This window comes from Neovison vison, chromosome 2, assembly GCF_020171115.1.
Source record: "Neovison vison isolate M4711 chromosome 2, ASM_NN_V1, whole genome shotgun sequence".
Lineage (NCBI taxonomy): Eukaryota > Metazoa > Chordata > Mammalia > Carnivora > Mustelidae > Neogale > Neogale vison.
The window spans coordinates 223,618,821-223,868,076 of record NC_058092.1 but is presented as its reverse complement, the minus strand read 5'-3'; the positions used below and the strand labels follow the sequence as shown (position 1 = coordinate 223,868,076).

At 47.2% G+C, this 249,256-nt stretch overlaps 3 protein-coding genes and 1 pseudogene across 6 annotated transcripts; 1 reads left to right on the top strand and 3 right to left on the bottom strand.

The window, feature by feature from the left end:
* Positions 1–11,132: 11,132 nt before the first annotated feature.
* Positions 11,133–39,868, bottom strand: CASP7 (caspase 7). Of its 3 annotated transcripts, none has more exons than XM_044240566.1 (7): positions 39,625–39,868; positions 33,322–33,431; positions 14,873–15,009; positions 14,285–14,413; positions 13,332–13,507; positions 12,816–12,945; positions 11,133–12,158 (listed from the first exon to the last, which is right to left on the bottom strand). In XM_044240566.1, the coding sequence occupies exons 2-7, from the start codon at positions 33,429–33,431 to the stop codon at positions 11,935–11,937; spliced, it is 906 nt and encodes a 301-aa protein (XP_044096501.1). In that variant the 5' UTR covers positions 39,625–39,868; the 3' UTR covers positions 11,133–11,934. The 3 variants fall into 3 exon arrangements, with proteins under 3 accessions (XP_044096501.1, XP_044096500.1, XP_044096502.1); XM_044240565.1 differs by lacking the exon at positions 39,625–39,868 and adding an exon at positions 38,885–38,955; XM_044240567.1 differs by lacking the exons at positions 33,322–33,431; positions 39,625–39,868 and adding an exon at positions 22,885–22,969.
* Positions 30,679–30,811, bottom strand: LOC122901412 (annotated as a pseudogene).
* A 5,347-nt stretch (positions 39,869–45,215) lies between the features above and the next one.
* Positions 45,216–114,866, top strand: LOC122901124 (nebulin related anchoring protein). 2 transcript variants are annotated; one of them, XM_044240564.1, is made up of 42 exons: positions 45,216–45,430; positions 45,762–45,856; positions 46,436–46,523; positions 50,914–51,018; positions 53,532–53,636; positions 54,696–54,800; positions 55,557–55,661; positions 56,659–56,766; positions 57,267–57,365; positions 60,495–60,599; positions 61,568–61,684; positions 63,864–63,968; positions 65,436–65,543; positions 66,596–66,700; positions 71,349–71,447; positions 72,748–72,852; positions 74,389–74,496; positions 74,743–74,844; positions 77,548–77,745; positions 78,329–78,433; positions 81,048–81,146; positions 82,212–82,316; positions 83,121–83,228; positions 84,924–85,235; positions 86,302–86,406; positions 89,144–89,242; positions 90,851–90,955; positions 91,653–91,760; positions 92,306–92,419; positions 93,845–94,042; positions 95,729–95,833; positions 96,980–97,078; positions 98,986–99,090; positions 99,437–99,544; positions 100,424–100,735; positions 105,987–106,091; positions 106,851–106,949; positions 108,203–108,307; positions 111,555–111,662; positions 112,882–113,193; positions 113,941–114,072; positions 114,623–114,866. In XM_044240564.1, exons 1-42 carry the CDS (start codon positions 45,359–45,361, stop codon positions 114,725–114,727), a joined length of 5,187 nt encoding a protein of 1,728 aa, XP_044096499.1. In that variant the 5' UTR covers positions 45,216–45,358; the 3' UTR covers positions 114,728–114,866. The 2 variants fall into 2 exon arrangements, with proteins under 2 accessions (XP_044096499.1, XP_044096498.1); XM_044240563.1 differs by lacking the exon at positions 63,864–63,968.
* A 438-nt stretch (positions 114,867–115,304) lies between these two features.
* HABP2 (hyaluronan binding protein 2) lies at positions 115,305–134,860 on the bottom strand. Its single transcript, XM_044236665.1, has 12 exons — positions 134,824–134,860; positions 128,210–128,320; positions 126,672–126,779; positions 125,403–125,519; positions 124,393–124,512; positions 123,727–123,898; positions 122,470–122,567; positions 121,325–121,580; positions 120,151–120,293; positions 119,265–119,399; positions 117,850–117,995; positions 115,305–115,486 (listed from the first exon to the last, which is right to left on the bottom strand). The coding sequence occupies exons 1-12, from the start codon at positions 134,849–134,851 to the stop codon at positions 115,322–115,324; spliced, it is 1,599 nt and encodes a 532-aa protein (XP_044092600.1). The 5' UTR covers positions 134,852–134,860; the 3' UTR covers positions 115,305–115,321.
* Positions 134,861–249,256: the final 114,396 nt, after the last annotated feature.

Here is a 249,256-nt window from a genome sequence, read left to right as displayed (position 1 = left end):
GCTCCCTGATTTGGAAGACTCTCCAAAATACTCCACTCAGTGGCAGTGTGGGTGCCAGGTGATTCTTCCTAAGTTTCACACGAATAAAGAGAGTCCCCAGGGGCTTAGAAATCATCTAAGAGAGAACTGATAACGTGATGGAGTGAGTCGAACCCACCAAATCCAGAATTAGGACACCAAATTTATGCTGTGGTCTGCTTCAATTCACTAGGAGAACTTGGGGTTGTCTCCTTTCTCCTTCTAGGGGTAGGGGGTGACAAGATGACTGCCAGGTACCTAACATCCCTAAAAGTCTATGGGTTTCATAACACCACCTTAATTGATTCTGTAGTTTACCATTTACGAAGCATTTGCAGTGCCTGCTTCTGTTCACACAAAAACCTCTGAGGGAGGGCAAGGCAGATGTTCTTCTTCCTGTTCTACAACCATGAAGGGAAACTAGCTGATAAGAGGTTTGATATCAGGGGCGCCTGGGTGGCTCAGTCGGTTGAGCATCCAATTCTTGATTTCGTTTCAGGTCATGATCTTGGGGTCCTGGGATTGAGCCTCGTGTCGAGCTTCACGCTCAGTGGGGAGTCTGATTGCGGATTTCTCTTCCTTTCCCTCTGCCCCTCCCTGCCATGCTCACATGCTCTCTCTCCCTCTCTCTCTTTGTCTATCTCAAATAAATGAATAAATCTTAAAAAAAAAAAGGTTTGCTATTAGATAAATTACCACTGAGGGTAACTGGAGCTGAATCTCCTGAAAAACTCTGGGAGCTGGTGTAGCATCTGCCAGTCATCTCATCCGGGGGTGAGGGAGTTGGGGTATTTACATGCCAGCTCTTATCAGTCATCAGAGGAGATTAATTTCTGGCACTTCTGCTTGTCGAACGTGTAGCAAAGTGGGCTCAGGGACCAGAGGGACTCTTAAGGGGAAGAACGTGCCTGTCTGCCCTTCAGAGCTGGCCACTGCACTACAGTGATGAGCATGAGGGGCTAGGCGTGACCACCACCGGTGTGTGCTAGCTTCCTTTGGTAGGATGCTCTAGTTCCCTTTATGTGCAAATAGGTCTGTGAAATGTGGTGTTTTGGTTAGGCACATTGCTCTTTTGACCTCAGTCATGTTTCTGAGGATAAGAAAGTCATGACAGGCTAAATAATGACCGCCCCAAAGATGTCCACATCCTAATCCCTGGAACCTATGATTACCTTATAGTACCTTTCATGCAGATGTGAGTAAGCTAGGGACCTTGAGATGGGAAGGTTATCCTGCCTCAGCCAGGTGGACCTGATGTGACCACAGGGGTCCTTATAAGAGGGAAGTATTTGGTCACAAGAGAAAAAAGATTCTATATTGCCAGGTTGAAGATAGAGAAAGGGGCCGAGGGGTAAGGAATGTGGGCAGACTCTAGGAGTTGGCAAAAGCCAGGATATAGATTCTCCCCTTAAGTCTTCAAAAGGAACACAGCTCTGCTAAGACCTTGATTTCCGATTTTTGACCTCTAGAACTCTAAGAGAATAAATTAGTGTTGTTTTAAGCCACGAACTTCGTGCTCATTTGTTACAGCAGCAATTGGAAACAAATACAAGGAGAATGGATATTAGCTGGGTTAATGGAAGGGTCTACTTCAGGTGTCCAGTAGATAACTCACACAACTTGTGCAAAATAGAAATGTTCATTTCACTAATTTTATCCCTCCCACCAAACATGTTCCTGGTTTCAGGAAATGGCACCATTTTTCTACCTGCTTGTGCCATAAACATGGGAGCCATCCTCCATTTCTAGATTTTTCTTACAATCCCATTTCAAATCTACCAGCGCATCCTTCTGGCTCTACCTCTTAAATAAAGCCCAAACCTGACCACTATTACAATGTCATGGCCACTCCAGCCTGCCATCACCCTACCAAGCAACCTACAGCAACAGCTTCCTACCTGGGCTCCCTGCTTCTATTCCTTCTCTCTTTAATCCAGTCTTCATAGTGTCTTTTATAGGGGTTCATCAGATCCTATTACTTTGGCTCAAATCCCTCCAGTGATTTCCAGTTGCTTTAGCATAAAATTCAAGGTGCTCACCATGGCTGAAAGCCCTACATGATCTGGCCCTGCCTGCCTTTCATCCTTATTGCCCAGCACCCCTGCTCTGTAGCACTTGCTTTCATGATGTTTCTTAAACAGGGCCAGGTGGTAGCTGCCTCAGGGCCTTTGCACTTGCTACTTGTGCTGCTTAGAACCATCCTTTTCCACATATCCACATGGTGCACCCCCCTCCCCCACCATTCTACTCAAGCTCCTGCTCAGATGTAGGCATTGAAAAGGCTTTCCTAGGCTTCTACCTAACTTAACTTAACTTTCCCTTCTCCCATTTCTCCTTATCCTGATTTATCTTTCTTTCTTTCTTTTTTTTTTTTAAGCTTTATTAATTTGTCAGAGAGAGAAACAAGCAGGGGGAACAGCAGGTAGAGGGAGAAGCATGCTCCCTGCTGAGCAAGGAGCCCAATGTGGGTCTCAATCTGAGGACCCTGGGATCATGACCTGTGCCAAAGGCAAATGCTTAACTGACTGAGCTTCCCGAGAGTCCCCTAATCTATCTTTCTTTATAACATTTAAAACATTTCTCACTGTAAGTATATGAACTATCTGTATTTTCTACTAAAATATAAATTCCATGAGGACTGAGACTTTTTTGTTACCTGTTCTATCCCCAACGAATATTTGTTGATTGAAAATGTATGTATATATAAAAGGTTATTTCCTGGTAGGTGACTGTCATGGTTAGTTAGTCAAAGACAAGTGCTGACTTCTCCCGTAGGTGTGACTTACTCAGCACAAGAATTCCTACATTTTTACATAACCACCCACACCTTCTAAATCTTTATGCCTGAGAGGGAAATTGGTCCTCAGCTACCACAAGTCCTGTAAGAAGTTAGAGGAAAAATTATGAGCCATCTGTGATTTCATGGAAAGTACAAATCCTCCAACACAGCCCTTTTCAATCACAAATGGATCATTTTGCCCTCTTGAATGAGAGGGACCGCTGTTCCCAATGCATGTGGCTGGTAGGTGCTGGTGGGTTAATTACAGAAAATTCTCACTTGCTTTTCTTATCTCACCCACTGCTTTTTGCTCACATCCAAATCTCCTGGTTTTAAAAGTAGCCATTCTCATTTGTTCTTGGTACTTATTTTAAAGTGCTTATAATGTTTGTTTTTCTTTTTTAAGCAGATGGAATGGACCTATCTTACAAATTCCCTCCTCTCTTTTTTTCTTTGATCCCCCTTCCCTTCTTGGGGAAGGTCACACTACAGAGTGTCACCGTCCCTTAGCACCCTCCCTAGGCACCAAGTTTTCGAACCCGTTGAACTTCCCTTTCACAGGTTATTCTACCACTACTTTGCAAGGTTGGCTGCAAATTGGAATCACATGGAGGAGTTTAACAACACAGATTCCTGGTCCCACTCTCAGTGTCCTGGCTTAGTAGGTCTGGGTGCTGCCTGGGGACTGGAGAAGCTCTCCATGTGTTTCTCAGGTGCAACCACAGCTAAGAATCAGCATATCTAGTCCCTATCATTGAGGTCTTAGCACCTCCCCTTCTGAATAACCTCCCCCAACTCCTTGGAATTTTCCATATGTCTCCTTAAATTTACAAAGACCTGGCTTTTGCTTGATGAGTCAGAGTTTTCATAATGACACCCACCAAAGGAAATGTCTCCTTACTCTATTTGATAGCTCTGCGGAGTTTGCACAGCCATTCCGCACACATGACTTCTCTGACTCCTCCCCACTTCCCTGTGAGATGGGAATTTGGGGCTGGGGTGAGGTGACGGCAGCCGGAGCAGCTGTCTGCAGTTTGGGCCAGAGAGGCCGCCATGAGCAAACAAACAAACAAGCAAAGAAGCAAACAAGCAAACAAGCAAAGCAACAGAGAAAACCAAAACAAGAATGACAAACAACACAGAGCAAAACTAACGAAAACAACGGAACCTCTCAAAAACAGGATGCCGGGTTAAATCAAAATTCTAGGGAAACAATGATTTTTTTAATGTAAGTCTGTTCCGTGCAGTATTTGGGACATACACTAAAACCAATTGCTCTGAGAGTCTCCCGTAACTGGGCACCCTGTATCTTATCGGGCATCTGTGCACTGAGTGCCCATTCCTCTCCTGAAGCTTGGGCTGGTGGCTCTGCCATTCTCTCGCCTTCCTGTGATCTCCTAGCAACTTGTCAGCTTGAGCTCCTGCCCACGTTCCTCCTCCCTTCTGTAGGGGAGCCCTTCTCCTCAGAAAGAGCCTCCTCTGGATATTAGAATCTACTTGTACTTCCTTTCCCATCCCCTCCTTCCTTTCTCCTGTGGCCTAAATTATTTATAAGTTCAGGCTGATTTAAAAAACATAATCAGGGGTGCCTGGGTGGCTCAGTGGGTTAAGCCTCTGTCTTCAGCTCAGGTCATGGTCCCAGGGTCCTGGGATCGAGCCCCGCATCTGGCTCCCTGCTCAGCGGGGAGCCTGCTTCCGCCTCTCTCTCTGCCTGCCTCTCTGCCTACTTGTGATCTCTCTCTGCCGAATAAATAAATAAAATCTTTTTTAAAAAAACCCCAAAACATAATCAAACATTTATCCGGTCCTTTCTGTGTGCTGGGCATTGCGCTAAATGCTCTGCCTTCATTATTTCATTTACTCCTTACATGGCTCCTGGAGGTTGGTGCTGTTTCCTAGGTACCTACACAGGACTCTTTCCCTTTTAAGATGGAAAAACAAGGTTTATGGAGGTTGAGAGGTTATGCCACTTGGAAGTTGCCAAAGCTAGAGTTGAACGGGGCTGTCTGACTCCAGAGCCCTGGTTCTTGAATGGCGTTCTAGGAAAACAAGGTGGGTCTCAGAGCCTTGTGGAGTTGCTAGTCAAATCTTCCAGCTTGTTCTCAAACTCCTGGCATTTGGAACCACCCCTGGATAGACCTCTTCCGTGCCATGTGGGTGGCCTGAGAGATTAAGTGTTGACAGTATAGCAATCCATAAGATGAATATACATTTTTGGAAACTTTTTTTTAACCATGAGAAAAAGAAGGCTTTTGAAGAAAGACCTTGGCGGCCATTGCCAGCCAAGCAAACACTAAATCAACCCAGGGACAATGTTCTTTAAACACGTTTGCTGAGACTAAGGGGCAGATAGTTTACATGGATTCTGGGGAGCTGGCCACAAATGCAATGTGTCAGAGAGGCTTTTTTTGAGAGTTCCATATCTTTTTGGGTATAAGCTGTCCCTGTCCTTTAGCAGTCTGTAAATATTTGTGTAATTAATGTACGCTGGCAAATGTCTCAAGAGGAAAGCAGGCTTCATCAGGCTAAGCAAAATTGTAATTAGCAACACAAAAGAAAAAGGATTTGTCTCTTTCATCTCAGTGCTTAAAAACTGTCAGCATTTAATACAGCTGGAAGCTTCTGAAAGGATAATTTGCAAAAGCTGATTTTCCTAAGCTTTTAAGAGTTAGCCCTTTACCCTAGTATAAAAAACATTCACTTGAAAATTATTCTTTTCCCTTCCCTACTTAACATTAATCCCGTTAATACTAATTATGAAAGGTGATGTAGATGGAATTAAACATGTTAGTTATGCTATCAAAGGGAGTGTTTTGCATTGTGATATCCACAAAGTACCAGAGGAAGGAAAAACATGAGTGGCCCATCTTGTTTAGAAATGATTGCCTAAGTGATTGGAGAGGAAGAGGAAAGAAGTGGGCCTGCTGACACCAGCTGGGGAAGGAGGGCACCTGGACCTATTCACTGCAAGCTGTGTGCTTTCTGTTCCTTCCTTGCAACTAGTGGGCTGCCTCACAAGTGGCCATGGCCTTGAAGGTCATGGAGAGCCTCTGAAGTTCCTGGGCCAGTGTTCTCAAGACCTGAGCACATCAGCGCCTTTGATCCTTTACCATTCAATCTTGGGGTAAGATGGCTAGCCAGGTGTTAGTTTGTGTCCCCCTAAGATTCTTGTGTTGGAATCCTAGTTCCTAAATATGATGCTATGTGAAGGTGGGGCCTTTGGGAGGTGATTAGATCATGAGGGTGGAGTCCTCATGAATGGACTCATGCCCTCATAAGAGACCTCTCAACCCCCCAAAGCTCCTTCCCCTCTCTGCTGTATTCAAGTGAGAATACAGCAAAAAGGTGAAATCTATGATCCAGGAAGCTGACCCTCACCAGACATGGAATCTGCCAGTGCCTTGATGTTGGACTTCCCAACATCCAGGACCGTGAGAAACATTTGTTTGTTGTTTAAGCTGCCGACTTCATGGTGCTGTTACAGCAGCCTGAGCTGATAAGACCGTGAATAACCAAGTGTGCGAATAGTCAGTGCATTGCTGGCCCTTTGCTGGTCTTTCCCCAGCTGCTTAATTTAGGCCTTGGTGCCACTCGAGCTGATCAGCAAGGCAGCCTTTGGATAGCAGTTTAACGCACCTGCATCAGAATATCCAGGCAGGTCGTTAAATGAGCAGATTCCAGGTTTCCATCCCAGGAATACTGGGTGCAGGGTTCTGTTTCATGCACAGATCCCCTGGGATCCTCAGGTAGGTACCCAGAGCTTACGAATCTCTTAAGTAAAAATGTCAGCTTCTACCCACTGACCTTAATTTCCCCTTCTGTACTGCCTCCTTTCAGCCTTTCTTGGGTGGCTAACCTGAAAGGGGATTAGATATTTCCCCTGGAAGCTCCTCCCTCAATCCTCCAGTGGAGGGACACCCCCTCATCTGCATTCTGGAGCAATGTATGCAAAGTTCCTCTACAACCACTATTTTACTGGAGTGATTTGTTCACCTCCTCTGGGGAAAGCTCCATTTCGCGGTCATCTTTTTAGCCCCACCCCTAATCCAACCAATCCAATTTAGTTGAGACTCTCTCAGTGGTTGCTGCATTAATTCATCTTTGGCGTCATCAGAGCACTTCCGGGAGATCTCACTTGGGAGGGGCACGGACTGGAAGACACGGTCAAAGACACAGTCCTCGAGGCAGAAAGAGTGAGGAGAGGGTCCAGTGGTATATCTTCTTTTCTTGCTTTTCTATAAGCTTCATGTCATTGTCCTCATTGTCATCTGTGACACCTCCTTTTTATTTGAGTGTATTGTAGCAGGCATTGTGCTAACAAGCTCTTCGCATATATCATCTCATTTAACCTCCATGATGTTACTAACCTCCTTTGTAGAGGAGGAAATAGCAGGACTGCCCAAGGTCATGTCCATATTAAGTGGTCAAATGGCAGAACTAAGGTTAGAACTCCAATGGGACTCAGAGCCAGATTTCAAAACACTAATGGTTAAGACACCTTTGTTAACTGTGCTGGTTGGCTGAGATATGCTCAACCCACTTAATCCGGGACCAGCAATTTACACCAAACCTCTCAGACTGTTTATACTTCCCTCTCTTTCCCAAATTCTCCCTGAACCTCATGCCATCTACTTTGGTCAGACCATCAAAACCCAAGAAGTGGTCAGCCTTGTATATCTATCCGTAGCTATAACACAATGTGCCCTAAATCTAAATCTTCGACATGATTTGGGTTTAAATGCTTAAAACACACTTATCAGAAACTTGCGATACATGTTTATAGTGCCTTATAAATCAAAACTCATGGCAAAGCCAACTCATCAGATCTGGCTTGTGTGTTTTTGACTGTGGGCCAAGTAATTTTTTTTAAAGACTTTATTTATTTATTTGACAGACAGAGATCACAAGTAGGCAGAGAGGCAGCAAAGAGAGGTGGGGGAAGCAGGCTCCCCTCTGAGCAGAGAGCTTGATGCGGGGCTTGATCCCAGAACCCCAGGATCATGACCTGAGCCAAAGGCAGAGGCTTTAACCCACTGAGCAACCCAGGCGCCCCATGGGGCCAAGTAATTTTTAATGGCTGTTCATGCATTAGCCTGCAAGCTACTGGGGTTTCCATGTCCACATCAGTCCTGTGGGGGTAGCCGGGGCCTTCCAAGATCCGTGTGTTTGTGTTAATTACAAAGGAAAAAGAATTTCTTGCCATCTGATCTCAAAGCTTTGAGGTTTAGCAGAGGGTGATCTATGTCCTGAGGGCACAGTGGCAGGGAGAAGTAAAATTCTCTTGGTGTCCCCCAGGGCTGTGAGGATGGGTGGGAAGAGACAAGCTCTAAGTCTTCAATGCCCAGTAGCTCCTGAACCAACGAAAACATGCAAGCATTGGCTCCCATAATACCTTTCTATCTATGCAGACAATTGAAAGGCTGCAATCTGAAGACACTTTGAGGGACGCCTGAGTGGCTCAGTCGGTTAAGTGGCTGCCTTTGGCTCAGGTCATGATCCCAAGGTCCTGGGATCGAGTCCTGCATCGGGGTCCTTGCTCAGCTGGGAGCCTGCTTCTCCCTCTACCTGCCACTCTCCCTGCTTCTGCTCTCTCTCAGTCAAGTAAATAAATAAAATCTTAAAAAAAAAAAAGACACTTTGAGAACAGAGAAGCAATCCTATTTTGTGGCTCAGAAGGCTCTTTTTTTTTTTTTAAGATTTATTTATTTATTTATTTGACAGACAGAGATCACAAGCAGGCAGAGAGGCAGGCGGAGAGAGAGAGAGGTGGAAGCAGGCTCCCTGCTGAGCAGAGAGCCCGATGCGCGGGTCGATCCCAGGACCCTGGGATCATGACCTTAGCCGAAGGCAGAGGCATTAACCTACTGAGCCACCCAGGCGCCCCACAGAAGGCTCATTTAAAATGCGGACGGGCATAAAACATCTACCATGTAAATCAAGGGCAACATGTAATTTCATGAGAAGATATTAAGGTTAAGAGATGCTTAAACAGGTGTCTTCTGTGGAAGACACAGAAGACAATATACCTGTTCTTTCCCTAATTCCTTGTAGGACTATTCTCTATTAGTGGTTCCACATTCAGAAGTGCAAAGGGTGAGTAACAATGTATAAACAAGGGAGCCTTGCCCTCCAAACTGAGCTTCTCAGACCCTAAGATGCACCTGGATCCCCCTGGGGACCTGGTTACAGGGCAGATTTGCGTTGAGCAGGTGTGGGGCGGAACCCAAGACCCCGCATTTCTGACAAGCTCCCCGGGAATGCTGACGTCACCGTGCACACACTCACACACTCCATGCTGCAAGACTGAGTGACCTATCTACAAGACAAACAGTGTCAACGAACCTTCTGATCTATGTGTCTTTGAAGAACTGTTAAGAATCCCATTCCTGGGACGCCTGGGTGGCTCAGTTGGTTAAGCAGCTGCCTTCGGCTCAGGTCGTGATCCCGGGAAAGGGGCATGAAAGATGAAAGGCTAGAAGGAGGGAGACATCTGCTCCTCCAGAGTCCAAAAGCAGTCTTTGGTTCCCAGGGCAGCTGCTGCCAAGATTTTCAGGCGATGGGCTGCAAGACTGGACAAAATAAAGGATTTGTCACGTAGGGCCTGTGCCCCTCCAGAGGACATCATCTTCCTTCTCCCGGAGGCGCCTTCCTTTCCTGGAGGTTTTAAACCACGTGAATACTCTGAACTCCAGCACTTTGAGACCTATTTTGGGCAATTCATAAACACAATAGGCTTAGCTGGTTTATGGAAATTTGCTCAGAGAAAAGGCCCAGGACAGAGCTTAAAGCTAACTGTGAATGTATTAACAGTTAACACTTAAAATAGGCTAATGGCACCTTGAGAAAAAACAAAGAGAAGCCCTAATTTGAGTCCATGATGCATAGCATAGGCCACTGGCTTCCTTGGGAAGATGGGGCTCTGCCTATTACCCCTGCAAGGGGCAGGTGGGTTGTAAATAATGGGAACTAGGAATGTGTGTTCACCAGGATTGAGTTCTTATCAGAATTCTGGTTTATAGGAAGATCAGAAAGTTTAAGAATGGAGGTGTTGACTGACTATATACCCAACTTGAAATAGGATCTCTGATCTTGATGAACAAGGGTGTCTGTCCAACGAAGTGTTTGAGGGGGATGGCTCTTTCTTAACAGCCCTTTCTATCTCTGGTCTAAAGGACATGAAGGAATATTCATCATTTGTGAGCTTAGTACCTATGATCACTCAGAGAATTTTTAAAGGAACCCTAAACCCTGACACTTGGGATCTTTAATGAATCTTTTGAGGGGAAGAACTAGAATGCTGTAATTTCTACTTTCAGTTACAATGCTCTTAAGCCCATTTATTTCTACAAGAGTTTCCTTTAGTAGGATAGTCTGATTTCCAAAGAATGGCTGGTGAATTCTGAGAACGGTGGGGAGGATGCTTGTTGATTCTTGATTCATGATCTGCACTTAAATTTTGTACATTTGGTGTTTTTTAGATGGCAGGAAACCAGGGACAGATTGAATAAACTGGCCCTAAATTAGTTTTCTTATTGAAACAAGAGAACTTCTACTGTTTATTGCCAAATTAATAAATGGTAGCCCATGGCAAATAGCTTTCTAATTAACCCTTAATGTGAAGAATTTCAGCTTCCAAAGGGACTGACTTATTGCTGTATTCGTGTTCCAGCTTCAAAAGAGACATGAATTATATTTTGTGTGGAGGTGAAGTCAGTGGGGTTGATTCTTACCATGTTTTTCCATTTTTCCACTGCTATAAAAAACTTTAGAAGGAAAGCAAACTGAGCAGGTTAGGAATTAAGCAACCAGATTTTAATCAATAAATATGAATATCTGTGTGTTAACCAGTTATTGGGTCAGAATAGAATTGTCAAAAATTCAAAAGGTAACCTTGAAAACAAAGTGCAAAAATCTTTGCCATAAACTTTTCCCCTACAGAGAATTAGAGGCAACAAAACAATTTACTCAGAATAAGGATTGGAATAATCTAAAAAATTCCAGGTAGATTTCAAAGCTAAAAAAAGATTATTTTGCACATAGTAGGCAATATGAAGATTATCTGACAATTCCATGAATAAATCGAAGGGAGGAATTGTTGCACATCAGGGAACAGGATACTTATATTCACATTACGGGCCGTTCTGATATGCATTCCTTATTCCTGCCCCGTCTCCCTAGGCTTTGCTGTGCTCTGCATTTGCAGGAAATCACATTTCCCAGGGTCCTTGCAGCTGGCTTCCAGGTAAGGCACAGAGGAAAGACTCAACGGCAGGAGAGATGAAGGCAGGGTATCTCTCCACATCTGACCCAGCTGGTCTTGCCTCATCTCAGGCCATGGCTCCAATTCCCAATTCTTGGTGATCTCAGATCTCACCAGGCAGCCACCATGACCGTTCCGGCTCCTATGGGCAACCCCAGTTTCTGGATCGAGGGGACCACACCTTTTCATAGTCCTAGGTGGTCATAGATTCCTTTTATTTGGCTTCTCTTTTACTATTTTTGTAGGTCAATTTCCTCTGTTAAATTCCTTCTATTGAAATACCTAAAACGGTTTCTGTTTTCTATCTGATACCTATTAGAATCACGAACATTCCACCCCGCGGCCCCCCACCACCCCCGCTTTATCTGGGAAGTTTTGCATGAGAATCTGTCCTAAGCCAATGAAAAATCACTCAAATCACACTCAATACCCACTTTCTGCAACACAGGTGAATACAGCCTGCTTTTTTTCAAGCACTGGAATGCTTAGGGCCAGGTGGACCCTGTCTGCCATGTCAACACAATCATGGCGGACACAGCCAAGAGTCTGTGGAGGTTGTTTCTGTTGTATGAACTAAGTGGGACAACAAGGAGAAAGACATGAACAGAAAATTAGTCTTAAGAAGAAATGACAAAGCCATCAAATGGATAACATTGTAAAAAATAAAAAAAAATCTCCAAAAACATTAAAAATGTAAGACAGCACCAGAAAGTTTCCTTCCTGTTGAATCAATAAATGTTCCTGAATTAAAATCCTTTAGAATTTCCAGGGATAGACCATTAAAAAAAAAAAAAAAAGAAAAAAAGAAAAGAAAAGACTCATGAACAAATGATCCATAGCTTTCCCACTTGAATGCATCCCTGAAATGGTTATTTTTTCAGAAGTAGAGTTCCTTGGTGAGCATGGAGACCACACACGGGATCTGCTTCTTCTCATGGAAGTGGGGGTCATCAGACTGGGACTCGAAGTGCCTGGCCACCCTGTTGTTCACCCTGGTGAGGATATGCAAGATCTCCAGGCTCTTGCCATGCTCGTTCAGGGTGGAGCAGAGGGCTTGTACAAACCAAGACCCACTTCCTGGGTTCCTCCATGAGTAATAGCCTTCAACAAAACAGAAAGGAGACGATCAAATCAGCTGAGCTGGCCACTGCCCCACTACTCTTCTCTGCATGCAAGTTCCCCGTGAGAATTATGCTGTGTGCGTGGAGAGCAAACATCTTGGGTTTAGAAGGCTGCATGAAAATGCCCAGTGTAAGTGTTCTTGCACAGATAAATATGAAACACCTAAGTGTGCAGGAGACAAATGGGCACATGGAGCGTTCCAAAGGAAATGCTTGAGAAGCACTCTGGAACTCCTCACTGCCCTTGGCGCTGGGGGGTGTGGGGGGTGGAGAGCTACTTTCTAATCCAAGCCTCAAGAGAGGAATTTGCGGCAGAGAAGAGTCACAGAGATGCGAGGTTGCTGGCTTTGAAGCAGGAGGCAGGGGACAAGTTGTCAGGGAATTCTAACATGCTGGAAAAGCACAGATGTGGATATCCCCCCTAGAGCCTCCAGAATATTCCTTCTGGGATTCTCGTCACCCTGCCAACCCATTTGCAATTCTGGCCTTCAGAACTGTAAGATAATAGGCTTGTAAGGTCTGAAGCCACTGTGTTTCGGGTAATTTATCACTGCAGCAACAGGAAACCCATACAGCCGCCACCCTCCATTCTGATGGTGGAGTGCCCCTGTCTGGTTCACAGGCAATGACCAGATACCTGGAACTGTAGAATAGGCGAAGAGGAAGTCGGCTTCAACGGGGATCTTGTATCGAGGATTGGCATCTTCGTCATTGATCGGCCCCGAGTCGGCCTGGACTCCATCATCGAGCTCTGTCCCCCGGCAAGCCTAAGTACCAAAGCAGAGATCACTTCCTGAAGTCAGGAATAGGGACATTCAAACTCTTCATGGCTGCGTCCTGGTGCCTAGGGATCCACTCGGTGTGCCCTAGTGGCTCAATAAGCATTCGATACAGAAATACACAATGAACAAAGCTTGTGTCAAATTAGCAAGCAAAGCAAATGAAAATATCGCAGTGTCTTAAAGAAACCCTCACAAGCACTGATCTGATGCAAACTGAGGTGCCAAGCACAGCAGGGTAGAGAAACGAATCCTAGATTTGCAAATCCCAACTGAAACAGCGCGTATATCTGTATAAGTGCTAGAACCCGTCACTCTGTCATCACTGCCATCTTTTTCCTCTTTTAACGGCACCGGCTTTGAAAAGGGATTACCTGAATGAAGAAGAGTTTGGGTTTCTCTAGAAGGCTTCTGCATCTGTCCCCCCTAAAATGGGCCGTCAAGTCCTTTATTGCTGTCACGCCATCTGTCCCATAAATTAAATTCTCCTCTCCATGGCTTAGCAAGATGCAGGCGAAGCAAGCAGAATTTCTGTGGTCCTCTTCAGAGGCTGCGAGCAAGCAGTTGGAGGATGGAAAGATTAAGATGTAAGTCCTTAGTGGGACCTCCAAAGGGTTCTCCCTCCCAGCCTGGCAGGGGCCACCGACTGTCAGACAGGTGTGCAGGGGAAGGAGCACCTCTCTGGAGGGAAGGAAGCCCAGCGGAGAGAAGTTAGAGACAGGGAGAGTTTTAGAATTCTCCCACGGTCTGAAACCTAGAGGGGGCTGCCTCGTGAGGTGTGCCCTGCTGTGTGGGAGGGGTTCAGGCATCTGCTGGGAGGCAGCATGGGGGCAGTGGGGTGCTGAATGGGCAAAGCCCTGGTCTCTGTTAGGTCTGCGACACCGGGCAAGTGACATTGCCATTTTGTGCCTTAGTTCCCATCTCTGCAAAGTCTGTTTAAAACATAAACATCTGAAATATAGGGAGATGATTAATCTCTCCCTGCCACCAGGGAAAAGCTGACACTTCCACTCCATTCTGGACAGAAAGATACTGACTTGTTCTTTCCCTATGAATTAGCTTTTGGAAATCGAGACTGTTCTATAGATACCAAACCTATCCCTTGCTGTCCTACTTGCTGATTTCACCTGTTTGGGGAGTGAATGCAGTTTCCTGAAAAGGTCTCAGCCTGGGCCGGAGCAGCCCAGAGGAAGGAAAGGCTCCCAGGGCTGAGATCGCTGTGTGCCAAGCCACCCTCCAGAGACCCCCTGGCAGGCTGCCCCTTTCCCGGACAGGGAGGAGGTGGGCGGGGCGAATAGAGGGGAGTGAGGAGGAGGCAGGCACGTACCTTGCTTCAGCAGATCCTGCATCTTGGCACAAGAACAGTCATTATGGACGACCACATCAAAACCCAGGTTTCTGAAGCACTTGAACAGAGCCTCGGCATCTTTGTCCGTTCCATTGCGGACGCCCATCCCTGTGGGAACGAAGGCCACGGTGAGCGATCCCCGGCTGAGAGCGGCCTGCCAGCCACCTCCCGTTCGGGTGCTCAGCACCAGCCTCTCGGGCTCTGGTGTCCATGCTCCCAGGGTCATAGTTTAAATGAGCAACTGCGATAAAAATCCAACTCCAAGGAGAAGGTCATTCAGCCTGCGCACGGAAGGTGTGCCTTTCATGGCAACTCTCTGCCTCAGTCAAGACCAGCAGCACCCCTGGATTCTCAGCCCTTCAGTCCAAGTCGCACATCAGCTAATGCACGTGGTGGGACCTCAGACTCGAAGCTCCCGATGTCCCTCATGCCTTCTTCCTGGACACGTAAGTAGCATTAGTGACCCCACCCCCACCCCGGGGCACGTCCCTTCTCTACGCAAAGTCTGATACAAGCAGAGGATGACAGAAGGGACGGGAGAGGCCAGCCCAGGCCCTCAGCACTGACCTGTCTTTTTGTCGAAGTTCTTGTTGTTTATGATGATGCACTTGCCCACCTTCTCGAAATTCATGTTATACTGGTATGTAGGCACTCGCTCCTGGGCTGCCTTGATTGATTTCCCCGGGTCATTTTTCTTCTTCTTACTGGGGAAACAGAATGCCAGTCAGGGGCTGTGGGAGATGTGGGGACAGGAATGGCCTCCTGACTCTACAGTGAGCACGGAAGGGGCGCCCAGGAAAGCCGGAACCTCTGTAAGACCAGGCGCGAGGGGGGCAGTCGGCTCCGTTTAAAAAATCGTCGTATTTAAAACGAACAGGATCTCCTGCTCTGTTTCGTCAGCTGTCGCAGAGAGGAAGGCTAAAACGCCAGCGCGCTGACACGCCCATCCGCACGGCGACCGGGCACCGGTGACCCCGAGAATGGAGATGCCGCCCTCCCGCGTAGCTGCTGGGAACCGACGTTGTACTTCCATTGGGGAAAACTGGCACAATCGACCCCAACTGAGTTTAAACACATCCTAGGACAGAGCAACTCCACTCCTGGGAATACACCCTAGAGTGGAGCAAACGCGTTTGCAGAAAGGACACAACTACGCACGCGCACAGCGGGGCGGTCCAGCAAGGACCCCCGGCCGCGAGGACCCCAAACGCCCATTCCCGGTGAACAAGCCGCTGAATACGCGTGCGAGGAGATGCCGCGTTAGGAGAGTGAGCAACCGCGGCACCGCGGACCCCGTCTCACAACGATACTATTGAATGAAAGAACCCACACTCAGAACACTATTACCTGAGGTTAGGCACGGTTCCGTTAAAAAGGGGGGAAAAGGGGCAGCGACTTAAAAAAGAAAGTAATCCCCTTCCTATCTCCTGACAACGACTGTCCAGTTTACCAAAAGTCTGGCACAGAGGCTGGAACATGCAGCATCATTGAGAGGACACAGAAAACAATGTCAAGTGTGAGTGGAAAGCAGCCGTGCTGGTCATCCATGGGAATGGAAACACCACGAGAGAAAAGATTTTTTTTTTTTTAATCTGTTCTGAAAAATTCCTGAATCCCCAATATCTAGAACAGTGCCTAGCATATAAGTTGTTCCATAAATTTTTTTTTAATATACTACATACCAATATCCCTTATGAGTACAGATGAATTTATTTATTTATTTATTTTTGAGAGAGAGAGAGAGAGAGAGAGAGAGAGACAGCACACAAATGGGTAGGGGCATTTTTCTTTTTTTAAGATTTTATTTATTTATTTGACAGAAAGAGCCAAAAAGCACACGTGGGGGGAATGGTAGAGGGAGAGAGAGAGGCAAACTCCCTGCTGAGCAGGGAACCTGATTGTGGGACTTGATCCCAGGACACTGGGATCATGACCTGAGCTGAAGGCAGATGCTTAACCAACTGAGCCACCCCGGTGCCCCAAGAAGGAGAGTATCTTAAGCAGACTCCATGCTCAGCGTGAAGCCTGATGCAGAGCTCAATCTTATGGCCTTCAGGTCATGACCTGAGCTGAAATCAAGAGCTGGATGCCCAAATGACTGAGCCAACTGGGCACCTAAAGGCAAAAATTCTTGAGAAAATATTAGCAAGCCGAATCTGGCGATCTATGAGTAGGGTTATTCATCATCACCAAGTGTGACCAATTTCAGGAATTTAAGGTAGTTTAACATCCAAAAATCAATTAATGTAATCCATCACTTTAATAGACAAAGATAAAGGACAAAAACCAAATAATCAGCTCCATTGATGCAAAAAAAAAAAAAAAAAAAAAAGCAATTGAAAAATTCAATACGCTGTAATGATAAAAATGCTAAATAAACTAGGATTCCATTGGGTCTAACTCAACCTGAAAAGGGCATCTATGAAAAACTCACAGATAATATCATCCTTAATGAGGAGACACTGAATGCTTTCCCTATAAGGTTGAAAACAAGTCAAACATGCCCACTCTGGCCGCTTCTGTTAAATACTGTACGAGGGGTTCTCGTCTGGGCAGTTAGGTTAAAAAGATGTATTCTAGGAATGAATGCATCCAGTCTTGTACCCTCATTTTACAGACATGGAAACAGGTGCACAGGACGGTAGGGGTTGTTCAAGGTCAGCCAGGCAGAGATGAGCAAAGTGAGACCATGAGACCACCACGTGGGCCTCAGGTGATGTCAGCCTCTTGAGTTGCCCCCACACCCCAGAGCATTTGTAAGAAGACTCGTCCGCCACTGCCCCCAGATTCTCGTCAAACGTTGGAAGGAGTAGAGTGAAAATAAAAACTCAGCTTGTTACCTGACAAAGGTGGGCCTTTCACCCTGAGTTTCACTGAACCTCGCCTGTTGTAGTTTCTCAGAACCTCTGGAAGGATGTTGCCTTTGCCGTCACCCCCTCCTACCCGGGTCCAGGTCACAGTGTGGCTCTGTGGGTCCAGAGTGCTTACTGCTGTCTCTCAACAGCAAGCCCGCCCTATCCTCCACTTCTCTAAGGCCAACTGTCTTCTGTGACATCATCTGATGTCTAAAAGAGAAACAGTCTCCACCTTCTCCAGATTTTTCCTCCCTACCCTTTCTGACATGCTTCTTTCCCCAGGGAGGCCACACCAATGAGCGCTGGGCTGGGACACAGACATCTGCCCACAGGACCCTTCACAGAGCCCTGACCTCCTCTCCTGGAAATCAGAGCCTTCTGTGACCTTCGCGGAATGATGCGGTCAATTTCGTGGGCAGGAAATACTCTTGCGGAGTCCTCTCCCTCTCCTGAGCCTCCATAAAAGCTCAGTGGAGATGCATATCAGCAAAGCGAGCTTCTGCAGTGCACAAGGACATGCCACACACGGGGGAGCAGGATTACTTCTGAATTCCCTGACAATGACCCATCCCAACAGTGTCCTCTGTGCATGTGGAAAATTATCTGTATGTGGTCTTTCACATGCACATAAAATCTTCAGTTTATGCCTCTGAAGGAGGTGGAAGCGGCTCCACTGTACCCATTCTATAGGTTATAATAACCTCTAACATTGGTCAGGGCTTACGAGGGACCAGGACCTTGTTGAAATTCTGCCTGCATTTTCTCATTGCCTCTTGACAGGTCGTTAGCTAACTGAAGACCACTCAAAGATTAGGGCTAAGTCTAACAGTCTGGAGGTCTTTAAGAGATAAAACTCTACTTCTACCTTCTGCAATATGAATTATTCTAAAACAAACTGTACAACAACATCCAAGTAAGAAACTCATTGTGATTATTTTAAAACTGCTGCCATCAGCCCATCCACAATGATAAGCAAAACAAAATTGGTGAGCCTCTTTTATAAGAAAACTGGCTTGGCTATAAGTTACATGAAACAAAAAAGGACTCTGTTTCTATTAGAATAGATTTGGGAAGTAAACTTTTTTTTAAAAAGGAATACAAAAGGGGAATAAAGATATACACCCTTTAAAGAAAATACTGTCCATGGCTACAAAAAGTACCTTAAAATTGAATACGAAATGTGACTCTTATCTCTGGTAAACATTTCAAAAGGGAGGGAATTCCCTTACCTAGCCTGCCCCTATCTTGAACTCTCATTTTTCAAAATGAAATAAAGTATTTGCTTCCTCTTTCCGGATTTGAGTCAGTCAACATTTATTTTTCCTTCTAACCCAAAGAGCTTTTTGCTAAGCCCAGGTCTTCCCAGACCACAGATGTGTCTTAGGGAACAATCCATTCCATCCCCCTGACCTCGTCTTTCTAAGAGGCACCAGCCTAGGGAAAACACTGTCTGTAGCTTAACTTTGGGGAAGCAACGCCTGTGACCAGTTTAAAGCACGTAACTGGACAGACAAACAAAATGAAGAAATGATGATCAAGATGCAGAAAGCACCAGGAAAAAAAAAAAAAAAGTGGACCAGAGTCCACGACATAAAAGATACATTCTGCTAGCATCCGAGTCCAAGTCTGCGGTCTACTGCTAGTCGCAAGGCTTCTGAGCACCCTCTCCTGGGGATTAGGGCCCTTTCTGTTCCACTTTCCCTTCAAGACCCCACGAGAGCCGTGGCTTCACTTCCATTCTGCTAATTCTGGCTGCAAGGCTGCTGCAGAGAAAGAAGTATTGCCTCCCATTTAGGATAAGAAATGAGTTCCGAGAGGCAACTGTTTTAGGGCAGCTGCTGGTGGCTGCTTCTGCATGCACCTGGGGCAGTGGTCTGGCTTGAGTATTTCTCTTGTGCATGACACCTCATGCTACCTGGAAACATGTGGGACTGGCGAGTCTTCTCCCTTCCCCCCCCTCACCCCCTGCCGCTCTTACTTCCAATCGTCAACCTTAAGAGCATGCCTCAGTTAAAAGACCTGGCAGGCGGACAGGACTTTGTCCAGCAGGCCACTCCCATCAGGACCTGAAGGACAGGTGTAAAGATCTAGTTCAGCCTCTGCTTCCTGGTTGAACCACGCGGGGGAGGGTCTTTAGTCCGGATAACACAGCCCTGCAAGAAAGCATAAGGAAGTTCCCTGTGTCCTGAGGTGAGATGATTTCCAGAACGCAAATGAAGCATGAAAGAAAACAGAGGGGCAGGACAATGAGAATAGTATACTACCCTTCGGGGAAAAAATACGAGGGGAAAATACCGTATCTTTATGTTCGCTTATATTTGCATAAAGACTCTTGAAGGGTCACATAATGGATAAACCCATTAATTCCAGGGCTGGACGGCTGCTCTTTGAAACCTGGTTCTACCACGTAGCTGAGTGATCACGGGGAAGTTACTTAACCTCTCTAGGCTCTGCTTCCTCCTTTGTAAAAAGGACAAAATTATATCATCTGCTTCACAGCCTGTGAACAAGTTGATATTCACAAAGCATTTAGGACAGTGTGCGGCCGGCAGTCGACAGGGTACAGATGTTACTGTTATTACTAATGGTATTTGTTGTATAGAATAACGAGTGGTCGCCGGTGTGATGGGGGCCAGGGGCAAGGACAGCAGGAAGGAGGAAGAACGTGACCGTATCTCTTTTTTAGTACATGTGAATCAGTTATTGAAAAGGTTAACATACAGATTATTTAGTAGTTAAAAATCACCTGCTGCAAATGGATTTCATTTTCTGGCCTATTTTGAAGATTACTGGATTCATACTTTTTTGTGCTACTCGTTCCGAGGGCTCCTAAGAGACCCCGTGATTCTGTTTCACTGTGATTTCACATGTGACTTTATTCTCCAGTCTTCTGAGCTTTCTCCTCTTCTGTGTCAGTAACAACGGTGTTAATAAATACAGTCACAGTAAGTACCACTTTGGAAGGCTCACTGCCTTGTACACATGACCCCGTAGGTCTTTCCAACAACTCTGTAGGGTACTGGCCCCCTCCCATAGGAAAAGATGCCATGAGCTTGTCTGAGAACACAATGCCAGACTTGGGTGAAAGCCCAAACTCAGTCACAGGTCCAAAACCAACTCCCCTATTCCAGCATTTCTTGCCTTTGTTACGATCCAGATTCCAGGACCTTGTCCTAGACTTAGAGAATCAGAGCGTCCTAGAGATGCCCATACCCTCTGATGTGTGAGGGCCTCAGCACTAGCCTATCTTCCTACCACTCGGGCCCTTTAAAAAAAAAGATTTTATTTATTTATTTGAGAAAGAGAGAGAGAGCGTGAGCACATGGTGGGGAGGGGAGAAGCAGAGGGAGAAGGAGAAGCAGACTTCCTGCTGAGCAGGGTGCCTGATGTGGGGTTCATCCCAGGACCCCGAGATCATGACCCAAGCCAAAGGCGGACACTTAACCGACTGAACCACCCAGGCGCCCCTGCACGGGCCCTCTTGACTCTGACATTTCACTGCTGAGCCCCAGGCTGGGCAGAAGAGTCAGGGGCCCTCTCCTGTCAAAGGCCACTTCCCACGTGGGCGCAGACTTCAGGACCCTTGGTTCGTGGCCGGAAGGTCGAACCAGGTACACCTTGGGAAGCGCGGCCTGTGCATGGTGCCCCGTCGGCAGCAGAGAGACTGTCTGCAGGATCATGTGTGGGATTTACAATTTCCTGCAAGCTCTCCTAGGGGTGCCGGGCAAACAGAATAGGGGCGGGGGCTGCAATTACTTGAACACCACAACCGAAATGCTCCCAGGAAATATCACCCCTCTCCTGCCTCATTTGCCCAGAGTCTGGAGAGTCCTCTGTATGGCCTTGGTGGCACAGTAACTGAGAGTCCAGGGCAGGAAGCTTTGCAATCCCTGAGCCAGCAACTCATGAAGAGTTACTGTCTGTTTGGAAATCAATTGCTGGAGCCAAGCAGATCCTCAGATAAACAACTGCTGTTGGACAGGGGCAAAGGCCTCTGGGGCTCCAAAGAGATTGTGGTCATTAATTAGCCATTGCAGAAAGATGCCAACAGTGCACAGCACAGCAGGCTCGCCCGGGGCTGGGGAACGAGAAGGATACTAAGAAGCTTTCAGGGATTCCAGATGAGCCATTTCTTTAGCTGGTGATCCTCCCCCAGAGATAAGATCTTCTAAAAGTGGCCATTTTCACTGCCCTGAGTTCAGAGGACTTTTCTGCAGAAGATCAGGGAACACGCGTGCATGGCTATGGCACAGTCCCCAAAAGGAAGGGTGCATGGAGCTTCTTTCAGGACTAGATCGATGGAAGCGAGCCCTTCCCCTGAATCTGACCAACGGTGCAAACGGTTCAGGAACCCCTTCCCATTTCCCTACGTCACCAGCAACAAGGATTGTTAATGTCTGGGTGATGCTTTATGTTTTACAGAGCCTGTTCAAAATCATTATCCCACTCCTCCTGCAAAGGACAGAGGAGAGACGTGCAGAGACACAGCAAATTAAAGCTGGCCGTGGTATTCTTTTAAGTCAGATTCTAGTATTTCCCGTTCCACCTGCTCTCCACCCCCTCACCCCTTCTCCTCTGTCTCTGCTAATTCTCTGCTGATAAACCCAGCTTTTATCTTGAACTTTTTCACTTTCTGAAGACTTTGGCCAAGATTACCATGCTGAGAAGAAACACAGGATTCTTGTTTTGAAACCTGCTATTAATTGCAAGGCTCATGATAAACCAGAAGAGTGAATTAAAAGTTCCAAATCCTCTTAAAAGATCCTGTGTTTCACAACTGGCTACAGATTTAAAAAAATAAATCTGGCTTTGAAATCACTGTTCTTAGGGCCAGAGAAGCAAGACTGCACTAAGCAGGACAGGCTGGCTGAACATGCAACAGGAAGTCCATGTACAGCCCTGCTCTTCCTAACCATCTTTCTCGTTTCTCTGTGCTGCCTTTCCTCACCAGTGTGAGCAAGGACCGTTATCTTCTCTTCCTAAACATATTCAGATAAGCTCAAATATCTGCTAGGAACACAGATCAAGACAGCATTGATTCTCAGGAAGAAACTAGATGACCCTCACTTCTTAGGTTAGAGACCCACTTTTTTGGAACCTCAAATTCCACAGTGGCAGGCCAACTCAACAAAGTCAGGAGGCAAAAAATTACAACCAAGCTCTGATAGTTGTTTATATAAAGAGACGTCCTTGAAGAGCCTACAGCAACTTGTACCAGAAAACATTACAGGATAAAAATACTCTGCGCCTCCTTTACGAAGAAGTAAAAAACCTCAGAAAGTGCACAATGAATTTTTACAATCCACTCTTGGTGTGAATGTAATTTTCCCCATCACCGAGTGGATAAACACAGGTTTTATCCTCTTAACAGATCCCCTAGGCTGCTCGAGATGTGAATTATACCTTTCTATATTTGGAAGGGGATAGAAACATGCAAACCTGCTACTGTTTATTTTCTAAAGCGTCTCCATGAATAGGATCCCCAGAAGCTCTATCTGTTTGCAGACATTCATCAGCAGGAAAGTAAACACACCACCAGGCACACATTTCCCCAGGGCTGTTTCATTCGGGACTAGAGCTCTGGTTTTCGTAGCTGCTTTGTCTAAATATTTTTGGGATGATTCATTCATGGTTTCAACATCTGAACGGTGGGTATCCCCGACACTCCTGACATACCAAGGCACACAGCGAGGCAGAGAGGAAAGGAAAGAGTGAAGGTCGTACCTCGTGTCTCCATCCGGAAGCACCCCCCTGTGCATCAGAACTAGGCTTCGTCCAGCAACTATGGGCAGCGAGTTTCCTTCTTCTCTGAAATAATAAAAACTCAACATGCTCGGGGCTCAGCTGGGGACAGCAGACTGGCACAGCCCGCCCAGCCCTGAAGGCCCGTGACTGAATCAGCAGTGAACTACAGGCTGGAGTTTTCCATGGGACCATTCACACTGGGGCTGGGAAAGTCACACTGGCCTCCCCCTTCTCTGCTGACCGGCAGAAACGCCCGGGCCCACACGGATGCATCCTCCCTGCTCTGGGACAGCTCCCTAGAGAAAAAGTGACTTTCTAGGAGCATGCGATCCGAAGGGTGGGGGGAACCCCAAACGTCCACAAAGATACACCCAGCAGCACCATGTGTAAGAGTGAAAGCATGGAAAGAGGGGAATGGCTGAGCAAGAGACTGTCCGTAGAATAACACGCCGCACAGCTTGTTAAAGTGATGAGCGTGCAAATGGGGTTGACCCAGCAAAGTGCCCATCCACAAAAGGTGGCAGAACGGCACACACAGAAATGGCAATGTGAAATTATATGCAAGTAAATGAACAAAAATAGGAGGTGACTCTGTGACTAATAGGAGTTCAAATTCTTTAGGCTATTTTCGTCCTTATAAAAGTACTCAAGGTATTAACACAAATAATAAAACAAAAGGCTACAGAGGCAGGCCAAAACACCTTAATTTTCAAATAAGGCAGATAAACCTTTTTCAATCATCTTGAATAAAGGGAGTGATTCAGGAGTTCCTACCCCTTTCCTATCTCACCCCTCCAAACGCAATGAGGAAAATGTGAACACATGAAAATGAAACAAATGGTTTAACGATGCTTTCCTCAGCTTCCTGGTTCAAAGTCACCGCCAGGGGAAGGTGTGGAGCTCAGCACCTGCTACCCCTCGGCAAACTGAAACATTTGGCATCCTCAGGTCTGTGAACAAAGGGAAAAACATCTCTGTATATTCTTTTCTGAAACTCAAATTTGCAAGCATACACCTACTTTGGGAAACAAAGTTGGTTTAAAATGGGCTGGGGAGAAAAAGAGTCCTTCCCCCAAACTTATCCACGTGCACGTTTCCTTCCTCCCCACAAACAATGAAGCACAGAGACCTCTGACAATAAAAATTAATAAAGGGGCACCCCCCGGGTGGCTTATTAGTCGGTTAAGGACCGACTCTTGATTTCGGCTCAGGTCAGGATCTCAGGGTGGTAGGATCGAGCCCCACCTCGGGCTCTGTGCTAGGGCTCTCTCTCCCTCTCTCTGCCCCGCCACCCCCTGCTCAGGCATGCTCTTGCTCTCTCTATTAAAGAAAAAGGAAAAAAAAAATTGATAAAAGACTAAAAAAAAAATCAGCCAGGGGGGGAAATCAAGGACAGGATTCCCTTTTAAGAGCCTGAAACTCATGTCTGTATTATGGTTACAGGCTCCAGAACTTATAGTGGCTAACAGGATCCCCCTGCACTCTGACAGGCTCATGGCATTTATTCTTTCTGCCTTCAGAGGAACGGCAGACTCTCCGGAACAGAAGCGTGCCAGACAGAACACCCTGAGCTCTCCAGCGAGCTTGGGGTTTGAACATGCAAGGCCACACTGTGCCTCTATTACTTGGGACCACCTGTGCCCCAGAGAAACAAGAGGCTTTGGTTTCATAGTACTCCTTCCTCCCTCCCCACCCCTTCCTTTCTTAACAACTTTAATTATTTATTTTAGATGGGGGGAGGGGCCAGAGGGAGAGGCAGAGAGAATCTCAAGCAGACTCCCTGCTGAGCTTGGAGCCTGACAGGGGGCTCGATCTCATGACCCTGAGATCATGACCTGAGTGGAAACCAAGAGTCGGATGCGCAGCCGACTGAGCCACCCAGGCGCTCCTCATAGTACTTCTCTATAACTAGACTTGCTTCTAGAATAGTGATTTTTTAAAGTTTTTTTTTTTTTTAATAATTTTATATGTCAGAGAGAGAGAGAGAGAGTGTGAGTGAGCACAAGCAGGAGGAGCAGCAGGCAGAGGGGGAAGCAGGAGCTGGATTCGAGATTCGGTCCCAGGACCCTGAGATCATGACCTGAGCCGAAGGCAGCCGCTTAACCGACAGAGCCACCCAGGTGTCCCAAGAAGAGTGTTTGAACATTTTCATTACTATGAAAACCTGATCATTGACTCGCCTTCTTTATTTGTTTTCTTTTAACCCTCCAGCTCACTTCTCCCTTCTAGGAGAGCAATGACCTAAAACAACTGGAGGGATTCTGCACGTGTGGAGCTTCAAAGTCTCTAGACCCTTAGACCCTGTTTCAGAAGCGTGGCTCTCTGCTCCTGTAACGGGACTTGGCCCGCTTTATCGGAAAGCCCATCGCCAGCCCTGCTGGAACGCGTCCATCCCTCGGCTGAAGTAAGGCAGAAAGGGAGCAAGTTCAATGAAGAATTAAATCTGCTGACCCACTTGGGCAGGAGAGAAAACCTGCGCTGCCGGGGGATTAATGTGGCTGGAAAGCTCCGCGCCACCACGGTCAGGACTGGCGCTCGAAATAAGGGGCGGAGGACTGGACCCCAAGTTAGAGCTGGGTGTCGGGTCCGGGCTTGCTGGGTGACCGTGGGTAGAGAGCACTTTACCTCCCTGGTCTTAACTTCCCTCGACCATTAGAGGAGGAAGAATTGGGAGATTTCCCATTTTCAGGAGTCTTCTAGTGTTAACATTACAATGGGAGGATTCCTCCCCCTCGGAAAGGATGTTGGTTTCTTCTTCCTCATCACTCCATTCTGCAAACTGACAGTTACTTTATTCAAGCCTCACAGAAAATCGCATGGGCGGGTATTCATATCCCCATTATGCAGAGGACAAAACTGAGGCTCAGAAAAGTCAAAGGACTAGCTAGTCCCTCAACAAGTGATTGGGAGACCAGGACTAGAACCTGGGATGTCTGCCTCCAGACCACTCCTGCGGTGTCATCACCCCTTCAAACACAGCACTGAACCCTGAGTACTGTTTACATACACATTTGGGAGACAGGCATCTGGTATTCTATCACCTAGAATTCAAAGACTTCCTTTATGGAAAAGCCAACTCCTTGGGTTATATTTTAACATTCCTTTTTTTTTTTTTGGCAGGGGGTGGGGGCGGCCAGACAGACCTGGCTCTCTTTGACTCAATGGGTGTGATCGAAAGAGCTTTTGCTTCATTTGGAACATACTCTTTGGAATGAGCTAACGGTCTGCTATCTTTGTCTTTTCCTCTAATTCCAAAGCATCACTTCTCCTGAAACACCCCCTCACCTCCAAATGAAAAGATAGGCCACCTGGATCTTTCTCATAATTATACAAAGAACACATATTTTCACGGGGATCTGTTTACATATAACATTTAGCTGGTGGAGAAACCTGAGTGGCAATGGAGGAGAAAGAATAAGAAGCCAGTGGCCGTCACTAAATACACCAGAGGAGCACAAAGGCCGGAGCACCCGTGGGCTCTGAACAAGGGCCTCAACGACTGGGAGTTTATCAGGTTTTAAAAATGAGGCTTTTCTCCTGCCCCCTTGGCTCGGGAAATAGAAGGATAAACAACCACCCACCCCCTGCAGGGAGGCAGAAGTTTCCAGCAAGATCCCGGGGAAATTTGAGGGTGTGAAATGTTTGCTACTTTGCCTTTTATTTCCTTTGGCAGGGAGGGGAAAGGAGCCTCTGATTTCACAGCTCAAGTGTGCCCCAGGGAGGACCCGCAGGAAGCTGCCAGGCGGCCGGTCTTGTACCTACAGTGGTGCCTCCAGGACCCAACTCATCCTGTCCAGGGGCCTCCACGCACGTTCCCGTGCTTTAAGGCCCAGCCTATCCTCACTTTCACGGTGGCTTGGCCCTGACAGGCAGGCCCCTCCTGTCCTCTGATAACCCCATTTCCAACTCCTCCGGCCCTCCCTCCTCCTCCCTCCCTGCCCCTGCCTCCCCAGTTCCCAGTACACTACCACTCAGCAATTAGCTCTTTGTACTCGTTTTCCGGAGCCATGCCTAGGCATTCAATAAGAACCCGAGTTCACATCCAGGGCAGGGACAAGGCTGTGACCTTGGTTGGTGGGTACTCCTGGGCTAGGTGCTAGGGTTTCCTTTACCTTTAACTTCAAGAGGAAACCCTCTTCACCTGCACAGATGATTCTAGAACTTGTTCCATAAACTGTGGTTCATAACGAATGCTGACCGCGCACGTACTGATTTCTTCGAAGTCTTTTCTGTTTACAAGTCCAAAAACTTGGACTCGTTTTAAATAAGTATCTCAAATATTTTTCCTTTGTGGTTTCCTGTGTTTTCCAAATGTTCTTCAATAATCAGGAAATTAGAAAACATTTTAATGAGATTTTTTTTTAAAAAAGTAGAGTTAAAGAACAGCCGGGTATACCCAGGGCCCATGGAACGGCACTAAAACGATGCTGTGATGCCACCTAGTGACACTGAAGCGACAAAGCCAAGGTAAGTCTGAGCTTGGAACCACCTGGGGCCCGTGAGTCCTCCCTGGCATAGGGGGGTGGGGAGGAAGGGGACTTCTTTTTTGTTTCCCCAAATCCTTACAGTCGGAAGGGGAAGACAGGTGTCCTGAATTAGAAATGGGCAGGGGGCACCACTGTCCCCCACCCACTGCCCTACCAGATAGAATTCTGACAGGTTGGAGAAGGGAGCTGGGGACAGGGTGGGCTGGGGGGGTGCCCCCTATTGGGGGCACGGAGAACCAGAAGCAGCCCCAATGCTTACACACTGGCAGATTCGCTCTGCCGTCTTCACGTCCCCGCCATGAGTTAAATTCAGCAGAATTTAGAATCTCAAGACACAGAGCTGAAGGCACAGGGTGTCGACCCTGTCGATGAGCCAGGTATGCCCATGGACACCCACTCTTCGCGGACACCCACCCTTCGTGGCAAATCACATTGTTCTCAGTCTCGCCCCGTCTCAGGCCAAGTCACTGGCACCACCCAAATCTGTCACACGCTCTCAGGCAGCAAAGCCAAGGCAGCAGGAATGTTCAGGGAAGCGATGAAAGGTGGCAAACGCCGGTGCCCTTCTGTCATTAGGACAATAGAAATAGGGATTTCATCACCCTTTCTCTAGCCGGAGGACTCAGAGGTCACCAGATGACTCCAGTCTTCCGTGGAGTTCAGGGACCACTTTTCTCAGCATCTCTCCCCTCTTCGGCCCTTCTTCCTCTTAGTCACAAAGTCCCATGGCTTCTACCTCCTGCCACCTCTGGGGTCCAGCTGCTCCGCTCTACCTGCCGCATTCCACTGGCAACAGCCCCCTCTTCAGGACCTGCCCTGCACTGCAGCCTAACCCACTGAGCCACCCAGGCACCCCTGAGTCAATCTGCTTCTTAAACTCTTTCATAATTTCCTTGTTCTTAGGATCGATTCCAAATCTTTAATGTGACTTACAGACAAGCCCTTCTAAACTCTGGCCCCTGCCTATTTCTCCGGTCTCCTCTTCTGGGGTACCTGCCACATCCCACATTCCTGCCAGCATGCATCGCTCTGACCTCACACACCTACACCCCCCTTCACCACCCTCCTGCCCCCATCAAGTCTCAGCACACATCATGTCTCCCGGGGAAGATTCTTTCACCCAAGACCAGGCTATGTCTCCTTTTCAATTTTACGGCCCCAGCACCTCTACCCTGCCTCGGTTACCTGTTGTGTGCCTGCCTTCCCAGCAGGAACGTGAGTGTCTGGGCTGGGATCATGTGGGTCTTGTTGACCTTGTTTCCAGCTGCAGCTCTGGGCCAAACACAAAGCCTGATATGTTAAGGCAGCAGCTGAGAAGGCAGCAGCAGGCGAGTGCAGGTTCAACTTCACTAATCGACTGTGGGACTTGGTACAAGGGGCTTAACTTCTCACTGTTGCTCCATAAATATTTAATGAATGACTGAAAGAATGAATTAGTGACCCAAAATAGCACCTGACATGGTTAATTTTATTCATTTATTTAAATACTTCACTTATTTATTCTAGAGAGAGAGATAGAGAGGGAGAAGCAGGTTCCCTGATCAGCAAGGAGCCCAATGATGTCAATGATGTCGGGGCTCCATCCCAGGACCCTTCCAAGGACCCCAGGATCATGACCTGAGCTGAAGGCAGACTCTTAACCGACTGAGCCACTCAGGCACCCCTGATATGGTTAATTTTAAAGGCACATGAAAGAACCTTCCATCTTAAGTTAAAAAACAAATGAAAGGAAAAACCTAAATTTTAAGGGTTCATCACAAATTCTGGAAGAAGTTTATTTGAATTGACTGCCTCCTTGGCAGATGGCCTGTGCATCACATAATGCAGGATTTGAGTTCGATGCCCAGCGAAGGCAGAGAAAATAAGCAACTAACAATTCACAGCCTGGAAGAGTAAGACATTAAATTGCCATTTACCCTAGCAAAGTATTGTTTGATAATTCAACAGTCATGTCTTGTAACCCATACAACGAATATAAACAGCTTCCAAATCCCTAACATGACTTACAGACAAGCCCTTTTTAAAATCTGGCCCCTGTCCGTTTAATTTAATTCAAATATTTAATTGGAAAATGGAATACAATTCAAGTATTTTGCAAGGATAATTACTGTTTATTTTGATAACATGAAGCTTGGGGTCAACGTCAGCCATGCTATTAAAGAAAAAAGGTACAGCACACTAGAATACAGAAGACTATGAGGGCTTATTGACCTTTCCAAAGGATGTAAGGGGGTTAAAAAAAAAAACAACAAACCCATATCACAGACTGTATCTATTTTTGCAAAATGATGCACCTGTAAGGCAGAGGTCTTCAAACAGGGCACTAGAAGACCTTCCAAGAGGTGCAGACATAGGCAGCTTTAAGGAAATGATCAGATCCTCAATTTCCATATGCATTTTTCCTAAAACTTGTCTGCCTGATTTACTGCCTCCCCTTTCTCAGTTTCTTATCTCCCAATATATGAAAAAAGAACAGAATCTCATCTATCCTAATTCCCAGATGATGTCAAAACCTCCATATCCTCTAACAAACAGACAATTCAAGTCTCAGCGTCTGTGGGTCTCCTTGGATGAGGCACCACGATGGGCTTCCTATTTGTGTAAGAGTCTAGAGAGGGTGAAGGATGGCATTAGAAATGGGGCTGTCTGGGGACACACTGGGCTGTTCCAAACTCAATTATATGTTTAAAAATATACTAATAAAAATATGTAATATAGTAGAATGGAATGGGAGTGATGTGGTTTTTATATGACTTTGATTTTTTTTTAATCCCCTGATTATTTCCAAAGACTATTAGTTTTGGGCTAGATTTCCGTGACAGCAAAGCAAATAAACACTGATTCTGGGAGGTAAACACAGCACTTTCTTTGTGCCTTTCCTTCCTCCTTCCTTCCCTCTCTCCCCGCCCTACCTACCTCCATCCATCCATCCATCCATCCAATCTTCCATCCACCCACTATCCTCCAAGAATCAGAAACATGGTTGGTTGTCATAGGGATACCTAATAACACATTTGCGGAACTGAAAATGGTATCAGACCTTTTCTGGTTGAAAGCAAATCTGGTGAGGTTGATTGGTTTGACAGGAAGGACTGGCTTTGTCAACTGGAAGACAGAACAGACATTTTACCTAAGTGAATGAGCTACATTTGCAGCTCCCAGGTCTTAACAATGAAATATTTTAAAAAGCAGATAGTTTAAAATAAGCATTTACCAAAAAGGGGGGAAAAAGCATACCAACACATGTTTAGCATTGCTGTTTTAATTATCTTATCTCTGTCGGGGATATCTGGGGTTACATAAGTTGCCTCTAAGTAAAGAGGAACAGGTTTAATGTACAGTTTTGAGAAGTTTTCAAGTAGCAATAATCGCGCCTCGGATAAACCTCATTGGCTACGATACTGCCACTGCGCAAAGCTTTTTGAGAAGTTTTGATGAAGCCTTCTGAGTGTACTTCCCAGAAAAGAAAAAAAAGTAAATGTTTCCAAGGGCTGAAGAGCATTCCTTTTGTAAGTCAGGTAATATCTAATCATTCTCAATGCAACTGCAGAAGGAACTAATTGATTTGTCAGTTTTTGGCAGAGAACTTAGAAGGAATTCAAAGAATTAAGTGGCATTATTAGAGCAGAACTGCTGTCATCCTACGTCCTCATTCATGGTTTCTCAGCGCTTCTACCTCTAAAAATGACAAATATGCAAAAGAGGGGATATGGAACTTCCTTATTCTAGCAATGACTATTTGTCCACTTATTTGTAAACTAGCTTTTAAAAGCTTGCTTTCCCATGATAAGTTGCAATTTAAATGCAATTTCTATGTATTATTGTGATGAAGAACAATTTTATAGCACTAACGACTTATCAACATTTTTGTTTGGACCAACTGGGAGTCAGTAATAGCCAGGACAGAAACTTAGTCTAGGAGAAATTATTAGTAACTTAATACAGGAGAAATTTCTTTTAATACTCCTGATACTTGGAAAAAGGCCTTATAATTTATACATCTGTTTACGTGCACAGCTATATGATCCAGAGATTCATGATGAGGTGAGCAATAAAAGACTTTCAAGCAACTACACCCATTACAGCAGAATAAAATGCTATGTGGGAGGGGAAAACAAGAGTTTGAGGAAAAAAGAAACAACAAAAATTCTAGCTATTAAAGACAGCTTGCTCGTGTCCATTCTTAATGGAGAAATGTGGTTATAAAACGCCTATGGACGGGGCACCTGGGTGGCTCAGTGGGTTAAGCCTCTGCCTTCAGCTCAGTTCATGATCTCAGGGTCCTGGGATCGAGCCCCACATCAGGCTCTCTGCCCAGCAGGGAGCCTGCTTCTCCTTCTCCTTCTGTCCAGTCACCCCACTCACACACACACACTCTCTCTCTCAAATAAATAAAATTTAAAACAACAACAACAACAACAAAACTCTTGTGGATTTAGATTCCACTGTATACACATAAACAAGTGATTTTTAAATGTCAATCGTTACAACACACCACTGGTTTTCATAATTTCTGGCAAGTGTACCACAAGGCTTTATCAAGCCTTGTGAAATGGCCACTACACAGTTCCTCTTCCTTTGTCACCACGGGCAACCTGCTTCACCCAAAGCCTCAAAGAGTTGGGAAAACTGAAATATTCTCACATCATCCACAACTATTTGACAAGAAATTTCTGTGTTGCCTTAAAATGGTTGAGTGCACGTGTAGCTCTACAAGATCACTCTGCAGCTATGTGAATGAAACATCTGATGGGCATTGTTCTGAGGGGCTTACACTGGGGAGGGGTTCAGCTTGGATGGACTGATCTGGTGGCTTTCAAAATTTTTCAGGGGTTGGAGCTGTATGTTCTGATCATTTTCTCTTGACCCTAAACGGCTACCAAGGCCAGTGGAATTCGGGTCCAGGATGTTGGGGCCCTTCCCACTGTTACGAGTCTTGTCTGGGATGGTAAGACCCCAGGGTCTCTCCAGGATGCTGCAGAAAGCCAGGCTGCACCTCATCGCCGACTCTTCCCTGCCTGAGCACCGCTTGGGAGCACTCCCTGACCTCAACTTTTATCTCTGTCACTGTCCTTCCCAGGTGGGGTCTGGCTTAGGAGATGCGCAATAGTCAGATGCTTCTGACCCACAAAGCACTCTAGCTTCTGGCCAGGAAGCCCGACTGCCTGCCATTCCATGACCAGGGTTGAAGGGAGTAAGGGAACATTCCCCTCTGTCCTTGCGACCCCACATTTACCTGGAAAGCACAGCAGAGCTGTTGATGATGCTGGTGCCGTGTACGTTCTAATCTCTGTCATCAGAGAGGCAAGCAAGCAAACCTCTTTGTGCCTCAGTTTCCCTACCTATTAAGTGATGATAACAACAGAACTATCGCCTGACATTGTGAGGGCTATAGGCAACACTGAGCCGGCATACAAGAATGTAATAAAAGAAGCTAATATTCTCACTAAATGCAGTATTTAGAATTTTAGAAGTGAACTCAAGAAAAGACAAGGTGGGAATCACTAGACAGGCGGCTTCCTCCATTGGAGTGCTACCCTAAAATCCCGTCCTGCGTCCCTAGATCCTGCTTTTCAGCCAAATCTAGCCCCAACTGGCAGCAGCAACCCATAGACTCTGCCCCAAAGGAGGTCGGCTGCAACTCACCTCCACGGAGGACAGCTCCTTACTCCTGGGCGGCCGCTGTCCAGAGGCACAGCCACTGAGCAGGAAGACTCCCGCCCCACCCAACCACCAAGTCTGGCTTGCTCCCAGAGACAAGGAGTGCACACGGGCTTCCTAGTGTTGTCACAGACAGCTGGCAGGATTTTATGCAAATCTTCTAGGTGCAGCATAGACCTCTGGCCCAGATGATCCCTCACCCGTGCGTGTGTGGCAATGGCAGAGGCACGGCAGGCTGAAGAGGCCCAGTCCGAGGAAGGAAACTTACCTGAAGAGTGATGGGACAAAGGAGGACCGGTCTGGCTTGGCATCAACTGCATCTGGGCTGCCTGTGTCCCCAGCTGCCTGCTCCACACCACAGCCTTGATCATCTGCCATCTGGAAGGAGAAAAACCAACCACACCGTCAGTATTTAGTGGCATCACTAGCCTCAGGATATTTCTAAGCAGCACTCACTAGGGACACAGTTTTTAATTAAACTGGCAGGTGGGCCACCTTGCATATTTAGGTTCTGGGGGATCGTGCACCAACAAGTCATTCAAATGCTTGAGCACCAGCTTTATTTCCAGCATTGTTCGAGAGATGGATGAGACAGCAGCAAAGGAAACAAAATCCATGCCCTCGGGGAGCGTCGCATTGGGCCTCCATGGCCTCCAGGATTTTGTTAAAGGTTCCCTGTGTAGGAGAAGCTGTGGGAGTTCCGGTTAAGGTTTGTAGGACAAGAAACTCTCCCCTACATTCCTGACAGCTTATAAGGTGCTTATCCTCTTCCTGGCATTACTCAAACCCAGTTCAAACACAACAGCAACCTGGGGTAAAAAGCCGTTTACATCAGATTCTTTTATTTACATGGTTGTACCAGAAGAGATTTCCATAAATTATTCTCCCACTCAAGAATCTTCAAGAGAGCCCTACGATCTAAAAAGTTCAAATCGAAACCCGTTTCCTTGAATTTTAAGACCCCATCTTATCTAGTACTGGCGCCTGCAAACTACTGCCCACCACCTGTTTCTGCAAATAAAGCTTTATTGGAATTCGGAGATACCCATCCGTTTACATACTGTCGGCAACCAGAGTTGAGCAACTGTGGCAGAAACCATGTGGCCTGAAAAGCCTAGAATATTTACTACCTGGCCTTTTCCCAAAAATGTCGGATCTCCTAATAATCTACTATTCCCTCTACTTTAAAGGATAAAAAGTAACTGTAAGAATAGAAACTGACTGGGGCACCTAGTGGCTCAGTCTGTTGAATGTCAGCCTTTGGCTCAGGTCGTGATCTGGGGGTCCTGGGACCAAGCTTCGTGTCGGGCTCCCAACTTGGTGAGGAGTCTGTTTCTCCCTCTGCCCCCCCCCACCCCCCGCTCATTCTCTCTCTCAAATAAATTAATCAAATCTTAAACAGAAACTTAATTATTATTTATGTGATAATTGTTTTGTGAGCGTTACCTTATTTAACACTCTCGATAATGCTGTTAGACCACCTCCGTGATCACTGCTCTTTGAGATGAGGTAGGCGAGGCTAGAAAAAGTTATCTAGCTTGTTCTAGGCTACATAACTTCGATCCGAAGCCAGCAGTAGGCACCCCAGAGTACCCCCCACCTCTTCCATTACGCCATGCAGCCGCTCAGTGTCTTCAGCAGATTATGTTCATTTCAGGTTCAGTCTTTCTGGAAGTCACCACCCACATGTTTGCTGGACAGGACATCTCTGCCCAGCGCCCAGCTTGCTAATAATCAGTCCTCAGAATTCAGCTAAGATGGCAGCACCGCAGGGCGATCTGCCTTGAGGACACCTATCGCATCAGCTCCTCCCACCCCCATTATCTTTATTTGTCTTTTGTTTTCACTCTGCTTACTGTTTAGCTCAAACAAGACAGTTCTAAGTTCATCCCAGCAGAAGCCCCCAACACACAGAAGGTGCTTCCTGAATAAATATTAATTGACTGGAGTGGTTAGAAACCAACGGCCCAAGGGAAAAGAATCAGCTAAAAGTGATACAGCCGGTTGGAAGAAGAGGTCTTGAGTTCTGAGTGGCATTGTCACGTCACCCTACAACTTCCCTTTGGGGTGAGCTGGAGAGTGAGGAGGGAACCGAGAGGGAGGGAGGGTCCCCCACTGGCTCTCTCCAAGGACTATGAGAAGCCAGGTGGCCATCTTGTTTCTCAAGACCCAACCCAAGCATCCGGTTGTTGGTGGTTAGATTTTTTCAGATTAGAGTGCAAAATGTTTCTTGAAAACAGAGATAACCTCATCCCTGGGGCAGAGAAGCATAAACCCAGGCATGCAGAAACACTCAGTAGTTTTTATTTCATCCCCTTTATATAGACCGAGTTACTTTTCCATGGGGATTGTCATTAGCAAAGCATAGAAATATTTTAAAAATTAGCAAGTTAAAGTTGGACAAAATCCATCAGAAAAGGACGCTACCTTCGACATGTGGTATTTAAGCCTCGGGCCTTTTGCTGATGCTGTCTTCAAGGCTGAGTCTGGGGCATTCGATGATAAAACAAGGGGACCAGTTTTTTAAGAAAGGACAACCCTAAGCAAAACAGCTCCTAAGCAAGCCAGACATTGGTTCTGATGTTGGGGGAGCGCTGAGAAGAGTTTTGGTGATTCCTCTTCATTCATTCAGTGAATGTTTACTGGGGGTCTGACACATCAGGCTGGGTGCTAGAAGTCAGGGATGCAGCTGCGGGCACAGTGACTTGGTGCTGCCTTGATGGGGCTTTGAGAAAAGGATGGCACAGATGTCACACTGCCACTACAGTGTCACGAGGAGCCACTATCTGTGGCCACACGAGGGAACTGGACTTAGCCTCGGAGGAATTAGGGAAGGTTCTCAGGGGAGGGGATATCTGACCTGAGGTCTGAGAAGGGGAAGCCAAGAGGGTGGGCACGGGGCTCTGTAGGCAGAGGGGAGCTGCACACATGTTACATCAGAGCAGGGGTGAAGCTGAAACTCCTCTTCTTTCCCAGTCATGTGGATGGGACTTTGGACTTCCCCACCGGGACATAAAATTTAGGCTTATTTCAATGGTTCCATGCGGGGGTGGGGGGGCAATTTCCAGAGCTCTCCCTCCAAACACGAGGCCACAGGGGTCTTCTGTGTCTCTACTTCCTAGACAGTGGGGACAGCAAACTTTCAGTGACTTTGACTCCTGTGAGGCTGGGCTTCATCTGGGTAAAATCAAGTTCACCCGGGACATGGGTGCTGGCCCAGCGGTGCCTAATCTTGGCCACATCATTTCGGTCAAGCCCACACTTGGTGTTGACCCCGTATTTCCACTCACCCTCAGAACCCACCAAGAAAATCCAGGCCTATCTCACCTCTGCTGCGCCTGGAGAGGGCAGGCCTACTGTTGTTCTCTAGTGTCTGTTGCCTTTGTAGGGCTCAGGCTGCCAAGACAGTCAGTCATGGAATGGCTGCTATTCATGTGTGTCTTCAGTGAAAGGTGTCTATCTTCTCTTTAAATGAATCAATATGTGATGCTCAGAAAGCATTAGATATTTTATTTTATTTATTTGACAGAGATCACAAGTAGGCAGAGAGGCAGGCAGACCGTGGGGGGAAACAGGCTCCCTGTCGAGCAGGGAGCCCAATGTGGGGCTCGATCCCAGGACCCCGAAATCATGACCTGAGACGAAGACAGAGGCTTAACCCACTGAACCACCCAGCTGTCCGCTCAGAAAGCATTAGAGCTGCCAGGAGCTCTGTGTAAGCCCTCTATGTTAGCTATTGCCATTCTTGTCACTAGAATCCACTAGGACCCTATCTGCAGACTGAGAGTGTATCTTAATCATCCTTTTTTTCTTCTAGTCATAGAAAAGTGCCCAGTATACAGTGGGCACTCAATAAATATTTTTTGTTCCTTTTTTTTTTTTTTAAAGATTTTATTTATTTATTTGACAGAGACACAGCAAGAGAGAGAACACAAACAGGGGAGAGTGGGAGAGGGGGAAGCAGGCTTCCCGCTGATCAGGGAGCCCCACAGAGGGCTTGATCCCAGGACCCTAGGATCATTACCTGAGCTGAAGGCAGGCGCTTAATGACTGAGCCACTCAGGCACCCCTTACCCCCCATTTTTTTTAAGAGAGCGAAGGTGGGGGGTTGGCAGAGGGAGAGAAAGTATTAACCAGGCTCCACACCCAGCCCTGAGGCTGATGCCAGGGGCTGGAGCCTAAGATCCTGAGATCATGATTCAAGGCCAAATTGAGAATCAGATGCTTAACAGACTGAGCCACTCAGGAACCCCAATAAATATTTCCTCATAAATGTTTTAACTAAAATGCACTTAAAATGCTTAAGTCATTCAGTGCCCTGAATAAATTGTTGATACAGGACAGACAACACCAAGTTCAGAGCCCAGTCAGGGGAGGGGCAGATCAGGGGTTAAACTGGCTCCTCCATCGATTAGCCATTGGGGCCTTGAACAAAATGTTCCATGTCTCTGAGCCTCAGCTTCTTCATCTGTGAAATGGGAAGAAAACGATGCCACACCACAGGCTGACTGTGGGGTTGAATGGAGAAATGCACGTTAAGTGCTAAGCCCAGTGTAGCACATTCTAGATGTTCCCCAATTATTCCTCATTATCACCACTGTTGGCAGAACTCAAGACTAAAAAGCATTCAGCTGTCAACCTTCACCTATATTTTAAAATCACAATCACATCTTAAGCAGCTTTTGTGGAGAAAAAAAAAATTCCTCCAGCGATGATTTCTAAATACATTTTCATAGGCGACTGGTAGGCACTTCTGGTCGGAAATCACTTCGCGGCTATATCCTGAACTGTTTTTTTTTCCCCCACGGGTAGGAGGATGGACTCACTGCAGCTGCTTCCTCTGAAAGGTGACCTAGCACAACCTGCACCCCCCCCCTTGCCCCCGTGGAGACAATCCCCCCCGAAGGCTCAAAGAGAAGCTGCCCTGATGGCCTCCACGTTCACCGTGGGCACTTGGAGAAGGGGCTCTGCTGGCAGGCGAGTACCCCCATCGCCAGAGGCTCACAGCCCTGCTAGCAGGCTGGCTCCTTCCTCGCAAGTTGCAGAAGAAACATCGGATTCTTCAGAGTTTAAGGAACCTGCCCCGGGGCTCGTACAACTAACAGGAAGCAAAGCTGGATTATGAACCCAGGTGAGGGCTGTCTATGCGGGCTGAAGTTCAGGAACCCCTGAAGGAGGAAACAGCCTTTAAGTAAACAAAGTTCAGGGCCGCGTCGTCCACCCGAGCAATGACAACCTCAATACAAAGGTCGCCTGGGGTCCTGGCTTCTTTCACTTCCTCCAGGGATCTTCAAGAGCCCTGCACCTGCGACCCCAGCCAGGCTGACAGCAGCTCCCCGCACACGGAGCCCAGACGGAGGCAGTGCCCTGTGCACCATCGCCTCCTTCCATCCTCGCAGCGACGCAGCGACCCTCAGCCCGCGGTCCGCACCGTTCCCCTTTAACCGACAGGCACAGGGAGGCCCACAGCCGACAAACTGGGGCGCAGGGACCGGCGCTCAGACAGCCTTGGGGGCGCTCGCTGGCCAGCCCGGCGAGATCACGATCCCCTCCCGCCGGTCTCAATCCACGCCCCCTTTTCCAAATCCCGCGGCCAGCCGGGAAGGGAGGACCGGCCGAGCGGAGCGGAGCGAGCGGTGCCCGGCCCTCTCCCCAGAGTGTCCGCGCAGGCCGGCCGAGGGGGGCGGCTCGGGGATGGTGGTGGGAGGAGAGCCGGCCCGGGGGCGGGAGGGGCGCCGGGCTGGGTGGGAAGGAGGCGGAGGGCAGAGGCCGGGAAGGAGCGCGCGCGCCCGGGCGGAAGGGGCGCGAGCGGAGGCGGGGGCCGAAGTTACCGTGTCCGCCGCGGCCGGGCGGCCTGAGCTGGCGTCCGTCTCGGTCCCTCCGCCGCGAGGGTCTGGGGCTGCCCCAGCCGAAAGCGAAAGTAAAAGGCCGGGCGCGGCAGGAGGCGGAGTCGCGCGGGCAGGGGCCTGGGCCCGACCGGGCCGCGGGCGCCGCCTCCTTCTCGCGCCGGTGCGCTCCCCGGGGTCGCTCGCGAGCCCAGCGCCGCCGCTCCACCGCGCGCCCCGTCCCGGGAGGGCGCCCCCTGCAGAACAGGCCGCCGGGTCGGCACCGTGGCCCGCGCGCGTCGCCCGGGGGCGAAGACTCGCCGGCGAAGTTGGCCGCGCCCCCGGAGAGCGCGCTGGGTGAAGTCCGCCGACCCCTCTACGACCCCGACGCCGCGCTCACAACCCCCGGGCGAGCACCTTCACCCCCAGCGGTGCTCGGAGTGACCCGGGAGCGCGCTCTGCAGACCGGCCACGCGCACAGCCCCCGTCGCGCACGCGGAGGAACGCGCTGCGGGGACTTCGCGGCGCTCGACGACAACCCGGCGCTGGCCAGGGACGCCCGTCCTTCTCTCCTGCTGCTGCTGACCCCCGTCTGTACCTCCCCTCGGGCTTCCGCACCAGTACCCGGAACCCAGCCCCACAGCCAGAGGGCTTCTCCCCAGCCAGGCCCCCGACCCCAGTCTGTGCTCTTGGCGCCCCAACCCTGGGGAGGAGGGGTGCTCGGCGCCCGCAGCGGCTGAAGTTACCTTCTCCGGGGCCGGGCTTCTGGGGCTAGCCGTGGAGTCGCGGGTGGGTTTCCCGTGTCCGCTCTGGGGGCGCCTCGGCTCGCGCGAGGACGGTAGGCGAGTTCTCTCGTAGGCGAGTTCCCGCCTCGCAACGGGGCGAACTTGTCCGGAGGAAGCGCCGGAATCAGTCCCGCTAGATTTATTGAGCGCCCCCAAGTGTCAGCCGCTGGGCATGGGGCCCGGACTGTCCAACGTGGGAGGGACCCTGCACTTCCGCGCTCCCACCTCGCCCCTACCCCCATGGCCCCGCATAGGTGCACGCGCGCACACACACACACACACACACACACACGCACGCACCACTCACCCCTTTGCCTTTCTTCACCCTTGGGCCTCCAGCCGGCGCCTCCAAAGCCTTTCTCTCCCAGGCGCCTCAGGACCGCAACTAATTAACTCGGTCACACCGCGATGTGATTTTGTGATTTTTATCGATGCCAGAAATAATTGCTTTTTTTTTTTTTTTAAAGATTTTATTTATTTATTTGACAGACAGAGATCACAAGTAGGCAGAGAGGCAGGCAAAGAGAGAGGAAAGGAAGCAGTCTCCCTGCCGAGCAGAGAGCCCAATGCGGGCCTCGATCCCAGGACGCTGGGATCATGACCTGAGCCGAAGGCAGCGGCTTAACCCACTGAGCCACCCAGGCGCCCCGAAATAATTGCTTTTAAAGAACTTTTTACACCTTGAATCTCTCATGGCGTGAGATCAGGCAAGAACCACATCTTGTCTTCGTGTTTGGGGACTTCACCCTGCGCCTCAGACTTCAGGATTGTCTCTAGAATCTCGCCAGGCAAGGACACTTCCTTCGTTTAAGGAAGACGGGCAGCAGGTAAGGGTCAGGGCATAATTATAATTTATTAACTTCAGCAAAAATCTCTAATTCCTGAATATTTTAAACAGTTACACTATTTCCCATGTGGCCAATGCAGTAGGCTGAAAGTTTGTGTCCACTGCACCCCCATTAATATGCTGAAACTAAATGCTCAAAGTGCTGGCATCTGACATCAGGAGTTATGGGTGGGGCCTTTGTGAGGAGGATTAGTGCCCTAATCTTAAAAAAGGCTGGACAGAGCTTTCTAGTCTCTTCTACCCTATGAGGACGTAGGCAGAAGTTGCTGTCTGCATCCCCCAGGAGAGCTCTTACAACAACCTGGTTATGCTGGCACCCTAACCTTGGACTTCAAGCCTCCAGAACACTGAGAAGTAAGTTCCTGGTGTTTATAAGCTATGTAGTCTGTAGTATTTTGTTAGAGCAGCCCACACAGATGAAGACAGGTTGTGTTACTCTAGCATCTGTATTTCTGAAATGTGTGTGATAATGAAGTCTTGTAGACACTCAGATAATTTACTTTCTAAAGGAGTTCGATTGCAAATAATTTAAGAAATGAAAACTCCCTACAGTAAAGAAAATTCATTACTGATTTATAAATTTAAGTTTGAAACACAGTGTTAGATTTTAGAAGGGGCCTTAACAACTAATCCCTCTGCTCATTTCATAGATAAAGAATTTGAGGCTCGGAGAAGTGGCCTGTGTCACAAATTTGCTAGTGGCAGAACCAGGATCAGGTTGCCTTAAAAAAAAAAAAAAAGAATTTTCCTTCTTGTCCTTTCCTGGAGAATCAGGCTCTTACAGAGGCTTCTCCAGTGTGCAGCTACTGCTATGCCTGGTAGCCAGCAGAACCCAGCAACACTGACATTCCTTCAGACGGTTTTATAGCAGAATTCTTCCCTTGAGATAACTTCCTATGAACAACTCTCTCTAGCACCCAGAGGTTAGATTTCCAGAAAGTTCTAGAGGACAGATTTCTAGCGAGTTCCTCCAGCGTGACAGCACAGTGACTTTTCTGCCATCTAGTGAGCCACAGACATCCTCTCTTCAGCAAGGTTTGGATCTTGGTCCTGGGGTTGGGAAAGGAGGGGGGTTCTGTATCTCAGCTCTAGGTAGGGGTAGCAGCATGTTATGTTATGTGTTGTTACGTGTTATTATAGGCCGCCCACTGTGGTAATTACTTCAGAATAATACATTTGACTTTACTGGCTCACTCAAACCCTTGCACTTGCCTTGTGGAAGCACCCCCCAAATAAACTGTGCATCCAAGTCCTCACCTCAAGCTCTGCTTTTAGGAGAACCTAAGCTAAGGTAGACACGGCGTAGGAGGAACAGCTCCAGTTTAAGGAAAGTGACAGTGACAGAGCAAAGGGTATGGAGCTTTCTCCTCAGTCTGAATTTGTCATCTCTGCAATTTCAAAACCATTTCACATCCACAGCCCTGGAGGGCACTGGAAATGACTCAGAGCTAGGAAGAATTACCTCATATTCTGGGTGACAGAACCAAAGTACTAGAAACTCTAGACCAGCTGCAGCAATGGGGCCACCATCAACGGGAGGAAATCGAAGAGATCAATCAGTGCTGTGTTTAAGTTCAAAAAGAAAATCAACTACCCACACATTGAACATGAGAGCCATTAATGTGGAACAAAATGTGAGGGTTTTTCACTGATCACAATCTCCCTATGAGTCAAGACTTTAAAAAAAAAAAAAAAAAAAGTCGAAGAAACATGAGGCAGTGTTGGCAGAAACAACCAAACCAAGGACCAAGACTCTCCACCATCTGGCCTTGGCTTGTGACAACCAAACCCAAGTCCCCAACACTCTGTGGGCAGGAGAGCATATCAGACGCGTGTCAAGAGCCACTTCTGATCCACACAACCTCACCTGTCTCAGGACCTTGGCCTGTCTGTGCTGGGCCAGGCTCAGCAGGGGTGGCAGGCTCCGTGTGGACTTGCCATCTTCAATGGGGGCACGACCAACAGCATCTTTGGCCTTCTGTTGCCCTTGCTTTTTCCCTGTTGTTGTTGAGCCATAAGATGCTGTGGGACGCCATGGGCATACCTGCAAAATAGACGTGTAGGGGAGCTAACACCCAATGAGACAAAACTTTCACCAAACGAAGACAGGGGCCACAGATACATTCTTCCCCCTTCCTTCCTGTTGCATATGTTCCCAAGGAGCATGGCTTGGAAGATGGCGCTCAAGCAGTCCGAGGCACCTCACATCTGTTAGCAGCTACTTTGACAATGAACCTTCATACTCACTGTCACCCCTCTATTTCCTGCCTCCTTACTTCTGCTCCCTGGGACTACAGTGCTTAATAAAGTTCTTGAATGTAAGCCTTTGCCTCATGTTCTGTTTTCTGGGGACTCCGGGCTAAGACCTATTGTCTGAACCAATCCTGAAGGCCATGCTGTTGTGTGCTCGTGGGCTAAGGCTTGGATGGCTCGAGGTAGTCACTGTGGCAAGGGCAAGGGCTCTACCTGGTGTGAGGTGGGGTGGGATGGGCAAAGGAAAGCTGGCCCATGGTGCCGGCCAGGCAGACAAGGGCTCTGTGGTGCTTACCCCAGCAGTGAGTGGTCACCGAATTTCTAACAGGGCCCATTTCCAGTTCACTGGGGTGGTTTCTCTGCATGACTTCTGATACCTAATACCTGCCTTTTAAAAGCAGAAGTGATGGTACAAGTCAAATTCAGCCTCTTCATTCTGGTAATTACGTTTTCAGGAGGGTGAGCCAGAAGCGATCACACACACCTTAGAGAAGTGTTAACATGGCTTTTACCTTAAATGAAATCTGACTGTGATTCCGCATCCCTCTGAATTGGGGCAGAAGACTCTCTCCGTCGTTATGGGGCCTGCCACCAGCCCACTTCCCAGGTCAGGCCTGAGAAGCCTGGTATAGAGCAGAATGTTCTGGGAAGGCTCCAAGTCTTTGTCCTTTGTTGTTCCCATCCGCTCAAGCTGCCCCGCACCACCTTCCAGAGTGGGAATCTTCCAGAGCCAGGAGTCTCTACCTAGGGTCCCCGTCGTGCTGAGAGAAGAGCCTTGGGCCCCACTCTCTGTCCTTGGGAACCTCAGACCGCAGCCCCTCTTTCGGGCTTGTGTCCTGTGAATGCTACTTTCCACTTTTCTTCACTTGCTTTGCAGCCTTCCCCATGGCCCCACGACACAAAGAAACTGCTGACATCTCTCCACCTGGGGACCCCCCAATGTCACCTCAGCTTTTAGACCAGAGGTCCCTAAGTGGTAGCCTACCCAGGTCCTAGACTCTCAGCTGTCCCCGGCCCGGTGTAATTCCCAGCGTCTCACAAAAACATGGACTCTGATGTGTAAATGCAAGTATTTGGCTTCTCTGGCAAAGTCTCAGTATTTGGCAGGGCTGGGTGCTGGTTCCCTCATGACTCCTCACGGGACTGAGGAGTGGTTGCTGCCTCAGATGGGGTGTGTGGCCGCCCGCTTGGGAAGGTCCCTAACATGATCTGTGACTTCACTTCTGGCTTCCGTAGGCATTTTGGTGAGAGTATTAAATTTGTTTCATTAACTCAGTAAGTACTTACTGAGCATCTCTTCTGTGTCAGGCCTTGTTCTAGGCACTAGAGATAGAAATGACAAAGACCAGGGATCCTGTTTTGATGGAATTTATATTTTGAAGGAGGAGACAGATAATTTTAAAAAGCAGAGATTCTAATAGTCAGGATGTCAGGTGGCAGTTCACTGCGATTAAGAACATAAAACAGGGTAAGGGTCATGGGAAGTAGTTAGCTGAGGAATGGGAACAGGTCAGGTGCTATCTTTTGTAAGCTGTTTCCAGAAGGCTTTTTTAATGTGACCCTTAGTGGACACTGAAGACAATGGAGGGGCTAACAAAGCCAGGAGGAGAGGGTTTGTCTTCAAGCTGCCCCACTTCAGGCCCAAGAGGCAAGAGAGTAAACAATCAGAACTTGCAACAGTCCAGGATAACATAGGGGTCAAGACACCAAGCGTTCTAGCACGTTCTTAGTTTTGCATTCTCGTGGAAGCTAAACACTAATATCTTGATCAGTTGTCAGCCTCGCTTTAAACCATTAAAAAAATTTTTTTTAGATTTATTTATATATTTGAGATAGATGTGAGGGGGAGGGACGAAGGGAGAGAACCATTAGGCAGACAACCCAGCTGAGTGTGGAGCTTATCATGGGGTGGGGCTGCGTCTCAGAACCCTGAGATCATGATCTGAACCACAACCAAGAATTGGACGCTCAAGCGACAGAGCCATCCAGGCGCCCCATGTTGTAAACATTTTTAATAGATAAAGCCAGAATTTCAAATATGGTGTTTACCCTTCCCATGGATTAGATCAATCCTGTTTTATTTCTTGTATTTTGGGGGAAGCTGGCCTTTCTACTTTAGTCACAGGCCTCACAGAGTGAGCTTTTCTAAATTGGATTGTTGGATGAGTGTATGGCCTATCTCTTTGTATTCTTTTCTTGGGTTATGATCACAGTTCGTGTTAAACTACTACATGCTGCCTAGTCATACACGAGGATTTGGTCACCCACATAAACATGATGCTGTTGTGAGTTCATTTTTCTATTTAGAGAAGCATGTCAGCTAGAAATACCTCCACCTAATTTCCCGGGCGCATGCGTGCTGTGTGAGTCGCCAAAATAGCCCCTTGAGTAAGTGGCAGCTTTAAAAACCATCCAGCTGCTGACTTCAAACTAGAAGGTCAGCAAAGGAAAGTGGAAGTTGGATTTTGAATGATCAAGGTGCCCACAGTGATTGAACTGTGGTCAGGATTTGGGAAACTTGCACAGCTAGCCTGGGACTTTTCCTTGGATTTCTTGCCTGTTGCCTAGATTTGTCTTCTCTCTTCGGACATCAAGATGAATGTGCAGGCTTGCTCTAGGTGTGGATATGGAGTTTATCCTGCCGAGAAGATCAGCTGTCTAGATCAGGTCAGTGGACATTTCTCGGCCTTTGGAAATAATAACCAATATGGTAGATTTATCTTCTTACAGAGGGATATGTAGGGTTTTTTGAACCATCAAAAGAAGATGTATTTATCATCTTTCTTCAGTTCTACTCATTTCTATCTCTGTCTTCTATGTTTCTTTGGGAAAAAAAAAGGTCATTCATTCATTTAACATATTATAGTCATGTTTGTGTCTATGTGTATGTATATTACCATGTTATCTCTAAGGATCCATTTTTACCTGGAAATACGTAAGAATCCTGAGTTTGGAAGAAAAGGTAATTTTGCCACATCTTCTTCTCTATGATTTCTAGATCTGGCATAAAGCATGTTTTCACTGTGAAGTTTGCAAGATGATGCTATCGGTTAATAACTTCGTGAGTCACCAGAAAAAGCCATACTGTCACGCGTAAGTGTTTGGTGCCCGCCTTCACCACTTCTTGAGTATTATTTATTTTTTAACAAGTAGCCAACCAGAGTTTCCAGTCACACAGCCCAGAGTTAAATCCAAGAAATATCTTCCCCAAAGTTTTCATTTACATAAAATCACTGACAAGCCCTAAGGCAGGATTTTATGCAAAGGACAAAAAGTTGGAATTTTCAAATTTCTGCCAAGTAAAAAGTCAAATCTATCTGCTATAACCACATGTCAAATCATTAGATACTGTGCAGAACAGTGTAATTGCCATAGATATGCCTAAAGAGCTTTAATTTTTTTTTCTTTTAAATAATTCCCGAATCCATTTCTATATTTTTTTTCTGAAAGTTTTTAAGTGGCCATTTCCAGTTAGATTTGGTCTTGAAGTAATATATACTGAATTTATTTGATTTCCTTTTTTTTTCCTTTAAGACATTGCCTGGAAAGTCATAAACTTAATTATTAAGTTTTATATTTATCAACTTAAAAAAATGACGTTACTTTTAGGGATACTCAATCATCTTGGGTAAAAGTACATTTCTAATTTTGGTTTATGTCTATTTTTTCTAGCCACAACCCCAAGAACAACACTTTCACAAGTGTCTATCATACTCCATTAAATCTAAACATGAGGAAGTCCTCAGAAGCCATCCATGGGGTAAGTGAATTAATTTTGAACTTCAAAATAGCCTTTAAAGAGAATTTCTTACCTCAGGTTTTTAAGTGTCTGTGTCAAGACTGAACCTGCTCCTGTTTTTCATTTAGAGGCGCAAAGTGCATTTAAGTAACAGATATTGCTCTTTGTCCTACCACAATGTAAGGTAGGACCCAAGATAATCTAGCTTGAATATCTGACGCCTTTGTAATCTCTGTCTGCCAGCTCTGTTCACATTGATGATGGTTTACCCGGCAGGCCCTGAACACAGTAGGTGCCTAATAACCCAAGTTTATATAGCTGGAACACATTACAAGAGCCTTTCCTTATTTTCTCCCATGATTATTTTGATATAGAAAATTAAAAACCTCTAGTTCCACACTCTTAAAATCTCCCTGAATTCAGGAGTGTTTACGATTACTTCTCTTTCCCCTGGGGACAGGGGTAGGTCAAAGATAATTTGATTTGGAAGTGATGTTAGGATAGACCAGGTAGCTGTGTTGATACACCAACCTCTTTTGAAAAACCAATAATGGGGTCTTGTCAAATAGCTAGGGATGGCTTGGATGCCTGCATTTATTAAGATGATGACTCATTTCACTTCTTTACCTCTGCCCCACGGAAGCTGCTCTGGGATGGAGCTAACAACTTTCTAAAATTAGATCATTGCATAGGAGGTGGAAGTCGGTTAGTGATCTGCCCTCCTCATGTCACCTTGCCTCAGACCGCCTCCCCAGCTGGCCCAGGCCACCAGCCTCCTCAGGAAAACGTGTGTTGGAGGGAGCTTCCCCCACACCTCCTGCCAAACAGCTTATTTTGCTAAGAGCCCTGGACTCATTGTGAGCTTATTATTTTTTTAAAGATGCTTATGTAACGTTTACTGCACAATCATTTAATTCACTTAATACACATGACTGCCCACTAGGGTAAGTACTATTGTTATCTCACTCTGTGGATGAGGAGCCCGAGGTGCCGAGCTGCTTAGACATCACTGATTTCGAAGGATTTGCAAACCTTAAGAATTCACAAGCAATCTTGCATTACTGAGAGCATTCGTTCTATGGGGATCTTGTTCTTGTCTCTTAATGTCTAAGGGCAGCTACCCCAAACCGCGATGAATACTGAGCGTAGCTCCTACTTAAACAGAGGACCTAACGTGGGACTCTTCTCCTGGGCTCTTTCTCTATCTTATCTCATTTCTTCTTCACAAGAATCCTCTGTAATATTACCGTCTTACAGCCGAGGAGGCTGAGGCTCAGAGAGGTTGAGTAATCTGCCTGGTTTTACCCAGATACTGGAGTGGGTGCAAATCCAGATCTATTGGACTCTAGAACGCTTACCCTAAACTGCTCCATTGGCTTATTTCTATGCACATAGCGTAAACCGCCCAGGAGGAGAAAAGCACTTGTTTATGTTTACGAACATCCAGACATTTCTACCATTGGGTAACCAGGATTTTACAGATGCAACACCAGGAGAAGTACTTACACCATCCGAGTGCTGTTTGTAGGTATTACACACTCTACAACCAGATCCCGAATGTCTTTACTTTTTCACGCTACGCTAGCTCCTAACTGGCCTGTCCCTACCTTCCAGTCATACAACAGGTCGCATAATGTTACCTTTCTTTGAGGTGGTAGTGGATTCATTCTCTTTTTACTGTGTGTGACAGGCCCGAGCTGGAGTGAGAATTGTGCTGGTTCTGGTGCTAGCCATAGACAGTGATGTGAACTTACCGGGACGCGTGTGTGTGTGCGTTTGTTTGCTTCTGTGCAAATATGTGTGCGTGTGTATGCATATGGCTGTGTGTGTATGGGGAGTATATGCATGTGTGGGTGTAGGTGTGAATAGGCATTCACGGACACACATATGTGTGTATGTGGTGCGTGCATATACCCATGTGCGTATGTATGCCCATGTGTGCATATGTATATGTGTGTGTGGGGTGTGTGTGTGTGTATGTGTACGTCTCTGTGTATATTTTTGTGTACATGGTATGTGTGTGTATACATGCATATTTGTGTGTGCATGTGTGTGTGTATGTGTGTGTTATGCCAAACAATTGGCTGTTGAGATCACTTTCTCCTTCTTCCCCATCAGGAAAAATTTCAAATGGACAGCTGTGCCCCTTCTAGGCCCTGGGTCTCATAGGCACCTGAGGAAGGGGAATGGATGACTCTTTTGCCTAACTTTTGCATCTCTGAGTTTGCCAATTGAGTAAAAACAAATTCATTGTGCTTGTGCTAAAGGAGGGAACAAAAGGGATGCTTCAGTGATGGTAATGAAGGAGAAAAGGAAAGTGTTTGAGCTGGCATTCAAAGCAGGCTGACATTTTTGTGTTTCTTAAATGTCACCCTTTTAAAAACAAATAAATAAGTCTCTAAGCCAAAATTTCCTGTTTGGTAGGTGTGCATGGAATTTTTAGGAAAATAAAGCATCTAGATTCTCTTTTATTCAGCGAGGGGACTTTAGCTTTTAAGCTAAAGTAGCTTACCCTACTAGCGACCCTTACTATTTTTCCCCTTCTTCCTACTTCTTCAGAATAATCCAGAAGCTCATGAGAAGTCTCTGGGGAGGCAGGCACTCCCCGATGATGGATTTGTTCCATGGGTGGAGAACAAGCAAATAAGGCTTTCTATCTATTTTGATCATGCAATTCTGATTCCTTAAGGCAATGGCTCTCTAGGAGGGCAATTTTACTCCTCACGGGACATTTGCGATGTCTGGGGATGTTTTAGAATGTCACAGCTGGCAGGGAGGGGTACTGTGGGCGTCTGATAGGCAGGGAGCAGCTATGCTGCTAAACATTGTGCCATGCCGAGGACAGGACCCAGGAGAAAGACTTAACTGGCCTCCCGTATCAGCAATGTTGCCACCCAGAAATGCTGCCTTCAGTCTATGTCACGGTTGTGATAGTTTCTCAAAATCCAGGGGGAAGAAGCAGGTAAAGCACTCTTAATTTCTATATTTAAAAATACACATATTGTAGCTGCACTGGTTGGTAGCCAGCCTAGAAATTCGATGAGAGGAAGTGCCTTTCATTTGGAAAAGGAATTCCTAGATTCTAAGCCTGGCTCTGATTACCTGTTGAATGACTTTGGTAAGGTCACTTCTTTGCCTTCAGTTTCTTCCTTCATCTGTAAAATCCATGATTTCAATTTCCACTTGTAAAAATCATAGGTTTCTGGGCCCATTTTAGACCTCATTTATTACGATATCTGGGTTGGGACCTAGGACCTTTTGATTTTTTTCTTTTACGGTGGGTCCTTCTTATGTTGTCTTTAAGAACTCTTGGCCTACACCCAAGGCTCTGAAGATACCATTGCGATGTCAGTTCTGCCCAAATTGATCTACATGTTCACAGTAATTCCAGTGTAAGTCTTTGCATTTTTCATAGAAATTGACCCACGGATTCTAAAAATGATGTGAACCACACAAAGATTCTAGAATAGCCAAGAAATTCTGAAGAACAAAATGGAAGGACTTCAGTTATGAGATTTCAAGATTTACTACAAAAGGAGTAGTCATGAACTTAGCATAGTATTGCATAAGAAGAGACCAGCTAGTGGAATGCAACCCAAGGTCCAGAAATAGAGCTGTGCCTATGCAGTTACTTGGATTATGACAGATGTGCCACTGCAGTCCAGTGAGGCAAGGACGATCTGGAGTTACTGGATATTTGCATGGAAAAGAATGGACCTGGACCCCTACCTCACACCTGTACACAAAAACTAACTCAAGATGAATTACAGGTCAAGATAGGAAAAGTAAAATTATAAAGCACAGGGGAACATATACATGAGTCTGGGGAGCCAACCTGTTAACCAAGCTCCCCAGGTGATTGTCACACAGACTAAAATTAAGAACCACTACTCTGGGGCGCCTGGGTGGCTCAGTGGGTTAAGCCGCTGCCTTCGGCTCAGGTCATGATCTCAGAGTCCTGGGATCGAGTCCCGCATCGGGCTCTCTGCTCAGCACGGAGCCTGCTTCTCTCTCTCTCTCTGCCTGCCTCTCTGTCTACTTGTGATTTCTGTCAAATGAATAAATAAAATCTTAAAAAAAAAAAAAAAAAGAACCACTACTCTGGTATCTAGCGTTTTCTGAGGTTACTCTAACCTGAATACTGGGTGTCCTGTGATAAGTTCATTGAGACCCTCAGTCTTTTTAATTACACTGCTAGCTAGAGCTTTGCACACTGCAGGGGCTCTGCATGCCTCACCTGGCTGGTGGAGCGGGTGAAGCCACAGTGGACAGACCCAGTGTGTGTCGTTGTGCACTTATGAAGCTTTGTCTTTGTGATTTAGAACAATCCCTCTGATTTATGTTATCTATGTTGTCTATTTTCCTTCTCTTCTCCGATGGAAACGTTACTGACCACGTCTCTGTGGTGCAGATTGATGACCAAGATGAGGGCGGACAGTTTAAGTCGGTTTTTCACTGGGACATGAAATCCAGGGATGGAACAGCTGCACCTAACGGGCAGCCCCCGATGGACGAGGTGAGAGGAGACGTGTGACCAGGTTTGGGTAAAAGGGAAGAGAATCACGCACTCGGCAAGTGAGACGCATCTTTGAGTATTTCTTCTAGAGAAATGGATTAGGCTTTCATTTACCCAGTTTGTGATTCCAGCTGTCTACGGAAGACATCCTGCAGCCAGTTGTGGGGTCATCTCCACTGTGTCTGCTTCCAGCCCAAACTCACTAGTCAGTTTGTCCCTTCCAACTACCGTGTTTCTGTCCCTGGGAACAAGCACCCAGGCTGGGAACCACGGCTACCCTTCCTTCCTCTGATACTTCCCTCAGCTCTGCCCCTTCTCCTGCATTTCACTCTCCCTGCTCCGATCCACATCAGCTCCTGCCTAGACCTTCGCCAGGGCCTCCTGGATGGCCTTCTCCCTTCTGGCTTTGCCTTTGTCCAGCCTGTCCAGTGATGTTGGTCATGCACAGCTTCCTAGATGGCCCTAACTTACTCTTCCTGCCACCTGAGAATTTATGCTCACTAGGGAGAGTCTCATCATTTCAAAAGTCCTCAGCCATTTATTTTTCATTATACACATAATATTTGTGTTTTCCTTGTTGTAAAAAAAAAAAAAAATCCGAAGTACAAATCTAACCCCTTGTGCACCGTCTCCAATCAGTCCCTCTGGAGAGGGACCTGTATATTCTTTCAGATTTAACTCAATTACAAATATAGATCTATGTCATCTGTCTCTTAGTACTCCCATTTGAATACAACCACTGCCATGTACTGAGGGGCCTTTGATGAATTATTTAACCATCCTTTTCTTTGGCTTTCTCATCTGTAAACTGAACTTCTGACAGTTCCTGACTCACAGAACAATGGTGAAGGTTAAGAGAGTATATAAATGTAAAGACCTTAGAACAATGGAAGGCACAACAAATATTAGCCATTATTTTCGTGGAAAATTGCATATGTATATTGTAATTGCATTTATATGTATTATATGCATGCATTATATGTATGCATATGCATACATATTGCATATGTATATTTCTATTGGGATATTTCTATTTTTTCCCCATGAAACAGCATGCCTTGTTTTGTAGCTTATATTTTTCAGTCAACAAATATCTTGGAGATATTTCTGTGTCAGCCTCCTTTTAAGTTATTTTGGATGGATATGTCATGAATGCAACCATTAAGAATGTATCGTGCTCTTCTGTTGATTGGCAGGGTTCTTTCCATTTTTTTTTTTTTTCTATTATGAAGTTGCAGGGGACACCCTTGTGTGTGAGCTCTTTTGGACATGAATGAGTGTTTCTCTAGAACAGGTAGTGGAAAATGAAAGGGCACATGCCTTTTAATTTCCATGGCCACTGTCAAATCGCACTCTGAAATGGCTGTGCATTTGATACTCCTACAGGCAGAGGATGGGAAGACTTATTCCTCCATACTCTCACTGATCCTTGGTATTTCCAGATAAAAGTTTTTGACAATTTTTTATCTTGTCGTATTAAGTTAAATTTCCCTGATTGCTAGTATGGTTCAGCGTATTTTCATATATGAACTATCTGTCTTTCCAGATCTCCAAAGCATGGTTCTACCCAACCTGTTCAATTTGCCCTACCTCTAGCCCACTTCGCTCCCATCTCTTCCCCCCGAATTCCAACCAAACCCATCTCCTTATGGTCTTTCACATGAAGCCCATCATTGCCTTCATGCTTTTATTCATGGTAGCTCCCACTCCTGGAATTTATTCAACAAATACTTCTTGAGTCTTATGTGCCAGGCACTGTTCCAGGCTATTAGAATATATCAACAAGCAAAACTGATGGAAATTCCTGCCTTCATGGAACTGATCTTCTAGAATGGATGTCCTTTCTCCTTTTGCCCCTGTTAACTGACCTCAGCCTTGGCAGTCCAGCTCAGTTCCATCTTCCTATCCAGAATGGAGTCCATCACATACAGATCGCTTCTTAAAGCCTCATGTTTTAAGCACACAGACATTTTCTAATGTCTGTACACTTAAACACACAGACATTTTCTAATCATTACTTGTTTCCTGTGTTGGTTTCATGTCCCTATGGAGGCCACAGATATCTTAAATAAGGGACTGTCTTCTCTGTTTTTGGCTTTTCTTTTCCCAGTGTTAATTGCTTATCCCAATATTAGGCACATGAGAAGTAGTAGGGTTTTGCGTCATGTCTGAATCGTGCTGGTTAAGCTCGTATTGCCTGTCCATAGCAACTCCCCACTGGCTTAGTCTAGGTACAGTGCTGAGCCAAGAAATGCCAAGTTACATTTGAAACCCTTCTAGAACATAAATGAATCCCAGAAAGTTCTACTTTGTAGGATATTGGATTATTTTCTAAGTGAAAAAGTTGAACATTTCTTTTAGCTGAGACCCACCATAGGCCACTAGGAGTTTATAGTTTTTAGAGAATTTCTCTTATGTTGGCAGTGTATGTGAGCATTGCTAAGAGGGTGGGGTAAGTCTTACCAACCAAATGTGTGGGTATGTGTTTATGCATTTGTGTGTTTCCTTTATAGAGAGCCTATTGGACTGGGCATGGGGAAGGGAATGCTTGGTGTCCAGGAGATCTGCCAGACCCGGAAATCGTAAGGATGGTTGAGGCCCGAAAATCTCTTGGTGAGGTAAGGGCTTTAGAACTTATCCTAGGAATGAGTTTGAATGTTTCTTTATCTTAATACTGTGGTAAACTACTGGCCTCTCCCCCAAAGATTACCATGTCCCAACCCCAGGAACTATGTATCTGTTACATTACTGGCCAAAGGGACATCCCTGATATGATTAAGTTAAGGATCTGGAGATAGGAATGATACCCAGGATTGATAGGGTAGATGAATGTAATCACAAGGGTCCTTTATAAGGAGGAAGGCAAGATGGCCAGAGTCAGAGACAAGGTGATGTGATAACAGGAGCAGAGGTCAAAGCCATTGGGAACCAGACACTAAGGGATGCAAGTGGTCTCTAGAAAAGGTAAAGAAATGGAGTCTCCTTGAGAGCCCCCAGAAAAGACTAGCCCTGATAGCCCATTTTAGACTCCTGACCCCCAGCATGGTAAGAGAGATTTTATTAGATTTTCATGTAGAGAAAGCAGATTTACACACAGTACCTTCTGGTTCTCTCCACACACCCCGGGCACTTGCCCTTTGAAGAAACCACTTTGGAAACCATTGTTGGTCTTTAGTGACTTAGTCTTTAGCAGATGGAAAGAAAACAGAGACACAAATGCTAGGAGCCATGTCTCAGTAGGAAGACTAATCATCAGCGATATTCAAAAAGTGAGAAGGGAAGCCTAACACTTCACTATCAATGCTGTAGAACTAATTCTAGCAGACAAGTTATAGAAAAGACTCCCACACATTAACTGCTGCATTATCGTCAAGCCTTTGAGTCAAAGGGGTGGTGCTCTCTTTGGGTCCCTTGGGTTGGGCCAGGTTCCACAAAATTTGATATAAGCACTGAAGAGGAATCCCTTTGACCTGGAAAATAGGATTTCTTTAGTGTTGAAGGTGGTATTCAATCACCAATGGAATAACATTTTTGAATTCACTCCAGGTGATTGAAATGGTTCCCAACTACCTTATAAATTCATTTGCATTGGTTCTGATGATACTCACAGTTACAGTTTATTCATTCTTATCTGGTATCATATTGGTTCTCGTGCTGATATTGACTCTGACCAGCAGGAGTATACAGAAGACTATGAGCAACAGAGAGGCAAGGGGAGCTTTCCAGCCATGATCACGCCTGCTTATCAAAGAGCCAAGAAAGCCAACCAGCTGGCCAGCCAAGTGAGCATCCCAGTGCTTATTCACCATAGATTATGCTAATTTCTGTCACCGATGAAACTCTGGGATTCAGAGAAAAACCAGTAAGAGAGTCTTGTGGATGGTAGGTGTCATTAGTGTGATATTATGGAGAGACCTGTGCTGTTATGTTTTCCCTCTTTCTTGAGGGAAGACTCTCTCTAAAGAGTTTATCTTGCCTGGAGAGATCCTCTCTGTCTTGATCTGGCCACATCTATCAAACGGAGAGACGAGGTAACTCCTCCAAAGACTGGACCAAATAATTTCTTGAGGTCAATTTAACATTTTAGATACTGATTCTTGTTAAGTAGATGGCACGTCCTCCTGAGGATTAGAAAACTTGTTGGCTGAGAGCTTGGATTTTAACGTGAGAGTGCTAGGATTGGAATCCTGGTTCTCTCACTTACTAGCTGTGTGACCATGAGCAAATGACGAAGCTTCTCTATTCCTCAGTGGCTCATTTGAAAAAAATGGGGACAGTAAGAGTCTAGCCTCATGCAATGCTTATGGAGATGAGGTGGGTTAATATTTGTTAATGGTTAGCCATGCCTAGCATTCTCTTGGACTTAACACAGTAGCACTGATGCTTTTTGAAGAGGAGCTTAGGAAGCCTGTACTAAAGACTTGGTCATAGGCTTGTGTTGAATCTAACCTGATGGTATAGCTTCAGGACAGCTGCAAGGAAGGGTCCTCACAAAGGCTGGTGAGTATGACCTTGACTCCATGCTATCTCTTCATCAGGTGGAATATAAGAGAGGGCATGATGAGCGTGTGTCCAGGTTCACCACGGTGGCAGATACCCCTGAGCTGCTACGGGCCAAGGCGGGGGGACAGCTTCAAAGTGATGTAAGAAACGATGGAAGCCTAGAGGCTTTTAAGATTCTCCATTCCTTCCTTCCTTGGAGGAAGAGGGAGGAAGAATGGCGGAGTCCTCTTGGTCCTGCGTGGGAGCCAGGGAGAACTTTCTTTCTTTCTTTCTTTCTTTCTTTCTTTTTTTTTTTTTAAAGATTTTATTTATTTATTTGACAGAGAGAGATCACAAGTAGGCAGAGAGGCAGGCAGAGAGAGAGGAGGAAGCAGGCTCCCTGCTGAGCAAAGAGCCCAATTTGGGGCTCAATCCCAGGACCCTGAGATCATGACCTGAGCTGAAGGCAGAGGCTTAACCCACTGAGCCACCCAGGTGCCCCCAGGGAGAACTTTCTAAGGTCAAGAACAGTCAAGTCCCATAAGTTAGCCAGCACAGACCTTGTGAAATCACTTCCTTAGAGAGAAAGCTTAGTATCAGTCACAAGTCAGATGTATGTGATTAATCCAAAAAATTTCAATCCTTGTTGCTGCAAATAGAGAATATAACTTCTAAGGGTTTTCTACCATTTACCTTTTCACAGCCCCATTGTTCCCTAACATAACAAGACCAAGGACTTTGTCTTTTTACGAGCAGGAAGTGTAAGCACAAATCCAGGTTTAGCTTATTGAGTGGCTTCCGCTCACCTTGGTTTAAGAAGCCTCTTTTGTCTCCTAGACTTGACTGGTGGCCCTTTGAGGGCAAAAACCTCCTCTCCTCCCTCTGCCTACCCTTACCACCTGGCCCACAGCATGTGCTTCATGTGTTGAATTCTGCATTGAGTGTCTCCATGTACCAGGCACTGTGCTGGGTTTGGGGGGATAAAAAGGTAAAGAAGATGCATATGGTACATCAAGCCATAAGCCATTGATGGTGCCATAGGGGCTGTGAGGGACAATGTGAGGGTTTCATGCAAACCCTTGGCAGGGCTTCTCATCAGACAACCTCATACACAGCACGATTGTGGCATGAGATTCCTTTTCTTTTTTCATCTTCCAGGTGAGATACATGGAAGACTATGAACAGCAGAGAGGGAAAGGCAGTTTTCCTGCCATGATCACACCCGCTTATCAGATCGCCAAGAGAGCCAATGAGCTGGCTAGTGATGTGAGTGTCCCTGACAGTGTATTCTTGGTAGGTGAGGAAACAGGAAGTTATCTGTGCCAGGCGACTATAACTTCCTGTCTGCTTTTGTATGCACCATGGTCCATGGAATAGCTTTCCTTCATAGTTTTTTTTTTTTTAAAAGATTTTATTTATTTATTTGACAGAGAGCAATCATAAGTAGGCTGAGAGGCAGGCAGAGAGAGAGGAAGGGAAGCAGGCTCCCTGCTGAGCAGAGATCCTGATGCGGGGCTCGATCCCAGGACCCTGAGATCATGACCTGAGCCTGAAGGCAGAGGCTTAACCCACTGAGCCACCCAGGCGCCCCTCCTTCATAGTTTTTAATGGGTTTTATCAAGACCAAGATCTGCACTTTGATGTCTAAGACACAATCCCTAGACCCAAGCAGAAAAAGAACATTCCATGAGACGTTTGTTTTTACTCTTCTGGCTTCTGTGCATAGAAGGTGAAACTCACCAGGTTTGTCCTTCCCCTTCATTTAGGTGAGGTACCATCAACAATATCAAAGGGAAATGAAGGGAATGGCTAGTTCGGCTGCTGGAGCTGCAGGCACAAGGGAATGCATGGACCAATATGGCCAGGTAGGTGATGAAATCACTCCCTGGGAGAATGCCCTTTCTGATGGTCAGTAGCCCACTGGCCTGTCACACAACCGATGGCCCTGAAGTTAGGGGTTGGGTTGTAGTTTATCTAGCCCTGTTTATGAAAGGTGGATTTTCTAAGTCAGAAAGCAATGATAAACAATTACATTGAGTTCAAACGATCCATGTAGGAAAAGAGTTTCTAAGCACTTTTCTTTTTCTTTTTTATTTTTTTTAAAAGATTTTATTTATTTATTTGACAGAGAGAAAAAGATCACAAGTAGGTGGAGAAGCAGGCAGAGAGAGAGAGAAGCAGGCTCCCTGTTGAGCAGAGAGCCCAATGCAGGGCTTGGTCCCAGGACGCTGGGATCATGACCTGAGCTGAAGCCAGAGGTTTAACTCACTGAGCCACCCAGGCGCCCCTCCTTTTCTTTTTTAAAAATAAAGAACCCCTGTTGAGATGGTGGATTTGTCAAGAGTAAAACATTCTCACCTATTCAATGAAGAATGGTCCCAAGGCCCAAGACTGGCTAATTTTAGCTCACCCCTGTGTAAGCACAAAAGGGATCCAAAGGCATGTCTGGAAAAATATTGGGCACTTCACTGAGTAGCAAGTCTCATTTCTTAGAAACTACATATCTTATCTAGGTTGTTAGATGAAGCAATTTGGCAGAGAATGCAAATCTTTCCCCCGATTTCACTTCTCACGTGAACTATCTAGTGATGGGGGTAAAAAGGTTGAGATGATAATTGGAAGCTAATTTTTATTTGCACATCCCCCTGTATTTTCTGGTACTAAACAGGTATAGGAGAGAAAGGGAATATTATCTTTTCATAGTTGTAAGTAAAGAATACTGGAAGGCTAAGTATGTGTATCAGAAGAATGCACTCAGTGGGCTTAGCTGATTTTTTAAAAAATTGATTGGAAAGTTGTTTGAATTTTTCATCAGTGGGCAGATTCTACAACATACATGATTTATCCAACATACATAATTTATGACAGAAACAACTTGTTTCTTTTCTTTTAAGAGTGTCTAGGGAGACACTCATGGAAGACTAAGAATGTATATGAAGATGGGGGTGTGACGTCTTTGCAAAAGTCTGTCTGAACAAAAATGTTCAATCTTAAAAGAAAAAGTCCATTTTGCTAAATTCTGTAAGTTACTTAAATGGCCTCAGTGCTTAGCCTCAATGAAATTATGCTTTTAGGGATTTGACATTTTAAATCTATTGTATAGAAGGCTGAAGTCGACTTTTAAAAATCACTTTAAAAAGTATTTGGTTCCTATATTCGGCAGAAAATATTTTATTCTAAATGTGGCCAGCACGTTCTGGCAGGACATGAACGTGTTTAGACATGTCTGTACCCATCATGGAGACGCAACCTCATAGTGTGGTGGTTGGTTCTCGCTTATTAGGACATGTTGGCTGAAGTTTCCCATCATGCTAATGACAAATCTTAGGATCAAAGTGGGTGTTGTTTGATAGGACCGCCAACAACTGTCGCGAGGATCAGCCTCGTGTGGCATTTCCTGGTGTGATTTAGAAGGACCCGCCAGGCACGAGGAGGGGGAGTGAGAGAGAAGCAGACAGACAGTCAGATAAACTAGAAATATCTGTAATGCCTAAAATGCCAAACAATTCATTCTTCCTTTTCACGAATAACGTTTTTTTTTAGGTCAATGGACTATATCGTGTAATTGACTTACTGTTTATAACCAGCCAACTCCCCGGCTGGATTGAGTATCTCACTGAAAGATTTACACACCCAACGTGGATACTTATAAGCAGAGAAGTTAAAATAAAGTTCTAAGCCAGCCCCACCCATACAGCAGAAAGGGCAAAAGGAGATTACCAACGAATTTGGGAGCCTTCATTATTATTATTTTTTTAGCTTCACTTTTTTTACTTGTTGCATTCGGCCCAGAACATTTTGGCAGCCAAACATAAAGGAGCACTCGGGCTGAACAATTGTCATTACTGGATAAAAGGGAAGCCTGGATTTTCTAATTCGACCCAACTGTTTTATTTTTTTAAAAATGTGTGTGCTGGATTCTGACCCTGCTGCGGGGGTAGGGCAGGCCCTTGCCTTGGAGGAGGCCATAGGAAGATGGAGTCATGAGCTTGAGGCAGCACTTGGGTTTCTTCAGATTGATGGGAACACGGATGAGGAAGCCGCCGACTCTGCCTGGGGGAGGACTGGGAATGAGGGGGGCGTTTCCCGGAGAGCAGGTAGCATCAGATGGGGTCTTGAAGTACATCCCATCCCATCCCAGGAAAGTTTTATGCTACTGACATCACGACAGGTCCATGAAAGAGAAAGTTTTGTTTTGTGGGAGTGGGTGGGTGGTGTGGGGAAGAGGAAGGAAGAAACAGGCTCAGATTTTAATAGTCTGAAAATTCAAATTTAGCCCCATTTAGAGCCTCTTAGGGCAATTTGAAATTTCCCCCCGAATTCAAAAAATTCAAATAGTTATAAAATGCTCTTCTTGAGGGGCGCCTGGGTGGCTCAGTGGGTTAAGCAGCTGCCTTCGGCTCAGGGCTCAGGTCATGATCTCGGGGTCCTGGGATCGAGTCCCGCATCGGGCTCTCTGCTTGGCCGGGAGCCTGCTTCCCTCTCTCTCTCTGCCTGCCTCTCCATCTACTTGTGATTTCTCTCTGTCAAATAAATAAATAAAATCTTAAAAAAAAAATGCTCTTCTTGGCACATGGGAAAACAGTATCTGGGATATTAATGGGTTTCTCTGCATAGGTCTGCAGGCCCAACAAAGGCAGCTTTTGGGATTACTGGAAGGCAGACGGACCTCCCTAGTGTCAGATAGGGGATGAGAACTCCATAATCCATGGGTCTGGGAAACTTGTAGAATGTCTGGATTTATCTAGTGGAAATGTTGATGATGTTAGTTAGCATTTATTTAGTGCCGACTGTGTGCCCTGCACCAGTTAAGTAGACCTGACCACAGAGTCCACAGTCTTAGTCGCCTCATGGTTCTGCTCCTACAGTGATCCCTGCAATGTCCATGGTGGACAGGCCTCTATAGGAACAGGCTCTAGGAGCTATCATTTCCAACTGCCCACCCTCTGAGGGAGGGGAACATCACTGAGGGACATTTTTGATTCTCCCAGCAGGGCTACTTGGAGGACTATCAGGAGCACAGAGGAAAAGGCAGCTTCCCCGCCATGATCACCCCCGCTTATCAGAATGCCAAGAAAGCCAACGAACTCGCCAGTGATGTAAGTACCATATTGAGATGACCCACAGAGCCGCCAAAGCAGAGGAGAAATGAGATTCTGAAGACTATGTTTAACTGATGCCTACACACAGATCAATTAGCGCTTGATTTCTCTCCAAATTTCTGACACCTTCTTTCAGGCCATTTGGTCACGTTTACCTGCTTCAAAGGAGTGTGACACCAACAGACGGTGGAACTTACTTTAGGCGAGTTGAAGCAGGTGCGAATGCTGGTCCAGCCAGATAAGCTGGGGTTAGGAGAGGCTTTGCAAAAGAAGCCATCTAGACACCTAGCACTTTGGGGGAATAACTGATGAAAACAGGTCATGTGACTATCAAACTGGGTATAACCCAGTGGATGAAATGATTTTAATTTGCAGAATGCTGGCCAGCTGGCAGTCCTTGAAAGATAGACTATAATTAAACTCAGTTGAGCGATGTGCCCATGTAGATCCAACACGCCAACTTGAGCTTGGTCTATATATAGTCAGAAGCCGCACATGAATTTCACACCCCCTTTGCCCTTCTCCTTTGCTCTGTGCTCTTCAGTTATTAAACTCATTTGCCCAGGACAGTGCATTCTTGGCCCAACAGGGGATGTAAAACATGTGACTCACTTGGCCCCTCGTTAGCGAGTTAGATGAGAAAATACGTTGAAACCCATGGGCAGACTGGGTTCGGAATTACGTTTTTTGGCATGCTTGTTTCAAGACGTTTCTTCATGCAGAATTAGAGTATAAAGTACACAAAATGTGAAAAGGGCCAGTAAAACTTTAATACAAAGGGGACTGAGTGGTTTATGGATTTCATGGAGGAAAAAAAAAGCCTATGTAGTTGGGTGTTTTTTTTTCCCCCTTCAGAAAATTCTCTTAAGTAACTATTGACATGAAATGCCGGGTCATTTTGGAGTAATTTCTCTCACGGAGCATGAAAATAACAACTCTGGGCCCTCTTTGTGTGCTTCTTTCAGATAAAATACAGGCAGGACTTCAATAAGATGAAAGGCCCTGCACATTATCACTCCCTCCCAGCCCAAGACAACTTGGTTCTCAAGCGGGCCCAGAGCGTGAACAAGCTTGTGAGCGAGGTGCGTATGGGGCACCGTGGACGGGGCAAGCCCAGCATGAAAAATTTTGTTCAGTGCCGCAGGAGCTGCACACGGTTGCCACTTTCCATGGAACAAATGGGCAGTAAAGAGAGCAACTCACGAGAGAGCCTAGAATCAAACAAATTAAACAAATTAAGTTTCTCCAAGGGCTCCGAAGTTTCTTCTCAAATTCTCACAGAAGTTTCAGGCAGTCAACTTTTAGTTGCAGAATAGTGCCCCAGCCAATCTTTGTAACCATACGTCACTCATACGGAGTGGTAATCGAAGATCAGAAAGTGTTTCCAACAGGGAACCTCTCTCATTGTCTTGTTATCGGAGTCTGGTTTCCCAGAAGCTGGGTGTCGCCTCTGAATTCCTGTAGCTTAGAGGCTGGACTAGCCGCCAGACGGTGCGTTTTGTTCAGTCTACTCGGTGATTCAGATTTTTTGAATTGCTGAGACTTTGGCAAGGAAATAACCCCTTGAGCTCCCAAATCCTTATCACGCCCTCCAGTCTTTTCTTTCACTGCTCGCTTGGAGCCTCATTGGCTTCTCCTCTCCAGACCCTCAAGGCATCTGAGTTAACAACCGCTTTCAACGGGAAGAAGGAGGGCTATTAAAAGTACGCCCAGAACAAGTTATCTGCAATTCAGAAGGGGATATTCAAGTATCCTAAAATATTTTTCTTCCCCGACTTCTAAAGGCCAGTCTTCAGGCCCGCAACTGTTCCTTCATCTGTGGCCCTCTAACTGTGGGCTGCTTGGAATCTCCAGGAGTGACATTTTCCTCATCTCAAGTGTTTCCAAGTAATAGATGGGTGCCTAGGTCTTGGAATCCGCATTTTAAACAGATGTTTGAGATGGTTCTGATACTCTAGGCCAGAGGTCAGTCAACCATGATAACCTGAGTGCCAAATCGGACCTGTAGCCTGGTTTTATAAATAAAGTTTTGTTGGAACACAGCCACGTCCTGCTTGGTTACATATCATCTCTGGCTGTTTTCATACCACAAGAGCAGAGTCAAGTAGTTGCCAATCCTGGCTCCTGATTCACGGAATATTAGGTCTAGATAGGACCTCGGCAATCTTTAGGTCCTGATTTTGTCATAGGTCTAGAGAAATAACGTGTCTTATTCTGGTTCAGAGAGAATTTTAGGGAGAGAGTTGGAACCAGATTTCTGAAAGTACAGTTTTACCACCCAGGAAAAATACTGTTAACATTTTGGCCTTTTTCTAGCTGAAGATATTATAAACAAGTATATAAATATAAAGACATTTATAGATTAGAATTCAACTCTCTTTATAGCTTGGTATACTTTTTTCACTTCTTATCAGATTGTGAGCATTATAATGTCTCTTGCACACTTTAAAAAGCACGTTTCCATCATGTTTCATAAGATAGGATAACAAATTGTGGGTTTTTTTCTTGTTTTGTCTTGGTAAGAGGTCACAAGAGAAACTTCCATTTCTATTTGCCGTTATGTTTACCCGGTAGGACAAACCAGTCCTGCTCTATTTGTGGTAATCGGCCTTCAGCTGGCTTCTCCAATTAGTTACCTGGGATGACTTGGGGCCTTTTCAGTAACTATAACCTCTCATCTTACATCCAGCTACCCAGGGGAGCTCAACTAGCCAACCCAGTTAAAATTAGAAGATGCTCTGTGCATCTGTGAGTGGTCTCATTTATTATACTCTTTTGTCAAGTAACTTTTGTGGTTAGATTTTATTGAAATGTACATATGGAGAAATGTACACGCCATTTGTGCCCGATGGGAGAGATTTCTGCAAGTGGACACCTCCATGTAGCTAACACCAGATCAAGAAGCAGAACGTGATTCAGATATACACCCACCCCTGACCTGCAGACACTTTCCCCCAAGAGTAACTGCCGTCCTGATTTCTAAAACCTATTTTGCCACTTTTTGGGCTGTATGATCTCTTACTGGATTTTCTCTTGGAAGGGGCCATGTTCCTTTAAATTTCCAGAGCCAAACTAATTATTTACTTATTTATTATTTGAAAGGAACACATGTAACTATTAACTTACGGCGTCCAATGCCTGGTATTTTTAAATGTTGGGTTGAAAAGTTTTCTAAAAATAACCTAGTAAAGTCCTGGGGACATTTTCAAGAGTGGCTTTTGGGCCTGGTTCTATTGTGCGTCTGGTGTTTTGGTTTCCAAGGTGGAATATAAGAAGGACCTGGAAAATAGTAAAGGTCACAGTATCAACTACTGTGAGACGCCTCAATTCAGGAACGTGAGCAAGATCTCAAAATTCACCAGTGATGTGAGTTTTTAACACCTAAGCATTTGTTTGGGCTTTTTTTTTAATGAGCTAATCTCCAAGTCTCTTAAGAGACAGTCTGTGTGAATAGATCTGTTTGTCTCGGAGAAGCATGGCATCTTAGGCACAAATACCTAAGAGTGTTGATTAAGATTGCCTGCAGGGAGTGGTCCACCTGGTGTTAATTCTGTCCTACCATGCACTTGACCTTGAATCCTTAATGGTAGCACCTTTCCTCTTGTGTTCTCCCTGTGTAGCGATATCGGCTCCTGCTGGTGAATGCTGGAGTGGGAGTCTGGCTGAGCATGTAACATCCCCTCTCAACGCCAACTTTGTGCTTCTTGGTTAACGTCTGATCTCATCTCACCTGGGGACCCAGATGTGCTTTCCTCATTTTACAGAGGAACAGATGGCATTTGTAAATTTGGAAATTCTCAGCGAAGTTCTGGGGATGTTTCCATGAGAACATCAAGGACTTATACTAGATGACGTGGTTTTATTTCTGCCTCGCGGCATAGTGTAGTAGAATTTAAGATCACGAGGGACTTAGTAAGGCTCAGGGAGGAATTTCTTTTGGCTAAAGGTAGTGGTGAAGAGCACCAGCCTTGGAGTCCCGGCTCCAGAATTAATGAAGTGTTTGACTTTGGGCATGTTGTTTAAGCCCCCTGGAGCCCCTTTGTCCATGTGTAAAATGGAGATACTAAGTCCTTCCTTCTCATGGAGTTCTTGTGAAGACGAACTGAGCAGAATCGTGTCTGATACGTGGTTATGTATTTGTTTAAATAATCTCAGTGCCTCGAACTTCGTGGCCTCCCGGGGAAGGTGATTTTAATGCAGCTTCATGAGAAGCTACCCAGATTTTCCTATTTATGACTTCTTGGCATCCTGTTTTGGTTTTCCCTTCACTTGGTAAGCTCCATTTGGGACGTGACATCCTTATTTCACATGACTTTAGTAGCCACCAATTTGTGTGTTAAAAAAAAAAAATCACAGAATTTGGCGAAGCTCAGGTTATATTCTTCATGTGATTAGAAACGGAGGTAACAGCATGCAGTGATTTGTGCCAGCCCCCAGCGTGGGGCTTTGTACCCAGTGTTTGCATGACTAGTCTTGTCCATTGGAGAAGCCCTGCTCATGGGAGGTTTTTCACATGGGGAAAATCGGACACATTCCCAAGCAAAAACGTTAAAAAGAAAATTGGGTCTGTTTCCCGCTGCCGGTACTCACCAGATCCTATGTTTGGTTGTGTGCTTCTGTGCTTGTCTCCCTCCATCTTCATGTGCTTGCTTGAAATTCAAGTAGATTTTTGAAAGGAGGTTTGGCTTCTTTTTTATTCAGTGATACACTGACTACTTAAATAGGTTCTATTTAGTCATTTTTATTTCCAGTTCGTCGCATTAAGATGAGCAGTTGATCTTCAACAAGTTGGGAAGAGAAGTCTTTTATTGAAAGCTTTGTGTTTCCTTCTAGAATAAATATAAGGAAAATTACCAAAACCACATGAGAGGCCACTATGAAGGAGTTGGTATGGACAGACGGACTCTCCATGCTATGAAGGTTGGAAGCTTGGCCAGCAATGTGAGTCCAGGTTTGAAGGACCTGTAGGTCTGGGGACCTGTTGGGGTGAAGGGAGGTGAAATTTGAAGAATTCAGCCAACCCTTTTTCAAACTTCCTTTTAAAAAGTCAGTGTCCTGTTGTATAAAGACTGACCCATAAAAGCTTCTAAACGTTAACCAATATAACCAAAGCTAGGTAAAACCCTTGAAATTTTTCAAAAGCTTCAATTTATTTATCTCAGTTTTCTCTGGCTTGAAGAGTACATAGATCTGTTATCTTTGATCCAGTGTGAGAAAAACATCCTGTTTCTGAGACATAAAGAGAAATGGATGAACATATTCTTACTTGAAATTTCTCAAACTCCCAAAGCATTTGTGATTTATTTGGAGTTGGTTGGTGGGTTGGTTGATTGGTTCATTCATTTATTCAACTGTAGTGTTCAGTGAAGACCTCCTATGGGCAAGTACTGGTCAAGGTAGTGGGGTAACAAAATAGATCAGATCCTATAGCATGGCATCTCTTAATCCCTCCTTGGCTTTGTCAGTTCACCTGACAGTTTGTAAATGCCAAATCGTAAATCTTGGAGGTAAAGGGCACTTCAAAGGAACGGATTTCATTAGTAAAACGTACAAAGGTCAAATTTCCTCTGCTTGAGAATGTCAAATTTGACCTTTAGGAAAAAAATTTAAATACTCTGAAGACTCTTGACTTTTCATTTATTTTCTAGGGGGTTAGCCAAGAAGACCTTTCATCATAAACCCACATGCCGGTGTTTCTTTTTAACAAAAACTATAAGGAGGTCCATAATTAATAAGAAAGATAAAATAAATGTGCTACAGATGGAAGTTAGCTAATTTTGGATTAATTAGGAAGAATTCAAATTAATTAAGGGCAAAGTATGAACATAATTTAATTTTCCTTGGAGGTGATGAAATGGAATTAATTTTATTTCTCATTACTTTTTAAAAAAATTTCCTATGACATTCAAACAAGGTCAAAATAAAGAAAGTGGGAACTAATTTCTTTTTTCTTTTTCTTTCTTTCTCTGTGTGTGTGCGTGTGTGTGTTTTAGATTGCCTACAAGGCTGATTATAAACACGATGTTGTGGACTACAACTACCCAGCCACTCTCACTCCTTCCTATCAAACAACAATGAGACTGGTTCCCTTGAAAGAAGTAAGTCCCCCTCTAAGAGCATCTTCTGCTTTATTCCTTGTTACTTCTTCTTGTGGAGTGATTCTTAAGTAGCAGGATGGGAAGAAACAAGTTCTAATAGTTCCTCACAGATGGAAGGGATTGAGAAAGGGAACTCTTCCACTAGGAGAGTTTATTCATGCGTGTGTGGAAACTCTTAGATATTCCATGTAAGGTGGGGACAACTCTTGTTTTCATCCTGAAAATAATCTGAAGTTCAGTTAGAATTTGGTAGAATATGCCTGCCTTTGGGCCCTAAATTTATTCTTCCTTAACAGTGAGGAATAATCTTTCTTTCTTTCCTCCTATTTGAAGTTTTGGAGTGTGGTATGTTGAGGGACTAAAGGAAGTAAAATATAAAAAATAAAATATATAAAAAATAAAATAGTTATAAGTTGAGAGGAAGTAGTAATGTTGACTTAATGTTGACTCAGGAGCACTTGGGAAGGTAGATGTGTTTCTTCATTATTATAGCAGTGATTTTATTTCTTCACAGTTTGGCTTATCTTGGTGAAATACATATAATTAATTAAATTTATTATTTTCTATTATAGGAATTTTACTATATATGTTTGTTACAGGAAATTTAGAAAATTCTGAAAAACACAAGGAAAAAGATTAAAATCATCTGTTTTCTTAAAAAGTAGTTAAGGTGGTTTAGACCTGAGTGCATATCATAGTTATTTGTCAGTGATGATTATCTCTAACCAATTAATAACTTAACAAATAATTCAGCGTATACTTACTAAGTGCCTAGTGCTACTTTCCTTCACATTCCTTTGGGCTCAGCGTGACCCTAGTAACATTGATTTGGGTTTTGCTCTTGGTAAGATGGTCTTCACATTGCTCTCCCTTTTGCTCAGAGTGAGAACAGTGGGGGTCCTGCTGGACATCTTTAGTGTTTAACATGGTTTATAGGACAACAAAGGAGGATCATTGGCACATGATAGTTTAATGGATGAAATGGGCTTTTCAAATGTATAGTAAAGCAAAGGATGGGAAGTTGAGGGATATAAAGAGAGACTAAGCCTTGCTTCTTCTTTTCCCAAGAAGTTTGGTTGTGTTGACTTACCACTGCGTTCATGAAACCCAAGGATACACTTGACTACCTAAGCTACTTCCTTCCCTTTTTGGCTGCATGCATCACCTGGGACTTGAGGACTGAGAGCACCTCATTAGAATGGGAGCTATTCGGTTTGTAGACCTCCATCAACCATGTTCGAGAGCCCAGTGAAAACTAGAGAGCTTCTTACAACTTTGTATGCCTGTTGTAACAAGACTTGCTATTATGTTTGTTTGTGTAAGGCTGTGGATCAAGCTAAGCACCGGAAATACAGCCTGCTCACCTGGGCAAACCCGATAGAAGAATGAATCCAGCCTGGGTTAGAAGGATTAATTAGAAGCAGAGGGAGATTCTGAACTGAAAGCCCAGGAGCCTGATTGAAGTTGCAGAGGTGTTTAGTTTGGCCACACAGTATTTAAAAAACAATGGTGCCAACATATAGAGATTTGGGGGGTTGATAAAAAAATTCATATGTTCACCTATTCTAGAACAATCTAGAAACTCTGGAAATGACAGCCCCAGTTCCCATGTGGTAGCAACTGCCTGGGACTGAGTGGCAGGTGCTCTGTCTTACCTTATTCTCCTTGGCCTTCTCTTCCTGGTTCTTATGTGATTTGAGTTTACCACCCCTAGTGTAGGGACTTAAATATTCAGGAAGTTTGGGAAATCCATTACAAGAGCATTTATGGTCTCTCTGTCTGGTGGCTCTAAAGGTGGTCAAATAGCTATGAAATTAAATAAACAGGCATGGGACTTTAATTAGAGGGCATTCCTTTCAGAGGGATTTTATCAGCACTAATAGCATTAAAATGAGACTCCATCCTCAGCAAAGCGTTCCTTCAGAAAGTAGATGGAAGCAATGGCCAAGGATCTGTGATGTTGCAAGGATGTGATTAATCATGAAAACTGTTAATTATGTCCCGCAGAGGAGAGTAATTGTGCTCTGCAACACTTTAATGCAAAATTATTGGGAAGGAATATGCCTTTTAAAAAGTACAGTTTTCATGACATTTTACCATGCACAATTCTGAACTCTAAGACTCTTTATTATGAGATGATAATTTCCCCTCTGAGTAAATGCATTAGGACACCAGAGCACTCTAGTCTCATTAATGGTTGACATTGAAATGACTTTGTATTTCCTACTTTTTCTCTGTCCCTATATCTGCAACTGAGAATGAGCAAAACTTCTGTCATTGAACCATTAACCCAAAAGCACAAAGTGATGCTGTTCTTTAGCTCCGAATCCAACAAAATGCCCCGTGTCCCGCAGTCAGGAACACTCTGTTTTTCCTAGATGCTGTCCTAGAAATTAATCTATAAGTCATTTGTTTGTACCCAGAATATATTTCCCTGTCTAAACAGTGGTAGCTTTGGCTATAGGGGACCCCAAGTTCATCTGTAAGATAAAAGTTCCAAGCACACTACACTAGCTTTGGCAAACCAGGTTTAAGTGCAGAGGATGAGAGCCACTTTGGGAGGCAGAGTGCTGGAATTTGAATCCTGACATTAGCTGGGTGACCTTGGGCCAGTCACTTCAGTTCCCTGGGCCTCAGTTTTCACATTGTAAGGTAGGGATAGTAAGAGGGTGGTGGCCAGAGGAGCATGGCCAGAGGTGGTCAGTGGAGGTCTGGGCAGAGATGGCAGCAGACAATGGGGACACAGCAAAGGGGTGTTATCTTCTTAGGCTTGGTGAAAGCCTAAAGAAGCTGCCCCACTGTGTGGGGTACCAGGTGGGGTCCTGGGCTTCAGGCAAGAAAACAGAGGCATGAAGCTTAGGCGTGAGAGCTTCAATGGTTTGATTGCTGTGAACAAACCCAGAGGGTCACTGATGGATAGGGCCTCACCTGGAGCCTGTAGGTGTGTGTGTGGGGGGGAGTAGTGTCATGTGTCCCCAGGACTGAGTCAGTTTAGGGTCCTGAGAGCAAGGACCCAGCTGAGATATCTATATAGACAGGGCTGTGTCTGAGTGTGCTCACTCTGCACAGAGTAGACGCTCTGTGACTGTTTGTTTAAGGCATGAATGAATGAACAAATGAAGGACGGGGGACCACGCCGGCAGAGGTCATTCACCGTCCACAACCTCACACTCTTTCTCTTCACTTGTCTGCATCCTGGCTCCCCTTGTACCCGTGTAGGTCCCTGGGGCTCTCAGCAGCTCCCCTCTACCCATTCCCCTTATTCCCTGCCCTCAAGCCTCCAACATGCTCTTCTACCTCCCTGCTCAAGTCCCCATTCCCTCTGCAGTGGCTCTTAGGAGGTTTGGAGGAAAATAAGATGATTGGATGAATATCTTCTTGTGGGCAAGTGGCTAATAATCCTTGAGTCTCTCAGGGGCAAATTGTACTTTCAGAAGGGAAAATCCACGAGTCCCCAGTATCTTGAAATGGTGGGAAACCAGAAGTCCCTGCACCAGGCAGTCCTGGAGGTTTCTCTTCTAAACCCACCCACCCTTCTTCTTTCAGGAAGGTACCTAGCTTCCAGCCCTTTTCTCAGGGACTTGGGCAAGGCCAAAGTGAGGACCGGGCAGGGGCTGGCATACAGGGTGAAGCCATGTTTAGAGCATCCTCACCCAGAGCCTGATGTGCCATTGCCTCCCACTTACCGTATCAGCTGGACTTTTTGTCTCTCTTTCGTTTTTCTTTCCCGTTTTAAAAAACCTCTTTTCTTTTGAAGTATAAAACATACATAGAAAAGTACATTAAGTATAGACAGGCAGCTTGAATTATTATAGAGTGACCTTGTGCATGTGTTTTCTTTGGAAGTGCACCTAGGAATAGAATTGTGGAGACTTGGGGTACGTGTGCGTGCCAAAGCGCCATATTGGTTCCCAAAGTGGCTGTGCCAACCCTCACTTCCGCCAGCTGTGTTGTGAGAGTCTCCGCAGCTCCACATCCTTGCCAGCCCTTGGTGTAGTCGGCAGTTTAAATTTTCACTCTTCAGGCGAATGTCAAGGGGTGTCTCATTGCAGTTTTAATATGCCTTTCTCTGATTCATAATAACAATGTAGATGGGTGCCTGGGTGGCTCAGTCAGTCCGGTGTCTGTCTTGGGCTCAGGTCATGATCCTGGGGTTCTGAGCTAGAGGCCCACATCGGGCTCTCTGCGTAGTGGGGAGCCTACTTCTCCCTCTGCGCTCCCCCTGCTTGTGCTCTCTCTCTTTCTGTCAAATAAATAAAATCCTTAAAAAAAAAATAACAACGTGGATGAGCAACTTTTCCTATGCTTACTGGCAGTTTAGTTGACCTCTTCTATTGTTGACCTGTTCTATCTTCTATAGTTGACCTGTTCAAGTCACTCACTCATCAATGTACTGGGGTTGTTTTGTTTTTGTTTTTGTTTGTTTGTTTGTTTGTGTTTTGGTTTGTTTGTTTTATCTGTGGGCTTGGAGTATCTGTTGGTTTCCAGTTGGAATCTTCGATCCTTCTTTCATAATAGGAGAATTAATAATAGGAGAACAGAATAGGAGAATTAGCTCTGCTGGGCTTTGGGGTAGGGAACTAAGAAAATCTTAAAGAAAACTGCTGGTGACATCTTCTTGTATCTTTTCTTTTCTTTTTTTAACCAGGTCAATTACAGGCAAAGCATTGACAAGTTGAAATACAGCTCTGTGACCAACACTCCTCAGATTATCCAAGCGAAAATCAATGCCCAGCAACTGAGTCACGTAAGTTCCCGGCCCTTGCCCAGCCCAGATGTGGGGGACTCAAGTGCTTTGTGGCCCCTGGATACCTGGCTCCCCAAGGATATGGTGTTCATTAACAGTAATAGATGTCTTGTGACAACCACGAGGTGACCCCCCTTAATTTAAACATTTTATTATGGAAAATTCCAAATACATCTAATTGTAGAAAGGATAGTGTTATGAGTCTCCATGTATCCCTCATTCAGCTTCTATCCATCATGTCCAGTCCTGCTTCATTTGTATGCCCATCCCCTTCTCCCTCCTCTGATATTTTGAAGAAAATCCCAGAGATTAAATAATATAATCTACCAATATTTTAGGGTACCTCTCTAAAAGATAAAAAAAAATTAAGCACATTTATACAATTTAATACATCACACCAAAAACTAATAATAATTCTTGGTCTCACCAGTATCCTATTAGCCTTTAACATTCCAGTGATCTCATAAAGTTATAATTCTACAGTTTTACATTTTGTTTGAATCAGGATCTGAATGAAGTCCATGCTTCTGGCTGGTTGATAGGTCTTTAAGGTTCTTTTCATCTTTAAGGTTTCCTGTTTATCTCTCTTCTTTCCTTGCAAGTGGTTTATGGACAAAGCTGGAGTGTTGATCCTGTTACGTTTCCCATGGTCTGAGCCTTGTGAACTGCATCCCAGTGTGGACTTCATGTGTCTTCTGGCCTCCAAATGTCTTATAAAATAGTAGTTGGATCTGTAGGTTTGATCAGGTTTAGGTTCAGTTTTGGGACAAGGATGGGATGCTTTGCAGATGATGCTGTATTTATCCACTGGAAGTCACATAATGTCTGATTGACCTTTCTTTAGGTGACTTAACATGGCTTTTTCTTTTTTCAGTGTGGGCAGCCATGGGATAATTACTCTCTGAGTATCTTCTCTGTATGTAAGCAAGATGTTCAGCACTGCGGCCATTAAAAAAACAAAAACAAAACCAAAAAAACCCCAAAAAAACAAAAAACAAGTTCTCTACCCTCTAGTGTTTCATGGAGAGTTGGTGAAGTAACCGCAGGGAAATCTTTTATAAACTCACAACCATGAATGTGCCTTTGAATCATTTTTCTTTTCATTCGACCTTTTAATCAGTTTATTTAAACCATTCCTAAAATTGCAGGCTTCCTTGTCAAATGCCTTTTCTAGAAACTCCTTCTCAGCTATGGGTCCAAGTAAAAAATGGGGAAAGTAAAAAAGAGAGCGTTGTTTCCAGAATTCACCTCTATCTAGACACCTTGCGCTTACTCTGTGGGTTTATTTTAAATCCAACAGGTGAATTATCGTGCTGACTATGAGAAAAATAAGTTGAATTACACCTTGCCACAGGATGTACCTCAGCTGGTGAAGGCCAAAACCAATGCTGAACTATTTAGTGAGGTGAGCAAGCATCGGAGGTGAGAACATGGTAGAGTTTAACTAACCAACGTGAGGAGGCGGGCACCAGGCCCGGCAAGCAGAGGCTATTGTCTTTGTGAGAGATGTTCATCAAAGGCGCCGGTCATGGTATGGTTTTGAATTTTGCTGTCTCATGGCATGTGGTTGTTCTCTGGGGATAAACTGATCACAGGAATTGATTTCTTATTCTGTAAATATGTGTTCAAATGCACACATACCATCGTCACCATCGTCATCATTGTCATTGTCCTGGTGAATTCTGACTGCTGCTTTGCTGTACAAAGAAAATTTAAGGTTTTTTTTTTATTAAATATTTTTGTTATTTATTTATTTGAGAGGGAGAGTGAGAGAGAGAGGGAGTACAAGCACTGGGGAGAGGAAGAAGCAGTGTCCCCACTGAGCAGGGAGCCTGAACCAGGGCTCGATCCCAGGACCCTGGGATCATAACCTGAGCCCAAGGCAGACGCTTAACCAATGAAGCCACCCAGGTGCCCTGAAAATTTTAGTTTTAAGGTCAATCTTAATCACTAGATTGTTCCTGGAGTCACAAGAGGGCTATGATTAGGCTTCTTGTCCTAGATGGGGGCAGGAGAAGAAAAAAAGGAGCCACCATTTATTAAATGCCTGCTTTATGCTGCCCATTGAGATGGGCACCTTACATATGAAATTATTGAATCATCCTAACCCCTAGCACCTATTTTTGGCATAGACACAGTAGCATGGGCTTTGGTATCAGAATGCCCTGAGTCATTGGTACTGCCATTATTAAGCTGTGTGACCTACGTAAGGTTGTTTGATGTCTCTGAGCCTCACAGGCCTAAAGCAAAGATTGACCGTGGAAGAGTAGAAGGCGATTAGATAGGTGTTGTTACCATGCCAACATCAGTAACTTATGTCTTTACCAGCTCAGTTTCCGTGTTCATGTTCTTTATCCAATTTATCCCCACAGCAACCCTGAGACAGGTAATAGGAGGTTTTGTGTTGTTTTTTTTTTGTTTTTCTTTTTCTTTTTTTCTCTTTTTCCCTTTTTCTTGCAAATGGCAAAGCAAGGCTGAAAGAGGTAATGTGCTTTGCCCAAAGTCTCATGATCAGGAAACAGCACAGCCCGGATAGACATGTGACTCTACTCTTTGTTCTGTCCCATCACCGCTGCCCTGTGTGGCCCCACAGCTCAGGAATCAATGCACTGTCTCAAAAATTGCTATTACCATTTTGACAATAATAGCCGAGATTCTGGTCTGTAAACTGATGAAGAAACCAGCTTTGTTGTTGTTGTTGTTTAGAGAAGGAGAGAAGGGAGGGGCAGAGGGAGAGAGAGAAAATCTTAAGCTGGCTCCACGCCCAGCACAGAACTCGGTCTCACCACCCAGAGGTCATGACCTGAGTCAAAGCCAAGAGTTGGAGGCTTAAGCGACTGGGCCACCCAGGTGCCCCTGTTGTTGTTCTTTTAAATGTCTTTTTAACTTTGGGCAGGAATTTGGATCCTGACTCTTAGTCACCTGTGTTTCTGTTTGCCAGGTTAAGTACAAAGAAGGCTGGGAGAAGGCCAAGGGGAAAGGATTTGAGATGAAGCTGGATGCGATTTCTCTGCTAGCTGCCAAAGCCTCTGGAGAGCTTGCTAGCAACGTAGGTTTCCTCTCATTAACTCAGAAATGTATAAGAAATGGTTCCCATAAAAATGTCAGCGGTCCCGCGGAAAAAAATAATGACTGCTTACATTGTAAACATCCCAGGACTTTAATCTTCTTCTGGGTTCGCAAAAGACCCGGGAGGCTGTTTTCAGAATTGTTCCCGTTACCTTGCGAATACCAAAGCCCCTGAGGTGGCACAGTTTCTCTTCTCCTCACCATAGACTTTCTTCTTTCTCTCAAGATTAAATATAAAGAAGAGTATGAGAAAACGAAAGGCAAAGTCATGGGCACTACAGACTCGAGGCTTCTGCACTCCCTGCAGGTGGCCAAGATGAGCAGTGAGGTAAACTCTTTCCTGTCCCTCAGCCCCTTCCTCAGACTTGTGCTGCTTTGAGTGTCCTTCCGGGGCCAACTTCTCCCGGGACCTTATGGTTGACTTCCACCTACAAATTCTCTCATGTCTTGTGCGAGGAGTTTGTTCACTTTCTTTATTTAGATGAGGCGTGTGGGCCCAAAGGGTGACTGGCATCTATGGCTCAAGGTAAAAAGGTGTCCGTCCACCTGTATTATTCTGCGGTAGACTTCCGCAGAAGTCTACCAAGCAACTACGATGAGCAAGATCCTGTTAAGACACCAGGGCTGTAGGAATGAACAACACATTACAGGTCCCTCCCCAGGGGAGCTTAATCTTATAGGGAGAGTCAAACACTAAGCATCCTGCTTGTTGTGGCAATGTCCCCGGTGGGTCCTGTGGCCGTGACACACTTGATGTACAAAGTAGTTAGCAAACAACTGGTGCATGGAGACTCCAACTAACCAAAGTGACGCTGCTTGTACACAGCTATAATGGCTGGAGATTAACCCTCTTAAGTGTCACTTAACCAAAATGCTTTGGTGGAAGGATAGACTTGGTGTCAGGTCAGGTCTTCCCTGACAATGCTGAGCAGGCCAAAAGGACACAGGAGTGTTGAGTTTCTGCTTTACAATTGCCGCTCCAAGTTAGGAGGCCAGCTTATGCTGCTCCCATGATGTGGCCAGATATAATTACCTGGTGAGTCATTTAGGAGCCATGGCTTGACTAGAATAAGAGAGTTGGCATCTGGGTTGCCATTTTGGATGTGACTATGGAACAAGTCCTGTGAAGTGCATAATCATGAAATATACTGAGACATTGAGAATTGGGCTTCTTTTTAGACAGAGAACAAAATGACATTTCTTATTTGCAGTTGGAGCAGTTGGGACCAAAAAGATGATGTCTTGTCCAAAGCCATCTAGTAGTCAGTGATAAAGGTGGAGGGGTAGCGTTAGAGCCTAGGACTCTCAGTACTGGCACCATACTGCTTCTTCTGTAGCATGCCACCTTTCCCACCACCATTATCACCATCACCATCATTACCATCATCATCATGATTACAACCATCACCACCACCACCACCATCGTCACTATCACCACCCTCAACACCACCACCATCACCACCACCGTCACCACACATTCACTAAAATCACTATCATCATTGTCACCACCACCATCATTATCATCACCGTCACTGCCACCATCATCACCACCACCATCTCCACCATCACCATCATTACCATCATCATCATCACCACCACAATTACCACCATCACCATCATTACCATCATCATTATTACGACCTTCACCATCACCACCATCACCATCATTACCACCACCATCACCACTACTACCACCATCATTGTCACTATCACCACCACCACCACCATCACTATGACCACCCTCCACACCACCATCATCACCACCACTATCACCACCCTCAACACCACCACCATCACCACCACCGTCACCACACATTCACTAAAATCACTATCATCATTGTCACCACCACCATCATTATCATCACCGTCACTGCCACCATCATCACCACCACCATCTCCACCATCACCATCATTACCATCATCATCATCACCACCACAATTACCACCATCACCATCATTACCATCATCATTATTACGACCTTCACCATCACCACCATCACCATCATTACCACCACCATCACCACTACTACCACCATCATTGTCACTATCACCACCACCACCACCATCACTATGACCACCCTCCACACCACCATCATCACCACCACCATCACCACATATTCACTATAATCACTATCATCATTGTCACCATCACCATCACTACCACCATCATCATCACCACCATCTCCATCATCACCATCACTACCACCATCATCATCACCACCGTCTCCATCATCACCATCATTACCACCATCATCATCACCACCATCTCCACCATAACCATTCATTACCACTCTCATCGGTATCACTATCACACCCCATCACCATCATCACCATCACCACCATCACTATCACCACCACCACCATTAACACATATTCACAATTATCACCATCACCACTGTTACCACTATTTTCGCCATCATCACTATCGTCACTGTCATCACCACCATCACCACCATCACCACCATCGTCACCACCATCCACATTATTACCACCATCATCACCATCATCACTGTCACCACCATCGTCATTGTCATCCTCACTGTGAACATTTTTCAGGTGTTTGCTCTATGCCAGTCCTTGTACTAGGTAGATTTCAACTACTGTTTTGCTTGCTTATCACAATAGTCCCCTGAGAACATGAGCCCTTTGAGAGGTGATGTAACTTTCCAGAGGTCATCCAGCTGGCAAGGGGTAGACCAGCTTGAATACAGGCTCATCCGGCTCTGGAGCCCAAGATTTGTCATTCTGCCTCTTAAAGAGTCTACAGAAACCTTGGATAGAGCCTTCTCCTCCTGGATCAGTCAGATAAAAAGATTTAATATTGGTGAGAGGCATTCCTCCTAGAGACAAAGTAGTATGGAACCATAGCTCCCCAGCACTGCCCCCTTCTAGACCCAGAAATTGAGTCACCCCTTTCTGATAGATGAGTGGCATTGCCAATTCCTCATGAAAGCCCAGGCTTCTTTCCTGTGTTGTAAATCACTTCTGCAAAGGCAGACTTCAAATAATGGCCTTGTTGATAACATTCAAGGTTGAATACAAGAAAGGCTTTGAGGAGAGTAAGACCCACTTTCACCTCCCCATGGATATGGTACACATCAAGCATGCTAAGAAGGCCCAAGCCCTGGCCAGTGACCTGGACTACAGGACAAAGCTGCACGAATACACCGTACTGCCTGAAGACATGAAGACTCAGTGGGCCAAGAAAGCCTATGGGCTCCAGAGTGAGGTGAGCCCCCCCCTCACTGCCAGTTCTCCTCATGCCACTTCTGCAGTTGAGTACAGGGACATTTTGAGGGTGATTTGGAACCTGTGCATGAGTCTATGATGTAACTCGTAGGAGCAGGAAGAACTGCCAAGAGGGGCTGGACCCAGGGAGGACGGGCAGGGAGGTAGAGCTGTGGATATTAGTCAAGACAGCAGAGGCTAGAGCGTGGAGACCTGGGGCTCTGAGCTATTGCAGGAGTCAAGATGTGCTGGTAATGGTGACGAGCAAAGAGGAAGAAGCCAGTGTTGAAGATGGCAAGTAAATCTTGGAAATTGAGCGGGTTGGTAAATAAGATTTTTGGTGAAAAAGTCTGAAAAGCCCTCTTTGTCGTTGATGGTGGGGTTTCAGCACTGAGACAGAACATGCTACGAGGTGGGCCCAGTGGCTTCAACCCCAAGGAGAGTGCTGTGTCTGACTATAACAGTGTAGGGGGACAGTTCTTTTAAGAAAACAAAGGCAAGAGTAGCGATTCCCCTAAGTCTCCCGTCACCTTTGCCCCATCTGCCTCCCTGCGTCCCATTACAGCCTGGGTTTTCCCTTGCAGCTGCAGTACAAGGCCGACCTAGCATGGATGAAAGGAGTCGGGTGGCTGACGGAGGGAAGTCTCAATCTGGAACAGGCCAAGAAGGCTGGGGAGCTGGTCAGCGAGGTAACCCGAGCACAGGCCCTGGCTTCTAGTGGCTCTCAGCCCACGAGACCCTGAAAGCCATCTTTCCCTCTGCTTCTCCCTCCCCAAGCCCCGTGCTTGTTTGGGGCCTGACTCAGAAGAGTCCTTCTTCACTCACCTGCACTCTGGGTAGTCTTCCACACCCTTACCCATCCTGGGGAGGTGTCTGCAAGGAGCCTACTGGTTTACATAGAGTAGCAGTGGCATCCAAAGAAAAATTCGGAAGGGTGGTCCTACTCAGTTGATGGGCATGTGGGGAAATGTATTTGTCACGGAGGTGCATGCCATTCCTCCTGAATCAGAGAACCTGATGTTCCGAGGTCAGCGTTCCCATGATGCCAGTGCCTTACACTCACTGCAGACTCCGGGCAAGCTTCTCGAACCTTCCGATCCTCTTCCTCTCGGGTAAAACCGAGAATGTTAGAGCATCCCCGCAGCTCTAAGCCTCTGCTTCTCTTTGCACCATGTAAAGCTGGCTTTGGCAGCTGGCAGAGGAGGACTTTTGAAGGGCATTTCATTTGGAATTGTGACTATTTCAGGAACTCTGTTTGGGCTCTTCAAAGGGAACTCTTGTTTCAGGATCGGGAAGGCTGAGTCAGCATCTCTCTTGCAAATGGTAATAATAGTGATAATGTAGCTGACCTTCATGGGCCAATAATAATTATGTCGTTATCTGACGGCTTTGAGTGCATTACATACATATGGCTCACAACCGCCCTGTGGGAGTAGACACTCTGACTACCCTATCAATATCCTCATTTTCATGAGGAAAGAGATGGAGAGTCACATTTCAAGCAGGCGGCAGAGCTGAGCTCTGTCCCGGTGTGTGTGGTCCGACGCCCCAGCTCCTGCCCATGAAGTGGTCTTGTATCCCCAAAGCACATTTTGTAAATTAATCTTACTTTTCCTGCTCATCATTCTCTCAGACGCAGACACACTAAGGGTTGGAACATAGAAATAAGGAAGGTAGAGAAAAGTGAACATGTTAGGGTTCCTCTTACTTAGCTTCTTTTCCAGCCTGCTCAACTCCAGGTGGAGCAAACAAAGCCCCGTGTGTCTTGGATAAAGGTTTGGGGAGGAGACCCAGCTGGCTGACCTCCATCCTCGGGAATTCCCATCTCTGCCTGACTTCCTGTGCCTACTAGTTATTAAGCTCCTCGAGGGCCAGGAAGATACCACCCTTTTCTCCTGTTTTATATTTCTATTGTGCCCTGCACAGGGTGGATTCTTGGCTGCTCAGTAAGTTCTTACGATTTGACCAAAGGCAGAGTCTGGAATGATCGGGAATTTCCCACCATGGAAGGGTAATGCGACTTCCTTCAATTGTGTGGTGAAGTTTTCCCATTCAACGCACTGGAACGAGAGGAGAATAACAAATGAATATTGTCTCTAGAATTTCTTTTCTTTTTTTTTTTTTTAAGATTTTATTTATTTATTTGACAGAGAGAAAGAGATCAGAAGTAGGCAGAGAGGCAGGCAGAGAGAGAGGGGGAAGCAGGCTCCCTGCTGAGCAGAGAGCCCGATGTGGGGCTCGATCCCAGGACCCTGAGATCATGACCTGAGCCGAAGGCAGAGGCTTTGACCCACTGAGCCACCCAGGCGCCCCTATAATTTCTTTTTCCTCAAGGGAGGGCACTTGGAAATTTTGATATTCCAAACCCTATTCTGGGCTCAGCTGGTCCCCGTAACCCTCTTGCTGACAGCACCGGGGTTTTGCTCCACTCCGCTCTCCCCTCCACATGAAGCTTCAGCTTCAGTCCGCCATGCTCAGCTGCCTCCTTTCCCGTCAACTTTGGCATGTCCCGTGGAAAAGCCAAAGGAGCCAACCTCCGGGAAGGACAAGGAGTCCCTGTGGGGAGACAGAATTAGCACATCTAAAATGTTGCCAGTTATTTTGTGGCTGAGAGGCGGGGACGCCAGGAGGACAAGACCTCAGTGATCTGGAACACGGAGAAACTGTGAGGGTGAATCCCACCAGGCCGCCAGCCTGCTCTGTCCGCGGCCCCCCACATGTCCTCTCCCTAGAACGCAGGGGCTCCTCGGATGGTCGCGACAGCACCACGCATTCCAGTGACGGCTCATGTGAACGCTCTCGTGCCCCCAGACTGCCCTTACCAAAAGCAGAGCCGTGAAACCTCTGCCCCTCCCCGCAGTGGGGCAGCTGCTATTTTTCGTGCCATTGTGGCCAGAGTGGCTCTGGCGATTAAGGGATGTGCCCAAGGCCACGAAGCTGGAAAGAGGCGGAGGCGAGCTTTGGCCTCCGTCTTCCCGGTGGTGAAGTCCCAGTTCCCTCCGCCTCACTTTCCTATGCCAGATCTCGATTTACAAGATGGATGCATCTCGGGGCACAAGGGGGGATATAAGGGTTAGTGGCGGGAGAAGTTCAGGGCCTCGCTCGGGACCAGCAGCTAAGAGAAGCTCCCCAGAGCAGGCTGTGTCAGGTCTGTGGGGTCCCGATGGGGCTGCAGACCCCGCGGGAGGGCTCCCGCCCAGAAGATGGACGCGTCGCTGAGAACGTGCATGTGGTCGTGGGCACAAGTGTGGGGTGGGAACAGCCAAATCCGAATGCCACAGGGTCCCTTTTCTTTGGAAACAGAAAAACTACCGGCAGAGGGTGGATAAGCTGAAGTTCACCAGTGTGGCCGACAGCTCCCAGATGGAGCACGCCAGGAGGAGCCAGGAGCTGCAGAGCGGGGTGAGTCCCGGGCTGCCCGAGCCCTGCGGGGCCGCCGTGTCGCAGGCTGGGCCCAGGCGCGGTCTAGGAACCGTGAGCTTTTGCTTTCGACAGGCTGGGCCCTGCTTGCCCGGGGGGGCCTCTAGGCTGTCTGTGGGAACTGGAGTCCCTGCTCTCCCTGCCTCACCCACTCCCGTCCTCGGCTGGTTTGAGGGAGATACCCACTGACATTCTTCTCTTCCGGCTCTCAGAATTGCCCACTCTCTTCTTTCTCCCTCTCCTTTCTCTCTTCAAAGACGCCATAATTCTGCAGCCAGTAGAGAATGACCTTTGAGGAGGGTGACCTGAGCTCAGATCTGGGTGCCCCGACAATGAAACAGCATGTGCCTTATTTACACATCAGTGTTTGGCACGTGCTGCTGCGCACCCCCCCCCCCCCGCCACCGAGCAGGTGCCGAGCTGCTACAATGGGGCCAGGACCTTACTGGCCTTCCTTCCTAAAGGTCTAAGAACACATCCCAGAAAAGGTGCCGTCAACAGAGCTCAGAGTCAGCAGATAGCCACGGTGTGGGTGGGTGGGAGGGAGGGAGAGCGAGAGAGAGCAGAGTGTTCAGACGCCCACCGATGCTGACTTTCGGGTCACTGCTCACTTAACGGGGGTCAGCCCCTGTGAATGCACGGGGATTATTGGGATTGATGGTGGGGGTGCAGGCAGTGGGGTGGGCTTCTAATTTTTCTCCTTTGGGGAGTCTGTGCTCATCTGAGACCTCTGGGGGGTTATTTCCTGCGGCTGTGGGCAGCGTAGATGGGAACAGCTTGGGAAGGTTGATGCCTTCTCATGGCAGAAGTGTGGGGACAGAAACCCTGGAGGTGTTGGTTCTCAGCTCCTTACTGCCGCTGCTTCTGCCTTCACCCCTCCTGCCGGAAGCCACTTTTATTGGATTCTGCTGGCCAGTGGCTGGTCTGGGCCGTTTTGTAATGGACTCCTGTGCAAGTCACAGAGATGGCAAGCAGATCTGAAGACGCGTCAGTGATGCCAGCCCACCCCGCACCACCTGCTCCTGACCCAGGGCTCTCTCCCAACAGGTGGCCTATAAGGCAGGAAACGAGCAGTCTGTCCATCAGTACAGCATCAGCAAAGACGAGCCTCTCTTCTTACAGGCCCGAGCCAACGCTGCCAATCTCAGTGAGGTATGGCAAAGGGAGAGGGCAGCTGTAGCCTCTGCTTCCCCATGTAGCCCTGGGCAACAAAATCCACCCACCATATTGGTGTGTCAATGGAGGTTCCACACATCTGGGCACTGTAAATAGCCCATCCAGCAGATCTTGATCCTGGCCAGGGGAGAGGGAAGGACCACCTTTCCTAGGACAGAGCTGGTGGGAGTCTTGAACCACTGAGAATATAACAGGGTAGGAGGCAGTGGTGATTGCCAGTCCTAGTTAGAACAGCATTAGTATTGATTAGCATCAGTATTGATAAGCAAGTGAGACTTCAAGGTGTTCATGTCACACTGCTTGGGTTTGCTCTTTGGGTCTACCACTACATATGTGGCCTTGGGCGAGTTCTTTGCGGTCAGTTGTCCCATTGGTAAAATCAGGGTCCTACTAGTTCCTGTCTCATTGGGTTGTCACAGGCTTCAGTGAGTTAATATACAGAAATCCCTGGAAGGAGTATGTACAATGTAGCTATTGCTCCTAGACACAAAAGCATGCATGGTCCCAGCTTCCTTCTCTCTGTCTGCTAGGAGAGGCCTTCCTTAGCTCTCACACTCAGCAACCTGGTCCTTGGAGTCCTGGTCCGAGTGATAGGTAGAGGGGAGAATTAGAAGGAGCAACAGAGGCTAAATCAATTCACACACACAGAAAGAGCAGGAGACTTGCAGAGGAAGTTTGCTGTGGAGGGCCAGTCAGTGTTGGCCTCTGAGAGAGAGCATTACAGAGGCCAGGGAAGCCCTCGCACGGGAGGGTGATCTCTTCTCTCCTGCCTCTCCTCAGAAACTGTATAAGAGCAGCTGGGAAAACCAGAAGGCAAAAGGGTTTGAGCTGCGTCTCGACTCCTTGGGCTTCCTGGCAGCCAAAGCCAACAGGGACCTGGCCAGTGAGGTGAGTCGGTGCTCAATGAAGGCTGCCATTTTCCGTCCGGGAGAGTCAGAGCGTGTCTGCATAGGCTCTTCAGCTGAGTCTCAGGGTCCAATCTGTGAAGTGGGGGGAGAGGTGACGGCTTTGCACATGATGCCCAGCGCACTGCCGGCCACACGTTGGTTTTTAGTGGCTGGAAGCATTAGTGGTAGTAGTAGCAAGACTAGTGATCTAAACGGGTTACTTGACAGATTAACTGATGCCCAGAGACCTTCCAGGACTATCTAAGGACATTGTGGCTGGTCACCGGCTAAGAGTAAGGCTCTGGTAGCAGGTGGACCTCGCTAAAATCCTCGCTCCAGCCCCTCTCAGCATTGTGACTCTGGGAAGGCTGTGCCACCTTGCACCTCTCCATTAACTCATCAGGAAATTGGCAGTTGCAAAGCAGTTATGAGGAAAGGAAACGGTTTCATGCGTACTGAGTTTCCGTCGTCCAAAGCCATCTGCTGGGAGTCTGATGTGAGCTAAGAAGCCTAAGCCAGAATGTAAGGCCAAGTCCGCTCACTTCATCAAACAGTCTGGCTTCCGAAATAGATGCACACCCATAAATGTACTTGTCTCTATAAATATATGGAGATATCAGCTGAGCTGAACAGTGGCTTGGTGGCGCAGTCGATCTACCTTCTGGCGTAAGCTCCTTCTCTGCTCACCTGGGAAGAGCTCACCAAGCAGCCCTGGTCTGCAGACACGCTCTGAGGCCTGGAGTACGTGTGTGTGTGTGGGGAGGGGGTGCACACTCACCTCAGAGTGAGGGTTCAGTAAAGACTGCTGTTGTAGCCGGCACAGAGGAGAGGAGAGCCCAGGTCTCCTGATAATGTTGAAAAGGTTGCCACATGCTTGTGTCCTGTGACAGTTTTGAAAGCATTTCCACACATATTTTTTTCCTTCTGATCCTTCTCACTCTTGGCCTCGCATCTTTTTCCAAGCTGGTGTGCTCACCCGTGCTCCCCACACTCCTGCATATTTCTGGGGGCTCTGGTTGTGTCATCCGAGTTCTTTTCTCTAACGGCAATCACGCGTAGGCTCTTCTGTGTCTTCTTCATTTCACGATGACTTTCTGTTTATGGTGTTTTCACTATTCCCAGGAAGGTATTTAACGTGACTTTCGAAAGCAGCAGGCCACCTAAAACTAAAGCCAGAATGGGGCGCCTGGGTGGCTCAATGGGTTAAAGCCTCTGCCTTTGGCTTAGGTCATGATCCCAGGGTCCTGGGATGGAGCCCCACATCGGGCTCTCTGCTCCGTGGAGAGCCTGCTTCCTTCTCTCTCTCTGCCTGCCTCTCTGCCTACTGGTGATCTCTGTCTGTCAAATAAATAAAATGTTTAAAACAAAAAACAAAAAACAAAAAACAAAACTAAAGCCAGAAAAAACGAGGCTGAAGAGTAGAGATAAGAGACGGAATGTCACCAGGAACTCAGGAAAAGACTGTAGTGCCGCTGAGCCTTCAGTGTAGCTCTGAGCTGACGGGCGCTGAGGTGAAAAGGGAAATAACGAGTAATATTCTAGTTTACTGGGTGATGATAAGAGGCAAACTCCTTATGACTCTAATTCTAATAACATTCTGTTGTGTGGCTGTGTTTGAACTGTCGTGCCTTCCGTTTGAAAGCGAACAACGGCTTTAGGAGATGCTAAGTCACTCCACTCTCCTCCTCCCGTTTAGGTGAAGTACAAGGAAGATTACGAGAGGTCCCGGGGGAAGCTCATTGGGGCGAAGGACGCCCGGGGCGATTCACAAATGAGTCACTCGCTGCAAATGTCCAAGCTGCAGAGTGAGCTCGAGTACAAGAAAGGGTTCGAGGACACCAGATCCCAGTGCCACGTGTCCCTGGACATGATCCACCTCGTGCACGCCCGCAAGGCCCAGCATCTAGCCACAGACATCGGCTACAAGACCGCATCTTATCAGTTCACCGCTCTGCCCACGGACATGAAGGTGGAGTGGGCCAAGAAGGCGTACGATTTACAGAGTGATGTAAGCTCCGTGTGTGCACGTGTTCAGGTGTGCTAGTGCCCCCACCAGTGCTTGCCCGAGCCGCCCCAGACAACAGCGGGTACAGCCAGACACCTGTTTCTGGACCGCAGGGCGGACCCATCCTCCCTCTCCTAGCGGCTCGACTTTTATTCCAGCTCTGCCCACTTTAGACCCTATACCAGCACCCAGAAAAAGCACAAAGGGACTTTCTTCTCCTGGAGTTTGCTCTGCCTACATTTTCCCTGTTTCCTTTTACTGTGGAGGGGGTGGATAGATGTGTGACCTTCCTAACTGTGGCCTGTTCTGGGACAGCATCTCCCATCCTCCTTCCAACCTTGGCAGTCCCTTTTCAGGAGCAGCACGTTAACGCCCCAGAGCCCCCCTCCCCTTTCTCCCTGTGTGCCCCACCTGGCTGTTCCACACGGGGCTGGGGAGGGCAGTGCTGACATCCCCTTCCTGGTCGAGCTGTTTCCGGATAGATGGGCGATATGCTAGTTTTAGACAAGTGTCCATTTAAATGGCTTTCCATGAAAACGACTCTTTCAATGGCGAGTAAAGAAATGAGAACCCCCAGAACCCCCCCCCCTCCCCGTGCCACACCGAGGTGTAGGAAGGAATCCGGCGCGGTGGGAAGCCTCGGCTGTCTTGTGAAATTCCCTCAAATAGCTCCCCACCTGGGTTCTGTTGTGAATTCTCATTTTCTTCTCCCCTGCTTGTCATTTTAAGCAAGGAAACGGGGAAAGCAGACAATGAGGACGCTCCTCTGCCCGAGGTAGACACGCGTCCTTAATGAGGGACCAGGTGGATGGGCCCCGCCCGCTCCACCCCGGGCGCTGCTGGGCGGGGCCTAACGCGCGGGCCCCGGGACGCTCCAATTACAGGGGAAATTAATTGACATTTTGGAGCCCTACCTGTGACTGTACAGAAATGGATAAGACAAAAGTGGCATCTAATTTGACTCAGCTGGCACCAAGGCGACATCTGGGCGCCGTTAATAGCCCTTTAAATGTCTGCGCACCGACAATGGCCTGCCTTTTTTTTTTTTTTTCCCTCTCTCCTTTGTCAGAACCGATACAGGGCAGATGTGAGGTGGATGAAAGGCGCGGGCTGGGTCGCCACCGGGTCATTAAATGTGGAGCAGGCGAAGAAGGCAGGAGCACTCATTAGCGAGGTGAGATTTCCTGACAGCGTGCAACAGGCCTGGCTGCACTAGGCGTGTGGCATTTCTGTATAAAATTAAAATAATTTCCACTCAAAAGGCAAAGAAAAAGGCAAAGCTACATGAAAGGCCTGGAAACCCAGACAAGGGCTGGTAATTAGGGGGAAACTGCATACCAAACACACACCAGTAGGGGCCCACCGAGCCCTGGCAAAAACAAAGTTGGTGACAAATGGTATTAGGAATACTAACGACAATCAAAAAAGAGCTCAATTGCTACCCACCAACTTACCTTTTTAATGAAGCAACAAGGGAGAGATGAGGAAAAGACCCATTTATTGCATCCAGAAAGGTCTTTCAGTGACTTTCTGTGCATTTTCTTTCTCTCCTTCTGCTACAGTGTAAACAGTTTGAATATTCACGTGGAGTGGAGCATGTGACTTGGGTCTCTCCTGATTGGAGGGGGGGGGGCCCATTTCTATTTAAATCTCACTCCTGTCTACTTGTAGCCTCCCTGGCTGGACCCGAAGGTGTCACGGCGTGTTAAAAAGAGCCGTCTGCTCATATTTTAGGAGAGTTTCACTAAACAGATCGTTTAAAGACTAGATCAAGTTTTCTCAGTCTCAAGACTATTGACATTTTGAAAACTCTTGGTTGGGGGGAGCGGGGGGCTATCCTGAGTCTTGTGAGGTGTTTGGCAGCACTCCTGGCCTCTACCTTTTAGGTGCCAGTAGCACCCTCTTCCCGGTTGTGACAACCAAAAATGTCTCCAGACTCTGCCCAAAGGTAGAGAGCCACCAGACTAGACAGGCCAGGGAGTGGTCCTTGCTTCATGTTCACACTGTGGCTGCACACCCTCCAACAACCCAAGTCCCCCTCTGTTCATGTCTATTTGCTCAGGAGGCAAGTGAGAATTTTTTTAGTTGCTTTCAGAGTAATCTGGTCTTTCTAGACTTTTCTGGGTCGGGGGGAGACCACAATGACATAGCCCCAGGAAAACCTGTAGCCTTAGTTACTAGTCTCCTGGGACCTTGTTTTGAGAAGACTTTCCTACTAAGTGAGTAGGTAAAACAGAAAGACCCCTCAGTTGTTTTTTCAAACACACCTGCCCAGCGTTGATATTTTCCTGGGGGAGGTTATTCTGACATGTCACAGAGTGGGTTCTGAAAGTAGGATTGGTCTGAGTGGCCTAGTTTTTCGGAATCTTAGTCAACACGCAAGCCTTAGAAGACCCTGGGAGCTCTGTGGCTACTGTACTACCCTAAGTAATTCAGTCTGATTGAGGAAAGGCCCTTTTAAAAGGATGATTTTGAGAAACTTGCAGGAGCAAACATCTAGGTTTGAGGACTCATGATCCTAAACTCTCACTGGACCCACTCATAAAAGGATATAAAAAATGAATTATACACTCAATTTAGACTTCAAGATGATTCCTTCATGCATCTAAGTCTGGCACCCAAGGGATCTTTCTGGAACTATTTATCCCATGGTGGGCTTAATTTTCCACCTCATTTTGCAAACCTACTCAACAAATGTGCTTATCTTCTTCGCTTCACACCAGTTCTCAACTTCAGTCAGGCAAGAAAATCCTTCGGCAACTTTCCCCAATCATCTCATTTCAGTTTGGCACATTTCCAGTTTAGTGTCAAATTGCCTGACCTCTTAATTTTCAGACAGAATGCCACACACTGTTGAAAGAGCCACAAATGTACACACGGCTATCACTTAAAGCAGGAGCTGGCAGACCTTATTTGTCAAGGACCAAATAGTAAATATTTTCAGCTTTATGGGCCACATGATTTCTCTTGCAGTTCCTCAACTCTGCCATGTGAATGAATGAGCACGGCTGTGTTCCAATAAAACTTTATTTATAAGAACAGGTGACAAAACAGAGAGGGCTGGATGTTGAACTGTATCTGCTTTAAACAAAACAGGATACAAAAATGGAACCTGATAAATGAGGAAGTGTTTATAAAATAAATATTCAATTTGCGGAAAGATACACTTTATAATTCCATTGAGATAGCAACTGTGCTAGTCTTCTGGAAATGTATTTGGATTAAAAAAAAAACAACAGGAATTAATTAAGTGTGACTTTTCGAGTCTGAATGGGGTATCTAGATCTTTGTCAGCATTTGAATTCTTTGTAATTCTTTGTTTTTTTTTTTTTCCCCTAGTGTCTTCCAAAATGTATGATGGCTCCTTTCAATAATAGCAGTCTTCTTTGTGTTATTGTAACATTTTAAAGAATTCTTGCTTGTGTGAACTGGGTCCTAAAGTGATTGAATTATTATATCATTGGCTGTTAAATGCAAGGGTTTTGACTGTGATGATCTCTGCGGTGTCCTTTTGGGGAAGGAAAACGGGACGCTTCAATTGATAAATGTGACTTCCTTCTTGCTTGGGGGACCCAAACTAAGATATGTAAACAACCGTGACACAGTATTTGAAGCCTATAAAAAGAATCCTTCCCTAAGTGTGCTTCCCGCAGTATTTTACGGGAATAGCCTAATTTTGCGATGTTTTCTTTGCACCCGGTAGAAATACTTTAATGTTAATTGACATGAGGTTATTCTTAAATTGAAACAAATATTAACCTGAAGGCACCGAGGATATAAAGATGGAGGAAGCCGAATAATAATTATGTTCACAAATTCACTCTAATCTCAAGCAACCTATGATTTTCCCTTTCAAATGGTATGAAAGAGCAGCACAAAATTCACAGCTTTGATCTTTTTCTGCTCAACAGAAGAAGTACCGTCAGCATCCAGGTGCTTTGAAGTTTACCAGTATTAAAGACACTCCGGAGATGGTCCAGGCCAGAATTAGTTATACCCAAGCAGTGGATGTAAGTGATAATATATATACATTATGACTCTAAGAGTGGGCTCTTCTTTCAACACCGCGATTGAAGCCGAGGGGTTCTTGTCTTGCTCCTTCTGTTGTTCTAAGGATGAAGGAACTTCTTGTCCTTTTGCTGAGACACACCTTAGCGGGGGTGCCTCCTCATTAGGATGCAAATGGGGTGTTGCTGCTCTTCGGATGCCAAGTGGGGCTCCGCCACCCTGCTGTCCCCATGCTCTCCTGTCTTCCCATTTGCATGTTTTCAAGAATTGTCCGTGGTGGGGCCTTTTCCCCCTGTCCTTCTTGTTTTGAAGTGTTGTTTTCAGAACTGGAACTTTGGGGGCCAAAATTCTTGGTAATTGGCAGACTCAGCCCTGCTAGGACTCCTTGGGACCCAAGGGCAGAAATTCTCGCTCTCTGAATTCCCCTAACGACTTTGAAAATGATTTGGGTCTTGTGTACGTAAGACTAACTTTGAAGTCATTTCCCAAATTCCTTTTATAATGTGGAACTGAGATCTGGCCTTTTGCCCTCATGGCACAGTGTTTTTTGGGGACTAAATTGAACCATGAGATCCTATAAAAACTCACTTTAGGATATGGATCAACCCCATTTGGCTGATTTTATTGAGACAGGCCCACAGATCCTTATGCAGGGCAGGCACGCCTTAGAAATATCTTCAAACTGTTCAACTTGCCATAAGTAAAATTTACAAAACTTAATGGGAGAGGAGTTTTAAGATTATCTCTCTTGTTTCCCAGTTGAATACATTATTCTGGGGATGCCTTATTCAACAGGCACTTGGAAATGTCCTCAGTGCCTGTCAGAACATGTTATGGGATGATTTACACACTTACAGGTTTAAGAGTTTATAATTTATTGATGAGCAGCCCAGCAGAAGCACCCTGAATTCCGAGAAACACAGATGGTCAAACAAGAACTTTTATATGAAGGAAAACAACACCTGCTTCTTCCTTACCCTAACCGACTCTAGGGGGCACTGCTGTGATACGGAGAAACTTGGACACACTAATAAGATTTAGGATGGAAAAGGCTGGTTTAGAAACTCTCTCTGGTGGTTTATGCCAACTTTGTGTGTCGTCTCTACGAGGATGTCATGAGCCCAAATCAGAGTTCTGGGTGGCTAGTACCCCAGACCCACCGAGTGGACATTTATTAGCACAAGAATCCTTGAGATGAGGGGAGGGAACAAGGGCTGTAGTCGGCCCAGGGCAGACCTCACCTGTGGAAGAGCCATCTCTCGTGCTTCTAGATTTCGATGCCCTCTCACGGTTTATAGGGCATAACAGATTTACTAAGGTTTAACTAGATCTCGTTTTCTGCTCACCCACGGTCAGCAGATGCTACAAGTGGAGAGTGTTTGCTGAGAGGCGAGTTTCAGCCTGTCTTGTCCCGAGCTGGGAAGGGGGGCTCAGGAGGGGATGAGGCGCGCGTCACCTTGCTGCCTGTGAGATCTCGGTAGCCGCACCCAGCGTCCTGTCTCTACGGGGAGGGGGCAGCCACCCCACCCTTGTCCCCGGGAGTGCAGCTTGGCTGTTGCCTGCGTGGAGGAGGCTCCCGGGTCTAATACAGAACCTCTCTTCATCCACAGAGGTTGTACAGGGAACAAGGAGAAAACATAAAGCATCATTACACTCAGACAGCCGACCTCCCTGAAGTCCTGCTGGCCAAGCTGAATGCCATGAATATCAGTGAGGTGAGGCGGATAGAAGGGGTCCTGGTTTTAATTAGGGGAGACCAGGGGGCCTGGGCGGGGCACAACAGCCTGGGCTCAGAAGGGCCTGGAGCCTAGTTTAATGCTCTTGCTGTCGCCATCTTAAAATGTGTCATATCTTCATTGGCACGGAGCTCTGCAGATTAGGTAGGTTGTTTTGTAGAAGAGTCAAGCCCATTGACGAGAAGGAGACTGGGAAAACTGCCTTAGTATGAAGGGCATTTGTACTGAGTGGCTGAAACATGGAAGCATCAGAATATAGGCAAGTGCATCCAGTGGCTCTGCCAAGGAGAGACCCTACCCTCCCGGGATCGTGATCAGCAACATCCATGCGCCCCGTCCTTTGATAGAGACTGTTGAGTTTTCTGTATTTTATGTAAAGAGCTCTGCACACTCAACCTTATACTTGCTGCTTCCTATTCAGAGACATGTGGGTCTGTCTGACTCCAAGGACTCCCCCCCAGGAGGCTCTACCCCCACCATGGGTGGACACAAGGCAGGATCCAACTCTTGGTGTTTGCTAAGACACCGTGATTTCGAGCTTCAACAGAGGGGGGGCGGGTTGGGGGGTGTGTGAGGGGAGAAAACCCAACAACAAAGCAGATCCCCATGTCGGTAATGAGAATTTCAGAACCGCCAGATCCCCTGACGTCTTTATTTGTCCACATCTTCCCAACAGACACGTTATAAGGAATCCTGGAGCAAACTTCGGGACGGTGGCTATAAGCTGAGATTGGATGCCATTCCGTTCCAGGCAGCAAAGGCTTCTGGCGAAATCATAAGTGATGTGAGCGTCCACCCCCATTACTGTGTCAATGTTTAATACTAACCAATTTTTACTGCATTTTGCCCCTCACCCCTGCCTTCTTTTGCCTGTGGATACAATCCTCTGCTCTCCCAAATGACTGTGTTAGGGCGATTGGATAACGACCAGCGAGAAAGAACAGACCAGACAACAAAAAAAAAATCCCTGGGCCCAGGTACAAAGCCCAATGCCGGACTGTAACTCCAGACCCCGGGCAGATGAAATGCACCCTCCGCCAGGCACTTCCCTAAAGCAAGTCCGCGGGCAGAGACTGCTAACAATGCACCCACCTTCCTCCAGCGTGGGCCGCCCAAGTGCTAGCATGTCCTGCCACTTCATACCCAGCCCTTTAGTCATTGGGAGTCTTGCATATGAAAGACTGGGCCTTTTGACGACTCCTGCGCGTTTTCTTTTAACTCACCCAGTCACTGTCAAAAGAACAAAACATTTTCGCCCAATACCCACCTCTCCCATTCCGTGTCCCTTGTCCCCGAGCTGTTACTCTCTCCCGCTCTCTTTCCCTTTAGTACAAATACAAAGAGGCATTTGAGAAAATGAAAGGGCAGATGCTTGGCTCCCGGAGCTTGGAAGACGATCTCAGCCTTGCACATTCAGCGTATGCGAACTCGCTGCAGAGCCAAGTAAGTGGGAGAAAATACGGTGGAGCTGGTCCCCCACACCCCCGGCTAATGATATCCAGCCAGCTTACGTCCTTGGTCCTTCCGGTTGTGGCCACTGGTTCTGTCCAGACGAATGCTGTGTCGCTGTTAGGTCCTTTGGCTCCTCTGGGCTTCCACTTCTTCTTCCATCAAGAGAGACTTAGCTCCCTTTGGGACTGGGCATTCTGTGATTTGACCAGTGGCCCCAAACGGGGGCTTGTGGGCTAGATTTGCACAGCAGAAGTACTCTCTTTGGTCTACAGAGTAAATCGATTGCAGACCTTTAAAAATGAAAATTTTCACATAAAAGTTTTAGACTTCTTGCCAGAAGCTGGGCCTGGACCCCTCAAGGCTAGAGTTGAAGTGGACTGCGGGGAGCTCTGTTGAGAAGGGATCTGTTTCCCTGGTCATGCAGCTCCCCCCAACCCCCCGCCACTTCCTGCTTCACTCCCTGGTGCTACTTGTCTGGCCCCTGGAAACATCTGGGTGTGCAGCCCTTGATTTCGATCTCCTGGGTGCCGGCACGAGTGTGTACACGCTGTCCCCTTCACACGTGTGAGTTGGCTGACGGATCCACTGTGTCACAGAGGACCAAGCCCTTCTGCATGTTGAGCCTCACTTCACCATCAAACTGACCTAAGAGTGTGGGGTTGGACATGAATTGTCCTTGGCTTTATGCTGGGAGTCGGGGAGGATTCATGGAGGTGGGAGGGGTAGCTGGAGCGCTGGGAAGGATGGAGGAAGTGGAGATTATGCATCAGAGTTCCAAGAAAGCCCGGAGTGAGTTTCATTGATCTTTCAACAGCTTCTCTGAGGACTGCAGTGGGGCTCATGGTCTGGAATGGGCCTCTCCTTTCTTCCTTCAGCATGCATGTTGGGCTCTTGGGAGCACCCATCCCTCAGAGCTGGCCCGACTGCTCCTGGCCCCCAGATTTCTTAGGAGGTCTCAACTGATGCTTTGAAGAAGCTCTTCACAAGCTCACCCAAGTAGACAATCCCTGGTGTCAAAAATCTGAACTTGAGAGGGTGATGGGGAGAATCTGGTAGGTGACAGGGAGAAAACCAGGTTAGCCTTGTAGCTTCTTCCCTCTGGAAGACAGGAAGATCTAAAGACATGCGCAAGGGAATCACTGACATTATGTCTGTTTCTTGAACTTTTGTATGGTCTCCAGTTGGGGGAGTCATGGGCCTTCATCATCCAAATCAGAATGACCACCAGGAGCTGGGGGTGGTGAGTGTTAGCCCCGGTCCCCACTTCTGAAGCCTGTCCCCGCAGGAAGGGACCACCGGTCTGGCCAGGATTGTCTCCCCAGCCTACCTGGGACAACTGCATTGCCACCACTCTCCCTGATGGTCCTTCTGCAAATGGTGGCTTTGAAACAGGCGCTGTTCTGTCTGCCCCTCTAGGTGAATTACAAGAAAGGCTTTGAACTCTCAAAGGCACACTTCCATCTGCCGTTGGACATGGTAACCCTGGTGCATGCCAAGAAGGCTCAAGGCCTGGCCAGCGACCAGGACTACAGACACCCGCTCCCCCAGTACACTTCTTTGGCCGAAGACCTGAGGCTCAGCTGTGCCAAGAAAGCTCACAAGTTGCAGAGTGAGGTAAGGAGACCCGGCGTCTCTCTTGGGGCTCCATCAGCTGAAATTTGACCATGATCATGACCATGAAGCTCCTGTTGGCACTTTAGGGGTCTCTGGAGGTGAGAAATCTTAAACCTGGGTTTTCTTTGGAAATACTGCCCGGCGTTCCTGCCCAGCACGATTGTACGGATTTAACAGCAGCAGGAAACATTTACTGTTTCTGAGCATTACGTTTTCATGCATGATCTCATTGCTACCTCAAAAGAACCCTAAGTCAATAGTCTTTATCCTATTTTAAGGGTACATTATAGTGAGGTTCAAAGGAAGGGAAAATGTACCTTGCCTTAGGTCACACAACCATCAGTGAGGTGGGGGCCTCGAACTTAAATGGTGTCTGACCAGGATGCCCTCGGTTCACAGGTCTGCATGTTTAAGATTTGCCATCGGCGTTGTCTCTGGCCTCAGCTCGGACTGGGGGTTCTTTATGAGGCTCAGTACATCCCTGAGCTGCCCATTTTCTGCGGGAGCCTATGCTCTGTTGGGAGAGGGTGGGTCAGAGCGGACCCACTTCAAGCAGAGGAGAGTGTCCAGCGGAGGGTAGGACATCGGGCCCCAGAGATCCTTCCTGGGTCCCTGAAGGGAGTTGTAGAGGCCTTGATGGGCCTCCCACATGCATTTCAAGCTCATGCCGCCTGTTTGCTGAAGGAGGTGGCCCGGGAGTGTTGGGAAGCCTTGAGGATTTTCTTACTCCCAAAGAGAGCCTCGATGTCTCCTCTCAACAGGCAGGGGCATCCTGTTCAGTGCTCGCCTTATGTCCCAGCTGGCTGGGTTTCCCTGGGATGGGGTGTGCAACTAACGTGCTAGGATTGGAAAGCAAAACACCGTACAAAGACTGCTTCCTGGTCTGGCAGGGGCTGGAAGCGGAGGGGTGCGCAGATGAGGGATGTCCGTCATCCATTCGAATCTTCCGGCTGCGTGCAGGGTTTATCGGATGACACGAACTGTCAGGAACCCCAGAGCCACTGCAGGAACGAGGGAGCAGCCACGCTCCACCTGAGCAGAGCCCTCGCCTGCCCTGCCTCTCATTGTGAGAGCAGTTGGAAGACAGCATGTCTGGGGGTGGGGGGGGTGGGGCAAGAAGTGGGGGGACACCTCGGTGGCTTTGCAGGGGAGTGAATTTGGGGACCCTTTAAACTGTCAGCCCAAATCACTCAGGTGCACACACTCGCGCCTACACGTGATAGACTCAGACAGGCCTGTGCCCGATGATTCTGGCTTCATCTATTAGTTCATTCTTAACCCATGATTCGTTAATGCCACCACCCTCTGCTGCTGGGTTTTGTTTTAGAAGACCTATTAAACCATCATTTCCACATTTGCCCCAAGACGACTGACTTCCTAACCACAATCCACTCCCGTGTTTATTTTCTGATAGCACACAAGAATTAAAAACCCGCCTCCCGTCCCTCTGTAGCTCCTGAGACAAGTGACCGCAGAAAAATCTTTTGTCCTGACCTACGTTTTTGTTTCCCCGATGAGCGTTTACCGAGGGGCATCGTGTGTGTGCCGAGGGGGACCTCTCTGGAGAGACTGGCGTGGCCTGGCGTCCTAATTCTGATGTGGCCCTGCTATGGGTCCTCGGTTTTTTTCTTTGCTTCCGTGTTCCACGAGTTTGGCTTTTCTGATGCCTCGTGTTGTTTCTTACAGAATTTGTACCGGTCAGACCTGAACTTCATGCGAGGCGTTCCCTGTGTCATCCCAGGCTCGCTGGAGATCGAAGGGAGAAAGAAAGCGTCTGAACTCATCAGTGAGGTAACCGGGGATCCTGGATGGACCGGTGATGGGAGTCAGTCTGTTTCCATGGCAGAGGTTCCCTCCCAGCACTCAGCTTGCTTCTCACTGCTAGAGCGAATGAGATGTTCAGCTTAACAGTGGCCACTCACAGCATTATCTCTCGGCAGGCCCTTCTTCTCACTAGATTCTCCATTCCAACTGGATGTCATTTAACACAGCTTTGCAAATATCGAGCCGGCTCCTTGGTGAACCTATAAGAATTATTCATTGGCTCCTAAGATCTGCTTCCCTAGGGTACAATGACAAGAAGGCAGGCCTTGGAGACCAACAGGGAGGGAATTCTAGGCCAGCGCTCATTGGCTGTGTGACTTCTAGCCTCTCACCTGGCCTCTCTGTCTCAACTTCTTAGTCGTCAAATGGGGGTACTCCTACCTCCCTCATTTAGTTTTTAGGGGACTAGCACTAACAATCTAGGCAACGGTGCTGCTCTGGTGGCCGGGAAAGGATTGGTAGAAGCTTGCTGATAATTTCGTAGTAAAAATACTGAAGACTAGGATTCTAAGCTCTTTGAGCACTTGAGGAATCTTACTGACACCTGCGAGGGCTCTGGGACTTCCCCTCGCTTACAGATGCAAGGACAGGAGGGCATGTTGGAAGGCACTGGAAGTGTCATGTGGGCTCACACATTGATCAGAAGCTCCGAGAAAATGGAACTGACCTCACCGTGGGAGTTTAGACTGAATGTTGTGCTTTCTTTTTCCAGTGAAATCTCAAAAGAGAGGGGTTTCTGAACCTGGTGGGTGCGTCAGAAACCTCTTTGGAACTTTAAAAGAAACACAGAGGCGTGGGCCCATGGGCTCCAGGGTGGAATGCGGGCATTATATATATATATATATATATATATATATATATATATATATATATATTTAAGCTGCACAGTTGTTTCTGGGATACCCCCAAAGCTGAGCACCTCTGGGTCTCCCGTGAGCAAAGGTTGGCAGCAAAACGTGGATGTCAATGGTCCCATTCTATATAGAGGTCGTGAGAGCAGGTGTCCAACTGGGTTCCAGGGGATGGACAAGCAGTCGAAAAGTGAGGTTTTGTGTTTATAGCACTTGTTCTGCTTCTGCTTTTGTGCCTTATCCCGTCATCTTCTTCCTTCAGAGTAAATACCGTCAGCATCCCGGGTCATTCAAGTACACAGCAGTGACAGACACGCCCAGCCTCCTTCATGCAAAACTCAGCAACCAGATTACCAATGAGGTAAAATTGGATGGCTTTAGAATGGGTTTTTGCAAAACTGCTCGATTGTTCGAAATATGCCTGAATATGTGTAGGTCTGGGGCTGGGAGAAAGAACACGTGTTTGCACGAAAGTCTGGAAAGAACATCCTAAATGGAATGTAAACATTTTCCAGAAGGAAGGCAGGCCGAGTTGGAAATCAGGTTTAGTCTCTGGTTCCACGGGCAGTCATGGGCCAGCAGCACCAGCATCTCCTGGGGTCTGGTTAGCAGCACCAACTCGGGCCCTGCCCCAGACCCACGGTATCCGCAAGGTCATTGAGCAGGATCCTTGCGGGTTTCCTCTGTGCGCGGACGTTCAGATGTACTGATCTGTCGCTCACCTGTTCTGTCTAGGCGCATACTGGCGAACCGCATGTGTACGTATGTTCGTTCTGATGATCAGCAGAGGGAGGGTGTGTGGTTACCCGGGGTGGGTACCCAAGGGCAGTCATGTGGTATGTTATGGCTCAGCCTTCTGGAATTTCTGCCTCCTCCCCTCACCTGCTGTGGGCTCATTTCATTGAATCGTCTCTAGCAGAGGGGCACACAGGGGAAGGAATCTCATGGCACCAGAGCATCGTTCCAGCCCCTCTGGCGGCTCTCTTGCAAGTTTGAAATAGAAATTGAGCCTGGCAGAGAATTAAACTTGGCATCGTCCTTAGTTTTAAAAATTCTCCTTCTGACTCTTCTGGAAGTCAGCTGAGACTTGGCTACTTATGCAGTGAGGTTCCACTCTCACCAAAGGAAAAAAGTAAGACAGAACAGCTTGGGAGAAGAATGCCCCCAAAGGCTTGTGTAGCGACGTTCACAATGCTCAGTTCCTCTGGGGTCTTTCCTGCCTGCTGCAGGAGCTGGGTGCTGTGGGCTAATCGTGCCTCTTACGGTGGCCTCTGGTCTCAGAGAACTCCCCAGCCACAGACCCATTTCTGAGCACAAGAATAGGTGTTTCTGGAATAAGCTGAGGCCTTCCAGGGCAACATTGCCGTGAGTTCGTTCATGGGAGGAGCTGGGGCTTTAGGAAAGGACGCAGAGCAGGGCTTGGGAGCCTCTCTTCCACCAGCAAGAGCTTCGCTAACTTTCCCAGATCTTAGTATTTATTGTCTTTATACCATATCCTCAGGTGAAGAGAATAATGAGAAGAACCTTAATGGTGTTCCTAAATGTTTTTTTCTTTCCTCAGCCTATTGTTGAGTAAAGTGTAAGGGAGGAAAAAGAAAAAAAACATCTTTTCTTTCCCCATCTTGGGTTCCCCGTGGGGATACTGTCACAAAAGACAGATTAACAAAAGAAAAGCATACGAGTTTATTTAAGTTTTACATGATGTGGGAACCTTTATAAGGAGCTGAAGACCAGAAGAAACAATTAAACGTGAACGTTTTTGTACGAGGTTCGATGAAGAGCAGAAAGTCATGGGCAGATGTGATAGAGTTAAGCATGGGAACCCTGAGGAAGGTCTGTTCACTCAGCTTCCTCTCAGCAGCCCTCCGTCTTCGGAGAGAAGGATGCTCGGTGCCTCTGGGTGTCGGGAGGGCGCCTCTCACAGGAGGATTTCATGACCTGCGCCAGGAGAGGAGAGAAGGAAGAACTCTTCTAACCCCTGCTGGGTCTCACTTTTTCAGCTTGAAGGTTCCATATTCCGGGGTAACCTGTCCTGAACCCCGTCAAAAGCAACTTGCAATTCCTTACACATTCCTTTTATGTCACTCAATTTGACTCATGAAAGACTGTCTTTATTGAAAGAAAGCTCTTCCCCAAGGCAGCAGGTGTATCCTTGACCCGGCGAGCGGCCTTCCGGGAACCTATTTCCCACTTGCAAACCAGGGACCTCCAGCATTGCAGAAACCAAAGCCTTGTCTCCTTGCTTGTTTTCTCTTCTCTTTTACCCAGCGCCTCTATAAAGCAGCCGGAGCGGATGAAATGCACCGGTACACCCTGACCCTGGGGCTGCCCGAGCTGGTCCGAGCGAAAGCAAACGCAGCCAATCTGAGTGACGTAAGCCTTTCTTGTTGCCAAGCTTCGGACGGGCTCCGAAGCCACGCATGTCTGTGGCTGGGGTGGAATCTCATAGCGACCCTTCCGGTGTTCCCAGAAACCTAAAAAAAAAGGTCTTTTCGAGACTCAAAGTATATACCCCTTTTCACAAGTGTGTCGTGCCCAAATACGTCAGTGCGTACTACAGTGTGTATGCTAATGAGATTGTCTTCGCAAAAGAGAGAGATTTCCCTCATCAGGGACCGATTCTGGAACACTGTATTACAAATGAAAGGGGTAGCCTTTGTTCCCTGAAACATGTCATTTTTTTTTTTTTTAAGAAGATCTACATGTGTTCCTACCGTAGGCAAAATACCAGGAGTCTTGGCGTAATCTCCGTGCTCAAGGCTACAAGCTGACAATAGACGCTCTCCCCTTCCAGGCTGCTCGTGTCTCTGGAGATCGAGCCAGTGATGTGAGTTGAATGATATGACCTTCCATCTTGCCTAATGTCTGTTAACTTCATGTAGAACAACGTCTAGGGCTGATTTTCCTGAATTAAAGCAAATCTATCACCCTGTGAGACAGGATGTCACCTGCAGAATATATTAGTTAGAAATGAGATTCTTTGACGGAGGGAGGGAAAGAAAGGCTCTGTTAATCAGGGGCTAAATTCAGGCAAAGGTCTCCAGCAGGAGAGAGATGACGATCTATTTCTAATTGCAGTTCCTGAACCACAATCACAACCACCCCCAACTCCCCAGCCCCCAGTAACATGTGCACTGCCTAACTTCACCTGGAATTCAAAACAGAACTTGCTCTAGAAACTGTAACACAGCCCTAATGCATCTTCCTCTTGGCTCTCTGTAGTTTTACACGTTGGCATGAGGAATTGCCAGCTGTGTTTCAGCCACTCTGTCGATAGCGTCCATAGCTTTGGGACATGAAGGTGACTTTCTCTTTCCCACAAACAAATCACAGAAAATGTGGACTTCAAATAAACGGATCCTGTCTTTTGGGTTTCATGTTTTGCCAAGTACGCACGGTTAAAGTACAAGTTTCTCTTTTACCTTTTTTGATAAATTCCTTTTGGCCACAGGACACGTTTAAGGGAGTGGGGCCTTTACTTTGGTTCTGAGGATCTGGTTTTAATTAGATAGGAAGAACGGAGCGATGTTTTAATTGTTCATCCCCCAGGGAGGAAGCATGCTCTCGGGCCAACCTCACTGTGGTTCTTATAATCATCACGTCCTCACGAAAGACTAGGTGATTTTTCTAGGGTCTGCAGTGAAAACGTGCAGATGGAACGGAAGCAGGCCGAATGCCGGCCCCTGACCGTGGTCCTCCCTTGCAGTTTCTCTACAGACATGACTTTGTGAAGGAGCGAGGCAGGCTGATCGGGGTCCGGAGCGTCAGCGACGACCCCCGGCTCCAGCACTGCTGGCGGGTGGGCCAGCTGCAGAGCGAGCTTCAGTACAGGCGCACGGCGGCCAGCAGCCACGCCCAGTGTCACCTGCCCTTGGACATGGTGCACCTGGTCCACGCCAGGAAGGCCCAGGCCCTCGCCAGCGACCACGACTACAGGACACGGTGCCACGAGTTCACGGCTCTGCCTGAGGACCTGAAGATGTCCTGGGCCAAGAGAGCTCATGCCCTGCAGAGTGAGGTAGGGGGCCTTCGGGCTGCACACCAGGCTTCCTCCTCCCACGAAGACTGGGGGTAATCTCGGCTTCTCCCTTACCCTCCCCACCCCATCAGAACCAGGGCTTGCTGGGTCTCTGTGTTAGGTCATCTGAGTTGGAGTCAATCAATCAATCAAGAAACAGCTGTTTCTTGAGCACCTACTATGTATCAGGCATCATTCCAGGCCCTGAGGATACCACAGTCAATAAGAGTAAAAAAACTGCTGTGCTCATGGGGCTTCCACGATATGGGAGGGAGACAGCATGTGAGAAGTCGGATACATAGTAGGCCTGATGGTGACACATGGTGTGGAGACAGACAAAGCAGGGCAGCGGCGTAGGTGTGAAGGTGTGTGTGGACCTGCACACGTGCAATTTAAAATCAGGGGTGGGGTCCGGGCAGTTACCACTGAAAAGGCGACATTTGAGCAAAAGACCAAAGTTGATAAGGGAAGGGGATACCACCCCAGCCAACAGAAGAGCAAACCCCAAGGCCAAGTCCCTGAGCGGGAGGAGCCTCAGCTTATTTGAGGCTGGCAAGAAGCAAGTGGGCGAGTGAGGAGGACGTGGCCTTGGAGTGGGGTCTGAGAGAGCTCTGGGGCTGGACGCTGAGTGGTGGGGGTGAAGGTCATGACCGGAAAACAGTAGATCCAATCGTGGCTGATGCGGACTGACTGGCTGCCCTTGCTGTCCCTCTCGCTCTCATGCCATGAGGCGGGGACAGTTATGACTCATCTTTGACAGATAAGGTCATGCGGGAGATGCCCAGGCAGGACTGGCCGTAGAACCCACGATCTCACCCACCTCGCTCTTGTGGAGGGAGTTCAAGGCAGGGGAGTCATGCTTCCCACAACCCCAGTGTAGACACAGACACAGAAGGGAGAGGTCCTCACCCAGGCCAGGGAACCAGACAGGTTGGTGGGGAGCCCCCGCAACGTGTGCCGGAGCCCGTCTCACCCCCCTCCACTCCTCAGCTTCCCCCACTTGGACGTGTTAACGACACAGCGTGGGCGTGGTCGGCACCTCGGAAGGCGCTAACCACCCAGTGTGGGGTGGTCGGCAGGTGTGAAGCACGTGTTGTGCAGCTGGTGCTGTGCCACGAGACGGGGCACACGTTGTCTCTCTCTACCTTGGAGCAGCCCTAGGAGGAAGGAACTCTCATTGTAGAACATAGCCCGTGGGACTGTTGTCACATTAAGCCTTCCCATCCATATCGGGGTTTCTCAACTCCAGCAACCTGGATGTTCTGGGCTGGAAAATTCTTTGTTGTGGGCCCCGCCCCTTGCCTTGCAGCATCCCTGGCCGGCTGGTTGGTCTATATGAAGCACCCAGTGTGGTGTCCGGTCCACAGAAACAGGCCAGGAAGTGTCAGCTGTTTGGATCATTCTCTACATCAAGCCTTACAATTCCAGTTGTCTTTAGGGCAACGACTGCTCTTAGGTTGAATGATGTGGCACAGGTAGAATATCATAAACACATAAGTAGAGGTTACTTATGAGTCAGGGCGGTGATGGTTTAAAGATCATCTGATTATTCATCACAGTCTGCTGGAAGAGTAGCATCACAGGGTTCATGAGCAAGTCCGGTGTGGAGTAGGGGAACTCACGGGGCTCCATACAGAGGGCGTGGTCACCACGGCGCCCGCTGCGTTCTGCTGGAAACGCCTTCCACTTGCTAGATGGCCAGACCACCGTCGGCAAGAAGAGCTCATGGCCTCACCCTCTTGTCAGTGGGCTGTTCCTTGGAGATAGGGAAGGGGAGACAAACCTCTGGGGCAGAGCTGTCCCTTCACTTTCTAGGCAACAGAAGATCAGAGAGGGTTGATTTCATTGGTGACCTCAGATTTCAGGGTTTGTGGGTAGATGTTTATAAGAAGGTGGTGTCCATATATTGTGAGATTTTTTTTTTTAACTAAGTGAGAAAAACGTTACCTCAAGCTACCATTTATATCACCTTTTTTTTTTTCTGAAAAGAAAGGATATTTTATCCCTAAAGCCAGTAGGAAGAATAATTTAAAAAGAAGAGTACTTTCCAGGAAATGGTGGTCGGCACCCTTAAACGGATGTTTCACGAGATAGGCTGTGTACTACGATTTTGAATGCTGAGAACCTGTTGCTTAACTTTTTAAAATCACCGTATTGTGCTTCATACATGGCTTTATAGATCTGAAGTTTGATAGTTTGGGAGTGTGGATTCCAAGCTGCTATGAACAGAGGACACCCCATAAAAGTCCAGCTGCTTTTGAGGCTTCCATTTTCTTGTGGTCGTTATTGCAAATCTAATTTCATGTGGTTATGTTGCATAGGAAAAGGAACAAAGGCTCCACGTGTGTTCGTTCAATTCAGCAGAGTCTGGGGGAGGAGCAGGACCCCTGGCCAGCAGCTGCTTCTCTTGCCTTCTCCTACCTAAGCCAGAAAGAAAGCTGTGGGTTGGGCCAGAGGGAGCCAAGAGGTGCTCACCTCTCTGGCAAAGGTTTTAGGCCATGATCGCTCGAGCTTTGCCTGTCCTGTGCTTGGCTCTGGAATGTATCTGAGACTCATACTCTGCCCAGAGAATGCTCTACTGTGAATGGCCATGATTTTGCACAGAAGCTACGGGGAGACCTGAAAAACACCTGCAGGGACTGTCAAGGAGACAGCCCTGGCCCCACCTTTTACAGCTGCATGACCTTGGGCAGACTCTGTAAACTCTCTGAGCCTCAGTTCCTCCAGCAGAAACAGCAACAATAACAATAGCTAAAATGTATAGGATGTCTATTCTGAACCTCGCATTTGCTTCAATACTCTGCACGAACTATCTCATTTAGTATCGAAGTATGTGCTGATATGACTCCCATTTTTACAGAGGTGGTGACTAGAGTACTATGATGTTAAATAACTTGCCCAGGATCTCAGGCTGGCAGGGAAATGACTCGCTCCAGACCTCACCACAAGTCAGAGTGGAAGCTGGGCTCTGGGCTCCAGACTCCTGGTTTGGTGCTCTTTGGCTCCCTCCGGTGGCTGGATTAGGAACCCAGGCTCTCTGGCTCCTGAGGGTTCTGTTAAGGACCCTCTGTCTGGTTCACCCAGAGAAAAGCCATCCACGACTCTTCTGAATCTGAACAGTCCCTTGAACACCAAAATTGTTCTGCAGATGTGTATAAGAACCCCACCTTTGCAGGTTGGTGTGAACGTTGCGTGAGGTGATGAGTCTAAGGCAAACCAGGGTTGGCAAGAGGGTGATTATAAAGCAAACCTCTCCAGAGGGTGATTATAAAGATTTTCATTAATAGGACCCAGATACCTCCTCTCCTGGTCACCTCCTGGGTGCAGTTGTTGACATTGTTAGGAATTGGGGACCCAAAACTGCAGCCTGTGCTCCAAAACGAGGGTGCCAGGAACCCCCCACGTAAGAATCTGAAGGTGGCCTCCAGGCCTTAATCTGTGCAAGGGAAAACAGCAAGACGGCCATCTGGGGAAGCCAGGTGCAGCTGGACAGCGTGAGAGGGTCTCTTATTATCTTAGAATCCTTCTTCAAATCCTTCTTCGGGGAGCTGATTCTTCTCGACTCCCCTCCTCTCTCCCCTTCTTTCATCGTGAAGTCCGGGGCAGGCGTGTTGTTTTTAGGGTCTGCGTGAATAGTCAAACCTGGGCTGGGAGCTGAGCTATCAAGAGACAATCCATTTATAAGAGAGTCTGAGGCCCAGTCAGATCTTTGGGGAACCAGCATCTTGCTTTCTGACTTACCTGCCATTGTACTGCTCAGCTCAACAAAAGGCGAGTTGAAAGCGTGCTCCCCACTTCATCTTGCGTATGAAAGGAGCAAGGCCCGGCTGTGAAGAGGCCCTGTAGGATTATTCTCTCTAACTTAGAAATTTATCCAATTTTCTCTGTTCTTTATCAGAGTGGAAGGCAAAAGCTTTGCCGGTGTAGACCGAAAGATCGCGGCATACAAAGCAATCTTACTGACATGGGGTTTTGAGACCTGCTCCTGAACTTGAGTGATGCCTCCCTTCACCAGTTGGAAGGCAGAGTGGAATTTGCACAGGAACATTAACCAGCAGACAGTAGATCAGAAACGGACCCTCTTTGAGGCCAGCTGTGAGGGACGCTGTGAATCCTGAAATGAAAGGAAACTAAAAAGGCCAGAAGACTGGTTTCTGGAGTGATATTTGGCGTTACAGCAGAGCTTATATCTAAATTAGAGAAATGCTATCAACCTCGTTTAGATCCATATTTTAGATTTCCTTGGAGAGTCCTTTTCCACCTTTAAAAATGCCTAATTTCCATAAAGTAGAGAAGAAAAGCATTCCTACAACCGTCTTGTCCTAGGTCATGGTGGGCGGATCGTGGAATGGAAATAAGATTTCACATGTTAGGAGACTCCTGATCAGACCTATTGTCCCACTCACTGCTTAGGATTTTCACCCAGGAATGCTGCTGTAGTTCTAATCTTCTGAGTCCTTAAAATGAGGAAAATGGATGAGACCTAGCCCATCGTTGGGATATAAGCAAATCCCGAGCCAACAGCGGGAAGGGGAGGTAAATCCAGGCACAAAAAAATTAAAATGCCTCTCATGCTGTAGGCCGGTTGTATCTTTAAGTGTGTGTGGTCCTTAGAGTCCTGCTGGCATTGTCTCTGCCCCCTCGCTCCCCCCCTACCACCACGAAACAAAACCAGATCCAACACATCGAGTGGCCTTTGCTCTCAAGGCCTCTCAGGAGTTCTCACGAGAACAGAAGGGTTGTGATGACCTTCAGCTATCACAGAGAGAAACTGAGTCACATTTTGGTAAAGCGATTTGCTCTGAGTCCCAGCAGGTTTGACCCAGGGCTCTGGGCCCTTTGATCACCTGAAGGTGGGTAAAACTGTTCTCTTTAGGCAGGCAGGAAAGCGGGCAGGCAGTCTCCTCGCTGCCAGAAGGGAACAGAATAATCCAGGCTGATGCCTGGGCTTGGGTGTGGGTCTCTACTCTTTTTTTTAAGCAGTCATGTGCATCCATTCCCTTGACTTCTAACCCTGCCCATTCACAGGTGGGGCCTGCTTGGATCTTCTGCACGACCCATTCTTTAATTCGTGGCAGAGGACATACCCTTGCACGGTTTGACTTAATGATGTGCACAGTGCACTCTGAATGAAGATGTTGACGTGTTACAATGAAGATAAATACAGATGCTATTACAAATCAAGCACCTTGAAATAACCTGATGGTCTCTGTCCCTCTGTTGGTAAAAGCCAATGATCTTCTTCCCGCAGTTTCGCTACAAGTCAGACCTGATGGGCATGAAGGGTACGGGATGGCTGACAGTGAGTTCCCCCCAGCTGGAGAGTGCAAAGAAGGCTGGAGAACTCATCAGCGAGGTACCGCTCACCCAACTCTCTCATAAATGCAACCTGGCATTTATTTCCTCCTGAAGAGGGAGGTGAAAACCCCAAGAGGACCCCATGGCCACTAGACCCCCAGTTTTTTCCTGACCTTTTGCAACCAAATCACAAGACAGAACAAGGTTTCCCTCCAAATGAGTTCACTTGCTGGGGAGAGAAAATCATGTTCCGTGCTGGGCAATAAGAGACAGATGATGCACTAGAAGATTCCCTGTAGGTACATTAGATGGCTGTGAGCTAAGCTGGCTCATTGTTTTCTTGGGGGCAGAATTTGCCGTCCACCTACAGGGTTGACGCAAAGCGTCGTGTCTGTGGTTATCTGATTTTAGATAACATCACGCACTGCGGAGAGAAGGTTACCTTTACCAAACTCCCCACAATATTGCTGGCCTGCAGATTCAGGCCCGGGGATCCCCTCAAGGGTGGTGCTGCGTCCTTCCGTCTCTTAGTAGCCAAACTTACTTGGACGGGGTCTTCAGTGATGCTGAGTCCTTCCCTCTACTGAATCCCCTTCCTGTGGTATGCTTTGGAATTGCTCAGGAGCGTGAATACTTGTAAAATGCTCCTTATCACAGAGACAGCTTAGAGACCCTGTGAGGTGCCCACCAAGAAGAGAGACTTGTTTTTCAGTAGTGTCATAGGCACATCCGGTACCCAGTGGGTGGAGTGAAGCCGCTTTCAGAAAATTACATCGTATTCAACTATTTCGTGGGAATCCGTGTCTTTCTCTTATAGACCAAATACCGTAAGAAACCAGATAGTATCAAGTTCACCACCGTGGTTGACTCCCCAGACCTGGTTCATGCCAAGAACAGCTACATGCATTGCAATGAGGTGGGTATGTTTTTACCATCAACCGTAGGTGCCCAGGAGTGGGCAGTGTTGCTCAGTACTCAGTGCTTAAGAGCACGGGCTTGGGATAGAAGGAAACGCAAACTTTCTGTCCACTACCTGGGTGATGTAGGGCCAGTTCCTTGGTCTCTCCTAACCTCCATTAAGTGAATTAAATGAGAAATAAATAAATAAGCATATGTGAATCCTTTTAGCAAGTATGGGGAACGTAGTAGGTCCTCAGTACAGGCCCCTTATTATGGTTTGGTTCATAATCATAACAATATTAATACTGCATATTATTGATGCTCTTTTACTAACACTAGATGAGATACATCCGAATTATTGATAGATGGTAATGGAATTAAAAGCTGAACATAACCCAGTTAGAAAAAAGAAAGAACAGCTATATTAAAGGCTTCTTTCTGTTTCTGTTCTCTCTGTATGATTTAGCCTCATTTCTTCTCTCCTATATTTATTTTGAAGTATAGGAACTTAAATATTTTTTTCTCTGACCTCGTCGAGGGATTTGATTTTGCACACACAGTGACAAAGCTGACCCCTGGTCACACAGAGTCCAAATATACCGACAGGTTCACGTTCGTGAAGCCCAAACTGAATTTGGAAAAGGATCAGAATATTCAACACCATATTATCCTCTCTAAAAGGAGATGAGACTCTATCCCGTTCTAAAATTCTTTGTAGCTCTTAGATCACTGCTTTAAAAATAGCAACTGAGAGAAAAAGCTTGAGTTTTAAACTTGTGTCTTCCTGGGACCCAGGTAGACTCTGAAAACTTTAATTTCCTTAAAACATATTAAGGCATTTTAGGATTAATGGTTGTGTCTTTTTATTATTACTATTCATTTATTATTAAGCAATAAGGGCATTAGGACATCTTCGTACTAGTAGAAAACTTAACAATACTCAATTGCAAAGAGTCTCCAAAGAACCCCACACCTTATACTGTTTGTAAAACCACACAGGTGAGGCCAACCAGGATGCTGATTTGGGGCCTATTTGGAGCAGATCTTGATAAATATTTAAATGGGGGCTACTTACCACCAGCCAACCCTCCCTGACTCTCGGCCCACGGGCACGGTGGGTCCGGCTGTGGGTTCTGGAGGGATGCTCTCCCGTGGGCAGGGCTGGGTTCTGCTCCCATGGCACCTGGGTGGGGAGGGGCAGCCTGCTTCTCACCCATAACCTCGGCCACCTGCCTGTTCTGCATTGACCGCAGCCTGTCTCCCCCACAGCGCCTGTACAGGTTGGGGGATGCGGAATCCCTGCACAGGTACACCCCGATCCCCGACCATCCGGATTTCGCCCGAGCCCGCCTCAACGCACTGCATCTGAGTGACGTAAGTGGAGCCATGCTTTGTGTGGCGCGCCCCTCCTTCTGCAAATGTGTCTACACCTGCACTGGATTGTATTTGTTGGGGGGGAGAAAAGTCCCAGGAAGGAGAGGACCTGAGACAGGAAGAACCCAGAACCAAGAGGGAGACAGACAGCCCATGTGACTCTGGGTCACTTTCCTCTCCGGGCCCCAGTTTCCTCAACTGGAAAATGGGATGGAGCTGGGTCAACCGATGTCTGCGGCTCCTTCCGGCTTGAAAACTCTGGCTCCGGGCACGATGGGCGAAGGCCGCTGTCAGGGGCTCCCCTGGCCCTGGCAGGTGTAGACCCCTGCTCCGTTTCTTTCCCGGACACGTCTCCTCGGAGCTGGGAGACTCCGGAGGCCCGGCGGCCCTCTCTCGCCGCGCAATTGTCATCCATCCGGCACAAACACAAGCGGCCCCTTTGTGCAAGAGGCGGCGGCCTCCACACTTCTGTTCCCCTCAGATGTCTGCCCTTTGCGTGCATAACCAAGATGCTGTTTCCTAAACCCGAGCGTGTTGTTAGCGGGGGTTGGAGGCCCCGGTTGCCACAGAATAGGCCGCCGAGCAGCCAGCGAAGCTGTGATCCGGGGATGACAGGTAGGCGGGCGGCAGAATCAAACGGCGGCGTCAGATCAGAATCACACAGGCTGAGTGTGTCGGCCTGGGGCCGCGCGGGGCCTCCCAGAGTCCAGCCATTCTTCCCTCCCTGGCCTGGCCATTGTGTCCTGGGGCTGCGCGCGGATCAACAGCTGCTCCCGCGCCCCCCAGAGGTGGCTGCCTCGCGGGGGGCGGCGCCGGGCGCCTTCTAGTTAGCGTGTGTATTAGTTTGTGGCGTTTGTAAAGCCCTGTGGGATCCCACGCGGTGAATGCGACGGCGCTTTGTAAATATGAGTTATTATGACCATTTGAGGCTTTTGAGGGATGTGTGAGTGATAATTTTAGAACAGTAGCTCTGGTGGGCTGACCTCCATCTGGGGGAAGCGGGACCTCCCCCTCCGCAGAGCTGGGACAAAACCTCCATGGCGTTCGTGCTCCGAGGATGGGGGAAGGCCCGGCCTCCGCCGGCCGCCGGGATTGGAAGCCCTGAGCCGGGAAAACCGGGGTGAGACGGCTAGTCCCTTTGGGGTCCGGCCGAAGGAGGACGGCCACCCTGGGCTGGCGACAGAGCGCCTCTCGGCTCACGAGGGATGCCAGTCTGCAGAGTCCCGGAGCTGAAATGAGCCGCCGGGGCATGTGGGATGTGGGGAACTCATGAACCTCTTTTGAAAGAGCACTTCTTCGGGGGCGTGGAGAATGCACACAATTGGATCAAGTGCTCTGTGAGGAAGATGTGCGGGGAAAGTGACCTTCCTGGGCAAAGAAAGCCATTGAGATGTGTAAGGCAGCCGAAATAACTAAAAATCAAATGACTCTAATGTGTGAGGATGAGGACAAAACTGCGCCCACTGTGATAAAGAAGAGGACGCCCAGGGTTCCAAATCAAAGGGCCTACGGAATCTAAAGGCTCCCAGTGGCAAGGCAGAAACCTCAACAGAATAAAAAAAAACTCAGGCAGGAAGTGATCACCATCAAGCAAATAGTATACAGGGAGAAGGAGCAGGGGACAGGGAGGGGGCGCCTTGGGGAGAACCCCAATTTCAGCCCCTTGCACTAGGTGAGGCTCCCTTGTGGAGGCTGGAGAGCTGGGGTGCATCAGACGCCAGAGTGGGGTGACGTCAGAGCTTGGTGCTGAGGAAAGTTTGGCGTCCTTGCCTAGCCCAGATCCGGCGTGGAGACCCTTTGTAGGAAGGCGCCAGCTGTCCCCTTCCCAGGGGATGCTAAGGGCTTGGACTCTACTTGCTGTATATGCTACTGTTTGTGGGGCCACCGTATCAGGGGGCAGAATGCTAAAGGTGATGCTTGCTCTGTCCTTATCTAAATGTTACTCTCTATCTACCTATCATTTTGTCCTCCTGCTTCATCCATGGTGACCCAGTAAACTGAATCCTCAGGGCTATGTGTGACCCATCAATTAGGCAATTAGGCCCCTGAACACAGCAGGTATTTAGCTCGTGGTTGGTGGATCTGGATGTTGGAGTTGGAGATGATGATGATGGTGAGCTCCATAACGATGTGGCTCCTTCTCCGTGGGCCCCTCTGGTTCTAGGCCCAGTTGTGCAGTGGTGCGAGGCCCTTTGCTTTTTATCTGCCATCCCTCCTTTGCTTAATAATCCCCTCAATCCCCTGTAGAACATAGCCTCAGCTGTGACCTCTATTTCCAAGTGACAAACGTAAGGTTCTTCAGGGGCCTCCTGATCTGCTGTGGCTCTCGGAATGAGTGAGCCACTGACACGGTCTGGGGCTGTCACTTTGTCGTCTGCTGCTGTGTCTCACCTGCTGTCCCCCTTCTCTGTGGCCGAATAAAGGACAGCCCTCTGCTGGGATCTCCAGATGGTTCCTTTCATGGAGCCATTCCCTTATCTTAAAAAAAAAAAAAAATAGTGGCTACATGAAGGCATGGGAGATTTTGATGCTCTCTCCGGTATGTGGGTCTACCTGAGGACCAAGAGGATGTGATTACAGACTCCCGGAGGGTGTGTGAGAACAACTTCAAAAGGGAAAAAAATGAAAGAGGAAGATGTGAAATACACGGGTCAGGAACTCGGTCAGGTTCTTGGCAATCAATTTAATTCAGGTGAAGGCTCTTCCTCCCATGCGGGCACCAGGGGGCTACCTGTGGGAGGCGTCATGCTTCATTGTGATGGTGGGACTCGGCTTCAGAAGTAGCCGAGGGGGCCCCCAGGAAGTCATTGGAGCTAACAAACACATGGGTGCCCGGACCCAAGGAATGGAGAGCTTTTAGCATGGGGGAAGAAGCAGAGTTCTCAAACTTTGAGTTCTGGCATCCAGAAGCTGACCCGAGGTTCTGAAAGTGAATGCAAAGACAGGAAAGAGTAGGACAGGACCTCTGGTACCACCAGGATGTAGCAAATGAGCCAGACTCACAGACCCCAGACCTCCCAGAGCAGAGCCTGATTCTCAGGCCAGGAACTTAGAGCTGAGCCCCTCGTGGCCAGCCCCGCCAGTCCCAAGAGCTTGGGGAGCTCCTTGGGATGGATGTGAGGCCATGGCTCTGTCCTTGGACCCCTGCAGGATGGAGGGTATGCATTCATTCCTGCTCAGAGCTAAAAACACACCAGTATGGGGTTCTCACTCCCTGTTCACGCAGTTTTCTGTTTTCCCCATCTAGAAAGCCTACAGAAGCTCTTGGGAACAGACCCGGGCTGGCGGCTATGACTTCAGGCTGGACGCCATTCCGTTCCAGACTGCCCGGGCGTCTAGGGAGATCGCCAGTGACGTAAGACCTTGGGCTCCCTGTCCCTCTGTCACTAATAGGTCTGACTGCTGTTCCCAGTTCTGTTGAAAAGCAAACCACCAGGCAGCCAAACCTGACAAGTATTTCAAATGAAATTAAAAATAGGCCCTTAGTTTCTAGAACCTTAGCCAGAAATTTCAGGTTGGGGAGGACGCTCTTAGAAGTTGACGTGTGGGTCCCTAGAAGTGAACTAACATGTGACTGATGTGTTAATCCACAATAAAGGGACTTCTAGCTGAAGTGCAGTGTGACAGGGTAGAAAGAGATTGAGCTTTTCCCCTAGATTGATTTTGAGTTCAAATCTTGGCTCAGTCACTTGGGACTTGGCCGTGTAGTGTTGGGCAAGTTGCTTACATTCTTCGAAAGCTCACATCTACATCTGTGAAATGGGGATACAATTTTCATCTCCTAGGATCGATGTAGGACTGAAAACATCATGGTTTCCAGTGCCATGCAAGTAACAAAGTGTTCAAAACATGGCAGCCATTTTCTGGAAAAGGAAGGTAGATCACAGATCACTCATGAATAGCTCGTATCTGCCCACAATCGGTCCAGAAATCAAGAACAAGAGTTCAGAAACATGTTTGGCCACCAGTCATTGTGACAACCAAGCCTGTGCCCGGGGGGACTCGTCTGCGGCAGGGCAGAGGCTGGCTTGGGTGTTACCACGACATACGAATGAGATGCTGTAGAGCCACCTTTGGGTCTTTGGTGGATTGGAAATTCAAAAACCAAAACAAAACGAATCTGATCCTTCCCTATAGATAGTTTAGGGAACCCTAGACGGGGTCCCTGGAGGCTGGGAAGAATCAAAGGAAGAGTGGCCACTGAGAGAGTGGGCGCGTTCCTCTTCCTGTTGAGTTATTCATTACAAGCAGCCTCAGTACCTCCAGCTGCTGCTCGCTGGGCAGGAATCTGAATCTCAGCCCCCAGCTCACTGACTCCTCTCCGTGTCCCGTGGGGTGGAGGCTCGTTCTCCCATTTTATCGGGTGAGGAAACGGAGGCTCAGAGAGACTCAGTAACTGGCCTCAAGCCACACAGCTAGAAGGTAGCAGAGGGAGCTCTAGATTCCAGGTCTGCCTGAATCCAAAGCTGTCCTCTTACCCAGCAGGAAGGTGCGCTTCCTGCTGAGAATCCTGTGGGCTGGCCCGGGAGGGCAGGCAGGCCCCCAGGACCCATCTCTGCTTCTCTGACCTGCAGTTCCGGTATAAAGAGGCCTTCCTACGGGACCGGGGCCTGCAGATTGGTTACCGCAGCGTCAATGACGACCCAAGGATGAGGCATTTCCTCAGCGTTGGCAAACTCCAGAGTGACAATGAGTACAAGAAGGACTTTGCCAAGAGTCGGTCCCAGTTCCACAGCCGCCCGGACCAGCCCGGCTTCATCCAGGCCAGGAGGAGCCAGCAGCTGGCCAGCGACACGGGCTACAGGCAGCCCCTGCCCCAGCCCACCTGCGACCCTGAGCAGCTAGGCCTGAAGCACGCACAGAAGGCCCACCAACTGCAGAGCGATGTGAGCTGTCCTCCATGCCCCCCACTCCCGCCCAGCCAAGCCCCTCCTCCCCTGCCTTGGCCACCACCCAGCATCCCCCATGACCTTCAGGGGGGAGCTGGGCCGAGGTAGAATCTGGGAGACCTAACACTATAGAGCCAGAAGGACTAATAATTCTAATCTGTGGAGTCTCTACAGTGGACCAGGCTCACTGCCAAATGCTTTTTCAAACACAGCATCCTGGAGCTCCCACAGCAACCCGTCCCTGCCCCATTTTCCAGATGAGAAACCGCAGGCCTGGAAAGGTTAGGGAACTGACTCAAGGTCACCCAGCAAAAGGGGGCAGGCCTGGGATACGAACCCCCTTTGGTTTGATGTGAGAGCTCAAGCTCTCAACGGTTCTGCCACATTGTTTCTAAGAGGTCTTAGCCGGTCCCTACCTCCGTCCTTGCACTTCAGCTGCCTCGGAGGCAGCAGCAGCCCAGAGAAGGAAAATGGCTTTCCTGAGGCCACGGAGCGAGTCGAGGTGGGAGCTCCGACTTGAACCCTTTCCTCCCCACCTTCGGCCCCCGGTGTCGCTCCTGTTGCTTGAGTCAAAAGATGCAAAGCCCAGGGACATGCTGGCCTGGCTCATAGCACATCGGGCCCTCCGTGCAGCAGCTCTCGGAGGAGTTCGCTCCCCTTGTCCTGGCTTTGCTGACAGCGGCCTATGTTCCACCACCCCAGACCCTGCTGACCTATTTGTCTTGCTTCCCTTCGTCCCCTAAGGTCAAGTACAAATCTGACTTGAACCTGACCAGAGGTATTGGCTGGACACCTCCCGGCTCCTACAAAGTGGAAATGGCTCGGCGGGCGGCGGAACTGGCCAAGAGGAGGGGCCCGAGTCTCCGGGGGGCTTCTGTGAGTGGCCAGCTGCAAACCCACCGCAGCCGGCAAGGCCGTGGGGAAAGGCAGACTCGTTGTTTCTTTCCAAACTTTATTTTTGGCCAAAGGTCAGCCGGCTCTGAAGAAGTGAGAAACACAGCTGGGGCAAGGCGCCTAATTTCATGGGTCTGAGATGGCCGGGCGGATGACACTCGGGTTAAACTTCCTGCAGGGTTTTCTCTGAAGTCACGGCCATTAGTTGTGCGGAGACAAACCTACCGGGGCTCCTTCAATCGCGGGCCACGGCAGCCCAGGCTGCGCTCACTGCCGGCTCGTTCCATGCGTAGAAAGGGTCAGGGACTCGCTGGCTGCAGCAGTCTGGGTTTTGAACCCTACTTTGTTCTGAAGAAAGACACCACGTCTAAATGAGACATTGGCTTTGCTTCTTTCTCCTTCTTGCCTCGAGGATCCTTTCTCTTGGGGAGGGGGGAGGAGGGGCAGGGCGGGGTGGGGTAGCATCTCTCATCCTGTGGGAGCCGGGCGGAAGCTTCACTCTGACTCAGGGACGTGTGTTTGATTTCCGCAGGGGGGGCCGGACGCTGTGGGGCCCACGGATAATCAGAGGGGGGACGTGAACCCAGACGCCATGGAGATTCTACATGTCAACAGGAGGAAGGTTCTGTCGTTGTGAGTGAGCTGCGTCCGCCCAGGATTCTTGGGAAAGAGGCTCAGGAGGAAAGGTGCCCACCAGAGACGTGCTTCCGTTCCAGCGAGCTGAAAAAACCGTGCGGCAGCCCTTCCCCGAGCCCCCTTTACTAAAACAACGACTCTCAGAATGCCACAGAGAATCTTGTATTTTTGGTCTCCCGTCTAATCCTGGAAGTGGGTGGCCCGTTCTGTGGCGTACCTTGGGTGTCTGGGATGAGGAATAAAGATGTCAAGGTGACTCCCGCTGGCTCCGGTCATTCTGAGATCCCACGTTTGCAAATATCTGAGGTGAAGGCAGTCTGTGATTTTCTAGAAGGTGCCCATGTTTGAAGGGAAGCGAACAAAGTATCTATTGGGTGGGTTCTGGCATTTTTTGGGTTACCCACGAGGCAGCCTGATAAAGCAATGGACCTGCTGGTCTGGGGTGGCCCCAGGGTGGGCGGCCATTTTCTCTGCTTAGAGCATGGCCACTCGGCTATATGGCCTCCTGGGGGCTCCCGGGGCGTCCAGGGCTGCCCATGAGGCCCGGCCTTGTCCAGGTGCTCGGGACAATGGGCTCTCAGGTTCAGAAGACACCTTAGAAGCTACCTTCTTTTTGGATGGTAGCTCTGATCCAACTCAGGAATTTGGTAACTTGGGTGTAGACTCCTGGCTTCTTCCCACATTCCAGGCCCCAGCTCACTATCCCATAGACGTAGTAGGTGCCGTTCTTCTCACAGGTCAGAGGGCCTCCAGAGTCACCCTGAGGGAAAAAAGACACCTGAGTTCAGCTTTATGAATCAGGATACATTCAGAGACACGTTCCACCTTCCATGAGGAGATGCCAGGGGGCAATGGAGGAAATCGTCCCAGTGGGTTTCTCTGGAAAGTGGTGGCAGGGCTCTTCCAATGCCTCCTAAGACACAAAGCTCTGAAGAGAGAGAAGCGAGTACCACCATAGGCCCCTGAGTCCATGAGGGGGTGACAGAGAAGCCACAGGGCTGGACCACAGTGGTCACGCCCCTGTTTCCACACACTTAGTCATGACTCGTAGTCACAGTGAGTTCTCAGGAGCCCCCACCTTCTCATTCCTGCAAGGTCTGGTGTAGGGGGGGATGGTACCCTGTTTGGACAGAGTTCTCCCGGGCTCCACAGGGCGCACACAGTGTGGGGAGGACGGGGCTCAGAGACAGCATAGTCTAGATTGTCAACACGGTCTATGCGATTACATCTTCTTAGTTCCAAACCAGGCCCGCTGAAGTGGGCCTCAGTTTCTCACATGGTGGGTTGTGGAGAACAACAGACCTCCCCCCACCCCGCCCCAGCTCCTGTGCAGATTAATGTCTGTCAAGTACATAGAACAGTGCCGAGTTCTGGTTGAGCCCAGCTCACATGGCAGGAGGAGGCTGGTGAGAAGGGACGGCTCTCACTGTGCACCATGGCTTACACTAGCCAGTGAGAGGATTTTTAGTGAATCATCTCTTTGAATCTTAGCCACACCTTAGGATGTTATGCATACGTTTTTTTCCATATTGTAGACTAGGCACCCGAGATTGGAGAATTATTTCAGTGTAATGAACTGAAATGTGTTCCTCCCCAAAATCCCAATGTTGAAGCCTAACTCCCCAATGTGATTCTATCGGTGGGTAGGGCGTTTGGGAGGAGATGAGGCGAAGTCATGGAGCATGGGATTAGTTCCCTGGGGAAAGGGACCCCACAGGGGTAGCCCCCTGTTTCCTCCATGTGAGGTCACAAGGAGTCAGCTGTCCGTAACCTGGGAGAGGGCGCCCCCTGGAGCCTGACCACGCTGACACCCTGATCTGGACAGCCAGCCTCCAGAACTGGGAGGAATACATCCATGCTACTTAAGTCCATCTATGGGGATTTACTAGAGCAGCCCGAGCTGACAAAGCAATTCAGTGATGGACAAAAGTCAAAAGAGAAAGATCCAGGATTCAAAAACATGACTGTTTCCAAAGCCTGCGAGGAAAGCCCTTGAAATACCTAGAGAATGAAATGATCTGTTTCTTTACTCATCTTCCGGGGGTTCAGACAAATCACACCCATCAGCCCATGACCCTCCTATGAGTAGGTGGGTATCTGCGGCCCCTTGGGAAGGGACAAACCTGAGAGAGAGTGATGGTGATTTCCCATCCCAGCTCGAGGCCGGCAGATCATTGTTGGGCCCCTTTGTAAGAGGGGGAGCTGAGGTTTGAGTGTGTTCACACTGGGGTTTCCAGGACAGCTGGGGGACTTTTGAGGGTGACAGGAAATTCTAAGCTTAGGTGTTCCTGGGAGTCAAGGAAGGATGTCTCTGGTGAGATATGACCTCTATATAGAAAGACACCAGGGGGCCTGGTCTCCGACTTGAGGGAAAGGCTTGAGAACCCTTGACACCAGTCAATGGAACCTCCACCCTCTCCCTGTCCTGCAACCTCTGAGTCACCATGGGCCTCCATGGCTTGAGGTCCCCAAAAGTCCTAGACTGGAGGGAAGGCCAGCAGGCTAAGGAGCCACTCAACCACTTAGTTTGCTACAGCTGAATCCCCACCCCCGTCTTGGTCTCGCTCTCACATACACATACACATATACATGCACATACACATACATACGCAAATCCCAATGCTTAGTTAATATTATTGCAAATTCTCGGAGCCTGTCATCTTTCTCCTAGACACTGGTCTCATGCCTGGGTCCTCGTTGGGATTTTCAGCCCTGTTGCCCAGGGCCGAGACCAGAGGCACCAACTTCACATTTAAACAAAGGGAAGCAAATTCTCGCTCTGCCACTCACCACCTAGGTGAGTGTGAATGAGCCTAGGTGAATGAGCCAAGATAATTTCTCGAAATATCTGTGATCTGGTGATGATGATATCCCCTTCACCAGGGTCATGAGAATTAAATTAGACAAGGTAGGCCAAGTGGCCACTCTAGTCACTGTGCTGGATCTTCCTGGATGGATATGGGTACCAACTTGCCAGAGGACAGGTATCCCTGCCTGAGCCTCAGCTTTATGGCAGGTGGGCCTCTGAACCATTCTCCCAGCCCTGGGCTCTCAGTCTGGCCTCTGCCCAGTGCAAGCTCCCACCCACGTCTCCTTCTCCAAGTGCCATTTGGAACCTCTGACCTGGCAGGAATCTTTCCCAGGCTTCTGCAGGTTTCCTGCACAAATCATGCTGTCGTCGATCGTGTGGTCATAGAGTCGGTGGGAGTTGCACAAGGTGTTGGCAATCAGTTTGACCTTGGCATCCAGGAGATGGCGGGAACCTTCCCCTGTGGGATAGAGGAAAGAAGTCACCACTGTGGGGACCCAGGTAACACCTGCCCCACCAGAAGCTAGCATGGATAAGAAGATGGCCCCAGGTTTAAGCTGGGCTTAGGAGTCTCCTCTTTCAAGGATGGGAGCTCTTGGCCTCCTGGCTTCACCGTGGTTTTTTAGACCTTCCACACTGTGCTTATATCACAGTGGAACAGAGACATTTATTCTCTCTTCTGTCCTCCCAACTAGACCATCGAGTCAGAAGGGCAGGGATAGTGTCTTAAACCACTTTTTAAATTTCCTAGTGGAGGGCTGGCACACAGTAGATTCTTAATGACAGGGGCAGTGTCCTGGTTGCTCCATTAGATTACCCACTTCCCAGAGCAGATCCTCTGGTCTGTTCAGTGTGCTCTGGTCAGCACGGTGATATTGAAAGGTTTAGGTCCACGACAGTGATGATCCCCGTGAAGACTGGTCTCCTGTTAACCCTAGATCTGATTAACCCGAAATCTTCTTTCCCAAAAGCCTTTTGGCGAATTTGTATATTACATTTCATTTTCTTCATGAATACAACTTTCTATTATTAAGGACAAGATTTGGGGGGGGGAATCTATTTTGAGTCTTTGAGAAAGACTTGAAACACTTCTGAAGTTTATATGTTAGAGAATATAATCTTGTCAGCACATGAGGAAATTAATCCTGTGGTTACTTTTTTTGGATAAGACCACATCCTAGAGACAAATCAATAGCTTGGTTTAAGAAAATTTATAGAATGCCTACAGTGTGGAGAGCCCTGAGCAAAGCACTCCAGGGGAGACAGGTGAACAAGCGCGGACCCCGTCCTCCAGGGGCTGACTTAGTGAATATCTCCATGGAACTCTATCAGCTCCTTTAATCATGATTCCAAACCTAGGAGGTAAGTGTGGTTGTGGAGGAACTAAAACTCAGCTGTCCAAGTGACGAAACCAACAACCCAACTCAATTCTGTCTGATGTCAAACCCATCTTGTTTACAATCTATTTTCTTTCCAATCTACCTAGGGAAGGAGAGAGATCTCCGTGGATACAGGATCAATACTTGATGGAGGTCAAGGTAGGGGATGGAGACAGAGAGAAAGATCAAAGAAGGCTCCTTGGAAGTAATGAGATTTAACTAGAGCTTTAGCTTCTTTTGGTAATACATCTTCAACAGAACACTGATTTCAAGTTCAGAAGGGATGTTGAGTTTCTTCTCTGGTTAACACAACCCACCTTCCTCTCAGGAGGGTGCATGGCCAGACTCACCAGTTTCTGTCACACCCCAGCCAGAGATGTGACACTCAGTCCCAGAGGGGAAAATGTTATCCGGCAAACATACAGTCTTCACGTATTTGGATTCCAAAGCACAGTGACCATCCTCTGGCTTTAGCTTGAGCAAAGCTAGTAGGGAGGGAGAGAAATAGGAAATGAATGATGATACCTTCTCTGTCATTAACTTCATCTTGATCAGGAGGTAGACATAGCAAAGCCCCACTCCCAGTGCCTAACACATGCCTTGCTCCTTGGTCACTGCATTCTTTTAACTTCTCTTGGGGGAGGAGTCACTCTTCAGGCTGAGCATAATATAAAAAAAATTATAGAGGAGTTTGAAATAATTTCTAATCCATTTCTTAAAATACAAGCTTCAAGAGGGAAAAATAAGATATTGAGGAAAGAGAGAGAGTGACAGTTCCAGGAATGGAGAATTGGGGTACACGCTGAGCCACCAGCAGCTTAACATCATTGTCTTTACATCCGAGCACCTACCAGATGCCAGATGTACATGGGGACATATGGATGTCATATCACTGAACACATAGGAAGCTGACTATTGTACACCAGTGTATTCATTTTACAGAAGAGTAGCTGAGGTTTGGAGGAGTGAAGCCAGCTAGAGAGGGAGGGAGCTGGGATTCAAGGCTGAGTTCTTTGCACAATATAGCCTTGCTAGCACTTCTTCCCCTCATTTATCCATAACATCAACACAGACCCTTAAAACTAAAAGGCCCTGGAATAAATTCCCCAACTTATAGAGTCTGTGAGGGACCAAAAAGATAAAAGCACCTTCCAGGACCAAACCTCAACTTTCCATCTGTCATGAAATCTACCCAAGAACAAGAACCATAGGAGACCTGCCATCGAGGAGACTTGCCAATGTCATTGTGGGGAATCTCTTCTCTTTCATTATAGTGAGTGTACTTGAAGATCTTCTCCACCCCAAATCTCTGCTCATGGAATTCTGTCTTCTTCAGGTCTTGGTCCCCTAACACCACTTTCAGATGTTTGGTCTTTATGCTGCAAGGGAAGGTAAGATGGTCCAGTATTTGAGAGATTGAAGCTGAGCACTGCTCCTAGGCTCTTCTCCTAGGTTGCTGGCTGACCTTGGACGAATAACCCAACCTTCTGCAGTCTTGGTATCCTCATCTATAACTCTTGTCTTGCTCACAGAACCCTGCTGTGTGGTCCAAATAAGGAAATGTGAGGAAACATGGTCTCCAAACGCAAGCTGTGACGTTTATCCCACATTTCCTGAGAGACCTCCTGTTCCCCTTGGGATTTGCTAAAGAGCAGTCAATGAACTTCTTGAACAACTATTCTCTGTGGAGGTTAATGTTTGCGTGTTTGAGGAATGCCAGAAGAATTCACTTAATGACACTGGATAGGAAGACTTGAAAGGCTGTCGCAAAAACCTGGGCTACATGGGACCAGCCCTGACCATGAACTTGGGGAACTCAGGGGAAGTAGTGCTGGCTTCTTTAGGCCAAACAGGAGTCATGGCTGAAGACACACAAAACCAGGTGGTTCATGGTAATGGCATCTGATAGGAGCATGCTATTGTCTCTGTTTAGGGCAAGACTGGAGAGGTTAAGGAAACAGGTCAATCTGGGTTCATATCTCATTTACCTACTCACTTTACACGTGACTTTACACAAGGTCCTAAACCTTCCCAAGACCCTGGGAATGAGAATAACAATAAATTTTTTCACTGCACAAGTATTTTCTAAGGACGGGCACTGTATGAAGACCTGCACTAGGCATTGGGTATATTACAATAAATAAAAGTAAAAATCCCTGTCTTTTCTCAGCTTGTCTTCCAGCAGATTGTGTTCAGGATTAACTGTCATAATGCATGTAATGTCTATGGTAAGCATTCTAGACATGGTAGCTCTTTCCCATCTGGTTTTAAGGAGCCACTCTTTTGCTCTTAGGGTTAGATCAGCCCCTCTGGTCCTGCTAGAGTCACCAAAATGCTGATCTGATGGGAAGGGGAGAACACCCTCCAGAAACTCGAGGCTCTCTAGCCTCTACTTTCAGTAGGCACCTACTCGGCACAGTGGGCAGCAGTAAGCACCCAGCAGGGGTGGATCAGCGCTCCCCCACAGAAGTGGCCTTGGGGCATGGAGGTGGCCAGTGGCAATGAGGTCTGCAGGGATGCCTGCCATGGGTGCTTGCCCGCCGTGCTCTTAAAGCCTCCATAGATCCTCTTGATCTTCTTCTCCGTCATCTCAGTCCTCCCGCATGAGTCAAACCCTGGAAGCTTGGTCAGAGGCTCTGTGGGGCTTCCTTCTGGGTCAGCAATGTCTGTGGGACACAAGAAAGACAAATCACACCACTCACTTTCCTTCCAGGGCCTCAGAAGGAGGCTGTCAGAGGTATGACTCCAAGTCTAGCAGCTTAGCTAGCTTCAGAGTTAAGGGACTGTGCTGATGCATACCAGACAGGCAGGTAGTTGGTGCACAATTAATATGTGCACAATTAATACTTGGATTCCTATGAAGCAAGTCTATAGAATTAATGATAAAGGTGTTGCTTTTTATTTCTTATTCTGACATGTATACAAAAATGTGTGTGAATATGTAAATCCATCACTGGAGGAAGGGTTACTTGAGTTGATTTTTAAAGAATAGTTGGAGATGGACAAAATCGGATATATGTCAATATTCTAGACAGAGCTGACCATGAAAGCAAAGGCAGAGAATTGAAACTATCCAGGGAGGTAATCCCATCAACCAAGGTGCGAAGGTGCTAGTTCCTGACGTGGAGGGGCCAGAGAGGGGCCAGAGAGGTGGGGGCAGAGAGGTGGGCCAGAGAGGACTGCCAGGAAGATTGTGAGGCTGGAATTCTGTCCATATCGCATCCTGAGAGGCTATGGAGTCTCAGTCAATATTTGATCACCACTGTATACTGAAGACCTGGGATAGTACTGGGCATATATCGAGAAATCTGCAAGTATTTGCTGAGTACACTGACTGGGAATAAGGAAACATGGCCTCAGTTTACAAAGGTATCCAGGCATGCTAGGCATCTTGAAAGCGGAGTGGAGGATTGAGCATTTGGGTATCCACTGGGATGGCAATTGGTAAAACAGATACGGTGGGTGGACAGTGTAGAAGAGATGGGGTGCAGGAACATCTATCTATTGACATGCAACCTCACCCTTACTGGGACTTCGGGACAACTGTGGTCTTACCTAGGGCTGAGCAAACTGAGATATCACAGTACTCCCATTTCACCTTTGCACTGTTGACTTTGAAGAAACACCATGGCTTTTTATCTCCATCTGGGTTTCTAAAATGAAAACACAAAATAATCCAAGGTTAAGGCTTGGTGAAGCCACTGAACTTCATCAAAGGACCTTTGGATAAGAGAATACCAAGTTCTTACATTCTTCCAGGGACCACTTTCCATTCCATTTTTCCAAAAGCTTAACAAACCCTGGCACATAGTGTTTTTGGCAAAACTTAACTTGCAGAGGAGAATCCCAATGATCAGAAAATAGTCGACAAGCCTTGTGCCAGATCCATGGGACATATCAAATTGTTTGTAGGCAAAGAAATGAGATCCCTGTTGAAGATTCTCCTTGGTCAGGAAAGTGAAATAGCCACAGACACATGGTAAAAGAAGAGCTCCTCTGCCCAGCCTTCTAAGTCCTGTGCGTGAGAATTCTCTGAGGAAGCCTACCATGGGCATCACTCTGAAGATCCTTCCAGGAAGGAAACAGCTCAAAGTGAGTGAAAGTGGGCCATAATTTGTATTTCGTGCAAGGGAAATCCTCTGGTTTAATGGAACCAGTTTAAAGCCATACAAAAAAATTCCTGTCTCTTGTAAGCAGATGATATGCATCCTTGGCCTTGGTTAGAGCAGTGGAGGAAGCCATCAGAGGTGTCTGGAGACAGCAGAAGGGGAAGAAAGTAACTAGTCATCACCATGAATAGAAATGGAATTATTCTGATGCGGGAAAACCGGAGCATCCTTGTGGCAGAGATTGCAATGCTGACTAGACATTCCATTTTATCTTTTACATTTTTCCCTTGAAGTCAGGCAGGATAAAGCATGACTATTTCTGTCCAATAAAATATATATGCAGAGATGATGCATCCATTCTAGATTCAGGCAGTAAAAAAAATTCATACTCTGTTTTCGAGTCTCTCTTTGCCTTTCCTGGGTATTTGAGTAACTCTGTGGAGCTAAGATTCTCCCTTACTCCTCATTCTCCAGCCCACATGACACATGTTGCCACAGGATTTGGGAGCTGTTTGTTACAGCAGCAAATCCTAGCCTATCCTGTGTAGGCAAACCTTCCCAGAAAGAAAGCTGATGAGTTTCAGTGTTCCACTCCCCAATATCTAAGCTGGCCAAGGAACACTAGGATTAGGGGAAATGGACAGAGAAACCCTTACACTGACAAGCACCCAAGACTGCTCATGGAGAAGAATGTTAGTTTTACCTGCAGAAGTTGTGCTCCCCAATCCCATGGGTCTCAGCATCTTCCATAAACATGTTGTAATTCTCCTGCAAGAGGAGGTGGGAGTTCCAGTAAAGGCATGAGTGTTGGTTGACTGTCTTACTCACTTTCCCTCGGTAGGAGTAGCCATCACCAACGTAGCAGTCATCAGGACCTTGGAAAGAGTAGGCAGGGACACGGGAACTGAGAGGGACTAGCATGTTGCTCCTCAAGAGGACCTGGCAGGTGCATCAAGTAGGGAGAGGATCGGGCCTGACTACTGATCACCCTGAGATTCCACCATGAATTCTAGAAAGAGTGGCTTGTATATCCCATGTTCAACCCAGCTTAAAAACATGAAACACTGTGGTTGTGGGTAGATGGAGCTTAACTCTTTAATTTTGACTCACACAAGGGCTGGTGGCCTGTGGGTTGAGGCCCAGGGAGGCCCACGTGTGCTCAATTGTCCTATACTACATCCCAGTTTGTGACTTTATTTACACAGAACCAGGCACACCCTATGCCCTTTGGTTGGAAGGCCACGGCAATAGTAGAGTTTGGGAATCTTGACGTGAACTCCATTCTGGGAACAAAACCCAAACATAAAAGGATCCCAAAGGCCTCCCTGTGGCCCAGAGTTTCTGTTGAAGAGGCGGTAGAGACCCATACCTATTTCACAGAATCTCCCCTTGAACTGGTCATGGCAGGTACAGGTGAACTTGGTTCTCCGCCTATGCCGGGAGCAGGTGCCACCATTTTGGCAGGGATTTGGCCTGCACGCAGGAGCCGCTGTGAACACAGGAAGTGGGGCCAGGAAGTCTCTTCAGAAGGAATTGTAGCTACATCAGAGATGATGAGGAGATTTGGTGGCACTCTTCTAGTGCCCATTCTTTCATAAAAGTTGGGTTACCACAGGGGAAAGACAGACCCCTGAACTGACACTCTAGTCAATGTACACACGGACCTTAAGAACATAAGCAAACCAGGTTGAGTCAATATCATGGAGGCCATGCAAAGAACACCTAAGAAGATGGGTCACCCAGTAAGGAACAAGGGGTATAGACTGAGCAGGAAACTGGGGCCAGTCTGGGCTAGGTTGAAACCTGGCTCTGCCCTTCGATGGCTGTGTGACTGTAAGCAAGTTAGTTAACTTCTCTGAACTTTAGTTCCTTTGTCTGTAAAGTTCTTCCTTGTGGCATTTTTGGAAGAATGTAAGAAAAAACGTAAATCCCTTGGGACAATGCCTGACTCATAGCAGTGACTAACTACAGATTTAATCCCCTACACGGCCCATTCCAGAAATAGATCAGGCTTACTTCCTGGAGGAAATGAGTTTCAAGATTATTCTTTTTGGATGGGAAGGAACACAGGTTAGTTAATTCCCCTAGACTCTCTAGGGGTGATGCATTTTATTTTTTTTCGAGATTTTATTTTTAAGTAATCTCTATGCCCAACATGGGGCTCAAACTCAGAGCCCCAGAATCAAGAGTCACGCGCTCTACTGACTGAGCCAACCATGCGCTCTGGGATGATGCATTTTTAAAAAGTCCTAGTTAAAAGGGCCATCTCGGATGCCACTAAAGCATCAGAGGTATCTGGACTTCCACACCATAGTTTGCAGACATCCCAGGAACAAGCCAGAGAGAAAACCTAGCAGAGAAGGGTCCTCCAGCACTTACCTGTGGAACAGTCGGGTCCCCTGTAAGGGTGTTTACAGGCGCAGCGGTAATAGGGAGGACTCTGGGTAATGAGACATTCGCCCCGTTCACATGGGTTGTTCTTGCACTTGTTTTGCACTATGGGAGATCCATAGAGAAGTGAGTGACATGACTGGGGACACATTTTACTTAACGGGACACCTGCACAATATGATGTTGGGGGGTGGGTGGGCGACAGACAGAACGCATGCCCTTGTCTATGGTCTGGAAACACCACGCTACTCCTGGACAATTTAAAAAACAAAAATCCTTGGGTCATGAATGATTGCATCCCAGTTCCTTCCAGGGCTCATATACTTTTTTAACTCTATCTTGATTAAAAAAAAAAAAAGAACAACTTAATAATTTTTATACCTTCCACAAACAAATAGAACTGCAATGTCAGTTTCTCTACTTTGTAGTTGATTTCATATTCTATTTACAATTTTGTCGTTCTTTGGGGAAGTTGAGGGGTGAACCCAGATATTTTCTTAATGCCTGATACCCCAAACCATCCTGATACATTTATTGAAGGACTTACAGGATTGCAAATGGAAGGAAGGGGTGGAGAGAGCACAGAGAAAACAAGGCAATCATAAAGCTCTATTTAAGGGTCCTCACTGGCCCCCTCACTCCAGTTAGATGGTGGCTAGATGGAACAGAACCATGTTCTCTCCAGGGGCACACGTAGCCCATAAGAGTTCTAGTCTCAATATCTCATCACATAGTTTCATGTTATGCCCAGAAGAGGTCACTGAAGTCAGACATCGTAAGGATGGTAGGAAAAAAGAGCATGGGGATGGGAGCCAGGCACCAGGACTCTAATTTCTGCTCTTCTAACTAGCTGTGTGACCATGAGCAAGTCCCCTGTATCTCTGGGCTCCCTTTCTCTAACTGGATTGGGCCTCATGTGCCTTCAGATTCTTCCCGCTCTCTCATTCGAGAACAGTATTCCTCTGTTGTAGTTAGTCTAAACACTCTAAACCACAAGCCCTGAGTGGAGGATACAGCTTGGTCAGAGTCCAGCTCTTATCTCCTCTTAGCCTCAGTGTTCTCATCTGCAGAATGGGGGAGGATTCAATGAGATGCTGCTTGTTATCGTGCCGAGTAGTCCGTTATGGGGGATACAATATGTGTGGTTCTTACCTTTTCCACGGAATCATTCCGCCCTTTCTGGCCCCTAAAGCTGGAGGAGGAATAGCTTCTTGTTCAACTCAGAGGGAAGAGGGAAGCCAGTGAAAGCACACTCACCATTCTGACACCTGTTTCCAGAGAAAGGGGCCGGACAGCTGCACGTGAAGGTGTCGCCACTGACAAGGCAGTCCCCGCCATGTTCACAGGGGTTTGACAGGCATGGATCTATGAGGGCAGAAGTCAATGATTGCGATTCACAGCAGGTGAGAAGCCCCCTGCTGGCCCATCAGCCTTCAGCCTCCTGCCCGGAATGAGAGAGGGAATGTGTCCCCGTTGCCGGTGATTGGGGAAAGGGGGGAACATGAATTCCCCTTAAAGAGCAAGGAAAACCGCAGTCACAGGACCAGAGAGAGATTCAGGTTAGTAAGAGGACAGGCGAGAAGGAATCTCATCGAGTTTCTCATTGAGAAACTCCCCTTTCCCACCACCAGTGTTTTTCTCCTCCCCGTCTCGCTGGGAGTGCCACAGGGTCTGCCTCTGATGCTGAAGGCATTTCATAAGCCTGAAGACCTCCCCTACTCCCAGTGCCCGGGGGTGGAGGTCAGGAGTGGGGAAAGAAAACCCACCCCTAATGAAACACAAGCTTTCTGAACATCAGGAAAGAAGACCAAAGGCAAGAGGGTGACAGAAGAATTGGCGGCGAGGAGGAAATGACCCAGTGGCCTTCATCTTTCTTCAACTACTTGTTCAGTTAGATTTTGTCATATTTCATCTGTGCCTTTGGCTTTTCATGGTTGTCTGAATGGATCTTCCCTTGGGGAATTCTTTATCCTTCTGTTCACACACATTGTTCTTTGGTTCAGGAACTAGGATCCCTGGGCCCAGCTCTTGTTTTGATGGTCCCTTCTGATGTTCCCCTGATGCCCTGTATCTTGGCCCTGCCTTCCTGGCCACTTCGCACAGTTACAGTTTTTATTCCAGCGGCTAAGTACATTCCATTCCTTCTCCTGGCTTCATCACATGGTTTTGCTCGGGCCCCACTTCTCATTTTTCCTTCTGTCCCATTTCTTGGGTTAAGAAGCCAAAAAAACAAAAACAAATGTAGAAGCCCACGTGTGAGTGCGTGCGTGCACACACACACACACACACACACACACACACACACACTGATGCAAAGCTTCCGAGGAGTGTAAAGAGAAAGAAAAACACAGCCCAAGGGGAAAGTGAGTTTCAATGCCAAATTTGTGAAGCCTACAATCTGATGCTGAATGCCAACCCAGCCTCTTCTGCATAATTAGGACCTTCCTGTATAGCAAAGCTAGGAAGTGATTTTGAACATGACTTTTAATCACTGTGTCTGGAGACCCAGATGATGATACACTACCTTGCTGTAAGACCCTCACTAAGTCAACACCACTCCTCGCCTCAGCTGCTTCCTCTGTCACTTGAAGGTAGGAGAAAGAATCTCTAGGAACCCCTCCTCCCCCAGTCCTCCTAGTGTATGATTTGAACTGAAAAAAGCCAGTCTAAGTCATTTACTCGATACCCATTCTCTGACGCCGGTCAGAGAGGAAAGAGAGGTGCTTGCGCACAGCCACACACAAACTCTCTTCTCCCTCCTCCCAGGAGGGCCCCCGAAGAGTGTTGGAACATACCATCCTCCATGTAGTACCAGTCAGGATTCTCCTGGTAGGCAGGAGCATTACTGCTGTTCTCTTCCTGGTTGTATTCCTCGTAGCTATTCTCGTAGTAGTCAGGGGTCCAATCTGCAGAAGTAGGAAGAGAACGGAAGAAACCCTAATCATTCAACCCAAAGATTTCCAGATCCTGAAGGGGCACCCATGTGTCTTTCTGGCTCCTCGACTGATAGGGTGGACAGAGGGGGTTAGGTGCTGTGAGTTTTCACTGGGGTGAGTTATGACCCAGCAAGGCAATGTTGGCATTTGTCAGGGTCAAGAGCACCTGACTGGAAATGAGGAGAAGTCAAGATCTGGCTTTCCACCGACTGTGATGTTGGACAAGTTACTTGTATTCTCGGGGCCTTGGTTTGCTTATCTGTAGACAGTAGGAAGATGATTGGGGTCTAGAAGGTCTCCAAGGTCCTACACAAGATGTACCCATGGTGAGACCCAATGGTGCCTGAGCACCTCGTTGGGCGGTTCTGTGAATTAGCTTTCTCCATGGGCCTTTATTAGTCACCTTAACTTATGAAGTCAAAGAAACTCATCACTTTCCTCTTGGTCATGGCACCAAACTACTTTCCTTGTATCTCTAGCCTCGTTCCAACAGCTAGGATTTATTGAGCTGTTACTATGCACTGAGCCCTGCACCAAGCACCTGGACTAGGGCAGCTGATCCCCATAGAACTCCTAAATTGCATCAGCTTGATTACATTCAGCTGGTCTCTTCCACTGCCTCCGTTAATTCACACTTATCCTTGGGGAGAGGGGTCCAACCATCCCCATCACACACCCAGCCTGCTATGTAGGATTGGCCCAAGGACAGCCTAGAGAAAGTTCCTGGATTTTGCCCGGGGAAAGACAAGACAGGGTGTGGCGCAGCCTCCAGTTGGCGATCTCATGCTAGTCAGGTCCATCGGGAAGAGCAAGTGCCTGCGTAAGGCTCAGCTCTCTGTCCTCTGGGGACTTAGAGGGCGCTGGTAACTCTGTGGCTAGTGGAGAGAAGTTTGGGATTTGAAGAAAGTTGGACTGACTTTGCTCTCTCCGGCTGGCAGGAGTGTGGCAAGGTGGCAACTTAAAGCTAGAAGGACAAGGTGCGGAGATGCATATGGTAATGAGGCAGGAGCAAATCCAGCTTGCAAAGGCGCTCCCACCGAGCCCGCCGGTGGCTCCGAGCGTGGCACTTTACCTCAGCCTGATTATCAACCGCATTATCTCCCTCGTCTCTCAGTCATTCCCTTCTAGTCTTTATCTCTTTGGCTTTTGAAAAATCGACTTTTGCACAATGGCTGTTTTATATTTCCCATTAAAATGGAACGATCTTTTTATTTCCTTTTTGAATACGCCAACTCTGGTTCCTTGCCAAAGTTTCACCTCATTTATCACAGTGTCAAGTCAAGACTCCCTTTGCCTGCTCATTATTTCTCGGGAGCTGCTTTTCCCCACTATGAAAATGCTCCCAGAGGAGGCCACCTTTCCAGGGACGAGGATCTAGGTTGAAGATAAGGCCATTGTCTTCCTGGAGCAAATAAAGTTTCCTTCCATCTAGCACGATAAAGCGGAGAAAGAGAGTGAGAAAGTGAGGGGGGGAGAAAAACCATTTTTCAGAGTTTGACATGAAAGATTTCAAACTGACATTTGGGAGAGACAATGGGCTGGTAATGAGCTGATTACATCATTTATTTATTTCTTTTTTGGTTTAGAGAATTTATTTTTGTTTTTCCAACAGGTGTGTGTAGATAAGTGCCTCCAGAGTGCTCCTGTAATTTCTCCCGTCCCACCCCCAGGCTGAAGGTCGGCTGGCTAATCTCAGCTCGGCCATTAAGAATCATTCCCTTTGCAGATATTTGGAAATGGGGAAGGTTTTTACATAAGTGGAATCGCGTGACTTTTCTAGGTGGTGGAGGATGGCTGAAATGTCTGCCGGTGTATTTTAGCTGGAATCCAGCCTTGTTAACAAGATCTGCTCAGCCTTCAGTGACGCTGAAGAGGGAATGAGACAAGTAGGCTTTGAGTCATACTTCTGCTAAACAAAGCAAAAAGTCCCTGCTCTTCCCCAGGGGGCCCAGGGCCCTTGGTTAAGATGGAGAGAAGCAACAGAGGCTCAGTGGCCCCATGTCACCAGAAGCCAGCCAGTTGGAGTTCTGTGTGAGGAAAGGCACTGAGATCCTCTGAGGTTCCTGCCCCATGTTTTTCAGAGTGCTGTATAGAAGCATGCCCTCCGTGGCAGGGGTGCTCCACCTCCAAACTTACAGCTTATTTTGTCTTTTTTTATGCTGTTGGCACTTAATCCCACTGTCTACATAAGGAAAGGGTGTTGTGCACCTACGATGGGCCAGTATGACACCAGGTTCAGGAAGGCACTGGGAATAATGGAGCAATATACAGAAAAGAGTGGGATGCGGCCTCCAGCACAAGAGTTTCTGGGCCAGGGTGAATGGGGGAGGAAAACCAGCCAAGAAGGGAGATGAACAAGGAATGGAAAGGCAGGGGAGCTAGATATGGCCAAGTCTAGGTGAGGTCGCTTCACATTCTACGTTGGCAAGTTCAGGCAGTATGAGCCAATCTGATGGGAGAAGATGGTCCCGACTCCCCACCCTTCCCTGTTGCCTCATCTTTGGCAGTGAGACTTTATAGCTCCTCCTACCAAAAGATGGAGTTGATTTCCCCCACCCCTTGGGTGTAAACTGGCCTTGGGACTTGTGCTAGAAGGACAATGTGCCTGTTCCAAGCTTGGGTCTCTAAAGTCTGGCGTACTTCCTCTCTCTTTCTTTTCTCTTGGGCCTCTGTGATTGCCCTGTGGTACAAGTCTGGCCTATTCTATAGAGTATAAGAGAATGTGTGGGCAACAGAAGGTCCAGCACTTCCAGTCAGGGCCTCCAACGTATAAGAGCCCAGCTGATCCATCAGCTAACTGCGGACACAAGAGGGGGCCCGGCCAACATCAGCCGAGCCTGGTCTAGACCAGAGGAACTTCCTGGCTGAACGCGGTCCAAATTGCCAACCCAAAGAATTGACACATTATTCTTATTCTAGGAAGAATACTCATGGTTGAAGGCACTAAGTTTAGGGTAGTATACTCTGTAGTAATAATGAATGAACACACAGGGATTGATTGATCCTGGGTTGCCAGTGGGATAAGAATTTTAGAAACTCCAGCATTCCTCAGCAGCCTTGTAGAATGTTAGGTTTCATGGCTGGGGTTCAGGTGGTTTATTATTCAGCTTTGTCTATCTGATTGTTCCCTCCAAGTAGGCAGTTAGTGTCTTAAGAGCGAGGGCCTTGTCTTTTCCTCAGACCCAGCACAGAGCCCTATATGCAGTTAACGGTGGTGTTCCACAAGTGAGTTTTTCCCTCTGTGGTGGGACCTCCCTTCCTTCTGACTGGCCAGCACACAGCAGGCACGGAGCTTGGCCAGCAAAGTTGGGATCTGCTTGGAGCAGAGGAAAACAGGGAACTTAGGAGAGAGACTATGTGAGATCCGGGTCAGAGGTATTTGGTGAAGAAGATGCCTGATGGGCTCTGTAGAGTCTAGAAATTTGTCCAAGTGCCTTCCTGCCTGCTTTCCTGGCCCCTTCCTCTGCCACCCATGGGTTACAGTCTGCCATGGAATTTGCTTTCTTTGCTGGACTGGAGAAAAACACTCCAGGACCAGATTTTCAGAGACATTCTCTAGATGGTAGAAAAGGAGAATGCTTCAGGTGAAGAATGGAGCAGCTGTTGGGAGCATCTTATACTAGGCATCAAAAGAAATCCTTGTGGATCTGTCTAATTATCAGAGTCTGTTTCTAGAACCTACCGGAAGGATGGTGAGAGCATCCTGAACTTCCTCAAATCATCCTGATAACTGGTTATTTTCTACGTCCCGGACACTATACTAAATGGATGTGGTGGCGGAGACAGGAGGACGTGGTGTCCCAAGCCAGGTCTACGTCATGCCAAATCTGGTTTGCTTTTCTACTGGCCCTCCTGGGCCTCTTGTGGGTTTGTGTTTCAGGAAACTCCATGGGTTTCAGCTTCCAGGAAGTAACACACGTCGAGAAATCTTTTTTAGCACACGCTCCAAGTCCCTCGACCGGGATTACCGTGGTCTGGACCCAGGGTCTCTCGGAAAAAGCTCCACGTTGGTGCGATGGGGACTCTGCAGCTGCTTGGTTAAGGAGCTTGCCAGATGTGCGGAACGGAATAAAAATCTCCGGAATGCTGTCCCTGTTGGCGTCATCCATCACCGTGGCACAGACGGGTCCTCCGAGGGCCTCCCCCAAGCCCCAGCCCTGTTGGCCCGTATTTGACGCTTCCCATCCAGCTGACAGGGCAAGCTCAGCCGAGACCCTCACTGGCAGGCGGCAGGACAGCTGATGGATGGGCTTAGCTTGTGTTGCTGGGCAGAGCTCAGCCAGCTTTGAAGAGGCATTTCCGCAGGCCCGTTGGCTGTCACGGCACCTGCTTTGGGGAGATGAGCGGAGTCTGTGCTGTTTGATGGCCCCCTCCTCTGCCACCCACGGGGGACTGTGGCCCAGGCGCCTTCTGCTCCCGCCAAACCCTCGCCATGTGCTGTGTCCAGCAAGACCAGCTACAGAAGCCGCTTGCCTGTGGACACTGGCATGGTGTTTCCTTGGTCACGCTGCTCTCTAAAGCCAGCTGGGATCTGACAAATTCCATCAAAGCACCACCCCCATGTGCAATTAGAGCAGACACTAACAGGGGCATTTTTAAAACCTAACCTGCTCTGTAGAAAGGCCCGGCTACACATCTCACCCCCCTCCCTAGCCAGAGGTCGACCGAGCACCTCGAGACAGACTTGGGAGCCCGGGGATGGTGGGCTCCAGCGTCCCTTCAACTACTCACCAAACTGACAGAAGCTATTGACAGAGTTCTTCTAGAGCCTAGAATTTCAGAAGGTTAAATCCAACACTCTCCACTCCCTCCTAAGCAGCCTGTGTTTAAAGCTGGCCAGTGATGGAGAACTTACTACCTCCCAAGGGCCCAAGAGCCCATTCAGATTTTTTTTGATGATTTTGATGGTGAGGATGTTCTCCTGTTTGCAGACCAAATCTGATCCTATAGCTTCTAATCTCTTTCATTAAAGCTAAAAGCCTGTGAACACAGAGATTGAATCCTCCCTTTACTGTGATCCATGTTTAGTGGGGCCACTGCTTCCAGTTGTTCACGTTGTTCACTGCACAACTTCAGTGCCAGAGTGTCAGAAACTCATGGTCACTGTAGATGTCTTCCACAATTTTCTGGAAGATGGCAATACCGTGTCTTGGGGTAAAGATACCTCTTAATTCTCAAAGTTGACCTCATGGACTAGGGGTGGATCTGCTTTTCAAATCCTTGAAGAGAATGAGGTTTCTGGACTCCTCTATGCTCCCCACCCACTGTATGACCCCACAGTTCTGGAGCTCCATCTGTCTGACACCTGGTAGCTGAGTGGTGTGTGCTGAAGGCCACGGAGGGGGAAGCTCTCCTTGTCCCCTTGGCTTTGGACCCCCCAAACTCCACATGTGGATGCTGATGTGGGCAGCTGGGGGAGCCCCCTGAAACACAATTCCTCCAAGGACTAAATTATATGTTGTTGAGTTGGACAGTCTCCTTTGCACTGGGGAAAGACATAGACACTTTCAAGAGCCACATGCCATGCTCAATTCCACAAACATCCCCTGAGTATAAGGAGTGGACAAAGATCAGACATCATTTGTCTTGAGCCAGCCACGGCTTTGCCGCAGGAGAATATTGACTGTGACATGGATTTTGACCCAGTTGTCCCCACCTTGACTCCAAATAAGCCCTTGGCCCAAAGTTCAGACATGATTGCCATCTCCATGTGCTGTCTCCCTGGCTATGGTCCTCTGTGGGGTGACCAGCACAGGTCACCACCAGTGGCAATGCCAGTCTCTGCTCTGATGGGCGTTTTGCGTAGCATTTTCTCCCTTCGGTCTTGGAGCAGAGAAGGGAGACTTGGACCCAGAGTCAAAGACCAAGATTGGATGATGGCAGAAGGAGCAGCTATGCTTGGCTTGGGCACAGCTGAGGGCACCGGGCAGTGGGTCATTGTTGGGGGTGCTGGTGGGAGGCCGCCACAGGGGCAGGTCAGCCTGGGGACTGCCTGCGTGGCACAGCACAGAGGACCTGGCTCCCCACCCAAGTGGTGGAGTGAGCTGGGGTCCAGGGTGGGCCTGCAGGGGGCCAGTAAGTGCCCAGTGCCACCTTGGCTTTGCATTGGCCTTTTCATCTCATCGCATCTCTAATGGTCTGTGTGACCTGTAACCTCCCCTCCCAGGGCCTCGATTCCCTTCTCTGTAAAATGAAGAGATTTAACTGTATCAGCAATTTTTCCCTTGGGGTCCTGATGGGGGACCGGGGGTATCCATGGGCAACTCAGAATTGAATAAAGCATGGTGTTTGTGGACAGACACACAAATATCGGGAATGCATTTTTCTGGGAAATTTCTCGAAAGGGGTCTACAACACATCTGAATCATTTGAACCCGAGCTTGTGACAGCACTTACATGCATGGGCCCCCTTTCTTCCATCCCAGAACCAGACTGTGGTTTGTGAGGAGCCCCAGGGCGATCCACACACTCACCTGGGTCCGGGTCTAGGAGTAAAGACATCAGGGAGAACTGAAAAAACAAAACAAAGATAAACCCATACAGGGCTGAGCTAGGTCGAGTCAGCTGACTGGCTGGGTGCCTCCCTGACTTATGGGGCTTGTGCTCACCTGCTCTCCTGCTGGGGCCTGGCTGCCCAGGGATGGACAATCTGTCTGTGATAGGGATTAGCATGGATTGAGCATCTCCTGTCTGCCTGATTCTGCATTGCTGCATCTCATTCTTATAAGAGCTCTCTGAAGAGGCTTTTGTTGGCCCATTGAGAGATGAGAAATTTGAGGTTCAGAGGTCACACAGTTGTGATAGAATTCAGATTCACACTCAAGTCTAGGTGATGGTCTTGGTTGACAGCTCCTTGGGCTGGGGATGGACACATGCTTAAAACTCTCCAGTGGCTTCCCATTGTTCTTAGAATAAAATACAAACACCAGCCACATCTTATAAATCTCCTTCCATACCCTTTCCTTCTACTGACACTAATCTCCAGCCACACGTGGGTTCCAACTAGCACTAGCCAAGCTCCCCTCACCCCAGGGCCTTTGCACTTGCTCTTCCTCCTGCTTAGAAAGCTGTCTCCATGACCATCACTAGGTTCCAGCTTAAATGCCATCTTCTCAAGGAGGACTTCCCTAGCTCCCCTATGGGTATGACCCCTCCCCCATTGTTTCATCACTATGTCCATTAATTTGCTCCATAGTTCTTATTGCGACACATAGTTTACATCTGTTTATCTGCACGCTATCTGTTTCTCACATTGCCTCTGTCCTCCAGAAAGGCAACGATCTTGTCTGTTTCATCACTGATGTATTACCCCATACTGAGCATAGCGCTCGGCGCACGGCAATCCTCAAAGAGTTTTTGCTGAATAAATAGTGTTATGAACAGTTCCTTCTAGAATGCAGTACTTACCGGAAAAAGAAAGCATTACTCATTTAATAGCTGGAACGTTTACTTTTATTTAATTCAAGGGTCAGCAAACTAAGGCCCCTGGGGCCAAACCCGGAAATGTGGCTTTACAAATTGAATTTGATTGGGACGCAGCCATGCCTGTTTTTAAGTATTCTTTGAAACCTCTTTTGTGCTATACCGTCGAAGTCGTGACAGAGACCAGACAGCCCCAAATATTTCCTATCTGGCACTTTACAAAGTTTGCTGCCCTCCTATTTAGAAAAAGAAGTTTCTAGCCTCTGACAGGTCTCCTTTTGGGTCTTAGCCACCAAAAATCTGTGGTCAGTGTGGTCATCTTCCCAGTACCCACATCAACCTTCTTCTCCCCACAGTGGTAGTTTTGATTTTCTGTTTTACTGTCAGCCTCTTTAACCATTTTGGGAATTAGGCAGATGGACAATAAATTAGAAAAGACAGGAAAAAAGAATGCGCCCTGATGGGCGGTACCGAGCATACAACATCAACATGTGGGATTCTTGACAAAAATGCTTATCTTGTGTCTGTCCATGAGGAATATGACAGGTGCAGACAGTGGCCATTTCAACAAAACAACCAGCCTCGACCCTACAAAAATGTCAGTGTGTGTCATGAAAGACTAAGAAGATGGGAAGGCTGTTTTTGTTTTTGTTTTTTTAAATGAGACTAAAGAGACCTGACAACCAAATGCAGGGAGTGATCCTTGATTTAAAAAAGAAAAACGCTATAAAAGACATTATTGGGGCAACCAGGAAACCCAAATATAAACTCCTATTAAAGAATATTAGTGTATCAATGTGGAACTTCTCGAGAATGATAATGGCATTGTGAATATATCTATAGTCACGCTCAGTGTGTTGTTCCTTCTACCCTCTGCAGACTGAACAACATCTACCACACACAGCTGAGGAGGGCGGTAGATGCAGAGCGCTGAGGACGTTTGCTCTCTGGACGATGCCTGTCCCTGTTTAATTGCCTCGCGGCCACCTGGCTTGGTTTCTGCAAAGAATGAGACAAAGGCTGGGCATTTTGTTTGGGAAGGGGGTTCCGAATGGGGAGCCTGACAGAGGAAGGCTGAGTTCGGGTCTCAGGGGGTATTCCCAGACCCCTGGTCTTGGGGTCTTGAACGGGGAGCATCTGATGCTGACCCCTCCAGGCTTGAGGGGCAGGGTGGTGCCAAAAGAGGGGTATGAGACAGCCCCAGATGCCAACGTTACCCCTCCTGCCAATTCTGCCTTGATCCTGTCCCTTACCCCACCTCAGCTTCCCTCCATGGAGCTTATCCGGGGCTTGTCTACCCATTATTTGCCCAGCCCAGAGGCGGTACCACTTGAATTCTCCCATATAATATATATCTCCCATGCCTGTTCACTGTCGGCCCTGAGAAATGGGCAGGACAGATGGGAGGACTTGGAGGAACAGATTTTCTCTGCGCCCAGTGCGGACAAGGCCCTCTGACACCTGTGCCTGGGCCAGAGCCCCAGATCGCGGCTCTGACCTGGACCAGGAGGGCTGGCCAGGTGCTGCGCCGCCCACAGCCAGCAGGTGGCAGACGTGCCCTTTCCAGGAGCAGGTGCGCGCGCTCCGAGGGTTCCCGAACAAAAAGAAAGCTGGACCTTTCCGGGCTGGGGGCCCTGAGGATCCCACTGGGTCCCGCAGAGTCGGAAGCTGCTGCTGTTTAGCTGTGCAGCCTCGGCTGTGTGTCAGGGGGTGCCAGGGATCCGAAACCGGCCCACTCGTTTTGTGAATCACTGGGTCCTCCAGCAGAGGCCACAGTGAAATGCAGAAACGGGGTGCCCTGGCACAGGAGGGTAACTGGGGCTCCAGGTAGGAAAGGCCAGGCCAGTGGTCATTGTTTACGCCGGACGTCTGGATCCTGAAACTAACCTGGGTGGCGGGGCCAGGGGACTGGGTGGACACAATATTTGCCTCTTTTCATCCCATTGTGGCATTCCATTTTTCCACGGTGATGGGGAAATGAAACAGCTTCTAATCCTGGGACTGGAAATCCAAGGAGGAAGACCCCTAAAGCAAAAGGATTAAGAAGAAAGAGGAGACAACTGTCGTCTCAGTCGACATGGGCTGACAGCTGACCGTGTGCCAAGTGGTGGATGTGCGTTTGGTCTCATTGCTGTACACAATCCTTGGTCACTGAGGTTCTATAATTATGCCCATTTTAGAGGCGAGCAAACAGATGGGCAGAGATTAAGCTGCCCAGAGGAGCTCGCTGGCCCACTGTGCAGCCAGGATAGAATGGGGCCGGCCAGCCGTCAGGGGCCTCGGTCTTAATCTCCATTACGACGGGGGATGAGGGCGCCATGGCAAGCATTTGCTGGGAAGGAAGAATGAAGAAGGACACAGAAGAGCTACCTAATTCTGAGAGAGGCAGGGCATGGAACTGGGTGATGAGATCAGACCCCTGTCCTGTCCCAGAAAAGGCCTGTTCAGACTAGCCCAGGCCTGGCAGGACACAGAGAGGGCCAGCGGGCACCAGTGACAGCTGCTGAAGGTACAAAAGTCAGCTCCAGCCTCGCCGGTCCACTGTGGCCAATGCATCTCAAAGCACATCTCCACCCAGATAGGGGGGCCTGCTAGCCACGGCCAGCTTCTTCCACCACTTGTATTCCTCGTCTCAAAAGGGCTAAAATAGCAGCTTCTAGTGTCTTCTAGGCTAAGGTTGGTTAGTGGGAAAGATAAAGAGGGCAGAGAGAAAGATATTGTCTCTGAGTCTTAACTGATTTACGGTGTAGTCTCCTTGGGGGTGAGGAGCATTGAAGTCTAATCTGCTTTGTCCTCTCTAATCTAGTTTAATCTTTTTCTAGACTATTTCAATTCTGGTTCTCCCCCTACCTTTCAGAACTCTAGATCTTCTAGAAAACAAACCAAAAGGCAGAAGCCAAAACCCTGAGTCGATGAATTCCAAGCTTGGAAAGCAGAAGATGGGAGATGGGGCGCGAGACCTGTCCCTTGGGGCCAGAAGCTTGCCTTGGTGTGAACAAACAACAGAAAAACCTTTCCCCGGGTAGGTAAAAAATGGGGACCCTGATCCCACCATCCCTTCCTCCTTGGATGTTCTACCATGACCTGGTGGTAGATCAATGAGGAAGAATTGCATTTGTCCCGGGGGCAGCTGTGTGGGAGAGAAGTCTGCCCTGTGGCCAGGTGAAGCCACAGCCTTGGGACTGGAAAGTGAGCCAGAGACAGGAGTGTGCAGTTCAGCAGGCCAGTCCTCACTGTTGGACAAAGAGCTCAAGGTCAGGGTGAGAGGTAGCAGTGACAGAGGACAGAGGTTGTTAGGATTCCGGTCACCGTCCCAACTATTGCCCCATACCTTCCCCACACTGGGACTCCTGCTTCAGACAAGCGAAGTGATGAAATTAACAGTTGTGCAAAGTCACTTACACCTCCCCCCCCCAAAAAAAGGAATAAAATACGCATAACCCAGTACTTTTTAACTTGAACCGTTTGTAAGTGGGCTATTCAGAAACATTAGCCACATTTCTGTTGTGCCTAACGGTCCCTGCTCTCTTTACCCCAAACTTTCTCATCATCCCCAGCAGAAAGTCTGTAGTCATTAGACAACAACGCTTTCCTCCCTGCCTGCCCCCCACCTGTGCTGTCTTTTCTGTCTCTAGATTTGCCTACTCTAGGTACTGCATATGTGTGGAATCCCAGTGTCTGTCCTTGTGACTGGATTTGTTTCACGAGGCACAAAGTTCTCGAGGTTCGTGTTGGTAGCGTATATCCAAATTTCATTCCTTCAAAGGCAGAGTCGGATCCCTTGTATATCCATTTGGTTTATCCCTTCGTGTGTTGAGAAACACGACTTGAATCGGAAGCCGCCGGCAAGGAGGCAAGGCTCTAAGACGGAGGGAAAATAGGGAGGCCAAAGAAGAAAGCCCTGTGTAGTTGTGTGGGTGGGTGGTTTCCTTCTTGGGAGCCTGGGCGAAGCCGGACCATAGTGACCAGCAAGCGAGCACTGTGGAGAGGAGCGGGTCTAGAGCCTTCTTGTAAGGAGGACGAAGCTAAGGCCTTGGGTGTTGGAGTGTGAAGTATTCCTTTAAGGACCTGAGCTGACTGAGGCAGGGGAGGGACTCAAGACCTGACGGCCTTTTTCTGAAGTCAGTCTCCTGTGCCTGGCTCGGAGGCGCTCTGTACAGCTTCTCTGCTTTCAAGCTCAGAGCTGTAGAGCCCCCCCGAGCCCCCCACCCTGGTAAGAAGGGGCTGGACTGACTGTAGCTTCATGTGACAAGCAGAGAGGGGGTGGGGTGGAGGGAGGAGTTCCAGGGCAGTTGTCATTCTTGGCTGGAGAGCTGGATGAAAATTCAGATTCCAGGGCCCGATCTGCAGGCATCTTATGTCTCTGGGTCTGGAGTAAGCCTAGAACATGAATTTCAGACCAGTACCCAGGTGACTTTACCCTCAGCCTCACTTTGATTGTATCTGCCTTAGGCATGAAGATCCTGGCCAAGGAGACGGGGGGGGGCTGATATTTGCTCCTATGCAAGGCGTTGGATCCCTCTGTGCCTCAGTTTCCCCAATTGTAAAACTAAAAATTTCCTTGCCCTGATGTTTTATTCAAGGGGATGCGGTGGCTCCCTGGGAGTGTAGTTTCAAGGAACTGGGGAGGATTGAAGGTTAGAGAGTAAGGTCATTCGGGATGGGGAGATTGCATAAAAACACTCCTTTCTAGATGTGATATGCAGTTGGAAGGCCCTTGGAAAGGCAAATGAACAAATAAAACAAAAGAGTAGGATGGGTCTGAGGCCAGCCATAGGAGCATAACCCCTCAAGTTAACCTGGGCCAGTTGGCCTCAGCAAATAGCTCAGGGGCTCAGAAAAGGAGCTTCCCACTGATGGGAACCCAGTCCAACCCTGAAGCTGTGTCTTCTAGGAGGGACCCAGGGATCCCCAGGCTGATGATGTGGGCGGTGCTTGGCCAGGGTGTGGCAGCCAACACAGCAGGAGGCGGTCACTCCCTTCCCAATTCTACTGTCAACCCTTCGAAAGCCATCCCAAAGAGAAACTCGCTGGAGCTGATAAGTCTCTACCCTCTCCCCGCCGTGCTAGTCCCCCCTTCCCACAAGGAGAAAGCAGGCTTGAGGCTCTCACCATCCATGTGACAAGTGTAGCCAGTAAGAATTCAATGACATCATTTTCTGTGATTTTTGTTTTTCCATTTATAGTAGTGACAATTTCCTCTAAAAATAAATCTATCGAGATAGAGAAAAGATAAGTATGTGTAAGGAACATATTAAGAAACTGGCTTGGGCTTTAACAAGATTTCATTCATGAGTAAAGTTTGAAAACACTGAACTGATTGGTTAGCCATCTGGCAAACCTTAATGCTTCTGGGGTTAGAAAGAAAAACTTTAGGGACTGTGGAAGTTGCCTCCAGGTGGGAGTAAGTTTGTTGCCTGCTGGAAGCTGGAGTCTGAGACCACTGCCTCTTTTGACGCCTTCCACACCACACTGAACCTTCTCCTTTGTCCTTGGGTAGCACCTGACATGGCCAGCCTCTAGCGCAGGGGTCGTGAGCTTGGAACTGGGATTGGGCAGACTTGGGTTTGAATCCAGACTCTTGTAACTGCGCCCTGCCCCCTGCCCAGCCCCAGGCTGCCGTCTACAGCAGATCATTGAACTTTTCTATAGCTTAGTTTCTTATTTGTCCAATGAGGGTGACATGGTCCCTAACTTGTGGGGCTATTGGGAAACTTTAATGAGATCATAAGCAGTAGGCACATGATAGCTGATACACGGTAGAGACTTAATAAACTTAATAAATGGTTGCCACTATGATTATGATTATTAGCCACTGTTGTCAATGAGTTTGAGTTTCTTTCTTCCCTTCTTTTTCTTTTTCTTTCCCCTTCCTTCCTTCCTTCCTCCCTCCCTCTCTTTCTTACTCTTCCTTCCTTCCTTCCTTCTTTCTTTCTTTCTCTCTTGTAGGCATGACTGAGGAGGGTTCCCTAAGCATAAGCTGTTTCTGGGATATGTTGGTTGGGTCAGAGGCACATCACACCAACCCCTCAACCCCACCCCTTTATTTTTCCTGGGATCCTTGCCAGGTCCTAAGCCAGAAAACCTTGTTATATTAATTATGAAGAAAAGCATGTTTTATTTAAAATCCCGGCTGCCGAATATTCTGCCATGCTGTTTCTCTGTGACAGCAGCATGGCTTTTGCATTTAGGGAACCCTAATGAATTTCAAATATAAATATATCTGTGCCTATCTACACATGCGATTTCCTGCGACCTGATTTCCCTAAATACCAGTGCACACCGCCAAAGCTAATGAGTTGAAATTGTGCTTTGGATCAGTCAAAAAAAAAAAAATGTATGAGAAGTCGCAGTGAAATTCAGTCGCTCTCTTTTCTATAAGACTCTGTGTGGGTTCCAGCAAGAGGGAGGGATGTCCCTCCTGGGTTTGAAAGAGACTTGAACATTCTGGAACATTGAAGCTTAGAAAGGGGTGGCCTGTGTCTTCCCATCAAAGGCCTGGTTTAGTCCTGGGGAATGTGCATGTTTGGATGCTCAAAGGAATCAGACATTGAACCCAGTTATGTGACCATCCAAAATCGATTCCAATTCTTCAACATCCACATTGTTTCTGCATCATAACAAACAAACAGGGCTCCCTCTTGTTTCTTTCTCTCTCTCCACGCTAGAACCCAGCAGATAATGAACATCTGTCAAGCAAAAAGGTGTCAGCAGTAGAAAGTGGTAAGGACTATGGACTCGGGAGCTTGAGTTTCCTCTAAAAATGGGAGCAATAGCCCCTCATCTAGTTGGTGCCGAGCAAGAATGTGAGCCCCATGTTACTAAAATGTTTTCAAGAGAAGCTGGGAATTTAGATTTCTATGTAAAATGTTCTGATTTGCAAATGTCACCTAGCAATTGAAAGGAAATTAAAATACTCTTAGGCTGACCTTCTACCCACCAAATAAAACTCAGGCTGTGAGCAGAATGTACCCCAAGTTGCCAATCTGTAGACTCCAGCCTGTTCAAAAATTTCTGTGGTGCTCTGCCTGGGAGGATGATAGAGTTCTGGAGTTCTTAGGTCTAAACACTAAGGTTTAAAATGTCCAGAAGTGGGAGCAAACACACTGGGGAGAGGAAGAGCCATTGTCGTCTGTCCTCTCTGGGGATGGGCTGAGCTAAATAGGGCAGACCTGAAGAAGCCTTGTTCTCTGGCTTCTGACCCTGGAAGAGGTCAAATTCCACTATGACCAAGACCAGAGGCACCCCCAAATCACCCAAGAAGCAGAGCAAGAAGAGATTTCTGAACCCTGGATGGCGGTGCCAGTGCTTCACGGAGTTGAGCGGGCTTCCTGTAATGGAGGAGGAGATGGGCAGATCTGGGCCTCAATCCTGGCTGGGAAGTTAGTTGAACAACTCTGGGTCTGATTCTCACCCATCAAATGGGGACAACCCTACAAGGCTGTGCTGGTGACAGATGTTCATTAAGGAAAACCAAATGTAGCTCCAGCCAGGAAGAACCCATGGTTGCCTCTCTGGTGTTGATGGCCATCACATTTGGATCATGGGTATCTGAATAAAAATCTAAGTTAGACGAGCTCATAGAGAAGACATTATAAGGTTTGCTGCATGACCTAAATTCATGGGAGAGTGTCCACACATCCTTCCAAAGGATAGTGATCACAGGCCTTGTGAATGCTTTTCTCTAAGTTCTAGAAGCACATGGAGCCATTACACCCCAACCAGTACACAGACTCCCAGTTTAAGAGATTCCTGTTCCTACACAAAGGACAATGCCCCTGAAGCTCTGCGGACAGAAGAAATCTCGTCTTTCACCGGGGTCCAGGCAAAAGACTTGGTCCAGACAGTGGACAGCAGCCCATAGTCTAGAGCTCAGCTCTGCCACTTCCCAGGGGTATGACTTGAGGCCAAGCTGTCCATCATCTCACCAGTAAAATGGGAGCAATAAAGGTACCTTCTTCTCTGGGTGTTTCCCGAGATGAACTAAGCCATGGGAAACACAGAGCCCAGCTCACAGGACTTCTCATTAAATGATAGCAGTTGGTTATTATTTTTAGCTATGTGGGGTGGGAGACGCTCCCCAGCCCATCTGGCTGCTGGCTTCCTCCCCGCAATGATCTCCTGAACTCTCCAAAGCATCTGAGCAAGTTGGCCACTTTCCTCTGGATGTCTGTGGCCTGGCCTGTGGAACGCAAGCCGCCTTCCCAACCACCTGTCTGGCACACATCTGGAGAAGGAAAACATTCCAAAGCCCTGAATCCTCTCTCTGGAACTGACTAAGCTCATTGCCTGAAGGCTATCTCTCATATTTTCTCTTTTATCCATTATTGACTTATAATTTCATTGCTAACCCTAAAAATTCACTGGGGCTTACAAAAAAGGGATTTTGGGGGACCATTATCGTTTTGTGAATTTCAAACAGACTGCATCAACCCTCTCCTTGCCTGCAAACTTTAGGCTCTATTTCTTTCTGACGGATACTTTCTCTGGGCCCCATGTGCACCTCTGATAATTTCCACCTCTTCTTCTAGACCTGTGCAATTTCTGCTGGGCCTCTGCCCCAGACATCCAACAAGCAATCAAATGAGGTGAGGGCTTGAAGATTTGTAAATTGCAACCCCAGTACACATATACAAGTCATCACTGTGAAAGAGAACTCTCTCAGAGGTGACACACCTGACGGGTTAATATGGGGCTAAGGTAAGTGTCTGAGGACAGTTTGCCGAAAGGGAAGGAGAGGCTCTTGTTTTTGAAGTACCGATCAGAAAACCTAAAACTGAACCTGCTGCCTACAGGAAAAGCTCTACGGAGTAAAATGGGAGATAAAATGCAAAGGTATTTCATAAGATAAAGAGAGTATGACTTTTAATTCGGTTCCCGTCCCCTCCTCCTTCTCTATCCACCAACACCCTGGCCCGACGCACAGCACAAAAGAGTACATTCTTTGATTTTTACAGAGAAGTTGTATTCATTCTGGAAATTTTGAGGGAAAAGAGCTAACATTTATTGAAAGGCAATACATTGCCTCATTCAATCAGCCGTGGCCCTCCCCAGATCAGTAAGAGATTATCACTTGGTTTGCCGTAGAAGAAACTGAGGTTCCGAGAGATTATGTTGCCTGCCCAATATCCCACAGCTAGAACGTAGCAAAGCTGCGACTCAAGGCACTGGCTCCCAGACCCACACTCTTGCCTAAACCACATCCAGTAGGGAACTCCAGAAGGCCCTACTTCTGTTGATGGCCCCTCTCCTGCGCCCATAGAGATCCAGTCAGTACTTCGGGACCACAACGGCACATAGCGGGAGCCAATTTCTCCTCTACCCCCCTGCTCCCAAATGCCTAGAGCCTCATGCAAGACCGTTGGATGGCATTTCCTTTCCCTCCTCACCACGACCTCCCTTGGGTCTCTTCTTCCCCTTCCTGCCCCATCTACTAGGGTCCTGAGAAAAGAGAGAAGCAATATTACCCACGTTTCTCCAAAACGAATTCGTCTAAATAAACCTGTGGCCGGGATCATATGCAACCGACAAGATTTTCCTCTAGAGCCAAATCACAGGGGATCTTACCATCGTGTTGCCTGAAATGGCCAGAAAACTGTGTCAGTCTGTCAATAGGTACAAGGAGAGTCAATGGCTTTCAAAGGCATCTCAAAGGGTTCTCCAAGATCCACCCCAGATCACAGCCCACTGTCTTGGCAGATTTTCTCACTCAGTCCCTTTAGTTGGAAGATGCTCACAGAGACTCTCCTTCAAGAGGGCTCAAGTCAGTTGCGTGGCCCTGTGGAACGGACTTCTCAACAGCAGCAACCCATGTCCCAGGTGTGCATTGACGCTTACAATCAAGCCATATACAACATGGCAACAGCAGCCCTTCACAACTGAAGTTTCTAGTCACTCCTGGCTCTTTGGTCCTCTTCATAACCTCAGTCTCTCCACTACAGATATTTGAAAGCAACACTTACCCCGATGGCTGTCTTCCCTGCTAGAACCATGAACAGCAGAATATGGAGAAGAGACATGTTGGCAAACATCTACGCAGTCTAAGATCCCTTGCGTGGCCCGACGCACAATTTCTTTTGTTGTCTGTGCCTTTGGGGGGGGAAATGTCAGTCTCCAGGGATTCAGGAACACATGAAGAGGATGCCAATTATTAACTAGGCATCAAATACTGTTTAATGTTTAATGTTTTGCAAACCAACTATCTTGATTAAACAAATGGTAACTTTGCAGCTAGGCTGAGTCACAGGGTGGTTTCTTTTCTGGGGAGAAAGTCTCCAAAGAAAGTGGCAGAGTTCAAGAGCCCTGGCCCCTGCGTGCACCCCAGGGGCCTCTGAGGGTTCATTGCAGAAGGTCTGAGAGTTAACTACCATCCTAGTGGCAGGATGAAAGCCCCAGTTCGGGTAAGGCTTCTGCTATAGGCCTTGGCCATTGCTGATTCAGACAGAATGTTAACAGAGTTCTGATTCATCAAATCTCAAACAGAATTAAGGCATGGATGGGCTCCTAATAACATCACACTTTCTATTCATGAAAGATAAAGGATGCAAAACTGCTATTGACAAACATTGATTCTGGGCCCTTTGAAGCACTGCCCATGGTTGCTTGTTGGCTTCAAACGTTTTCTTTTAAATCTCATTACATAAGGTTTTTACTTTTTAATTTTTTTTCCCCTTTCATTGGAGTCTTTCTTTGATCAAGAGGGTGAAGAATGCTCTCACTCGGCCCCGTTGTTCCCTCTGTTCCTTATTTAGCTACGCTGGGTTTCAGGGACGACTATATAAGGCAACGTTACCCATGAAGCGTGGGTTCTCAGGAACACAATTGATTTCTTTAATAGGCATCATCTTGAGCTCTTGTAATCACCTGATTGCCCGCAGTTATCTATGGAAGGGCTCCAGGAATCCTCCCGCCTGAGTTCTGAATCCAAGTTCTGAAACCTCGTTGCCAGCTGAGGCAGGTGCTCCCCTGGCCCTTCTGCTCATCCATCCGCTGTAACATATTTGTCACACGTGCTCGGACAGCTGCGTGGCTGCTTCCAGCTTTGGAAGCCAAGTTGCTAACCAAGGAAGGCCCATAGGTACCAGCCCAGGAGAAGGCCAAACTCAAGGCCTTGGCCACCAGATGTCCTTGGAGGACAGACCAAGTCACACCATTTTACCTCCTAAATAAGTCCAAATTTGTCTTCTTTTCTCTACTTATTTTGTCTCCAGCTATTTTAGGCAGCCTTCAACTCATTCTTGTTCAGCATCCACCTGACCTCTAGGACAGTGGAGAGTTTTTTTTGGAAAGTTCTCTTTCTGGAAAGTTCTTTGTCTGGAAAGTTCTTGTCTGGACTCACCCTATTCTTCCCCTAATCTTTACTCCACGCTAACTCTGTTCTTAACTCCAACCCTAATCACTCTTTAGCAAGTTTACTTCGTTAACGCACCTAGCTCATGTATCTTTCTGGTCTCAACACAGACATGACTTCCTCAGAAGCCATGTGTGCTTTTCCTTCCTAGCCCATAGCGAGGTCGCCCTTCTGTGCCTGCATTGCTGTGTCATTAATCCTCGTTCCCCACTGTCCCCACCAGACTGAAAGCTCCTGAGGGCAGGCATTCTGTTTTGTTTGCCATTGAATTCTTAGCATAGATGCCTGGCACTTGCCTGGCCCACGGTAGGTGTTCAATAAATGTATCTTAAATGAAAAACAACTCTGTTAAAATGACAGTTGGATACCTTATAACCAGGACCCCTAAAATAGCAGTGCTAACTCGATATGAAAAACTAAGGTATTTGTGAAATTTTAAACACACTCCAACCTGTGCTTGAAGACTACATTAATATCCGTCAAATATGCCCCAGTGATCCGCCGGGAGCCGGGTGCTGGCGACGCAGGGTCAGAGCTGGCAGACACGAACTTGGCTCTTGAGGAACACACGTTCTGTCTGGAGACAGGGACAATGAAAAAGTGAGCAAGTTCATTTTAGTTAGTGATTGGTATGGAAAAGGAAGGGAACAAGGTGATGGACAAGACATCCTTGTGGGTGGGAAGTTTCTGTAGACTTGGAGGCAGTGAAGGTGGCCATGTTTGCAGAGCAGGTCACCCGTGTAGTGCTGGGGACACCGTTGATGGCAACCTGACCACAGAGCAATGGCCAAGGAGGCAGAGCACTGGGGAGTTTGCTGTTTTCCAGATTTAAGCTGGGGAATTCCCAGCACCTGTACGGTTGTTAAAAAGTACAAAGAGACGTTTTCACCAAAGTCAAATCCCTGCATCACTCATGTGACTGGAGCGTCTCTTTCCCCCCACCAGCCTCGTGTGAACTTGAGACCTTCTGACTTTGTGGACAGAGTCTCAGAAAACAAACCAGCAGCTTTTCTTCCTGTGTCGACAGGAAGTGACCTCAGTCCTTTTAATCCAGATTAATTTCCCTGCTATGTCATCTTCCCTTTATCTCAAGCAAAAAACCAGTTTTGCTCTTTGTGTAACAGCTGCAGGCTTCCCACACATGGTCTCTTATGTCCCTACAGTCTTGGCATCACAACAACATGAAACTGAATAGATTTCTGCACAGAGCCCTAAAGGAGCGCAGTCTCTAAACGATGCGTAGTCCTTTTAATTTAGGAAGGAAAAAGGGGGAGCTTATCATGTAATATGTCTTTATCTGGGGAGTTGGACTAGTCCTACCTGGGACCTCTATTCTTTTGAATTCACACGCAGAGCCTTCAGCCCTCATTCTGGTGTGGGTGTCAGGAGCGATCAAGTTCGTCTGCTCTGTCCGAGTTCTGGGCGACATTTTCTCATGAGCTGGGTTACACATCCTGCTGGAGAGAGCTCCTATGCTGCCTTGGGTGGGCTTGGGACTCTGGTTGTCTATGGGCTGATTCTTCCACCCTAAGAAAAGGCTTCCTCATGGTGCCCTTGCCAGAGACCCTCTCTTCGATGTCCTGGACTCTGGGTGGTTTTTATTCTGGAGCCACCGGTTGGGCCTGACCCAACCTTTTTTCATGTTTATTCATGTTGAAGTCACGACAGTCTTCCTGCTGGGCCTTCAGCACAGGGAAGCGGAGAGAGGAGTGCCTACGAATAGCATTCGGGACTCAAAACAGACCTGGAAGAGTCCCCACTCTGCCGCAGCTCTGCTATAGGACACTGTGGACATCATTTATTCTCTCTGGGCCTCAGTTTCCTCATCTGTAAAGTGGGGATAACAGTTCCCATTCCATAGCATTACTGAGAGGTGTACGTGAGAGCATGGAGGTGTCTGAGGGCATCAGCTTGCATAGACGAGACATTGCTGAATGCACTGCCTTTGATGTCAGTCAAGTCTTTTTATGGGATGGTATTTCCTGAGCCCCCAGACCCTCAGAGATGAAAGGGCCCTATGTTCAGTGAATCTAATCTCCAACCCAGGGAAGGAATGAGCCCCTTCTTGGGGGGAAACCTTTATCTCATTTGTTCTCTCTAGGATAGGGGTCAGCAAACTTTTCCTGAAAGGACCAGATAACAAAATTTTAGTTTTTTTCCTGGCCATCCATTTCTGTTACGTCCCCTCGATCCTGCTGCTGAGAATGCTTACACCAGTGAACGTGGCTGTGTCCCAATAAAACAGTATTTCCTAACACAGGGTCACAACAGATGCCAGAGTGGCTCAGTCTGTGAAGCGTCTGGCTCTTGGTTTCAGCTCAGGTCATGATCTCAGGGCCCTGCGTCAGGTGTCCATGCTCAGCAGGAAGTCTGCTCGAGATTCTCTCTCCCTCTCCTTCTGTCCTTCACTCTGCTCACACTCTGTTTCTCTAAAATAAATTAATTTAAAAGAAGAAGAAGAAGAAGAAGAAGAAGAAGAAGAAGAAGGCCTTGGCTTGTGAAGCCCTGACCCAGGAGGAAGAGACGGGATGCAGCCAGAAGATTACACAACTTGCAGGGCCCCGTGGAGACACCGGAAACCAGGGGAGGGGCCTGGACAGATGTGACGTCACTGCCCTCCAAGTGTTCTCTGAGAAGTTATGTCCCCTGCTCCAGAATCATCAGAACTTTGCAGGGTGTGGGGAGTAATGATGGTTGCTCATTCATTCCACAAGAATTTATGGGGTACCAATAATGTGCCAGGACCAAGACAGGCCAGGTGCCAGCCTCATGAAGTTACATTCTCTTAATGACCCTCACCCAGAGTCCACATTTAATGGACTTCCATAAGTTCTTTTTTTTTTTTTTTAAGGTTTTATTTATTTATTTATTTAGAAACTGTGTGTGAGCAGGGGGAGGGGCAGAGAGAGAGGGAAAGAGAGAATCTCAAGTTGAGGACAGAGCTTGATGCAGGGCTTGATCCCAGGACCCAGAAACCATGAACCAAGCTGAAACCAAGAGTCAGATGCTCAACTGACTAAGCCACCCAGGTGCCTCTTCCATTAAATTCTTAAAGTCATTCCTAATCAGGAGAGAAGACATCCTGCAAGGAAGTGCCATTGTTCCTTCCCATTATTCAAGGCCACTCACTGATCTGTAAATTTCCAGGGGGGGTGTCCTCCTTTGGGGTAGGGAGGGAAGGGAGACAGGGAGAGATGCCTTGTTAACTTGGCATGGGGTGAGTAAACTTTCCCCGTGCTGCCCCAAATCTCCCCAGGATGTTCATGTCCACAGTAAACTCGTCGGTAATGCCCACCCAATTTTCTTACCTAAGAGATATTAGAGGACTATCACCCTGCAGTGTTTGTAAAAGAAAACCAACATTTATGGAGCAGCTCCTGTGTGCCAGGTGCCTTTATAACCCTAAGTTCATATATTCTTAATAACTACCCCACAAGATGATCTGACCCATTTTATAGTTAAAGACACTCAGAGAGGTTCAATAAATTGCTCAAGGTCACCCAGCTTGAGACAGAGCCAGGTTGGAAGCTCCTTCCACTCTACTGCTTGAACCCCAGGGTCTTGGGGTGGCAGCTTCGCCATTTACTCCAAGCCACCTAAGAACTCGTGGAAGAAAACAACATGTCTGAAAGCAAAGATTATCTATTGCCTGGCCAATTTCCACATTCTCTCCATCCTGGATAGTACATATTCTTAGGAGTGGCCATGTGCCCAGTGGGTAGTACAGAAGGCCTTCTGTACTTCTGTACTTCCTCCTCCAGCAGCAGCCACTATTATTTTAGGCTGAGTTTTCTGGGAAGTAGATGGAGATGTTGAGATTTGTGGACAGGAAGTTTACTGGGGAGTGCTTTTAGGATCAATGCCTCAGGGAAATGAGAGGAGCAGGACAAGTAGAAGAAGTTGGGCTGAAGTATAGTCATAACAGAGCCCACCCCCTGGAAAGTTCTACAGCTGGGCTGACCCTCAGTGTTGTCCTGCCATGAACCATAGGGTAGGCCCTTGTACTGGGATCATCCTGTCAAAAAGGAGTTATATAATACCTTTTATTTTATTTTTTCCATTTGATCTAATCTTTATTCTGATGCTTTATTTTATTTTTTCATTATGTTCAGTTAGCCAGAATATTGTACATCATTAGTTTTTGATGTAGTGTTCAATGATTCATTTGTTGCATATAACATCCAATGTCACTGGACATGGGCTATCCCCACAGAAAGAAAACGAGTTTGGTCAAGGGAATTCTGGGTAAGGGTAATTCTCCAAAAGGAACTCAGCTGAGTGCTTTCAGGAGCCAACACCAGGCAGCTGAGAGAAAGAGGGCCTCATTTGTGAAGAGGGATCTGGTGGAACACCACAGTATCCACTCCAACTATTGACTGGAAATTTACTTCACATCGCTTAGTTGGAAAATCCAAGTCAGGAAACCTGAATGGCTCAGTCAAGTTGTGGATGAGCCTCCCCAGTCTACCCTTGTTCTAACTCAAGATGGCTGGAGCTACAAACATGACCAGGTCGATTCAGGTCTATGGAACAATTGCAGATGTTTAATTGGGGCAATCAATATCAAGCAGAAAACCAGACTGCTATTATGGAAATCATAAATGCTACACAGTTAATAAGCCAAGCTACAAATTTATAGCTAAGCTCCCTGTTGGCCAATGATAAAAGAAAACCCTGATCATTTGGCATGATTTTCATTATACTTAAGTCAGTTTTCCAGGAAAAATAAAGGTTTTTTTTTTCTTCCCTTTTTGGTCAATTCCAGGTTAATTTTGATTAAAAGAAAAAAAAACTTCTGATCTGATGAGCACAGGTTGGAGTTGGGTAAACAGGGTGGGAAATTCCACTGACACACCGGCAATCTCTAGCCAAAATGAACCCTGATCTTTGGTCATCGGTGGTTGTGGGCTCCTGTGATCTATGAGGTTTGGAAAGATACAAGAATCATTTATGCAGCACAACTGTGGGACTTCCAAGTACAGCACAGCCCAATATGAATTAAATACCTCAGGATCTTCACACAACAATTGATCTGCCCATTTGTAGTTCTTTCCTTTCTTTAATCTTCCAGCAGGGCTTCAATCTTCCCTCTCATATTTTAAATTTCCTCTGTTCCGTGGTTGTCTATGGCAGGGAGTGTATTTTTTTTTCCCCTCCGATCTCTCCCATCCCATCAATCAGTTCTGCAAAAACACGAGTCCGCCCCCTTGGATCTTCAGACTCACAAAGAGCTATCACCTGGCTGTGTGATGCTTCTTGTTCTAAGTGCACCTTTGATTTATTAAACATTTTTGAATAAAATTCTGCATACGTTTTGCATGTTGGGAAGGCCTCCACTCCCCACTTCAGGAGAGTAGAAAACCTGAAAGAGAGGAGGGATCTTGAGAGTTGGGTGTCCCTTTCTGTCTAGACTTGTCGGCTTTCTGAATAGAATGTGCTGTTTTCAAAAGCCTTTTTCCCTTTTGGGGGTGGCAGACCTTGGAACACCCTTCAAAAATGTACTTCTAGGTGCAGCCTGATGTTGACATCTTTTCTGAGCGTGTCTGCTTGCCAGCTTTGTGTGGTGGTGGCAAGAGCCAGTGGCAAAACCACACACTTGCTGTGTGATCTTAGCAAATTTCTTAATCTCTCTGAGCCTGTCTTAAATAATCTTACAAGGTGAGTTAAATGTGATGATTTATGTGAAGGAGTTAGAAGTAGAAACAACATACACACACACACACACACACACACACACACAGGTGTGGGATTTGTCCCTTTGAATCATGCATTCTCTCACTCATTTTCAAAGCCCGTCTTAGGGGCTGGTGTTCACACATAGGAATGGTGGAGCTAGGGAGTTCAGGGTTTAGATCCAGTGCCTCCATTTTCTAGCTAAATGATCGAGGACTGGTCATCCGGACTGTGGGTTATTCAACCCACAGGGACCTGGGAGGCCAACTGAATTGGTTAATATGCACGAAGATCTTTGAACAGTACCTTTCATGGGGTAAATACTCAATAAATGTAGCCATTATTTTCCTAGGCTGCCTAAAAGCGAGACTTTCAACCATCACAGAGAAATGTACATATTGCAAGGCAAGATTATTAATGTATTTTATGTAACATCCTAATGGTTCTTTTATGAGGCTGGCATTCTTCATTGGATCCCTCCATTGGATTATGTCTACCTAAGGAAATCACAATAAAACCGTTACTCATCTGAATTCATTTCTAGAAAAAAAAAGAAAAAAAGAATCATGTACTTTCCTAAAGCCAAGCACATTTTGTGATTGGATTTGGGGCTTTGTGATCACGATGAGGCCAACAGACTGCAGAGGACTACGGATCTCTTTCTAGACAGAATTTCTTCCAGCCTTTCTCGGGAAACCAGTTCTCCCATCTGTTCTTCACAGAGGTCTTGTTCCAACATTTACACTGGAGATGGCACCAGATCCTGAGGGACACACTTATACGGAGAGCTGTCAGAAGTTTCCAAGGTTTTTGAGGGACCATTGGTTCACTGGTGATATTTGAATCAACTAGTCAATTCCTGGTTTTACACACATACGTGTGGTGTGTGTTGCAGCTGGCCTGTACGGGCTTCCACGAGCTGACTGTGACATCTCTTCTCAAGTCTACGTTAGGTAGCATCACACTAGTAGCTTGAAATCAGCCACATGGCGATATTGATATCACAGAAATTGGCAAATGCTACAGATGAGCCCCCCCCAATGGAAATGAGAAACAGAGAGATCAAGTGACTTTCTCCATGCTACACAGCTCAGTGGCAGTGGCTTAGAAGAGAAATGGTTGAGCAGACATTTTAGAAGATGTAAGGCTTGAACTGGACTTTTAAGGGAATGTGAATAGAATAGAATAGAATAGAATAGAATAGAATAGAATAATGGCTCTCAAATATCCATGCTCAAATTTTACCGGGAAGCTATTAATATGGCAAAGGGACTTTGCAACTGTAGGTAAGGGTATGGACCTTGAAATGGCAACCATCTTGGCTTATCTGGGTGGGCCCAATTTCTCAAAGAAATGAGTCCTTAAAAGCAGAGAACTTTTCCTGGCTGGGGCAAAGGGAGGAGACAGAAGAAAAAAAGAAGAAGAAATTCCAAGTCCTAGAGGGTCTAGACTTTGAGTATGGGAGAGGAGGGCATGTGCCAAGAATGTGGGTGGCCCCAGAACCTGAGGAATGGCCGGAGAGGTTAATCAGCCTGCCGTCTGTCCAACTGCTAATCCACGAACTAGCCAGAAGGTGGACCAAGGTAGTCAGACTGTAGAGCCCTTGCTCACCAAGGCCAAGTGCCTCCCAGAACGGGGGGCTGGCTCAAGCCTTGCTGTAATCAGCCCCCATGACCCTGCCAGGCCCCACGGGCCGACACCAGCCCATGCTGGGCCCTCACCAGTGACACGTGTACCTACAGCTCCAAGGAGGACGTGCTGCCTCGAAATTCTGCAGCAGTTCAAGTTTTGACAGATACCACTCGCCTGAGAAAGGTTCTTTGGCTTTGATGGGAGGCAAGATCCCATCCACACAGTTCCGGGAGATGGCTTTGCTCTGAACAGATGACTCAATATCAAGGACAGGGAAAAAACGGAGGGGTGGAGGGAGGGGAGAGGAAGAGAGAGGGGGCGGGGCGAGAGGAGAGAGTCAGGATTTCACAGAGCCCAGCCCCAAGGAGACACTCTCTGATGACCAGGGGAAAGGCTTTGAAAGTGGAGGGGCTGGGCCTCAAACCCGGTCCCTGAAAGTGGGGGTGGATCCCGGCAGAAATCACATGGGGACCCCTGCTGTGGAGCCAGGGAGACCGGGAAAGAGTTCAGGTGATAAAAAAAAAAAAATGTTAATAGAGGACTGAAATGCATCTGGCTGTAATTCCAGGCTTCAGGTCCCGCGCCTGCAGTCCCGGGAAGAACGCTCTCCCGCTGCTGCTTTTCTCGCCGGCTGGACCCCACTGGCCCCGGGCGAGGATGCACAGACCCTGCGCACCTTCTGTTGTCCCTGGCGCGGGAGTCACTCTGGGAAATGTGGCCCAGCAGGCCCCCTGGTTTGAACGGCTCTTCTGTTAGAGCCTTCCTTTCTCTCCGATCCTGGAACCATTTGTTAGTCACAGATGTACCACCTGGAGAGAAGAGGGACCCCTTTCCCCAAGAAAGATGGGGTGTCCATGGCTCTAGTTAGGATAGAGGAGTCCTTATGTTCTCAGCCTGTTCTTCAGAAAGGACATTTTGAAGCACAAACGTGGGGTCATGTCTCTTTTCTGCTAAAAGCTTTGAGTGCCTTCCTGTTGTGTTCCCACTGATACTGGAACTCTTGACTTAGTCAACCAGGCCTGCGAAGTCTGGCCCTTGCATCTGGCCACCTCACCTTGGACCATTCTCCGCTTTGCCTGACAAGCTCCAGCTGAAGGGCCTCCTCTCAGTTCCTAAAGACACCCTGTTCCCCATTACTGCCACAGGGCCTTTGCACGTTCTCTTTCTTCTTCTTGGTCCTTCCTTCAGGCTGCTCTTTGCATGCCTGGCTCCTTTATCTCCTGCAGTCTCAGCTTAAGTGCCTAGTGGCATTTCTTTTCAGAGAAGAGAATGTCTGTTATTTACTATCTTGATATCCTTTAAGGCACTTCTACACCATGTAGTTAATCTATTTATTTGCTCTCCCTTTTAAAGTCCTCTTAAGCCCCTTTCCCAGAACTCAGGGACCTTGTCTGTCTTTATGCGCCTCTGTTCTCAGTGTCTAAGCACAGGATGGTTGCCCAGTGACCATTTGTTGTATCTGGGGGTGGCTCTTTCTGGAGGTGATGGTATCTGGAGGTGACTGTGTCTGGGGGTGGCTGTTCCTGGGAGGGTGATTGTATCTGGGGATGACTGTTCCCAGGGGTGACCAATCCTGGGAATGACTGCTCCTGGAGTAGGTAGGAACACAGAGTCAACAATCAGGAGCTGGCTGGTAAAGAGGGAAGATTAAGGAAGGGAAGACTAATGCAGGCAAGAAGCGGCAGCCTATGCTGATTTGCTTCCAGGATTTTCTGTTTCCAGACTTTCTCTTGGCATCTGACCGTCCAGTGGCAGATGTTCATGTAGGCAAAAGTGGGGCAAACCTTGATTCTTTCATTTTATTTAGGCCGGTTTCTGGGGCTGGGGACACGAGCTCCTCCTATGTTTTACTCTCTCCTTCTTTTTGCTTATCTATGGGACAGCCATGAACCTGGACGCGCTGAATTCCTCCCACATCCAAGCAAAGTTTTCAACTATGTTGACATTGCGCGGATGAAGGTATGGTGAGAGAGATGATGAAAGCCAGGAAAGAGAAACACTACAATCGGTACACACACACACACACACACACACACACACAGAGATGTACGTAAGCAGTAGGCATTCTAAAATAGCACGAATGCATGCATTATGTAGACAAAGGTGACCAACAGAGGAAGTCAGATGAGCTTTACTTCTACAAGGAAGGAAGAAAGATAAGCACTGAGTATTCCTGAGCAAGCTGAGTCCTCATCTCTCCAAGCACAAGAGCGACAGAGAAAATGCACCATCAATAAAGCACAAAGTAGTAGAAGCAGAAGATTTGGAGACATGGAGGTGACCACCAAAGGAACTACAGAAAGAAGCCATGCTAAAAATTAAGAAGTTGCCTCTGGGCTTGACAGAGAAGGGTGGTTTTTCATTAGATGCCATTGAATGCTATTATTTTTTTAAACACATGTACCTATGATTTTGATATAACTTAAAAAAATGTTGGTGGTTTTGATAAATATTTTAAAATATTTTATATTTCCTAAAATATGCATACATTTAATTATTCATCCCCAAAATGGCAGCAGGGAAAAGGCAATAGGTTAAAAAGAACACGTGGGAGCCACAGAAAGCCTGGAGAACAGAGTAAGAGTGTGGAGCTCTCCATCACTGTATCTGTCCCCAGACTCCCCAGGAAGGTGGCACGGACTGTTGGTGCTTCTCATAGGTTCCCCCATCCTACCCGCTCTCCTGGGAATATCTTAGATCCTGGAAAGGCATGCAAGCCCAACACCCCTCCTTACCACCCAACTGTGGGTGGAGAAAACCGGTTACAGAGAAGACCAAGGGACCCAGAGCCCAGTCAGTAAACAACACTTAAAACTCATGTCCCTGAAGTTCCCAAATCCCTTTCAGGGGGACGTCCCTCCTTGTGATCACAGAGCTTGGAGGAGTGACAGGGAGCTGTCATCTTTCTGGGGACACCTTCCCCATGTGGCCTCTATCTGTGGGTCTCCCCTCCCTGTGGACCCACCAAAACCTGCAGACCTCACCCCCCTTTCCCCATGTCCATGCGGGTCTCCTGGACCGGACTGAAATCAACTGGCATTTCTCGAAATTCATCAAGCAGCTGAGAACACCACAGCTTTTCCCTCAGCCAGGAGCCTTCTCATGCCCTTCTGACAGTTCCTCTCTTCCTCTTCTTTCTTGACTTTTAACAGAACTGGGCCTATCACTCTGTGGCCCTTGGAGCTCCTGTCCCCGCCAGTCCACCGCCAGCACCCCCTCTGCAGGGTCTTGCTATGCTCTGGCTCCTCATATCCCTGCCCCTGCCAGTGGGGGCAGGCAGACCCCCCCCAGCAGATGCCCAGTGTCACCTTCCTAGGTGTGATCATGAACTCATGGAACTGTTATTTTAAGTCACCGTCACCTCTAAAGGAGTGCCATCCCCTTGGAAACTCTGAGCTCTCCTGGATGACCCACGAATTCCAGTCAGGCCACATGAATCACGTTGGGACACAGTCCAGCATCAGCCCCTCTGATGGCCACCTTTGGTCTTTAAGCACAAACTGGGAGGAGTCCTTTGGACCCAAAGCCTGCCTCTCCTAACCAGGCTGAGATCTTGGGCTTAGAAACCACGTTTGACGCAAGAGAGGGGTTGGCTTTCTTGTGCACGTGTTCAGGTCCTTTGCAGGCAGACTGGAAGCAAGCCTGGCCTGTCCTGCTGCCCAGTCTTTGAAGAACCCAACACTCTGTCTTTAACGGTGTAAAGGCAGGCAGGCTGGTGGTGCCCAGGCCGAGAAGGAAAGACGGGCTGGACGTTTGGCAGAACGTGTGAGTCTCACCCATGCAGCCACTGCTGGGTCTCCTCCCCGTCTCCTGCTTCCCTGGATCGTCCCAAGGAAACTTTCACCCTCTATTTGTCCTCTGTGGGCTTGTCTTTCTGTCCTTTGGCTGCAGGGGAAGGACACGATCCTCATTTCCACGAACAGCTCAATACGGGGGCTTTGCAGAAGGGCTCTCTGGGCTCTCCTTTCTCAGAGCAATGTTCAGGGCTGCTTTTAGTTTGTGGATTAAGCGAACCAAAGCACGGAATCCCTGTCTCTGCATGGAGAATGCTGTCTATCTGTCCTCCTCCCACACCCCTCCCTCCTTCAGCCTAATCTTTCGAGCTTAAAAAGGCTTACGATGCTTCTCAGACACGAAGAGTTCTCATAAGGCAACTATTGATGATCCAGGCAGAAATGACTTCCAAACGTACTGTGTGAACTTGCCTTCATGACTGCATTGCTGGACATCAAGTAAGAGGGGGAAAGGAGGGTCCTCCTGTTGTCTTCTAGGATCAGCTGTTTTCCTCCTGCAGAAAGGCCTGTCATCAGGACATTCAAAGGTGGACCCTTGCACCTGCCCAACGAGGAGGGCCAACCAGCCCCTCCTTTGTCCCTTTACCCACTCCGCTAAAATGGTGACCATGTGCTCGACAGCCTTGCCCCGCGCAGAACACACCCTGGGCGCTCTGGCCACCCCCTGAGGAGAGGAGCTCTTCCTTTCTCACTGCCCTGCAGCTTCTCGTCCCATCAGTCACAGCAGAATGGCATGAGTCGCACCCTACCTTGTCTGCAGCTTCATTTACCCGCAGTCAACCGTGGTCCAGCCGCGAACGTTCCTCCTCCTGATGGATCGTCGGAAGGATGATGGTGGCCTCGCACCGTATGTCTCAGTGCCTGGGCCACCTGCGCCACTCACCTCACTTCATCTCGGCAGCGAGGGGTTTGATCGTCTCACATCAGCCCAAAGAAGAAGGGTGAGTACGGGACAATACGGTATTTCGAGAGAGACCACATGCACGTAACTTTTATTACAGTACATTGTTACAACTGTTCTATTTTGTGACTGTTGTTGTTAACCTCCTTCTGTGCCCAATTTATAATAAATTTCATCACAGGTATGTATGTATCCTTAGGTATGTAGGTATGTATACATGGATGCATTTATCTGTAGGTTAGGCATCCACTGGGGATCTTAGAACATATGCCCTGTGGATAAGGGGGCTACTGTATTAGAATAGAATCTTAACCTCCAAGTTGCCCCCCTGCATTTTGAAAACGGCGTTGTTATGCATTGCTTCACTTTCTGTAGACTACAACCCAAAGAGGTAAGCACAGTGACTCCCATTTGCCAGATGAGGAGACTGAGGCTCAGAATGGCGAGAAGACTTGCCTGAGCATCTGTTACTGAAGTGTACTGCTCGGATGGAACCCAGGGTTTTGAGTTCACCACCCTCCCTCAGCCCGTTCCTGGTCCAGCTCTTGCCCATAGTGATGAGGGAAGCTGTGAGCTGAGTGACAGTGGGACCTGGGGCAAAGCAGGAGCCCCTCATGGTAATAAGAAAAGGAAGGTCCATGAATCCATCCCAACTCAAATCAATTGGAGACTCCATGCAACAGGCTGGGAAAGAGAAGGACCCAGAAGTAGGTATCTTCGAGCTGAAATGAACATGCAAGAACAATTTATCTTCATGACTTAGGGAATTAGAATCCAGTGACCCTCTACCCAGGGCTTGTGAGAGCTGACCCTGAACATGAGAAGCTGGGTGGGAAGGAAGGGCAAAGCCCGATGATTGAGACAGTGCTGAGTATCCTTGAGGGAAGCAGAAGCTAGAAGTCTCCTGATAGTTCCGTGCCTCTCCCCTTACTCCGTATGTTTAGACAGGCGGGGCCGAAGGAGCACAGAGAATTTATGAAATGCTAACGTGACTTAGCAGCCTCCTTCAATGCCGATTTCAGAGGGAAAGTTTTGAGGTTAGAAACTGCTGCTGACATTTAGCTTTCGGATCCACGACGCACATTGTTGAGAAAGCTGTGAATGCCTGACACTTTCTTTAAGGTCTTTGTGAATTCTCCCGATGTGGAGGAATAAAGCCGGCACGAGGTGAAAAGCAGGAGCTCAGTAAAAAGCAGAGAGCCAAAGTTGCCCAAATGGAAATCGGGGGCTATTTGTCCTGAGCTCTAGAAGGAACGAGCCCCCCACCCCCTGCTGTCTTGCCTAAATCATCGAAGGAGCACGTGATGTCTACTCAGGGACTCCCCGAATACCCAGTGGTGTCCTAATGAAATAATAATGGGGCACATCCTCTTCCCCAGCATTTCTACGGGGAGGACTTACCATTACCCCAGACAGGGATTAGGCCCAATAAATTACACTTCAGGATGCAGGATAGACACAAGACGCCAGGGCCGCGTGCACGTACGGATGGCCCTGGGCACAGAAAATTCATCATCCTGACCTTAGACACACAGCAGGCGCCAACCAGCAGGAAGCGGCCTGGAATGTGTCCCAATTAAGTGGTTCTTGGAGCGGAGAAGGAAATACCACCAGTAGTGCAGGGAATGTTGACCTTGGGAGAGTCCAGGGCTCCAGGGACTTGGATCCTGCATTCGTGGCTCCCGGCCGTCTTCCTAAGAGTGTACTGCCCAGGCTTGGGCCGATACCGATCTTTCTCAGCCTTGGTGCCATTGACATTTTAGGCCATATCCTTCTTCGCTGGGGAGGGCAGGCTGCCCTGTGTAGTTGGGGGTGTTTAGCATTATTGCTGGCCTCTACCCACTAGATGCCAGTAGCATACCACCACTCCTCTCCATTCACGATGACCAAAAATGTCTCTAGACTTGGCCAGAGGTCCTCAGGGTGGGCCCAAATTGCCCTCAGTTGAGAACCACTGATCTCTGCTCGGAAAGACAAAGAGTGATTTTGTTTCTTTGTTAGACTACCCAAACCTCCAGGGGCTTCTGGTCTCATTCAGAGTCTACCAAGCACTCCAGGCTCCTCCGTGGTCCGCTGGTTCAGCCTCACCTGACCTTTCTTCCCCTTGACAGCTCCACACCAGCCGCACTGGCCAGCTTGACTTCTCTCTGTGTACCCAGCCCCCTCCCTTGTTAGCCTTGATGTCCTTGCCTTTCAAGCTACCTGGAATGCCTTTTGACTACCCCCTCCCTGGGATCCACATGGCTTACTTCCATTTATTCAGTTCTCCACCCAGATGTCACTTAGAGACCTCCTCCGACTATTCAACTTGAAGAGTACGCCACTCTGTCACGCTCTAGTACTTGTTCTTCTTATCCGATGGAGACTTACTCTCCCATTCTCCATCTTCCTCATCAGAACACGCTCCCCTCGAGGACAAGACCTCGCCTGCTATACCACTTACTATTGTCCCAGCCCTTCCAACAGGGTCTGGCCATCATAGGTACTCAGAAACCTGCTGATGGGATTAGGACAGAGACTACACCTGTACAGGGCACCCATGTGAATTTCTCAGTGCCCACATCATGTTCAAGAGGGCTGTGGGGTTATGATTAAGGAATTCTTGCATGGGTGTGAGATGGTGATAAAAGAGAAATCAAAAGTAACCAAGAAAAATGAATGTACTGGGTACCTGCCTGGGCCTGGCTCTTCATGGGGCTAAGAGGTTGGCTTGGGGTCAGACTGATCAAGGTTCCAACATATGCTGTGGACTCTGTTGAAATAGGCAGACATTGGCTGGTAGGTGTTTGGCAAAATGTTCAACTCATTGAAGCGTCTATTTCCTTATCTAGACAAGGGGGATAGCAGCAGTCCCATCCTGGCAGGGGTCTACGGAGAAGAACATGAAACGATGCCTACCAAATGCCTACACATCCTGCCTGCAAGGGAAGGCTTCTCTTAGTTGTGTATGAACATGGATCTGGTCCACAAGAGACTTACAGTTTCACTGGAGACTGGGGAGAAGTCAAACGTAGAATCAGGTAGAAACACTTCATTCCCAAGAGGGGATTGGGAATCTTGTCTGAGAAGACATCAGAGAAGGGAAGGAAATTCTGAGTACCGGGTAGTGTTCACCACAGACACGGGACAGAAGCCAGGAACGCCCTTGGTTCATAATCATCTCAATCCACACCGCAATTGATTCACAAAACCCTTTCCTACTGTTGTCTCATTTGACCGTCACAGCACTGCAGAGCAGACACCCCACTGTAGAGCAGGTGGAAGGGGCTACAATGCACCGAGCGCTGTGCCGAGGGCCCTGCTGGCGTCGTCCATGTCATCGTCACGATGGCCCTGTGAGGGAGGTCTCCTTATCGATTCTTTGCAGTTAGGGAACCTGGAGCTCAGAAAAATGATGTTTGCTTAGGAGGCAAAGTTGGATGTACATTGAAGTAGGTCTGGCTCCCCTCTCTGTCTCTAATCTCTGTGACATTCTTTGAGCAGAAACACTCTTGTGCCCCATGTTCCCTCTCTTTCCGGAACCGGTGCTGTTTGAATAGGTTGGATAATGGGAACGAGATGGAGGAAAGAATGGGTTTGTACCTTTGGCCCAGGCAAGTCCCACCAAACACATCTGCCCAAAGCATCAGGGCGCAGCTTGTTTAGCTGGGAGACCATATGGTTCCCCTGCCCACCTGCCTCCTACCCAGGACTTAAGTGTGGTCACCTTACCACTGTGTCTTCCAGTCATGCCAGAGGGGAAGGGTCCCATGCGTCACAGAGCTTCCGGAGACTTGGGGCTGCTTCAGCTGGTGCCTGAGATCTGCTCTCCTCCAGACTGCAGGCGTCTCGGAGACTGTGTCCATTTTGGCTTCACACCACCCCCCTTGCAGCGAGACTCCTGGCGCAGAATGAGTGCTCAGTGAAGAGAGGGATAAATGAGTGAATCATGAATGAGTAGACTTCAGTCTTTCATTCCATAGCCTTCTAGTATCCAACTTGGACTTTGGGTGGACCCAAGGATAGGACAGCATGAAGTTGCTGGGGACTTTCTCTCCAAGGACCCTATAATGTGACATACACTGGCATGCTTCTGACCTCTACCATTTCTACTGGAGGTTCGTCTTAAGACTCTGGGATCCACCACAATAACTTAATGCCAGGGGCTGCAAGAGAAATCATACGAGTCCATCTCCTTGGGTGTCCCCTTGCTCCTTCTGAAGCTGGGAGCAGAAGAACCCCACCCCCTTTCTGCTGCTCCACTCTTGCCCTCCCTTTCTCTACAGCTTCACAAAAGCAGACATAGAGGTGGGAAGAGAGGTCGAGTCCTCAGTTACACGTACAACAAGGAGAGCCATTCAGCTAGGTCCCTGGGCCATCTCCCAAGTTCCTCCACTAGTTGGGAGGAGGATGGTGTAACAGGGAACTTTTTACCTTTCCTATTAAATACTGTTTGGGGATGAGAAGAACATATGAGTAAATATAGGAATTAAAGAAATTCTCTCAGTGTCCTATTTATCCCCAGGAAAAGAACAAGAAGATAAAAGAACAGGGGCCCTTAGAAGAATCCAGCAGCTTCCTGACAGTGACTCATTCCTGGGAACATCTGACAAAAAGATTCTTTATCTGGGCGTCTGGTACCAGGCAGAACGTTCTGCCGAGGTGGTCTCAGGCCTGGAGAAACATTTACGAGGGTTGCCTTTGCCACACAGCCTCTCCTCAACTTTACATGGTTGCCCTCCTCTCCCTCAGGTGTGGACTGCGGTCCTGGATCACAGCTGGAGTATGGTGGTTAGGGTCCAGGCTCTGCAGTCAGACTTCCCGGGTTCAAAGCTTTCTTCTGCCACTTAGTTTATCTTAGTAGCTGTTAGTTTGCTAACATCCCTGGGCCTCTGTGATCTATCTGTAAAATGGAGATGATAGTCCCCTCAAATGTTGTGGTGAGGATAGAGCAAGTTGGTACGTATGTAGAACAGTTCCTGGCCTTTAGTAATTGCTCAGCAAATGTTAGATATTGTCAGTATACTCTGAGTTTAATCCTCCTACAAAAATTTGCATTTTTGCCCTTAACTCCAACCTATAAATCAAAACCTTCCAGAACCTTCCAGAACCTTCTAGAGTTTTAGGCTATTGCTGGCCATCAGTGGTAGGACTTTTCCAAAGTGGCCTCAAGGACAGGCCTGCGACCAAATAGGGAACCCATTTCTGCTCACTGTCCTTGGCTCAAGGACATCTTCTTTAGGTTGGTTAGATGTCCTCACCTATGGACCATGGGGACTGTAGTGCCAGTCTATGTAATGCCTCAGGAAACATTGGCAGAAAGGGGGAAGGACACAGGATTGCAGACCTCAGAGCCCTCCACACCTATCTGAGGCACAAGACCAGAGAAAATGACCAGTAAGCTGGTTATCTCCTGGAGAATTCTGGAAACCTTCCCCACTTTCTCTTTTATTGGATAATGTGATGGACTTAAACAAAAGAAATAAATGTGCTCTGCTGGTGCATATCAGTGTAGGGTTTCTCTGCCACCATCAGAGGACTTCCCAGGCTCATATCATCCATGAAAAGATGCACTGGTTGTTTAAAGTCTGTTCCTAAAAAAGGTTAGATGATAAGATAAAAGGATAGCTCTTATCCACTCTATTCTTATTACTGATCAAGTACTGAACTAAACCTTTATGTACATCATTTTATTTGATTACCACCACAGCTTTGTGAACGAAGTACTCTATTAGCTCCATTTTATGGATGAGGGAACCAAGGTTCAGAGAGGTTAAGTGCCTTGTCCAAGGTCACACAGCTAGGAAGTGCTGGAGCTGAGGTTCAAATCCAGGTCTGTTTGACCTTTGAGACCAAGTGACTTTATTACACATTAGGAAATGGAGTTTCCTAATAAAGGAATTGTCCCTCTGACCTCTCTTCTGACTGCTTGGGTATTTCAGTTAAATACACACTTTCTTTCTTAGCGATAGGGACATTAGGGGTCCTGTGCATGAGACTTACTGTTCCCTATTACCAAAAACACATTTTTTTCCTACTCATTTTAGGTGATATTGTGAAAAGGACACTTGACCCAGATATGCAGTATCTTTTGGAATAACCGGATTGCAGAGAATGCCTCTTAATTAAGCCATGACCTTCACCCAGTTCATCTTTTTCCTGAATGCACGCTCTCTTTTCCTACCCAAACTGCTTTGAGTAAAAGAGAGGCTGGCTCTGTAAAGCATTAACCTTTTCCTCTCTTCCTCTCTAATATTTGCAGCTCTAGCTCTGGTTCCAATCTCCCATTTCCAGCTGCCCACAGGAAATTGCCACTGGATGTTCCAAAGGCACCTCCAGTGCCTGAAACAAAGCACATCCTCTCCTCGTCGTCCCAGCCCCCCTTCCTGCTGGAGGTGTCATTATTCTCCTGGCCTCCGGCGCTCAAGGCCAGGAAAACAGATTTGCTGGCACCACTTCCTTTATTCCCGATGTGCCTGGACTCACCAAGCCCACCAGAGCTTCCTTCTTAGCATCCCTGGCCTTTATCTCTCTCTGCACCTTGTCCTGAGTTCCAGCCCTCTGCACACCTCCACAGGGCTCAGACCCCTTTTTAGTCACCTGGCACTAGCTGAGTCACCAGTGAGATCTTGCCCTGAAACTACTGTTATCACATATTCACCTGCCCAACGACCTTCCCCTTGCCCACTTTATGGGCTAAGGGGCTCCACAAAGCAGCCCCTTTCTAACTAACTTTCTTTTCCTGGCACATCTGCCTTCTCACTCATATTTCAGCTTACTTTACTCCTTCTGGTTAACATGTCCGTCCCAGGGGCGCCTGGGTGGCTCAGTGGATTAAGCCGCTGCCTTCGGCTCAGGTCATGATCCCAGGGTCCTGGGATCGAGCCCTGCATCGGGCTCTCTGCTCAGCAGGGAGCCTGCTTCCCCCTCTGTCTCTGCCTGCCTCTCTGCCTACTTGTGATCTCTCTCTCTGTCAAATAAAATAAATAAAATCTTTAAAAAAAAAAAAAAAGATGTCCGTCCCATTCCTCTATACATCTTTAACCACCCAGGTGTCAAGACACAAAAAGATAAATTAGATTGTATGCCATTTCCCCATTCTGATTAATTATTGTAATTGCCTGGAGCCCTATACTGAGAAATCCAAGATTATACGCTTGCTCTGTGTGAAAGAGGACCATGACTGATTAGTGATGTCTGCCATGTCATAGGAATGACGTCTGCCACCGGTTTTGGAGGGAGAAGTGATTGATTAGTGATGCCTGCCATGGGTGGGGGAGGGAAAGTGATTGATTAGTGATGTCTGCCATGGGTGAAGCAGGGAGAAATTGAAACAAGCTGACTCTGGCTAGAGCCAGGTGGTAGCCTGCTTCTTCCATGCAGCCTTAAATAAGGCAGCCCTGTGGGTCATCTTGCCTGTGATACACTATCATAGTAATAAATACCATATTGTGATGAGCTCTAAGAATAAAAACACCTGAGATCTGCCTTTAGGAAGGCCATGATTAGGGATGTATTTGCCCTATTCTTTATTACATCCCACTCTGTTCTCTATCTGCACTAGACAATTAAAAATCATACTTATAACAATAATTTCTAGCATTTATGGGAATTGCTCTGGGCTGGGCACCATGCTAAGGTTTGGACACACGCATCTCATTAAATCATCATGACTCCATGAAGGAGGAACTCTCTTACTGAGTCCATTTTGCAGATGAAGGAAGGTCCAGAGTGACAAAGTAACTTGTTCAAAGTCACCTAGGCGGTTGTAGGACCAGGATGGACTTCCAACTCTGCTGGATTCCAAAGCTAGGCTGTTGGTTGACAGACATTTTTATGATTCTCTGTTAGTATACAGTGTCATGCGGCATCATCCTGAACTTTTGGCCAAGGCGTTACAAATAGACGGTGAGGTGTTTCAGGGGAGAAATCTAACCACACACTTTGTCGTATTCTTCTTTTTCATAACCAAGTACCCAACACACTTTTAAGCCAAAGCTGATAGATACTTGGAGTCTCTTAAATGCTTACTTTGAGGCCAGTCAGGCTCTGCTGGTTATCTATCTACCATCATTTTAATGTATTTTCAAGGCACTGGAGAAGGGTCACAGATACATTTAGGAAATATGGAACCAGATCAGAGTAAGTCAGCGGACCCTAAGAAAATCTCCTCCGACAGGGAAAAATACCTCCCTCTCTGGCTTCAGTGAGAGCTCTGGCTTTTTCAGATGCAGCAGTAATTTTTGGCCACAAGAGGGAAGTAAAGACAAGGCTACCAGAACCAAATCTCCTAACCTCCATCCAGGCCTCTGGAGCAAGGGGAGGCCCTGGCAGTGGCTGTTTCTTGTTCTAAGGCCACTATCAATAATCTGCAGATGAGATGATCCGTAACAGGCTGCTGCAAAGACCTGACATCTGACTTCTCTTCAACTTCCAGCATAAATTAAGTTAAATGGGCTTCTATTCATGAATATATTTGTCCCATCTGCATTTATTGAGCACCTACTGCATTCTAAGCACTGTGCTGCTACTAAGGATAATGGATAAGCAAACTAACAACACAGCACACATTTCCAAAAAGTATCTGCATTCTCAAAGGAGGCACTCACCATGTTCCTGGGAGGGTCCAGGGTGACGTCTCAGAGGAGGTGACATGTGAGCTGGGTCTTGGAGAAGGTCTGGGAGTTCCCCAGATAGAGAAGGCTGGGAAAAGGACATCCCAGACGAAAGGAAGAGGAAAGTGGCAGCTGCAGAAATCACTGGAGTGGAAGTGAATTTTTTTGCTGCTTGCCAGGGGCTGGAATTTGATGGCCACTTTCAGATAAAGATTCCTGAAATTCTCCTGTCCTTTTGGTCAGGTTTATAACCACCTATAGGAGTGGAGCTATAGGGTTTGGTTAAAGGGTAACAGTGGAAACCCATCTTTTCTAGAAAGTTCTCATTTATATTCTTCCTGAGCACATTCATGGGAGTTCCCACCAAGGGCAGCAAGATCTTCCTCTGGAACAAACCCAAAGGGACATGTCTGGGTGTGAACCCCTAGGGGTACTCCTACCCCACCCCTCCCGCATTGGTGCAGCCCTCAGTCCTGGAAAACAGGCTGCCTAGCAGCTGGATTTCCAACTCTTTTCCCCTGGGCTCTTTTCCCAAAATGGTCCTTATCCCTTTGCTCCTGTTTTAGGTCTTGTCCAGATTCTGGCAAACAGCAGCCTTCCTGGCAGTTGATCTGAACCTCCATGTGTAGGAAGCAAGGCCAGGAGACATCTATAGAATGAGCGTCACAGGCCCTTCCTCCCAGGCCTGTGGTGAGAGGTATCAGAGGTAACATTACCTGGGGTCCAAGTGAGGACCTGGGCTCTGGACCCCAGCATGCTTAAGGATCTGGGGGTAGCAAATGGGCATCTTGGGGTGTCAGGAACTAGGCAAGGGCCATAGTCTAACTGCCCAGAGAGCCCACTGGAGTAGCTGGTTGCCTTCCCTCTTCCAGCAGGGGGAATCTCAGTGGGAAAGGACACCCAGAAACTATTGAGGAAGATTGCAGCTATTGTCTCCTCTGGCGCTGTTCCTTAGCCAAGGAAGCTGGAAGCCCAGAGGTCTGAAGTGGATGAGGGAGAAGCCAACCCTGGGGAGTGCTGGGGGGACATCATTGCTCCTTTCAACCAGCCCATCCCAGAGATGTTCATTGTCAAGGGGAGCCCAGTTTGGGCAGGGCTGGGGTGGAAAGAGGGGTCATAACACTTTCAGTGTTGGGGCTGTACCCATGGCCAGGAGGGGGGACTTCAACCCACATCCCCACCAGCTTCACCATGACCATTCCCACCATCCCCATCCCCATCACTTTTACCATCACCATCATCACCATCATCACCTTCATCATCTTCATCACCATCATCACCTTCATCATCTTCATCACCATCATCACCTTCACCATCTTCATCACCACCACCATCCCCATCACCACCATCACGATAGCAATACTACTGCTAATAAAATAGTTAACTAATTTACTGAGCACTTGAACACTTCTGGCATTTTCCCTACATGAACTTCTCCCAGTAGTATTTCTAGTAAGTGTCTTCACAGATGAAGACACTTGGGCCCGGGGTCTAAGGAGTCCTTCTCTCTCCCACCCCCTCAGCTCTTGGGAGCCATTTCTCCCCTGGGCAAGAACGTGGGCCAAGTCCTTTCAGAAATGGAGAGAAGAAAAGTGACTTTTAAAGTTCTTGGGGAGGATTTCTTTCTGTATATCTTTTTTAGGAGCACGTCTGACTCCCACCTGTTCTTTGAAAGTGAGAACATTCGTTGTGTTGGCAGGGGGTCCAAGCACACCGCAGAACTGCACTAGGATAGAACTTTTCTTTCTGCCTTAGTGGGACCAAGTCTTCTGTTCCATTCCCAATTCTTGACAGCTGGCTCTGAATTACGAGGCCCTTTCACCTTCTAGAAAGACATTCATCATCTTTCTGCGGAGGAGAAGTCAGTTTGGTGGCTCTGAACACCTGTACTCGTGATTGACATGGGAGCCACTGGTCGTCCATCAGCCGGTGGGATGGTGTTGCTGGCAGGGACGGGGAGGGCCGCCACCCCCAGCCCATCACATACACATTTCCTCATGGCTTTGGCCTCTCTGGCTCTGGATCCCTTGTTTTCCGTTGGCCAGAAGTAGGGAGGAGGAAAAGGGCAGAAATCATCAAGGACGCTTCTGGCTTCAAAAAGAGACTGGCTTGGACCCTGCTCAGAGAGACACCCACCCTCACTCGCACAGGTGGGAGAACCCAGTTCCATCTCACCACTGGCTCTCTGCTGGTCAAGCCAGCCTGGACTTCCCTGGCAAAGACTTCATTGCTATGTATACCCATATGCACCCACCTAGCCATCAGGGGAGTACCTCCCTTAACCCCAGCACCTTTGATTTCTTTCTCCCTAGAACCACCTCTGGGTATATGGTTATTACATACTGAGCTAAGGCCCTTGTGTGTGGATGGACAGAGGTCCTTCCAAGCTGCCCTGGAAGCATTTACTCTTCAAGAGACATGGAATGTTCTAGAGACACAAATAACAGCTCTCAAGCCATGGTAGGGGAGTCCATGGATATCTCATTTTTTTAGAAATGAGCCACATTTTTGTTTCTTGTTTGCCCAAATCTTCCTTCTTGAGGAGAGAAGAAGAGAGCTACGTTTAGATAAAGAGAGGGTGCATGCCAAGTCCCCCAGGCAGCTGCGGAGCCCAGCAGAGATGCCTGAGAATCAGCTACAGCAGCCAGCCATTGGCCCAAGAAGGAGGCCCACCTGGGAAGTGACTGCAAAGCCAGAACCAGCTGAAAACAAATTCTAAAAAGACTGAGCACTGACCCAAAAGATATGGGGTTAATTGAGAAGTGAGTTTAAAACTAGAAGAGAATGAGATACAGAGAACAAGCGTGTTTGACTTCAGCCTCCTTCTCTGTTACGTGGGCATCATAGGACCGTCCAAATTTCCTTCCTGTCATTCTGAAAGCCAAAAAGCTCAGAAAACACAAAGCCTTTCCTTTTCTTCCCAAATGTTTGGCACTAAAACCCATTTAGTGGTGAGGTCTGACCAGAATTCATGTGAAACAACTTATAACTTTTATTTGTCCCATCAAATGGGAAAATACAACTGTGTTTGATTAAGGGGTGCTACCGCAGACCTACTGGGGTGGTGTGATAGGCTGGTCGACACCCCCATTGTTTCCTTGACAAACTCCTGGGGGGAAAGACCTCGTTTTGAAACACATCAGTCCCCAAGCATTTTACGACAAAGGCCTGATGACCTGCAATCCAAGAGATTATTTTGGAAATCAAATGAGAGAACACGTGTAAAGCACTTAGCATGGGATTTGGCACCTAGCAAGCAAACCTCTCCCCAGCCCCTACTCCCAAAGGACACTGCGGCCGGGGGGGTGGGGGGTGGGGGTGGGGGTCCTGAAACAGAAAAGACAGCTGGGCATTCTTTTGAAGAGGGGCTTCTTCCCTGACGGAGCGAAAGCAACTTCCCATAACCCCAGAAGAAACTCCAGGATGTGCCCCATGCACCCCCACTAGATTTCTCCCAGTGAATCAAAGTATTCACCCCCAATACCTCCCAGTTTTTCCATTAAAATATAAGTTAGTTTTCAGGAAGAACGTTGTATTACACAGAGCTCTCTCCCCAGCTGCTTTAAGTTGCAATACTCCCTGTTGGTTATGAAGCCGAAAAATACATTCACATCTGTCCTTGATCTGGTGAGTCAAGAACATAAAAACTCAGCTACACAAAAGCATTCTTCCACGCCCCTTCCAGAGGGGCATTTCCAGCAACCACGCAGGAGAGTAAGAGCTGGTTTACATATGTTTTTGATGCTGAAACTATAACATTTGACTTTTTTTTTTCCTGCTCCAAAGTGTTAACCAAATAAATAAGAATTAGATGGTGTTTGTGTAAACTTAAGATACGTGACCTAAGATTCTTGTTTCCCTTCTGACTTCAGCATAAGACTTAGCTACTTAATCCTTACACTTTAAAGCATGTGTTCTCTTTATGTGCTTTATCAAATCCGTTTCTGCAGTGAATAACTTCTTTCTTGGCAAATACAGAAGCCAGGAGGTTGTTTTGTATTTCCACTGAGGTGGGATGAATGCCACGGGAAAGCCGGTGGCTACCTAGGGGTCGGTTCACTGTGCTCCCTTATCTGGTCAAGGTGGGTTCTTCTCTGTCCTCTTCACCTAGATTGCCTGACTTCCAGCCATCAGCCATGGGGAGGAATGGGTGGAGGTGACCAGTTGTCTCTGCTTGCCTGAGACTGAAGGGCACAACATAGGAGGACCAAATGGTGAGCCTGGCATGGGGGAAAGAATAGGGTGTCTCAAAGTAACCTATCCCAGCTACTGGGTGAGAATGCACAGACATTTGTCCGGGGCCACTACTAATTCTGATGAGGTGCGCTTACCACATGGGCATACAACCAAGGGGAGGGCGGAGAAGGAAGCTACCTAGTATGAGTGTGTTGGTGGGGAGTCATCCTGGATTGTAGAGAAATGGGAGGCCCAGCCTCCTCTGACAGGTACCAGCCACCAAGGACCATGCCATGGGACACATCTCTGGAAAGCTTGGTGAAGACCCAGCTCAAGAAGGAGATGCCCACAGACATGCCTCTCCCACAAAACCAGGATGGAAGAGAAGATCCCTTCCACAAACAAACAACTGGGAACACGTAGGCTGTCCCAGGGAAGAGGGATGAAGAAGGGGCTGAAGAAAAATCCAGAATCAATTGAGATCACATTCTGAAAAGACCAAATGTTTATCCCAAAGAGTTCGTCTTAGATTGTTTTAAATGGGAAGTGACTGAGACATGAGCAATGTCAAGTACGAGTTTTATATTATATATATACTCTATGGTGAGGGTGCAAGGTCACGCTGACGTTCATTACAGGGGGAAAGTAACGTTCTGAGGATACATTTGAGCCTTAGAGTATAAGTGTGGACACACATCCCCCTATGGCTTTATGATTATGACAGTTTTTTAGGATATGGTCCAATTCAGTCCCACAAGACCCTGGATGACATGTCCCTATGCTGTCCCTTCTGCAATCTCATTTGGTGCCATTGCCTCTCCTCCCACTTCATGCACCACACACTGCCCTGCTTTCCAGTCCCCATTCTCAGATTTCCTCCTGCCTCAGGGTCTTTGCACATGTCTTAGTCCTTCCTCTTGAAAAATTCCTTTACTTCTCCTGAATCAGTCTTTATTTTCCCTTCATCTTCCCACATTAGATATTCTTTCTTTGGGGATGCAATTATAATGCAATGAGATTATAATGGTCATGAGCCTCTGTTGTTACATGGATTCAATGGTAATTAGTTATTAGTGATTGTCTTTTTACTTTGACCCAACTACCAGACTATAGATTCCATGAAGGCAGAAACTAAGTCTGTTTTTATTAGTGTTTCATTCTTAACAAGTAGGCAATGCTGGGCACATCCTATATCTTTGGAAGGAAGGAAGGTACAAGAAGGAAGGAAAGCAAAAAGTGGAAAAGAAAACTGAAGAAGGAAGGATGTGTCCAAATAATTGACTAGCACTCTTCATGGTGCATTTTTGTCCTGTAGACCCAGATTATTTTGCCAAGAGTTTCTGTTCATCTTAAGGATTGTGATCTCCTTAGGACCAAGGACCTTGACTTATTCTGTATTTTGTCTCTACCAACTCTCTAGTACATAAAATTGTATAAACTATTTATTTATTTTAAAAGATTGTATTTGTTTGTTTGTTTGTTTAGAGAGCAAGAGGAGGGGCAGAAGGGGAGGGAGAGAGCCTCTGGAGCAGACTACAAAGAATGCAGAGCCTGATGCAGGGCTCAATCCCAAGTCTGCAAGATCCTGACCCGAGCCAAAATCGAGACTCAGAGGCTTAACTGACTAAGCCACCCAGATGCCCAAAATATTTATTTTTTTAATGAAATAGTTGCTTTTGGGGCTGACAAAGTGTTGCCTGGCAAACAGCAGAGCTCAACCAAATAATTAAGAGATTGTTCTTTGGCTGCTGTCATGGCCTACAGCTGTTCCAAATTAACTAGAGCCTCTAACATGTTTACTCTATCAATCTGATGGCCACCTATTTCCAAACAAGGTCAATTCAGCCTCGACCTAATCAATGCTCTCCAAGTCCCAGATGCACATATTTAATTTAAAAAGAGAAGCTTCAAAAAGTTCAGTTCTGAGCTGCCTAGGAGAGGATTGCCCTTGTCTACTGTGGAGTAGAAACAAATACCAAAAGTTACAGAGCGATGGCTACCACTTCTGAGTGTGACCCCAGAAGCTTAAGGGAAGGGACAGGAGATGTCTAGGAAACTACTCGTAAAAAGGACTTGGCCCAATCGCCCTTGGCTTTTTAAAGAATTCTGTCCTCCATGACCTCCCTTGGGAGTAGGAATCTTGACCTTGAGCAACTGTCATTTTGTACCTTTATTTCATGCACCACAATCTTGTCCCCTACCAGACTGTAAACTCCCTGAGGTCAGAAGCTATGTTTTAATCCTTTCTGCATCCCCATTACCTAGCCCGGTGTGGGAATTACAAGATACTTACAAGACTGACATCAGTGAAAATGGCAGAGTAGGGAACTCGAATAGCTCATTCTTCCACGAAAGCTATGAGTACTTGGCAAAAAAACTCAGAATCAACCCTTTTGGAATTCTGGAAACTAAACAAAAGTATACAGCAGAAAGGGGGACACTTAGTAAAGATTTTGGAAAAAAAAAAACAAAAATAAAAAAACAAAAAACAAACCCAACCCTCCAAAGACAAAAACAAACCTAACCACTTTATCTCAGTAAAAGACCTTGGTGGCATTTTTAACTCATCCTGGTCCTAGTCCCCACGCTCTAGCTCAGCAGTGGTCTTGAAGACAATGTTCCACAATCCCTATATAGGCACTGGTAACTTGAGGGAGAAAAATAGATCTTTTTCTCAGGGAATTGTGTTTGGTTGTTTTGACCTGTCTGGTGGCTCCCTGGAGCAGTTCAAAGAACTCACCTTTACCTTGCCTGACTCAGAACTGACCCAGTGCTGGGATGGCTATCCATGGGCCACTTGTCAAAAATACTTAAAGGCCAGGGTACTAGTTCCCGCTGCCTGGGCAGTGGATAACAGTTGGTGCAAATAATAGACTAACCAAAAAATTTGGAAGGAAAGGCTGGGGAATGAGATGCTTTGGAAAATAAGGGTTCTGAAAGGCTCTGACATTTTCTTGGGAATCATGAAGGCCACATGCATGCCCAGGGCTGTTGGCCTACTCAGGAAAACACTGAGCAGTCCCTAAACCCTCCCTTCTGCCTGACATTCAGAGGCTGCACAAGAATGAAGTAAAGGGTCAAGGGAAGTTGTCAACAGCTCAGCTGAGTATTGAGGACACGTCCTGGTACGCACACAAAGCCCATCTGCAAAGACTGGGAGTTTTGTGGTTGTCATTGTTCCAGACATTTAAAGAACCACGGTCCAATATCTACCTGGTAACCAGACAAATGAAACAGAGACTTAAGTGGCCACAAATGACAAGGAGTCCAGGCTTTATGAAGTTAGTTTAGTGAAATCATTCAACAAGCCAACAGCTAGAATACCAGCATCGATACACCCAAGGAAGGATGAATTTCTGCAGATGATACATCAATATTTAGTGTCCAGTTTTCAACAAGAACAAGAACAAGATCAACAACAACAAAACTGTGAAGTATGCAAAGAGACAAAAGAGAATGGCCCATGCAGAGAAGGAAAGTAAGCAACAGAAACTGTTCCTGAAATTACCTAGATGTTGGACATACTAGACCAAGACTTCCTAGCAATGATTTTGAATATGCTCCAAGAAATAAAGGAAACCATGGACATAAAGCTAAAGGAAACCATGAAAATGATGTATACAACAGCTATAAACATATACACACTTGACAGCAGAATTCCCCAAATCGCATGAAGCAAAAACTGGCCCAATCAAAGGGAAAATAGTTCCACAATAATAGTTGGGTACTTCAATAGCTTGATTTAAATAACAGAGAAATTAGATAGAAGAACAGTAAGGAAATAGAACACAAACAACACCATAAACTGTAGACTAAACAGGCAGCTGTAGAATTCGCCATCCAACAAGAGCAGAATACCCGTGCTTCTCAAGTGCACGTGGAGTGTTCTCCAGCATAGGCTCTACGTTAAACCACAGAACAAGTGTCAGAAAGTTTAAGAAGCTTGAAGTCATACTTTCCTCAGCCACAATGAACAGAATTGGAAATCAATACCAGAGGGAAATCTGGAAAATCCACAAATATGTGGAAATTAAATAATACACTCTTAAATAGCCAATGGGTCAACAAAGAAATAACAACTTCTGGGAATTGGGAATTAGAAAACACTTAGAGATGAATGAAAATTTAAGTATGACATACTGAAATTCATGAAAGGCAGCAAACGCAATGCTCAGGGAGAAATTTGCAGTTGTAAATACTTATGTATAAAAAGAAGAAAGATTTCAAATCAATGATAGAACCGTTCACCTTCAGAAACTAGGAAAAGAGAAAACTAAATCCAAAGCAAGCAGAAGAGAGGAAATAATAAAGCTTAGAGCAGAGATAAACAAAACAGAGTGAGGGAGCTGGACACTGACCTTGGAGACACCTCTGGGGAGGGTGTGGACTCATTTGCATTAAAAGCTCAGAACCTACTGGGAGGAATGGAATTAGAACCCCAAACACTGCTTTCTGAGATTAGAAGTTCTAGAAATCTGATAGGATGGCTCTGGCTAAGGTTCCCTAGCAAGAAAAAAGACATGGGCTCCCTAGAAGAACCATGGAGAGCACAAGAGGGAGAGTTAGCCTGGACTGATGGCCAGAAATACAAACCAAGAGTTCAGGAGTTTTGTTGGGGAGCAGGTGGGTGGCCTAGAATGGTGTGCCTGGCACCCTGGGACCCTGCTTATGTCATGTTCTGAGAATAAATGGCTTACATGATAGTGAATTGAAAGAAAAATGTGAGGTCCATGATGAAGTGCCCAAGACCATGGCAGGGATCTCAAACACAGAAGTGGGCTGCAAAGCACCAGCAGGGGCATCACGGGACCATGGCTACATCAACAACCCAGCAAACCACTCAGCTCTCTGATCCTCTCTGTTAATCCTCTGAAACTGGAGGCAGGACTGAAAGTTTCATTTCTTCGTTTAAAGACTCAGGGTTGATTCAAGGGGCGCCTGGGTGGCTCAGTCGGTTAAACATCCAACTCTTGCTTTCTGCTCAGGTCATGATCTCATGGGTTGTGGGATAGAGCCCTACATTGGTATCTTTGCTCAGGGGGAGGCTACATGAAAGATTCTCACCCTCTGCTCCTCCCCCCTCCCTAAAAATAGATAAATCAAAAAAAAAAGTCTCAGGGGTTCAGAAGTGGATTCAGGCTGGGCATTCTGCTAACAGAGGGAAGATGCTGCTTAGGCAGCGGACTGGAAAATCTAAAGAACTATGACTGTATTTGTGTCCTAAGCTGAAGAAACCTACAAGCTACACAAATGTATATACAGACATATACACACATATCCCATACCCATGGACACATAATAGGGCAAGAACAGTTAAAAACAGTTAAGAAAAGGAAAAGGAAACCAAGACTAGAAGAGTTATCTTGCACCCAAATAGAGAGGGAGGCTAATTCACCAGTTTGGGACTGGGGAGCTCTCTGCATGTGCTAGAGGAAGGACCAGACATTTGTCTCCAAGTTCCTAGGAGTTGCTGTGAAGCAGGAAAGACTGCAAGTTACTCGATTCACAGTACTTATATGTGTATTTGTTGCTTAGATATTAGACGTATGAATCTTCTCTCATGAACCCCCATTGGGTGGTCACTGGTCACTTATATCAAGGGCAATGCCCCTCGTCCCTCCTTACGTGCAGGAGGGACCTTCCAAGACCCTCAGTGGGTACCTGACATCACAGATAGTAGTGAACCGTATGTAGACAATGTTCTGTCCTATATGTGCAGGCCTATGATAAAGTTCAATTTATAAATTAGGTACAGTAAGCGAGTCACAACCATAACTAATAAAAAATAGAATAATTACAAGATACTGTAATAAAAGTTATCTGAATATGATTTCTCTCTCTCTCAAAATACCTTATTGTGGTGTAGCCAGCTTCCCTCTTGTGATGAGGTGAGGCGATAAAATGCCTACGTGATGACATGAAGTGGGGTGAATGGCAGAGGCACCGTGATGAGTGTTAAGCTACGACTGACCTTCTGACCATGTGTCAGAGGACGATCACCTGTTCCCACCTCCTGCCTATTGACTGAGGGTGACTAAAACCACAGAAAGTAAAACTGCAGGTCCTACAGCTCTCTTGTGTAACACGCTCTGTGTCGGTTGATGGCCCACCCACCCCCAAGTGCAACTCAGTAACAGAATTAGGAAGGGTCAAGTCCATGTTTCTCTGATGATGGCGATGCGTCTTTATCGGGGCACAGACCATGGGGAATGTGGATGAAGAAAGGGACCGTGCATCCTTCATGGTCTCAGCTGGGGTTTGGTAGCTGGTGAGGAGCTAGAAGTTAGAAATCATGCTTTCAGTCAAGAACTCAGAAAGAAGTTTCTGGAGCCTTGTGGTTCAGAGCAAACTGAACTCAGGAGCAAACTGCCTGGTCTAAATCTAGCTTCCCACCCACCATCTTGGATCTTGGATGGTTTAACATCATGGCACCTGTGCTCTCATGAGTAAAACCAAGGCTTCAGCGGGGTTGCGCATGTGACAGCCTCACTGTACTAGTCAGATCTCTCTAGAGCCGCAGAGCCAACAAGAGAGATATCTTGTAGATGAGGAGCTTTACGAGAGCAATGGACTCATGTGGCTGTGGACACCAAGAAGCCCCATAGTCCGCTGTCTGCAGGCTTAAAAACTGAAAAGCTAGTAGCAGAATTCAGTGTGAATCTGAAGGCCTGACTATCGGGGCCGATAGTGTGAGCATTGTCTGAGCCCCAAAGCCTGAGCACCAGGAGTGCCGATGTCTGAGGGCAGGAGAAGATGGACGCCCCTGTTCAAGCAGACACAGCCCATCGACGATTCCTTTGCCTTTTTGTTCTATCCAGGCCCTAACCGGCTTGGGGCGTACCCACTCCCGTTGGGGAGAGCTATTCTCTTCGCTCATCCTACCAATTCAATTGCTAGTCTCTTACACGCGCGCGCGCGCGCACACACACACACACACACACAATGTTTTACCAGCTATCCCCAAACCCAATCAGGTTATGCTGAGCTCTGGGTTTGCGGCATGAATGGAGCCAGGTCCCCTCACTCATAAAGCTTCATTTAGTGAGAGAAGACAGGCAATAAACCAACAGGTGGATAGAAGGTGTCACACAACAGTAAATACTTCCTAGAGAAATCTCCGAGGGGAATGGCATGAGACTTGGGGGCTGGTTGTTGGTATCTTATGCAGAGCGTTGGGGAATGGCTTGACCAAGGCAAGTGTCTTTGAGAGAGACCTGACAGAAGCAAGTGGGAGCCATGAAGATATGTAGGGGGAGGGTGTTGCAGCAGGGGCAAGGGCAGGAAATATGGGCAAAGTCCAGGCACCAGAGTCAGCCATCCTCAGCAAAATGGTGATTCTTCTTTTCTTGTGCATCTTTCTCCTGCTCCCCATCATCCTCTTCCAGGGGGCACCTTCTGGGCTTCGTGTGGCCTTCCTTGCCTCTGTGTGCACAAGCTGCCTCTCACACATGAGACTATACAGCCGTCCTGACTCTGCTCAACACTCGGTTGACCAGTCTTCAGGGGAAGAGTCACAGGCTCGTCTGGGGCACAGCGGCTGCTGAGCCATTTGGAAGAAAAACAGGGAGCCCCTGAAAGAGCATTTGTACCGGAGTGTAGGGTGCGGCTGTTTCTTGGCTCCAATGTATACCTTTGGGTCTTACATGTACACGGTTGGCTTCCACGCTTGAGAATCCCCTTCCCGGAGGCGTCACCATGAAATCCGAGCATCCCCAGCACAAGTCAAGGACTGTGCTCTGCTGGCTCTTCCGTGGTTCTCACAGGGTTAACCCAAATTTGCCTGTGTTCCCCTAAAAAGAAGAAGAAGAAGAAGAAGAAGAAGAAGAAGAAGAAGAAGAAGAAGCAGCAGCAGCAGCAGCAGCTGGAAGCATTTCTGTTTTATTTCTGTTCTCTGCTTAACTATTTTCCTATACCGTCCTTCTCCCCCCCCCCCCAAGAAGTATTGCCTTTGTCCTTTTGGAAGGATGAAGTCGTTTTTTATCTCATTGTGTTTACCCAGACCCTTATCACCAAGGGCTTTGTAAGTTACGCCCGCTATTCCTTCGCTTCTGGGTATAATTAGTGCCCATTGTAATCACACAACTGACCAATCGCGGGAGGCCCCCAGGGGGACCAGGGCTGGGAGACAGGCTATTCATAAAATCATACTTAATATAGTCTTATCTTGCCAGGGAAAAAAGCCATCTGTCCAGCATGCTGCAAGCCAGGGCCGCACAGGTACTCCAGCCCTTCTTGAGGTAACAACTCTCCCCAAACTGTGCGGCACCTGGGCTTCAAAAGGGAAAAAGCCACAGAGGAAATGACTGGAAAGTTTATGGACATTGTCGAGGGGCGTTGCTGATGTGCCGGTAGGGGACGGACGCACCTTGCAACCCAGAGAACAGACAAGGATAGGAACGAGAGAAGGGGCACTCCCTCCTGCCTCTCTCTCCCTCTACAGAAAAGCAGCTGGCTTTCCTCCTCCTAAAGATTTTTCCTTGAAACTGCTGCAAAAAAAAAAAAGCATTGCCAAGAAGCTAATGAGTCCCGCCCTGTCCCTCTCTTCTCTCCCCTCCCAAAGAAGTGAAACAGGCTTATTTATATAGGTCAGCATCTGAAGGTCATTAGCAATGTAATCTATTTGCAGCCAGCTCTCTCATCTGCAGTACCTCCTCCCACCAAGTGATGCTACTACTCTATGTCTCCCATGCACCTGAAGCTTCTTCTTTCCCTCTTCTCACTTATGTAAGGGAGTCAGATCTTCCTTGCCATCTGCCCCAGCTCAGTGGATAGAAAAGGAATCAATACTCCCATTTTACAGACGAGAAGACTGAGATGCACACGATTCCATGACTCACCTAAGTTTAGCAAGGCCAAGGCTAAACAGCTAGTTTTCCTCATTTTCCAGTGAAGAGTTATTTTTCCTGCACCATGAAAATGAGAAGGTAGGTTTGTTCTGCTGCGTTGATGTCTTCGGTTGGTTCCATTTCCACATGTGCTATAAAATGTTCAAATAATAAAATGAAGATACCACTGAAGGAGGATTTTATGTGGAAATCTGGAGCTAGACACTGACTTACAGCACACATAGATGACCCCTTACATCATGGACAGAAACGTGTGCCCCAGAGAGGGCCATGTCAGCCAGGAGCGACACACAAAGGAAGTGGCCGTCCAGGCTGGAAGGGCTCCAGACTCCTGGAAGGGTGAGGCAACATCTTCCAATGGATCCAAAAGTTTTTTTTTTTTCCAAATCCTACTCCTATATAACCCTGTCTATGCATTTTTCTCGGTCAGCATTGTAAAACCATGAGTGATTAGGTGACTTTCTGGTTGTTTAGGTTCTATATGGAATTTATGGTCTTAAAATCAAGTGAACACAGATCAGAATGTTCCACCAGAAAGCAGCATCATGTAGTAAGTAGGACAAACACTTGACTGGGAGTCCAGACACTTTTTTTTTTTCCTGACTCAAGTTCTGTTCATTATTCCTCGGATTATCTTAAGGAAGGGGTTGGAGGCTAGGATCTCATTCCCCTTCTGCCATCAACTGGTTGTCTGATTCCAACTCCTCGGACACTGTTTTCTCCTCTGTGAAATAGGGAGGGAGGCTTTGGACAGATTGATCTGGAAGGGCCCTTCTGCCTTGAGAAAACTTTGGTTCTAGGGCATAGAGACCCGTGGCAGAGTCTCTCTTCCATCCCAACCGCTGAGAAAGCATCTTGGAATTAGCAAATAATTTAGGAGGACAAGTCAAATCTCGACTGGACCTCCAAAGGAGCTTACATTCTATTTACATTGTACTTTCATTCCAGGGGGTATCCAAGGGGGGGTGGGGGGGTTGGGAGCAGTCTTTGGTTCCACAGCTGTTTTTGCTCAAATATAATGCTATTTGTTCTAATCGAGTTTGATTTGTACCAGTAAGCATTTACGTTCCCTTAATAAAACATCTTCCCTTCCCTCGGTCCAAGGGGCTCTTGTCTTCCAGCAGATCCTTAACCTGGTGGTGACAGCCAGGGGACAGTGCCAGGAGATCTTCCCGTCCAGCCCCTCACCTGTCAGACGAGGGGACCAGTGGTGACTGCAAGCATCACCAGGGCTCCCAGTTAGCTGTGGTCTCCCCAGCTACTGACCCAGAAAACTGAAAAGAAAGAACAACACGGACACCAGAGCTGAGCATTTTTCTGACTGGTGGTCCTTCTCCCAAGTCTAGTGGAGAAGTTCAATTGCAGGCCCACAGGGAGTCTGCCTCCATGGAGAGCACCCTGTTAGCTCAAGGGGGAGGAAAGGGGAAGCAGTGGGGAGAGCGTCCCCTTTTCTTCCACGATTGGAGTCCAGAGCAAGCCTCCTTCATCCCTTCCACTTGGGGCTGCTTTTGCACACCGCCTCCCACCCCCAACCCCCGACGCACAATCCTGAATAAATACGCCTGGCCCTGGTCCATGTGGGAATTCTGGAGAGTTACGATTGTTATTTCCAGGAATGCACAGACACCAGCAAAAATTCATTTCCCAGACGCATGGCTATTTTGAGAACCAAATCTCCTGCTCTGTAGCAATCAAATTGGGGGCTTTTCAAGTCTTGCTTTACAATAGAAACCTGTTCTGTCTTCAGCTGCCTTTTACCTACAAGAATTCAATAAGAGAGAGAGAGAGAGAGGCCATCAGAGTTTCCTCTCCCCATCTCCGCTTTGGCACGACATACATTTCTGGCCAACTTTCCTGGCTCTACATCTTAGTAAATTCTTCCTGACAATAGTTAGTGACAAGCATGTCAGAAACAGCGAACTCCGTCATCTATACGGCTTATCAATAATTTAGTCTCTTGCCCCTCGTGAGAGCCTGTGTGTTTTGCAATAATGAAATATATGATTTTAAAAATAAATAATAGGCTGTTGTCAGCCCGATTGTAGCTGCTAGTTATGAATGTGATTGATTGATTGAACATTTGACTTCATCTGCTCTAGCAGGATCAAAGGGAGACTCTTCTACCCGCCTAAGGCCACTGGCAATTTATTTAGAGACTGTGTTCGTATCCCAGCAGGTAGCAATATTGGACTGAGGTACACAGAAAATCAGCTCTTTGAGGTTTTTTCCAAGTCCAAGGGAAGCAACAAATGAGATTTTTTTTTTAGTTCATTAAATCATTAACCACTTAATCACTAAAAACAAGACATTATAAGCATCCCCCTTAGCTGGGATACCCAGGAAGCAGAAGGAGTGTTGCTCTGCCGAGATCTGGTGTTAGAAGGTGGACCCTTTTACACAACGTGACAGTCTCTAATTTTTTATTTATATGGCACTGTAGTTTTTTTTCTTCATCTTAACTAATCAGTGTGGCAACAGCCACGTTGACATCCGAAAGTGACAGGTATCTGAATTACAATGAGGTGTCTCTACCACCACGGACGTGGGGGCAGGAAAAGACAAAGGTGTGCAGGAGACGTTAGTAAAAACAAATATTGCCACTGTGAGGCTGGTTGAATGGAAAAGGAAAAGAAAGGGAGGAGAAAGTGGGGTGTAGGAGACTGCCGGCGGTGTGGGGTCCCCAACCCCCACTCCCCCACCTTTGGCTGGGGCAGAGGTCTTCCTTAGCTTGGGTGGCCAGGCGGCTTAGGAAAGACTGCGTCCTTTCCTTCTCAACAAGGGTCTTGGGGTCAAGTGTGATTCTTCATCTCTCACAGGACAGCTTCCCTGGGCTTTTAAAAACCCTGCAAGCCAGAGCTCTCCCCAAGAGCGGGGAGCTGCTCAGCATTCCAATGAGCGGAGCTGGGTAGGAGCCCGAATCGGCGCCTAACCGGGGTGCCGGGAATAAAGGAGGCAGGATGAGAAGGCCCGAGGACATCCACCCACAGAGGGACAGGCCCATCTTCACAAGAACAGGTGACGGTCTTAGTTGTTCTAGCAGGGGAACGGAAGAAAGGGAATGTGTCTTCCCTTTCCGGCTCCCCTAGTCCTGCGCTGTCTGACCTCAGGCAAGGCAATTTAATCATCATCCCGATGCTTTTGACTTCATAGGGCCTTTCATCCACGGATCTCAAAGCACTTCACAAATAGCAATTCATTAACCTTCACAACCCACCCTGGGGGACGAAGGGTGGGCATGTTTCCCCTGTGGTGGAAACGCTCAGCTGGAGGCAGAGAAGCAGTGCTTCCTTCAAGGTCACTTGAAAGTTGACCAGAAAACTCAGGAGTGAGCTCTGGAGCAGCCGGCATCAAGGTGGGGTGCTGCTAAGGGCCGGGGCCTCAGTTCACCCTCCTTGGTACCGTTCGGGCTGGATCCCCACCCTGAATTCTCCTCACCTGGAGTGGCGGAGTCAAGTTCAGAAAGGACAGGAAGGGCAGCATGGCTCATTGCCAGCTGCAGGCTCACTGTACTCACACACACTACACCTCACCCCCTTCCTGCAGGAAGCTGGTGGACCTTCGTTCACCCCATTTTACAGGGGAGGAAACTGAGGCTAAAGGCTATAAGGAATTTATTCACAGTCACATAACTCATAAGGAGTGGAGCTGATGATCAATCTGTTTGCAATAATAATAATAATTATTATTATTATTATTATTTGCATATTCGCAGGCACTGTCCCAAGGCCACCCCTGAGAATTCTGTTTTCGTTCATGGGCCTTTCTGGGTTTATGACCAACTCATCAATGGAGCCGATGAGCTGTAACAGGAAATGCTGAGGCCAGGGAGAGCAGAAAGCCTGGCTCCGTTTACAGAGCCCCAAAGTGGACAGGACCGGGAGACAAAAGAGTAGCTCTGGAGAGGGATGGGGACGCGGAACAGGGGAAAAGGACAGCGTGGGAGGGGGGAGAGAGAGGGTTTAGGGGATGAGTTTGGCACCAGGGTAGAGAGAGACTGGGGCAGCAGCAACCGTGCCTGCGTGAACTGTGTCACAGTAAGATGGGGGAGACGAAGAATTTCAGAAGTTTTGCGTTGCATTATGATGCGGTGCCTTAAGCGCATGCGCCGTAGACTTGAGCTGCTGGTGAGCCGCTCTCGGATGCCCGCTGATGCTTCGCTCTGCGCGCGACCAGAAGGGCTGGGGGGTTCCGCAGGCGGCACATCTCTGCCCTATCACAACCCCCCTCTTGGCTGAGCTTCGGTGGCCCCAGGCCATGGAGAAAGGGTGTCGATTGCAGGCTTTCCAAACCCTTTTGCCACTGTTTTGTGATGGAACGCTCCTTCCCATGAGCAGCCTTGCTGGTGATTGGCAGAACCAGCGGCACAGCAGACTCTGCCCTCCCGTGAACGCAGGCGCGTGCCTAGAAACGGCCAGTATTTACAGGTGGTAGTAGGACCCCAACAAACAGCTGCAGAAAGTCAGTGGCTTCACAGAATGAAATCTGACTTCTCACTCGCATGATGTCCCTTGGTGTTGGCACTGCTCAGCGGTTCTCCTGGGCAGGTCATCCCCCCACTCCCAAGCCATAACTCCAGGGACCGGGCTTTTAGAGTCTTACTAGTCCACTATCCTCTGGGGCCATGGAGTCCTTCACATCCATTTGCAAGAACAGCAGAAAGTTAGGGTAGGGAGAAGGGCGCACAAGCCAGGAGTCAGCCTGGAAGTATGCACACATCACTTTGCCAATCACGTGCTCCCACCTCCCCACCAGGGAGGCCTGCATTGTGTGGTCTAGCTGTGCCTCCCGAAGGAGTTGGAGGTCTGGTTTAGTAGCATAAAGCGGTCTCTGCCATGCAGGGCCCTCCACATAGTACCAGCTGTTCCCAAATCAGCCAGACTCTGGACCCCTGCTGGTGTTGCTCCCCAAGACAACCAAGCATCAGGTCTGTGGGTGTCATGTGATTCCCTTTCCCCACACAATGGATTTATGTAGAAGCTGGAATCCTCCAGAGGAAAACAGAGTTTTGAACACGTTTGAGGAGTTTTGAGATCTCTATATGGGCCTAGAAAATTGGGAGGCATCTGACATTTTCTGGTTGGAGGGAGGACGTGTCTGGTTTAATAACTGCCTTTAAATTGACATTGAGCAAGGCACCCTTCTCTTTATTCTATAGAACCCAAGATCAGAAAAACAAAAATACCACATGTAATGGGCACGCACCAAATAGAAAGGGATTCGTCACCAACACACAAAAGATGAGTGCTCAGACTCCTCACATGTCTATCTTCTGTGCCCCTCCAGCCAGGGTTGACCTTGCTCTCCTGGAACATCCAGTCATTCTAAGGCAAAAGGGGGTGATTTTATTCCTCATTTTCAGAATAATGGCTTCGGTTTTCTCTCCTTGTGGAGTCATGGCCTCGGCAGTAAAGCTGGTAGGAAACTCCATTCCTCTGTTTCGCTGAAGAAGCCATGCTTCCCGGGTCACTATGACAATGCCCAAACACGGAGCTTTATTTTGGAACATAACCGAGCTCACTCCTCATGGACTGCAGGGGTTTCATAATGACAAAAACCTGCTTATAGCACAGTCTGTTTCTCTTCATCCCCCGCCCCCCCACAAAAATACCAGACTCTGGTTGTAACAGAGAACCAGGCTGTTGTAACAGAGAACCAGGATGAAATATTGCAAACCAACAAGTCAATGGTCCTTCCTCCAGGGTTCTTTTCTCTGTTGCCTTCAATTCGCCCTCCCTTTCCATTGGTGGAGACAAAGGAGAAAATTCTATAACCACTGGCCTCTGTCCAGGAACATGGAAGAAAATGAAGCAAGACAAACAACAGAGAAGAATGAACAACAAATGGAATGGCTTACCAATCTCATAGTGTAGACCCAGCAGGTGAGTGTTTTGGTTTCTCTTCTTTTTCTTCCTAAATGTCCAGCTCTTGGTCCAAATTCTTATAATAAAATCAAGGGCTGATAAAAGAACCCTGCAAACCCCTCCACAGAAATGATTTGCCCAGCAATATGAATCCTGGATCTTTAAAGAAGTCATCTGGTTTGGCTCAATAGTTTGGCTTCTGCGACTTGACCTAAAGTCAATGGCTTAGTTTGGAGTCTCCCAGAAGCAGAGCCTGAGAAAAGGATTTGGTGCAAGTGAGATGTCTCTTTATGAGGTGATTCCAGGAAGCCTGATGAGGGAGGGAGTGAATGTGGGAAACAGGAGTGAGAGAAAAGTGAAGATGATGAGTTGGACAAGGTGGGTAGCTAGGGCTCAATCTTGTGAGGACCGTCTGCCAGAATGTAGAGAACACACCCTGTCAATTGTGTCAGTTGTCTTGCTGAAGAACAAAGAAGCTGGAATTCCCATCCCCACTGGTTGAAGTTTGCTCAGAGACAGTAATGCTGGCACATCCAGGCTATTCTCCATGTATGTAGGCCAAGCATGTTTCCATGGCTAGCGAACAAGTCCAGTCAGGTGACATAGTAACCCAGTAGACTGTCCAGAGACAGTCTTCAGGCACCCCTGAGAGAGGCCTAGAGATTCGATGTTGACAATATCTGCCATAGATAATAATCCAATATAAAAAAAAAAGTAACAAAATTTCAGTGTTACCTGTAACCATGAAAAAATGGTAATGATTTTAATGTTCACAGTAGAGGGATCCTAAACATGTTCTGGTATATCTACTCAATGAAATATTGCTTATTGTGATTTTTGTTCAATAACATCACTGTTGCCAGGCACTGTGCTAGGTCCCAGGATCACTACAGTTAAAAAGCCAAACTCGGTCTTTGCCTTCCAAGAGCGTATGGTGTCATTTGTTTGTGCAGGATTAAAAACAAAACAAAACAAAAAACAGTAAATGCTTAGCTTGTACTATAATGCTCCACAAACAGGATTGCATAGACAGGGTGATCTTAATTCTATTGTTAAAAATGCATTGAAAAAAGACTGGAAGGAAGTAAACCAAATTGTTAATAGGGCTTCTCTTCAGATGACAGGAATTTCTTTGCATTGTATATTTCTATTTTCACCAATTTTCCTATAATAAAATGTATAAGGGAGAAAATGATAAACTTTATTTGAAAACAAAGGACAAAGAAGTCATCCACCAAGCAGAGGGGAACTCAAAGCTGGCCCTTCTCACCACCTCCCTGTGCTGGACTGTCGTGTGTGTCTAGCATTTCTGGATCCCTGCTGAACCTGGTACCTGCATCTCATGTGAAGTAATTTGGGGTGATTCTCAGGCATGACTGGGGCATGGGAGGGAAGCAAACATCTCCCTATCCAATGTGAAGTTCTTAGGGTACCACAAAGAGAACAAGAACTAGCTATCCTCTTCTTTCTCTTAAGTTAATTCACGGAAATATGAAGCCCACAGTCATGTTGTCAGGGCTGGTTCCTCTGCATGCTGATGAGCTCTGATACGGTCTTCTGTCTTACATTGTCAGCTGTGACTTTCTTGTCTTCAGACTTCCTGCTTCACAAAAAGTTACCATCCCCCTAGGGAGGAGGGAACCTCCATGTTGGGAATTTTCTGGCCAGTTCTGTCTGTAATAGACTCTTGAAGCTTGGGAGTGAAAGATGTTACCTAAATACAGACTATTCTTGTCAAATGCTTTGGAAGTGTACAGTAATCCAGGCCAAAAGGACAGAAATATGACCTTAGTCAAAGTCATTTCATTTATTGCAAGAGTTACACTTGACAAAATTCATCCTGAAATAGTTTCCATGTAATTTCAAAGAGTTAAATATCTCGAAAATCCTCTTCCTAGACTCCCTCCAAACATCTCAACTCTAAGTTATTTCTCTTATATGGAAACATTTTAGTTCTCTAAAGCCTTTTGTTAATTCCGTATTTGGCTAACGGTCCAGGCTATAGTATTGCGCAATGCCAGGGGACTCCACTCACATAGCTGTCTCCTGGAGTCTTGCATCACGGTGTCTATATGGATTCAAAAATGATTTTCCAAAACAAGTCTTCTTGATGTTCCTGAATTTCTGATAGGACTTTTGGATATTTAATTCTGATAACCATGCTCAAAGTGGGGGTCATACACACTTCGAGATCATGATCATCAACTCTCCCCAAAGTGTGTTTGTTATTCATTCCTCATTTCTTGGGATGTCAGCAGATCTTTTGCAAAAGACAAGGGCCATGATTTAAATTTAAATGAATTTAGGAAAGGCTGTTTTAAATACATTTAAACAGGGCTTTTAGTAGAGAAGGGTGTGGCCTTGAGTCTGCTGGTGGCATGTATCTTTATGAACTTCCAAGATAGCTACAGAATATACAATGTTTCCAAGTTTTTGAATACTGAAGTGCCAACTCTTCTGATTTCCCTTTTCGGTTTTGCCTCTGTGCCTCATACAGCGCCCATCTGCAGTAGATACAATTACTAGAGCTCAGGCATCAAATCTAGGCCAGTGGTTCTCAAACATCAGTGTGCATCAGAGCTGCCCTGAGAAGTTGAAACATGATACCTGAGAGGTTCTGATTCAGTGGGTCAGAGTGGGGCCCGAGCATATGCGTTTCTGGGTTCCTAGGGGATTCTGTTGCTGCTGGTGGAGGGACCATATTTTGAGAACTCTTGGTTTAGAGATATTTAGTGATTCCCCAGCAACAGACAACCTGGAGGAACAGAAGTGATTTTCTAGTACAGCTGATCCTTTTAGACATGAATTTCCCATTTCCCCCATGAAATACATGACAGTGAAGAGACACTTGGCTTTAAGAGACCAGGGTTGAGAACTGAAAGGTGCAGATGAGATCTATCTGGGAACATAACAAAGCCATCATGGAAGCCACAGCACAAGGGAGCTCATCTGGGACAGGGGTGAGGAGTGCTACTTTTGGCGTCTGACAACCTGGCATCAAAGCCCAGGCAAATATTCCCTCTGCAGCTTCAGCTTCCTCGTCTGTTGTATGAGCGTCATGTTCTTTGCCTGTGATGGTTATGGGAATGCAAACCAGATAGCAGGTATAAAGCACTCAGCACCATATTCCATGGCAAGCAGTGAGTAAAAGGAAGGAAGACTTGCTTGCTAGAAATAAGGCAAGGACTGGGTATAGGAAGTGGCCCAGCAAGGCCAGACAACACACCTGATTTACTGAACAGCTGGTCCAAGTTTCCTTAAAATTCTTTTGTCTGGGATTGGTTCCTTGTCGTGGAACTGCGATCAGGACCAAGAAGCCCCTTGGGGGCTGGGGTGGTGGTAGACTGTGGAAGCCAGGAGCAGGACAGCCAACACAGAAACTGCCCAGTCTCGGCTTCTCCCAAAACCCTCCAGTGCTCGGAATGATACACAGTAGGTGCTCATGAAATATCTGTTGAAAAATCAATGTGTTTGGTAGAGGGATGCGACCAACTTGGCCCCAGGAGCCACTGAATAATAAAACACCAAGATTTTGCTTTAGTTGCTCAAGCTTTTTCTTCTCAGAACAAACAAAAAACAAAATGAAAATAAAATCAGACAAGCCTTTGTTTCTGAAAAACACTGAACAAATACACTCGATTTATCATTCTCAAGAAAAATCGATGGCTTTCCCATCCATCAGTGTATGAGCCTTCGGCGTTGACTTGGAAACACTGAAGTCCTCCTGGCCTGAAGCTCTCCCGAGTCCTCTGGCTGAGCACACAGGCTCCAGCCTCCCCAGCTGCCCGATCCAGGGTGAAATCATTTCCTTCCTGGAGCACAGAGCCACCGCCGCAGGGACGAATGCGCCCGCGAAGCCCTCTGCCTTTTGGCTAACACAGCGAGTGCACAGAGAAAAGAGACGATCAGAGGGCTGTAGGGCTTGGGGTTTTGGAGAGCGGGGTTGTGGAATAGCAAGGGGGAATTAACCAGAGCCAGGAGAATGGCCGGGAGCTAAGCAGCTACCAGGATGAGCAGCGGACTCACCCCGGGGGGAACTTTTATTTAAATTACTGTTATTATCATTATTAAAATTATTATTTAATGACAGATTCCTAGGTCCCACCGTAGACTCTGCATGGCACATCCTCTTTTGGAGATTCTATGGTGAAAGAAAGTGCAGGCACCGATTCTGTTTCATTCCCAGAGACAGCATTGTTTCGAGCTACTTCACATCTTTTGCAGCTCACCCAGGGGTCTTGGGCTCGAGAGAATTCCTCCCCAAGGGCTGCCTGTGGACGACCAAGCCGACAACATCGAAGAGGAGGGATGTGCTTTTAAGAACACGCAGTATGGAAATGAAGAGAGGGGCATATACTCAAAGCCCCTTCTCATGGTGGCAGCCCATGTCTACATGCACACCTTAGAAAGCATTCATCTTTGGTGATGCTCACGGAGAGTGACTAATGCAGTGGAGACGTACGCCGTGAGGTCTGCTTAGAAGAATGTCAAGATGCTTCCTTTTAGCCCTTTGGCTCTCAGGAAGAAAAAGGAGATGAGGAACACTCTCTCGGGATCTTGCTAAGAAGGGAGGGGCCAGATCTTGAACCTGAGAAGCTGGGGACTGTTCTCCCAAGGGCTCCCGCCTGGCTGTCCCTGCTGCAACAGGGGAGAGGCTCTTATTACGGAGGCGTCTGTATCAAGTGTTTTCCACACCCTATCTTGCTTCGTTATCACACCGGTCCTGTGATATGGGTCAGGGATCTGCACGCTATGGCCACTACCTGCTTTTGTAAATACAGTGTCACGGGCACATCGGGACTGCCATTCGTGTACATGCCCCCGCAGCTGCTTTCTCTCGCCAGCAGCCGAGCGGGGTGCTTGGGACAAAAATCCCATGTCCTGTATTGAAGAGGCATCTGCCCTCCCACGTTCACAGCAGCCTTAGTCGTGATAGCCAAGAGACAGAGATGAGCTTAAGTGGCCCTCATCAGAGGGAGGAAGAAGGTGTGGGAATAGTATTGAGGCACGAGATAGAGAAGAAACTCAAAGTGACATTTGTAGCAACGTGTATGGACCTTGAGGACATTATGTTCCATGAGACATGTCAGACCCCAAAAGGGACAAAATAAAATAAAATCATACTGGATGATTTTATTTTATGAAGAATCTGTAAAAGCCACACTCATGAAAACAGAGAGTAAAGGGGTGGTTACCAGAGGCTCGGGGGTGGGGGGGGCGGAATAGAAGAAATGTTCCAGGGTACAAACTTGCAGCCTGGCGGGTAAGTAATCCTGGAGAGCTAATGCACAGTACAGTGAATGGAGACGACACTGCAGTATTGGGATAACCGAACTCTCCGTTATTCCTGCCACAGACACGAAATGATAATTACGTGAAGTGATGGAGGCGCTAAGACTGTAATGCAATCATATTATAATGTATAAGTGTATCGAATTTACATGCTCAATATTCTGTATACTTTAAGCATACACCTTCCATGTCCATGTTTATCGGACAAACATATTTCAGTTCAAAAATAAAAGAAATCAAGCCATAAATCAGAAGGAAATCCTACCAGTTGCGACAGTAGGGATAGACTCTGAGGGCATTAGGCTAAGTGAAGTAAATCAGACAAATGCTGCATGTTCTCACCCAGGTATGGACTCTAAAAAGGCTGAACTCAGAAATAGAGAGTAGAATGGTCTTGGCCAGGGGTCCGGGGTTGGGGCGCATGGGGAGATGCTGGTCAAAGGGCATCAGCTTTGAGTTATGAGTATTTTCTTCAGATATTAGGTAAAACATAGTGACTATGTTAACAGCACTGTATTAAGCACTTCAAAGTGTCAAAGAGAGGAGCTTATAAATGTTATTAAAACAACAACAAGGGGTGCCTGGGTGGCTCAGTGGGTTAAAGCCTCTGCCTTCGGCTCGGGACATGATCCCAGAGTCCTGGGATCGAGCCCCACATCAGGCTCTCTGCTCAGCAGGGAGCCTGCTTCCTCCTCTCTCTGCCTGCCTCTCTGCCTACTTGTAATCACTGTCTGTCAAATAAATAAACAAAATCTTAAAAAAAAAACAAAAAAAGCAAAACAAAACCCTATGATCCACAAAGTCTAAAATATTTACTATATGTCCCATTATGGAAGAAATGTGTTGATCCCTCGAACGGTGGGACCCCTTTAAGATGTAAAGTGGTGGGTCCCACTTTACAGATGGGGAAACAGAGGCACAGAATGACTGTATGTCACCTGAGATCATTTTGGTTATAAATGACAGGGTCAGAGATGCCTTTGGCCCTCAGAGATAACCAGTCCCACGTTTCTGCCAGCCTTCACTGTCATGCTTCCTGCTCTGTCGCATTGGCTCATTCCTGCTAAATGTGTCAGCCAAGAAGGGCATGTTTATCTGCTGTGAACGTTATGTCTCAGGCTGACGGTCACACAGAGGCCTGCAGGGGATTCTGGAGTCCCAGAGAGAGGTCATCCAGCCCAACCCCTCCTCTCCAAGCCCCTAACAGCTGAGCTTCCAGGCTGACCAGTGTTTATAAGAAAGAGAGAGCCATCCAGCATGGACAGGGATAGCTCTGTAAAGTCCGGGAGACCAGCCCAGGGATACGTGGACTGGGGAAGAATTTGAGAAGCCCCCAGGAGAAAGGGCAATAGCTTCTCTTGGCTGAGCAACACCCTCCATGGAGTTCATCTTTGGTCCTATCACTGAGCCCAGGCCCATGTTTGTCTTGACTCCTGTTCTGTCTTTCTACCCACCCACAGCTTGATCTGCTTGTTGATGTTACTCACCACCATGATGCCTCCTGTGCAGGGTTCCCATCCTGTGCTGGTTTCTGCCTGTTTGGCTTTGGTTCAGACTTAAACCCTGTGGGTAACTGACCACCCCTCTACTGGGGTCTGCAGCCCCTGAGGAGTGTCAGAGCTAAAGCTCCACATCTTCGGCAGAAAACCAAATGTTTCCATACATTTCCATATCCTGAGACCAAACCTATTCCAAGAATAGGATAAGTAGGGGACCCTGGGTGGCTCAGTTAAGTGCCTGCCTTCAGCTCAGGTCATGATCTCAGGGGATCCAGCCCCACATTGGGCACTCTGTGCCCCCTTTTCCCTTAGTCTGCTCCCCTGTCTCCCTGTTCTCTTTCTCATTCTCTCTGTCAAATAAATAAAATCTTAAAAAAAAAAAAAGAATAGGATAAATAAAACTGGTGGAAAAGATGGCCTGAGAAGACAGAAATCATTTTATAAATCATGGTAAATCCATACAATGGAATACCATGCAGCCAGTTAAAATGGAATTAACAAAGATTATTAAGTAAAGTGATATAGCAGAGGCAGGGTCAGGTTCATGGGTGTAGGACCTGAGCTATTAAACAGGGTCCCATCCGTGGTGACCACACTTGGTTTAATACTCCATGGCTACTACCAAGAAACTCTTAATAATTTTTGAACAGGAGGCTCCGCATTTTCATTTCGCACTGAGTCCACAAATTATGTAGCTGGTTCTAAGCAGAGAGATCTCCCAGGGGGAGTCCCAGGGGAGTTGAGGGTTCCCTCCAACTGCCCCCCACTCCACTCTCACTCTGACTAAGGTTTCCATGTGAGGATTGCTTTCCAGAATTCCTTGGGAAATTTTTGTGGTGTTCAAAATCCTGAAAGAAAAATTAGTGAAGAAATTAGGACCACGAAAATAAGTATTGTAATTTTTTTGCAAGAATCAAAGCTTCACTGTCAACAGAGAGACATTACTGGTTTGAATCTTTCAATGTTAACTCAAAACCCAGAGCAGAAAACACGGTCAGGTTAAGATGAACATTTCCAGGTACCAGTATCAGAGTACGTAGGAGGGAAGTGGTCATGACCTACTCAGTCAATCTTGTTTGTAGCCCTTATCTCATTACAACTGTGTGTTCATAACTCTGACTGCTGTGAATGGCAAGTCATTCTTGAAAAAAAAAGTTAAATTTATATACATATATATATATCTCCTGTTAATAATAATCTCAGAAATAATGAGTTTGGGGAGCTAAGTAAGTGCTTAAATCAGTAATTTTGACATGTAATTCTGCATAGTGTTTTCACTCTGCTAGATCTGAATGTCACATTATTTGAATATTACCCAATAATATTTTCCAACATTTGATTATTTACTACACATTATCATTGTTGTAAATTTACTAAACTTAGTGTGTCTTATTTATTGAACCAATATTGTTAGATATCCATAGAATGAGAAAAGAGTATGAACAATGTTGGAGTTCTTTTATGACCATCTTATGATTTCAGGTAGTTCCAAAAATTCCCAGGAATTCCAACTTCTCATTTGTAAACACTGAAGATTAATATCCACTGGGGTAAGCACTGATGCAACATCTGATTGTCCGGCTAGAGACCACAATTTCCAACCTCCCTTGCAGCTACGTATTGCCATGTTCTAGGTTTCAACCAATAAGATGTAAGCCCAAATGAAGCATGAACCTTCTGGATTATATTTTTATGAGAAAGCTGTTTGTCCTCCACTCTCCCTTTCCCTCTTCTCCCTGGCTTTGAAGTGATGAAAACTGGAGAAGCCATATGGGATCAAGATACGGAGACCAGGGGTGCCTGGGTGGCTCAGTGGGTTAAGCCGTTGCCTTTGGCTCAGGTCATGATCTCAGGGTCCTGAGATCGAGTCCTGAATCAGGCTCTCTGCTCAGCAGGGAGCCTGCTTCCCTCTCTCTCTCTGCTTGCCTCTCTGTCTACTTGTGATCTCTCTCTGTCAAATAAATAAATAAAATAAAAGATACGGAGACCATGTTTTAAAGACAGTGTTCCTCTAGCCTGTCCCTCAATTGTCTTGTGGAGCAGAATGGCCCAAGTACCCTAACCTATCCTTAGACCATTACATGAGAGAGAGAGAAATACTATTTTATTTTAGCCTCTGTGTTTTGGGTCTCCTTATTATAGCAGCTTAGCCATATGAACACACATAGGAATATGTTTGTGCTTCAATGGTGTAGCACTAACAATTTCTGCTAAGGAGACTACTAGAGCATTGTACACAGTTGTGTATTACATTGTGTTATAGTGTGCATTACATTACACAGAGTGTTGTGTATGTGCAGTATAATCTTAATCACTAAAAACATATAAAGAAAATATCCAGAAGAAAATATGTCAAAAGACTGACAACAAAGGGGATGGGAGAAGCCCAGACGGACACTGCTCCTGAAAGAAATTAGGTGGTGTTATCTCTACAGACATTGAACTAATACTTATGGAGCACCATTTAAGTTCTGGGGGAAAAAGCTGATTGAGAACCAGGAAGACTTATTCCCTCCTAGAAAGGAAGATGTCTGTAATTAGTTACCAATATGAATGATATGAAGAATTTATTCTCTCCTTTTGATGAGTCTCTTTCCAGATACTAGAATATGGGTGAGGTTTGGGATTTTGGATAATCTCAGCCTCCTTTAAGGACTGGCCATCTCTACCATGTCTAGTAGAAGCTGATGGTTTCACCAGGAGGTGGTCCACCCCTTCAGCGATCGTCCAAGGCTAGCAATGGGCAGAGCTCCAAGCACTTCCATTTCACATCCTTGCCTCCCTCTTCAAAAACCTCAATGCAGCTTCCCAAACCCGAGGCTAAAGAAAACTGGAAAACCTCCAGCCCCATTATGCTCTCTGTGTCGAGGGAGCACTTTCCTTAGAACACTGGTGGTTGGGTTGCCATTTTGGAAAAACCAAGAGTGTCTGTTTGGTTTTCGTTGGCGGAATAAGCTAAGAAAGCTGAACAAACACGAGAGTGGAAATTTGGCAATTGTCTTACACAGTAGCTTTAATTTTTGTAGCCCTACGAAAAGTGAGAAACTCTAGTATTCTGTTTAGCAGAAGTCATTAAATAACCTGTAGGAGCCTGTTCGAGTCAGCGAGAGGCACTAAGTTGGCTGTTAAGTAACACTTGGTATTTACGAAAGGCTTTATCTGCCTATCTGTCCATCTTCCTGCCTGGCTAACATGTCCAGCTCTGTCAGCCACTGCAGGGCATTTCTGTCCACATCCCTGTCAGATTCCATTTTTCACCAGAAGCTTCATTAGGAAATAGAATCCAAGCTGTCTTAGAGGCACTTTACATAGCTGAAAATAATGAAGGAGAAGTCAGTGCAATTAACCAGGCCCTTAACAATAGGATTTGAATAGTGAAGGAACTAATTATGCACCCCGGGCACCCACATATTGTATTTGCCATACCATCGGGCCTCAATAAAAAATGTCTCAAAGCTGTGCCATCTCAAAGGACAGGAGTGAGACAGGAGTTACCTTGATGAATTCCTTTCCTTCCTCCTCTCTATGAGGAAGGCTGAAGCTTGAAAGGCAGAGTCTGCAGTTATCTTCCCACTATCCACTCTTCCCTTCTTCTTTACTCATAGGAGCAACGTTTTACTCAGGCTGAAATACGTCCAGATAAAAACACATATTTCCTAGTCTCCTTTGCAATTATAAGTGGCCAATGAAATGTCAGCAGAACTCAACTGAGGCTTCTGTCTAGAAGGCTGCCCTTCCCCCCTTTGTCTTTCTTCAACCTGAAACATGGATGTGATAAATGGAGCTCCAGCAGCCATATTGTGGCCATGAGGGGATTTTAGGAGAGGAATTCAGGAACTTAAGATGGATTGAAGGAGGTGGAGTCCCTGATGACTAGGAAGCTCCATATTGCTGTGGGATCACCAGCCTCCATGTTTCATGTTACGTGACAGAAAAATAAACCTTTAACTTATACCACAACTGCTAATTGGGTTTTTGGTTAATAGCAGCAAGCCTACTTTTGACAGACGCAGCTTACATTCAATTTCTACCTTCCCCACAGACATTTCCAAGAGCCCTAGAAAAATTCAACCACCAACTGAAGCAGTCACTCATCAACAGACATTTACTTAATGCCCAACTCTCCAGTCCATACTGGGGACTGGAAGGGGGAGTATGCAGGGTCTCTGACCCTGTGACACTTCTCTGTTCAAGCTTGGAATCTCTTTTCAAGCTGCCCTGCAACAGAGGAATTATGTAAACAGAGAAGGCAGAAAACCTCCCTTGTTGTTCTTACTATTCCCCAGAGACCTTTGCACAATGCCTCTCCCTTAGGTACTCAAGGTCTCTGGGCAGGGGTACGTGAAAGCTGAGTTTTCAGCCCAGACCAGGCTGCTTAAGCATCTGCTTGTATCAGAAAATCACCATATAAAGGGCTGCCCACTTCAGACTCCAGGTTCCCAATGATGCCCTTTCCCAGCCACGCACGTTGGAGCTCAGGCCACCTTCCCATGCTCATCACCGCCATCGGATACAGTGCAGGGGAAGATGGAACTGGCTGTCCGTGCTGGCTCTGCTTCCCCATCCTGGCCTCGCATCAGGCATCACCTCTTGGAGGCAGCCAGGCACCCTTAGGCGACAAGCACACTGTGTACCCTCGAACCAGGTCCCACGTATTCAGGGTGAGGGAACCATCAAATCTGCCAGGCTGTGGCCCATTCCATCAATGTGTCTGGAGTGGGCTGATCTCTGAAGATCAAGGGTTTCATCAGACAGGAGCCAGCGGATGAAATCCCTCAGGATGTCCCTCCTGAGGGACATCCCCGTGGTCATTTTTAGGAAAGGAATTGTGGTCCCAATACAAATTTGTCTCTCTCCAGCCTTCCTAGACTCCCCCAAGTGCTAGCTCCTGAGCCAGTCATGACCCAGGCAGGCCATCTGCCAGATCCTTGTTCTGGCCAGCTGGTGAGGGGAGCATAAGGCTTGCTGTCCAGGTCCATGTTACACGGGAGGGCATGTGGTCTGAATATCCCTCCATCCCTCGTGATCTCTGGGACTTTGGACAAATTACTTAACCACCTAAGTGTCAGTTTCCTTGGGGATAATATATCGACCTTACAGCATGGCTATAAAGATTAAGGAGTAAGTGCATAATAACCCTCAGCCCTGTTCCTAGAGCACGGTGAGTGCTCAGTAAATGTTAACTGTCACCATCAGTATTACTCATCTGTTCTTTTAACGGTCTTGTAACTTGGTAAACATTAAACACATTTAAGGCTCTGATGTTGATGAAGAATCCCGGTTAGATTTTTCTGGAGGGTGGGGGGTAATTTTTTAAAATGACCTTTTTACTTATTTTTCTCAATTCCCTTACTTTATTTCTCCTTCTTCTCTCTGGTGATATTGTTTATCTTTTAGGTTGTAAGGAAACAACCAAATTCCAGTCCGAGCTCTCAGTCGAACGCCCTTGCTCAGAAACATCTTTATCACTCACCATCTGATTGGGTCAACTTGCTGATTTTTTTTTTTTCCCCCATGAAGTTTACAGTAGAGGGTCAAGTTACCTGCCCATTTTCTTCCCAGGACGCTCCCATCCACGGACATGTCTGAGGTGTGGTGAGACAGGCAGAAACATAACGGCACATGTGGGAATAAATGTGTAAATGTATTTAGACTGTATTTGGAGAAACCGGGCTTTCACCGCCATCTAAATTCAACAGAGCTGAATGTTCAGACCAAACAGTGGTTAGCCGTTGACACCAAAAACCATTTGCAGCCCAAATTAGACACAACAAACCTGGGAAAGAATTTCGAAACATCCAAACCTTGCTACCCACCCCTCACCTCAGACTGCTTTAGGCCTCACCAGCGAGGAAGGGAAATAGGCCTGCCGGGAGGGGGAGGCAGAGGCTGGAGCGGATTCCTGGGGCTGTAGCAGGTGAAAGCACATTTGCAGAGGTGGAGCGTGTTTGGGGATTGGGATGAAAAGCCGGGGGTGTTTATACGTCAAGGCCCTCTGTCCTGCTTCCCCTCGATCACTACTAGGAAAGGCTGTCCGAGCTGGGGTGGGAGGGCCTGGGTGACCCTTATGCAGATGTGACTGGTAACTTGAGTTTTCCTAAACTCAGGGATTCAGAGCATGAGTCTGGCCAAGGCTGAGGCTGCAAAGCCAGACCGGATTGTACTTAGGTGGAGGAGCGGGTGGGCGGGAGGAGGAGGCCCTGCAGGAGAGGACAGCCTCTACCACCCCCCGGGGCCACTGTCTCAGGATGACCGTGAAGCAGTGGGAGGCCTGGCATGGTCCAATCTTCAGAGGTTTCCAGAAATGCAATAAAAGTTCCTGATTTTCAAACGTCGGCCACTGCTAGAACACATTTCCTAGCGCCGTGTGCAGGCTGAGGCAGACCAACCCCCCCACTGCTGGGTCTGGCTTCCCGGGGGGCAGATTCTGAGTTCTAGGTGGGGGCTGGCTTTTCTCTGACCTCTGACACTTGGAGGTGTCTGGCAGTGGGGTGAGAGCCCGCATGTGCTCACCTTCACTCTTCTGCCGGTATCCTCCTACCGCTAAATTTATCGAGCCTAAACACTCCTTTGCGGCTTTGAGAAAAGTGAAGCTCAAGAATGAGATGACAGGCCCAGACAAGAACCTTCCAGAAGGAAGCCTCCAAGACTGGGCTTCCCCCCTTTTTTTAAAAATGTATTTGTCAGGTCCCAGAACGGTTGGCCTTGTTAAAATCACAGTTGTGAGAGTGACAGTCACGGATACTCCGTAAGTCCTTCCAGGACAGGACAGGCTTGGGAAGCAAAGGAGACATGGTGGGGAGCGACTGACATAGCCAAGACCACCCAGGAGGCAGAGGACACTTAGTCAGGGGCCAGGTTTCTTTCCCTGCCTCCACCGACCTTTAGACTGGGGCCTGTATTCCCAATCTGCCCCTGGAATTTGGACTGTCCAGACGATGGCTCTCTGGGGGTTCCCAGGGAGCAAGGTTTGCAGAGAGAAGTGTCATGGTGGGAGGGAACAGTGAAGTCAGAGGGTGTCCCTTTGGTCCCCAGCAGCAGGTCACGGTGACAGCCGTGTGTTTTTGCGCTGACCAAGCAAGGGTTGTCCATGGAATTCCAAATGCGAAAGAGGCCAACACGTCTTGGAACGAGGGCCAGCCTCCCAAGACACACGCCGCGCAAAAATCTCCAGTTCCGGCCAAGCGCTGCAGCAACCCCGTCGGTCAGGGCTTCTGAAGACCGCACAGCGCGCCTTCACCATCACGGCGTGTCTGGGCAAAGGAAGAAGAGGAAGGTGAAAACAAATAAAACAAAACAAAACAAAAAAACAAAAAGCAAACAAAAAATAAAACACAAGGTACAGTTCCTAAGTCTGAGGTTAAGCCCTAAAGGGCTGTCTGCAAATCACAGGGTGGGAGCAGTTCTCTCCCCTCACCCGCCTTGCCTTTCCCGCCGATACCAAAGTCCTGTCTCACCCACGAGCACACGCGAACCTTTCACTTTGTTCCCCAGAGCTCAGAACTGGGGCCGCTCGGAAAGATCTGGGAGCTTGCAGAGCATTGTGGGTACTGGCATGCAAATGAGGAACACAACCAAGCGTGTCCCACATTGCTTCAGAGGACCTGAATTTTTTATGGCTTGTATGTGCTTTTTGATGTTTTCATTGTCTCCAGCATAACTGATATGCATTCCGATTCTGACAACTCGAAGTTTCTTTCTTGCCTTTTTTTTATTTTCCCCTTTTCCTGGAGCTGGTCTTCTCTGCCTCAAAACCAAACAAAAACAAGAGGGAGAAAAACAAAACCTAAAAAAAAAAAATCCACCGTAACAAACTGAGGTTACTTTAAGAAGTGAAATATTTTAAGCAATCCAACCACAGATGCAACCAGGAAAGGAAAACATGTTGATTCTCTTAAATTCCTTGGAGGCAAACAGCTCCAACGTTCCTACCTCACTTAAAAGGACAACTTCCAGAAGGGGGGGTTGGGGGGCAGTGCTGTTTTTTTCTCATGGTGGTCAGTGGTGAAGAGGCCGTTGCTATTATGAAACACACCCTCCCCATCTGTTTGCACTTGCGCTTAATGAAGTTGGGGAAGTTCATTTGGAAAAAGTGAGAGCCTCATAGGACCTCCTCCCCAACACACACACACACACACACACACACACACTTCAAGGATGAAGTGAGCTTTTAAGGGAATCATTTCATTTTACAGCCATTTGCCCTTAAAGGTTCCAGAACACCATCCACCCACGCCAAATACCTCAGATTCAGTGGTTTTTCTGGTTTGGCTGAGGGAAGGAATGGCTGGACAAATCACAAGTAAGTCATTTCTGTGAGAATCCTGCCAACTGCCCACCCCGCCCCCAGCCCCCGCTCAGGTGGCTGGGGTTGTCAGGTAAGGGGCTGGGTCTAAGAGGACCTGCCAGAACCTGGACATGGGACGTTCTGGGCATTCCAGCTTCGTTCCAATCTTAACCGCACAAAGAGAAAACAGGGCAAACCTTGGGAATGTGAACACCATCGCCATCTCTATAAAAATCTTAACAAACCTTGCATTTTGGTTGCCGTGCTACTCATCCAAGGACTTGCGACTCATTGTTCCAGCCTCCATGGACCTCCTTTGTCCAAAATTCAGCGTCATTCTTTCCATTCAGCACCATGCTGTGCTTCCATCGGCCTCGGGTGACTCATCCGCCAAGAAATGATAACTTCCCCATTCCCTAGTGCCCTCACTCCCCACCATCCATATCCTGGACAAGTTAGACCCAGTTGCTCTCTCCCATCCCTCTTTGGAACTTTCTCCCACATTCCTCCACTGTTCCTGAAATTCCCGCACAGGTTCCGAGTGCCTCCAAGGTCTGAGGCCAGAGCTGCAGAATGCCACGCTCTGGGTCAGAACTGCTCTACTGACAACTTCTGTTTCCATCCCCAGCTCCTAGCAGCTTTCCTGGCTCACAGTGTTCCAACTACTTCTGAATGAAAGAAGGCAGCGTTCCATATTTATTAAACAGTTTTAGACCCCTGGCATCTAATTTCCACTAAAGGTCTAAGAGGTAGTAGGTCTTAGCATTTTCATTTCACAGGTGATAAATTCGAAGGCCCTGAGACAATACACGACTTGCTCTAAGACCCCAACGGTTAAGTGTCCAAAGTTCACGGCTGTCCTGGTGACACACCCTTTCTCCAGAAGAGACACCTCTCAGTCCCTTCTCCATTGTCAAGACATTCCCACAAATAGCATTTCTGGGGTCTCCCCAATGGCCCTGGCAGGTGGATATGAATAACAACCCTGCTTTACAAACGCAGCGCCAAACCCTGCATTCCAATTGCAGTTCTGTTGTCTTTTTCCAGAACCTTCTTTGAAAGACCACAACAACTGCCCTGATGAAGAAGGAGTCTGATTCTCCCCTGGCCTAAGCCACAGGGAGGGGGAGGAAGGTCTGGTGAGGAATTCCAAGAAGCCATGTTAACCTTTTCAATTACAAACGCCTTTAGGGACTTAATTCACGAAACCACTCTGAAGACCACAAGCATTTACGATCCTTCTAAATATAGCCACATGAGCCTCCAGAAGCATCTCAGGTAATCAGAACACATAAATACATTTAAAATAGCAGTAACTGTTTCCACCCTTCTTTTTTTTTTTTTTTTTTTTTTTAATGACGGAACGTACCCCAAATAGAAATGTTGGCAGCCACCCCTTTAATAGTACTATTTATATTTAACTTATCAGGATATAAATGGAAGCACAGTAGGCTCACATAGCAGCTCTGGGTTTATTTGCTTTCGACCTGAGAGCCAGACAGTCCTGAGTTCGCACTGACAATAAAAATAAAGAGACCCAAGTAAGTGTCCTCACCTCCTCGCCGGCTTCCAGCCATCATGTGCTTTCGTACATCCAGTTTTCTCCTCCGGGAGCATCTGAGAGCTCTCCCATGGGGAAAGGAGAGAGAAGTCAAATGGGCTTAGCTTTTCAGATCATGAAAAGGAAGAAGACCTCTCGAGAAAGGCTTTGTGATGGTGGCTACAGTAGGGCTCTAGAAAAACTCATCCAGAGCAAATCAAGGCAAACGCAAAAAGAAACAATATTCCGAACTTCAAATAAGAGCTGTCCAAACGCACCCCCCCCGCCCCCGCCCGCGTCCCCCCCCCACCCAACCCCTTCCCGGCACCCTCACGTTGTTTAGATTTCAGGCTCTTGAAGAAAACGTATTTCTTTTGACATTTCATAATGTCTGTTGACACGCAACATCCCTGCTAGGGCTTTTCATTTTTTTATTAAGTGATGTAAATTCTGTAACTGAGACCAGTTGTCATCAAACATCATAAAGCCAATCATGCCTCAAGTCATCAATATTTATTGTCCCTGGTGGGGGAGAGGCTGTTTTCAGTTTGGGGCAGATGGGTTTAATTTTTAAGTGGGATAGTTAAAGCAGACGCACCTAGGATAAAATGTCAGGCCGGCGAGGACCTGCCGACGTGGTACAATTGAGATGTTCACGCAGCTGCAGGGAAGAGGATTGGGGAGAGAAGGGTATCCAGGGAGAAGGGAGACAGGGGAAGAGGAGAGGAGGCGTGGACTGGGGCGGGGGGGTAAGAAAAAGAACCGGGAAAAGAGAAAAAAATAAATGTATGCTCATCGATGTGTAGCATTTACAAGAACCAAAATCTCCTTTGAAGGATAGGCAGAAAGACGGGGAAGTGAGGAAGACGGCAGACTGAGCACCCCAGTGGAAAGAAAATCAGAGAAAGTGAAAGTGAAGGGCAGGAGAAGGAGGGAACGTGAAAGAGAACCTGAAAGAGAAGGCAAAAGGCAATAAATCAGATAAAAATGTGAGCAAAAGCGAAAGACAGAAAATGAAAAAGGAAAAGAAAAAATGAGAGTAAAATAGAACGTAACAAGAAAGAAGATAAAGGAATGTGGAGATCTGTAGAGAGAGAAAGAGGGAGGAGGAGTGAAGGGAGGGGCAGGGCAGGAGGACCAGTCTGGGTGGTGGGGACAGGCCACATGGGAAGGAGGCTTGGCCAGTTTTAGGGCTAGCGAGTCCAGGGTCCCGCAGGAGTGGGCGGGGTTTGTCTTTGGCACCCTCCCATGTCCTGCCTGTGCCCCTTCCCCCTTTTAGACATTCCCCTATTATAGGCAGGCTTCTGGAAAGTTCTAGAATTTTCTCACACCTGACCCTCAAGAAAGGCTCTGAGTATTTCATTCACACTGAGCCATAAACTACTAGTAAGGCTTAATGGGATACTTCTGACTGGGCTCAAGTTTTCCTTGTTCAATTTTTTTCTAACGGCAAATTCTGAGTCATTAGGCATCAGGATAGAGAAAATTTTAGGGGATGTGAAGCTGGTGGCCAGAGTCTCAGCCCATAATAAAGTCTGTCCTGCTTCCTGAATGTTCTGTGGGGTACACTTTGCAGACCCAAAGTTCTTTTTGGAATAATAGATAGGAGGCAGTGTGACTAAACCTTGGGCCTACATGGTCCGGAATAAACCATGGGTCCTGAGGCTTCTGCTTGGGACCCCAGTCCTGGGCTGCTGAATAGAGGGATGAGAAATATCTTGTCCTTTGTCTTGTCCTTTGTCCTTGGGGTTCAATGGGGCTCTGGCAGAGACCAGGACCTGGGGAGGAGGCGGGGCCAGGAACGGACAACCCTGCAGTGTCCTTGAATGCCCAAATTCTGCCCACGCCGGCTCTTGTGCTGACGTCAGTCAGAGGGAAGAAAGGAAGAAGGAAGGAAAAAACCTTAATAAAGAGAATTTTCAAAAAAACTCCTGGAGAAAAATAAATAGGTCAAACCTCAAAGCGGTCAAGCGAACTCTCCCTAATGGTCCAGCCCACCAATTGCATTCTGAAATTACAGGCTTTCGTATTTATGTAACCTGGCTGGTGAAGTAGGCGAGGGCCACGACCCCTTCCCACCACGTGGATGAGGCTTCTGAGGCCCGGAGGGCCCTACCCAGGGTCCCAGAGCTTGTCAGAAGCACCGTAGGAGGCAAGCCTGAGGATCTCACCCACACCTGCCCCCTCCTTGGAAGAATGAAAGACAGGGGGCGGAATTAGTGTTCCAGTGTTTTGGGACTGGCCTCTTTCTCCTACCTTGTCTTATACCCTCCTAAGTGGAAAGAAATTGCGCTCCGTAGCCTCCCCCTCTCCTGAATAGTCCAGTCCAATCTGGACAAGTGCCAGGACCTGAATGCCACCATGGTCTCTCCTGGTGGCCTGCACCCAGGCAGCCCTGGTGGCTCCTTTAACAGCTCCAACTTGAGTGTGTCATTCCAAAGGGATCCCAGCACTTCTGGCCCAGGCACAGCCAGCAACCCAGAGCTCACCCAGAACGCCAGGGCCCTGCCTTTCCGGGGGATGATGCCCGGTGCTTTCTGCTGGTGCGAAAGCAGGTTGGACACTTCGATTCCCCATCTCTTCCCTAACATTTTGTCTTTTCTTTCTGATGTGTCAAATTTTTGCCCATCAGCATCTCATTGCTATTTTTTCCCCCAATTTATTTATTTTCAGAAAAACAGTATTCATTATTTTTTCACCACACCCAGTGCTCCATGCAAGCCGTGCCCTCTATAATACCCACCACCTGGTACCCCAACCTCCCACCCCCCCGCCACTTCAAACCCCTCAGATTGTTTTTCAGAGTCCATAGTCTCTCATGGTTCACTACCCCTTCCAATTTACCCAAAAGCACATACCCTCCCCAATGTCCATAAGCCTAACCCCTTCTCCCAACCCCCCTCCCCCCAGCAACCCACAGTTTGTTTCGTGAGATTAAGAGTCACTTATGGTTTGTCTCCCTCCCTATCCCATCTTGTTTCATGGATTCTTATCCTACCCACTTAAGCCCCCATGTTGCATCACTACTTCCTCATATCAGGGAGATCATATGATAGTTGTCTTTCTCCGCTTGACTTATTTCGCTAAGCATGATACGCTCTAGTTCCATCCATGTTGTCGCAAATGGCAAGATTTCGTTTCTTTTGATGGCTGCATAGTATTCCATTGTGTATATATACCACATCTTCTTGATCCATTCATCTGTTGATGGACATCTAGGTTCTTTCCATAGTTTGGCTATTGTGGACATTGCTGCTATAAACATTCGGGTGCACGTGCCCCTTTGGATTACTACATTTGTATCTTTAGGGTAAATACCCAGTAGTGCAATTGCTGGGTCATAGGGCAGTTCTATTTTCAACATTTTGAGGAACCTCCATGCTGTTTTCCAGAGTGGTTGCACCAGCTTGCATTCCCACCAACAGTGTAGGAGGGTTCCCCTTTCTCCGCATCCTCGCCAGCATCTGTCATTTCCTGACTTGTTGATTTTAGCCATTCTGACTGGTGTGAGGTGATATCTCATTGTGGTTTTGATTTGTATTTCCCTGATGCCGAGTGATATGGAGCACTTTTTCATGTGTCTGTTGGCCATCTGGATGTCTTCTTTGCAGAAACGTCTGTTCATGTCCTCTGCCCATTTCTTGATTGGATTGTTTGTTCTTTGGACCATTTCCTTACACCACACACAAAAATAAACTCAAAATGGATTAAGGACCTCAATGTGAGAAAGGAATCCATCAAAATCCTTGAGGAGAACACAGGCAGCAACCTCTTCGACCTCAGCCGCAGCAATATCTTCCTAGGAACATCGTCAAAAGCAAGGGAAGCAAAGGCAAAAATGAACTGTTGGGATTTCATCAAGATCAAAAGCTTTTGCACAGCAAAGGAAACAGTTAACAAAATCAAAAGACAACTGACAGAATGGGAGAAGATATTTGCAAACGACATATCAGATAAAGGACTAGTGTCCAAAATCTATAAAGAACTTAACAAACTCAACACTCATTGCTATGTTTAATTGCCTATTTCTGATGACTGAGGAGGTGAAACAGTTCTCCATCAATGTACGGGCCATTCGGCTTCCTCACCTTTCCTTTAGGTTTCCTGTTTTTCTTGTGTTCATTCGCTGTGTTTTGTAGTCTAGAGTTCATCCGTTCGTTGGTTTAAACGATGGTCATTATCTCCCCCCAATCTGCCTACCGTCAGTTAACCGTGGTTCTGGGGCCATGTTTGAACAGCCCTTTTTCATTTCGATGTAGTCAAGTTCACCGATCTTTGCCATGTGGTTTATGTTTCTGGTGTCTAATTGAAGAAATCCTTACCACCCTTAACGTCAAAAAGATATTCTTTTACATATTCTTCTATAGAATACGTAGCATTTTTCTCCTACATCGGGGACCTTTTTGGAGTTCATTTTTGAATGTGGTTTGAATTAGAGCCACAACTTTATTCATCCAGTGCGCCATTTACCCCCACAGAATATACTAAATAATTTATTTTTTTTTCCTCCACTGAATCCTGGTGACTTTTTTATTATTTTTTAAAAATCATATATCATGAGTCTCTTTCAAAGTTACTTTCTAAGTTCTCTATGTCTGTTTCTGCACTAGTACTCCACTATCTTTATGATATCATAAAATGTCTTGTTCTTCGGCTTTTTTAAAGGAGCGATTTATAGTAACTTTGACTCTGGGCTACTTTAGTCTTGTTACTACTGTGTGACTCTTTCAGTGACTCTGCTGAAAATCCCAGATATACGAAGGACTCTCCTTTAGTTGGTCAGAACTCCAGTGTCTCCCAGGCCTGGGTCAACTCTGGACCTTGTTTACCTACAGTGGAAACGTATAGGAAAGTCTTTTCTCTGCCCTCGTGGAGTTTCACTCCCCAGGTGCCATTCGTGTAGTCCTCAGAAATACGTGGAGTTCTTCCTGCGTCTCACCTTCCTCTCTGGTTCTCTGCCCACAGGTTCCCCTCTCCTCAGCCTCACCAAAGCCTCTGATCACTTTCTCCTCAATGCACTGAGGCAGCCATGGGCTGCTTGAGAGCCTCCTCCTGGTGCTGTATTCTAGAACCTTCCTCTAGAAAGAAGGGCAGGGATCCTAGGGTTTATTTCATTCATTTGCCTTTTCCTAGAGACCACGTGTCTGTGCTGCCTGTTTCATGCCTGAAAACAGCTGCTTCATGTATTTTATCTTGTTTTCTTGTTGTTTCTGGTCAGATGGTAAGTCCTGGCTGGTAATTCAACAGGACCGTAAGCAGGAGTCAGAGATAACTTTTTTCATGGACATAAATCAACTACTCTCGTGTCTGGCAATCTTATGAACACTTCCGAGTATTGAGATTTTCCATGGATCATTACCGTTTGTAAAGAAAGTTTTTCTTTTTATTCTGATAATTTCCATGTTTTGTTTCCTTTTCTTACACTGTCATATTGAAAATGGAATATCCTATACTATATTATAGACATTTTTAAGTTTAGTATATCTATTACATATTTTTAAAAAGTAACCTTGCCTTTAAAAAATAACCTTACCTTTTTTCTCAGTTAATCTTACCTTACCTTTTTTCCTAGTTAAAAAAAAAATCATAATTAGATGCTAAACTGTATTGAAATCATATTCTGGATATATTGAGATAAACATGTAATTTTTCTTCTTATTTATTTATTTATTTGTATTTTTGTATTCTTAAGGATTGTATTTCTTATTTGTTGCAGAGAGAGAGCACACAAGCAGGGGGAGCGGCAGGCAGAGGGAGACGCAGGCTCTCCGCTGAGCAGGGAGCTCCATGAGGGACTGGATCCCAGGATCCTGGGATCATGGTCTGAGGCAAAGGCAGACACCCAATCGACTGAGCCACCCAGGCGTCCCTAATTTTTCTTTTTAGTACATTAATATGGCGAATTACAATACTGGATTTGCTGAAGTGAAGCTATCTTTGTACTCTGAGATGCAGCTTGCTTTGCCATTATCTATTTTAGCTATAATGTTTAATTTGTTTGGCTAATCTTTTCCTAACTCTTACTTCATAACTGTTTTATCTGGTGTTTACTTGAGGCATATTCCTCTCGCAAAATATGTTAGGCAACTTTCTGTCCTTCTGATCTCTGAAACAATTTGTGTAAAGTAGGTATCATCTCTTAATCTGACAATTTAATAGAACTTACTTCCAAAATTGTTCAATACCAGGATTTAACATGGAAAGCTATTTGATCACCATATCTATTACTTGATTCGTTATATTAATTCAATACTTCTAGTTTTCTTATCCCAATTTTGGCTTTTTGTATTTGACTGACAATTTATCCATTTTGCCTGAGTTTTCTGATTTTTTTGGTACATGGTTGTTCATAAAAATTTTATTACTCTCTACTGCATCTGTAAGCATTTATCTGCTTTCATGTGTAGCTATTTTTTTTAAATATCTTCACTCCCTTTTTTAAAAATAGATTTTTTAAAAGATTTTATTTATTCATTTGACAGACAGAAATCACAAGTAGGCAGAGAGGCAGGCAGAGAGAGAGAGAGGAAGCAGGCTCCCCGCTGAGCAGAGAGCCTGATGTGGGACTCCATCCCAGGACCCTGAGATCATGACCTGAGCCAAAGGCAGAGGTTTAACACACTGAGCCACCCAGGCGCCCTAAAAATTGATTTTTCATGAGAGATCCTTATGGTGAAGGAACTGTTCAGTGTCTTGACTAGGGTGGGGGACACACAAGTCTAAATGTGACCAAATTGCATAGCCCTAAGTACACACACAAACACACACACGCATACACACACACACACACAGCCCAATGTGTACAAATAGAAATGAGAAATTCTAAATAAAATCAGTATATCGTATTTGCATTAATATCCAGATTGCGCTTTGTACTCTGGTTTTGCAAAGTGTTACCTTTGGGGAAACTGAGGAAGGAGTACATGAGACTCTCTCTACATTGATTGTTCTGATTGCATGTAAATCCACAATTCTTTCAACCAAAATTTGGATGAAAAAGGTCAATTTTGCCAGATGTTTGATCCTTCTTACTAAACTTTTGAAATGCTTTGGTCCTGCTAGTCTTAACTATTTTTTCTGTTCTCTGTTTCATTAATTTCTATCTTATATTTTTTATTTCTTCCCATCATGCCTTTCTGAGATTTCTTTTTTGCCACTTAAAAAGTGTAAAAGCTTAAATATCAAAACTAAGCTGATTTGTTTTCAAGGTTTTTTTTTGACACATGTATTTAAAGCCATATGTTCATTCTTTTATCTGTCATACAAGTTTGACCTACAGTGTTTTCATTTTGCTTTTAGTGTTATTTTAGAACTTCCTTTATGATTTTCTCTCTGACCCAAGAGTAATTAAATAGCCCACTTTTTAGTTACCTAACCAATACAATTTTTTAAAGATAATACTTAGATATTGGTTTTTTATTTTTCCAACACCATCAGAAAACACTGTTTGGTTTATTTCTTTAGAAATTTTTGAGTTTTCTTTTATGGCTGAATCTATGCCAGTTTCTGTGTGGGTTTTATGTGTGCTCAAAACTTGATGTATACATCGTCTGTGTAAAATGCTTTGTTCTATAAACACCTAATCTGAGTTTACCTATTACATATATTTCCATATCTTGTTTTTTATTCATTTGTTTAGTTTTTTCTTTCAACCTGGAATCTCTCTTTTTTTTTATTTTTAAAAGATTTTATTTATTTGTTTGTCAGATGGAGAGAGAGAGAGAGATAGAGAGCACAAGCAGGCAGAGTGGCCGGCAGAGGCAGAGAGAGAAGCAGCCTCCCACTGAGCAAGGAGCCTGATGTGGGATTGGATCCCAGGACCCTGGGATCATGACCTGAGCCAAAGGCAGGAGCTTAACCGACTGAACCACCCAGGTGTCCCTGGAATTTCTATTTTTTTTTTTTAATCAGTTGAATTTAACTTATTTACAACTAATATATTAGGACTCATTCCTGTTACTTTATTCAGGTGTTTGCATTTGTTACACTGGCTTAGGTCAAATTCTCTGGAAGCAGAGCCTGAGGCAGGAATTCTTGTCCAAGTGACTAGTGAGAGGAGAGCCCTCAGGAGAGGGAGAATCAGGGACACAGAACAGGACAGGGAAAGCAGAGAAGACTGCTTCCAACTGGAGAAGAACTTCTGCCGGAGGTTGGAGCTCTCTGTGACACTTACCTGTCGCCCCCAGGAGCCACTGTCTGGGCACTGCAATGCCTCCCACAGGAGACAAAGGAATCAGTGGTCCGCCCTGGGCAGTGTGCTGACAAGAAAAGAACATATCTTAAAAGCACTCTTACACAGGGGTACCGATCCTCTTTTGCTTGGAGGGCTCCCACTCCTCAACCTGGACACCCTTTCATGTTGGACGTCCTTCAGAGTCCCACACCCTCTTCATCACTTTGCACGTTCCATCCACCTTGCTCTGGCCTCTGTGACATCTGCACGGCTGGGGTCAGGGAAGGGAGCAGCAACCCAGTCAGCTCGCCATCTCGTCCTACCCTTTCAATTTCCACTCCTCCTCTCCTGTCGAGGACCCTCCTCCAAGGACTCAGGCCCAGCTTGGGTGGGTGGATCAGAGGCTGTGAGTGGCCACCAGCCCCTTGGAGGACCACCCCCCCATCTTTTTTAACACTGTCTGCTGTCCCTTCCCCTAGGGTGAGTCCCATCCCAGGAGGCTCTCCCATCTCTCAGGTAAGTAAACTCCCACTGGGTGGGCCTCAGGTCCTACAGCCTGGACCCCACTTGCCTGCCTCTTCAGGGGACGGCAGTTCAGACGAGCTAAGATTCTCCCACCCACCCACCCAACTTGGCCTTATTATATGGACCCCGAACTGCCCAAAACGGGTGGAAGGGGCTCATAATAAAAAAGAACATGTAAAGTGAGAAACAAAAACACATAAAGTCTGAGAGACTCCAAGTCACAAACACGGGAAGGTCAAAGAATTCTTTCAGGAAATAAAAATCATTGGATTTCAGCCCCAACTTTTCCTGGCAGCTGGGATAAACCGGGAAGCCCTGGGCCACGTTCAACGAGGGGTTATCACTGAATGCAGTTTTTTTTAGAAAATCTACAGCAAACATTTCTAATTTTAAATCCCTCTTTTTCAAAGGCCTATATATTAAATAATTGGTCTTAACTCCTCCTCTCTTCTTTTATTGGACAGTACAGCAAACATTTCTAATTTTAAATCCCTCTTTTTCAAAGGCCTATATATTAAATAATTGGTCTTAACTCCTCCTCTCTTCTTTTATTGGACAGTTTTTCCTTCAGATTCACTTGACACGTAAAAGAACAATCCCTGAGGTGCTCTCTGAATCCACTTCTGGCTCACAATGACCGCTCCATGATGATCTTTGAGGACCGATGATACTGGAACAGGCTAAGAGCTCCAGACAAGGGGGTCAGCATCCCAGAGAAGCATGTTGGGGGTGTGAGAAGAAACTCTGGGCTCCGTGTCCCTAGCTTCATGCCCCAGCCCTGCCTCAGAGAAGCTATGGGAACCCTACAGAAGATATTTAACCCTGTGTGACCTGACACCTGTTTAAGCTCGGGCTTCAATGTCCTCATTGGGAAACTATGAATAAGACTAGCACCCCCTCACAGGTTTGTCATGAGAGTTAAATAAGGTGATGCATACAAAGCGCGTCACGCGGAATAAGGAGAATAAGGCGAGTTACAGCATCCCAGGGTCAGCCAGGATTTCCTGACATGCCCCAGAGCTGGACTTTTTTTTTTTTTTTTTAAAGATTTTATTTGTTTATTTGACAGACAGAGATCACAAATAGGCAGAGAGGCAGGCAGAGAGAGAGGAGGAAGCAGGCTCCCGGCTGAGCAGAGAGCCCAATGTGGGGCTCGATCCCAGGACCTGGGATCATGACCTGAGCCGAAGGCAGAGGCCCTAACCCACTGAGCCACTCAGGCGCCCCCAGAGCTGGACTTTTTACTCAGCTCTGCCCCTGAGCTCTCCAGGAGCCCTGGGAGCACGCGTCCGTTTTAATAATGAGGACACTACGCTGTAGGCTTTACCGTGGGAGGACCCCACAGACAAGCACTCCCCTTCTCTGATGGCTGTAGAAGGCAGTGTCCAGGAGGAGGGGATGACTTGCTCACAGTCTTTCTAATTGCAGAACCCGGGGTGGTCCCGACGGAGTCCGCTTTGCTCTGCCTGCCTGCTTCCTTTTCAGTGTCGGGGTAGACAAAACTTTTTTAAAGATGTGTCTCCGCTCTCTGCTTCCCCATAGGAGGTCTCCATGGGTTCTGGGAGGGAGTTGTCGTATTGTGTTCCAATGGGTGTGTGTGTGTATGTGTGTGTGTGTGTGTGTGTTTCCTGTTCCTACTCCCAGAGCAATTCATTTCCTACCTTGAATCCTTGTGCTGGGATTTTCTTTTTGTAGCAAACTATCCCCATTTCACAAGTAGCCTCCAGCAACAATTAGTCCTGCATGTAATTTCGGAAGCAAATGGTGGGTTCGGATGAGAACCGTGCACCTACTTTGGAAGCAGATGTAGCCCGAGGTGGAGTCACTCCCTGTGTTGAGGGGAGGCTGGGAGGGAGCGGAAGGAAAAAGGGCAGATGCACAGCCCAGTGGACGGCTCAGAGCTCTGAATTAAGAGCCAGAAGAGTGGAGACTGTGTGGTAGGCAGAACAAACTGCCCCCACCCCGCCCAGGTGCCCACACTCTAATCCCCCGGATCCTGTGAATATGTTCCCTGACCTGTCAGAAGGGGCTTCTGGGGATGTGATTGAGGCTCATTAAGGACTTGCACACGGAGACATGATCCATGTGGGTGCAGAGGAATCCCGCGAGTCCTCACAAGCAGAGAAACTTTCCCAGGTCGGGACAGCCAGGTGTGCCCGCAGAAGGGGCGGGGCGGGGCGGGGGATGCATAGCTCTGAAGACGGAGGAAGGGGCCACGAGCCAAGGAATGCAGTGGCTTCTGGGAGCTGGAAAAGGCAAGGAAGTGGATTCTCCCCTAGAGCCTCCCGAAGGAAAAAGTCCTGCTGGCACCTTGATTTTAGCCAGGGAGACCGGTGTCCTACTCTTTAAGATACTAAATTTGTGTTGTTTTAAGCCGCTAAGTGGTAACTCGTGACAGCAGACAAACGCAGCCTGGCTCCAAGTCTGGCTTTTCCTGATGCTTCAGCCCCACCATGCACTCTGAGTGAGTGTCCTGATCAGTAGAATGGGGCCATGATCCCTTCTTACCATCGCGCACACTCCAGGCCTGGTGTGCCAGGGGGACCTGTGAAGTCAGTTCAGCACTAACATACACCTATGTGGCTCTGCCCCATACCCGAGAGTCTGCAGACACCCGGCAAGCCTTCTCCAGGCAGCCTGACTGGAGGACAGAAGCCTGGCCTCCTGCGCTCTAGCAAGCTGCCCGGAGCTTTCCACGCAAAGGTCCCTGTCTGTCAATTTCCCTGCTCTGAGCCCTGCCCGCTTCCACTGCAGCGCTCTACCCGACTGCCTCCTGGACCACCTGGGGGACTTTAAAACCATGGGATCCCGGCCCCAACCCCAGACCGACTGAACAGAGTCTGCAGGAGGCATCTTGCAAACGAACACAAGGGAATTTGGAAAGCAGAATACTTAGTCCGTCTCCTTCCAATAATTATATCATTCCTACATCATTCAGAGCAAGTCCTTTGATCTTCCTGGGTCTCATTTTTCTCATGTATAACCTGAAAAACCCATCCCTAGGCTTCCTCCCATAACTCAAGATCTCTCATGAGCAGTTGTATCTTCCTTTCATTTTTGAAGACACCTTAGGATTTTATCCCACCTTGGGACCATTGTGGCAAGCTTCTGTTTTCTCTGTACAAAGCTATCCTTGTAGATCTGAGATCCTGGGATGGATCTAAACTAAGAATAGCCCAATTTTGGTTTCAAAATATATAAATTACTTTATAATTTATAAATTAGAAATTTATAAATTTATAAAGGGCTATGGCTGAGGGTTGTCCATCACACACATCCCTCTGTCCCACTCCCCTCCACGGTCCTTCCTCTATAAAACCCTGCCTCTTCCCATACACTGTACTCCTGAGAGCTCTGTTTGACTGGGACATCAGGGTGCCTTCAACTCTGATCCTGCAGTCTTTTGCACCTGCCAGACCGGGGCTTCGTCTTTGCACCTCTGATACCCAGTGCAGGGCCTGGGTGTGGGAAGATGAAGCCTGCTTCCAAGGACACAAGACATTTTCTTTAATTTTTGGTTTAGCAGTTACAATACACCTGTGCTATTTAAATGACTTAAAAATGATTTAATACTTAAAAAAACCCTTTGTGGTCATTGCCCCCATTTTATAGCTGAGGACACTGAGGCCCAGAGAGGTTAAGTAACTTTCCCCAGGTCACAAAGCCACCAAGAGGCAGAGCGGGGAGCTGCACTCAGGCAGAGTCCTGATAATCCAAGTTCATGGTGGCGACACTCTGCTGCTGGTTGTGGCCCCAGCAGGGAGGGCTACGGCTGAGGGTACCTTCCCACTCTTTGATTCTAGCCAATCTGTTGAGGGCTCAAGCAGGCTCCATTAGGAGTGTCCTTGACATGGTAACCCAGTTCACTTTCCGTCATAGCTCACCTGCCCTGTGTCCTACCCTCTTCCCTCAGGAGCTTGCCCTCTGCAGACCCCATGCATTGCAGGGGAGCTGGGAGGTGGAAGAGATCATTATTTTTCCCTTGACAGTTTTGCCGAGGGCTGGCCCTGGAGCAGGTAATCTACCCTGGGCAGAACCAGCTTGGTGGCGCCCGCAGCTCAGCTCCTTGTGATGCAAACATGCAGGGCCTGTACGGTGTGTTCGGTGGGTTCAGAGCAACGTCTTCCAGCCGTTTCCAATGAGATCCTCCGATGAGGAGCCCAGAACGCCACAGGATGACGGGAGGGATGGGGGGCTGCGAGCATGAACTATCCAGGCTACCCAGGGCCGGCGGCCCCAGTGCCATCATCTTGGAACTGGCAAGTGGCTTTTTTACCTGGAGCCCTTAGGGGACTTTTTGCTGGTGTCCCTGATCCAGAAAGTCTTTCAATTCGACTGAGCCGAATCGCTCAGTGTGAATGCCATACAGTTCGCAAGGGAGCTTTCAGAAGCTGAGGGTAAAAACCCACGTCCAGCACGGGCTTCCTGGAGGGGCCGGCCGGCAGGAGCGGCTCTGGTGGACGGAGGAGCCCGGATGCCTCGCCTTCATGGCCTGTGCTCTGAGCTGGGCCCCAAACCATGCTGCACACACTGGGGAGACTCCCCTCACAGACTCTCAATGAAGTGCTCTCTATGAAGAAAGAATTCTAAAAAATGCCCACGGATGCCAAAGTGCTTTCAAAAGTTGTGTTCTTTTTATTACAAATTAAATCCAAATTTCCAAATGATATTCAAACTTGAATTTGTTGCCATTGTGGAATAGGGTGTGTGTTGGGAGCAGGGCTGGAAGGTGGCCATGTCAAGATGGAAAAAGATGAAAAAAAGGGAAATAGGAGTTTGGGAGGAGCCCTCCAGGTGCCGGTTGGTTGCAGTTGGCCTGAGTACCTTGCTCTGGCCCGAAGGTACCACAAGATGGCAGCATTTCTGAATGTTCCAGATCATTCTCCCCCACCCCCCCACCCCCCACGGGGACGCCTCTCAGGGCTCCGGGGTGCCTTGGCCTCCAGTCAGGAGTATATCTTTCCTCATATTTAGGAGGATTAAGAGTCCCGACCTGAGGTGCTCTCGTCCTCAGCCAGGGACGAGAGAGGAGAGGGCCCGAGCAGACGGGCTGGATCTTTGGTGCACGTTCAGCTGTTTAAACAAAATCAGCGTTGAACCCAAGCACTTGTTGGCCAGTAGCCACCTTGGATGTTGGGCTGGATTGTCTTAGTTTGTCTGAGAAACAGAATGCTTGTTTGGCCAGATGTGTGGAGGCCAAGGATCTTTGCAGTGCTCTGGAGAGCCCATCCCCGCTAACTAACCTCAGTTTGGCTGCTCTGGGGGACTTTATTCTGTACAGTCCGGTGCCACTGCAGGCAGGCAGGGTCCCCTGACCTGCCCTGACCACCACCCCAGATGCCCGCACCAGGCATCCCCTGTGAAAAAGTGGACAGTGTGGGCTATTAAAAAGTCTTCCCCATATCTGTTTCACATGCTGTCTGTTCGTTCATTCATTGACTTTTCAGTATTTATTCGGCACCTCCTCCGAGCCAGGTGTCCTGCTGTGCAGTGGGGATCCAAGAATGGACTGTTCTGCCGTCAGGGACCGTGCACCTAGGTGGGGGATGGAGGGAAAGAATGAATTACAGTGATAACAAGGGCTCTGCGGGAGAAGTGCAGGGTCTTTTGGCACGGATTCTGGAAGGTTCCACCATATATTAGCTGTTGATCTTGGGCAAGTTACTAGCCGGGGTCCCCGTGTATGGCTCCTGAGATTTTGCACAGGACTAGAGAATGCACGTTGCAACGGTGTCTGGTGTATCCTGGGTGCAGACCGGCACACCCGCGGCCTTCCCGACTGCTATGCACCTCACAGCTGCAGAGGGCACTATTCACACAGACCGCACGGGATTGTGGAGGCTTTGACTGCCCCGTCTGAGGCTCAGTTTCCTTATCTGTAAACAGAATAATAATGGTGACTTCGTGGACTCTTGTAAGCCCGAAATGAACTATGGAAAGTGTTAGATCCAGCTCCATGCCTGGCGTCCATTATTATTAAACCTAGGAACCTTGGTATCAAAGCTCAATATAAATGCTTAAATCTGCATTTTGGAGCCCAATGGAAAGCCCCAGAAGCCCATGAAGGTGTGCATCTGGGCAACGAATGGCCAATTTTCAGAGAGTCACTGCTGTTTCTTCCTGCCCTCTGAAGGGGGTGGAGAAAGCTGATGCCATGCATGGGGCGAGATACCCATGCCACCGTCTCAGGTTTCAGGACCTGGTCAACACCCATCCTTATGAGAAAGATCTAAGGGTTGGCCCCTCAGGTCAAGAACGAGGCAGCCGAGGGAGGGGAGAGGGAAGGTCACTCCCTTTGCGGAGTGATTTTCACGGTGGCGGCTACTGGGTGATATTTGTTTCCTGCGGTCATCCTCTGGGCAGCCCTGTGACACGTGCCCGTGTGTGAGCATCCTTACAAGTGAGGGAATGGAGGCCGAAGATCCCTCAGCAAATGTGTTGAAATGAGGCTTACACCCAGGGCAGTCAGGCTCTAAATCTGGAAGACTGTCTTGAAAGGTTTGATGGAATTAACTAGAAAGTTACAGCTAGGTGGTCCGCGGGCCAAAGGAGGCACTCAGATGCTTGTTGCATTGGTCCCAATGACCCATTCTGTCCTAGGAGGCTATGTCCTGCTGCACATGTGCACAGCACAGGATGCCGGGAAATTATGACGTGGCCATCCCATCAGCTTACATGCCATCATAAGCTTCTGTCCAGCCCACCTTCAGTTGCACCTGGGTGAGCTGACTCCTGTGGGCAGATTGCCAATCTGTGGGACAGGAAGTTCCTCAGAGCCCCCTTCTGGCTCTATGGCTGTCTCATCTGACTTCTAGGAAGGAGATCTCATTGTCCCAAGTCAATCAGGGGTAAAATTAACTGTGTCCAGACCCCCAAGGCAAAGGCTGTTTCGAGCTGCCTAGGGGAGAAGGGAAACAGCAAATGCCTCCAAAGATCTCCCCCCACCTGACGAGGAAAACAGTGACATCCAGGAACCCTCAGGCAGGGCAGCCCAGAGGATGGATGGCAGCTGAGCCACACACAAGTCACTCCTCCTCCGCCGCTCTTTGTGGCACCTTGGACTTTAGGATGCCCTGGCAGATTACAGGGTTTCTCAGGTAAAAAAAAAAAAAAAAAAGTTATTACAAATTAAACATTTGGATCGAAGGTTTGGGTCCAATGGTGGTGTCAAGTGTGATGCAAACAGCTTGGTTTTTTTTCCCCTCTAAACTTGTTTGGCAAGTTTTTGTGGACATCTGATGTTTCTCCCAGCTGACCTCAATTCTCTTTCTTCTCATCTTAGCATTCTGGGTTTTCCAGGGGGTTGGGAGGTGTGTGGGGGGAAGGTCTCCCCTCCACTACTCCTAGGCTTCCGGTTTGAATGAGGCTTACTCTCTTCACTGGCTCCGGGATGGGCACCTGACCAAGGCCAGCAAATCCCTACACTTCATACTCTGGAGGCGGGATATTTCAGAGGTGGGTATCACTCTTCAGCCAAACCAAGAGAGAGTCAGTCCTGAGGTTTTGCTGGAACTGAGGGACAGCACAGGCTCTTTCTGCAGGCATTGCTAAGCTGGGAGCCCATCAGCCTGGAATTAATGGCTGTGTTGCTTTACATGAGGAGAACGAGCTGAGACAGGAGGCAGCCCAGAGAAAAGCAGAGAAAGGAGATACTGTGACAAAGATATCTGGTGAAATCTTTTGAGTGGCTGGATTCAACTGTGAATTTTTCTAATAATGTTAGTTAATATATTTCATTTGGTGTTTTGCAGATTTGAGTAGAGTTACTGTCTCTTAGTCCTGAAGGCCTCCTAATATAGAAACATTCTTGAAATATTGTATCAGTAAACTGAGAGCTGAAGATTCAATGGAAAATTTCATTTGAAATGTATTTGATATGCAATATCCATCAGAGTTGATTCGTGTTGGAGATATTAAAGATGTAAGAGAAATTGTGCTGTGCCTACTCTCATGGAAAAAATAAACAAAAATAAACAAATACACTTAATCATATTATCCAGTAAATCACAGAGCCTACTTCTCTGGAGTCAGAAAGATCTGGGTTTGAATTCTGACTCCGCCAATTACCTTGGACAACTGTCATAATGGTCATGGGCCTCAGTTTACTCATCTGTAATACTATGGTAACAAGAGTAGCTCCATCATTGGGTCATTAGGGAGGTTTGTCTGAAATAATAAGAATATTGGGCCTTATTCCAGTACTATGAGTAGGAACTGAAGGGCAGAAACATTAAGTGGCTTGTTCAAGATCAGCTAACTAGTTCCCGGCAGAGCTAGGATTTGAACTTTGGCAACATGGCTTGGAGAACATTAGTTCCTGACCACCATGTTTATCACCTCTTGAACCTAAAAGATGTGGAGTGACTTGTGTGAGGTCACATCTCATAATATTGGGCACAAAGTGCTTACCATGGGGTCTGATACCGACACACGTTGAGAGAACACAGAGGAGCAAGGAGAGTGTTAACCAGCTGGCTACGTTCCAGGGCGTGGTCACGTCTGCAGTAATGGGCAGATGCAGGAGTGGGATTTAGAAGGCCTGATTTAGATTTTCCTTTACCACTAACCTCACATGTGATCTTAGGCAAGTCACTTGCTTTTCTGGGCTTTGGTTTCTCATATGTAAATAATGGGGTTGATGGGGCGCCTGGATGGCTGAGTCAGTTAAGTGTCTGACTCTTAATTTCAGCTCAGGTCACGATTCCAGGGTTGTGAGATCGAGCCCTGCACTGAGCGTCACACTGGCCATGGAGCCTGCTTAGGATTCTCTCTCCCTCTCCTTTACCCCTGCCCCTGCTCACTCTTTCTTTCTTTCTCTCTCTCTCTCTCTCTCAAAAAAAAAAAAAAAAAAAAGAAAGAAAGAAAAAGAAAAAGAAAAAGGATCTACCCACTCTAACCATCTCCTGGTGTAGGGTTGGGAACTAAGGGGACTGAGACCACATGAACTGGGCTTGACATGGAGTTGGAGGCGCCATGGCTGTATTTGAGAACCCGTCTCCCTGCCAGGCAGCCTGAAGGTGTGGTCTAGGGCCTCACCCTCCCTGCTCTGTGATGTTTGCCACTTGGAGCTTCTCTCCCAAGGTTTCCATATTTCCCTACCCTAGTCTGTTTCTCAGGTCAAGGAAGAAAAATGGACTGAAATTGGCAGTCTCTGACTGGGAGCCAAGAAAGCCAAAGCCTGACCCACAGCCTTCTCACACGTCGAATCTGTGACCACTTCCCAGCATCTTTTCTGCTTAAAGGCTTTTATCACATTCGAACATGCTTCCCAAATGGCAACAAACTCTCCCAGTAAAAAGGAAGTGTTTTGATGAGTTAAGTATAAGTGAATCAAAACCATATGGATGAAATTTCCCCTGAAATACACTTGGGATTGACCATGAAGGTCAAATACTTTGGGACACTATGGGCTACGAGTGGGAGCCTGGAAGAGTCTAGGGTCTGACTTAGAACTTCCTCTCTGCTCCTCAGCACCAGGGACCTTTGCTCCATAGCCTGTACAGCCCCAAAGTCCCAGACGCTCTAACTCATGCTGTCTCTAACAAATGAACAGATAATCGTAGGATGGACCTAATAAAATTTTAGGTAAAAATTCAACTAACCAAGGGCATCTTGTTCTGGCTGCTATGCGATGAGAGTCTCTCTGAAAATGGTAAACTTGTTCAAGGTAGTGGATAACCTTCAAAAGTGAATTTGTTCATTCACTCAAAGGACAGTCATTGAGTACCGAGTTTGTGCCAAAAATTGCAATGTAGTGGGAAGCAAAGAAGAAGAAAACAGGTCCCGATGTCTCTGTCCCCTCTACCTCTGTCAAGCTGTCATTTACCCTGCTGCTCTTTCTCAGTAGGTCTTGGTTGTTGTCAATGACACTAAGCTCTCTGCTGAGGGTCTTTCAAACCAGTTTGGGAGTATTTTCTCAAGGTGTGGGTTGAAATTGGGAATATATTGAATGGCAGCTTCTCTACTATTACCCCATAATGTACAGCTTATTTATCAGACCTCATCTTCTTCCACCAGAATACCAAGGCACACTCTTAATTGGCATTGTCTTTGTCCCCTTCCAATCTGTCCTCCACCCAGCCACCATAAAAATGTGCTTCAACCTCAAATCTGACCACATCATTTTACTGTTCAGAATCAGAGCTACCAAGTGTCTACTCAAGTACGGGCAATCTCCAAGCATGGTAGGCAAGGCCCTCTATAGCATTTGGCCCTTACTTAACACTCAAGCCTCTTTGGAAAGATAGCCTGTGTTCTTGGATTAGAAGCATCAATGTAATTCAAATGTCCATAAAATCCAATGTGATCTCAGATTTAATGCAATCCACATCAAAATTTCCATGGCATTTTCCACAGAAATAGAAAAACCATTCTAGAATTCATATGGAATCAAGAAAGAGCTTGAATGGCCAAATCTTGAGGAAGAAGAATAAAGCGGGAGGCAGTACAGTAACCAATTTCAAACTATATTACAAAACTATAGTAATCAAAACAGTATGGTACTGGCATAAAGACAGGCACATAGACCAATGGAACAGGATAGAGAAAGTCCAGAAAGAAACCCAGGCATACACAACCCAGAAATCTTTGACAAGGGAGCCAAGAACACAAAGCAGGGAAAGAATTGTTCCTCAATGAATGGTGCTGGGAAAACTAGATATCCCCATGCAAAAAAATGAAACTGGACCCCTCTCATATAACACTCACAAATGCTAATTCAGAATAATTAGAGACTTAAACATAAGTCCTGAAATTATAAAACTCCTAGAAGAAAACTTTGGGGAAAAGCTCCTTGATACTGTTCTTGGCAATGATTTTTTGAATAAAGCATTAAAAGGACAGGCAACAAAATCTAAAATAAACAAGTAGGACTATATCAAACTAAAATACTACACAGCAAAGGAAACAATCAATGAATTGAAACACAGGCCACAGAATGGGAAAAATATTTGTAAACCATATAAATATCTGATCACATGTCCAAAATATATATCTGAAATATATAAGGAAATTATATAACTAAATAGTTTAAAAAAATTGGAAATGAGCAAAGGACCCTGAATAGACATTTTGCCAAAGAAGATAAATAAGTGGCCAATAGATAATGAAAAGGTGCTTAACATCACTAAACAAGTGCAAGTAAATGTCAATGAAAACCACAATGAAATATCACACCCCTGTTTAGGATGGCTATTATCAGAAAGGGAAAAGGTAACAAATGTTGGCAAGGGCATGAAGAAAATGAAACACTTAAGCATGGTTGGTGAGAATGTAAATTGGCACAGCCATTATGGAAAACAGAGTAACAGTCTCTCAAAAAAATTAAAAATAGAACTGCCCTATGATCCAGCAATCCCTCTCCTGGGCATATATCCAAAGGAAACAAAATCAGTAGTTCAAAGAGATCATCTGCACTCCCATGTTCATTGTAGCATTATTCATAATAGCCAAGATATAGAAAAAACCTAAATGTTCTTTGACTGATGAATGGATAAAGAAAATGTGAGATATATATATATATATATATATATATATATACACATACACACACACACACACACACACAATGGAATATTATTCAGCCATACAAAAGAAGGAAATTCTGACATTTGCAACAATATAAATGAACCTGGCGTTGTGCTAAGTGAAATAAGCCAGACAGAGAAGAACAAAGACTGTATTTATCACTTACCTGTGGACGCTGAGAAAAGAAAAAAGATCAGTGTCATAGAAACAGAGACTAGAACAGTGGTTGCCAGGGGCTGGGCAGAGGGGGAAATGGGGAGATGTAGGTCAAAGTGTTACAAACTTTCATTTATACCATGAATAAACTCTGAGCGTCTAATGTACAGCGTAGCAACTATATAGTTAATAATATGATACCGAATGCTTGAAATTTGCTGAAACTAGATCTTAAGTATTCTCACTACAAAAAAAGAAGAGTTAACTATGCGAGATGATAAGTGTGTTAATTTTCCTGATCTCAGTAATCATGCCGCAAAATATATGCTCATCAAATCACCATGTTGTCCCCTTCAAATGTGTACATTTGTCAATTATTCCACAATAGACCTGGGCAAGGATAAAGGATACAGGAAATGTCTCTGTATTATCCATTTAATTAAAAAAATTTACCTTCACAAACTAAACAACTTCTACAACCTTTTGTATCATTTTCTAAGGACATGCTCTTTTTGCTTTTGTGAAAGTCTCTGGTACCCCCTTTTTTTTTAAGGGAAGGGTGTGGGGAGGGGCAGAGGGAGAGGGAGAGAGAATCTTATTTTTTTTCCCAAAATTTTATTTATTTGAGAGAGAAAGAGTACAAATGGAATGGGGAGGGAGTGGCAGAGGAAGAGATGAGAAGCAGACTCCTCACTGAGCAGGGAGCCTGATGTAGGTCAGGATCCCAGGACCCCGAGATCATGACCTGAGCTGAATCAGAAGTTGGACCCTTAACCGACTGAGCCACCTAGGCGCCCCACTGGTTCACTTTTTAACCATGTACCCTTTGTTCTTACTCTTAGGATCCACGGGATGCTTCATATGTTAGTATAAGTTACATAATTTACAACAATGAAATGTATATGTGTGCACACATGTATTACCACACGGTGGGCAATGTTAGCACATGGCATTGGCCCCAAGACCATGAGAAATTCAACACAAAACCAAAAGCAGAATGGCATTTTCCCCGGACTTGACTATGAATCTGCCTGACCATGTGGGAGCTGGGACGGAAGAAGGAAGGTGGATGCAGGCCTCCCAGAGGTCTCTCTTATTTGGGGACGTGGCTCACAGAACAACATGGCGGCTCCTACCTGAAGCAACTAGTTTTGATTTTCAGTTTTGGAGGCAACTGTGATTTGGGAACAAAGTGAGATCCATGAAGAGTGGGTTGTGTTACTGAGAAGGCACATCTAAGCAAATCTGTGTAATTATTTTTGTTTTTTCCCAAGGACAAGGATGGTGGGGAAGAACTGATTGAACCAAACTAGAAGTTATGTGAGGGCTTAAGGCGTCTATCCTCAACTTACGGCCTCATCCACTTGAGAGACTGAAAATACAAAGGCACAATGACCACAAGTAAGAAGAGAACTTTGACCCACAATGCACAGTGCTCCCTTATCTGCTTCCAACAGCCCAGGAGGCCTGGCCACTATCTCTGGTGACAGTCCAGGGAGCTAAACAGCCCCAAAGAGCCAGGACTCAGATAATAACTGACAGCCTACCTAGTGGTCATCCCTGATTCCAACTTAGCACTAACCAGAGAAAGCCAAAGACGTACTCTAACCAGCCCCATGGGATACTCCCCCACTAGGACACTCCATTTCTCCCACCTCCAACTTCCCTGACCAACAGCCTCCAGGGAGGCCACACCTCCAGCTTCTCTTTCCCACAGGAAAGCTGCTTGCCTCCTGCCTGCCTTTGAGTCTCTGCCAAATGCCAGTGATGGGGGCTGACTCCCCGGCTGTGGCAAGCTCTGCTTAAATAGCCTTTACTTTTTGCATTTGGTTAGTCTTTATTTCCCCACAACTTTCTAGGTATTTGTGGCATGAATGATTCCAAGCCACCAATGGCACCCACTTCCCTGATTCTGCCTCTTGCCTGGCCAGCTGGCAAACAGAGGGCTGTCCGCTGCTCCCTCCTCTTTGCCCTGGAACTGGAGGTTCATTCACCAGCTCCAACCCTGGTGCACAACATGACGGTTTCCTGACATCTAGAGCAGGCCTGATGGTCGGCTCTGAGATGCCCTGGGAGGGCACAGGAGCGTGTATATGGCTGCTGTCCATCCTGACAGCTTGGTGCTCTGGCCCCAACTTAGCCCTGTCTTTCTTATGCGAAATGACCTCAGAGGCTGAGGAGCTGTGGGTTGGCTTCTAATCCCAGAACTAACAAGCAGGGAAAGCCACCAGTGGCTTCCTCTTGCTGTAATAGGAGCACGGACTAAATACGTTCCGTCCCTTCTGTATCTTACCCGGCTGAATCTTCACTCCATCGGCATCCAGCCTTCCCATGCTTTGGTCATCACAGAAATCTCGAAGGGACCACCCCTGACGGAAGGGGGGTTCGTGGAGCCAGTGGCCTTTGCGTGGCCTGGCCAAGAGAGGCAAATCCGGGGCCGAATGCCCGTTCTCCTATGCTAGATGCCTTGTTCCAAAGGGTACCATTCTGGGGCCACCAACTCTCCAGCCGCCACACCCTTTGCTGTAATTCACACTCACAGACTTGATTCCCCTGGGAACGTGGTTTTAAAATTGAATGAATCCCGAGTTCACATATGTTGCCTGAATACAACATTGTGTGATACCTTTTTTTCTGCCCCCCTCGACTATCCGTACCATCTCCCCCTTTAAAAGCCCACTCTCATTGAGTGGCCTTAAAAACAAAACAAAACAAAACCCTCACTCCCACTTAGAGGCCTAAATCCTGGGGAGCCAGAGCAGAAGAGAGGTTGTCACCTCTCACGTTCAGCAATAAAAATGACTTCCTCCTTTCAGCGGCTGTTCCCTGATGTGACTCTGTGATCAGTATCAAATGCTTGGTAGCAAGGCTTTCTGTAGAGCCTTCTCAGCTAAAATAGATTTAACCTGCCCGCTGCTCTTTGTGCAGGAACAATGGGCGTAACAATACGGAGCTGCTATATTGTTCCTGCATGAATAGTCCCGATTCCAGATACTTGCTGCTGGGCCCTGTAGATTACCTGCAAAGAATGTCCAGCTCCCTCGGTTGAGAAAGGTTATGCTACACGTGAGCCGTCCAAGCTGTTTCATGGTAATGAATCAATAGGGGCCTGCAATTAATGAAGTCTTATTTCAAAATGGTAGGGAGTCACCTTTTGAAACAGGGTCTGTTTTCTCCCCCAGCCTAATTGCACAGCCTGGGGTATCTCCAGTTTGAATGGGTCAACTTTGTGTATGAGCCGGGGCTGGGGGCTGGCAGGAAGGGGCAGAGGGTGACAAGCAAGGTGGCTTTGGGGGCTCCCTTGGGCAAGCTCTGGGAGGAAATGAGACCCGTATGTGTGGTTGTTAACATGAGGCTCGGACCCAGGCAAACGACAGAAGCAAGCTGGAAGGGCGAGAGCACCTTCTGAGTGTCCTGTGCCCAAGTTTTCATCTGGGCAAAACCTTAATCGGCAGGAGTGTATGTTGCGTGGCTATGGACGGAGTGATTGAGAACCCGTGGCTAGCCTGTGGTGGTAACGGTGGAGAAAACCCAGTCTTCGTCACCAGGACCGCTGAATCTCAATTGTTGCACAGCTGTTTGCCTGCGGTGTGATCTTAGGCCAACACTTAGCTTCTCTGAGCATCCTTTGTCTGATCCCTCAAAGGAGGATCTGATCACCACCCTGCAGAGTTCTTGCAGAGAAAATACATCCCTCCAGTAGGGATCCAATACACGGTTGTGGCAGATGTTGCTAGCTTACCAATATCCATCCCTCCTTTCCTCCTTACCGGCAGAATCTCAATTTTGTTCGGGGCAGCAGGGTATCTGGTCAAGAAAATCCCGATTTCCCAGTGTTCCTTGTAGGGGAGGGAGCCATCTGACACGGTTTGGGTCAGTCAAAAGGGGGTATCCTTCCTAGTAAATTATGGGTTTTCTTGCCTTAAAAAGACACAGACTTTGAAAGTCTTTTGCCTTCTGCCCTGCACACTCTTCCTTCCCGGAACACAGTCACCAGGCCTGGAAGCCTGGGAGGTGCCATTTTGCAACCATGAAGACGGGCCCCACACAGGCTGAGGAGAGGGGGCGGAAGGGTAGAGGATGGGGGGAAGGCTTGTGGGGTTGCGGAGTGGCTATACCAGCTTGAGGTACAGGTCTTCTTATCGGGTGAAAACAGTAAATCCCCATGCATTTAACTCATGCTTACTCGAGTTTTCTCTTACACGCAGCCAAGCACAATCTCCCTGTTGATACCTGCTGATTATTATTTCTTCAGGCTGGCACAAGAAGCCTTGGAAACTTCCTTGAAGACCCCTAGAAGTCAGGAAGAGGAAGACAGGAGGGAGAAAACCACCTAGTTTCTGATATTCACGAACGCCCTTTATCTGTCCACCTGACTTTTATTTACATAGACTTCCTTGTTTATTATTAAATCAGGGCTTCCAGGGAAGTAGAGTTAAATTAAGGGAGATCAGAGGCAAAGATAGCCACGGCTACTGTATGAGTATACCTGTCTGCCTCCTCTAAGATACCGGACTTAATCAAGTCCAGGAACAAAGGCGGTGCCCAAATGCAAGAACTGCCTGCTGGATCTGGCTACAGCCACCTTGCTGAACACGGGAAGTAAATGCGGGAACCAAGAGGCCAAAAATAATAATGGCAATGAGATTTTTAAAACTTCATTCCTAATAAAGAAGTCTTTGCTGGATTCTTATGCCCTGGAGAAATACCCAGAGTAGTTAGGATTATCCAAAAGGACTTGGTGAGAATTTGGGAGAAGTCCAGACGTGTCTTAGCTCAGGCTGGGATGGGACCCCTTGACCCAGTGGAAGAGGGGGGAGGGAGCCTTCAATTGACCTTTGAAGGTCAAGCAACTGGCCCCTAGCTCCTGACAACATGGCTTAGAGGCCGCCTCTCCAGAAGGTTGGTGGAGGAAAGTGAGTCGCAAATGAGCTAATCACCATTAATGTTTCGGCTGAAACTGCCAGTCTGACATCCTTCCTAATGGCTGACAAATGTCAGGGTGACTTGTGTGCTTTTTTTGTTAATTGAATTGGTTAATTAGGTCCCAGAGGCCTAGCTGCTAATTATGAGCTACAGCCGAATATGAGCTTTAAAAAAAAAAAAAAAGATGCAAGGAAGTTAAAACAAAAGAGAAAATACACACCCACATGCACACGCATGCACACACACATACTCCAACTCCTTTGTGTTCTGTACAATCTGTAATGTTACCTTCTCTTAATTTTTGACCTGCCACATGTTACTATTTTCTTGATGTGTTCAAAAAAAAAGAGGGCAAGAAAAACTCCAATTCTGCCTTTTTCCATGAGGAGCATCTGTTCAATCAGTGCCTCGTTCATTAATTTTCTGCCAATTAGCAAGAAAAAAAAAGGTAGACAGGGAAGGGGGAGAAAAAAGTCCAGATTTACTGCCTAATGCCTTACCTTGTGAAGATGGTGTTTTCAAAAGCTCCTCATTGACTGTCGTTTGGGTGAGGAGGCATTAATGGTCTTGGAGACTTGAACATCAACATCAACGCCAGTTGATGTTCAAGAAAACTTTTCCAGAATCTCGGAGAACAGGGCCCCCACACCATACTGTCTACATGATCTATAAAGGAGGATACTTTCTAAAGGCAAGTTAAAGTGACTTCTAGCTCATGGAGGACTCTGGGAACTTGGAGCTGGAGGTATCTCCAAGAAGTCTCTCCCAACGGTGAACCACATGGCCCTGGGGTGGTCTTCAGTGTTTGCCTCCTATGAAGGGGGAACACTGAAGGCAGTTGAAGTTACAGCTTCATACCCTCAGTTCACCCTGCTTCTGGAAGCTGGCAAACCCAAAGTATCTGATACACTGGTCAGCATCCTTTAGGGGAAGGAGGAATGAGAAGGAACCTGAGGTAGAGGAGAGGAAAAGGAGATGCCCTCAAAGGACTTTTGTGGCAGAATCAGAATTTTCCAGCCCTTAGGGTTCTGACAGACACACATGGACAGGGCTAAGTTGGCCAGAACAGCACTTCCTTGCTCTCAGAGTCTTGGGCTAGTGGAGTCTGGGATTTTGAAAACATGTGGCCAAAAGTTTGGGGACTTGAAGGATATGTGTGGCCCAGACACCACTTGAAACCATCTTCCCTTGACAGACCAGGTGAACTTGACTCACTCCCAATTCCAATCTGCCTCCCAGCTCAGCCACTAAGCCCAGACCCTACTCCCAGTTTCTCCCAGTTCCCAGACTCCTCCCACCCTCCATGAAGTTCTGGGCATGTTTTCCTGCGGTGACATCTCAGGATGGCCACAGGGTAGATTTTGGTCCCTTGTTGTTCTCAAGGCTTCCAGTCATAAAGGTTTTAACTTTTCTGAAGACATGAGAGGGAGGGGCAGTGACCTGCACAGAGCTTCCTACTTTCTATGGCTCTCCCCCCACTGTTCCAGCGCCTTCATTTCCCTCTCCCACCCCCTCCAAATCCCTCAGAATTTACAGGGCTATGTCTGATGTCTGGCTGAAAGAGATGCATGCATGGAAAGCTCAAAGTTAAAAGAAAAGCTGCATGTTTTACAATGATTTCACTTGTGTCTCTGCATTTTTTTTCATCAGATGTGTGTGTGTGTCTGTGTGTGTGTGTGTGCATGCATGTGATACCTGCCATTACAATAGTGTAGACTACTTTGTTTCCTCTTGAGCAAAGCACCTATGAAGAATTTTCAACAACCATGTTAAAAATCTATAGGGACAGTGGTGAGGTTGACTATAAGAGGAAGATAAGACAGTGATAGGCAGTATAGCTCACTGGTCAAGACCATGGCTCTGTGCCCTGAAGACCAAAATCCAAATCCTGGCCTTGACCCTCACTAGCTGTGCAACCTTAGATCAGTTCCTTCCACGTCTTTGGAACTCATGTTTTCAACTTCAAGAAGCAAATAATAATGGTACCTCTCTTCTAGACTTACGACTGGGAATAAATGAGATAAGGCAGAGGAGTGGTTAGCACAGTGCTTGGAGGGTACCACGGACCCAGGAAACATCAACTATTATATTTGCTTTCCTCACTTACTCCATTTCTTCCCAATCTAAAGTCCACAGAAACATCATTTACACTGGGAATTGACCAGTATTTTTTTTTAAAGATTTTATTCATTTATTTGACAGAGAGAGACCACAAGTAGGCAGAGAGGCAGGCAGAGAGAGAGAGGAGGAAGCAGGCTCCCCGCTGAGCAGAGAGCCCGACGCGGGACTCGATCCCAGGACCCTGAGATCATGACCCGAGCCGAAGGCAGCGGCCCAACCCACTGAGCCACCCAGGCGCCAGTATTTTTAATTTTGTTTTGCTTATGCTTAAAATTATTCTCAAGTTTCTCTTACAAATCTGGTAGAGTGGCTTCTGCTGCTCTTTCTCGAAGAGACTAGAGCTTTTATGACTCTTACACCCAGAGAGATACCAAAATTGTCTTCAGATTTACTTTGGGCTGCGCTTTACCCAAAGGGGTCTTACATAAGACTCAAAGGAAAGGTAGTGAGTAGAGAAAAGGAGTGGTTTGGTTTCAAAGAAGTTGAGTGTGGTCCCATCATACCATCCATACCATCTAGTCCTTTCTACAGAATCTGTTCCAGGAAAGACCTGCCTCATATGCTCTCTTCGGGAAGAGGAGTTCAGGTATGAGACCCCAGGTTTCTCTGGATGTCCATGTTCCTTTCTGCCAGACAAACCCCACACTTGGTCCCAAGTTGTTTTGGGGTCATCACTAGCTTACAAGGAAGATAATTTGATCACCTGGGAAAGTAGGTTCACAGATGTGGTAGGATGCCCAGGACTGAGGGGGTTTTTGGGACATGGGTCTGTCAGTCTTCAAAGAAGGAAAGTTCGGGCAAGTCCAGATGAGTCAGTCCTGTCACTCTCCTGGAAGGCAAATTTTTAAATGGTTGGTTTGGAGAGTCATTACAGTTGGAGGAGTTGCTAATCCCAAAGCACCCAGCCAGTTAATAACCTCAGTAAAAACTGGGGCCTCTCAGTGGATCATCAGAGGTTAAATGTGTGTATGTGGCTTGGGCAACTCTCATGGCAGAAGTCCTAGAAACACATAATTTCTCAGTCACACAGCTCAGGGGCTGTGGGGACTCACCCCCTTGGAAGATGGAGTCCCGTGCAGGAACTTGGAAAAATGAAGTCCTGAGTTAGCCAAGCTGGTTCCCACAGATTTTTATTATGAAATGCAGAGAGGAGGAGATGGTAAAGTGACAAAGGACAAAAAAACACACCCCAAATCCGTAGGTGTCTTGTGGGCATTGTCTCCCCAGGCACCAAATTAAGGGAAGTCAGCCATGTTCTCTCTCTTCATGCCGACACAAAAAGGAAGGAGATTCACATCTCTCCACAGAAGGAAAGAGAGAAAATAGCACTTAGTGGATGATACGGTGAGAGAACCTCAAATATGCCAGTCTGTGGATTACACAATATTTTCATTTAATTCTGAGAATCTTGAGAGGTTGATGCTATGACTCATATTTGACAACTGAAGAAATCAGGGCTCAGGAAGGAAAGGAAGTTCTCCAAGTTCATTCAGTTAAGAAGTGGCTGATCTCGGAATTGGAATAATGATGATGATGATAATAATCTTTTTAAAAAATATATTTATTTATTTGTGTGTGTATGAGAGAGAGACCACAAAAGGGGGACTAGCAAAGAGAGAGGAGGCTCCCCCACTGAGTAAGGATCCCGATTCGGGGCTCAATCCCAGGACCCTGGGATCATGACCTGAGCCGAAGGCAGAGGCTTAATGGACTGAGCCACCCAGGAGTCCAGATAATGATAATATTTTAATAAAATAGACATCATAATGGGGCAACGGTGTCTCTTAGGTCATAAGTACTAGGCTACACTCCCCCTTTAATGTTTAATCTCATTTAGTTCTGAAATAGCCCATTTCACACATGGGAGGGCACCCAGCCAGTAAGGAGCAGAACCAGAGCTTGAACCTGTGTCCGTCTGGCTCCGTAAACCATTGCGTAACCCACTTAACCCATCGTACTGTTATAAAAACACTGTTGTACATGTTACCATGTTCAACCGTTGAGATGTCTTCTAGACTTAGAAAGGGAAGCCAAGACAGCTTCTGACTTGTCCCAAAATAGGGGAGCCTGGCAGAAAATTGACTCTGAGTCCAGCAACCCATGAGAACCATGGCCCTATGGGTCCACTGGGAAAAAAGACATTCTTCCACCATGGTGGTTTTTTCCTCTTGCTGCAATAGTGAGCTTCTTCAATAACCACATCAACCCTGTAGGTGATCAGTGACTCAGAATGGGAAGGAAGATGGTGATACTGGAGGGCAAAGACCGGCAGGACGGAGCCTCTGCCAAGGGCAGCCTCCTCCCCCAGACCACGCAAAAAGGCCCAGATCTTGCCTGCGCATGCAATATTGACCTGTCAGTATTGATGCGCCCCTGCTGAGCTGCCTTTCCTCATCGATAACCAATGGCAGTGCCTGAAGTTCAAACACCGCTGGGCGGCTTTCATGTTTGTAAACAGTATTGATGTGCATAAATAAGGACCCATCAGACCGCAGGATTAAACAAGGACGGGAGGCAGAACATTTGGGAGATTAAATCCGGAAGCAGCTAATTAAAATAAGCTGAGAATGAAGGCATAAATGGTGGCCAATTAATGGAAATGTCTTGCAAGCCTGGACACCCCAGTACCTCAACCAGGGCTCTCCCAAGCTCATGGCCAATAATGCTGCCTCCTTCTCCTTAGGAAAAAACTGGTCCAACTCTGCCTCTGATTTACTCCCCACCAGTGACCCACAGCGCGCGCCAGGCAACAAGCTCTGTCTGAGAAGACTGGGTGGTCTGTGGGAGAAGACAGACATCGGACATCATAGCTTTGACCCAGGATGCTCAAAAGCAGCCTAGAAAACAAATGCTTAAAGTTTCCACTTAAAAAAAAAGTTATTAACAGGAATTGTGGAAATAGCAACACTTCCTCTTCTGTTCTGATAGGGTCAGTTTTGAGGACAAGTTTGGGCTCAGGAAAGGAGGGAGGCTCAAGGATCCAGGCCACTTGTCCTCATCACTTCTTAATAAAAAAAGAAAAGTGTTTTTACATTATGATGGCTCAGCATCAAAAGGAGCATGTTGAAATGTCACCGATTCACAAACTTGACCAAAGGTTCCGCTTCGCTATGGGGACAACCTAGAAGAGTCAGAGCTGAGGTCATTTGTAGTTGAGATAAAGAACCTCTTGCCCAGTGGGTCACTCAGGGTCACAGCTTGAGAGCCGTGATCATAGGGAGGTAATTGCTGCTCTTGCTGGTGACATACTTTTTCCTTTTTACCATCCTTAGTGTGGCTTTATGCCAAGCCAATAAAAATAATGGCCAACATTTGCTCCATACTGATTGTGTGCCAGGCACAACTTTTAAGCATGTTACATGCATGAGCTCACTTAGTTTTCATAAAAACCCCAAGAGAGGCAGCTGAAGCACATGAGTGATGTTATTGCCAGAGTGACTTTGTTTCCCTGAGCAATCTCGGAGGTGGGGCAAACGGTTAGTCTAATTTTGATATGAAGAACATGAACCTGAGGGGCAAAACAATTTGCTCCTGGTCAGAAGTGAGCACCTTGCAGAGAGCCCTTTGGGGAGACCTAGATGCCCCACTTATGAAGAGGTGGGATGGCTGTGTCTTGCCCCAGACTCCATTTGTCATGACCATTTTCTCCAATGGTCAACCATGGCCCAATATGCTTCTAGAAGCCTCTTTACTGGACGAGGAGAAGATGAAAGACTCTCCAAGACTTGGCTTTCAGGAAGACCAACAAAACCGAGTATTTGAAAGAGCAAACTACTTTCAAGATGCATTGGGGCTATTATTCCTACTAACAAAGCTGTCCCTCAAGACAGACCCAAGGCTGCTTTTTCTGAGCTGGTCCCAGCAAAGGTCCCCTCCACTGGCTTGAGTGGCGAGAGAGCTGCACTGCACAAATGCAACGAAGTTTTCTGGGAGCGGGAGAGAGAGGGAACGAGAGGGTGTGCGAGGGAGCGGTATCAAGTTCCCGGTTTTAGGTTAGCTCCAGGACTGGGATGCTTAACTCATGTGGTTTTTCAAGATTAATCATAAGTTACAACAAGCTGCTCCCCCTTGGGGCATTTCATCTGCATCATTTTCTCTCCCAGAGGGTGGAAGGAAGAAAAATATCCGCTGCACAGCTTTAGAAATTAGTTGCTTGTCACTCACCCACTTGGAATGGGATTTGAATCTCATGGCCTTTGCTCCAGAGTGCTGGACGGGCTCCCCATTAAGTCAGAGACGTACAGCTGGAAAAGACGCTGCTGCCAAGGTACTTAGAGTGAGGAAAGCCAGTTGTGGGCAGCTCAGCGGTAACATGAGCCCCTGGCTTCTGAGTGCCATCATTTATCTGCAGGTCCCCAGGCACCTTCAAAACTAGGCATTGAGTCCTCCATGTGCATTTAAGGATCAGGAGTAACAAGCACACCCCGTTCTCCGTGGAAAGGAATGGCTATGGTTATACCTTGGGGGGAGGGAGTTTATGTGCAGTATTCAGGGTCTTTGGCAATCCAGGTGGGGCAGCCTCCTGAATACTGGCCTGGCTGGAAGGTTGTTGACTACCTTTCAGAAGGGTGACCCATTGTCCTCTTTTATATTATGTAGACTGCCACAGTTAATGCAGGCCGGGTGGAGTCAGCACCCGTGGGAGAAGGATCTGGGGAACAGATCATGTCACCATGGTCCTCCAGGTATTGGGGGGGGGTCCCTATCACCTGAAGGAGGACCTCTGCAAGAACCTCAGGGTGATGAGTCCATCAGGGCCCGAGGTCCCAGGCTGATGCTCAGTGCTCCAAATTCAGAGAGCTGGGAAACCTGGAATGGAAAACCAGGAAGGCAGACTGCAAGTAGCGCATGGCCATGGATGGGGCAAACATGGTGGGATCAGGTCAAGGCTGGGCTCCTCTGTGGCAGATCTAGGGCAGCACTGCTCATTTAATCATTGCACACCAACTCTGGCCGCTCAGAGGTCACAGGGTTCTGCCTGACTCGGGTGGACTGCTTCAAGCAAAGGCTAATGCCAGGAGAGGGAGAGAAGGGGCCTGCCAAGACTCAGTAGGCCACATCCTGGGGGTGCTGATTGAGATGTCACTACTAAGCGGGAGACGTATCAGAAGTTCGACCAACCAAGTAGCTTCTTCAGGAAGTGCTATGTGCAACTATGTGGCCAGAGGGAGATCTATTTACACCACAAAAGCCAACCACTCTAGAAAACTACTCATTACTTCATTACTTATTGTCCCTACTTGATGCTTGCCTTTGCTCAACTAGGCTTGGTCCTGATTAATTTTTGACCATTTACAAATGCCAAATCCACTGGAGAATTCCTCAGAAAGCTGTAACAGTTTCTGATGGTCAAAAATGAAAGCCTTCTGGGGCTCCTGGGTGGCCCAGTCACTGAAGCGACCGACTCTTGGTTTGGGCTCAGGTCTTGATCTCAGGGTTGTAAGATCGATCCCCACACTGGGCTCTGTGCTCAGCAAGGAGTCTGAAATTCTCTCTCCTGCTGACCCTCTACTCTGTCTCTCTAAAATAAATAAATCTTTTTTTTTTTTTTTAATGAAAGCATTCAGAGTTAGCCCATTAATCAAGACCAAGATTTGTTCCCAAGATCTGGCTCCAGCCTACCTACCGCAGCATATCCCGCCCAACCCAGGAGCAGAATCTGTGTACTTGCCAGGACTCAAACACACGAGATGGACTTCCCACTCTGCCCCCTTGCTGATGCCATGCCTCTGGAGTATCTCTTCCTCCCTACCCCTACTTTTTATTTACCAAATTTCATCTCATTCTAACCTAATTTGCTACTGCCAATTGGTATCATCTCCACAATCTTAAGAAATGGAAAGATACATAAAGTGTACTTTTTAGGGTTGCCGTAATGAAGTATCACAAAGTGTTTGGCTGAAACAAGAAAGAATATATTGTCTCACATATATGGAGGCTGAAAAGTCTGATATCGAGGTGTTAGCAGACTCAGTTCCTTTTGGGGACGATGAGAAAAAGTCTGTTCCGAGCCACTCTCCTTGGCTGGCGAATGACCACCTGTCTCCATGTTCACATGGTGTTCTTGCTGAATGAGTGTCTCTGTGTCTGAATGTCCCCTTTTCATCAGCACAGCAGTCGTATTGGGTTAAGGCGGACTCTAATGACCTCATTTGTCCTTAATGACCTACCTCTGTAAAGACCATATCTCCAAATAAGACCTTATTTTGAGGTACTGGGAATTAGGACTTTGGCATTGGAATTTGGCAGGAAGCAGAATGGGGCCCAAATGAACCTATACCAAGAGATATCAGTGGCTAAAACTGTGCTGATCTAGCACTTGATTAGAAATATTTAATTTGGGGGCCGAGAGGAAGCTAATCAGGATTGTATGAAGAAGACAGGTGTGCGCAAAGATAGGAAGCAGAGACTGCCATTATTGGGCCCCTGGCACTATCTTCTTCTGAAAGAGCAAATGTTTCATATAGGTAGAGAGTGGGAAGAGGCACAGATCTTGTGCGTGGAGGGTATGTTTTATAAAGCACACTGTATCTGTTAGAATAGGTTGGGGTTTGCCGTGGTAACGTACAATCCTATAATCTCAATGGCTTACAACCAAATGTTTGCTTCTTGCTCATGTTACATGTCCCCTGTAGGCCAGCTGCAACTGTTTCACATTGTCCTTGCCAGGGGACCCAGTGATAAAGCAGCCTCTAACTGGAACTTTGCCAACGTTATGGCAGAAGGAAAAGACATATGGCAAATCAAGCAGCGCTCTTAGAGTTTCTTCTTGGACGGAGCTCACATTTCACTGGCCAAATGAAGTCACCTGGCCAAGTCTGATGTCAATAGGCAGGAATGCAGAATCCTTCTGCAGGAAGGGTCATGGCAGGGAGAGGCATCGAATATAGGCAGGCAGAAATCCAATCAACCACCCCAGGATAAGCACCATGACCGAGGTCTAAGAGAAGCAGTTTTGGGTGACTTTGGGCTGCCATTTCACTTCTCCGGCCCTCAATCTCTTCATTTTGTAAATAGGAATCATAGTACTACCTTCCCTTCCCTCCAGGGCCAGTAAGAAAATTAGCCATGAGACTAAATAGGAAACTTCTTGGGGAATGATGATTAAAGCAGAGGGACAAAGGCACGCCTCTACTCTGTAGGATATAAAGTCAATTCCAGTGCATATCAACTGTAAAGACAGGTCTTTGCCCTGAACCCCTGAAAAAGAGCGCAGCCTGGTGGGGTCAGGTGGCTTCAGCAAGGCAGTCCCACAGGTGTGGCCCAGACAACTGGGAGGACCAGGAAGGGATGAGTTAACGTGCTGGCATGTAGATCCATGCACTACAGTGGATCCTTTGCTTCCACCGGCTCCCCTCATCGACCCATCTTCCTGGCTAGGGCAGGTCCAAGCATTGGTATTGCATTATTGAAGGGAAATAAATAAGACAATATTGCCACCTACATTTGGTAACAGAGGAAACAGACTTGGAGATATTAAGCCATGTAGTAGAGGTCACACAGTAAATAAATACTCCCATAGCATTTCCTTGAAGCATTTTACATACATTAATATTTGATCCTTGTAACAACGGTATGGGGGGGTGCTTTCCCTATTCCCATTTTACAGATGAGGAAACCGAGGCACAAAGATGTAAAATGATGTCTCCCCCATCGAACAAGTCATAGTGGCCAGCCTTGGGAAGCCCTGCTGTTTAACACACTGAGATGTACGTTTTTGTCCCTGTATTTTAACATCTCTGAAATTGGGACAAATCTTTTAATTGATGGCATTATCATAAGTAAAGTGTCAGCATTTTTTCCTTTCTTGATTGTATATAAAATAATGATGCATCTTCAAATTGATGACATCTTACTTAGAACCGATGAAATATGAGACATGATTTCTTCTTGACCTGCCCCTTCCTGCTTCCCTTCATCAGTTTTGAGATTTAAAAACGATTCTTGGGACGCCTGGGTGGCGCAGTTGGTTGGACGACTGCCTCTGGCTCAGGGCGTGATCCTGGAGTCCCGGGATCGAGTCCCACATCAGGCTCCCAGCTCCATGGGGAGTCTGCGTCTCTCTCTGACCTTCTCCTCGCTCATGCTCTCTCTCACTGTCTCTCTCTCTCTCAAATAAATAAATAAAATCTTAAAAAAAAGAACACTACCTCAGATTGCTCTGAGGTGGGTCTTTAAAAACGATTCTTCCTGCTGGATGGAGGGGAAACTAGAAAGAGATTCTAGCAGCATTCCTTCCCCATCTCTCCAGCCCTCTGGGCAAAAAGACAAGAGATACCAACAAAAAGTGACCTCGTTAGGGGGCAAGACAGCAAGTGTGGCTGCAGAGCGTGTGCAAGATGAGGGGTTTGGGAGAGCATGGAGCCATGCTGGCCAGCATTCCTGGGCTCAGAGTCCAGGCCAGAGAGCCCAGCACACAGCGCCCATCTGTGGTCCCGGTGCTAAGGCAAACCTGTTCTCCAGTGCACAGAAACGAAGCCAGGAAACGCAGAGAGGAACTCGGGGGCAACTGCCGAAGGTGTGTGTAAGGCACTGTACTTACTGAACAAGACACGAATCTGTGTCCATTTCTTGGGGGGTAAATACTACCACATGTGCCTAAAGCTCTCACATCATTTAGTCTGTGCTGACATGAATCCCCTTGGAAGAGTTAGCATTTGGTTAGGTAAACGTTTCCCCTCTCCCTCCCCTCTTCACCTCCCTCATTCTCCATCAATATCTTGCAGATGTTGGAACAAGCCGATGACTGACTTGGTTCCCACAGTGGAATGCTGGCCTGGGGAAGAATGCTGCAGAACCTTCTGGCCGCCTGCGACCCTCGGCTACGATGGGCCTCCAAGACATTCTCTTGCTTGTGCATTGAGCCTTCGGCTGCTCACTGCCAAGTATTAAGTGCTTGTTCCACAAACCTGGTGTAGATTATCACTTTGCTGTATAGATGTATCTAATAGAATTAAATAGTTGGCTCCTGACCAGTAACAGATGTGCTACGTATAATGCAACAATAATGAGCCTGAAACCACCATGTAATATCCAGGGAAGAGCGGAAGGCGACTTGCATTTCTCCAAGTTTGGAAGCCAGCTTGAAGGAAAAAGAGACGAGAATGAGTGGCCATTTATTTGCATGGAGTGAATCTGTGTGTTTCAGATTCCCCGAGGGCTGTCTTTCAAGGCCCTGTCCATGCCCACGACATGGGGTCTGTGGCAAAACTGGTGGAAAGGGAGAGATTTTGTGCAGGAGATGAACTGATCCACCTTGATGACCTCCCCCCTATCCCCCACCACCAACCCTGGTGTTGTCCAGTTTGGGGACCCGGTAATGAGACCATAATGAAATACAGTCTTGCAGGCTGCTCCAGATGGGAAATAAACAATGAAACCTGAGCTCAAGAGGTCAACCACGTGGGTAGGGGATTGCCGAAAGTGTAGACAAGGACAAAAGAGCCCCCAGTCTTCCCACGTGGGGTCTCCAGTGCTCTCTCCTGATGGTCATGCAGTTCAAGAACCTCAGGACTAGCATGGGCCAGTATTCTCCAAGCGCTGACAACTCTGGTTCCTGGGACTGCTGATCAGAAGACCCAGAAGGGAGGATGTCTTCAAGTGAAAGGGTAGCCAAGCTCAACCCTGGAGGTCAAAGGACAGCCACAGGGGCGGGATTCCTGCTCTATAGTAGTGCTAGGGTTTTTCTGAGTGTTTCAATCTGTTGCTATGCCTTCTACCTGTCTTTTTCCCTCACTGCCTCCCTTCTCTACTCTTGACAATATTAATGTCTCTATCAGTTAGTTATTGATGAGTAACAAAAGACCCCAAAGCTTAATATAGGATTTATCTATTTTTTTCTCAGGGTCTAAGGGTTAGTTTGGCTTATCCGAGGAAGCCCCCACGGGTCCTGGCTGGTCTTGCTCATGTATCTGCAGTCAGTGGCAGGCTGTCAGTGGGCTGGCAGGCCTAGGATGGCCTTAGGTCCTCATAGCTCCTACAGCCCTTCCATAGGCTAGGCTTGCTGTGTTCTTAGGGCAATGTCAGAGTTGGCATGGAGAGGGACTCTAGTTGGGTTAGAGGGTTGGTGGAAATAAATCCATACTTTCAAATCTCTATTTGCCCCACGTCACTAGCATCTTATTGGCCAAGCAATTCTCATGGCTAAGCCGGAATCTGAGTGAGAAGGGGCTATAAAGTTACAGAGGGTAAATACATACAATAAGGGAGGCCATGATGTGATCAACCAACTCCAGTATCCTTGGAATTTTCCAGAGGTTGCCTGCAGATTAGGAATGGTTAATGGGACAGGTCAGTGGCATACCCTAAAAATCCAACTCCTCCTACAGTTCATCCAAAGAAATAATCAAGAGAGAGGTAGTCCAGTTTCTGGCTGTCCCCGCTTAGATTTTCATCTTCTATGTTCCTGCACACTGATTTTGGGATTGCCCTCTTCTCAGCTTCTCTTCCACCCCGCAAAATAACATATACTCTCAGGAGTCTGGTCCGATTTCTGGGGACCCTTCCTGCCACAGTCCCCAGCCCCTTAGAGGATGATACAGAGAAATATCCAAGTAAGACAGGGGTCCCTAATGCCCTGGGCCCAAGGGCACAACTGAGGCCAAGACATGGTGGGGAATAACACACCCACTTTGTCAGGTGAACAAATCCAAGGGTAGCATAGTCAAGAATTCCTGACAGCACCAAATGATCAGGTTAGGAAAGCAAAAGAAATTGTCAGGCACATAATAATTCCTTAATGGATAGTTGGGGACTGACTGGCTAGGAAACTATTCTAAGAAACCAACAGAATCTCAAACAAAGATTTAGGAACAAGGAGAGTCATTGAAGCATGTTTGTAACAGTGGAAACAACCCAAGTATTCAACAATTGGAAGATGATTAAATAATTTATGGCACATCTATATGAAGGCGTACGATGCAGCTATTTAAAGTGATGTTTTAAATTAAATATTTATGACTGGAGGAGAGGCTCACCATGTAATTTGAAATGAAAAAGCAGGTTACAAAACTTATATGCAATATGATCCCAAGTAGGCATAAAATAAGTGTGGTTTTAACAGTGGCTTATGGGAGATTTTTACATCTTTATGCTTTCTATATTTCCCAGGTTTTCCATAATGAGTCTATATTTCCTTTATGACTCTAAGTATGCCTGAAGTTCCAAAAAGAATGTGGATCTTAATTTTGAAACAGGGACCAAAATATTAACTTCTTGTTCATTTTCAGGCATCCCTTATGTACTCTCCCATATGCTCATATATTTTCATTGGGAGGGCTTACCATGTGTCATATGTAGTTGGTGGCCTCTCATCACGCTTCCCCCACAAAATGTAGGTCACAAGAGCATCTCTAGCAGTCACCACAGCCTTATAGACACCAGGCCCTCAGGAAGTATTTGTTGAATGAATGAATGAATGAATGAATGAAACCACTCAAAAGGAATTCCCTTTCCCTTTTACTAAGTCAACTAAATGTCCTGCAGCATCAGTATCTGGGGCAACTTGACCAATCCACAGAGAAAAGTATTAGGAATAACTTTGATTTGCAAGTACTCACTGCCTCCAATGGTTACAGATTGCCTACTGGGGACTTAGCTTGGTACCAAGCACTAGGGGGACAAGAAGGCAATACTTACCCAGACAGAGTATATTATGGGACAGAATATATTGCCCAAAGTAAGGGACTTGGGCAAGGCCCAGTGGAACATGGCTGCTATTTTCCCCTTGAGATGCACCTTCCTGGAGATCTTCAAGAATCAATACAGCTGTTCTTGGTCTCTTGCACCATTTGGGGTTCGGCACCAAGAAACCCCACACATGTACTTCCCACCCATCCCTTTGAAGCAAATGATGCACACTCCAGACCTCTCACTCTCTCTTCTACTGCATGGAACCCCTTGTTTGCATGCCAGCCAGGTTCTTGGCTCACATACAGGTCCAAGCAGTAAGGATGCAACTAGTTACCATTAGTTAACTTCTATAATATTTATTCCGTTGTATTCCTCATGTTGGCAGCATGATCTTCAGGCTCATCAAGAGAACCTGTATTCTCTGCCTCTTTCTTCTTGTCTCTTCTCTCTCCTCCTGCATCCTATTGTGTGTCCCTTCCCTTTAAAAAGTCTCCAACACCACCAGAAAGCAAATGAGTCATGTCAGCGACAGGAATGAGGGAGAAAAAAGTGCCCAGCAAAATTACCTATTAAGAGGACATCCGCCGCGTAAGGTCTTTGAATGTGCTCTCAAGATTCACATCAGAATCTTCACACCATTCTTTACTTAAACCTGCCTTTCTGCACCCACCAGTGCTTGAGAATAAAGAAAATAAGTGTTTTCATCAGAGGTCTCTTGTTTCATTATAATCGAAGTTTGCCATGATTGTTTAAAGCAAATTACACACGGTACTTTCCTTTCCAATAACTGTGGCTACTGTTTATTGAGTTTGCTGTTGCCCAGCCAGTGTGAGAAGGACTGAATCTATCCAACTTATTTAATGACCTCAGCAACCCGTGAGCTGGTCCTGTTAATATTCTTCATTTTCCAGACAAGGACACTGAAACTCAGAGAGATAAGTAACTTGCCCATGGTCATCCAGTTAACTTCTTCTTAGACTGATCTAGAAGAATAGCCAACACCCATAACATTGTTTCCATAAGGGAATATCTGTTCCTGTTTCAGAGGACCAACAACCCACACCCACCCACACATGTGTGTACACATGCACACCAAAAATACAACCTGAGAGTCATTGTGTGCAACGCTTTTGTCATCATGGAAGATTCCAATTCAAGTGGCTTCTGGTGACAGATCAATAGATCTGCCTCTGGATTAATTCAAGTTCTTGTCCCTTCCCAGCCCAAATGATTGGTCCATGAGGTGAACCTGTCTTCTGAACTGGACCAATCAGGTCCTCCCCTAGGATTTTAAAATTTGTAATTGTAAGGGAGCCCTACTCTGTCTCCTGTGTCATCACTGAAAAGCTATGAATGTGGGGTTGCTGAAGGCTGCGTGTTCATAGGACAGCCTATTTATAGGAGAATAGAATGAGGCCAAGAAGAGAGATGCAGAAACTAGCAGTATGGGAGAAGCAAGGAGAAAAGTCTGAATCCTTCTGTCCCCCAGCTCTTTCAGTTTTGTGAGCTGCCCCCTAAACTGCTTCTTTCTCTCTACAATGGAGGCAGTGGAGCAGGGACAGGGAAGATGCTGGAGGTTATGCACTGAGCCAGTGGTGGAGCCCGGAGCACAGGTCCCTGCCTCCCAGCGCAGTGCACCTAAGGACACCCATGTGCCTGGGGGACCAAGGGCAGGAACAAGGGTTGAGAAGGGAGAAGCGGGGATTGTTCCATGCTTTCGGTCATGCCTACGGCTTAGTCAGCCATGCTAAGTGCATGCCCCTGCACCATGCCTGCTGCCCGGCTAGCTCAGTGGCAACCCAGCTGATGCCTCATTAACTGGATCCACCTGTGGGCACTTTATTTAATTATCTCAATTGGAACCGAGTCAAGATACTGGAGCTAATGTCCTTCCGCTTTCTGAGAGCTAATTATCACCTGTAGCTTGGCCCCAGGCACAGACGGAAGGGGTCACCAACAGCACTGTCACTGTGTTGACTGAGTCGAGAGCATTCCCTCTCATTTTGGTGGGAAAGGTGAGTTAAACATGACAGAGGGTCAGAAAGCATCTGGTCCACGGCCCGCCTCCAGAGATGAGAGCACTGAGCCCTGGGTCCTCTATTTCCATCACTGGGGCTGGGCATAAGGAAGTGCCCAGAATCCTGGCCCCTGAAAACAACCTCTTGCGGAGCACTGGTGCATGTCAAGCCCTCCTCGGCAGTTCCTATGGGCGTGTGCAACAGCTTTGAGGGCATTTTTACCTGCCCCACTGCTTGCGGAGGGTGGGTGGGCTCACAGGTGATGTGACTGGCCTGGAGGTGTGCAGGGGGACAGCTGGGCTAGGATTCAGACTTCAGTCCAGTTAGTGTTGGAGGCAGAGCCACCCGTGCCCCCTCTGCCTCATGGTGGGTGACTGAGGACCTCCTGGGTGTCAAGCACTGGGATCAGTTTGGAAAATACAAAGATACTTACTTTGTAAATATCCATTTCCTTTAAGGACCTCACATAAGCTATTTTTGGTATTAAAACAATTAGACGATCCTGACTGCCTAAGAATAAGGAGCCCTTAGAAGCATGTTGAATGTGGAATCAAAAAGGACAAATTTGATTTTCAGCTTCACCCCTCCCTAAAGGTATGATCTTCTGTCAGTTACTTATCTTTCCTGACCTCGGCCTCCGCATCATGGAACACCTACCCTGTTTCACAAGGGTACCAGGAGCGCAGAGCCAATGACACATGTAAAAACTCTGTTTACAAATGCAGGGCTTTGTTTGCTGTAGAAACTGTTGTTCCTGGATGGACTCCAAGATCGACTTGACTCCTCAAGGAGACAGAGGCTTGACTGTAGCATAATTCACAAGTGACAAGTCTCGGCTTATGCAGTAGGGCCCAGAAATGGGAACGAGGTCCCTGCATAGGATCCTTTTCTTGCGCCTTACACAGATCCAATGGTAAGCAGAAAGAGTCCCTCTGTGCCTTTAGACTGACCTGCTGCTTAAAAATAATAAAACAAAAAATCACAATTTGCTTACAGACTTTCTGGAATCGGAATTTAAGATGACTTCCTTCCCTCTTGGCCTGGGAGATTGTTCGAGGGGAGATTTTTGTCTTGTTAAACACATTTTCATGTGTCATTATAGTTGTCCCCTTTTTCATTTGTCATAGATCAGGGGGGTATTTTGGCGGGGGGGAGGTGCCCTCCCGGCAAGAAATGAGGCAAGAAACTAGGCCAGCTCTCCAGGTCACCTTGGACAGACAGAGCTACGGACTTGAGTGCTCATTTTGCTGAAAATTCTCTTGACATCAGTCAACAGCTAAAGAGGTTACTCGGTGTCAGACCATCCATACCCAGGATGACCAACTCATTCTGATTTGACTGGGACATTCCTGGTTTTAGCTCTGGAAGTCCTGCTTCCCAGGACCCCCTTCAATCCCGGGCCCAAAGGACCAGCTGGTCACCGTACCCACACTTGACATTCCCTGTCTGGGGCAGACGGCACGGTGGGACTGAACGGATTCTGACACCCGACAGATGCCTCATCCCTTCAGCATCCTGTGGGGCCATAGCCTTCGTCTCCCTCCATACCTGGGGACAACAGCGGAAACTGCCTCCTAGAACACTGCAGGGGAAAAATGAACTAATGTAGCAAGTGCTCCATACGGCACAGGCACATGAAACAATTACCCTTAGTTATCATTACTGCCTGGTGCGGGCCAGCGGAAGCTTCCGGTCAAGTCAAGGGGACAGGACAGCCAACTAAAGAAGTAGTTCAGTTCCTCCTTCCTCTTCCCTTTGCACCTTCCTTTCTGTCTTGACCTCCCTGGTTACTCCCTACTCCCCAGCTCAGCCCCTCTGTGTCTTGTTGCCTCATCCAAGGATTCGTGGTGCTGTTTTCCTCACTGTGCATTATTCACTTCTTGGCAGGGAACAGTGTGCTCATAAGAATTAACATTTGGGTTTTATTTACTGGCTTACAAAGTGCCAGAATCGCAAAGGGGATTCAGTTGCACAAACTCTCTTGATGGGAAATCAATGACAAATTGAGAAGAAGGGGGTCTTGAGGATCAAACAGCAAACCCTTCACAATCCTTGTTTGAAAACTCAGTCCTGGCTGATTTATTGCTGTTCCCCAAGAGCTGTGGGGGAGGGACAGGATCTCTCTCTGGAGTCTTCTCGCTGACCACCAAATTGAACAGTTAGACCCGTTCCCAGTCGTCCATGAGATTAGTCACAGGATATTTCATTTTAAATCCAATGGAATGTTTTCCTAAATCAGACAAGACTCTTTTCGATGTTTATGGCTATTTTGCTGGAATTCTCTTTGGCTCCAGCAGGGATTTGAAAATTAGATACATTTCCTTTTGGTGACCTGGGGCCAAGTTAAAGGGAGATCAGGCCTGAGGGTTGGGCCAGCAGTAACTTGTCAGGCTTGTTCCAAGAAGTCTCTCCCATTGGCTGGCCTTCCCAAGCACCTGCAGCCCACCGTAGGGCCAAGGCAGGCACCTCATCCCTGCAGGCCTTCCTTCCCTCAACAGACCCACTGGGGTACCATGGGATATTGGAGACACAACACAAATGTTTTGCAAAATGAAAAAGGTGGGGTGAGCTCAATTCATTTGGCAGAGAGAAGGCTCACACGGGGCTTCTTTTCATAGCAGAACTTTCATTTCGCCTGTGTGGTAGGTAAAAATAAAGAATTCTTATCAAAGTCCCTGTGGCCCGACGTCGCAGAATTTGTCTAATACAGTAGGTTGCTGTTTCACTTGTTCTTAACACACATGAAGAGATGAAAAGAGAGACAGTCACAGAGAAACGACGGAAATGAGATTATGAAGAAATAGCGAGAAACGTGAGTAATTGCCTAAAACGAATACTCTGTTCTCCAAAGCCTGCAGAGGCCTCCCTGGAGATGGATCAAAGTCTAAAGGTGTGTTTTTCCCATTTTATAATTTCAAGTGCGTTCTATTTTAATTGATCACTTCTGCCTCTTTCCTTACACGTTTTTTAATCTGTGGATCATAGAACCACCTCGAATGAGAAACAATTCAGTCAGGGGACAGACTTGGAAGCCAGACAACTTGAGTCTGAATCTTGCTTCAGCCACTTACTAACTGTGTGTCTCTGGACACATTACTTTGTGTCGGTAATATTTCCCCTTCCTTGACCATAAAATGTATAAAGCAGTAGGACCCACCTCACAGGGCTTTTGGGAAGAGTAAATAAAGTTCATAAACTGCTCAGCCATGGCCCTGATGCTTGCTATGGTCAAACCTGACTTAACCCAAAGCCTGACATCCCCATCACTTGCGTTTCCAGTAGGGCTCCCTGCACACAAGAAGTATAATCCCTACGAGCATCGTAGGGGCTATCAGGTAAGCAGGGATGGGGCTTGGCTATGTATGTTTCCTTGGGGAAAGACCAAAGCCCCCATGAAGCCAACTGGAGGTAAAAGCACAAAAATAAACTTTTGGTTCTGTTTTACCAAACATGTCCATTAGGATGTGCTAGAGTGCAAATAATAGAAAATTCTACACACACAGGTCCAAACATTAAGGACTATATTAACACCCCAAGTGCAGAAAATCCAAAGGTTAACTGAGCTTCCAAATTGGTTCTGGCCGATCAGCTCGATCCAGCAAACAATGTTCTTCCTATCTTTCCATCTGGCATCCATGGAGTTGGCATTATCCTAAGGCAGGGCTTATGATTTTTAATTGATCGCTTAACTGATTGTCACTGCCATATGGCAATCGGGGTGAATGAAGCATTTCATTTTTTTTTTTTTTTTTTTTGTCAGAGAGAGAGAGTGAGTGAGTGACAGCACGAGCAGGGGAAGCAGCAGGCGGAAGGAGAAGCAGAATCCTCACTGAACAGAGAGCCCGATGCGGGATTCAATCCCAGGACCCTGGGATCATGATCCTGAGCCAAAGGCAGACACCCAACCAACTGAGCCACCCAGGCATCCTGAATGAAGCATTTCTTTGCTGTATCCCTCAGGAGATAACCTAGGGAGGTCCTCTCTGGATACTCTCCATTAAGAAGTCAGACTTTCTCAAAAGTCTCCAGTGTAGCTCTTCTCATATTGCATTGTCTTCCATCATGCTTGCTCTTGAAGCTTTCATTGGCCAGAAGGATGGGATCACCCCTAAAGCTGTGGTCAAATCACAAAAGAGCATTTCTGTCACTCAGGGGAGAAACAGAAAGACACTGAGGAGTTAGCTTTATTGTCCACCATGTAGTTTAGGTGTCACTCACATTAGATGGTGATGTTCAGGGATGTATGACTTTCCAGAAGCTCCAGAGAGTTCCATGATGTCAGTTAATTCTATAAACCATGGTGGAATTGCTAGGAATGGAGTTCTGAAGAACTTTTCAGAACTATGTAATGATGATCATTGGGTCCATTGTCTGTCTTCTCCATCTTAAAACCCTCAGCTTTGACTCAAATATGGTCTTGGATTAGATGGAATATTTCAATACCCTCCCCCAATTCTTCCTTCACAATGGCCAGTGAGAATAGGAATTACTTCTGCCTAGTTCAGCACTGTATTCCATGCTACCTGGCCAATAGTAACTTAATATTTATTGAATACATGAACACTGCCTGCCAGAAAAATTCTGGATTTAGTCCTTTTTATTGACTTGTTACAGACTCATTGTTCCTCTTGCTCTAAATGTTCTTTCTCTCTGATCCCTTAGAGGCCTCAGTGACCTTGAAATGACCACTTCCTCTAAAAATAACAATAGCTTTCATTTGTTTATTGAGCATTTACTGTACGCCCTGCCCCATGCTAAGAAATTCATGGATATTACCTCAATTCATGTTCACAAAATCCAATAAGGTAGGCTTGTAGGTGAAGAAAATGTCCTACCAAAGGCCACATAATCTATAAACAGAAAGAGAATAGAGATCTGAGCCTAGGGGGGCAGCAGAGCCTGGCCTCCTAAGCACTTTGTGTATGTCTTCCCAGATTTCTGCAGCCCAGCAGACACCCTTCCA

Excerpts from the sequence above, each read along its gene's own strand:
- CASP7 (XM_044240566.1), bottom strand. The coding sequence starts at position 33,431 with ATGGCAGATGATCAAGGCTGTGGTGTGGAGCAGGCAGCTGGGGACACA. Across the intron at positions 15,010-33,321 it reads TTTGTCCCATCACTCTTCAG|TAAGAAGAAGAAAAATGACC; the intron begins GTAAGTTTCCTT and ends CTGTTTCCCCAG. Across the intron at positions 12,159-12,815 it reads CGCCTATTCTACAGTTCCAG|GCTATTACTCATGGAGGAAC; the intron begins GTATCTGGTCAT and ends GTTTTGTTGAAG.
- LOC122901124 (XM_044240564.1), top strand. The coding sequence starts at position 45,359 with ATGAATGTGCAGGCTTGCTCTAGGTGTGGATATGGAGTTTATCCTGCC. Across the intron at positions 78,434-81,047 it reads CTGGGGAGCTGGTCAGCGAG|AAAAACTACCGGCAGAGGGT; the intron begins GTAACCCGAGCA and ends CTTTGGAAACAG. Across the intron at positions 113,194-113,940 it reads CCCACCAACTGCAGAGCGAT|GTCAAGTACAAATCTGACTT; the intron begins GTGAGCTGTCCT and ends TCGTCCCCTAAG.
- HABP2 (XM_044236665.1), bottom strand. The coding sequence starts at position 134,851 with ATGTCTTTACTCCTAGACCCGGACCCAG. Across the intron at positions 126,780-128,209 it reads CTGGTACTACATGGAGGATG|ATCCATGCCTGTCAAACCCC; the intron begins GTATGTTCCAAC and ends CTGCCCTCATAG. Across the intron at positions 124,513-125,402 it reads GGGACCCGACTGTTCCACAG|CGGCTCCTGCGTGCAGGCCA; the intron begins GTAAGTGCTGGA and ends CTGTGTTCACAG.